This window comes from Pygocentrus nattereri, chromosome 21 (assembly GCF_015220715.1).
Source record: "Pygocentrus nattereri isolate fPygNat1 chromosome 21, fPygNat1.pri, whole genome shotgun sequence".
Lineage (NCBI taxonomy): Eukaryota > Metazoa > Chordata > Actinopteri > Characiformes > Serrasalmidae > Pygocentrus > Pygocentrus nattereri.
The window spans coordinates 29,495,459-29,725,903 of NC_051231.1; the positions used below are offsets into that span (position 1 = coordinate 29,495,459).

The window sequence follows — 230,445 nt, forward strand, 5'->3', positions numbered from 1 at the left end:
TTTACTGTTTTCTGTTTCAAGTGGACTGAGCATTAACAGGGTTGAATATAAGTGCTGATGGAAGATGGGTTCGTGTTCAGTCCCCGTCTTTCAGTTCTGGAAAACAGCAAATAGGGAACGAACACCTTGTAGCGAAACACAGGCCAGAACTTGTTGCTTTGAGTTAACAAATTGTTTTCTTTTACGGTGCCTTTGGATGGTCGGGAAGTTGGAAAATCACTGTCAGGGGAGTCATCAGCATGACAGTACTTTGATCCCAGAACAATTTTCACATAGACCATTCTACCGAATTGGTTCAAAGTCAGCGTTTAAAACCCTTTTTAGACTCACTTGTCTTGGAGTTTAGACCAAAAACTGATTTACGTGACCCAACACCTTAATTATGTTCATTTATTAAGACAAACAGTTGAAAATTCCACTTTGTCACTAACTAAACAACCATAATGCTACTGAAACTTTACCAAGTGTTTCTGTAGTTCTAGCAAAAAGACTCCAGAGACAAGCGTGAAGAACATTTTAAGCACAATAGGATTGAATAATTTGATAGATAACAACTTTTTGTTAAAGTCCTTGGTGCAGGCCCTGTTGATGGCCCAGGTCTTGGAACGTTTAGACTCACAGATCCTGCCATATAGGGACGGCAGGAGCAGAGCCTACCCTGCTCAGCAACTAAACAACCATGGCACTACTGAAACTTAAACACAGGCCAGAGCTTGTTGCTTCAAGTTAACAAATTGCTTTCTTTTATGGTGCTTTTGGATGGTCGAGAAGTTGGAAAATCACTGTCAGGGGAGTCATCAGCAACTTAATTTACAGGAAGTTGATCACTGAACAATTTTCATATAAACCATTCTACTGAATTGGTTCAAAGTCTAGTTATAAACCCATTTTAGACTTACTTGTCTGGGACTTTAGACCAAAACTTGATTTAAGTGACCCAGCACCTTAATTATGTTTATGAAGACAAATGATTGAACATTCCGCTTTGTCACTAACAGATGTCACTAGCAGATGTGTAAGCAGAGTCATTTTAAAGAGTGTAAGCTTGTGAGTGGTCAGAGTATTGAGTGATATAGAGTTGAATTCTCCTTGGCAGAAATTGCACTAAAGCTTTCATTGACTATTTTGGTAATGACAATTTTAGCTAAATTTAAAGAGAACTCGGAAACGACCAGACACAGCACAGCTTTGAACAGTTGAACACATAAAATCAAAGCCTTTTTTTATTAAAGCTCAAAACTGTGTTTCAGTAGTGACAATTCTTAATGTTCTTCACTGATTTTCAGACTTTGGGCCAGAACAATGGGTTCTAACTACTCATCATGTGGCCATGAGGGACAGGGATGCAGCCTCACTGTCACGATTGGCCCCTCCCAGTCCTGTCCATGTGCGTTTGTTTTGGTTTAGCCCCCTCATTTCGTGACTCAATCCGTGTTGGCTCTATGAGACTGGACCGTCTTGACTATGACCCTTGACTTTGACACTCACTTGCTGTTCTAAAACTCCTTCTGTATCGGGAGTGACTCGAAAACATGAGACAGCAATTTTTGCATAAGGATTTTTATGTAAATATGAAACTTGTTACAAATCTAAATCTTTCAACTTCACTTTAACAGCAATACTCTGTAAACTTAGTGGAATAAAGGGATATTGATATTTTTTTAATACCTCTCCTCAAACACTGAGGGAGACAAGATCTTAATTATATTTATTTTATTAAAACAAATGATTGAATATTCCATTTTGTCACTAAATATGCTGAAACTTTACCAAATGTTTCTATGGTGACTGTTTCAGTAGTGATGATTTTATCTAAATTAGAGCAGAATATAAAATCACTAGCTACTACATGAAAAGCTACCACAGCTTTGAACATCTGAACACATAAAAACATTTTCCATTAAAACTCAAAAAAACTTGCACACACATTTTTCAGTAGTGATAATTCCTCAAGTTCCACACTGATTTTCAGACTTTGGGACAAAACAGTGGGATCTAACTGTTCACCATGTGGCCGTTGACTATTTCAGTAATGAGAGTTTTAGCTAAAATTAACTTAAAAAACGCTAACCAGTGCCTAAAAGCGAAAAAAGCTACCACAGCTTTGAACAGTTGAACACATAAAATCATAACATTTTCCATTAAAACGCACACACACGTTTCATCAGTGACAATTCGTAATGTTCCTCACTGTTTTTTAAGCTTTGGGACAAGACAATGGGATCTAACTGCTCACCATGTGGCCATGAGGGACAGGGATGCAGCCTCACTTCCTGCCCTAAAATGCAGGTGTGTGGCTAAAATATGACTCCACCTACAAACTTTAGGAAATTAAGAAAACCGTTAGGAATGATATGGAGAGCGTGAGGTTCATGCTCAGCTATAACCCAATAACAAGTTTTAAATTAGTTCGTATTTTGTCTGTGCCACTAGTAAAGTCAAAGAAGCTGATTCAATTTTGTCAGAATTGCTCACAGAGCCCCCTGGTGGCTTAAGCCCCTGGGCGTGCATCCATAAAACTCCTGGGATGATCCACTTTTTCCCTGGCATAACACAAGGAGAAAGTAACACACAGAGAGAGAGAGAGAGAGAGAGAGAGAGAGAGAGAGAGAGAAAGAGAGAGAGAGAGAGAGAGAGAGAGAGAGGGAGAGAGAGAGAGAGAGAGAGAGAAAAGAGAGAGAGAGAGAGAGAGAGAGAGAGAGAGAGAAAGAGAGAGAGAGAGAGAGAGAGGGTAAGAGAGAGGTGGAGGGAGAGAGAGAGAGAGAGAGAGAGAGAGAGAGAGAGAGAAAAGAGAGAGAGAGAGAGAGATTACTGCCTATCGCTCTGAGTCAAGAGGGAGTTCGGTGTGTAATGAACTTTGGGCTACGGAGCACAGCATCAGTCTACTTCACCTCACTCTGAGCTCATCTGGGACAGCGAGAGAGAACGAGAGAGAGAGTGTGAAAGAGAGAAAGATGAATAATGGCTGAGTGCTGGAGTCTCTGTGGTGGTTATTAAGTCCAGTCCTGGATGGGATGGAGCCATTCTTGTAAGATCTGATGCTGGAGTGGGATTGGTGGGGGAATTGGATGAGGTTTGAGGGGTTATAGGTTTTTACAAAAAGGAAACACCATCAGACAGTCTTGACAACCTCCCATAAAAAGTATACCAGCCATCAAGTGTTTGGGGATCGACTGTATAGCCAAAAGTTTGTAGACACCTGCTCATCCAGCGTTTCCTGTAAAATCAAAGATATTATGAGGGATTCCGTCCCTCTTTGCTGCAGTAGCAGCCTCTACTCTTCTGGGAAGCCTTTACACTAGATGTTGGCACATTGCCGTGAGGATTGGATTCCATTCAGCCACAAGAATATTAGTGAGGTTAGGCACTGATGTTGGGTTATTAGCTCTGAATAACTCCCTCATCCCAAAGGCGCTAGATGGAGCTCCATAACTCCAGTGAACGCAACCCCACTGCTCGACAGCCCAATGCTGAGGAGACTTAATATCCCTCTATTTGGTGCTTGGCACTGGGCATGGTGACATTAGGTCCAAGTCATCCCATTCTATTGGTCACTGTTTTTCTACAGAGATTACACAAGCAACACAATGCCTGTTAAACAAAGAGAAATGCATTGCCGCAAAATGTTAATTATTTAAAGTTCTGTGTACTTTAATTATATTTTACAAGACATTATTTTTGCAAGGGTTTATATTTGGTGGTCGCAAAAAGTTTTCCCAGTAAAATAACAGTATTTACCAGTTAACGGAAACCCTGTCATTAATATAGTGGAAGGGGGCCAAAGATACACATAGCCTCAGACCACAGAATGCATTAATAGAACATTGACAAGACCCTCCTGATGGCTATACTCATCAAGACTACACACTGTAAACACAGAAACCTCATTTGGAAACTCTTAGGCAATGACAAACACAGTATGGAGTACCTTACTGTACACTGAGTCTGCATTCCTGTGTTTCTTATTGCCTATTTAGCCAATGATGTGCTATATTATGTCTTCTTGGCCATGGAGGTGTTCCATTCATGAGCATTTTTTTTCCATAGTGTAAAAATATAGCTGAAATGATTCTTCTGAATGATCTCTCCACACAATCCATGTGAAGTGTGTTTATCTTTGAAACAAGAGCTTTGAGAGGCTTAGCAATAGCACAAAGCCTTGAGGAGAATCAATTCTGCAGCAGATTCTCTATCTGGTTGACTGTTTATTTGTTTGTTTGATTTTTTTTTTTTCTCTGTCTACAACTATGCCTCACTAAAAGTGGCAGTCAACCCATTTACCCAAACACGTCTTTACGTGTGCACACAAGCACCATACACTCTGCTAGCTTTTACTACCACACTTATGGGGTTTCTAATATTATGTTAGTGCTAAACTAATGCTCGGCTCACCCAAGGTGTACATTAATACCATGTGTAAATGGGGCTTATATGGCTTGCTATTAGAACCTGAGAGGCATTTATTGACACATGCACAGATGAAATGTAGCACTTCTTTGAAATTATACTTGATCGCTCCTCTTCATTTATAAGATAAGCATCAAAAAGCCTCTTTCCAGAGGAGAGCACCGCTGATTGTGGTGCCCTTCACTAGTAGGACCAATGATGAAATGCAATGAAAGATAAAACTCTTTGCAGTCCTCCAGACACTCACAATGCACACAAACTCTCACGCATACATCAAACTGCTGATTGGAACAATTTGGAACTCGAAAGGCGTATTTATTTTTCGTGCCTCAGTGGAAGCGTTTTACAAATGCTAACAAGAAACAAGTGGTTTTCATTTGAGGAATGAGGAGCACATCTCTTGGTGGAATTTAATATCAGGACAGATAATGGAGTATCATTGTTTGGGCTCAGCGTAACTGTAAACAATAAAATTCATTTTAAAAATAGGTTTGAATATGGAAAAGCAACAAGAGATACGAATGAACTGTGCACTGGGCTGCATATTTAGAAAGGGTAGTAAACAGTTTTGTGCCACTTGTTGATGATAACAATCTCATTATCCTTTTCAGTTTTAATTAAAGCTTCGTCACAGCAGTATAAGTCAGACAATAACACCAAAAGGCTTTGTTCAGAAATCCTGTCTAGGATACTGCCTTGCAGCGCTGGCCATTTTCATTGTCGTTATTCTCCTAAACAGTGTGTAGTTTGATATACTGATGTCGTTCATAAAGTCTTGCTCAGCAGAGACTGATTCAGCTCACGCATTTTTAGGCATCCATTCATCAAAAACACATCCGAGGAGACATACTCCGACATACCCGTGTGTTAGACGATAGCAAAAGGTCTGGGGCAGGGCTTCAGTCAGTCACATCAATGAGTGCATTTACATGCTTCAATAATCTGATCATAACTGGATTTCTGCAGTTATCTGGTTATTCAGATGGTCATGTATATGTACACTCTGATTTCTTCGATCGGAGTTAGGTCTAGAAATCTGATTAAGAAATATGATAAATAGAGCCGGATTTTCGCTCAGTAATCAGATTTCTCAGGGCTTGTGATTCTTACTCTGATTTCTTTCTGATATCTCAGTCTGCGCATGTGTGAGACAGTCCGCGGTACTGGAAATAAGTGAGCAGCGCTGCTGAGAGATGCAGCTACACACTTTTGGAGTGAGGCTGAAACCAACTCCAAACTTGACAAAATGAAGAGTTTAAATGTTCTTCATCTTCTATTTTCTTCTAAAGTGGAGTCATGCAATTATGACATATGGGGGTGCTGCAGCCCCCTCAGGACCCCCATTTGCGGCAAGTGCTTTTTGTACCTGATTCATAAACTGAGAAGCTGTTGCCCATTCACGCTTTTCATGGCATATCTCACTATGTGCATCCCAGTGAAACGCTGTTTGAGAGCTGCAAGTGTGGACGAGGCAAAGTCCGAACATCAGCTGTAAAGATTGTCTAGTAACATACTGAGTGTCCTTAATGAATCTGACATGTAGTTTACAGCACTAATATGGAGGCTATTAGCTTCCAATACTGGTTAATTACATTAGCCTTGTAGCTCCGGTTTAAACCTAAAGAACCTCCACACTCCAAACATGTCTCAGCTACATTTGAAGAAAACAGCAGAATCAGATTTTTTTTCCAGCTGTATATAATAAAGTGGACACCTCTGTGCATGTGTGTGCATGTGTGTGTGTGTGTGTGTGTGTGTGTATGTGTGTGTGTGTTCTGCAGCCTCCATCGTGATCGGGAAGTGGTGGTGTGAGATGGAGCCATGTTTGGAAGGAGAAGAGTGTAAGACGCTGCCAGATAATTCAGGCTGGATGTGCTCCTCTGGAAACAAGATCAAGACCACCAGGGTGAGAGAAACAAACACATATGTCCACATACGTACACATACACACACCAGTGTAAGCATACACTGCATATTCATCTACATAAATACATACACATAAAACTGTACCTGGACGTTACAAGCAGTAAAGAAGGATGTTGTGTATTACAGAGCTGTAGTAGAGTAACACGGTGTCTGACAGAGGAGTGTTCAGCACAGACAAGCCTGTTCAGATACCTTTTCTAAATGAAGTGTGGCACCTGCTTTACATCAGATGTAAAATAAAAAGGGGAAAATGAGCTTAAGATCCAAAAATATTATTCGGTTATCATAAAAAAGCATGCAGCTTTGTAAATAAGGGAAGAAATTAAAGAAGAAAGAAAGAAAAGCACAGAAGGACAGAAGAAGAAAGAAAGAAAGAAAGAAAGAAAGAAAGAAAGAAAGAAAGAAAGAAAGAAAGAAAGAAAGAAAGAAAGAAAGAAAAGGAAAGGGAGGAAAGTGAGAAAAGAATGAAAAAAGAAAAGAACAAGAAAGAAAGTCAAAAAAGGTCCAAAAAAAGAAAGATACAAAGAAAGTCACAGAAAGAAAGAAAGAAAGAAAGAAAGAAAGAAAGAAAGAAAGAAAGAAAGAAAGAAAGAAAGAAAAGCACAGAAGGACAGAAAAAAGAAAGAAAGAAAAGTGGAAAAGAGAAAAGAAAGTAAGAATTAAAGATAGTAGCAAAGAAAGATAAAGAAAGAAAAAAGGAAGCAAGGAAAGAAAAGAAATGGAAGAAAGAGAAAAAAGAAAAGAAAAAAGTCACAAACAGTCAGAAAAAGAAAGAATGTAAAGAACGAAAGCAAGACAGACAGACAAAAGGAATGAAAGAGGGGTCAGTCATGGTAGTCCTCCTGCCCTGCTGTTTGCTGCTGTGCTAAACCTGCCACTCGCTCTGCTAAAGTAAGCTGACTCTCTGGAGGTTCTCAGCAGTTCCTCAGGTAAGATTCATCCTGTCTAACTTTCCCAGGGTACATTTCTCTTCCATGGCTAGAAGAAAACAGAGCCAACCTGATGTGAACATTTTGTTGATGATATAAAATAAATTTGAAGGGGCTAAAAACCAAAATCAAAGTTGACATTGCACGTATCGGTTTTACAGCAACTTTTTCAGAAAAGATCCCTGGCACAGAGGACTGAATGACTGGTTTAACCAAAGCTCATTTTCATAGCCAGGGCATATCTACACTTTCCAGAAGGCCTCAGGAAACTGGTCCCACTCATTGTAAATCAAAACCCGATGGGCTGATTTCATTGTCAGTTCCTAAATATGTTGGTGGTTAATCTAATGTCTTAGGCCATCTGTCTAGCTCCTGAAGTCCTCACCAATTGGAGAGATTGTATTTACCTAGATAATATCAGTGAAATCCCAATTTGACAATTTCCAAATTTCAAAATGCAGCCATTTGGTTGCCAACAAAATAAGAGCATGCAATACTCAAAGAGTTTAACAAACATGATGATTATTTTAAATCGAAATGAACTGAAAATGAATGCATTTTCAGTTTCCTTAAAAGCATTAGGCCTTTATTTAACCCTGGAGGCAAAGAAGGCCCTGAAGGTTCCCCTCTGAAGCAGGTAAATTATTAAAGCTCAGTTTTTTCAGCGTAGTTTGTTGGTTAATCTGACTTTATTCAACTAATCTGAATGCTGTTGTGTTGTATAGTGATTTATGAACCACCTACTGTTTTGGGGTCTGAAATGCCCACGTAGAGACAATTTTCTAGCTTTTTACTCCATTTGTATGATGGAATAGAATTTATTTTCCCAGATCAAATTTTGGCTAATAATTGGCAAATCACCCGTTTGATATTATTGGGGAATTTCTAATATTTGCAATCAAGTTGGCAGCCCCTTTAAAGAGACATATATCAGTGCTTTATTAGTTCTGTTGGTTTTACTGTGCGAACAATATGTTGGTTGGGCCCTATGGAACTACAGTCACTGCTGCAGTTGGGAACAAGAGGGAATAATCAACAAGAAGGAAAGAAGAGTCATGAAGCAGGACTTGGATGGCGAACTCCACTTCAGCAAGTTCCAAAGTAAACCTGCTTTTTCTGGTAGTGTCACTCTTTCAATTCAATACCAAGCCCTTCATGGCGTAATTCATGTCAGAGTGGGGAAAATGAATGAACCCTGCACTCCCGTGGCCCCCAGGACTGGAGATTGCTCCACACTTTCTTACCGTGTAAATAAGTAGCGAAGAACGAGCTCTGAATGAACATGAACACCTGCTGTGTTTTCTCTCGTGCCTCCTTTCACAGAACACACAGCCATATTCTCCTTTTTAGCTCGTGAGGACAGCTGCGGAGGCACCGGTGCACGTCTCTCTGCTCCAGGTTAGTGCTCGTCTCTGGATTTTTAGAACCACTACACAATGTGAGGCTGACTGCTTATTTAGGTCCACCTCTCATTAACCCCAATACTCTATAGAAAGAATAGTTACAGACCCACCCTGTGAGCTTGTGTGTGGTTTTGCGTGTGTCTGTGTTTGTTTTCATGCATTTTCAAGGAAAAAATTGGCAACAAAAGCAGAGGTAATGTACAATGACCAATAAAATGGGCCTAATTTAAGTCTTATAACAAAACGATTATTATTATAGTAATAATAATAATAATTATTATTATTGTGTAGTTACATATGTATTACACATATATAACACATTTTTATTATTGTTGTATATGGATGAATATGTAAGCTTCTATAGATATAATACGTGTTACACATTCTTCTTATATGTCAACACTGTTGGAACAAAACCAGGTCTTTCCAAAAAGGTTACTTTGGGGGGTAAAAAACATTCTTAACTTTCAATGGAAATGAATAGAGATGGAAAGTTTAATGGAGGTTAATGGGAACTATTTATTCCAAGTCGTTTTGGAGCACCATTAAATTAAAGGGCTTACAAACTAAACGGTGCTTTCAGATTGTGTCAAAAAAAAAAAAGACAAAAAATAGAGATACAAGGTACTTACATATAAATAATACATATTGCTGTGGCTGGAAAACTTGTATCTCCAAAATGACAAAGTTACAGGAGAAGGAAAAAATCTACTTTACTCTTAATGCAAGTCAATGGATCCCGAGTCATTTTGGGCAGTTTCTTTTGGTCTGTTCATCATGAGACTTACACACAATGTAAAGGACAAGAGCAATTTTCAAATGATGTAAAAAACTGAGAATCAACAAAAATTGAGATGCGAGCTTTTGTTCCGACGGCAGTGACATGTTTTTTTATAAAAATTATATATGAGTACTTACATATACATTATACATGTGGGACATAGATCCCCACTTCTTTTTTATGAAAATAAACCAGTGTGTACACGTAAAAACTTGTAAAACAAACATACTGTAGTATAATAGAGTATGTTAATTATTGAACAAAAGCCAGTGTGCTAAGAATCTAAGAGATGTGTTTGCTAACGTTGTTTGTCATGTGCAGCCTAGAGCACAAGCTGTAGGTCTGTGCATTACTATTATTGTAATTTAGGTCACTCACATACATATGCACTCAGGCTCTTTGTGATATATGAAGCGTGGAAAGCTAAAATTGGCATTTTATACATACATATATATATATATATATATATATAAAATGCCTTTCTTTTATAGGCACTTAAGATCACTCCAGCCATTCAGCAGGTAAATGTGCATACAAACTCCAATGTTGTGTAATTTTTTGGGGGGGTAAAAAATTGGGATAAGTACCCTCTGACAGGTTCCAGCTAATAAGGTGAAGATGGATATAGTATAATTAAGCTGGTACATCAATCATAAAAAAATGACATTGGTATGTAAATGGAAGTGACCCATTAAAACCACAGTAAGAATCATTGCTTTCTTTTACAGCCCAGATTCAGATTTGGTTTCTAGGTAACAGGCAACTGCATCAGAGGGGATTAGTTTTCCATGGGGAGCTGAGGTCATGCCAGTTTACCACAGGATGTCTGTAATGTTTAAAATCAATTTGTCCTGTATAGGAAATCTCGGTATAAATGCCGGAGATGGGAGTGGTTACTTGATTCATGCACTGCCTACTCCAGAAAAGAGTAGAAAATGTGCTGAAACATTTGTATTAACCATTGTTTTATTTACCCTCACCATTTACCCTGTTGGCTTAAGTCAATGCAGTGTGTCGTTAGCATCTCCCTTAGCTTGGGAATTCACAGCAAATGGTCAGCTTACCACATAGAAACCCATTTCCAAAAAGGTTGGGACACTGTGCAAAATATAAATAAAAACAAAGTGCAATGATGTGCAAAACATTTAAACCCATCTAAAAATGGCATTCATGATTTCTGAAAAGAATTTCGAAATTTTGATTCATCAGACCACAGGACGCTTTTCCACTTTGCCTCAGTCCATCTCAAATGAGCTGAGGCCCAGAGAAGGCAGCAGTGTTTCTGGAACCTATTAATATATTTTTATATAGTAAAACATTTTTAACTTGCGTTTGTGGATGGAGCGACAAACTGTGTTCACAGAAAGTGGTTTTCAGAAGTGTTTCTGAGTCCATGCACTGATTTCCACTATATAATCATGTCAGTTTTAAATGCAGTGCTGCCTGATGGCCCAGAGATCACAGCCAGTCAACTTTGGCTGTCAACTTTGTCCCTTGCGTACAGAGATTCCTCCAGATTCTCTGAATTTTTAATGATTATTATGTACCATAGATGATGAAGTCCCTAAGTCTTGGCTAATTTACAATGGGAAATGTCTTGAATTGTTGCACTTGGACTTAAGAAAGACTCAGCCTCTCTGGGATGTTGTTTTTGTACATGTTACTAACCTATTGCCAATTAGGTTGCCAATTAGCTTTGAGATGTTCCACCAAGTGTTTTTTTAGCCTAACACAACTTTACCAGTCTTTTGTTGCCCTCATCCCAATGTTTTTGAAATGTGTTGCTTTCATCAATTTCAAAACTGCCATATATTTTTCAAAAACCTGTTAAATTTCTCAGTTTCATCATTTGACATGTTCTCTTTGGTTTTGCACATCATTGCATTCCATTTTATTTACATTCTGCACTACATCCCGGTCTTTTTTGGAAACAGGATTCCAAAATCAACATTTTTTCTGTAACTTTTACTTGTTCAGAGTTGTATTCAACCTACAGCAGTTTAGCCCCACCCATTCACATTGAAATTATAAGGAGTGTTTAAGCCTGGACCATTTTTGAATAAGGTGTAATGCAGGGCAGCCAATCAGAACGGAGCTCCTTAATATGTATGCATTTGTCAGACACTATAGGGTGCTCCAGAGAGAGTCCAAAACGACTGGGATACTATGGGGCTGTGGCATGCGCCCACCCCCTGGGGCCTGAACACACAGCAGCGATGCACCTCAGCGAAGATGTTGGGGAGAGAGCCGCGAGGGTGGAGGAGGCAGAGCGCAAAGCCCGAAGAGCACCAGAGCCCGAGAGGGAACGAGAACTCGCCGCTCCGCCTCACCATTACTACCCCCAGCTGGTAACTTGGGGCCCCTGGCCGCGGAGCTCGGGACTCGCTCTTTCATCTGGTGCCTCTAGTGGTCGGCACCAGCGTCACCCCTCTCCTCCCGCTGTCACTCCCGTGACTCGTGTCTGTTGGGGGAGCTCTGGGTTTTGCACTCCACCTCCTCCACATACGTGGCTCTCTCCCCAGCGTCCTTGCCGAGGTGCGTCGCGGCTGTGTGTTCGGGCCCCCCCTTCCTGCCTGCTCTCTCGGCCATCATCATCTCGGGGCTCGGGGGGCAGAGCGCAAAGCCTGAGCTCCCCCGACGTGAAGGAGTGACGGCAGGAGGAGGAGGACGATGCTGGTGCCAGCTACAAGAGACACCGGAGGAAGGAGCGAGTCTTGAGCTCCAAAGCCCAGGCCCCACCCCCAATACGCAGCAAGGCTGCTACGTTCGACCCAGGTGGCCGAGCTGCCAGCTGGGGGTGATAACGAGGAGGCAGAGCGGCAAGCTCTTGTTCCTTCTCGGCTCTGGTGCTCACACTGCCCTTAATGAGAGCCAGCTGATTCTCATCTGAGCACCTTTAAAAAGAGCTGAGAGGGAACAGAGAGAGAGAGAGAGAGAGAGAGAGAGAGAGAGAGAGAGAATGGGACGAGCAGCAGCAAAAGAAGAGAAGGAAGAGCTGAAAAATTTAGCTTAAGCTACTGAAAATTGGCCAGCTTAATGCACTGTTTGGTTTGGTTTGGTTTGGTTTGTGTGTACTTATTTTGGAGAATAAAGAAAAATGGCTGCTTCATCCTTAAATCCTGCCTCCGGCGTCCTCCTCCCAGGTTTCGGCACCACTGTAGCACCGCATGTGCTACCCCAGGCTCATGGAGGACTCTGAAGTCAGGATATAAAGATGCAGCAGCCATTTTTCTTTATTCTCCAAAATAAACAAACACAACCAACCAACACTAAGGTGGCCACTTTTCAGTGGCTTCAGCTAACCAGCGAGACTTTTCAGTCCTTCTCTTCAGTGGGGCTTTTCAGCTCTGCCATCCTTAGCTGCTGCTCGTCCCTCTCTCGCTCTGCTACCGCTCAGCTCTTTTTAAAGGCACTCATGCTGCCGTGGTCGGCACCAGTGTTGCCCTCCTCCTCCCGCCGTCGCTCCTGTGACTCGCGTCCGTCAGGGGAGCTCTGGGCTTTCCGCTCCGCCCCCTCCACACACGCGGCTCTCTCCCCGTCGTCCTCGCCGAGGTGCGTCACTGCTGAGTGCTCGGGCCCCGCCTTTATGCCGGCTCTCTCGGCCATCATCGTTGGGGCCGGGGGGGCGGGCGCATGCCACAGGGGCTTTTGTTTGAAATGGTTATTTGTGAATGATTAATTCTTATTTATAGAGAAACTGTGCTCTTTTTCTCAAAACACAATGTAATTATGTTTTGAACTCTTCTAAACCCATTCTAGAATTTATAAGAGTGTCCCAGGTACATCTCAGTGAGCATGAACCACTTTATTTAGCCGAAGAGCTAACCAGTCAGCACTGAGTCATAGTCATGCTAGTGTCTAACTTCCCAAAACCGTAGAAAATCGTAAAGATACTGTAAATTTTCATTGATTCTTTTATGACATGCATTCTTTAACTTAAAGGAAGTTTCTGCACTAGAAACATGTTTAACTTGTCATTTTCTCTTGTGGTTTTGGGATTAACAGTAGAAATAAGAAGTGGTCAGGCTCTCCATAACGTGGCCCTGGTGTTAGCGCCATGGAAATTAATGTATGAGTTATCTTAAATGACATTCTACGACATCTGATTTAGCAAAAATGATGTTTCTATTAACAGAAATTAACTTAATTACATAAGTATTAACTCTTATGTATTAGTCCACTTTGCTCTATACTGTGTCTGCAAATATATGATTGATGTGTGTGTGTGTGTGTGTGTGTGTGTGTGTGTGTGTGTGTGTGTGTGTGTGTGCACTCAAAACCCTTGAGTGTGTGACCCCTGTACCTCTCCTGTGTGATGTCATAGCAGAGGTCATTTGGACTGGTCATCTGTCCCAGCAGATACTCTCTAAAGAAGGGCTTCCCACAATCCCGCATCACTAAAACTTGATTTGGAATCCTTTCCCTTTTCTCCTGCCCAAAACCACTGACCAGCCACCCCTGCCCATCACCATTAGCCTAAAATAACAGCGCACAACCCAAAATGCTAAATGCTAAATACTGACCACTCCACCCGCAGGTCCCATTTTGCTCTGATAAAGACAATATATGCTGTAATTGTCTTTTTTAGACGCATGCATGCATGTATGCGCGCACACACACAGATTAAAACCTCTTTTTTTGCCTTTTTTTATAAACTGGCATGTAAAGTTCGGATGCAGAGAGTGCCTGACGCGCTTGTTTTTTCTCTTTTTTTCTTTGTGTCTTTCAGAGAGGGAGCCCTCCTTGCCTGTTTCCCCAGACAAGGCAGGCCTTTTGTTTGAGGGGGGCACACAGTGAGAGAGAGACAGAGAGAGAGAGAGCAAGCGAGAGAGAGAGAGAGAGAGAGAAAGAGAGAGAGAGGCTGGCGACCCTCCAATCACTCCCTACTGCTTTTACCTTCTCTCCTGGCTCACTAGAGCAAAATCAATTACAAACCTTCTTTTCAAGCGACCTTTTTTCCATTTTTGCTGTTGTCTTTTTTTATCCCATGCTCCATTCTTGGGTTTGAATGCAGAGGAGCGGTCGGCTCTCTGCCTCTGATTGCCATTACGTCTACAGATGTTTTTAGACCCGTCCTGAAAATTGGGGGATTTTTTGAAATTTCTTTTTCCCCGCAACGTCAGATGTGGTTTGTGTACATCGGTTTTCTGCAATGGACATCATGCTCTCCAAGGATGTTGAAAAACCGCACTGTTCACATGGCAACAGACTGATCAATGATCAGATACCTACACAGGCCAAGATGCGGAATCTGCAGTCCAGTCTCAACCACGTCAAATGTCTCAAAGCATCCCAACTGTCCTATTCCAAGAAAGTCTTTTCAGAGCAAAAGTGACCTGCAAGTTGATGAGGCTACCATGAAGCTGCTTCACACACTGAAAGTGAAATCATATACAGTTTTGTGCCAATCAGAGACCAACCTTGCGTTTATTTAATTTCCAGTCAACGATTTAATTTTCAGTTTTCTGGATCAAGAAATAAAGCAGAAGACATATATTTCACAGAAAATTCCAATAAGCAATGTGTCCACTTTATTATTTATTATTACTTCCATTTGTTTTTCAGGAGACTTGCCTTCATTGTTTCCACATTTCAAAAGTTCAGTCTTAGAAGTTGGTTTCTTTTCTGCTTCTCACAATCCAAGTAAATTCATTCAGTGATGTTGAGGTCTGGACTACAGAACGTTCGCTTTACTGAAGAACCATCTTTTTTAAGATGATTGACTATTTATGAATTAATACTGTTTTAGAGCAATTCATCCTTAATTATTACATTAACATTACTTTATAAGATACATACAGACTAGTATGTGAATGTGGTTTACAAATGACTTATTTTTGCAGATACTAATCTAAAGTGATGTCACAGTTGTTTGTTCCTGGCTCCACACTCTCCTGTCTCCTCCCTTGTAGCCCTGCTTCATCACTAGCTGTGTATAGTTAATAAATAATCATTTTTACCTGATTTAATAATTATGAAGTAGACACTTATTATTTCCTTGTTAATTAATAGGTTACATGTCTTAAACACTATGAGAACTGTAAACATGTGAACTATTGTTGTCAGAAACAAACCCTTGTGCCTCCAAAATAGTAACTTTGTAAGAGTAGGCAAAAGGCATCTTAACTGGAACCTAAAGATTTTTTTTTGCAAGTTTAAAAAAAAAAGGAAAAAAATGTAACCATTTATAGTGATTTTCATTCTGAAAAAAATTTTCACAATATAAAAAATTTAACAGAATATAGAGAGTAGCTTGAGTTGTCAAATTATTCCAAAAAGTCAAAAACAACAAACATTTTTGAGCAACAATATTATGACGTCTTTTTTGCCATCCGCCTGTAAGTTTTGTTAATATGATTCCACTTCATGCCACTTGGCAGTGGTATCCTACTTCTGACACCAGTTTGGCAGCAGCATAGATGACGACTTGACAAAGGCAATTACAAGAAGTGTTCTTTATTTACACCAATAGAAAAGGTACATGAAAAACAGCAGAACAGTAGGAAAGGCATCCTCTAGTCATAGAACCTCTCTCTGTAGTAGACACAAACCCTCTCTAACCACAACAAGCAACAACAATAAAGGTGCTTTTCACTGGAGCGAGGTGGGTGTAACTCACAGCTCATGGTGTAACAAAAAACAATAACAGTAAATTTCCCTTTCACTGAAGGGATTTGGCTGACACTTATGGTGCAACTTTGCACACTGTGTCCGTAAAGCCCCTCTCTTAGAACTGTGGCAGCTGACACAGTATATCAGTTATAAAAAATTACTTCATAAGTAATTCATAATTAGTTATGAAGGAAGAGCTCATAGATGTTATTGTGACATGGTGTCCTGTTTATCTTATGTTTTAGTTATTTTCGTTCAGTTTTAGGAATGTTAGTTGTGCAAGTATAATATGTTGTATACAATCTCTTTGGAAACATCTGAAAAATGAGTAACATACTTATTTTGACTGGAAATTAAATAGATGAAGAATCATCTCTGGCTTTAGCACATTATACTAAAGGCAAACTGATATTTCATTCTCCAGAGAACATCTGTTTCCTCTCTACTTGTGTTTGTCTCGTCTTTTTTGTCGCCAGTCAATGTCATATTAAATCCTACCTGGCACTTCCACACTTTCTTTAGTCTCTCTGTACATTTCTTCACGTTTAAGGGTCAAACTCTTGATTTGGGCAGATGAGAAAGTGATTCTGCAATCTGGGAGAATTATTGCCGCCACCGCTGCCTGGCAGTCTGTCCTTGTGTCATTTCTTTCAGCCTGATACAGGGCGTGGGGGGATTGCGTTTTAATGTGATCGCTGAATTAGTATGCAAGAGGCACATATGGAACCATCGTCTTTAGGATGAGCTCTAAAGCGGCCATTGTCGCAGCTGGACAGCTCACAGTAGAGAACAGAAACGCTAGAGGACATCCGAACAGATACGCTGTAGAACACTGTTTAACCCAGTTCAATGACTCCACTCACAGTTCAGGGAAAATGAATGGCGACATTTGAATGAACTTTAATGGCATTTGAATTAAGTTCAAATGGCTTCTGTGTTAACTTGAATGGCATTTGATTTAACTTAAATTGAACTTGTGATGAAAGACCTTTGAGCTGACGTAACTGATATGTAAGGTAACAAATTACATTTGCCTTAACAAATGACATTTGCATCAAAACAAATTTGAGTTAAATGATATTTGCATTGCTTCAAAGACAATTGAGGTAACGTTAATTGCATTTGCATTAGCTAAACAGACATTTAAGTTAACTCGAATGGTATTTGTGTTAACAATGTGAATCACATTTGTGTTCATGGAAATTTCAGTGAAAGGAAATGACATTTCTCGTCCTATAATTGTGCAAACAACATTTGTGCAAACCTCTATCAAACACTTTGGTCTATGACATCAAATTTGTGTTAAATCACAAGTGAGTTCATCAAAATTTCCTTTTTTACTTAAAAGGCATTTCAGTGAACTAATATGCCAACATAAATGAAATTTGAGTTGATGTAAAATACATTTTTGTTAAAAGACATCAGACATTTGAGTTAATGCAAATTACATTTGTGTTATTATAAATTTGTTTTGCTTTATATGGCATTTATGTTACCTGAAGTGGCATTTGACCTCAGTGCAATTTGATAAATGTGAATTGTTTTTGGCTGAATTTCAATGACATTTATTAACTTAAATGACATTAATGTTCCATTATATTTGAGTTGACATGGCCAGCGCCCACCAGTGGACCCAAAGTATTACTACACCTAAGAATAGCTCAGCCAGTTGGCAGTGAAGTCCCTGCAGTTACTGAATAATAAGCCTTAGTATGTAATAAGACTGGGATTTTAAGGGGTTAAGTGAAGTGACATTAAACTTCTTTTTCAAAACATAACTCAAAAGTGAAGAAAAGCAAAAAAACATTGGGTAAACCTAATGAAGTAGGTTTATCGGTGGCTGATGTTAGTGAAATCATTTAAATAAATATAGCAAACTAGGTATATAGAGTGTAAGAGAAATAATGGACAGATTTTAACAAACACCTTAGAGACCCTCTGCCTGTAAACTCTGTATGCTAGACACCAGACCCCCTCAGTTACTCACACAGCTCATGAGACTTTATCCTTAAATGCAAGGACATTGAGTTTGCGGTTGAGGCAGCGTAGGACAAACTAAAGACATAAATCAGAATCTCTGCCAGTAAACATGTTTGTAAAATACTCGCCTCATTTGTCTGTCGCTGAAGTGATAAAAGCAAAAAAAGCATTTTGAAGTGCCAGAGACAGAGAGCGCTTACCTTCCTGCTTCTGACTAGCAAGACTTTGTCAAAACTCATCATCCAGCAAGCCAGGAAAAAGATCCTATTGGTTGTTTCATCTCAAACCAAGGAAGCGAGAATCTGCCATATCGATGGCAACCACTTGAGGAGAACGTGAAGGAAAAAGAGAAGGCTTTTTCAGTGGAAGTGCCCTTTAACACGGGCAGGCAGCAGAAAGCAGACACACTGGCATTCAGCCGTCCCTAAGAGTTTTCCACAAAGAGCGTTTCTGACACATCCGACAGCCGTTTAAGACTTTTTCCTTGGAAATAAAGTCGCGCAGTTGTCGGAGAAATCTCTTTATTTTATCTTCCTCGCCTCACTATACTGTAATGAAAACTGATAATGGTACATGATAGTAATGAGAGCAATACTTTCATATCCAAGGCTGCAAAGTGTATCAACAGAAACTGTAACTCTTACAGTGATTTATTTTTTTTTTTTTACAGTTATTCCAACCTGGGTCAACTTTTACTTTAACAGCTATTATTTAGAGTTACATTAAACTGCTTAAAATTTAACCTTTACAGTAAATATTTAGAGTTATATTAACCTGTTTCAACTTTAACCTTTACAGTACATATTTAGAGTTATTTTAACTGGTTTAAAGTTTTACCTTTACAGTAAATATTAAGTTATATTAACCTGTTTCAACTATAAACTTTAGCTATTTTAGGGATATATTAGCCTGTTTCAACTTAAATCCTTGCAATTATTATTTAGCATTGTTTTGATGGGTCAACTTTAAACCTTATAATTGTTAGTTATTCTAATCTGGATCAACTTTAGAGTTATTATTAAAACTATTTCTACCTGGGTCAACTTTAACCCCTAAAGTCAATTTGTAGAGTTATCTTATCCTTGGTCAGCTTTAGAGTTATTACTCAGAGTTGTTTTAACCTGGGTCAGCTTTAGAGTTATTACTCAGAGTTGTTTTAACCTGGGTCAGCTTTAGAGTTATTACTCAGAGTTCTTTTAACCTGGGTCAGCTTTAGAGTTATTACTCAGAGTTGTTTTAACCTGGGTCAGCTTTAGAGTTATTACTCAGAGTTGTTTTAACCTGGGTCAGCTTTAGAGTTATTACTCAGAGTTGTTTTAACCTGGGTCAGCTTTAGTCATTTTTCAGAGTTGTCTTAGCCAGGGTCAGCTTTAGTCATTTTTCAGAGTTGTCTTAGCCAGGGTCAGCTTTTTAACGTTATTACTCAGAGTTGTTTTAACCTGGCTCAGCTTTAGAGTCAGATATTTAGAGATATTTTTATCTGGGTCAATTTTAAACCTTAGTGCTATTATTTAGAGTAATTTAACATGCGCCAACTTTATTGCATTTGAGTTATTATTTAGTGATATTTGAACAGTCCATTTTAGAATTAATATTTAGAGTTGTTTTAACCTGGGTCAGTTTTAGCCCTTAGATTATTTATTTAGAATTATCTTTAAGGCTTAGAGATATTATTTAGACTTGTTTTAACCTGGGTCAACTTTTGAATTTTTGTTAAAGATCTTTTCATTTGGGGCAACTTTAACCATTAAAGTAATTATTTAAAGTTGTTTTAATCTGAAAATTGGACCTGAACAAAACAGACATTGTCATTTTTTGATTTACTTAATTTACCTACTAATAAAGTATGTGGGACTCATTAAATATTATAAACGTAAATATATGTTTAGTTGTGTAATGAATTGCATTTACAGTTTGTTTTGACAGGATTGAGACTGCACTTCCAACTTTTCTGTTGGGTTGTTTTCAATGTCAAATGTATGTCAAAAACGGTTGTTCTCCGAAAGTGTAGAATCTGTTTCAGTAGAATTTCTCCAGGTCTTTCAGTTAGCTGCATGTGAGACATGGATGATATTTAATATGAGAAGCAGTGTTTTGGGGTGTATGGGCCACGCAGAGCTATAGGGGGTAAATCCATTGGAACAGTGGAAGTGAAATAGCCGAGTAGGTGTGTGTATGTGGGTGAGATGCTGCAGTAGCTCATGCGGGCTGGGGAGGCTAAATTAGGTGCAGTGGAGGCTCACTGGCTCTGTGAGTGATGAGTGAAGCTCATGTGGAAGTCATCAGTGTGTATGACAGACAGGAGGAGCGAGGGATGATGGACAGGGCCACCTCGTCCCGCCTGGATGAGATGAGTGCAGATCGGGTGAAACTTTTACCCAACAGCTGTCAGTCTGCTGAGCTGGTGAACGAACTCATAGTGAACTGTCTCTCTCTCTCTCTCTCTCTGTCTCTCTCTCTCTCTCCCTCTTCCACTTTTCCTCTCTCTCTCTCTCTCCCCCTTACTCTTTCTCTCTATCTCACTCATTTCTCTCTCACTTTCTCTCTTTCTCTCTTTCCCTTTTCCTTTCTCTGTCTCTGTCACTTGTGCTCTCTTACTTTCTCTTTCTTTCTCTTTCTCTTTCTTCCTCTCTCAAATTGTCTGTCTCGCTCTCTCAATTTCTTTCTCCGTCTCTTTCTTTTTCCCTCTCTTACATTCTTCTTCTCTGTCTTACTCTCTCACACTGCTGCTTTCCCTCTCATTGTTTGTCTCTCTCAATCTTTCTCACTGTCTCACTTTCTTCTTCCCTCTTTCTCTCTTACTCTCTCTCAATTTCTCTTTCCCTTTTTCACATTCTTTTACTCTCTCACCCTCTTTCTCACTCTCTCTATTTCTCTATCCTCTCTTTGGTTTTCTCTTTTTTCTCTTATTTTCTTCTTTTTTTCTCTTTTCACTGTCTCTCATTCTCTTTCTTTTGCTGTTTCTCTGTTCTCTGTCCTATTTTCTTTTCTTCTTTCTCCTTTCTCTTTTTCTCTCTCACTCTCTCTGCCTTTTTTCGTTTTTATCTCCTTTCTGTCTTAGTCCTGTAGTTCTAATGCAAAACTAGTGCTAAACAGCTCCCTAATTCACTAGGTGTCTGATATTTTGCATTAATATTGCAAGTGATATTTTACACTAGAGCTGCAAGACTAATGAAGTTAACAAGTAACAGCCATCAGCATCGCATTGGCCCGTACAGCGTCGAGTAGTTTTGTAAGTATTAGCTACATTCGCCTCGTAGCTTCACAGCAGACGTACAGAAGCAAACTTCAGACACGTAACATGGGCTGTTGGTTGATTGACTACATTTGTGGTGGAAAGGAAGAAGGTTCAGTTTTTCTGTAAACTATCACTTTAAGATTTTTAAAAATCTCTTCCTTTCTTCTGTCTTTCACTCTCTTTTCCACTCACTTTCTGTTTAAAACTCTGTTTCTCACCTGCCTGTGTGTCTCTGCACACCTAGCAGAGGAAGTGTCAGCGTATACTGCATGCGCTCAGGGCTAAGCCACAGGCCACAGCCTTTAATTAGTTTCACTCCGCTCTGGGCTCCCAAAACCATGAGTTTCACACACACACACACACACACACAACCCAGCAGAGAGAATTGGTGTTGGCACATTGATGTCTCTGAAAGCACTGATGTAGCTTTTAATGCAAAGGTTCCACACACAGTACTGTGCAAAAGTCAGAGACCACCTTTTATTTACTTCATTTCCCATCAAAACGTCCGAGCATAAGCTGCTCATTTTACAGGATATGCTTCTGAGGAGGTTAGATATAAAATCAGCGCAATAGATATAAAATAAGCGCAAAGACATCAGACAAACAGCACGTAATGCTCCATTGTTGAAAAAGGAGAAAATCAAGCTCCACTCTGAAAAACAGGTGTTTCCATCCATCTATCCACTGAGAGAAGATGACTGAGCGAATGGGTCTGAAAGGATGTGTAGCTGTGAAGATCTTACTGATGCAAGGAAATTTTGCCAATCAAACAAAGAAGCTTCTGAGAATGATGGACTGACCAAGCCCCGAGTCCAGCCTTCAACATCACCGAATGCATTTGGATGGTGAGAAGCAGACATCGTTAAACCAACGTCTATGGCTGAACTTGTAATGTGAGTCTCCTGAAAAGAATGGACGCTCTAATAAAGGCGGAGCGGACACACTAAACAGTGATACATCTGATATTATATTTTGTTGCAGGTGCTGAAAAATGAATGGCTTGTGCTTAATGGCTGTTTCGACTTGACATAAAAGAAATGAAGGTTGGGCTCTGACTCTGACAGTACTGTGTGCTGTAATGTAACATTTTCAGCCTGCCGTGAGTGAATGAGTGAGCGCATGAGAGAGACAATGACCTATTTAGTTATTCAGTGTGTGATTTAGTTACAAGTATGATCCATAAAGGGCTTCACATCTCAATACAGTCAAATTAATAGTGATCATAGTGCAGCCCAGTTCACTCAGTTGCTTCTACTGAAGTAGATTACTGATGAGTAGAGCATGCTGAGTCCTTTCTAATGATAATACTTCTATTTCTGTTTAAGTACTTTTGCATGAAAAGTATTAGTTACAATTTATTCGTTCATCATTAGTAGTTAATAACCTTTTTGGGCTGATTTATTTGCTCTGTTAGTGACAGCGTTTGTAGGGCTTTGTGATTGGGTGCAGCTTTTGAGATTTTATTTTAGACCCCAAATTGAGAACCTATACTAATATTCAGAAAGAAGTTCAAATACATTTTTCCAAATTGCCTGTATATGAAAAGATACATACTTCATATCTTGAAGTTCACAAATACTTATACCAATAAATAATTTTAAAATGTATTATTTAACTGTTTCTTTTTTTCTCATATACCTTGAATAAAGCATCTAGAAAACACTTCACATGTCAAATATTTAATGTTTAAATGTAGCTGTTACATTTTGCTGCTGATGGAACAAACCTCATATCTCCAAAATGAGAACTTTGCAGGAGAAGGGAAAAACCTGCTTTACTTTTAATGTAACTCAATGGAACCAGACTGTATTTCTGAGTAATTCTGGGTCGTTTATTTTGCTCCATTCATCATTAACTTCACCCATAATGTAAAGGACAACAGGCATATGCCAAAAACTGAAAACTGGAGATATGAGGTTTTGTTTCAAAATGTAAAAAAAATTATTAATATGACTAGTGATTCTAATCTTTGAATGGCAGTGTGTGTGAGTGTGTGTGTGTGTGAACATGCAGAAGTGAGATGACATTACTCGACATGATGGCTGAGCAGCAGAATAATAATGATAATGAATGAAGCATATTGATATTAAACATTTCCATACGGGGGCTGGAGATGTGTTGGCGAAATGACACGACTGTCACAGCAAACGTGTCAAAAGAGGATTTTCACAGACTCGAGCTGATAATCAGAGCCCACAACACGAGTACTGTCACGCTGCACTGTGAAGAGCAGCAGCCGCTAATAGAGGCCTGAGAGAGACACAGTGAGGCTCTGAAACCAAACACAGTCACCAAATAGAGGTCCCTGAACCATAAGACAGAGAATAGAGATAGAGGAGAAGAGACGCAGATAGGAAGGGTGTCATGAGTGAGCCAGAGAGAGTTTTGAAAGAAGAAATGGAGTTAGAGAAGGACAGAAGTGAGAGAGAAGGTGGGGGCGGGGTGAGAGAAAGAAAGACGAGGAAGGAAGCAGAGAGAGAGGAAAAGAGGAGTGAGAGACAAACAGTGAGAGTCTTCTATTTCAGCTCCTGGACAGTGCGCTCAGAGGGCCAGGTCCTCTGTTCCAGCTCTTGGACAGAACACTTGAAGGGCTGGGTCCTCTATTTGAGCTCCTGGACAGAGCGCCTAGAGGGCTGGGTCCTCTATTTGCTCCTGGACAGAGTGCTTAGAGGGCTGGATCCTTTGTTTGAGCTCCTGCACAGAATGCTCAGAGGGCTGGGTCCTCTGCTTGAGCTCCTGGACAGAGCACTCAGAGGGCTGGGCCCTCTGCTTGAGCTCCTCATAAGAGCACTCAGAGGGCTGGATCCTTTGTTTGAGCTCCTGGACAGAATGCTCAGAGGGCTGGGTCCTCTCCTTGAGCTCCTGGACAGAGCGCTCAGAGGGCTGGGTCCTCTATTTGAGCTCCTCATAAGAGCACTCAGAGGGCTGGATCCTTTTTTTGAGTTCCTGGACAGAATGCTCAGAGGGCTGGGTCCTCTGCTTGAGCTCCTGGACAGAGCAATCAGAGGGCTGTGTTCCCTGTTTCAGCTCCTGGACAGAGCATTGAGTGGGCTGGGGTTTCTGTTGATCTATTCAAAATGTGTTTTTGGCTGTAGATACTCTAAAGCTCAACTTTCTAAATGTACTTTGTCTAATTTCATAGTGGGACATGCAAAGTTAGCAATCTGGATGTCCTTCATGTTGGTGTCTGAAGGGCAGGAGGTGGATGTTTTGAAAGTGTTCCAAGCCTTAATGGAATCATGCTTTAAAGTCTAATCTGTTTTTTTAATCAAAGTACTCATACTATTTCTGGTTTTGAGAAAAAGTGGAGTTCTGGTCAAAGTGTTGTATCTGTTAGTGATACAGGTGTAGGTGTGATTGTATTTCATTGGTGAATCAGTTTTTTTTTTTTCTACAGAGATCCTCAATATTATTAATATAACATTTACCTTAACCAATAATGCTTTAATAAAGGAGATTAAAGTCTCTCTCTCTCTCTCTCTCTCTCTCTCTCTCTCTCTCTCTCTCTCTCTCTCTCTCTCTCTCTCTCTCTCTCTCTCTCTTCCTGTCCCTCTCTCTCCCTCCCAACCTGCAGATTCATCCTCGGACCTAACCCACAGCTCGCACCAGACTGCGCACAATTGTCTCCTCTGTCACAGCAGACTAAACCATCCCATCAAAGCACGGTTTTGAGTGGATTACCTGCGACAGAAAAAGTGAAGGAGGATATCTGTCCTCCAAGAAACAGGACATAAAACAAGCTTTAGCTGATGATGTGCCAAGGATGTTATTCTTTTTTCTCTCTCTCTCTCTCTCTTCTTACTTTTTGCGGTAAAAGACAAGCTAATCTGTGTGCTTGATTGAGTCGGACCGCAGGTGACTCCTCTTCTCAAACGCCCGTGACCAATTTCACTACATGCCCCCCCCCAAGCCCCCCTTACCCCCAACACAAACATACACACACCCTCCAGGCAGTTACTCCGCGACAGCTTAGCGGGCCTACTTAGCGGGTGTAAAACAATATCTGAAAGACGTTAACCCCTGGTCCCCCTGGAGACGCAAAGTGGATGATCCTGCTAAGCTGAGGATGACTGAAGTGAGGATCATAGTGGATCAGTGACACGAAGGAGAAAATGAGGTGGAAATCGATTCCAGATTTCACGCCTGTCCCTTGTTCTCAACCTTATGTGGCAGTTCTGCGTCCATTAAGAAGATGCGACCATCTGGCTTGGACATGTTAGCCTTTACTTGCTAGCATCCAGCACAAACTGGTTAGCTGTCTTGCTAGCTTGGACTCAGCATCTCCTCAGAAAGAACCTAACCTCTCGGCCCATCTTCCACCTCCCACACGGAACCCTTTGAGGCAAGGTCAACGGTCCCGCACTCTCCGACTAAGGCCTGGTCTCTTTTTATCTGTTGGCATGCTCGATGTACTTTGTTGGAGCTTTATTCGTACCGAGAGCGACTCTGTACATACGTGTCTGTACATAATATATAAATATATATACATATATACATACATATAAAAACATATGACCTTATATGCCCTTACACATGATGTTCACATGGTTTGGGAGCTAATCTGTGACTGCTCTGATTATGGACCCCCCTTATGGAGTACAGTGCCCTCCCTCAAGTCAATGGAACACATCCATCCTCCAGGATGGTCACTGCTTGCGATGAAATTCAAACAAGCAGTCCATCTGATCTATCCTGAAAGTGTGTTATCCTGTGTAATGTAGAGATTTGCCTGGGTGAAAGACTCTGCTTTGACACATGGTTGCATCTGTGAATCAGCCATCTGCTGTTGTATTGGGCCCGTTCTGGGAAAAAGACACCCACTGTTCTTGGTTCTGTCCTCCATTCTCTGACATGTCTGACTCCGGAAGTAGTTCTAGACCTGCTAGTTTGTGTCAGTCACTTACAAAAGGACTGAGTTGGTATAAAAAGAAGTAGAAATGATGGACAAACTTGTCGCCTCGTCTCCAACAGATGCAAAATTACAGTAGCTCTGGTAGACACACATGCAACCTGGTCAGAATCTGATCAGAATTAAAGATGATGAGAGTTTCCTACATGTTGTGTTTCTCCTCATTTGCCTCTACATAATGTAAAATATAATAATTCAGTATCATTTATTGTGTTAATATGTTGCTGGCATGATTACGAATCCTATTGGGATGTCTCCAGGGATGTTTTTACTGGATCTTTTGAGTTTGAGTGCAGGAATATGATGTATGATTTGCACCACATTGTTATGTTGTTCTAATTTGGGGTCCAAAATAGTATTTATGTATGGATTATAGAAAGTCATATTGCCTATTTTAGGTCCAAAATTTTAGAATTGATTACATTGATCATTCTGCTGAATGCAGGACCAGTATTCATATATGAATTGATTACATTGTCCGTCTGGCCTGCTTCCAAAATTTGGTTACATTTCAACACAGAGGGGCACTATAATGCAATTGTTATTAAGCCTCATCGAGATAGTAACAGTAACTCTTTCAATAAGCAATAACTCGAGTGAATGAAGCATTTTCCAAGCACTTTTATTTGCATATCATAAACTTGTGCACAAATCAGAGCTAAGCACTGAGTCAGTGATGAATGAAGCACTGAGTCTGTGACTTGAATTTGCAAGTAGTTCTAATTAAAGACCCTCAATTCTAAAAAAAAAAATTCAGATTTCAATGTATTGTCTCAATAAATCATGCACAAAAGATTAGGGTGTCTAATATTCAAGAAAAGAGTTCTGTACAATGCTTAATTCAGCTTTGCTCAATAAAGTACTAATAACAAGCCTGTTTAATTAGCAGCTACCAGCTTGATAAGACTTAATTAGAGCATTAAAAAGGCATTATAATGTCCCCCTATACACAAAGTTGGCAAACCAAATGATAAAAAGAGCCGTTTTGTCCTTTCAACAAAAGTCTTGCCACCTTTAGAGCCGCAACATTTGATGTCCACTTTATTGAAGTAATGCTTAAGGCTGTAAATATGTCTTGTGCTAATCATACACTATAAGATGTTGAGGAGACTTTTGAAAGACTAACGTCTGATACCCTCTCACATCTAATGACAGTGTCACAGGTTTTAGTCACAGACTGTGATTTTGCAAACACAGGAAATCTTGCAGTGTCACTGTTAGCAAGACTGCAACTAGATTTTTGTGCTTATTCCCCATCATGCACCTGGTGGAAATTTACAAGCACACAAACACTTTTTCTTCCATTCTGTAGTGGTACACCTGGGAAGATACGTTGGCTGGGCGTGTAAAGGTCTGGGGCTCAGAGCAGTTCACTGTAGAGCTGGATACTCTGGCAGATCATCACCCAGAATCGTTTGAATTAACCTGTAAAATGTGCAGATACTTTCACATATCAACACAACATGCATGAGTCTAAAAGAAAGCAAAAAAAAAATTATAAAAAAACATCAATGATTCTTTACATTTACGGCATTTGGCAGACGCTCTTCTCCAGAGCGACTTACAGTTTGATCATTTTACACAAGTAGGCCAAGGTGGTGTTAGGAGTCTTGCCCAAGGACTCTTATTGGTATAGTGTAGGGTGCTGACCCAGGTGGGGGATTGAACCCCAGTCTACAGCATAGAAGGCAGAGGTGTTACCCACTACACTACACCAACCACAATAATTTCTTCAATAATGCCTTTCTTAAAGTCCTGAAATATTAAAGCAGTCCGTTTACGTTTTAAGTTAATGTGATTGTATTAAAGTGGAGCAAATTTGCCATTTTACAAAGATTTTAGGCATTCACATGAACATTCCCTCTCTCTCTCTCTCTCTCTCTCTCCCTCTCTCTCCCTCTCTCTCTCTCTCTCTCTCTCTCTCTCTTTCTACCTTGCTGCATACGTGCACTCACCCACAAGCATTCACACGCACCCCTGGCGCATCACTATTTGCCCAGATTTAAAACCTACGATAATACTAAACACGGTTGATTTTGTTGCAGCATCTAGACGAGAAAAAGACTGACTTAAGAGTGCCATCTTGACCGCCTCATACTAAATGATCGAGATGACGCGAGTGCGACGCAACCCTAACAAGACTCTCAAGATTTTATTTCAACATTGGATATGTGTCTGCTAAGGTGAAATTGCTTGAAAAGGCATTTGGTGTAAGGCCAGCATTAGTGTGGGTTAATGTCCTAGTAAAGGCTAAAAATATCAAATGAAAGAGAACACAGACTTCCTTTGCTCTGCTTTAAGCTTTAGCTCAGCTATAGCCGGTTTTCATGCATCTCCAGCAGGATACTGTTCCGCAAAAGTAGGACAGTTTCTTGTAAAATGTCTCTGAACATTTGACTTTCTACAAAACTGAAATCAGCTTCTCATTCAGCAGCTTCTTGTTCAAATTTTCCTGTTCCATCTAAATCTCAGCCTAAGGCGCAAGAATGTGACTGCTGCGCAGTGGAACAGGAGGATTGGAACAAGAAGCTGGTGAATGAGCACTTCAGCTTTGTGACATTTCAATGTTTAACATTTTCTCATTAAAGATTAAACGTGTCAGAAAACCAGCTGGAGTGATTATAAACAGAAATAAGTCTATTTGTCTCCAAATTATCGAGGTTTGTCTTAAATCGTTCTCTTTGCCTTTTTGTTCGCTACTAGCTATCTAAGATTGTTGTCTGCGTTGCCATGGTGACCAGTCTTGCAAATCTTCAAGTTTAAAGGGTGAATGATTAGTTCTACATCAACTCCAAGATCATTTATTGTTAAAACCATGTGGAACGATCAGCAGAGCTTTATTTTACTGCAAAGGAGGATTATTTTAATACTGAAGCGTTACTCAAAATTTCATTCATGGATTGATCACATCATCATGGTCATCTGGTCTATTATATGTCAGAGTTTTCATGATAGACTCATTACAATCTCCTATTCGTTTACAGATACATTGACCATCTGGTTTTCCCATTCTTCACTAGGGCTTTAATGTTGTTGAAATGTTCTTTACAAGCAGATTTCTGATCTCTTCACATGACAGTTCCATCACAATCAGCTATCAAGACTCTGAGTCCCGCAGCTTTGTTTTAAATCACAGTGCATCCACTGGACTAGTGCAGTATGTGGCCTTATCCTGATCATCTGCAGACACTGTTAAAAACAAAGGTTCCTAAATGGTTCCTTGGGTGAACAGTTCTAGGAGAATGTGGAGGTGTGTTAAACTTTTCAGAAGTCTGATTTACAACCATAGTTTAAAGAGACATCCATTGAAACTTTCTTTAGACCAGTTGTTCTCAGAAAAGAGCCTCATTTTTCTTTATGTGTTTGAGCAAAGATGTAGTCTGTCTGGCCCTGAGGACTAGTTGAGAACAACTGCTTTAGGCGAACAAAAGTGGTTCTTTTATGGCTCCAAAGAACCCTTTCTGGCAGCTTTATTCTTAAGAGTGATATCACAAGTGGATCCTTAATTGACATGGTTCCCTGTACAGAACGTTTTTTTTTTTTTTTTTTATCGCTCTTGCTCATTCAGCCTGCGTATTCAATTTGGAAATAATACTGGGCTGAAAAACGCCCTGCTAATTCTCCCAATAAAGCCCCCCACCCCCCCACCCTGTTATTGTTATCCAAGTCTGCATTCACTCATCCCACTTCAATGCACTTTTATTAATCATTCAATATTAGAGAAGGGAGAAAAAAACGCTCAGTTCTTTGTGTCAATAAACATTTCTGGCAGTGTAGTCACGGAGGGCCTTATGATTGACAGACGCATGCACCCTCCCAGCTGTTTGTGCAAGGCGGAATGCAAACGCAAATGCACATGTTGTTTTTGTTGTGACTTGTTTATTTTTCGCTTATTTATTTTTTATCTAATAGGATTCGGAGGAGCTCAGAGACGCCGTGCGCCTTCCGAGCCGAACGGAAACCACAGCCATTTAGACTGACAGAGTAGGGAGATTATCCTTAATATGCAATGGAAAAAAGGAGGATTTTGTCCCCTTTTGGTTCAGGTTTCGCAGGAAGATAGGCTGTGAGAGGTGCTTTGGGATAGCTGGTGGAGGAATAGTCCTCCATCTCCTTTTTCATAGCGGGTGAAGAATAGCGGCGGCAGCGTGCTGCGAAGGTAGGCCGCCGTTACTTTCAGAGAGACTACTGCTTCAGCGCTGATAACAGAATTCATTTACCTCACACCGAATCATTACCATCACACTGAGGAAACTTCAAACAAGTTCTCCAGAAATGTTGGAGAAGCACTGCAACTTTCTTTCCAGCTACTGGAATAAGTAAAATATATAAAATACAAAAATAAAATTTTTCATATTTTATATAAAAATATAAATATAAAATAGATTTTAATGTAATCGTGAAAATTGCCAATAATCAATGCTACAAAACCTCGTATCTCCATTTCTGTCGTTTTTCAGTTTTTGACATCCTTTGAAAATGCCTGTTGGCCTTTATATTGTGTGTGAATTTCATGATGAATGAACCAAAATAAATGGCCTAAAATGACTTGGAAAAAAGTCTGGTTCCATTGACTTACATTAAAAGTAAAGTAGTTTTTTCCCTTCTCCTGTAAAGTGCAGTAATCTGTATTTTCATTATGATATTATGAAATACATCTTAAAGTATAATGACTATAGGTATCTATTATCCATAACATTAAACCATAGAAGCAATTCATTTGCCTGTAATCAATAATAATAATCAACATTATAATGAAGATTTTTGTGCTACATTATGTTATGTAACTCACGGCGTAATGAGTACCCTTGTCTATTGTCCACAAAGCTCCTACAACAGAAGGGTCTTTGGGTACCATTACCAAAGATCAATTTGAAGGATTGATCATAAATAGAGTAATTAACATTTTGCCATAATGATTTGACTTAAAGCTTAATAAGCGATTCAGTCCATTATCTAAATGGCTTTTTTACATTCGTTCTATCTAAAATCAATAATTATCTACAGCTTCAAGCTTAATGAGTACTCTTGTCAACTGCCTACAAAACTAGAAATGTGTACATTCTTATCAATTATCAGTCACCAACATTGCCATCAGTATTTCTATGATTATAGTGATCATACTGTGTCGTTTCGATTGTGCAAAGTATTGGAACCTATGACACCAGAAAACTGGACCTGTGCATTTTCACAGCTACCAGTGCAATATTGAAGTTTCCAGTTTCATGGTTTTTAGGCTCTGCTTAAGATTGGAAGAGGGCCTAACTGGACTTCATGGTGTACTCCTCCATCTCTGGTAGCACTTGAAGCTAAGGAAATCAACAAATTCACAAATTCTTCCAGGTGACAATTCCTTACCAAGACTGTTATGTTGTTATATTCTGCACCTGACTCTGTGTAAGTGTAGATATTCCTGAGTGAGCCTGCAGACCACATTAATTCATCAGCACAGCAAGAGTTAAGCTAAGCTAACTAGTAGCAAGACAGCTAATTAGCCAAAGTAGATGCTGTAGACTTGTATGCAGTAAATGACCAAAAATCCCATTGTTAATCATGGTTATGCTGATTTCATTAGTCTGTAAAGCAGGTGGAAAAAGAACCAGAACTAGAGCCATTCTTCAGTTCCTTTGGTTCCTCTTTTAGTTCCTATTTTTGTAGGAACAATTTTGTCTATTATAATTTAGCAGTAATCAATATTCAATAGAGCAGAAGTCTTTCATTGGAATGCAATGAGGTCCCGTTAAAAGGAATTTTTCTCAAGCAAAGGTCCAGAACCTCATTATGTCTAACTTGCGTTATGATTCAGTGCCATATATTGTTTATTGAAGTAGCTTAGTAGGAATATCAACATAGTATATGGTCAACAACTGAATGTCAAATCAAATAAAGCACAGCTCATTTCAACAACACTTATTGCCAGTTTTCTGTTTTTAGAGCCGCCATGTGAAATAACCTCCCTCTGACTCACTTTCTTCTCTGACTGCTGTTTCTCGCCTCGTCCCTCCTCTGTGTGTATCACTCACTCAGTCCCAGTGCTCTTTGTAATGTACAAATCTGATTGGCTGAGTAGCATCATGTGTGATTTTAAAATGCATGTGATTGGTCTGTGAGTCTCCTGGGCTGCTAAACTGGTACCGTAAAGGCTAGAAAAGGTACGCCGATTAAAATAGGACCACCCCGTAAAATTTAAATAATTCTCCACAGTTTATCGGTTATAGGTCCAGGTCTGCATAGGGCAGTGCCTGGGTCTGGACTTGGACTGTGCTCTGCCTATTAGTGACCTCTGCAATAGAGTAAGCAATATTATGCTATATATGATATGAAGCTCACTCCTGAAAAGGTATATTGTCCATTATCAGTACCATCAAAACAGATTTTGTCCATTCTCAACACTTACCAGTAACCAATAATCAATATAGTATTAATTAATGGAATAATTTGATCACAACTTACAGTGGCAGAAAAAACTCTTGTCCATTACCTGCAAGAATCCAAACGTATAATTGGTTTTCTATCATTTACTGGTGATCAGTAGTCAGAAATCAATTTTACTATGACAGAGTATTATGTTATAAACTAAAAGTGACACAATAATCAGTTTGTTTTCATCATTTATCATAACACTGTGTGACTTTAATGGCATAGTCTGTTACCAAACTGTTACTGAAACTGAACACCATTGTACATGTATAAATGTATGACTCATATATAGAAAAGTCAATCTATAGACACCATTTATACAGTTAATGTGCTATTATTATGTCATTCGTATGCTATTACAATGTAATAGCAGTATATCATGCGTTTTCCATTTGGAAATGCAGCCAGCATGTATGAACATGCACCAAACTGTTCCTGGTGAACTGACACATCTTCAGCGCAATCTTTTATGACAAGTAAACCATCTCTTCATCAAAAACCTCTCACGGCGAAGTCACTGCAGACGACTCACACTTTACAGCAAAATTACTAACCGGCTCATGACTGTCAAAATGTATGATAATGATAATGCATACCCGCTCACGCTTGTTTCTTCCCCTGTGTATTCCACAAAGCAAACGAAACTCAGCAGCATGAGGCAGGCCTAGCAGTGAAATCCATCAAAGCGCCGTTGAGTGGTTTTATGGGTTACATGACAGCCCTTTCCCCCTAATGGGCTACATATTGAAAAGTGCTACTGCTGCATTCGCCCATGTGAAATTTTGAAGAGGTCGCAAATTTCATCTGCCTGCTGCATTGCGTTCAAAAAAAAAAAATATTTTTTATTTTATTTAAAGTGGCCATAATCATGAAATTTTCCTTTCTTTGAGTGGAAAAAGAGGTTGCTCTATGATGTATACAGTTTCATAGTGTATCAATCATTCCCAGCCTTTACAGTCCACATATAGCAAGTAATCAGCTTTGAATTTATCATGGTTGTGATGTCACAAATGCATCATTACAGTTATCTATAAGATCCAGACACCCAAAAAAACAACAACAAAAAAAAAAGTGGCTAAAGTTAATTTTTCTGTTGGCAGCAGGTTATCAGTTTATGGAAATGTCCCTCTCAATAATACATTAGAACAGGTCTCTTTATTAATGACCATTTCAAGTCTTGCCCCCTCCAGGCTGAGATTTGCTGTGTGCTTTAGGGGTTATTTGATGATTCACATTGAGCAGCCCCTTCTGAATTGAAGAGACAATACATTGACTGTGGTAAGCATTTTCTTTCTTAGTCTTTTGGCAAAATAATGCATTTAAAATGCTCGTATATTTGAAAAAATCCTTGTTTCTACACTCATTGTCCATTTTATCAGCTCCACTGACCATATAAGTGCACTGTGTAGTTCTACAGTTACAGACTGTAGTCCATCTGTTTCTCTGCTTTCTTTGTCAGCCCCCTTTACCCTGTTCTTCAGTGGTCAGAACCCCAACAGGACCACCACAGAGCAGGTATTATTTAGGTGGTGGATCATTCTCAGCACTGCAGTAACACTGATGTGGTGGTGGTGTGTTAGTGTGTGTTGTCCTGGTCTGAGTGGATCAGACACAGCAGTGCTGCTGGAGGTTGTAAACACCTCAGTGTCACTCCTGGACTGAGAATAGTCCACCAATCAAACCCATCCAGCCAACAGCGTCCTGTGGGCAGCAACCTGTGACCAATGATGAAGGACTAGAGGATGACCAACACAAACTGCGCAGCAGCAGATGAGCTGTCGTCTCTGACTTTAAATCTACAAGGTGGACTGACAAGGTGGGAGTGTCTAACAGAGTGGACAGTGGGTGGACAGTGTTTAAAAACTGCAAAAACTGCAAAACCTCCTGTGTTGAATTCAGCTGTACCAGCACAACACACACTAACACACCACCACCTCATCAGTGTTCCTGCAGTGCTGGGAATGACCCACCACCCAAATAATCTCTGCTATGTGAGGGTCTATAGTGGTCCTGACCACTAAAGAACAGGTTAAAAGGGGGCTAACAAAGGATGCAGAGAAACAGATGGACTACAGTCTGTAACTGTAGAACTACAAAGTGCAGCTATAAAGTAAGTGGAGCTGATCAAATGGTTAATTAGTGTAGATACAGGTGGTGGTTTTAATATTATGGCTGTAAGTGCTTCACACCATCAATCTTATTATGTGGGCCTCACATATTGATCAAAGTATTATTGCATTAAACTGTTTTCAACATGATTTTAGACATCACTGTTCTCAGGAGTTGCTCGTGTCTCTAAATTGAACTGTTATAGCATAAACGCCAGATATCAGTGCTCAGCTATGCTTCATTAAATGAAGCGAATCTGTCTCATTGTGTATCATGTCTATGAGATTTGATGCAATTAACCTGCGAGACTCCAAACAAGCAGCGAACAAGCTGCGTGGAGCTACATAACATGTAAACAACCAACACAAAAGAGTGCATACTCTGTGAATAAGTAAATATGAACAACATAGCTCGGGCCTTTCGTGAGTTGTTAGCTTGTTTTGATGAGTCAAACGGCCCGTAACAGCTCTGGAGGAAGAACTTCTGATCAAAAGACAAGCCTTTCCAGCGGGAAAGTGTGGTTTTAATTACGATGTCTTTTTCATGTTCCTTCATAAGGTGCTTTTCTTTGTTGCCTGATTATCTATTCCAAATAATTCTCAAGAAACCTCTGTCAGATGCTTGATGCTTCCCCTGAAACAGAACTTCAAGTTTTGGCAGTTGACATATTAAACCTTCTTTTTCTTTGAGAAGTTACCATAACTTTGCATTACTTTTCTATGCATAAAATGAAACAAAAGGCTTAATTAAAGGTTTAATTTTGAGCAAAACTGAATGCATTTAAACATTTTATAGCACCGTCTTAAAAATAAAGGTGCCAAAGAGAGCTTACTGGATTGACGCCATAGAAACTTCTTTTGTTTTCCTAAAGAATATTTCAATGCGCAGCTCTTTCAAAGGAGAGTCCAAGATAGCATAATTGTCCTCACTGTCTCTGGGTGGGATTGTCCTCCCCTGACACCCTGTGTGTGTGTGTGTGTGTGTGTGTGTGTGTGTGTGTGTGTGTGTGTGTGTGTGTGTGTGTGTGTGTGTGTGTGTGTGCGCGCTCACTGTTGTGTATGTGGTGTTTCACTTCATGGATGGGTTAAATGTGGAGGTGAAATTTCCCCATTGTGGGACTAATAAGTAACACTGATCTAAACAAAATTAGCAGTTAGCTTTCTGATTCAAACATATGTACAACATGTGTTTCAAACCCAAGGGTGCTTTTAGAATTTCACAATAACAACAGTGCTACAAGTCAACAAAAACAAAACACACACACACACACACACACAGCTCCCCAGCTGGAAGGGAGAAGAACTCTCTCAACTGCAAAGTCTTTTTAATGCGTGACCCTGTGGTAACCTGGACAAATTACATTATTTCATAGTACCTACAAATTGACTATTTTTTAAAGATAATTGCACATCTGCTGTTGCTGTGTAACGCAGCCTACGTAACACAACCCAACGATACTACAGCTTATTAAATGGTAGGAAAGTGGGTGTTCACTGCCGATGCAGTGTAGATATTCTCATAATGTGGGCAATTACTGTCTATAAACAGCTGTTTATACAAATATAAGTATGAAATTATGTAAGACAAAATGCTTTCACTAAACTATTAAGATATACTAAAAAGATATATAATTATATTGTTAAACGCTTAAGTTAATACATACAAGCTGCACCACTGTCATCTATCTATAACAGTGAATGCATCACCAGTGGTTACATTGTTGTTGCATGTATTGTTAATGTGTAAGTGCACAATTATTAGAAAATCTGGTAACACTTTCTATGAATGTCACGTTTGTAAGCATCTATAAACACATTTATGACATGTGGTTACTGCATTACACATCGCCATGTTTATTATACATTATGAATTGTTAATATTTATTTACACCCTGGGATGTCCAGTATTATATATCTCACCGTTGTTGCTGTTAGGGCTGCATCTTTGGGGCTTCAGTCCTGAATATTCAGATGCTCCAAACAGGCTGTCCAACCTAGAATTACTGCTACACTGTGCTTTTCTTTCCCAACATCTCACTTTAAATGTTACATCACAGCAAACCAAGTATAAAAACATTACTGATGGCAGCACTAGTTTAAACTCTGACATTTGAAGCCTGTAATGAGCTTTATTGTGGATGTTTTAGTGTTTCATTAAATCCTTCAGTAAATCCTTCAACTCAAAGCCTCTCTCTTAACACTGGAGGAGGCTTTAGTACAGTATGCTTTACTTAGAGTGGACAAATATGACTTATGAGCTCTTATAATTTGTTAGGAACAGTACATTGCATTATGTTAGCAATTCATAATGCATAATAAGCATGGCTATAACATGTAATGCATTTTTATAAATATTTATAGCCATGGTTATGATGCCTTATGAATGCATTATAACATGTTCTGAAACGTGTTTATAGATGTTTACAAATGTGACATTCATAGAAAGTGTTACCAAGAAACTTGATATAAACAAGCTCTGTTACACACGACTATAGTAGTAAAGAGTTTCTGCTAGTTCACAGGTTAGATTTGTTCTGCCACCACAATGAATGTATTTGTGGCCCAGTCAAACTTCTCTACCATGATAGAAGGTGTCCCGGTTTGCAAGAACAAAAATAAAATAAAAAAACTCCACCACCACAGTCAAAAAAGTGGTCAATCAACATGAAAAATGTTCTCGGCACAGTTCAACTCATCTACTGAAGAGTGTCGTGTCTTGGCCCAGTCAAACTCTGCTTCCACAGAGAAAGTTCCTGGCAGCCCAGTCAAACTCTGCTACCACAGTGAAAAGAGTTTCCAGCCCAGTCAAAATCTACTACCAAACTGAAAAGAGTTTATAGCCCAGTCAAACTCTGCTACCACAGAGGAAAGAGTTTGCAGCCCAGTCAAACTCTGCTACCACAGAGGAAAAAGTTTGCAGCCCAGTCAAACTCTGCTACCACAGTGAAAAGAGTTTCCAGCACAGTTAAACTCTGCTACCACAGAGAAATGGGTTTCCAGCACAGGTACACTCTAGTACCACAGTGAAAAGTGTCCCAGCTTCCAGCCCAGTCAAAATCTGCGAACTGTGGAGATTACATTAAACTCCCAATGAAGGGTAGCAGCCCACTTAGTCTCCACTGTTACAGTGAAGAGTCTTCTAGCTCAAGGTCCAGTCAGTGTTCGTCAACATGGTAAAAAGTGTCCCAATTTGCTGCTTTGTCAAACTCAAACTAGTCAAATATAAAATAAAATAAAAATGTCCCAGACCTCAACCAGCAATGGAAAACCTCCTGAGCCAGGAGGGAAGGTTCAAAATAAATCAGACCACAAACATACCACAAACAATGCAAAGCAAATAAGTGAAGGTATTATATCAGCATGTGTGCTTTGATTGGTTTGCTTTCAGTAGCAAGTTATGGTAGTTAGGTTGTGAGAACAGCTATGAAAATGAGCCCCATCCAGAGATTAGCTAGTAACATTCCTGTTTTTGTTATGCATTTGTTTAGTTAATCAAATATATCGACTATAACATCAACAAATCAAGTCCAATTTAGTTGTGCGATCATACCAGGTTTGAAATGTTCATTTAAGACAGAAGATAATTTGATTTCCTTCCTTGCTAACAGCTCAGGCAGTTAAACATAGGAACATTATACATGTGGTGCATATTTAGCCAAATCATTATGTAAATATGTAACTGGGACATGAGAGAGGAATGTGAAGGTCAAGCACCAGGGGAGGGACATCTCACCCTTCAAAGCCAGACACCTCAGGAGAATCCAAGTGCAGTAATAAAAAAAAGGGATCACATCTTAAAGGAACAAAGGACAGTCTGTCTCCCCAAAGCCTGAGTGCTTTGCAGCAGGTATTCTTAGCACGTGCTGCAGGAGCAAAGAGTCAAGCTCGTTCTTTCTCTTTTTTCCCTCTTCTTCTTTTTGCAGCGCTGTCGTTTGCAGTGTAGCCTCTATGCTGAATGCGAATCAGCAGTGAATCGTTGTCGGCAGAAATAGCTCCAAAAGAAAGGACATGGTCACACATCTACTCACAAATATGCTACATTCTTGGAAATAAAGGTGCCTTTGGAGGGTTCGTCTGAGCAGTGCAACAGAAGAACCACCTTCGGTTCCCTAAAGAACCTTTCAAAGAATGGATAGAGATGTGAGGAACATTTTTAATGTGTGAAAAAATATAATACACATTGCTGTTGTCTGGAAAAATTCTCCAAAATAGCAATTTTACTGGAGAAGGAAAAAAACTTACTTTACTTTTAATGTAAGTCAAAGAAACCAGACTTCTTTTCCAAGTCCTTTGGACCGTTTCTTTTATTCCATTCATCATGGAATTATCACACAATGTAAAGGGCAACAGGCATTTTCAAATGTTCTTAAAAACGGAAAAATTGAGATACAAGGTTTGTTTTCCGACAGCAGTGACATAATAACAAAATCAGCTGCATTCTAATTTGAATAGACCACTGTAGATGCTTGGTAGATGCACATGAGCTTACCTTCCAATTAAGCTCATAAGGATCTTCCAGTCTCCTTCCAGTTAATATATTTGTATCTAAATTTGCCTTAATTTTCTCTTAATTTTTCCAAACCTTAACCTTGGTCCTACTCCTAACCCAGACCTTTATCTGAAACCTAATCGTACCCCATCAGTTTTATAAAGACTTAAATTCCTTGAGCAATATCAGTGAATATCCACTTTTGGTTACCTAAAGGACCAAATGGACCAAATGGTTTCTTAAAAAATGCCTTTGCACATTTCCTCTCTCTGCACATCCGTCTCTTCTACATGTCTCCTCCCTAATGTCCTGCTAGCAGAGGAATAGTTTATATGTAGTTTTATATACTTTAAAAGATAAACACAGTTTTACTAAAAGTCTTTTTTTTGGGGGGATGGGGGGGGGGGTGTGGTGGTTTACCCAATTTTCTCACCAATTTAGTCGTCTCCAATTCCACCTGCTAGTTAGGACTTCCCCAATCACACGGTACTACCAACCTAGGAGGGTGAAGGCAGCACAGGCTCTCTCCGCGACTTGTGAAGATAGCTACCGCATCTTTTCTAACTGCCGCTCACGCAGCGTCGTTGGACAGCTGAACTCACTTGGAGGAAAGTGCCAACTGCTACATCAATTAAGTCAGCTAAAAGACGTCTGCACTCACTAGCCTCATATTGACTGATGGGGGTAGAAGGGAGGGGGTTAGGGGGGGCTCTCTTGTGCTCTCTTGGACTCCCGGCTACGGATGGAAGAAACAACATTTTAGTAAAAGTATAATATGCTAAAACAATGCATTCCATCTGGGTAATTTTGTGTCCTGATAAACATTAAAGGTCTGCAACCAGACTGGTCCAAAATACTGTCTAAATATTTTATTCATGTACAACATCAGGCTTAGGACAGATTTACATACTGTAACTACTAATTTGTAGTTTTAAAAAGATAAGTAACCTGGCTGCATTGTTTTTTTTTATTTTATTGTACTCCAAATACTGAGTTAATAGAATATAACACACATTGTCCTGTTAACTTAAATCACATGTTTAGTGTATTTGAAAATGTAAAACAGCCAGTTTGCTTACATTACATTACTTACAATGAGGTAAGATGATTATTGCTTTGGTGGTGTGTATTTGTCTTTTTTTAACCAAGATTTCTTCTCTTTTTCTCTTGGGTGCATGTAGTCTCTCTCTCTCTCTCTCTCTCTCTCTCTCTCTCTCTCTCTCTCTCTCTCCCTCTCTCCCTCCCTCCCTAAATGAAACCATGGATATTGAGAGTGATGTGCAAATGAGCTGCGGTAAAGTGAAGCGTGCAAAATGCTGTAAAAAAGTGATTCATCAGATCTAATAAAAAAAATTACTTCATGAGGTAACAAGCAACTGAGCGAGGTTTATGCAACCTAAAAATCTACATTTAGTGAAAGAGTTGTTCATTCAAAGTATTTATTTAGGTTGAATTTAGGTAGATAATTTATTGACACCACATTGTCATTTTTAATTAGATCTGACGAGCCACTTTTTACAGTGTGGCAACATTACAAAGTTCAGGGCTGGTTCAAAAATATTTGTGGCTACAGCCCTTGAAGCCCAGGCCAGGTCTTGCCTCTGGTGTGAAGAACCTTTTCAAATTTGAGAACCTCAAGTTTCTATTAAAGAAATATTATGTTATAATTGTACCTTAAAATAGCAGCTTCAAAATCATTTTTATGGTGCATTGACTTTTAATAGGGAGAGCTGGGGTAAAGTGTCACCTCAATCCCCCTACCTGCACACTCCAACAACCAGCCCCCCTGCTCCAATCTGTGCCTTACAACAGCCCAGGTGAGAAAGGAGCTTAGAAAGATCAAAGTGAAGAAAAGCTGTGGGTGCGGATGGCATCAGAGCCAGGCTCCTTAAGTCCTGCGCAGATCAGCTGTGTGGGATAGTTGAACACATGTTCAACATGAGCCTGAATCTTGGGAAGGTACCACTACTGTGAAAACATCTTATGAAAATCTTGTGTGGTACCGGTGCCAAAGACACACCAACCAAAGGACCTCAGCAGCTACAGGCCGGTGGCACTGGCATCACATCTGATGAAGACACTAGAGAGGCTTGTCCTTGTATATCCCTGCCCTCTGGTGAGCTCATGTATGGACCCACTCCAGTTTGCCTATCAACCTGGGATTGGAGTGGATGACACAGAGCTCTTTCTCACCTGGAGAAGCCTGGGAGCACTGTAAGAATCATGTTCTTTGATTTCTCCAGTGCTTTTAACACCATACAGCCTAGGCTACTGAGGGACAAGCTGGGGGTGGATCACCACCTATCAGACTGGATTCTGGACTATCTCACCAATTGACCACAGTCTGTGAGGGCACGGGACAGTGTGTCTGACATGGTGTTCAGCAGCACCAGGGCACCCCAGGGTACAGTCCTGACACCATTCCTCTTCACCTTGTGCATTGCAGACTTCATATACAGCTCACCAAACTGCCATCTACAGAAGTTCTCTGATGACTCTGCAATCATCTGACTCTTTACAGATGACAATGACAGAGAGTACAGAGAACTGACTCAGGACTTTGTGGATTGGTGTCTGAGGAACCATCTCCTGATCAACGCGGGAAAAACCAAAGAGATGGTGGTGGACTTCCACAGACGCAGTCACTTCCCTCCACCCGTGAATATCCAGGGAAGGGACATTGAGAGGCTGGACTCCTGGATTTTCAGCTTAACAATAGACTGGACTGGTCAGAAAACACAAGTGCACTTTATAGGAAAGGCCAGGGCAGACTCTACCTGCTCAAACGACTAAGGTTATTTGGAGTACAGGGGACACTCCTGAGGACCTTCTTTGACACCATTGTGGCTTTAGCCATCTTTTTTGGAGTGGTCTGCTGGGGCAGCAGCATCTCAACTGCAGACAAGAAGAGACTTGACAGACTCATTAAGAGGGCCAGCTCTGTTCTGGGTAGCCCCCATAGACCCAGTGCAGGCGGCGAGAGACAGGAAGATGTTAGCCAGACTAGCATCCATGCTGGAGAACAGCTCCCACCCCAAGCGCGAGACTCTGGCAGCACTGGGCAGCTCCTTCAGTGACCGGCTGCTTCACCCCAAGTGTGTGAAGGAGCGCTGTCACAGGTCCTTCCTTCCTGCTGCTGTTAGACTGTACAGCCGGCACAGTAGAACCCCCTCCACCCCCACTGGACCTCACACACCTACAGAACATAAACTGTGATTTACACCTATTCCTGTGTACAATATAATCAAAACTCCATGTGCAATATATATATATATATATATTTTTTTTTTTTAAATATCTCTATAGTGTAAATACTGAGCTTTCTATTTAGAATTGTTTATATTGTTAACTCCTCACCATCCCATGTATTTTGTATTTATTTATAAGTTAAATTTTTTGTCAAGCATAGAGTTTATATTTTTTATCTTATTTTTATGTTTAGTTCTAATATACATTTTCTATATAGTAACAAGTAAGGTAAAATATTGTTAATTCTCTTCTTGTTACTTCTTCACTTTTTCTTGAGTACGTTGCTGTCCCTTTGCTGCTGTAACACTGAGAATTTCCCCACTGTGGGACTAATAAAGGATTATCTAATCTTATGTTATCTTATCTTATCTTAATGATGTCTCTGTCATCGCCACACCAGGCCTGGGATGCCTGCTAATGCACTATGTAACTCACAGGAAATAGGTAATGCTTTACAGCACCAGGTATTCCTAGAATGGACATCAAAAGACAGAAGAAGACCAAAGAAGACATTGGCGGAGAAAGTGAGGAAGAGAAAAAGAGAGAGTGACTGGGCAAGAGACCGGACAAGACTAAATCTCAGGCTGGCTTTTACTCATTGGCAAGAACTAAAAGAGAAAAAAGGATGCAAGACAGTAGCCACGTTTACATGCAGCCTAATAATCCATTAATAATCAGATTAATATCGCAATCAGAATAGAACACATCTATGTAAACACCTCAATCCGAATAGTCTAGTCCTATTGGGGCCAATCAGGACACAATTTCTATCCAATTGAAAAAGGTGGGTAATCCTGTAAATAATCCATTAAATAGGATAATAATAGCCGTGTAAACGCCTGTATCTGATTACATTCCCTATCAGAAAGTTTAAGTATGTTCTGCATGCGCGTCGCGTCACAGTGAAAGTTTATACCGTTCAACACAGCGGAGCAGAAACTGGTCTGCAGAGGAGACGAAGTTTATGCTCTGAACTTTAAAAGATGCCGGTAGGATGGACGTCCAGCTTATGCATCTCAGAACACGACTTCTTCCTCTCTGCCTTCTTTGGACTTGTGACGCATGTTTTACTGAGTCTGACATCATTTTAAAGCAACACAAGCACTGCTCACTGCTGCTCATCTCACTCTGACTGGACCTCACGTGATTTGTTGTGTTTGCTGTCATGGTAACGTTTACTCTACATGGTATTTCATGCATGCATGTCATTATGCACCTGATTACTGATTTTCCATCAGATTGTTGAATATAGTGAGAATATGGACACCTCAGTCTAAATCTGTAATGTATTCAATCAGATTGACAAAAATCTTTGCATGTAAACACAGCCCGTCTTACCGCTGACGGGAAACCAATTACAATCCAACAGCAGAGTATAAATTCAATACCTGCCAGTGTTATTTACAAAAAAAATTTCTTCCATCCTACAATTTATTTGCATTTATGCATTTAGTTGTTAAAATGGGTCTTAACTAACTTTCTTTTATAATATAGGCTGTAAACTGACTAACTGAAAACCTGTTTACTAGCACTCTTTGCGATCATGTAAATTAGAATATAGAACGTTTACTAGTGACTTAAACTCTTGTGAGCCCTGATGCAATGGAACTACAGTATTCACATTTCAGTAATTAAATCATGTTGAATAATTTGCAAAACAAGGTCACAACAAACTGTATATTGTGTATTTTTTCCATTAATTAATAAATTCACATAATAGACATCCAACTGCAAACTAAAACAGGTCACAAAGAATTAAGAATCAAAAGTTAATGAATCGTTAGAAGGATTGAATTTGGGTCTCACTGCACATGGAACATGACCATCATAAACCCCTTAAAAGTGTTCCTTAAAATGAAATGAAGGGTTACTTTATAATGCTTGACTTGAGCATATTAAAAAAACTTTGGAACCTTTATAATGTGGAGGTTCTTTAAACATATTCTTCACACTCTCAAATCTCATTTACCAAAGTGGTTCTTTAGAGAATGCATAGAAAGTTTCTTTAGGGAAGTTGAAGTGGTTCCATTAACCTTACAAAATCCCAGCCTTATTGCGTAGTAAGACTTATTATGCAGTAATTACAGAGAGTTTAGCGCAAACTGGTTGACTTGCTGTTAGGTCACTAAACTGTGTAATAAGAATTTGGGCCATTTTTGTCACTTGTGTTAATAAAGTTAGGAAATTCTATTAATTAAATTTCACTTCTCTAACTGAAGAGCTTCTTGCAGCAAATTCTTATGCCTTATTGCGATGTTATGCTGCACTCCAATTATGGAAGACGTTTATGAAAAGGGAAATGTTCTCCCAAGTTTCCACAGTCCTGTGGGATTTCCAGAGTTTTTCTGCCTCATTCTTCTGTTGATCAAGGACATTTTTCAGAGAAGAGGAATGCAAAAAATCTTTTAATCAGGAATAAATGAAGGAATGTGCAGTTATATTTAGATTCCATCTAGCATGAAAACTATAAACTCTCTGCAAAAATGAGAGGTTACACTCTGAAACGTGCACAGAATCATTTTGAGCCAGTACGAGTCCAAATTCAACCCATTAGATTACAGTGTGCTCAACTTCACAGCATACAAACAACTCAGTTCCCATAACTTCAAGACTCAAGAATAAAGAGCACTTGTTTTAGCTTTGCAACTTTAAAATGACATGCTAACAAACGACTTTCTAATAATACACTGTCAGAAAAAAGGTACTGTGCTGGTACATCTTCCATTCATCAAGGTACAAACAGTGTAAATGTACCTTCAAAGGTACAACAGTGGCTTTAAGATCCAACTGTGTATCTTGACTAAGTTTTTCCCAAAGGAAAAGTAGAAATTTGTGCCTTTTCACTTAATGTTTTAGAACAATAAATAAAACAATAAATGAAAAGGATAAAAAAGATTGAGTGTGGAGTCAATCGAAATGTATAAAATATTCAGCTGTAATGGATTATGGTTCAGTTATCTTCCCTATCTAAAGGTACCATAAGGGTGCCACCCTACTGACAGTTTGAGAGTGTACAACTATTTTAGTTCCATATCAAAGATGGATAATGCAAATTAGTGCCTGCTTTCTAATGAGACATTACAAAGAAAGGCAAATGAACCTATCTAGATCACTGTGCCGGTACCAGCACAAAGTATTCACATCTGTTTTTTATACATCGTTTTTGCATCAAATCGTCCAGCATTATGGTGATGCAATACATTGTTAACAAGCTTGAAATCTCAGGATTGCAGCCGTAATAATAATCACATTTGCAACATAAACGCCAAGTGTGGGTCCTTACCTTCAACGCCTTGCCACTAATAAACTGCATTTTAGCCTCTACATTCATGAGACCATGAATGTAGCCCAAAGTATGTGGAAATTGCACTCTTTTTATTTTGTGTTCTCCGTTTCAGCCAAAAATGCAGCAACAATTAACAAGTTAAAGGTTGCATAAAGTTTATTAAAATGGTCAAATCTCACCTTTGCAGTGCAAAATCTACAGCTTGTGATCTCATCATATTTTGTCCAAAATGCATCTAAAACGTATCTGTTATTGTATATATGTTTGATTTGCATTACCACACCTTCAGTATATGTATGAATGTGCATAGCTATGGTTGTTTGTATTAGCCGGAGGTTTTTACTGTATGGAAGCATTATGATGGCAATAGCCCATTTATTGGGTTAAAGTAGCCCAAGACTGTAGTCAATATGAGCCAAAATATGGGCTGAATGGACATCCAAGCTTGCGAAGTTGACTGACCAATCCATCCTGATGGGTAAGATTAACACACTATGTGTTCTGTCCCAAAGTGACCAAGCCATGTGGTTGAAAATAGTACTTCCAGAACTTTTTAGAGTTTGCGTCCTACGATACAACAATTGGAATAAAAGATTATTTGGTGTTATAGTGCAACTTGAAGAAGATTCTGTTGTTGTTCCTATAAAGGTTGAGGCCTCAGAGAAACAGCAGATCAAGGTCTTCTTCACCAAAGTTATCGCTGAAAGAAGGCTTAACTCTTTTGGTCTGGATGGATCACAAGGAATCTTTAACCATCCTAGTTTTCCTCCCTAACCTTAAAAAACTGATAAAACTTGTGAGTTTACATTTAATATAATTTCAAAATTTTCCACTATAGACCCCTACACATTATCTACAGATGTATAACTCATTAACAAACTATCTGTTGAAACCCACTTGATTCTAAACAGTGGTGTGTTCAGGGTTAGGATTTAGACTAGGGCTAGGTCTAGGACCAGGGTAAGGGTTGGGTTTAAGTTTTGGATTGAGGTTAAGATTAGGGTTAGGATTAGAGCCAGGTTTAGAGTTAAAGAAAATGATATTCAACTTTAGTAGATATTCAGTTGAATGTAACTTGGAAGTAAATTAAATATCTATGAAGCATCAAAAGTCGACTTTCCAAATAAAGCGAACCTTTATTTGTTCCTTCGTGAACTCTTTTGTAAGGTTGTATCTTGGCGAATGCACTAATGCATAAGAACTGAACAGTGGATTAGTAAAGAAATATCTGAATGGTCATGTCAATAATCACAAGATGATGCAACAAGTTTTACGAATATGTGATATTTAATTGACATAAGTGCCTTCAAACTAAAACCACTGGGATTTATTCATTTAGATCTGTTATGAAACAACAACCTCAATGGAACTGATAAAGCATAGGCGCAGTTATTAATTCTGTATTTTCCTTCTTGAATATATAGTACAATTTCTATTAAGAAGTGCAAAGTTCATCAAAATGATTTAATTTATTTATTACAAATTTTGAAAACTATGCATAATTTTCTTTTCACTTCACAATCACTTTCTACTTTGTGTTGGCCTATCACATAAAATCCCAATAAAATTAACTTTAGTTTGTGGTTGTAACTTGAAAAAATGTGGAAATGTTCAAGGGGTAGGAATACTTTTTCAAGACACTGTATATAGGTAGCTCTCAAATAAGTGTTACCAGTTAGCATCAAACATTGAGAAACCTTGTTTTTTTACTTCATAGTGTACATTCAATCTAATCTGGTCATAAAAAATGGTCACAATTGGTGAATAATGTGTGCTGGCGGCCAGCAAGCATGATTGCTTTCATTAATTGTTAGTGACATCAGTACTTTTAGAAGTATTCCTTTAAGATTAATCTCTGTATACGGATAGTTGGAGATCTTCAACCTCCCTCTTTCTTAATCCCATTTATCATCTTCAGCCAGCTCCATCCTGATAGCTCCACTTTGCCCAAATAATTTGCGTAGCAGAGTTGAAAGTGCAAGAGTCAAAAGAAGGCCGTAATTAAAGAGGACGATTCCGACACCTAATAAGAGATCTAATTAAGAAAATGAATAAGGTGTCAATCCTTTTTCACTTTGCCGTCAGAAGGAAGATTAATCGCTCGCTGGGCTAATTTGATTTGTGACAAGAACAGGGATGACCTGGTAAGTCAGTGAAAGAGAAGAGCAAACCCAAGAGCATTGGACATTAATAAAACATGAAAAGAAAAGGTAGTGAGTGAGAAAAGCCTTTCTGTCTGACTGTGTGTGCTGGGGAGAAAAGGAGGGAGAGGGGAGGGGGATATCACCTTATCTGATCTGACTGATCAAGTACATAAAGTGCTGTGGAATGACTCATGAGAGTGGCTGCACTTCCCAGAAGCTACACAGGACTAAGATCAGCAAGAGATGATGGAGAGAGTATTATTCTCGTGCTCTTACTATAAGAGGATGATCATTCAGCTATGACGCTTCGGAGAAACTCAAATTTCAAATTAAAGGCTTCTGGCTTGGGGAAAATAACATAAAATGTGTCCTTTATGGAGGCCCTCAAGGGTACAATGGAAAAAAATGGACAAGCGTTCCTAAGTCAAACTCCTGCCAGTGTCTTGTATCAGCGTCTTCACATGAACAATTGCTTTGCAACCCATTTTCCACACGTTAAACAAGACATTCACTGCACTGTACCACCTATTCTCAATCTATGAATCCTGTCACACATAGCCCAATCATCCCCGTGAAATGCCATCTGCAGGAGGCTGAAGTTACTACCGCCTTAAACACTCAAGGTGTCCAGTATAGTTCATACCTGTAAACCCCAGGGTTACCCTCTTTAATTGTATACCTATAAAGTGCACCTATATGATATTTGCTTCTTATTATTTATATATTTTTGTATTCTAGAGCCACAATAAGAATTTTATTATCGCTTTCTAGAGCCATAATGTCAATTCGGAACCCATATATTCCAACAAAAACTTAGATAAATAGTATACAGTTAAACAGAAACACTGCCAGACTGCAGGGTCCGCTATATACAGCTATTCTGCAGCATATGGGAAGCATCAGGTTCATATGCTAACATGGTTAGTAAGAAATAACATCATCCCAAACTGTGTCTGCTCTTTCACTTCTTATTAGCAAGTGTATGAAAACATTTTAGTCAAAATCTTCCATCAAGGCAAGCCTCAATAATTAAGGTTATGATTGTAAAAGCTCATAGTTTCTAACTTCCTTCTCTCAGCTTGCCAATCTAATGCAATTAGAGTGAAAAAAATGCTTTTGGCCCAACTACTATCTACCACGCTCTGTCTTCTGAAAATATGCACAGCTGTGAATTGAAAAATGAAAATGATGTGAATATTTGAAATAGAAGCATCTAGTTAGGCTTCTCCATTTTAAATACCATCAACTCTGCTGGGAATACATTTGGCTTTGTAGGCCAGTTTCTTTAGTTATAATCCCTCACAGGAACACATCTGAAGGCCAACTCTGCCAAACTGCTATTAATTAAGCATTAGTGGTGGGCTGGCTAAGAAGGTTGCATCCTATTGCTGGCACCTAAACATCAATATCTTTGGCCAAGAGTCCAAAGGTATTTTTCAGTTTATGTTCTTGTGTTCTTTTGGACTTACCTGACATTATTTTTCACCGTCCAAGTTCAGGTCCAACATGCAAGAACACAAGTACCCAGACGTGTTCTTGATCCAACCTAAATATTTGGATGTATCAGTTTGTGCTTCACCAAAGAGAACAAATTGAAAGGTCCATAATTCATTACAACATCACTGGAATGGTGGTTCTTTAAAAGGAATTACACCACTTTTTCAGGATGATTTCTGCATAATTAAATTCTTAATAAGTAAACAAAGTTATTCCGAGTGGGTTGACATGAAATGCTCTGTTGTAAAGAAACTTACCAAATCCATGATGATGATAGGAACCAGTCTTTTGGAGAGTTTAATGCCTTTAATGCCTTTGATCTGAAGATACAAGCCCCAAAAACCTTTCGAATCCATTCCTTTATTCATATTAATATCGTTGGCTATTTACAGAGATATTATAATCCAATTCACATGGTCTTGATAACACAGCAGGAATCAGAGATCAGTTCAGAGATCTATGAGTCAGATAGAAATAAATGTCTGCATTCTAGCCTCTGTAAGTCTGTTTAAATAATTCATACAATAATTTGGATGTTTGGGGAAAATCTAGAAAGTGTTACTTTTGAAATGAGATTAAGATCATTACTGTAGCCCACCGTATGTGGGAACATCGCTCCTTTGATATTGAGTGTGCCATTTCAGGCAAACATGGGGTGCCAGAGAACAGGTAAAAAGGTATTTCACAGAAAGTTATTGCATGAAATGATAATGAATATGTTGCTTGCTGTCTAAGACATTGTTTTATGATAGTTCTAGGGTAAGTAAATCCAAGTTGCCTTCTTTGTTCTTTGTTACATTCACCTAAAATGGCTAAAGAAGATTTTTCTGAGGAGATTCAATATAAGACAATCCACTTGCAGAAAATGGGACTCCAAAATCATGATCCACACACTTAAAAATTATGATTGTTTAAGGGTTTTTAGTAAAGAAAATAGTTGAACCATGAACACCCAAATAACCCTTTGCATGAGTTTTCTTGCACTGTTTACGGGTTCTTCAGATTGATGGAGAATATGCTGTAGATGGTTCCATATAGAGCCTTTTGAAAAAGGTTCTTCAATTGTTACAAGTCTGACATCAAAACAACAAAAGAACCCTTTTTTCTTTACTAAAGAACCCTTGAAGAACCATCTTTTTTAGAGCGCACTCTTGTTTGTCTGAAACTAATGTGTTTCTCTCCTTCCACTGTGAGAAGACCACTATGGGTCTGAAAGGATATGTTGCTGTCAAGAAGTCCTTGAAAAGGAAACAGTCATCATTTGCACCTGAACACCAAACCTGAACATCTGGGCTGAAATTTGTAACTGGGGTAAGGGGAGAGGACCTGCTCCAGGTGGAGGAGTTTAAGTGTCTCGGGGTCTTGTTCACGAGTGATGGGAAGAGAGACTGTGAAATTGGCCGCAGGCTGGGACAGGCAGCAGCAGTCATGAGGTCACTGTATGGAACTGTAGTGGTGAAGAGGGAGCTGAGCCATAAGGCAAAGTCTACATCCTGACCCTCACCTGTGGTCATGAGCTGTGGGTAATGACCAAAAGAATGAGATCATAAATACAAGTGGTGGAAATAAGCTTTGGTTGGATGGATGGTGGGCTACACCATACTTGATAGGGAGAGGAACTCTGTCATTTGGGAGGAGCTCAATGTAGAGCCGCTACTCCTCAACATTCAGAGGAGCCAGTTGAGGTGGTTTGCACATCTGATCAGGATGCCCTTGGATACCTCTTGGTGGTGGTTTATCAGGCACGGCCTACTGGGTCGAGACCCCGGGGTCATCCAAAGACCCGCTGAAGGGATTATATCTCTGAGTTGGCCTGGGAGCAGCTCAGGGTCCCCCGGAATGAGCTGGAGGAAGTTCCAGTGGACAGGGTCATCTGGGATTCTCTGGTCTCCCAACTGCTACTGTGACCCTAGCTGGACTGTGTTTAATGATGATGATGATGATGATGGTTACTTCAATCATGAGGAGCAAAAAATGCAACCAGTTTTTAAGACTGAACTTTGGAGGTGTGGAAAAATTTCTTAGCAGACATTTTTTAACAGAAACAGTGTCTCCTGAAAAGAATAGAAGCTGTGATAAATGCCAAGGGTGGACACAATAAATACTAAAAAAATGATTTTACATGCATTATGGTTTGTGCGCTGTTCTTTCCTGATGCTGAAAAATGAATACCTTTTACTTAATGGCCATTTTTAATAGAAAGGTAATGAGTGAAAAGGTGTTCTCTGACTTTTGCACAGTACTGTATGATAGTTGATAGACAGTGGAAGTTGCTTTAACCAGCTTCACAGGTCTGGCTGTCTAGCTTGCTGTAAGCTTACCTTTAATGACTGCTTGAGCTTTTCACCACAAGATTCCTTCAGAAACATACAGGTTTCCCATTACTAACACTACTGGGAAGCATAGCAACCAGGTTACAAGGTGTTACAGACCAAATCCACCATAACCAGGACAAAAAAAGCAGAAAATCATAAACTGAGCCAGAATTGGTTATACAAACAGCTGGAGTGCAAAGGCATGGAATTACCGAATCACAGAGGAGTGTGTAAATCATTCCACCTCCCGTCTCTCCTTCTTCTTCTGTCTTTAGGGAGGATTGCAAAGGTCATCAAGTGGGGTCTCTGTTGGTAAGTATGAGTTATAGCAGTGTAAGCCGAGCTTGGATAAGGCTGCCCTTGTTTAAAGGCTCTTTGTTGTCTCTCTGACTGTGGAAAATGTGGTTTAGAATATCTGAGCCTTCACAACGTTTTGTACACAGAGGTGTTGAGTGTTCAGGGTGTGAAGGTAGTACTTCAAGCTGCGGTGTCAAAAATATTCTGCATTAGTGCTGCTTTCAAACAATGACAAGCTGCAATATTGGTTTTTCAGCTGCTGCACTCAGACACAGTTACAGTACATTCCACTTTGCATGCATGCGTAAAGGGGAATTCTGGCCTGAAACTAGACTTTAATATGTTCGTTTATTGTGTTGTGCAGTGTTCTGTAGCATAGCATTGCTTTTCCCTCACTGGCTTAACAGAATTCACAATTTTGGGTCATTGTCAGCACTGTTCTCTCACTACAATAGAACAAATCAGCTTTACGTTACAACAACAACAACAAAGACTTCCGGGTGGATACCACTGGCAGTGCTGTGGTGCTACAACAGGATTTTGTACCAATCCTTACACTTATTTGAGAGTTATTTAACCCTCTGAACCCTCCGGGGTCTAAGGGCATTTTCTCATTTTCTTGATTTTTGACTATTCTGTTAAATGAGCAGGGTCTTCTGTTCTTTTCTAAGTGCAGGGAAATTACAGTCTGTGTTGAGTTTTGCATTCACTACTTTTTTGGCAAAATTTGAAAATCTGAACAAAAAACCTGGATGGAAAAGATGGCAAAAAATGGCTAAACGTTTTACACTTGAGGCGGAAAAACTGGTTTATCGATAAAGGTGAAATGTGAAAAGTTGGAAACAGATTTTTTCAGCTAAGTGTTATAGCAGGATTGAAAAATCATGTGTTTGGCATACTGCCGTATCAGATCTGTGCCAGTGCCGTTTGCAGAGTGGGTGTCTGTGAAGTCAGACTTCAGCCTTCAGCCTTCAAGAAACGAGCCACTGCCTGCTCAGCATCCCTGAACTGGGATATAGAACTGCAGCCATGTGCAGCTGACAGAAGACTGCCAAAACTGCCCTACTGAGAGTGACATTTGACAATTGGTGACAAGTGGTCCTCAGTAAGGACTGCTAGAACAGTTTGTAGTGACACTTTACCTAAGACCCGGTTTAAGAGCCGACGACACTCCATTTAAATGGTTTTCTGCCATCACCCCTACATAAACAGGGGGGATCCTGGCACAAGTAGATGGAGCACACTCCTCTTACTCTGCAGGGCTGAAAACCTTGGCTAGAACTGGATGGTGGTGTTTTGGATTCCGTGGTTGTTGTGGCCACAAGGAAGGGCACAATCGGGTTGAGGGGGTTGAAGGGGTTGAGGGGGCTGAAGGGTGTCCTAGTTGCACGTTGATTCTATTTGGACAATAGCACTATTCTTTAAGCTCACTATTAGACCATAATCCAATTACAGAACATATAGACTATGCACCAGTTAAAGTGCCTGTTATCAGTAACCAGTGCAGTAAGTGCAGTAAGTTATGTTACGTACGAACACCACAGAAGTCAGACAGTTAAATCACATCCATAAAGTCCTCTCCAGCACATCCCAAAGATTTTTAATGGGGTTAGGGTCAGTGTGTCACTTCTCATTCACCAGCATCTGGTTTGAATTCTCCCATTCCACCTTAAATGGTGCAGCAGATACATTCTGAATTTGAACAAGAAGCTGGTGAATGAGTAGCTGAATTCAGCCTCATAAAAAGTCGAATGATGATAGACATTTAACAAGACACTGTTCTACCTTGGCAGAAAGGTTTCCTGCTGGAGATGTGAGAAAAGCAGCTATATCTGGGGTAAAGCTAAAAGCAGAGCAAAGTAAGTCTGCCTTTTCATTTATATTTTCATTTTATTTTGTTTATATCATTTCGCTATATTTTTAGCATACACTAGCACATTAGCTACATTAGCACACACTGAGACATATTTACAGCCAAATTGGTAAAATGGACATGGCTCCCAAGATGGTTTGATTTTTGTTGAAAGGACAAAATGACTCTTCTTAACACTTGGGTTGCCGACCCCTGGGCTAGGCAGTGTAGTGACCGTTTCAGAGATCGGAGGGTTTTTGGGACAGTGATGATGCCCCAGCATTCACCTTAACTTTTCTTTACCTTTTCTCAATTCAAGCTGAATTTGAAGAATGTCATAAAAATCTGAGGTTGTGAGATTGTCTTGAGCAAATGTTCTGAATAAGTGTGTGTGTGTGTGTGTGTGTGTGTGTGTGTGTGTGTGTGTGTGTGTGTGTGTGCGTGTGTGAGCAGGCTGACTCTGAATACACCACAAGTTGGAGTCATGCAGGGAAGTTGTCATGAGAGATACTGCTCTCTGCGGTGGGTTGACTCATGGGGGGGCGCATCCCAGAGGGCTGCGCTGCCAGCACTGTCACTGCTGTGGGGAATAGGGGACGTTTTACTGATTAATCTTTCATATGTGGTTGAGTAAACATACACCACACACATTGCAAATTTAAAGGGGCCATATTCTTCTTGTGCTTTTCTTTTTCTCCCCGAGGTCCACTTATCACACTTGAGTGGGTTTATGTATACAACTGCTCAGAAACAATCATAAAAGATTCTCATATTATCGTTTTCTAACCTGCCTATTAAACTGGCTGTTTATGTTTCTGTGCCATTCCACTGGCACATGTAAATGATCTCTGTTCTGATGGTCTCTCCTGCCTTAATAAGAAGCAGTCTGGACTGAAACACTCCTTTCAACTTCACCCTGAATGGGCAGGGCTAAACTGCTGTGGGCTAAATAGGCAAATCTAATGATGCCTATAAGACAGCCGAGAGCTCCTAAATGCTCCAGCTTTAGAAAACAAAAATTGATGCTCGGCATGTTTGAAGTTTATGTATAAAGTTCATAAATGGCATTTACCTTTGAATTAAACAGCTGTTCAGTTAGTAATTCATTTAGCTGTTCGGTTAGTACTTCATTTAGCTGTTCAGTTAGTACTTCGTTTAGCTGTTCAGTTAGTAATTCATTTAGCTGTTCAGTTAGTACTTCATTTAGCTGTTCGGTTAGTACTTCATTTAGCTGTTCAGTTAGTACTTCGTTTAGCTGTTCAGTTAGTAATTCATTTAGCTGTTCGGTTAGTACTTCATTTAGCTGTTCGGTTAGTACTTTGTTTAGCTGTTCGGTTAGTACTTTGTTTAGCTGTTCAGTTAGTACTTCGTTTAGCTCTTCGGTTAGTACTTCGTTTAGCTGATCGGTTAGTACTTTGTTTAGCTGATCGGTTAGTACTTTGTTTAGCTGATCGGTTAGTACGTCGTTTAGCTGTTCAGTTAGTACTTTATTTAGCTGTACGTTTAGTACTTTGTTTAGCTGTATGGTTAGTATGTCGTTTAGCTGTTCAGTTAGTACTTCGTTTAGCTGTTCAGTTAGTACTTCGTTTAGCTGTTCGGTTAGTACTTCATTTAGCTGTTCGGTTAGTACTTTGTTTAGCTGTTCGGTTAGTACTTCATTTAGCTGTTGGGTTAGTACTTCATTTAGCTGTTCAGTTAGTATTTCATTTAGCTGTTTGGTTAGTACTTTGTTTAGTTGTTCATTTAGTACTTTGTTTAGCTGTTTGGTTAGTACTTTGTTTAGTTGTTCATTTAGTACTTTGTTTAGCTGTTTGGTTAGTACTTTGTTTAGTTGTTCATTTAGTACTTTGTTTAGTTGTTCATTTAGTACTTTGTTTAGCTGTTCGGTTAGTACTTCATTCATACAATTTGATCAAAAATCTTACATATAATATTTTAACCTTACAATTACCTAAGAATTGATGATGATGATGATGATGATGATGATGATGATGAAGAACCTTCCCCCATATTTAGTGCTATCACACACAAATCACATAGGATTGACAAATAGGTAAAATATGTTATTTCTTCTTGTTCTATGGACGCTGCCGTATTGAAATTATGTCATGGATTAGCACCCCAGAGAAGTCAGAGCTCTTGAAAAACTGAGTAAAAGAAACTTTCTAAATGAGAACTATGAGTTGGGGAGAGCACAGTAGTGTGGTGGGTAGCGTTGTTGCCTCACAGCAAGGAGGGCCTGGGTTTGATTCCCCAGCTGGGTGACTGGGGTCCTCTCTGTGTGGAGTTTGAAACGCTGTGATTTGAGCTAAATAAGCCTGTTAAACTTTATATATTTACATATTTATCACTTGATATGCCTTTTTTAAAAATGGTTCTATATAGCATCAAAAAGGGTTCTGTTACTCTTACCAAGACAAGCTTGTAACAATAAAAGAACCCTTTTTGGCACTATCTAGAAAAAGATTATTTATAGAACCGCATACAATACATTCTTCATCAATGTAAAGAACCATTTCACCATGCAAAGAACCATTTAAGCATACAAGTGGTTCTATATAGAACATATGAATCTAAATAGAACCATTGCCTTTACTTAAGCACCCTAGGAGCACCACCATTTTTAAATGTGAAAATGAACAGATGCCAAACATGATAAATGATGTTGTAAGCTTTATTTAATTCAATTAATGACCATATTAACTTGATGTTTAATTGGCATTCTATAGCAGTGCTGTGCTATTTGGTGCTACGTGGAGTGCCCAGTGTGCTGTGGCCATTCGTTTTGCCGCAATATGGTCCCTTAAATGAATTTAAATGAATACAAATGAGTAAAGCAGTCCTTTATTATTAATATAAACCACACTGTTTTGATTCCAAATGGTTACACATAAAATACAGCATGTTAAATATCACTATGACCTTTAATCCTTTCTTGCTATGCTGTAATATAGCTCTGTTTGTCTGCTTTGTTCATCGTTCCAGCTGAGTTGACTCTGCTGCTGCAGTTTTAATGCGACGGATGGCTGATCGTATCCTCTCAGTAATAATCTATTAACTGATGAGTGTGTTCTTTGCGCTGCCTTGGTTACATTAAAGTGTATTAATTATTGCCAATGTAATTATCAGAGCGTTGTTCTCTGGCTAATTAATCTGTCACTAATAGATCTTAAAACCTTCTACCCAAAGCTAATTGATTCTTCTGACTCTCTCTAACCTCTTTAGTAGAGACCTTTCTTTAACGATTGGATTGTTTTTGCATAAACAATAGCCCCAGCCCCAGATGGAAGACCAAAGGGGTGAACTGATGGGATTCGGCTATGTTCCCCACTGGCCTGCTAATCCGCAGAGGTCGCCACTATCACTCACTCTCACAACTTGCTGGCGACACTGTAACTTGCAAGTTGAGAGAGACACTACATGGCCAAAAGTATGTGGACACCAAACCATCAAATCTGGATTAGTTTGTTGGACATTTCATTCGAAAAACCAAGGATATTAATATGGAGTTCACGTTACTTTTGCAGCTATGACAGCCTCTACTCTTCTGGGAAGGCATTCCACAAGATTTTGGAGTGTGAATTTGTGCAGAGCATTTTTGAGATCAGGTCACAGTCAACATTCCAGTGCTTCCCAAATGTGTTCTGTGGGGTTGAGGTCAGAGCTCTGTGCAAGTCACTGGAGTTCCTTCGTAACACAAACTCATCAAGCCATGTCTTTATGGACCTTCCCCAAACTGCTGCTACAAAGTTGGAAGCATTATTATTATTATTAATATTATTGTTGTTGTTGTTGTTGTTGTTGTTGTTGTTGTTTAAAATGTCTTCATATGCTGTAACATTAACATTGCCCTTCACTGGAACTAAGGGGCCTAAACCCTAAAAACAGCCCTAGACCATTATCCCCTCTCAACCAAACTTTACTGTTATCACTGTGCATTACAGTAGGTTGTGTTCTCCAGGCATCCACCAAACCCAGTTTTCCAGATAGTGAAGCATACTTTCCACTGCTCCAGAGTCCAGTGGCAGCAAGATTTACATCACTCCAGCTGGCACTTGGCATTGCATATAGGCTTGCATGCAGCTGCTCAGCCATAGAAATCCATTTTATGAAGTTTCCAATACACGGTTCTTGGACTGATGATGCTTCAAGAGGCAATTTTGAACACTGTAGTGACTAATGCAACAGAAGACAATATTTATGTGTTACATGGTTCAGCATTCGACGGAACTTGGTCTGCTGCTTCATGGCTGAGTTGTTGCTGCTTCTAGATGCTTCAATTTTACAGTAATTATACTTACAGTTGACCTGGGTAGATCTAGCAGGGCAGAAAATTCATAAAATTTCTTGTGGCAAAAATGGCAAGGTCAATGAGCTATTCAGTGTGATCCATTCTACTGCCATCATTTTTTGTGGAGATTGCATGGCTATGTTCTTGATTTTATGCACCTATCTACAGATATTGTTTGCAGATGCTGTTTTTTGGAGACATTTTCAGGGTTTTTTAAAGTTTTTCCATAAGCTTTAAAGCAAAGTGTGCTGGTATGATTTATGTGAAGTTTATGTTCTTGCTGATGTGTACACAGTCTTTTGTTTTGTAAGCTACAGCCTAATGTAAACACCTTGCAAGACATGATGCATTTGGAAAATCCCATAGTCTGTTCAGGAAAGTTGTTCTAGCAATGGGGCTGTTTTCACTACTTGTTTAAGCAGTGGCAAGATGCAAAAATCTGCCAGAGCCAGAAATGGTGTTATGAGTGGAAAGTTCAACACCACATCATACATCACACTAATGTTTAATGAAACTAGCACTTCTTGCACATCTATTCAAGGAAATGAAGGTGTAGAACATGTCCAGAAGGTTTCATTCTTCCTTCATTCATTAGCAACACCACAACCAGCAAGAAAAGTGACAACATATTTCTGCCCAAAATGGTTCTGAGAGTTACTTGTTGTTTTTTGCAAATCTCAATGGGCCTCATTCACCAATGGTCCTTACTATATGCCTTGATCAGGGCCGACGGAACCTTGGTGGGGAGCAAACATTTCACCCACCACTTTTGGTGATACCCACTACTTTTTGAGTTCAGGACATGCGCATAATCCCCCCAGCCCTTTCCCTGAACTGCATGAAGCACTGACCAGCACGAACAGTCAGAGTAAAACTGAGCAGCAGAGCCAATCAATATCCCCATTTTCAGCTGGGAGGAACTTTCAGACCTGAATTGAGTGGTGCGGACCTGTCAAACTTTTATTTAGTTCGGTTTTGACATGTGAACGCTCTACCCATATTCAGGTCCAAACCAAACAACTGAACTGCATGAATTCATATTTTTCCAAACACTCATTTCCTTCCAGCATCGCCAGCAGCTGTAAATAATGACAGACAAGCGATAAAATAATGATATCCATTTGATAAGCCAGAGACAGATGATAAGCATCTCTGTTTTCTGCTTTTCTGTTTTCAAGGTGGTGAATGTAAGAGTAACAGACCGCTTGCATCCCTGCAAAACGTCTGATCAATCAAAAAACATCCATGTGTGTAATTTACTCCACTTTAGCCCTTGCAATCCACCATCTGAACCAAATTAAACCCATATAATATCACAAAGAAAACTGTGGTGCCGTCTTTAGAAAATAAACTGGATATTTAATCAGCCTGATGTTCTTCAGAGATGTTAGCTAACAAGTATTGCTATCTGAGGCTGCAGCTACTGAAGCAGCATCAAAACTAACACAACGTTCATGATCAGGTTCAGCAGTGGGTGGAGGAGCCTAAATCAATAAAAGTATTGATACTTTTACTTATTGATACTTGTATTGACAAGTATTGATATAAACGCAAATGGAGCAGGTCGAAAATTTACTTAAGTGCTGAGTACTTCAGTAGAACTTCTTACTACATTGAGCATTTATCAGATAGATAGATAGATAGATAGATAGATAGATAGATAGATAGATAGATAGATAGATAGATAGATAGATAGATAGATAGATAGATAGATAGATAGATAGATAGATAGGTACTTTATTGATCCCGAAGGAAATTTAGCAGCATTGGAACTGAAGATTATGCAGCTCTGTTCTCTTCCTGGGGTTTTTTGGTCTAAACATACTGAAATTAGACACACAAAAATGGTATTTGTAACTCAACATGAATGGCTAAAATGTAACAGAGTATAAAGATTCCTTTCCTCACTTTAATAGAAGTAAAAATGGTACGATTTGAAAGTACTCAGAAGAGGACAAGTCCATTAATGTTTCAGTTAAGTCTATGTACTTGAGTAAATGTAACTAACTACTACCCACCTATTAATAGGTTCATAAAGACATCATTACCATGGCATGAAAGCCAATTTTAGCCAGGAGCCTAATTGCAATTTGTCACTCAGCCAGATGCAATATGTTTTTTCCCCAGCATTTTTGGAGGCGTGGTGCTACTGTTGTAAGCATTTTCTGTGGCAATGAGAGACAGTAGACTGATTGTACTGAAGTAGTTCTTTATACAAAGGCATGCTGCGACATTCGCAAAGGCCTAGTCTGTGCTTGAACAGTGCTCTGTCCATCTGCCGCAGTCATCCTGCCACAACCCGGTCTGCAAACGCCCAGTCTGCAGACCCCAGTCTGAAGAGATTTCTTATGACACACCATTATATACTTCGCAGCATTAGCTAGCACACCTGTTTCTGTGACACTCAGTGACAGAGGGTATTCTGGACCTGCAGTGTGGCACTATATGCATCAGTCAGATTGTCATGAACTTAAAATTACACAGACTACTTCAGTACATAACACTGAAAACTTGGTAATACAGAACAAAGAACAGAATAAAAAATAAACATAAAGTGAAAACAAACCTTCCCCTGGGATATTTCAAACTGACCACTTGCGAGAGATGTCACTATGATGGAGTGACCTGTTCTGACAGGGTTAATTCACTGAAACGTCTTTGTACAGCTGCCAGCAAATGACAACCTGAGTCCAAGTCTATGACACTATCTTTGGCAAATCCAAGCAGATGAAGAGCAGCAGATGTGATTTTACTGGGATTTCGGGCAGCTGGGATTTAGCATGTCTAGCTCATAAAGGAGCTTTGCTGTTGTTAACTGGCTTGTGGACCCTGGAGGTTGCCATGTTGTGGGGATTGCCAGATTGCAGGGCGTGTTGGTGACACATACATGTTGGGTTGATTGGAATGAGGGAACCCGCTGGGTGACATGCCATTTCCAGCACCGTGTGAAGTCCGCATGAGACGGGCCACTGGGGTGAGCAAATATAACCCTGTCAGATGGGCACTGAGGCATGTGTGCCGAATCCGTGACAGAAAACTTGTTCTCTTTGGTCTGTTGTGCTTACAAAACACTGCTTTTTGATTCTAAAACGAAGTGTTCGCTGGTCTGTGTGCTAAATGGCTTTGCATGCTAGCTGGCTTTCATGCTAACATGAATGCAGTTTTGTAGAAATGAGCATAAGACAGCTCATATGAAAAGTTAAGGTCAGGGCTTTTAAGGCTTTTTAAGGTGGGAGCTTTGCTTATGCCTTCATGTGAAATTCACCACAGTCAGATTGGGTTGAGCACACAGTGTGTTTCAACCTACTATTTTCACTTCTTTTTTCATTTAAAGTTACTTAGTGCTTTATAAAGTCAGCAACTCAGTCAGCATAAAGAACATATGCTCTCCCATTTTGTCACAGTTCCCATTCTTGAACTGTCTTTTTGGATTATGCCTCAGGTAAACTGTGACTTTTATCAGCTATATCTCACCTTTGTGTTACTAGGTCATCATCTCTTCCTTTTTTTCTCCTCATTCTTATGATGGTTCTTATGTAAGTCTATATTTTTTCCTAAGGCAGAGTCCAACTTCTCCTTTACCCTGGTCTGGTTGAAGAAACCAAAAAAAAATCAATGCTGCTCCTATGGACTGAGGCCTTGCTCGAGAGCTGTACATTTCTTTCAAGACTATCCCTCCTGACTTGAGCTGCTCATGCAGACATAGGCACCAGCGCCATGGATGCTTTGGAGCTTGGCGCCCTTGATATTTCAGACTTTGACAAAAAATATTCTAAAACCTGCATAAATGATTAAAAATAGAGGTGGATGTTATATGAGTCACTTTTGACTCCCTAAGGAACCTTTCAAGAAGATGTATGATGAACCTTTTTAAAGTTTAAGGAACCTCCTACATAGAGCAATAGCCATACATTCAAGCCCATAAGTTAATGGGAAACCAAGCTGCAGCTCAATTCACGAGCTTTAAAAAGGACATGTGGGTTTTTTCACTGATTGCAGTTTTAGTCTACATTTCTGAATAAGCTTCCACAATACCTTTAGTGGGAATGATGTGATGCAAGCAAAACAAGCCTGTTAAACTTAACATTTCTGTGGTTGTATATGGCAACAAAAAGGGCTCTGCTATTACTTGAAATGAAGGTTGACCCTTTTTGCCATTATATGAACCATTTTCAAATAGGTTCTACATTGAACTATATGTAATACATTCTCCATCAATCAGAAGAAATGTTTCACCGTGGAATGAACAATTTGAGCATTTGAAGAACCCATTGTTCCAAACAGAATCATTGCCTTTATTAAAGAACCCTAGAAGAGGCAATATTGAAGATATTTTCCCCACGAAATTGGCCCCATCCATTTCGTTCAACTATCCCTTTCTAATTAAAGTGGTTGAGCGAACATGCAAGGCCTTCTCTTCAGCTCCTGAAGTCCTAACTAATGGGAAAGAGACAGCATAGCTGTATCTACCTACACTCTCAGAAAAAATATGGTCACTGGGGAAGTATCCCTCTTGTCACTGGCATGGTACTCTCAAAAATACATCTTAGTACGTTTAGTCAGGGAACATAATTACACCATCCATTAAAATGATATTTTCTGAATTGTATTGACTCCACAAACCGTGTCTCATCTACAGGCTTTTTATGCTTTAAAACATTAGGTTATGAAAAGGTACAAATATGTACGTTTCACCAGGAAAAACGTATTTAAGGTCCACAATTGGACTTTAAAACCACTGTTGTAACTTTGAGGGCACTTTCACATTATTTGTACCTTGATGAATGAAAAACGTAGAACCTTTATTTCTAACAGTATAGATTCCACGGAAAGCAAAAGATTCTCATTTGTACAATTTTCCTTTGGCTGTTTTAAGATTTAAATCCATCTTTAAATCCATAAAAAAGGACTCTTTCTAGTTTTTGTAGTACAGAGGCTTGAAGCATTTAAACTTAACAGCCTTGATGATTCTCTTAAATAAAAATGAGGTAAATATCAGAGATGTATTTTTTCAGTTTATAAATATCATTCGGCCTTCTCTAAAGGCCTAAGAGGCCCTGGGGGTTCTTCACTGGCTTGAACACACAATAAAACAATACATACATGAGCTGTCCTAAAAATGTGGCCTTTACATGCATACAAAAAAAACACCATTTGACATTAAATTATGTACAAAATCAGCGCTGTGCACTACAGTTTCTCATTAGGTTGAATGGGATATTTGCCAATACTCTGTAAAGCTTGCCCAGCATCACACCAGTAGTTACAAAAGAACACATTGGTGGGCAGAACGGTCAAAGTAGAATGGTAGGCCTCTAGCATTTAATTTTAAACGAGGTCTGGGATACTGGGATGTTGTTATATTGTATGGACATCGCGTCATGCATATGTTGCCTGTTACAAGCACTCCTAATTAATTTCATTAGATGGTGCTGATGGCTGTAGGTCACAGTGTGGCGTCTTGTCCCCTGTGTGTAATCCACGTGCCTAGCAATAGCTGATGGGCGAGAAGAGGGTGACCCTGAGCAACTGCCCTTGCCTTGTAACTCCCAAAGACAGTCTGAGGTGGCAGTTAGCAGCGCCAGACGGAGTTGTACAGATGGAGCTGGAAAAGCACCTCCAAACAGCTGTTTCTTTACCATGTATTAGCCTTCTCCAGAGAGAGAGAGAGAGGTGCAGAGAGAGAGAGGTGGAGAGATGCGCAATGGAGAGTGAGAGAGTGGGAAAGAATGCCTACGAGAGTGGGACAGAAAGGGCTCACAGGAGAGAGAGCGTGTGAATTCAGTATCTGAGAGGACAGCAGTGCATGCTGGGAAAGGTGTGAGTCAGCGCTGGGTGTGCAGGAGCCCCAGGCTCCACGACACGCAAACTGCTCGCAAAAACTTCAGGGACAACGTGTCTTCTCTTGAAATTTTCGGACTAAAGTAACTTTTCAACCAAGCCGTCCATACTTCTCATCCTATCATGCTGTCCAAGTATTGTCTGAATGTTTATTTATTTATTTTGTATAGCTGAGACAAACTCCTGTGTCAAACTCCTGTGTCTTTTTTGTCCGGGGGGGTGGCAAAGTTACAAGCCCATAATCACTTGGAATTTGGTTCAAAGAGAGTCAAGAGTGTCTTTGCTGTCCTGCTTTTCTTGGTAATAAGCTCCCAGAAGTTTTTCAGTGAACCGTCAGTACCAGGCAAAAATCACCTCTACAGCAGCATTAAAGGTGGAACAGAAAGTTTGAATGAGAAACCAACTTCAGCCTCATCATTTTAGTTGCATTACCTGTGCTGAGGTTTGATACAGCTGACTAGCACTGCATACGTACATCTCTATAAAGGTGGCCGATCCAAAGCATTACGGTACCAGGCTCTCAGGTGATATAGGAGTTATGTTGCAAAGTCGAACAGATTGACTTGAACAGTTGACATGAATTGCATTTACCTTCCTTCTCAGGAAGAACATCATTAGTTCTGCATCCAACTTTATACGATTTGAGGGTCCCGACAGAACTAGAACCTGATGGCACAGGTTGCTTAACCCCTTAAATGGCCAGGGCACACTATTGGGCCCGATGTTGTATTGCACACTTCTATAACAAAACAATAGATCAGTCAGTTTGCACTGAAGATCCTGTAGTTACTGAATAATAAGCCTTAGTACATAATAGGCCTGGGATTTTAAGGCATTGATAGATTGAGACGGCAAACTTGCTGCTGTAGTTTCTAACCTTCTTATCTTCGACTAGCTACAACAACACAGTCCAACTTGCACAGCATTTTAGGCAATACTTTACTTTAACCCTGCATGATATGATATGATATGATATGATATGATATGATATGATATGATATGATATGAAGCCTTTATTGTCACATAGTCACCAGAGTAACCAACGAAATTTTGATTAACCCGTCCGAGCACATGCAATATGCACATGCGTCATGACATTAAACGTTACCACATATGTTATGACCACTGATGGTAATGGTAACATGACACTGGCAAATTACTAGACACAACGTTTCATTACAACTCATGATGATATTTGACATCTGCTATATGTTTCTGTCATGGTTATGTCAGTGTTATGTAGCAGGGTTCAAGTAAAGCATTTCCCATTCATTTTAGCTTCTAAATGACATAGAAATGTGCTGCACAAAGTAGTTTTGCTGCAGTTTTTGTTTGTCTCACATACCACAGTTATTTTCTGGTTACTTTCTCAAAGACACCTGCCCAATGTTTCTTAGGCAAGCAGCCAAGAGAAATGTCCTTGCATGTGAGTCAGTTGCCCATGTTTCTGTGTACTGGGAGATGGAGAGTGTTTGTGTTTCACTTCAGAAGGAAAATCTTTCCTTGAGACTGGCTTCCACTTGTTTACAATGCCACTTTGTCTACAGTAACACCCTCAGACGCTCCACTCCAGATGAGACAGTGAACTGGGTAAAGAGAAATACATTTGTCTTGTCATAGTCAATTTCTCCCAACCACAGGTTCACTATTGACATGTTTCAAGGACTGCATCCCTTTTGCTTCTTAACAGCGTTGTGAGAGGCAAAGGGTCTCCTGGGCTGAGATGACTGTAGCAATGAGAGTTTGGTAGAATGTTCTTCCAAGCAGACAAACATATTTCAATAGAGAATGAAAACGTAACACAAAATCTGTCAGTGGAATCAGTGAGCATCAACATGAACTCACAGCAGGCAGATTTCCCAGTCTTTAAAAAAATGTAAATGTTGACAGTTTATAATAAAGCATTTCGTTTGACATTGGTGAACATGTTGTGGTAAAACATTATTTTAATGAAAATATATTGGAGTTTTATTAATTAGACACTTCTAAATGGCCCAAAAATGGTCCATATTTTAAAGTTGATGCTTAGTTGTCACTAAGTAGAGCTTAAAGAAACACAAGTAATTTTGCACATCATATTTTTTTAAATCATTATATGGCATTTTAGTAACCAAACATTTGCAAATATATATGATATAACATATGTATAATATATAATATATCTAAATATTTTAGTTGAGCGTGTTAAATGAGCAGATGCTACGTCTTGCCAATGTCCTGAAAACAGAATGACAAACAGACAACAGATCCACTGCCTCTGAAAAGCATATAGCAATTATTAATCTTTCCCGATCTCAAATAAGGAGGTGACTATGAGGAAAAGGTTGAGATTCCTTCATCAGCTTTTCCACAGAGCTTCATCATCCACTGTAAAAAGACTCTTCTCTTTAAGCTAACAGAAGAGTGTCTAAAAAAAAAGGAGGTGTGAAAAGAGTGCAGTGCAGCTGCCGGCCCTGCTAGCCCAGGGCTTTTTCATGACCATGCTGAATTAGCGCCCAGATGCTAATTGATATGGAGCATGGCCACAGTCACTCGGCTGCATTTAGCATTAAGAGACTCCAGCAAGCAAACAGAGTCCAGCGATTAACAAGTCTAATTAGAGCTGCTTTCAAGGTATTCCAACACACGCAGACATCTGGGTACGCACAGTCGCACTTACTGAGGAGGTGAAGTTAGTTCCTTACTTGAAAACCACAGTAAAGTCTGTTTAAATCACACCTCCTGTGTTGAGACAGGTTCCAAAGCTCACTCAGTGGTTTTCAACAGCCTCCTGTTCACTTTGTGAGGGGGAGAGTTCTGAACTGTGAAGGGAAATCATTGTGACTCATGAAGTTCTTGCATTTGATAGGAAACTAACCTGAATTTTGGGATGCTGTGACATTGGTAAACCATCATTTGCAGGCTACCATCATAGGACTCCAATCATACATGTAATAGCACTAAATAACCTACTTATAAATCAATACTTAAGTATTAATAAATGGCTTATGCCAGTATTTGCAAGACAGCATAAGATGTTTTACAATACAGGCCCTTAAATGAAAGTGATGGACATTTGTTCTGTTTATAACACTGTTAATAGCACAAGTAATGGGATTATAAGAGCAGCGCATACACACTGTATGGTCAAAAGTATGTGGAAGCTAATCCTAATTATAGAGTTCAGGTGCTTCAGCCACACCCATTGATACAAAATCAGGCACATAGCAATCTCCATGGACAAACACTGGCAGTAGAATGTGTCATAGTGAAGAGCTCAGTGTCTTTAAACATGTTACTGTCATAGGATGCCACCTTTGCCACAAGTCAGTTTGTGAAAGTTCTGCCCTGCTACATCTGCCCTAGTCAACTGTAAGTGCTTTTATTGTGAAATAGAAGTCTAGGAGCAGCATCAGTTCAGCCACGAAATGGTAGACCATGGAAACACAGGGTGCTGAAGCACATGGAGTGTAAAAATTACCTGTCCACTGTTGCATCACTCACAACATATTTACGAACTCCTGCAACTTCAGCTCAAGAACTGTGAGTCAAGAGCTTCATGAAATAGGTTTCCTTGGAAAAGCTCCACACAAGCCTAAGATTATTATGCACAACACAAAGTGCCAGCTGGAGTGCCTTCACTATCAAGCAGTCTGATGGATGTATCTAGATTTGGCAAAAGCCAGGAGAATGTTACCTACCAGAATGCAAAATGCCAACAGTAAAGTTTGGTGGAGGAGGGATAACGGGCTTGGGCTGTTTTACAGAGTTTGGCCCTTTAGTTCCGAAGGGTGCTACAACAAACAAAGACATTTAAGACAATTATATGCTTCCAACAGTTTGAGAAAGACCCTTTCCTGTTCCAGCATGACTGTGGGTACATAAAGACATGGTTTGATGTGGAGGATCTCCCGTGCCCTGTACAGAACCCTGACCTCAACACTCCTGAACACTTTTGAGATAAACTGGAATTGTGAGCTGATGTCAGTGCTTGACCTCATAAAATCTCTTCCCACAAGAGTTGAGACTGTTATAGCCAGGAGGGCAACTCCATATTAATGCCCCTGCCTTTGGAATGAGATGTCCAACAAGCTGAAACAGAAGTGATGATCAGGTGTGAAATAATGATGAAAGCAAATCAAAGACCGGTTTAAAAGTATAGACTTTTTAAACAATGTTAGTTTACTGTGTGTTCATTTGAGTAAATGACACTTCTCTCTAAATAATCAATGAAAGTTTGTTTTTCCCAACTTGATAAACACAACAGATACATTTGGTTGGTCCAATTTGATAAATGAAAAAGTTGAAATCTCCAGATAAGCATTGCAGGCATACTGATTATGTCATAGAATATTCATGTTTACAAGGCTCCTTGTTATTGAACTAATAGCTAATCTCGCGGATTGTCCATGGAGTTGCTTTGGCAATAAATGCTTAGAGCTCTAAGAAGATTTGAGCATCCACTTTCTATGGACGGATTAAAATACGGAGGTGCCCCTAATAAGGGTGTGATTCGTTTATCATTATAATTGCTGTATTCTCTATTTGTCTTCTGGAGTCAGTGACCTGGAACAGCTCTCCATGAGCAAGTCTCAGTCGAGCTTCATGCATATGCAATTATTCCTGCCAAGGTGGAGAAAAACAGTGATCCCGCCTCAGTCCCTGCATGGTCGCTCATTGTATGCTAATGTAATAGGTGCGTGAGCATGTGGGTCCCATTGTTTTCTGTTTTCCCTCCATCCATCCACCCCATTTCAAGTGTCACCAACTTTTCATTAAAGGCATAGTTTAGCCAGAAATGCTAATACTGCTAGCCATGACTGCAGCCGCTTGGGAGCACTTAGCATGATGCCGATTACACAGTCCTATTTGTTTTCCGTCATTAGCATTGTTAATTTTTTTCAAGCAAGCAACCCCTTCAAGCATCATGTTGACAGCAAACAGAAAGACGACAAGGTCAACAACAACAAGAGCAATCCCTGAAGAAAGGGATGCACTTAATTAGATGACAGTCAAAACAACACAGCTCCTTTTTCACACCTAATTAAAATGTATTTTTGGAGAGGGGGTGCAAAACCCAAGCTAATCTCCTAAACTATCTTCTTGGATTCTTGCCGGTCATTTAAATCATTGATAGTAAATTGCATTTAAAGCTTTGACCTCACAAGTTGATTTCATTATGATTCTTAAAGGTGCAGTGAATGAAGTTTAGGGGGATCTATTATCAGAAATGGAACGTAGTACAATAAACAAAAACAATGTTCCCATCACTGTATAATTACCTCTAACTATGAAGTTTTGTGTTGGCTTAACATGATCCCTTCATATCTACACAGTGAGACCGTTGGAATCCACCGTACCAGCAAAAATAAATAAATACATAAATAAATGAATGAATTCATCCAGTAGAATTGGGTTCCAGCATATTATAGAGTCATAGAGATACAGAGTAGTCAACCTGATAGGATGGCAACCCGACAGGATGTACATGTTCTAGTGCCGTCAGTCTGTCTATCAACTTCATCATCATTGTTTCACTTCATATCCAAAGTACTTCAGTACAGAAGCAAGAAAATCTCTCACTGTCCAAATACCAACAGACTGCTGACAGAGAATGAGAGCCAGAAGGGGATTCATGTGATTAACCCAAGAGCTCAAGAAATCTGCTTGAGTCGAGTGACATATAGACACAAACATCTATGCTAATTAAAGCCATAATACGCCCCCAACCATCCATCATGTCTGCACAAATGACATAAACACAGAAATTAAGCTAAATAAGAAGCCAGTCAGGGTCAGATGTACGTAGGAGAGAAATCAAAGAGCAAAATGTGACTTGATGCAGCTGCAATTTTATCTCACATCTAACAAACTAAAACACTAAGTGCTCTGTAATTGTGAGGTGCAGAGTTGAAGGTGTGTAGAAATAGCAGAACCATCATTATTTTAAACCATTGCTTTCCCACAAATGTCAGAGTTAAAATTGAGTTTGTAAATGTTCCTTCATCATGACTTCAAGGCCTGTGTCTTTGTCTAGCCATTATGACTGCAACTGTTCAAGGAAGTTTTCCAACAACAGGGTTTTTGAGATACTACTGCTGATTCGTGCCTGGTGTGCAAAAGTAGCCCTGGTAGTTATCCAGATTTTAGTAGATGGAAAGGGAATATGTTTTCTTGTATTTTTGCTGGTCCTTGAAATCATTGATAGTGAATTACATTTAAAGCTTTGACCTCACAAGTTGATTTCATTATGAGTCTTAAAGGTGCAGTGAGTAACGTAGTACACAAAAACAACGTTCCCATCACTGTACAATCACCTCTAACTACTGGTCAGGAGCTGTTGTAGCTGGTAGTAGCTGTAGGAGCTGGTCCTGTTTCAACAGAGGCCTCCATGTTGTGCCGCCATGTTTCTACCATAGCCCAGAAGGGACAAAGGAAACGTGGCTCTAGAGAGCGAATTTCGTTTTTTTACATTGAAGCAACAGTTTGAATTTAGTGGCACTCTAGCACTGGTTGGAAGACAAAGAAGAAGAATCAGTCATTGCTCTTGGTGATGGGTGACTAATTTGGCTTGTGAGGAGTTTTGGGGCAGTCGTGGGCTGGAGGTTAGGGATCTGGCCCTGTGACTTGAAGGTTGCTGGTTCGATCCCCAGTGCTGACAGTCTATGACTGAGGTGTCCTTGAGCAAGACACCTAACCCCCAACTGCTCCCTGGGCACCGTGGATAGGGCTGCCCACCGCAAGTGTGCTCACTGCCCCCTAGTGTGTGTGTTCACTAGTGTGTATGTGGTGTTTCACTTCACGGATGGGTTAAATGCGGAGGTGGAATTTCCCCGGTTGTGGGATCAAAAAAGTATCACTTAACTTAACTTAAAGAACCCAAATTTTGACATATGGAGGATCAGACTTATTTAACACAAGAAAAAGCAAGAAATAAATTCTCATCATCAAAGAAACAAAAACATGGAGAAGCAAAATGAGAAAAGAACAGGTGATGGTGGAAAACCTGAGTGCCACTGTAGGCTCTACTACATGCTTGGAAAGGAAGGGGTGAAGGAGGTATTCAGTTGGTTGCAATCTGCAACCTCACCACTAGATGCTACTAAATTTCATACACTGCACCTTTAAGGAAAAAGTTCATCATGAAATCAACAACTTCATCACAATTTGATTTGATTCAATTGATCATTTGTAACATAATGATTGATAAGCTTCTCAAGTAATCACTACAGTCTCTAAACACTTTGAACCAAGGACAAAACTCTTTAGAACAAACCTGCAGTGAGAATGTCAGTGGCAGTAAATCAGTCATAATTAATAGACTCAGAAATATTGGAAAGGTGTCATTGAGGAATGTGAAATTCATACTGTCCTTGTCATCTGGAGTCTTCTGTTGTTTTTATTTTATTCCTGAAGCTGTAAAAGTCTATGATGTGATGTATCCAATGATAAATACCATTACAGATCAGTTTGCTTTTCTTTGCTTTTGAAAGTTAGCTTGAAAAATCAGTCAGATTAAACAGGACTGAACAGTGTTCATAAGTAAAAAAAATGCTTATGCAATCATACCTGGACCAGTGATTGTATGGCAAAGATGTAAAAGATGATGCCAGCATCTAACACCGCTCTCACTAGCTCCAGTGTTAGCTTTAGTGTTAACTCTACTGATGCCTTCTTTAAAGGTGCAGTTTCCATCACTGTTTCTTATTAGACATGAAGTTTGTCCCATAACTAAAAATGTTCCATTTCTTTGTGATTATTGTAAACATGATTTCCAGAATCCCTTTTTGCTTAAAATTAACCTACGTTCATTTTTTTTCAGTTCTTATTTTGTTTAGTCAGTTTATTTTGGATTTTTTTCCATTGATGTCAACATGTTGCCTAAGCTCAAAGCTTCACAGACATAGCAACAGTAACTAAGAGATGTTAGACAAAGTTTCGCACAATATTAAAAAAAAATACCCTGAATATCCAAATGTGATTATTTAAATTGAACAAAAAATCTAGACAATAAAAAACAGTAAAAAAACTGTAGATTTTACTTTTTTTGAGAATGCACACATAATTTATACATGAATACTTTGGCACAGAGTATAGGCAAAGCTTCAAGATGGCCTGCATTACTGTTTTGGGTATGCCACATACTTCTGGTTATAAATATAGATATACATTATTGAAGGAAATTGAATTTATGTAAACCTATTAGCATGTTAGTGTGATGCTAGTTGGCAGTCATGGGCCTCTATGATTGTTACTTGTCAACTACAATGTTATCTACATTAGACTCCAATGTAAAACTAAAGAAGCAAACTCTGGACCTAAACATATTTGCCAAGTCTGCAGAAAAGTGTAGTATCAATGAGTACATGTATGAAGGAAAATGGTAAACAAACCAAATATTGAGACATTTCTAGTAAATGCTCGTGGAGAAAGATGTACATTCATTTCAGAAATGTTATTCAACAATCAAGGGCACATAGTTCCTTTGATGCAAATTATTCAAGCACAATTTTAGTGCCTCCTTGTGGAGAATCTTTGACCTGCTTAGCTTGAGTGAGTGAGTGAGTGAGTGAGTGAGTGAGTGAGTGAGTGAGTGAGTGAGTGAGTGAGTGAGTGAGTGAGTGTGTGACAAGACAGCTTCATGAGACCGCTGGAATCCACCCTTCAAGGAAAAATAAATAAATACATGAAGATATAAATAAATACATAAATAAATGAATGAATAAATTAAAAAATCAATCCATCCATCCAGCCAGTAGAATTGGGTTCCAGCATATTATAGAGTCATAGAGATACAGAGTAGTCAACCTGATAGGATGGCAACCTGACAGGATGTACATGTTCTAGTGCCGTCAGTCTGTCTATCAACTTCATCATCATTGTTTCACTTCATATCCAAAGTACTTCAGTACAGAAGCAAGAAAATCTCTCACTGTCCAAATACCAACAGACTGCTGACAGAGAATGAGAGCCTGAAGGGGATTCATGTGATTAACCCAAGAGCTCAAGAAATCTGCTTGAGTCGAGTGACATATAGACACAAACATCTATGCTAATTAAAGCCGTCAATACGCCCCCAACCATCCATCATGTCTGCACAAATGACATAAACACAGAAATTAAGCTAAATAAGAAGCCAGTCAGGGTCAGATGTACGTAGGAGAGAAATCAAAGAGCAAAATGTGACTTGATGCAGCTGCAATTTTATCTCACATCTAACAAACTAAAACACTAAGTGCTCTGTAATTGTGAGGTGCAGAGTTGAAGGTGTGTAGAAATAGCAGAACCATCATTATTTTAAACCATTGCTTTCCCACAAATGTCAGAGTTAAAATTGTGTTTGTAAATGTTCCTTCATCATGACTTCAAGGCCTGTGTCTTTGTCTAGCCATTATGACTGCAACTGTTCAAGGAAGTTTTCCAACAACAGGGTTTTTGAGATACTACTGCTGATTCGTGCCTGGTGTGCAAAAGTAGCCCTGGTAGTTATCCAGATTTTAGTAGATGGAATGGAGTATGTGATCAGCCTCATTTCCAAAATCTCAAGTCATTTCTCCTCCCATAAGCTCCCAAATTCTTTCCTGATCCTCCTTGAAATTATACATATTAGGGGGGGAAAATGGAAACAAAATATATGGTGCTATCCGGTGTCGACCAGAGGAGGATGGGTTCCCCTTCTGAGTCTTGGTTCCTCTCAAGGTTTCTTCCTCTTTTAGGGAGTTTTTCCTTGCCACCGTCGCCGCTGGCTTGCTCATGGGGGCTCAGACCCGGATTTTCTTTCTTCTTTTCTCTTCTCTCTGTAATACTGATTGTTCTGTAAATCTGCTTTGTGAAAAGCACTATATAAATAAATTTTGCTTGCTTGCTTGCATCTGCATTAACAATATGTGTAGAATTCATCCCATTTGTGACAGAAACACATCTGGTACCTCTGGTATCAGGATCTCACTTCCTTTTCATACTTTCAAACATTTTCCCTCAGAGCACAACATGAAATGCAATAATTTACTAGCATGATGGCAAAGGTAAAGGTCAATGGTGTAACAAGCCACTCCTGGGCTTGTATTCAGAGCTTTTTGGCATGAGACCTCCTTGATCCAAGACACAAATCACAAGGCAATCTAGAGAGACCTGATGTAATATCGCAAAATCTTCATAGGACCAAGATTATAAAGATATAATGGAAGACAACATAAGAGTAACTGATGTCCTTATTATACACACTTTGAAAAAATAGTTCTTAAAGGTTTCTATCAATCAGTCATTCAACTGATCAACCATTTCATGCATAAATGGTGAATTGGTTCTTCAGATTGATGGAGAATATACTGTATATGGTTCTATATAGTACCAAAAAGGGTTCTTCTATTGTCACAAGCTTGACATCGTATCATTAGAAGACCCCTTTTTGGTGCTATATACAGAACCTTTTACAATGCATTCTCTGTCAATCTGAAGGTCCATTTCTCCATGCAAAGAAATGGTTTTGTGTAGAACTCCTGGTCCTTGTACTGTTCCAACTTCATGCTAGGCCACCTCCAGCTGCTAGGGGGAGATAAGGAACCACTAAGGAGTAATTAGGGCTGAGTGGTTATAGCTGTGGGCATCATATGCTGCTTTCTGCTGAGTCTTGAGTTCACGCTGCTATGTGCATGTCTCAGGCTAAGTTGATCATTTTTTATGTTATTTTAAAGAGATTGCCAATTTCATCCCATTAATATATCAAACACATTAGGCCTACTACAAGCTGCTAAGAAAACCACAATTGTAGCAAGGTGAAATACAATTTAATTAGACAAACCCCCCTAAAAAGGTCACAGAAACTATGATTTCAGAGGCTCATATGTGAATGAATTCTTTTTATGAAAAGCTCTGTTGGTGTTTTTTAAATATCTTCCCTTATAATGAGAACTGGAAAACTCTTTCACACTGCAAAATAAAAGCTTGACTAAAATAAAAGTGGTCAGCCCATTAGCAAGTGTAGAGTAAAGGCCTATGTAACGCAAATGCACAAATGGCCATTGTTGCTGTATTTGTGTATAATATTGGGTCTGTTGATGTTATCATTGTTATTTATTGCTGTCAAGTCAATTTTGACTCCTGCTGACCAAATGAATAGTGTTTCTCCAAATCTTTTGCTTTTGACTTCAGGCTTCTTAATGGCTGGTTTATGATTCCTTTGAATGCCTCCATCCATCTTGTTGTTGGCCATCTTCTTCCTCTTTTACCTTCAACTGTTCCAAGCATAATTGTCTTTTCCGAATAGTGAGCTCTTTCTAAAATATTCCCAAAAATACAAGCTTTGGTTTGGTTTGGTCTGGGCTTTGAGTGAAAGGTGAGGCTTGGGTTGGTCAAGGATCCAGTTCATTTCATTTCTTTGCCAGCACCACTGCCAGAGGCATTATTATTCAGATTCTGCATCCATAAAGAACCACAGAAAAGCCAATAGGCTGGACAATTCAAACTCATAGTAGCTTGAGTGTGAGTTCATTAGAAAGCAATACAGTATACGCAATGCGCCAGCAGCCAAATTGCTGACTATGCTTTCTTTTTCTTACGTGACTCATGTGACTTATAAACTGCTGGTTGCACCACACTATGCTGGTCAGCATCTCTTTTGTGGGCAGAAGTACAATTCAGTTAAGATTCTTTAGCAAACAATTCAATGCATTATGAAATCTCACAACTGCACAACTGTTCAATTCAAGCTTATCAAATTGGTATGAAACAGCCATTTGAATAACACATTACACAGTTTTATGGAATTGTTCTGCTGAATTTCATTATGGCCAAAATGATTGCAACCTCTATTAAACGTTAGTGAAATTGATTAAAAGTCTATATAAAATATTCCAAAATCTGATACATTATGATACATTCGATGTATTTTCATACCCCTATGAAACATACTGGATTAGAAACCTTCACATTCCTTAAGGGTCTTAAGGGTAGCAATATGCTATCACCCCCATATATGACGCTCACCCTCTATTCTGTGCATAAACAAATTTTAAATTATGCGTGCAGGGATCCTTTTCAGGTGTGTTGCCTTGAGACAACATTGTGTGACAGTTAAAAGAAATGATATGGAGCATAACATAGAAAAACAAGAATTTTTCATGTAAATGCTTTGAAAAAAATGTGTAGTAGTTTTTGAATGCTAAAATGTGAAAACAAAACCCAGACAGTTCTGCTATAACAGAGGCCTCCAAATGGCACAGTTCCCTCAGGTTTTGCAAGTAACGTTTTTTCTATGTGCACTGTGACTATGGGTTGGTGCTATTTCAGTAGTTCAGGCTTGGGATTTCAATGGTAAGCCTGTAGCTACATGCTATACATGAGGTTCACCCTTTATTGCGTGCAAAAACAACTTTTAAAAAATAATGTGTGCATGGGTCCTTTTCAGGTGCATTGCCTTGAGGCAACATTTTGTGACAGTTATGAGAAATGATGATATGGTGTAATATGAAAAACAGGATTTTTTTTTTGTCTAAATATTTGGAATTAAAATACACCATTTGTATCAGTCTTTGAATGCTAAAATGTGAAAACAAAACCCAGCCAATGTACAGTGGGGCAAAAAAGTATTTAGTCAGCTGTTTGTGCAAGATCTCCTACTTAGAAAGATGAGAGGTCTGTAATGTTCATCATAGGTACACTTCAACTATGAGAGACACAATGAGAAAAAAAATCCAGAAAATCACATTGGAGGATTTTTAAAGAATTTATTTGTAAATTATGGTGTAAAATAAGTATTTGGTCACCCACAAACGAGCAAGATTTCTAGCTCTCACAGACCTGTAACTTCTTCTTTAAGAAGCTCCTCTGTCCTCCACTCATTACCTGTATTAATGGCACCTGTTTGACCTTGTTATCTGTATAAAAGACACCTGTCCACAGCCTCAAACAGTCAGACTCCAAACTTAACCATGGCCAAGACCAAAGAGCTTTTTGAAGGACACCAGGAAGAAAATTGTAGACCTGCACCAGGCTGGGAAGAGTGACTCTACAATAGGCAAGCAGGTTGGTGTGAATAAATCAACTGTGGGAGCAATTGTAAGAAAATGAAAGACATACAAGACCATTGATAATCTCCCTCGATCTGAGGCCCCACATAAGATCTCATCCTGTGGGGTAAAAATGATCATGAGAACGGTGAGCAAAAATGCCAGAACTACACAGAGGGACCTGATGAATAACCTGCAGAGAGCTGGGACCAAAGTAACAAAGGCTACCCTCAGTAACACATGACGCCGAGAGGGACTACAATCCTGCAGTGCCAGGCGTGTCCCCCTGCTTAAGCCAGTACGTGTCCAGGCCCATCTGAAGTTTGCCAGAGAGCATATGAATGATCCAGAAGAGGATTGGGAGAATATCATGTGGTCAGATGAAACCAAAATTGAACTTTTTGGTAAAAACTCAACTCGTCATGTTTGGAGGAAGAAGAATGCTGAGTTGCATCCCGAGAACACCATACCTACTGTGAAGCATGGGGGTGGAAACATCATGCTTTAGGGCTGTTTTTCTGCAAAGGGGACAGGATGACTGATCCGTGTTAAGGGAAGAATGAACGGGGCCATGTATCGTGAGATTTTAAGCCAAAACCTCCTTCAATCAGTGAGAGCATTGAAGATGGAACGTGGCTGGGTCTTCCAGCATGACAATGATCCCAAACACATCGCTCGGGCAACAAAGGAGTGGCTCCGTAACAAGCATTTCAAGGTTCTGGAGTGGCCTAGACAGTCTCCAGACCTCAACCCCATAGAAAATTTGTGGAGGGAGTTGAAAGTCCATGTTGCCCAGCGACAGCCCCTAATCATCACTGCTCTAGAGGAGATCTGCAGGAGGAATGGGCCAAAATACGAGCTACAGTGTGGTGCAAACCTGGTGAAGACTTGTAGGAAACGTTTGACCTCTTTCATTGCCAACAAAGGTTGTTACAAAGTATGGAGTTGAACTTTTGTTATTGACCAAATAATTATTTTCAACCATAATTTACAAATACATTCTTTAAAAATCCTACAATGTGATGTCCTGGATTTTTTTTCTCATTGTCTCTCATAGTTGAAGTGTACCTATGATGAAAATTACAGACCTCTCTCATCTTTCTAAGTAGGAGAACGTGCACAATCAGTGGCTGACTAAATACTTTTTTGCCCCACTGTGTGTATATATATCTTCTTCTTCTTCTTTCGGCTGCTCCCTTTAGAGGTTGCCACAGCGGATGATCTGCCTCCATCTTGCCCTATACATTGCCTCCTCTGCTTTCACACCAACCATCTCCATGTCCACCTTCACTATATCCATAAACCTTCTCTGAGGTCTACCTCTTCTCCTTCTACCCAGCAGCTCCATCTCCAACATTCTTTGCCCAATATATCCACTATTTCTCCTCAACACATGTCCAAACCATCTCAACCTGGCCTCTCTGGCTTTATCTCCAAACTGCTCCACCTTCACTGTCCCTCTGATCTGCTCATTTCTAATCTTGTCCAGCCTTTTCACTCCCAACGAAAATCTCAGCATCTTCATCTCTGCCACCTCCAGCTCAGCCTCCTGTCTTTTAGACAGAGCCATAGTCTCCAAACCACACATCATAGCAGGACGCACTACTGTCTTGTAGACCTTCCCTTTCACTCTTGCTGCTATCCTTCTGTCACACATCAGCCCTGACACCCATCTCCACCCACTCCATCCTGCCTGCACCCTCTTCCTCACCTCTTTTTTGCACTGTCCATTGCTCTGGATGGTTGACCCAAGATATTTTAAGTCATCCACCTTTACGACCTCTACTCCTTGCATCTTCACCTTTCCACCTGCCTCCCTCTCATTCACACACATGTATTCCGTCTTGTCTCTACTGACCTTCATTCCTCTCCTCTCCAGTGCAAACCTCCACCTCTCCAGATTCTCTTCCACCTGCTCTCTACTCTCACCACAGAGTACAATGTCATCTGCAAACATCATGGTCCATGGAGCCTCCTGCCTGACCATTGCAAACAAGAAGAGGCTCAAAGCTGATCCCTGATGTAGCCCTACCTTCACCTTGAAACCATTTGTCACTCCAACTGCACACCTCACCACTGTCTCACTATCCTCATACATGTCCTGCACCACCCTGACATACTTTTCAGCTACACCTGAGTTCCTCATACAGTACCACCGTTCCTGTCTTGGCACCCTATCATGTGCCTTCTCTAGATCCACAAAGACACAATGCAGCTCCTTCTGACCTTCTCTGTATTTCTCTACCAACACTCTCAATGCAAAAATTGCATCTGTGGTACTCTTTCTGGGCATGAAACCAAACTGCTGCTCACTGATCTGGACGTCTCGCCTTAGCCTTGTTTCAACAACTCTTTCCCATACCTTCATGGTGTGGCTCATCAACTTTATACCTCTGTAGTTCCTGCAGCTCTGCACATCACCCTTGTTCTTAAAAATGGGGACCAGTACACTGCTTCTCCACTCATCAGGCATCCTCTCACTCTCCAGGATTTTGTTAAACAACCTGGTTAAAAAGTCCACTGCCTTCTCTCCTAAACATCTCCATACCTCCACAGGTATGTCATCTGGACCATCTGCCTTTCCATTCTTCATCCTTTTTAAAGCTGCCCTCACTTCCACCTTACTAATTCTCAGCACTTCCTGATCCACTATCTCTCCCCCCGTTGTCCTCCTCTCTCTCTCGTTTTCCTCATTCATTAGTTCTTCAAAGTACTCCTTCCATCTACTCAACACTCTCTGTTCACTCACTAGTACATTTCCCTCTCTATCCTTTATCAGCCTAACCTGCTGTATATCCTTTCCAGCTCTATCTCTCTGTTTAGCCAAACAATACAAGTATATATATATATATATATATATATATATATTTTTTTTTTTTTTTCTTTCTTCATGCACTGTGGCTATGGGCTGATGCTGTTTCAGCAGTTCATGCTTTTTTTTTTAATAGTAGGTGTGTAGGGCCTGCTGCAGTCTTGTTTACTGCTGTAGTCATGTTTACAGCGACGCTTTAGGGTAGAAAGGTTTCAAGAGACGCTATAAGGCCCACAATATCCCAGCTGTGCCATCATACACACTTACAATAAATCATCATCTTTATGACAACAGGAGGCATACTGTGGAAAAGATTCCTTTCTTTCCGTCTTTATTTCCCTTCCTGCCTACCTCCTTCTGTTCCTCCCTCTCACTCTCTCTCTCTGTCCATCTAGTTTTTGTTTCTGTTTTGTTGTCTCATGCTGTGAAGCTGAAGCAAGTTAGAGAAAAATTTGGAGAGAGAAGGAGCTCTATACAGATACACCTTTATTCTAAAGAATATAAACACACCATTCTCAGAGGAAACTTAAACCTTCATCCCAAATGTTGGAAAAGTGAATGCTTCTTGAAAGGAAACTCAGCATCTCTAACTGCAAAATGTAACAATTTGTCATTGCTGCCTACATATGATTTTCACCTTTTCACTCTTTTGCATGCAAAAACAAAAATTTACAAAATAATGTGCGCGGGTGGGGTATGTTGCCTTGAGGCAACATTGGGCAACAATGGAAAGAGATGCAGAGTGTAATATGAAAAAGTAATATGATTTTTTTTTCTGAATATTTGGAATGAAACTAATTGTGTAATTTGTTGTAAATGTATAAATACTAAATGCTTAATTTGAATTAACTCATCTAATTCTATATCACCATCATCATCATCATCATCCTCATCATCATCCTCATCATCATCGTTAACCGCTCAGTCCAGATAGGGTCGCGGTAGCAGTTGAGAGAGCAGAGAATCCCAGATGACCCTGTCCCCCTACAACTTCCTCCAGCTCATTCCTGGGGACCCCAAGTCACTCCAGGCCAACTTGGAGATATAGTCCCTTCAGTGGGTCCTAGGACGACCCCAGGGTCTTGTCCTGGTAGACGTGCCTGGTACACCCCCACCAGGAGGCATCCAGAAGGCATCCAGATCAGATGCCCGAACCACCTCAGCTCTCTCCTCTCAATCTGGAGGAGTAGCGGCTCTACTCTGAGCTCCTCCCAGATCAAATAGAGTGTAGCCTGCCACCCTGTGAAGAAAGCTCGTTTCCGCCGCTTGTATTCGCAATCTCGTTCTTTCGGTCATTACCCACAGCTCATGACCATAGGTGAGGGTCCAGATGTAGACTGACTGGTAAACAGCTTCTCCACTACAGTCTGGTTTACTGCAGCATTATTGCTGCCACCTGTCCTGGCCTGCGGCCGATCTCACGATCCCTCTTCCCATCATTCGTGAACAAGACCCCAAGATATTTAAACTCCTCCACCTGGGGCAAGTAATTTCTCCTTACCTGGAGTGGGCATGCCGTCCTTTTCCAGGCTAAGACCATGGACTCAGACTTGGAGGTGCTGACCCGCATACCAACTGCTTCACAGTCAGCTGCAAACCGTTCCAGTGAGCACTGTAGACATCCATGTGATTCAGCCAACATCATCTGCAAATAGCAGAGACGCCACCCTCCGGCCTCCACACATAATGCCCTCCTGACCCCAGCAATGCCCTGACACTCTGTCCATGAATATCACTAACAGGAGTGGAGACAGGGCACAACCCTGGCGGATTCCAACGCTAAGGTTGAGAGAGTCTGACTTAATGCTGAGTATACGAACACAGCTCTCACTCCGGGAGTACAGAGATTGATTGGCCCAGTAGTAGCCCCAGCACCCCATATCATGTTAATTAAAATAAATAATGCTACATTATCAGATAGTATTTTAAAAGAATGCTAAAACATGAAGATCAAGTCATTTTAAAGTAAAAAAGTACATTTCAAACCTACTTGACAGAATTGACTGGAATTGTACTGACATGTAACCACTAACAGTGCCTGAATGTGAAATACTAAACTGGTTAGATTTACTAATTTAAAAAAAGGATAATTCTAAATTAATTATCTAAATGAACAATTCTAAATGTAAAATGAATGATAATAGCAGAGTTCTCTCAAGTGGCTACATTAATGGCACACCACCTGCTACGGGCCACACCTGTTGCAATGTTGCTTCTTGGCAACAATATGATAGTTCAAAACAGAGACTTTACTAAGAGATATTGGATATCTAACATATAACATATAACAGTTATATTTTTAGATGGATAAAAATTATTAAAAATTATACTTATTCCAACTTATCCTGCTATCAACTGTTTAATATCCCACCATACTGTTGTCTTTACTATCCAGCAAGCTGTGAATATAAGTATAAACAATGTGACTTCATATCAATATACTGTATGCAACTGGCAGAAATGATAAAGTTTGTTGCATCTCAAAAGTGACGCATCTTGGCTGTTGAACCTCTGTAATGAATGGTTTTTGACTAGCATAGGACAGATATATTACTCAAAGCCCTTTTTACTGTTCTTTTTTCTTGCCATTTTTGGAAGCGTGATTTGTGTTTTTGGTAGCATCTTTGTTTGAATGAAAGACAAAAGTCTGGGTCTTCTTACAGACGACTTACACAGACAGTTGGACAGAATGGAAAGTTGTTGGCCTGGAAACAACAACTGTGTAAAAAGTCTAGTCTAAAATATTAAATTAAGCAATTCAATTTGACAGTACTTTATTAAATCTAAGTCACACTGGAAAAATGAAGGTATAATCTTTGTGGGATTCTGTCTCTTTGGGGCCCTCAGAATCATCCTAATAACATCCCCCTCCACCCCCAGCACCCCTGCATCAGAAAGATAGCATTTCATCATGTCTGCTCCAATGACTCGACTCTCACTAAAATCAGTGCTGTTAAGACCCCCAGAAGCCTTTAATTATTCACTTACTGCCTTCATACTCTCCACTTTGCCTGCTTTGAGGTTCTTTTAGTGTCCAACACACACTAGATGCTTACACAGTGACACCATGACATGCATATGCTTTAAGAGAGCATCTATGTATCCTATCCTAATTGGGTTGGAATGGAAGGCAAGTGTTGTAAATATATATTCAGCAGTTGGGATCTGTATTCAGTTACATTCTGAAAAGCCCATATTCAGAATAGTTACTTGATACAGTTTAAGGAGAATATTTTATAATACTTGCCCACTAAAGTGCTTTACAAACACTGGAGATCCTGCTAAAGCCGGGGTAGTAACTATAAAGGACTTTACAGGAGAAGGAAAAACATTTAACTTCTGATGAAAGTCATTTTGGGTGAATTCTATCAGTGCTTTTACCAAAAAAGTTTGATGCAATGTCAAGGCTAGCCGGTGTTTTTAAATGTCAGAAAAACTAAAAAAACACAGGTTTGTTTAGAATGCAAATATATACATCGTGCTGTGCAAAGGATAGAGACCACGCTTTTGTTTATGGAAATTCCAGTCAAAATGGCCATTAAGATTTTTAGCATCAGGAAAAGAAAAGTTTGAGCACCCCTGGTCAAATGACATGCTTTATGTTTTCTAAATGAAATCCTCAAATTTATAGTTTTTATAGTATATCTAGCAATTAAAGTAGAAATGTTACATTAAAATATGTAGAAAATTGTCATATTTACATTTTTTGCCCGTGGATTTTGTGTTTTAACTTAGAAAGCCAATAAACTTTTGCATGTTCAAGCTATTCAAACAACTGTGTCTTCAAATTTTGCATACGAATGTGTATATAGAACAGAAATTATACAAACCCTCCAACACTAAGAATAATTTCAAACCTATGTGTTTCATTTGTTCATTTGTTATACTGTGCTGCCAGTTTAACTCTTCCATACATCTTAAAGCCAAACAATTACAGCTGCATCCTGCCAACAAAAGCTGTTTGCAAATATTTTGCTGACTGATCCCCTTCAAAGAGACATTAATATCCACACAAACTACTTCCCGAACTCACCTCAGCTGCCGTCGCATTTTCATAATCAATTTGTATTTAAAAAGGCAAAACTTAGTTTAAAAATAATTAAAATATACAGAGAAATCTGGTCTCCTAACAACCACCCGCAAGACCTGGTAGACCACCAAAACTGTCCCTATCAGATAAACAGCAAAAATCAAGCTCTTCCTCTGTTTCTATCCATCCTTCCACTGTATCAAACACCATCACCACACGAAGGAGAGAATAGCACTGCTATTCCACTGCAAAGCTTACATGACTGCACTCCGCTATTGGTCACCTACCATTCGCTGATTTGAGGCATACATGTTGGTCCACCCATGCACAAGATTGTTGTTGAATTGATGTCAGATTGCTGGATGGAAGGAACACGTAAATAGTTCATTCAGGAAATTGCAGTACGAATGAATTCTTTCAGATTGACACAGATTTCTGCACATAAAGCAGCTGGTGATGACCAGATTCGACAAGGGACCCTACAGCCACAAACCAAGCTAAACACCAGCCCCAACACACAGCTTTCTCTTCTGACACCCACGATGGTGCTTGATGTACAAACACCTCCAAGCTGTTCGTTCGCTTGTCTCTTGCTGCTTTTCACTCAAAGCCTACTGATGAAACAAATGGCGCCCATGTCTGCTGCTTTTCAATCCGGTCAGACATGCTGGTCCTGCCATGAAAACATGCCTGCAGACCCTGAGCAATGCCAGCTGGGCAGAGTGGCCACCCCAGGGCTTGTATCTTATCAGCTTCTGTCACATTGGTGCCTTTGCTGGTGCACTGGAGGGGTGTATTGGGGGTTCTGAGTACACTGTGGTGGCTGGACACCCCAACAAAGGCCTGGGTCAATAGAGCCTGCAGCGGCTAATTGGGTTTGGTAGATAACTTGTTACTTCACCACTGAGAGGCAAACACAAGGAGTCAATGCTTCTTTTGGCCTCTTTGATATTCTACTCTTCCTTTCTGTCTCTGTCCAATAAAGTAATGTTTCATGAGAGACCTTTTGTTGTTGTCATGAGAAATGGTGACTTTCGAGGAGAAATTTAGAATTTTCTATCAGCTAACTTTAGTCCTCAAACTGAAAATGTAGACAAGGTAAATATTTCAATTTTGTCTTCTTTCGTTTGGTACCATTCTTGATGAAAAATGGACTTTGCAATACAGTAATAGAGCTTAGTACGGGGACTTGGTAGGGGACAAACTAACACAGCCCACAATTTAAAACTGTCTAAATTTATAACTGACTTTTTATGCTATTAAAGAAGGTCAAGCAGTGTGAGCTCATAGCCACATTATTACATTTCCTTGCCACAATCCCGCACCAAAATTCAGAGCAATTCATCAGAGTTTTAAAGAGATCTGTGCATGCAAATCATTTTTTTCACAAGATTTTCTCAGTTAGATTTTGCTGTCCCAGATTCCAACCTTATATTATTTTAAGTCTTCTTGCCGACAATGTAGCACCATTTTGAAGCAGGCTTAAGCCTGGCATTGCAACTCAGCCCCCTTTAGTAAACAAAGACAAAGAAGTAAAAAAATAAAGGTCAATTTTGTCTTTCTGTTCCATGTTTACACAGATTTTAAAATGAAAAAGAGATGAAAACAGAGATCTGAAAACCTTGAATGCAGTTGATCAGCCAAGGTATGTTTGGAGCTTGAAGTTAAGTCACACTTTGCTGTGGTTTGCGACTCACTGTGAAGTTCAAAAACTAAAATATTCTCTGTGTAGCTAAAAGAAGTGGCAGCCATTTGTGACAACTGGAATCACTTGCTTTTTTCTTTAGTACAGTTTGGTAACCAAAGGCTGGACTGAGGGCGTTCATAACAAACACGGAGCGCAGGGTAATGTAGAAGCTATGCAACTTCATTCTATTTTTATAAACTGTAACACAGCACCTTGTTTTCGTAGATTAATTTGTATTTGATATGCAGCTTCTAACTCTCTTACAGTCAACAAGTAATAGATGGCACTAATGCTACATACCTGTATAGTGATATTTTACAGCCCAACCTCCCAGAGTTAGGAGTCACAATAGTACTGGAAAGCAGGACACATTTTACAGATGTATGTAGTCGCAATTGTAGTTTAAGTGTATAATTTAGGCGAGTTCATGTCATTTTTCATTTCCAAATGAGTTTTCGCAGCTTATACGTCTGGCTTAGAGCAAATGTTTGAAGGTCATGGCATGTATTTGTGGAAATGGTTTTGGTGACCGTTGGCTTGTAGTGTTAGCAGCTCAAGACCTAAACTAAAGAAACAAAACTTTGAACACCAAACACATGCTTTAAAGCGGAATAACATTTTGGTTTTAAAAGGTAAGAAGAAAAAGATTAAAAGAAAAAAAAGTGGAATAAAATGACCAGAAAGACAATTGAATCCCAGGTATTCTGATGGTTTCAGCTTTCTCTGAAGCAAGCAAGTGAAAAAAAAAAAAACTAAATCTAGAGCCATACATTTTGTTGGTTCTCATTTGTGCCAGTTCTAAATTAAAGAAACAAATCTTGGACATGAAACACGTCTTGGCTGAGAGTTTGCATCTGGGAGAAGTAGAATGTTATGTAAACCAAACTATTCCTTTAACTTTCAAATAATTAATGGAAAAATGATTAATACTGAATAAGCTTAGGATCATTCCTATTGGTCTGTTCATCGTTAAACATTCACACAGTGTGAAAGCCAGCAGGTATTTTCAAATGGTATTATGATGTTTTCATACAATAGTGACATCATGTTCTTAGCCTACAGAATGGGCTGGCTTCCCAGACAAGGATCAAGCTTAAACTTGCACTGAAATGCTGAATCACCATTGGTAATGCTTTTTAATCCAGATTCAGGCTTAATCTGGGTCTAGGGAACCAGTCCTATAATATGGATCTGGTCAGTCTGAATATGCTAATGAGATTTGCTTTAGTCGCTGCAGTTCGTGCCTGCAAAAGTCAACGTGTTACTGTCCCCGATTACCGGTGGCCCACATGAATTTTCCTCAGTTTATACTCTCGACGTAAACATAGCCAGCATTCTGAAAGTTCTGGCCGTAGGCGAATACAAATTGGACCTGAAAAAAGATGAGAGGAAGTACGCGAGTAGCGCTGCCTGTGTTTATCTTTACTTTAGGTTGTGCTGCTTTGCATTGCAGAGGCGGATGCTGGGGAAGCGAGACGGCCACTAACTGGACCCTTGGGAGAGACGGGGGGATTTAAGCGCAGAAAAATTTTCTTGGTTTCTTATGAAACCTCTTCGCAATCTCACTCTCGCTCACTCTGTTTCTCTCTCTCTGTGATCCTATGGCTGAGCATATCTCCATTATGTCTGCTGTATATTGCCCTTCTGTCTTTTCTCTCAGACAGGGTAGCTCTGTGTTCCAGCCTAAGGAGCCAAAATCAGCCAAGTAGCTAACAAGTAATGAAACTTATGGAAGAGTAGTGGAAGCCATCATGAAGCCTGAACTTTAACTTTAAATGTTGCAGCACTCTACCTGAAAATATGAACATACATCATCTGAAAGATGAAGAATATTTAAATCCATCATTTCCATCAAGCATGTAGTTGGTTTCAGTGTCGTTCCGGAAGTGTTTTTCTGCCATCTTGCAATGCGGCTCACTTATTTCCAATACCGGCATCTGTTCTCACACATGCACAGCCTGAGAAATCAGAGTAAGAGTTCACATAGGCTGAGAAATCTGATTATTGACATACAATCCAGCTGTCTTTATTGGATTTCTTAATCGTTTTTCTAGACCTTACTTTATGCTGGTAACATGACCATTTGAATAATCAGATGACTGCAGAAATCCGATTATGATTGGAATATTGAGTGCATGTAAATGTACTCAGCATGCTGTCCTCTCCAGGCACGTTCAAAGAACAGTGGAAGATTTGATGACGGACAAACAAGCATGTAATTAAGGCTTGATCTGTAATCCATATAGATGTATGGGCTTTGGCTTTATTCCAAAGGTACCATGTTCACTAAGGTCACTTCCTCCACGCATGCTGGAATTTAAACAGGAAGGGGAATCATATTCCCGGTAGGACAGATTAATCAATTGTGGACCTACAATTCCTGCAAACAAAAGTCAATAGTGTGGCATCCACTACATGCTGTCGCGGGAGTGTGGGAGTCATGGCCACGCAAAGTGGCCATGCGAAGAGATAAGAAGAGGGACATATGTTCTGATGTTGTTGTTGTTGTGGACATTACTAATGCAGCAGTTAGAACAGAACAGAATCTACACACACAAGTAAGAACAGAGTCTACACACACTCAAGAGCACAAAGGTTTAAGTACACGTCATGAATCCGATGTAGACTTTTTCTTAGGACCTTTCTCAAGAACCAATTTAAGAAAAAAACTTGGTGAATAAGACCTCAACCCTGGCTTCTTGAGTAGCGCTGGGTGGTGGTTCTACCTTGCTGCTTGTTCAATAAGAGAGCATTTGCCTCTGGTTCTTATTCAGCTCGGCCAGGGGTCGGCAATATGAGGCTCCGGAGTCGCATGCATCTCTTTTACTGTCCTGTTGTGGCTCTACAGCAGAATTTGGGTAAAAATAAAAATAATCCTCTTTTACAGTAAAATAAAGCTCAGCTGATCATTGTAACACATGTTGTAACATTTTAATTATAAATGGTCTTCAACACTGAAGTTAATGCATAGTTACTGAAGTTACTGCTAATTTCCCAGCATTTAAACCTGAAGGTGGGCACCTAGACTGCTGGTCATCATAGCAATGCAGAAACTGTCAAACATTAAAAAGTCATGAAGATGTAGTCAGCTTCTCATTTGCCTACTTCTTGTTCAAATTTCCCCGTTTCACCATTAAAGGGTGCAGCAGTTACATTTTGGCACCTCATGCACCATTTAAGGTGCAGCAGGAAAATCTGAACAAGAAGCTGGAGAATGAGTAGCTGACTTCAGCCTATAATAATAATTGAATGTTGAAAGATGAAGAAACTATTCTACTGTTGCAGAAAAGTTTCCTGCCAGAGATATGAGAAAAGTGGCCATAGCTGAGCTAAAGCAGAGTAAAGTAAGCCAAAGTAGTTTGATCCACTTTAATATACTACACTTCTAAGCTGGACTGTGGTCTTGTAGCTAAGTGAAACTAAGAATCTGCCACCTTTCTAACATTAATTACCCTGATTTATTGTAAAATGTGATGTAATTAATAATGCACTATCAGTGTATGCATTGGGTGCTGGTGTAGCAATAGCTTGAATAGGATTTGTGCCATCGTTCAAACGAGCAACAGTTGCAACAAAAGAATGCATGTGCGGGCAGACCATGGGTCAGTTAACATCACACCAAGCAAAAAATCATTATATTAAAACCCTGTAAACTAGAATTATAAATAAAAAACATTTTAAAAGTTTAAAAAAACATTAACTTAAAAAAAAGATGAGAATATAAAAGAAAGAAAAACTTTTTTTCTCTCTCTAATGTTTTTCCCATCTTCTCAATACAAAAGTATTTCTGCTGTTTTGTTATACTTATTATATGGGGAGTACTTGGCTTTCTGTACATGCGTAAGTGTGTATGTATTACCAAGGGATCTCTAAGTCCCTGCTCTTATAATGGCACATACCCTGCTGTTATATTGCCCTTTAAATTCTCCCCTATAAGCATTGTTGAGGCCTGCTCGACACTGTTATAGTTTTTACACCTATGAGTCGCAGTGGCAGGCGATGGCCACTAGGGAGCAATGCACAAATTGTCTTCAAATATTGATTGTGTGGCACAGAGGCATGTAGGATAGACCAAAGCGTCAGGGTCATCCACCGAGCACAGATCACCCCAGAGACCACCGCTAACACACAGAGAGAAAGAGCCGTCCTCATTTTACTGTTGCTCAGAGGTCAGCGCCCCCTGCAGCCCTGGGGAATGCTGTTACATGATCAACCTTTTACTGGAGAGGGGACGGATCTATAGACATACACGCTCACACCCACTCACACTCACACAAACACACTCAAGTGTCTTGTTTTTGTATTCCTGTGTTGGTTAGCCATTCGCATGTGCTTCACTATCACTGTAACGTTAAAAGAACAGCTCAACCACAGGCAGTCTGTGGGAGGCCTGGTCACTTCCTATGGCCAGAACTCATATTTCATGTTACCATACTTTTCTTTTGCCAAGTCAATCAGGGCATCTACTTTTAATTCAAAGGGCATTTTAAAACAATCGATTAGAGTAAGATTTATTCCAGCTGTTTTAGATTTTCAGCAGGTCAGACGTTTACAAACTCCAAGTTGACTGTGTCTTTAAACAGATTGATAAGCTCCAGAAACTGATGTAATAGTTTTAAGAAACTTCTGATTAACCAATTGTCACATTTAGAAGAATCGATTAGAGCCACTTTGCCCTTGATGTCTTGGGAAAATCCAAACAACTCAGCTAAGAAATTGTTGACCTCCACAAGTCTGCAGGATCACAAGTCCAAACGCCTGAATGTACAATTAGCGTCTGTACAAACAATTGTGTGTAAATCTAAAAATCTTGGGACATCTGGCACATGGACACTACATCATGCAGTGGAGAACTGGTGAAGATGTTCAAGAAATCAGGAACCAAAATATCAACATAAGACCTACATTGGTCTTATGTCACAACAGAAAAGTCTAAGACTGGTGTAGAGACTCTAAGACAAAGAACTTTTAGAGGAGTGTTCTTTAGTCAGGTGAAGCTGAATTAGATTTTTTTGGCCATAATGATCAGTGGAGGACAAAAGGATGAAGTTTTAAATTCAAAGAACACCATCCCAACTGTGAAGCATGGTGGTGGTAGCATGATGTTGTGAGGGTGTCTTAGATTGCATCATGAGAAGATCATCTACAAAGTTTGAAGCAACATCTCAAGACACCAGCCAGCAAGTTAAAATTTGGTCGCAACTAGGATCCTAAGGGTTATTTAACAACCCTGCTCCCCATTCACACCAGGAATCTTGTAACTCTAACAAGTCACATGACACCAGGGAGGGACAACAACATAATTGGGCACAAGTTGGACATGTTCACTGTGAGGTGGACTCACCTGTGTTGCCAGCTATTTAGACATTAATGACTGTGTGTTGAGTTTGTGGTTTATTTAGTAGCGATGCTGTGAAGGTGTAGGAACAAACTCTTCGGTGACACTCGTCTCTTGCATATAAAGATGTTTATTAGCATTGAGAGGTCGAAGTCACAGACAAGCCTTCGCGAATCAGCTTGGAGAGAACTGCCAAATGTCTCTCCCATACATCCCAACTCCTGTTTTTTTATAACTGCTAAGATAGCGTCAGTTTCGATGTATGGCCCCTCTCAAGCCATATTTGGTATTTAACATACATTCTTTCCAGAATAACCTTGGTCCCCCAATCCCATATCTAGGCATTGTTTACATTCAGGGGGCCCCTTTCAAGCCAGATGCCTCTTTTCTCAGGTCCACTGATACCCTATGGTCCTACTACTACTTCAGTCAGAGGCCCACAGAATCAACTTCAGCCAGGATCTACACAGTATACTAACCAATATGATAGAAATTAATGTTACAACTATAGAATTAATAAGATCAAATTCACCACAAGTTCTTTTCAGAGGACAGTAAATCTGTACTGCTATACAAGCTGTACATTTGCTGTGTTTACATGTAAAGATTTTTGCCAATCCAATACAATTGGACTACAGATTCAGACTGAAGTGTTTATATGCTCACTTTATTCAACAATCTGATGGAGAATCTTCGTTTACATGCTCACTACAAGTAATCCGCTGCAGAATGATGCACATGTGGAGCAGCAATTAGAGTGAACGTTACCAAGACAGCGAACATCACGTGAGGTCCAGTAAGCGTGAGGTGAGTTTCCAGTTGGTGCTCTTGTGATTTTAATTGCTTTAAACTTATGTCAGACTCAGGAAAACGTCCTTCACATGCTCTAATAAAGGAAGATGTCATGCTCTGAGACACATAAGCTGGACGTCCGTCCCACCGCCATCTTTTAAAGCTCAGAGTATGAACCTCGTCTCCTCTGCAGACCGGTTTCTGCTCCGCCATATTGAACGTTATAAACTGTTCGCTATGACATGACGCGCATGTGCATGTGCTTACACCTTCCATTTGGAATGTAATCGGATTCAGGCTTTTTCACAGATATTATTCTTCTATTTAACTGATTATTTAGAGGTTTACCCACTTCGTTCAATCGGATAGAAATTGTATTCCGAATGGCATCAATCGGATTAGTCTATTCCAATTGAGGTGTTTACATGGAGGTATTCTATTCCGATTGAGCTGTTAGTCGGATTATTAACGGTTTATAAGGCTGCATGTAAATGTGGCTACTGACTACTTTCTGTTATATCCAAGTTTCATTTCTATAGTGTCGTCCCATGAAAAGATCAAATAAAATATTTGCAGAAATGTAAGGGGTGTACTCACTTTTGTGAGATACTGTGTATAGAGACTTTTGGGTCAAGCTGCCGTCCTAAGTATACCAGCAGCCCGTGGGGAGAAAGGGGCAGTATCCTGCAGTTTCTGGACCCCTGTAATGAGAGTCTGAGCTGCAGCTGTGCTCTCTCCAGCCCCCCATGGCCCCTGAGCTCAGAGTGATACACATTGCAGCTCAGAGAGATTCATCACTGCTCACACAGCTCAAAGCACTGAAGGGTCCAGCTCAGCCTGGGACAGAGCAGGTCAGAGCTGACACAGCAGGGTCATCCTACAGAGAGAAATATACTGCACAGCAGAGAGAGAGAGAGAGAGAGAGAGACCAGGGACAAATAGTCAAAGAAAGAGAAAGAAAGGGGGATTGATAAGAAAGAAAAAGAGCGGGGGCAAGTGAGGAGAGAGCATGATGCTTATAGAAATATATCAAGAGTAGAGAAGAGAGAGAAAAGAGAGAGAGACAGAGAGAGAGAGAGAGAAAGGAGAGAGAGAAAGAGTGAGAGAGAGAGATATACAGAGAAAAAGAGTGAGAGAGATAGAGAGAGAGAGAGAGAGAGAGAGAGAGAGAGAGAGGGGGACTGGGGACAAATAGATGAAGAAAGAGAAAGAGAGAGAAAGGGGGAGTGATAAAAGAGAAAAAGAGAGGGGGCAAGTGAGGGCAAAGAGAGTACACGACATTTATAAAAAGATATCAAGAGTAGAAAAGAGAGTGAGAGAGAGAGAGAGGGAGAGAGAGGGAGAGAGAGGGAGAGAGAGAGAGAGAGAGAGGGGGGGGGGGGGGGGGGGGATGAAGGATCTCTACTCCATCTTTTCAGTGAGCCAAACTCGGATCAATCAAAGTCAGCCACAGCACAGAGCAAGGTCAAAGCCAGCCTTAGTGAATGAAAGCTCTATTAGAGTCCAGCCCTGCTGAGGGAGAGTCATGGGACGGGCCGGCGGCCCGAGACCATTAATTAATTAACGCTGCCAAAAAAAATGCATCAATCATACCATTTGTTCTCTGGAACCTTTATTACCATGTAGTACTGAGTATAGGTGATGTTTCTTCATAAGTATCTTTAATTCTTAATTAGCAATTTTCTGAAAATGCGGCTTAAGGATGACTATGTGCTGTTGCAGAGCAGAAAAGCTGACCGTGCGTTTTGGACTAGACTGAATTTTAGCATTGGTCTGTAAATGAACATGTTGCAAAACCACGTGAGCCTTGTTTGGGAGGGATATGTAGTTGCATTGTTCTAGATACTTTTGTCCAAATAACCTCTAATATCTGCCCATAAATATATTCCATATTCTTTCATAGCAACTGTTGCTAGGTTAGACAAGCTTCATAGAATGTTGGGGAATATCCTATTCGAACTAGAGACGAATTGAAGTGACCCTTCTGTAAAGGAGTTGTCTGATACTTAGAGCACAGGCCTTTTGTTTGGGCTATTAATGTCAAAACTCAAAAAAAGCACTGCAACAATCTACACTGTAAAGCTAATTTCTGTTAGCAACCCAATAGGATTCCTAATAGTATGTAGTTAGCGCTAAGCTAATGCTGGTTTTTAAGCTTATAAAAGACATTTCCTGTTTTTTTCAGTGTGTAACAGACATTATTAGACATTTTATATTGTATGTGTGGTTTTCAGTAAATTTCCAACAACTGTTTAAGCTATGGATCATATACACAGTCAGTGATGCATCTATAACTTTCCGAGGCTTAGAGTTAGGTGTTCCTCAAACAACTGGTTCCACCCATTGTAAATCAAAGCATGATTGGTTCTACTGTTTCTTCCTAATTATGTTGGTGGTTAATCTAACATATAGTTTAGGTCCTGAAAGCCTAACTAATGGAAGAGCTCGCTTGGCGGTATCTCCCTAGATACCAAGGAGAACATTTTCAACATATTTCGCTGGCCATTTCAAGGTATTAACTCCAATCTCCAGTTTTCCAATAAAAAACTCGAGAAATTGAATACAAGTATTACTACTCAATTTGTAGAGGTCAAATACATTAAGTATGATGATTCTAATGAATAAAAATGAACTGAAATTAGAATAATATTAAAAATAGGTCTTAATTTTGAGAATTTAATCTTTGAAGGTTTAGAAAGTCCTGATGGATTTTGCCAAAGTTTTGTATACACAGTCACTGATGTATCTAGAATGTCCAGATGGCCTAGTGCAATGTTTTGTTTTTTTTTCCACAAAACCTTTTCCACCCATTGTACATCAAAGCATTATTGGTTCCCATGTTGCTTCTTAATTCATGTTGGTAGTTAATCTAACATGTAAGGCCTTCAGTTCAGCTCCTGAAGGCCTAACCAATGGAAGAGCTTACTTGGTTGTATCTATTTAGATACCATGGAGAAAAATTTTGATAATCATTCATTGGGCGTTTCAACGTTTTGACTCTTTTCTTTTTGTTACCCTTGCAGAGGTCAAATACGTCAAGTATGATGATTCTAATAAATACAAATGATTTTGCCAAAGTTTTGTATTCACATTCAGTGACATATCTAGAACTTCCCAAAGGCCTAGAGTAATGTTTTTTCTTACTAAGCAGGTTTCACCCATTGTAAATCAAAGCATGATTGCTTCTACTGTTGCTTTCTAATTATGGTCTTGGTTAATTTAACATGTAGGGCCTTTAGTTCAGCTCCTGAAGGCCTAACCAATGGGAAAGCATGTCATCTTCATGACTTCATTCATGGGCTGTTTTATAGTTTTAACTCTTTTTTTCCAAACAAAACCTTTAAAATGTAGTAAAAGTATTACTATACTGCTTGCCGAGATCAAATACATCAAGCATGATGATTCTATTGAATATAAATAAGCAAATTAAGACTTAGAAAAAGTAACAATCTCTTTTAAGTTCCTTGAAATCATTCTTGGAAAGTCTAGAAGGTCCCAAGTGTTGTGCTGGATTTTGCCACAGTTCTATAAAGCTTGTCCAACAGAAGCTACAAAAGTGTTTGTAGGCGGATCATGGAAAAGTCTATTTTGGGTCTTTTAAACAAGGGGAACATGTTACATTCATAGCATTCAGCAACAGAGCAACAGAGCATTACTCTGATTTCTTGTGACATCAGCAGCATGGCGATAGGAAGTATCTAGGCAAACAAAACAATGTTTCAGCAAGTGCAAATGTCTTACATTAATTTTTAATGCGTTGTTATTATCCTATTCATCCATCCTAATTAGAACTCCAAAACAATTGTGATTCGACCCATGAGAACAGCTGGAGAAGAGTGTGATTGACACATTTGACACATTCTCCTCAAATAGTCATGAATATAAAGTCTCTAGAGTGGAGAGGCGATTAAATACTGCATCTACTGCGCTGGAGTTAAACCCTGAACCCCCGCCCACTCCCACCCTGCCATCTCCCACCCTGCCATCTCCCACCCCATTGTCTCCCACCCCACCATCTCACATACATCATTAACTCTCTCTTTCACACACAGACATGCATGAACAATAGTGCTGTCAAAGTTAAAGCATAAACATGTTAAATTATTAATAGTGTTTTTTTTTTCTTTTTATGCCGTTTACACATTTTCCTAATTTGACCCTTGGAACTATCCATAGTAGTGCAGGCCGAAGCCCAGATGCAGCATGCTGTATGTAGCTATGAAGGCTCTTTCATCAAAATACAGCTTTTAAATTCATTTTAAAGCAACACCTTTGGTAGACTATGCTGGACAGTGCTAGTGGGAGAATACATCAATGAGCAGCAAACTGACAAAAGCAACAGTGAAGCTGAAAGCTCCAGCTCCCCTCGAGAGCCTTTACTTTAAAAAGAATCCACAAGCAGAAAGACTGTGAGCAAGAAGCCAGAACTATTGACTCTACACTGTGGCATCAAAAAGTATTTGGACATATGTATCATATGGAAAAATTTATGAAGTTAATTGCGTTAAGAAAAGAAAATGTCCATTCCAAGACTGTTGTTTTCTTTTTTGTATTTTCTCAAAAGGGGGGTTGTGATCATTTCTTTGCAGACTTCTGTAGGATCCAATTAATCAATGACCATGCACATTTTATACAGTGACAAAATGGTTATGTTATGGTTAAACAGTTCAAATATGTGTTCAAGTGTTCAAATATGTTTTCCAGCTGGTGGTCGCACTTGGATGTTATGCACTATTATGCATTTTTTCAGAGGCACAGCCAAGGGTCAGAGGTGGCCAGTGCTGCTGTAGAATGAAGCATGGCCACCCTTCTGGCCACCTCAGTCATGGAGAGTTATGGAAAGTGAAGCAGTCAGCCATCATTAATAAAGCATCAATTGCTGCCCTCAGGGTGGTTACCAATCAGTAATGAAAGTCTAATGACACTGCATTTAATGATTAGCATATCTGATTTGGTAGGCTGATTTGCAGGCAAGCGAATGCAAGTCCCTTCTGTGAGCTACATTATGAAGCGAGTAATTCAATGGTAAGATGAACTAACTGTTCATTATAAGCTAACTAAAAATTAGTTAGCCATATATTTATTGCTGACTCATTTCTTTGAACAAGCATGTGTTGTAGGCTACCTTAGACAGTGCTGTCTGGCTAGCCTTCCAATCATTAGATTCATATCACAGCATAAATTAATGACTTCTGTGGATGATCTATATGAAATGTTAACATTGTGCACTGAAAAGGTAATGGATTTAATTTGTTAGATTCAAAAATCATTTCCTCATGAATGGCTAAAATACATAACATCAATACAAGTTTTTTTTTCTGTTTACTTTCCACAATAATTGCATTGACATAATATTTTATCCATGTGGAAATGATGGACACATTATTTAGCTCTATAGGTATATACAGAGAAATATATGATATATGATATATGACATATATATTCACTGATTGGAACATGCGGCCGCTGTTGCTCTCACTGGTGATGAAAACCAGAAACAATCGCTTTATGGAAATCATGATTTTTCAAATGCAGCTTCATGTAAACTAGTTCAATGATGGAAATAATTGTTTTTGAATATTTTGAGGTAATAAATACATCCTGATAAATGCAGTAAATACATCTAATGATGTCCACTCATTTACCTATAAGAAAGTGTACTGCTTTTTAAAATCAGGGTCAAATTTGACCAAATAAAATTCAATGTGATTAAGAAAACTGAATAATGTGATTAATGTTGTTAATCATGATGAACTATACAGACTAATGCAAATCATAATGAATTGCTTTGTTTGACAGCCCTAATGTACATGCATCCATACATATCACTGCTGTCTGAACAAAACCTTGTATCTCCATTTTTGTTATTTTTCTGTCTTTGACGTGATTTGAAAATACCTGTTGCCCTTCATATTTTGTGTAAATTTCATGATGAATGGACCAACAAACCTGCCCAGAATGACTTGGAAAAAACGTCTGGTTCCATTGACTTATATTAGATGTAAAGAAAGTTTTTTCCTTCTCCTGTAAAGTTACCATTTTGGAGATACTGACAACAGTGATATGCAAACATGTTCACACCTACACATAAGTATACACACACCTTCCTATATGGGTCAATGACAAGTAAGAAATTTGAAATAATTTTAGAAATTTGTGATGTAACATTGATTAAAATGATAGTTATAAAAAAGGGTAGGATGTGCATTTTTTATCTGCAAGAGTCTGTTCAACTTGATATTTCTTTCATAGCTTTTCTAATGATGAGATTTATTATAATTTATTATCTACTGTAAACATGTATAAACTAGTCTTTGTACTGAATATGATTTTTGAATATTCGTGAAAGGGATAGTGACAATGCACCATGAAGGTCACTTTGGTTTCTGGTGCATGTCAAAATAAAAGTCCTTCGTCGTCAGTTTTGCATGACATTTGACGAGATTAATTTACGGACAGATGTTTTGCAATTACTTGAATATTTTATTGCTGCCCTGTTTTCCAAAATATTATGACTTTAAAGGTTTCATTTTAGTACCCAAATGAAAAATCATGCCAAGCTATTTTATTTTGAATTCTGTACAGCTGAATTACTTTTTTAAAGCTTACTAATCTGTATACATTGTACAGTACAGTTGCACCACCTGATATTTTAAGACTCTGAAAGGCATTCATTAATTTGATTTCATGGGCTGAAAATGGTATGCACATTGTAGAATAATGTGATATATGTTATATATGAATGACATTATTTTATAAGAAAATAACTACTGCGGACATAAAAATGCATGTCATATCATGTCGTTGACCCATACACGTATCCATTTGCACACACTTAGCATCCACAACCAATTTGCTACCATACATTCCAATAAGTTAACATAGTTCATGAGTTGAAGCTACAGAAGTCCAGACCGTTTGGCCCACATCTCGTGATCTACGTCCATTTGCACCACAGGACATGTGTGTATGAGAAAGGTGATGCAGGATTGGTCCATCACCAAGTCTTTCCACTGGTCAGTGCCATCAGCTACAGTGTACCGCACAGTACATGAGTCCATCCATCGCATGTTTAATTCTCCTCTTGGTCCATGTTTGAGCGTGCTCTGCTATAAGTGGGCCTCTTTTATCCCAGAATAGAAATTCCACCTTAAAGAAGAGCCTTGGGTCTCTCTGAAAGGGCCATCATCTTCTCGCTATCGTGTGACCTAAAAAAGAAAAAAGAGAAAATAATGAGAGCGCCGCGTGTTTTCATGTGAAATGTGCGACGCTGTTCTGGTGCCGAGGGTGAAGGAGATCTCCTTCACACCAATCAGCGTTCAGCGCGGATACCAGAGCAAATTCACCCAGACACTGGAGAGAGACTACCTACTGCATTTAAATCAGCAGAGAGAGAGACACAGAGGGAGTGAGAGAAAGAGAGAGAGAGAGTGTGTAAAGAAGGAGAAAGGAGTGAGAAAGGGAGGATGATAGAAAGGAGGGACAGAGGAGAGAGAAAGGGAGGACGAGAGAAAAGAAGGCAGCTGGAGAGAAAAGGGGAGGATGAAACAGAGGAAAACGAGAGGAAAAAGGATGAGAATAGAAAGGGAGAGAATAGAGAGAGAAAGGGAGGATGAGAGTAAAGAGGGAGAGAGGAGAGAGAACAATAGAAAAGAGTGGGAGTAGGGAGAAAAAGAGAGGATGAGAAGAAAAAAGGAGACAAAAAGGGAGAATGTTAGAAAAGAGGGAGAGAGAGAGAGAGAGAGAGAGAGAGAGAGAGAGAGAGAGAGTTGGAACAGTTTCTATAAGACCTCAGCGCACACACACACACACACACACACACACACACACACACACACACACACACACTTTTACACTTAAAGCTCAGTGGAGCAGCAGTGCATGAAACTCCTTCATCTGCAGCTCAGCACCTCCCACTGGCTCCTCAGCATGATGCCCCCCTTCCTCTCTCCCTAATTTAGGCAGGACTTTTTATTCAAGGTCCAAACTTACTCAACTTTTAAAAGTCTAGAGCCATTCAATATAATTATGTAATCACATTAGAACTATTAGTAACACTAAACACTACTAACACTATTAGTAACAATAAAGGCTGTGTTAAGATGTTAAGATGTTGATTTTTACTAAATGAACATGAACCAATTGCCTAAATTCACACCTTGTTAGTGTGTAATTGGCAGCATTAGATTTCTATAGGTTTGAGTTTGAGTCAGGTGACTTCTACAGTCTATTGCTTTAAATGTCATTATGCATCACTAATACTTCACTATGTGTTGCATATTCTACAGTTTTAGTTATCGCTAAATCATCAGAGATTAAAGCACTAAAGAAAATTTCATTAAGTCTCAGTTTGTATGACAATACAAAACAAGATTTTATCCAAGATTTGCAAAACAAGAGTTCAACATATTTGCATTTTGTTGTTAACTTAAAATGTTCCCATCTTGTACAGTACTGTGAAAAATATTTGTCCCTCAACTGATTGATTCAAAATGTTTCGGATCATCCAACTAATTTTAATATAAGGTAAAGACAATGCAAGTAAACACAAAATGCAGGTTATAAATGATCATTCTATTTATTGAAGATACAGATTTATTCAAAACCTATATCACCCTGGTGAAAAAGTAATTGCCCAAGGTCTTGAGATGGGATTCAAGTCAGGACATTGACTTGGCCACTCCCAAACCTTCATTTTGTTTCTTTTGAGCCATTGAGAGCTGGACTTGCTTATGTGCTTCAGATCATTGTCCTGCTGCATAATCCAAATGTGCTTCAGCTTTAGGTCATAAAATGACAGAGTAGAATTCATGGTTCTATCAATTATGACAAGTCGTCCAGGTCCTGCTGAGGTAACACAGCCCTGGACCATAATACTACCACCACCATGTTTGGTGGTGACCATGTTATGGGACCCATGCCTTCCTAAAAGTTCCACCTTTGATCAGTCCACAGAATATTATCCCTGACGTCTTGGGGGTCAAATAGATGTTTTTTGGCAAACCCAAGACAAGCCTTTGTGTTCTTTTTGTTCAGGACTAATTTGCACCTTGCAACTGGGTGCCATTTCACCCAATGTCTTTCTTATTGTGGAATCGTGTACACTGACCTTAACTGAGGCAACTGAGGCCTGCAGTTCTTTACATGCTCATCTAGGTTCTTTTGCGACCTTCTGGATGAATTGTTGATGCGTTCTTGTTCTTGTCTTGAAATTTTGGTAGGCCAGCCACTCCTTGTAATGTTCACCACTGTTTCAAGTTTTCTCCATTTGTGGATAATGGCTCTCAGTGTGGTTCTATGGATCTTACTGTGGTTCTCTGTATTTGTTTTGCATCTGTGTTTGAATCTCTCAAGAATGTGCTGCTTTTTGGGACCCTCTAGCTGCTTCACATTGGCAGACAGGTTCTACTTAAGTGATGCTCAGATTCAATAGGTCTAGCAGTAATCACGCCTAGGTGTGGCAAGTGAAATTAAACCCAATAGCTGGTTTACTAGTTGATTTAGTAGAACACATCACACGAGTATTAGTGACCACTGCTCATCACCACTGACCACTGCTAAAAGTTGTACATACTTCTTTAACCTAAGCATAGCTCAACCAGCTAAAAACGTCCCTGTAGTTACTGAATAATAAGCCTTAGTATGTAATAAGCCTGGAATGTTAAGCTGTTTAACTCTTATGAGCTCTAATGCAATTAAAAAACTAACTTTTTTGTTTGCCAAGCAATGGCAAAAACATAAATGATAGCTTTTCCTTTTGTAGAGCAAGACCAAATGTATCATCATATTCAAATTAAATGAATTCTTTCTACAGACAAATACAAATGTGATATGGACTGAAAGTTTATCACTTCCAACAGAATTTCTCTGCTTGTTTCAAGAAGCTCTCAGTAAGAAATAAATATATATTCAATTCCAACTTCCTCTTCATCCAATTGGTTCCTCGGGATGACTGGCAGACCAGCGCAGCCAATCATACACCTGACGTCTGGGGTCATAAATTCAAGTGGAAGCCCATAAGCTGCCATCCATCGCCTGTCTCTCTCGCTTACCGATTTAATTAGAACTCTTGATTCGAGAGGCTTGGCGGAACCTGTAGCCCATAATGCATCCTAATGAAGGCGACAGATGTTGCGCTGTTATTCCGTCTCTCCGAGCAATTACTCTTGCGGCATCGGCACACTCTCTGCAACTGTTTTCCTTTTTGATACGTCACCTGTGAGGAAGCAGCACCTGTGCCGCCCCACAGCACAAATTGCCTTTCTCGGATTTTGCCGGAATGATCGGGCCCTGGGCTCGCGGCAATCTGTCGACACGTGCAGGAACGCAATTAATACATGGAGCAGCTCTTTGTTTCTACATGTGTACAATTCTCTCTTTCTTTCTCCTGGCCTTTCACACTGCCTGAACCTTCTGCTACTATTGTCTCTACACTCTCGCTGCCGTGCCACGTAATCTGTCCCTTCGGGTGTGTTTACGTGGTGAGATTTTGCGTTGCACAACTGAAAACTCAATCAACACTTTACTGCAATTAACTAGCAATCAACTTTGTGCAACAAGTTTCTAAAAACATCCAGTCAGAACAGTGATAATGTGATGTTATCATGGTCTCTTGGATGTTGTATTTTAACTAAGATGATAACTAAGATTTCTTTTGTTAAAATTAAAAAACATACAGATACATTTTCTAAGCTGCTTATCCTCCTGGTTTATGGGGGTGCTGGAGCCTATCCTAGCATCCATTGGGTGCAAGGCAAGAAACACTTTGGACGGGTCACCAGCTGATCACAGATCAGACACATTCCCACCTAGGGCCAATTTAGCATTCAATTTGCTTGGCTGAATGCTTTTGGACTATGGGATGAAACCCATGCAGACACAGGGAGAACTGTGGGAGAAAACTCCACACAGAAAGGACCCTGTTTGCCTAACCGGGGAATCGAACCCAGGCCCTTCTTGCTGTGAGGCAACAGCAGTACACACCAGGCCCATAAACCAACCTGGAAAGAAGCAGCACAGGATTTTTACGAAGGATTTTGCAGGAGTTTTCCAATCCACATCATACTTTGTTATGTATTGACACCACATGTAGAGGCTCAAAACAAGGGCTTTATGAAGGTGATATAAAGCTGATAAAGATGTGATGTTCTTCACCCAATTTTGACTGAGTTCTCTTTGAATACTCTTTCAATGCGCTTGCAATCATCAGAATCATCTGTTCGGGGAACAGCCCATGTTACAAAATGTTCGGTTATACTTTATTTTGATGGTAGATGATCTACACACAGTTAAATTGTTAACAAACTTTTTCTCAGTTAACAATATCTGGGTAAAGGCTAGGTTTTGGAATAGGTTTAGGTTTTATGTTGAAGTTAAAGTTTAGGTTAGGCTTAGGATTAAGAGACTGAGCATCTAAAAAGCATCTACAATGGATCATTATGTTTACTATATGTTTGTGTAAATGTTTTTCAACTGTTTTATCTCTTGTTCAGTGTTAAATCTCTCTGAGTAATTGTGGATGTGACACGATCAGTTATTGCACCACAACTGAACAATCCCATTGGTCTCTGCTCAGTTAATTTACATAAAGTCCACCCAGAATCATCTAAAGCAGATTGAGGATATGCATCAGTGGTCTGATGTGTCTGTCCCATTATGACACATTGACATCTGTTGCATCACATCATCATTCATGTGTATACGCTGCACCATCAGTTCTCAGCACCATCAATTCAACTGCATCCTCCTGAAATGACCACACTTTTCATTTGTGGACGCAATATATTATGAAGATAGCTGTGGCTGCATATTGGACTATTTGGTCAGAGCAAGTATGTCATCCAGAGATCTTACTGTGCGTACTGGGCGCAGTCAGTACACAGGCTATAGACTGTTTGAACCTAGCCCAGGAACGCAGGGAACCCCTGAACAGGATTGAGGACTACTGAAATTTAAGATCAGGTGATGGATTCCTCTCATTTAACACACGATTTTCCATGGATTCTCAAATTGGCGCTTCTGTCAACGACTTCCTGCTCGGTGAAAGACATTAAACCTGCGTTTCTCAGTCTCATTCCTGGAGTCTCTAGACACCATAGACGTATTCTTCTCGCTCTAACACACCTGACTCAACTCACCACCTAATTAACAAGCACTTCAAGAGTTTATAAGTGATGCTCCAGAGAAGCGAGACACTAAAACGTGTAGTGCAGTGGGACTCCAAAACAAAGACTTGCAAAAACTGTCCTAAAGGAGAACTGATTTTTCAACATGTCTGTGTTATTCCATGATTGAGAGTAAACAAAATAATCCAGAGTGGTTTGGTGTGAAATGGGTGAGTGTAGAGACTCAGATTTCTTTACAGTGGTGGTGATAGGAACCAGGGGTCGCCATGTCTACAACACAAATACAGGCATTTTATTTATTGTCCAACACAACCAGTGAACTTACACATGTCCTCTGAGTTTTTATAAGTAATGGTCCTGATGGCAAAATATTCTGAATCTGAAATCTGAAAGATTTTTATGAATATTATTAATATTAATATAATTAATATTGCGTGTGGAATATTGTGACTTTCAACTCTCTGGATGTACCTGTGCATCATGAATGGATGTTTTACAAAATACATTTTACATTTACGGCTGACGCTCTTATCCAGAGCGACTTACAAGTTGATCATTTTTTTACACAAGTAGGCGAAGGTGGTGTTAGGAGTCTTGCCCAAGGACTCTTATTAGTATAGTGTAGGATGCTTACACAGATGGGGGATTGAACCCCAGTCTACAGCGTAGAAGGCAGAGGTGTTAACCACTACACTAACCAACCACTAGTTGAAAGATTTTAAGTCAAAATCTTCTCAAAACCACCATAAAACCATGCTTCAGGCATTAAGCTGCAAATATGTAACCACTGCATGTAACACTCTGGGTGTCTGGTTCCTATCACCACCACTGAGCAATTCTGACTTGATGTGTTTCTGTGGAACAGGGTATTTCACATCAAACCACTCTGAGTTTGTTTTGCATCTTAATGATTGAATTATGCAGATTGTTGTTTCAAAATTGGGGAATTATCTTTTTTTTTTATTTTAGTTCCCATTTGTAACATTTGTGTGGGTTTATGTACCATAAACAGTCATAACTCCTATTACATTAACATTTAACATTTTATCTCTTTGAATTAAGCAGGTTGTTTCTGTTACTCTGCCTTTAACATTCAATTATGTAAACAGCCTCTGCTCTGATTGGCTGCCCTGCATTGTGCATCATTCAAAAAGTAGTCCAGAGTGATACTCTGCTTGTATCTTCACTGTGAATGATTGAGGTTAACCTGCTGTGGGCTGAATAGGTGAGTATATCACTGCTATCAGAACAAAACCTTATATTTCCATTTTTGATGTTTTTCAGTTTTGGGCATAATTTGATCTGAAAATACCTGTTTTCCTTTACATTGTGTGAAAATTTCATGAAGGATGGACTAAAAGGCCCAAAAAGGCCCAAAATGACTTGGAAAAATGTCTGGTTCCATTGACTTACATTAAAAGTAAAGTAGATTTTTTCCTTCTCCTGTAAATTTACCATTTTGGAATAAGGTTTTGTTCCGCCAGCAGCGATATGTAAATACATATATGTATACACTGAGTTCAAACCAAGATGTTTGCTAAGCTTAGTGTCCTTATGTGGACTGTAAGGAGTGAGCAAGTAAAGTTTTGAAACTTTAACAGTGTTTGTATATCACACACTTTATTTAAAAATATCTTTATTTTCCATTATATGAGCCCTTTTGGGTAAATCAAGCCACTTCTCTATGCCTTATGCTGTCTATATTACAGGGGGATATGGCTGAGTCTGCTATTTCTGCATAATTAAATGCTTAAGATGTAAACAAATTTATTCATAGTGTTTGATGTGAAATGGTCCATTCTAGAGAAACTCACTGGGTTATTATTTTTGCACAGTAAGTTAAGACATCTGAAGACTTGTGATACTTTTCAGATAACCTTTTGCATTGTTAAAACACATTCACGGAGAAGTACAGTACTGAGCAAACATCAGAGACCGCTCTTCATTTATTACATTTCCAGTCCAAACAGTGATTACAAGATATTAGTGTTTTATGTGTGTGTTATTTTTCTAGGAGATTAGATACAATATAATGTACTTGCACAAGGAAGGAGAAAGTCAAAGGAACATAAGTGAAAAAACAGACGTTTCCAAAACTGGACTTAAAAATAATTAATGTCCTTAATTAAAAATGTCCTTGGCGGTTTCGTCAACATTATTACAGCATTATTAAGCTGTAATAAAGGTAAATATAGCGTGTGCTTTTTTTCTGCTGATAAAAAAATTAATGACTCATACTTAATGGCCATTTTGACTGGAAATTTGACTGGACATTGTGGTGGTCCCTGATTTTTGCACAGTACTGTACATTGCTTAGCATATAGCCTGCACAATCCTCAATGAACCACTATTCATATTCATATTGATTTATGTTTATATATTATCATTGCATATAAAACAACATATAATTAGAGAATATATGTAGGTTAACTGATGGTTCTGGACAATAAATGAAATGACTATACTTGTGAGCCCTGGTTCCTGTCACCAAAGCTTTTCTCCGATTAATAATTTCACATCAAGCCACTCCGAATGATTCCATTCCTACCATTTAGGTGAAGAGAACTCATGTGACCGCCACCCAAACATTCAGTTGGCTGGAGCGTCACTTAGCACCATGAAACCCTGCCTTGAAGTGCATTATGGAGAGATCAAAAAGAAGAAACAAAGAGTCACAGATGCTCCTGGGGGGGTTTTGGGTCTTCAGCAGAATCCCATCAGCACACATGGGAGAAGAGGGACAAGACGTGTGGTTTTGAAGGACAGTTTTGTGCCTGAAAATGCCTGTGGGAAAAATTGCATCCACAAAGAGTTCCTTTTCAAACAGTCCCTTGGTAAGACCATGTCTCTGCAGGCATTTGGACGGCCTGCTGCTCTTCAAAGGTTTCGAAAAGGTTAGCGAAGAGTTCTGTCTGACCCATTTGTGGTCTAAATGCAAAGCGGAAGCTGCCGCTCTATTCTGTCATAAGTTTCTGTGACCTGCATATAATGTAATGCAGTGTGTTCCTGGACTGGGCTATTTATGTTCAGAAAAAAAAGTCCCAAATGTTCTGTCCCAGCCTAGCTCTCTAACTCTGGTTCTGATGTTTATATTTACTGCCTTTTTCAAGGTCTTGAGGCAGGACAGGGGGTATATATGGCCACTTATTCTTTAGAATGTTTTATTCACCTGTGGAGGTTCTGGATCATCCAGCTCATTGAATATCCTCACTTTGACTAGTCTTGAATTTCAAGATTGCTCCAGTTGACTTGATTTACAACTACTTCACATGGTATCCAAATGACCCTAAGAAGTGACCCTACTATCTTCTACAAGGTTCCCGATACCTCCATCCCTTCTTCATGCCAAAGAGTTTGTTTTCATAGAGTTTGTTTTCATCCAATTTCACTTCTCGCCCCTACCACTCACCCCCTACCCCTCTGTTTTTACGTTCATGCCTAGGGGTAGAGTGTCCCGATTTTTGTTGAGATAGAGGGGTAGGATGAAGTTTTATGGCTACATCTGTTGTAAAATCTGTTGTAAGATTTTGGGAACTCACATTAGCGATTCTGTGAAGCTTTAATTCTGATCATATCTTCAGTATGAAAACATACAGTGCATCCGGAAAGTATTCACAGCGCTTCACTTTTTCCACATTTTGTTTTGTTACAGCCTTATTCCAAATTGAATTAAATTAATCTTTTTCCTCTAAATTCTACACAAAATACCCCATTGTGACCATGTGAAAAACGTTTTCTCGAGAGTTTTGAAAATTTATTAAAATTAAAAAACAAAGAAATCATATTTACATAAGTATTCACAGCCTTTGCTTAATACTTTGTAGAACCACCTTTGGCAGCAACTACAGCCTCAAGTCTTTTTGAATATGATGCCACAAGCTTGGCACACCTATCTTTAGGCAGTTTTGCCCATTCTTCTTTGCAGTACCTCTGAAGCTCCATCAGGTTGGATGGGAGACGTCTGTGCACAGCCATTTTCAGATCTCTCCAGAGATGTTCAATCGGATTCAAGTCTGGGCTCTGGCTGGGCCACTCCAGGACATTCACAGAGTGGTCCTGAAGCCACTGCTTTGAGATCTTGGCTGTGTGCTTCGGATCGTTGTCCTGCTGAAAAATGAACCGTCGCCCCAGTCTGAGGTCAAGAGCGCTCTGGAGCAGGTTTTTATCCAGGATGTCTCTGTACATTGCGGCATTCATCTTTCCCTCTATCCTGACTAGTCTGCCAGTTCCTGCTGCTGAGAAACATCCCCATAGCATGATGCTGCCACCACCATGCTTGACTGTAGGGATGGTATTGGCCTCGTGATGAGCAGTGCCTGGTTTCCTCCAAACATGACGCCTGGCATTCACACCAAAGAGTTCAATCTTTGTCTCATCAGACCAGAGAATTTTGTTTCTCATGGTCTGAGAGTCCTTCAGGTGCCTTTTTGCAAATTCCAGACGGGCTGCCTTGTGCCTTTTACTAAGGAGTGGCTTTCGCCTGGCCACTCTGCCATACAGGCCTGATTGGTGGATTGCTGCAGAGATGGTTGTCCTTCTGCAAGGTTCTCCTCTCTCCACGGAGGAACGCTGGAGCTCTGACAGAGTGATCATTGGGTTCTTGGTCACCTCCCTGACCAAGGCCCTTCTCCCCCGATCGCTCAATTTAGACGGCCGGCCAGCTCTAGGAAGAGTCCTGGTGGTTCCGAACTTCTTCCATTTACGAATGATGGAGGCCACTGTGCTCATTGGGACCTTCAACGCAGCAGTAATTTTTCTGTATCCTTCCCCAGATTTGTGCCTCGAGACAATTTTGTCTCGGAGGTCTACAGACAATTCCTTTGACTTCATGCTTGGTGTTTGCGCTCTGACATGCAGTCAACTGTGGGACCTTATATAGACAGGTGTGTGCCTTTCCAAATCATGTCCAATCAACCACAGGTGGACTCCATTTAAGCTGTAGAAACATCTCAAGGATGATCAGTGGAAACAGGATGCACCTGAGCTCAATTTTGAGCTTCATGGCAAAGGCTGTGAATACTTATGTAAATATGATTTCTTTGTTTTTTAATTTTAATACATTTTCAAAACTCTCGAGAAAACTTTTTTCACATGGTCACAATGGGGTATTTTGTGTAGAATTTTGAGGAAAAAGATTAATATAATTAAATTTGGAATAAGGCTGTAACAAAACAAAATGTGGAAAAAGTGAAGCGCTGTGAATACTTTCCGGATGCACTGTAGATATCTCAACTCATAATCAATAGCAAGGTATTGCTGGTAAAGTTTTAAAGATAAAAGATAAATCTGTTCTTTAACAGATTTGACACTGCAGGCTCTGTCCCCCCCGAGCCTGATTCCTCTGCTGCCAGTCCTCAGCAGACCATCCCACTCATCCCCCCTCCCCCTCCTGATAGCCTGCTCCCCTCCTGTGACAGCCCATCTCACACCTCCATCCCTGCCCCACCCACCACCTCTACAGTGAGTATCACTGCTGACCAGGTGAGAAGACAACTGAAGAGACTCCACGCAAACAAGGCTGCAGGCCCTGATGGGGTTCCACCCAGGGTGCTTAAAGCCTGTGCCGCCCAGCTTTGTGGAGTACTTCAACATGTCTTCAACTTGAGCCTGAGTCTCCAGAGGGTCCCCATGATGTGGAAGACATCCTGCATTGTTCCTGTTCCAAAGACGCCACGACCCAGTGATGCCAAGGACTACAGGCCAGTGGCACTGACGTCTCATGTCATGAAGACCATGGAGAGACTCGTCTTGGATTAGCTCCGACCCATATCCAGCCTTTTCTAGATCCCCTCCAGTTTGCCTATCAGCCCCGTCTGGGAGCTGAGGACGCCATCATCCACCTGGTCAACCGAGTTTACGCTCACCTGGATAAGCCAGCCAGCTCTGTGAGGGTCATGTTTTTTGACTTCTCCAGCGCATTTAACACCGTCTGGCCTGCTCTTCTGGGTGATAAGCTCACAGTGATGCAGGTAGATGCCCCCCTTGTGGCCTGGATTGTTGACTACCTGACTGGCAGACCACAGTACGTACACCTGCAGCACTGTGTGTTGGACAGAGTGGTCAGCAACACTGGAGTTCCACAAGGAACTGTCCTCTCTCCCTTCCTCTTCACCCTCTATACCACAGACTTCAGATACTGCACAGAGACTTGCCACCTTCAGAGGTTTTCTGATGACTCTGCAATAGTTTGATGTATCAGCAAGGGAGTGGAGGAAGAGTACAGGGCGACAGTGAAGGACTTTGTCGCATGGTGCAAGCGGAAACACCTGCAGCTCAATGTGACAAAGACAAATGAACTGGTGGTGGACCTGAGGAGGGACAAGGCATCGGTGACCCCTGTGTCCATCAGTGGGGTCAGTGTGGACACTGTGGATGATTACAAATATCTGGGTGTGTATATTGACAATAAACTGGACTGGGCTAAGAACACTGACGCCCTCTACAGGAAGGGCCAAAGTCGTCTCTATTTTCTGAGGTGCCTGAGGTCCTTCAAAATCTGCTGGACTATGCTCAGGATCTGTGGTGAGTCTGTGGTGGCGAGTGCTATCCTCTATGCTGTTGCATGCTGGGGAAGCAGACTGAGGGTGGCAGATGCCAACAGACTCAGCAAACTGATCCGCAAGGCCGGTGATGTTGTGGGTGTGGAGCTGGACTCGCTGACGGCCGTGTCGGAGAGGAGGACGCTGTCTAAGCTGAAGGCCATTATGAACAATGGCTCCCACCCACTCTACGACACAGTGATGAGACACAAGAGCTCATTCAGCTCAAGACTCACTCTACCAAAATGCACCACAGAGCACCACAGGAAGTCATTCTTACCTGTGGCCATCAAACTCTATAACTCCTCCCTCAGTGTGTGATTCACAAAACTCAATACCAAACTGTTCATATGTGCAATAATAACAATTGTGTGTGCAAAAACTCAGAGGGACACTAACTTCATTTAAATAATTGTAACTGCTTTATACCTGATGTTTCATATTACTATCACAATCACTGCCACCTTACTATATTCATAAGTACTTAAATCTTGTGTACATACTGTAAATTTCTCTATATTGGCTTAAATTATTAGTAAAGTGTTTATTTTTACATAAATGGCTGCAACTGTAACAACTGCAATTTCCCCCTGGGATCAATAAAGGAATCTGAATCTGAATCTGAATACAGATAAAGATAAAGGATTCACTGCTGTTGAAAGAAAACCTTGTATTTTTCAGTTTTTGACATAGTTTGAAAATGCCTGTTACCTTTTGTTTACATGGTTACATTGTTTGTAACTTCCAGGAACAATGGAAATGACCCAAAGTGACTTGGAAAAAAGTCTGGTTCCACTGACTTACATTAAAAGCAATGTAGCTTTTTCCTTTTCTTGTAAAGTTACCAACAGTGATATATATCAACAGATTACATACATACATTATATATATATATATATATAGTGTATGTTTATATGTATTGTGAATCAATTGTTCACATGCATTGTGTATCAACATTGCTCTAGAATGGTCTCCTTCATTCTCATTGGTTTATTAAGGTTTCTGTTCTTATTCTGGAACAGTATAAAGCCATTTGCCAGCATTAGATTGTTGATATTTATTGGAGAACATTGGGTCAGTGTTCTGTGGATTTAAGTGGTCTCTCCATCTTTGCAGTTAAAATATTTTGACCCCTTGGAGCTTTACATATATGTTCTTAATAATTATGCTATAGAATACTAAGAATACTCAGTCTGAAAAATAGCTAGCTTGCTCTGATTTGTTACCTTTTCCCAAATCCAAATTACTCCAAATCCTAAAAGCCCCCTTAAAGTGTCCTCACCTTGGTGGTTTTGACTTTGTTGCCAGTGCTGCAGGACCAGCCAGTGAGGTCTGGCAGAACCTTACATTCCTCACCATCCAGACACGGATGCATCTGACACCACCATTTCTGCAGGACAATGGACGCTGCGGGGTGAGAGAGAATCAGACGGAAAATCAGACAGACAGACAGAGAGCAAGATAGAGAGCATTTCTCAGCACTAAGAACTCAAAGAATGAACTTGCATTCCTCAAAAAGAAGTTACTGTGTAAGACTATGAGAACGGAAAATGTCCCTGAAGGAATTTGAGATGTGCTGTGTACTTGTGTGTCATGCGGCAATGATAAGCTGCAATTTAGTAGTGTAAAAGCTTAAAGGGCATTCTGGTCTGAAAATAGAGTTTAATATGCTATTTGTTGTGTTATGCAGAATTCACACAAGTGTAACTCTCATCCTCATCGGTTTGACAGAATTCACAATTTTACATTGTTTCCATGTTTTTGTTCAGCATGCATTGTGCAAATACATCAAGCACCTTCGGTGTCGACCAATCCTGACTGCAAATTATGATGAATAAAGTCCAAGCATGACATGCCAATATAAATCCTTATAAATGAGTTTGGGCCTTTTTGCAGAGAGAAGTGATGTCCAGCTAGAGTTTTCAGAATGTTTATAATTGATGTCTCAAAAGATTTCTAGATTATAGGAGATTAAACATTTGACTTGATCTTTTGGTATGGTGTTTTTTTTTATAAATATGTAGAATGATATTTGCTTCCTTGTGTTTTAGGCCTAACCTCATTTTACCCTTTGCCCCTACCACTTAGCCCTTACCCCTTCATTTTGCATGGGTAAGGGGTAAGGTGTCATGATTTTTATTGAGACAGAGGGGTAGGGCGACGTGTTAGGGCTACATGGCCATCCAAAAGAAGGTTTTTCAGAAGCACACTCCAAACAGTGTTATGAGAAAAAACTGTTAAGATGGCTGCATAAGCGAACAAAGAAACCCACAATTCTAATTATTTTCTCCATTAAAAATTAAAACAATCACTGTATTGTTTTAGTTTAATGTTGGTTTCTGGTCCTTTTCTTCACAAAAAGCATTAAAAAATCACTCGTATTAGTCTTGGTTGCTAGCTGACTAAATTTCCCATTCCACCTTAAATGGTGCATCAGTTCCGTTATGGTGCCTCAGGCACCAGCAATGGGAAAATTCAAACAAGAAGCTGGCGAATAGCTGACTTCAGTTTCCTATCACTGAATAATGTGGGGTGGGTGATAATAAATAACTGTCACATCCCCCTCTCTGAAGGCATCTGTCACTCTAAATTAGCTTATACCCAAAAACAGCAGCACTACTAGCCTGTTAATGAAGTAATGTTCTTCATTGTGCTTTTCACAGGGGAGGATTTCAACCACTAATTCTGTTCCAAGGGGCAAGGTGACACTTGAAAACCAGGGGTAGTGGTCAAAATAAGAAATGGGATTGGGCTTAAGGCTCAGAGTTTATAGTCTTCCTTCACTTTCCTATTCAAATCACATTTGTTTCCTCTGGCTTGATTTCTACATTTTATCACCTTTTTACTGCTCATGAGTGTACATGGACACATTTGTCATCTTTATGTTTGAAATATTTACATATTGCTCCACTTAGGTTTGGTGATTTTGCCAAATGTGAGTGACCATTTGTGTGAGGCACAACATTTGTCACCCATAATCTATTAATCTGTTACATTAAACAGTGCATTTTTTGTTGTTGTTGTTTGGTTTTTTTGTTGCTGTTGTTTTGTTGTGTGTTAAGTTAAAGTTTTGGTGAAAAAGTTTTGAAATTATTTTTAGCAATTTTTCCCCTATTCTTTTTTAACTGTTAAAGTTAAGTCATCCAAAAGTAAAGGACAGTAACTAAGTTACATTATTTTATTATAATAATTCTTTGGATTAAGTTACAATTACAACTTTAACAGGTCATTGGTGTCTTTCTTCTGCTTTCACCCCCAAAAAAAAAAAAATATTGGATTATTCTGGGTATTATTATTATTCTGGGGCAGTTGTGGGCTGGAGGTTAGGGAACGAGCCTCGTAACCTGAAGGTCGCCGGTTCAATCCCCAGAGCCGACTGCACGTGACTGAGGTGTCCTTGAGCAAGACACCTAACACCCAACTGCTCCCCGGGCACTGCGGATTGGGTTGCCCACCGCTCCAGGCAAGTGTGCTCACTGCCCCCTAGTGTGTGTGTATTCACTGGAGTGTATGTGGTGTTTCACTTCACGGATGGGTTAAATGCGGAGGTGAAATTTCCCCGTTGTGGGACTAATATGGGTCACTTCATTTTTGGTTTGATTGTTCTCGATGCCCTTGAATATTGGAGCGCGACTTGGGTAGTGAAAGGCCATCATGCAAGTCTATGAGAACACAAGAAATCACATGAAAGCACATCGAGAATCAAAAAAGAAACTGAGAAGGGAGTTTATGAAATGAATTTACTTCAAATAAAAAAAATCATTACTTCTTCTGACACTCAAGCTCTATATACACTAGACCTGCTCTTCCATTTCATAACAGACCAAACCTCCATGGTCTTGGAACATCACTCCAACCACTCCTGCCTCCTTCACACACACCAAAAGGGAAAAGCTACAGCAATAAGACTGCTCTCTTTATGAGAATCTGAACTAGTTTGCACAGTCCATAATAAGCTACCATCAGGATGAAAGCCAGCGAAAGACGAGACATACTTCTGCAAGGACACCTTTATGTGTGACTCGATGAAGCAAGACAGCGTTTGATAATTAAAACCCTACAGTCATTCTCTTGGAGAGCAAATAAAAGTCCGTCTGTCTGTCACTTTGGTAAAGGACAGTTCCTTCTGACATTTTAAAGCAAATAACCTCAGGTTTCACTTGAATACAAATAAGAGCTTTTTTGAGTGAAGAGGGATTTGGGTGAGAAACCTGGCGAAACAGCACTTGCTTCCACCATGTGTTTGTAATCACAGCTGAGGGAACAGACTGTTCATTCCCAAGCTGAGGAGAAGATCCAGGACTATGTTCTTGGGGAAAGATTGGAAATATTGATGAGTTGCTACACTGACAGATAGACATTGTGTTTTTTGGGGGGTTTTTTTGTTGTTTTTTTGGGGGGTTTTTTTCTGTTGGCACATCTCGCTGATTCTCTACAGAAACTACCAATGAATCTGAGACCATTTTGCCATATTTGGTGCACTGGTTAATCAATTTGGCAGGAAGAACTTCATCATGAATTGCTGTGCAAAAAGTCATTTATTTGATTTATTTCTAGTCAAAAAGTTATTCAAATACAAACCCAATTCCAAAAAAGTTGAAAGCAGTGATTTATCAACCTACTATAAATCTACCTGTATTTGCTCAAAAGCAGAACGAAACTTCATTATGTTTTGTAAATATTTGCTCATTTTGAAATAGATGCCTGAAACACATTTCAGAATAACTTGGGAAAGACTAGGAACTTTGGGAAATGTTCAAAAAACATCTTAAACAGGTGATGCCACTGTTCCTGGATATAAAAGTAGCATCCAAGAAAGGCTGATTCATTTATGAGCAAGGATGGGTCAGTGCTCACCACTTCGGCTCACAAAATTCGGACAAAATTTAGTTTCTCTGACGCAAGTCAAACACTCACAGACCACACTTTAGTTAAATGAGTTCATTAATAAAGGGAGGATCCAAACTCAAGCTCAGCCATGGGGGCAGTCATGCCTGGAGGTTAGGTAACCATGTGGAAATTCCAAAAAACAAGGTCCAAAATCTAGAAACCAGGCCAAACCAAAAAGTACAACACTGGAAGTGCAATGCAAAAGGCAAGGTCAATAAACAAACCAGGCAAGGTCATATATGATACACCAATCAGACAGAATAGAAGGCTCGGTAAGGCTCTGTAAACAAAGGCAATACTCTGCAACAAGACTAAACTAAAGCCCAGGCTTATATATTAAACTAACAAGCATATGAAACAAGAAACAGATGAGGATAATCAGTACTCAGGTGAGGAAGACCAGTGTAGAGTTATGTAAGGGAGATCAGAGGTCGCATGATCCGAAGTGGGGTTCTGGGTAATGGAGTCCGGAGGTTGGGAGGCAGAGACAGTGGGAACGGAAGGAAGCGTAACACAGGAATTTCAGAGATTTTTGATATTTCACCCTCTACAGTGCATAATATCATCAAAAGAATCAGGGATTTCTGAGAAATCTCTCTGCGTAAAAGAAATGGCCAAAAAGTACAAAGGCTGAAAGAATTATCCATATTGTTACCAGTGTAAAGTTCAAAATCCAGGGTTGACTGTGGTATGAGGGTATTCATAAGTAACTTGTTCCATTAATGATAAATACATGTTAGAGCAACATATGCTGCCTTTTAGATGCCGTTTCTTTCAGGGATGTTTATGCTTAGTTCAAAATGACAACACCAAGTCATCTTCTACACATGTTACAGCAGCAAGGCTGGGTAATTAAAGAGTGTAGGTGCTAGTCTGGCCTGTCAGCGGTCCATGACTGTCTCCCATTGTGTCTTATTAAGCTCAAAATATAACAACAAAGTTGTGCAGCTGAAGACTTGTACAACAGTAGAAGGCAAAAATTTTCCACTGTCAAGCATCAGTTTGTGTCATCAGTCTCCAGATGATTATTAGATGTTGTTAAAAAGAAAAGTCATGAAACACAGCTAAAAACAACTTTTTGATAATGTAATGCATGAAATTTGAAATGAGTGTTGGAATTGGGTTTGTACACAGAAGCCTCAATAACTAAATATAATGAATTCTTCATTAATTATTTTCTAGTATTTGTCTTTAGTACAACTTTCATTCTTTTCAGGAGACGCGCTTTCAGCTTTTCTGCAGGGATATTTTTCCATACCTCCTGAAGCTCAAGCTGAAGCTTGATTTTCTCCTCTCTCTCAAAGATGAAAGCTTTGAGTGCTGTTTATCTGATGGGGGCAATTATGGTGGTCTACCAGGCGTTGCAGGTGGTTGTTAGGAGGCCCATTTTCTCTTTAGCTATTAATCATTTCTTGAATTTCTGTTTTGGAAGCTCTTGGTTTTTCATTCAGTTTCATTTGACTCTCACTTTGCTTATGCAAGTATATTTTCTTAAATTTAGTCTTTTTTTTTTCAAATCTTATTTTGACATTTTTCATATCACTGATTCCTCTGGCAACAGCTTTTGGTGGGAAGATTTGATGGCAGCTGTAACGTGTTTTAAGATGGGAAGGATGGAAGAGTTAAAGAGGCAGTAGACTGCACAAAGTAAATAGTGGGCAAATGAAATGCTGTGAACTGTTAGTACAGTACATGAGCTGTGAGGCAATCATACCAATAAGATCATTACATTTTAGTAAATAAGCATTTTACATACAGTTTACAACACTTCTGGAGAAAGACTTGTGTTGTATCTGTTGCATTAGATAGAGAACTTAAAATGTTTCAAATATTATTGTTTGTTTGTAAGGATAGTTTTGAGAAGAACTGTGTATGAGTATTTAAAGCCTGTAAAATGCTGTCTGGACCAGCCTAAGAGTTAAAACTCTAAAGGCTCTGAATGTGTCACCTTGAGACAGGGCCTGCTGTGTTGTGTCTTACATTTCAGAGGACATAAAACTTGTTTAACTTTGCAAACAAACAACAGCTTTTTCTAATTCAAGACAACACAACAAAGGAAGCAATGTTTAGCAATGTCACCTTCTTTCTTCTATCTAAAACATTGGCCTACATTCAGCACCTCATTTCTCTCTTTCTTTCTCTCTCTCACTCACTCCCCCTGCCCATACAGGAGAAAAATATATGTACATATATATGCACATAATGAAAAATCCGTGCAATATATGTGACTTTTTGAAAATATTTAATTGCGCCATTTTTAAATATGTAAACATATGTCAGTAGATGCATGTATATGTGAATATTTAGTAATGTATGCACATATGTACATAAAAGAAACTATATTGCCAAAAGAATTCGCTCATCTACCTTCACATGCATATGAACTTGACTTAAGTGACTTAATCCATAGGGTTTAATATGCTGTCGGCCAACCCTTTGCAGCTATAACAGCTTCAACTCTTCTGGGAAGGCTTTCCACAAGGGTGAGGAGTGTGTTTATGGGAATTTTTGAGCATCTTCCAGAAGTGTATTTCTGAGGTCAGGCACTGATGTTGGACGAGAACAACCCCACACCATAATCCCCCCTCCACCAAACTTTACACTTGGCACAATGCAGTCAGACAAGTACCGTTCTCCTGCTCTAGAGTCCAGCGGTGGCGCTTTACACCACTGCATTCCACGCTTTGCATTGCACTTGGTGATGTAAGGCTTGGATGCAGCTGCTCGGCCATGGAAACCCATTCCATGAAGCTCTCTACACTGTTCTTGAGCTGATCTGAAGGCCACATGAAGTTTGGAGGTCTGTAGTGATTGACTCTGAAGAAAGTTGGTGACCTCTGCGCACTATGCCCCTCAGCATCTGCTGACCGCTCTGTTATTTTACGTGGCCGACCACTTCGTGGCTGAGTTGCTGGCGTTCCCAATCACTTCCACTTTGTTATAATCCCACTGACAGTTGACTGTGGAATATTTAGTAGTGAGGAAATTTCACGACTGGACTTGCTGCACAGGTGGCGTCCGATCACGGTACCACGCTGGAACTCACTGAGCTCCTGAGAGCGACCCATTCTTTCACTAATGTCTGTAGAAACAGTCTGCAGGCCTGGGGGCTCGGCTTTATACACCTGTGGCCATGGAAGTGATTGGAACACCTGAATTCAATGATTTGGATGGGTGACTGAATACTTTTGGCAATATAGTGTGTATGTCATAGTGTCAATTTTTTATATTTAATTTAATATTTACATGCCCAACACAAATGTAATTATATTACAAATGATATATTTGTAAGTATTTCTCTGTCTATCTATATATATTTTCCACTGTCTGAGCACTTTGCTGACTTTAAAGCATGCTAAAAACTTAAATCAGAATATTTCTAGATTTCTATTTTGCTTTTTATATAATTTTTTTTTTAGTATTCCTTCACCAACCCTGTCCCAACAGGTGAATCAATTAAGCCTCTCAGATGATTCAGGCTCTTAGCCGCCTCCTAAAGAGCTCTGCTGATTGGCCTTTTGTCACTCTCAATGGACAGAGCAATGAAATCCACTGCCGAGCAAGCTTTAAGAGGAATTATGTAGAAAGAATTCAAGCAAATCCTTTTAAATACAGCAAACACGACCCCAACATCACAGCGGGAGCAAAGAGAGAGCAAGAAAGAAAGAAAGAAAGAAAACTTTGTACAGGCCAAATACAACTATATATAAAGGAAGAAAAATACACAGACAGACGGGGTGGATTGAGAGAGAGAGAAAAATTGAAAAAGAGAGAGAGAAAGAGATTGAGAGAGTGAGAGAGAGTGAGAGAGAGAGAGAGAGAGAGAGAGAGAGATTTAGAGGGAGAGAGAGATTGAGAAGGAGAGAGAGATTGAGAGTGAGAGATTGAGAGAGAGAGAAATTGAAAGAGAGAGAGACAGCGAGACAGAGAGAGAGATTGAGAGAGAGAGACAGACAGACAGAGAGAGAGACAGAGAGAGAGAGAGAAATGAACAAGATAGAAAGAAAGAGTAAGGGGGAGAGAGAGAGGAAAAGTAGAAGAGGGAGGGAGAGAGAGAGAGAGAGAGAGAGAGAGGGAGACAGAGAGAGAAAGAGAGATTGAGCGAGAGAGAAAGAGAGATTGAGAGAGATTGAAAGGGAAAGAGAGAGAGTGAGAGAGAGATTGAAAGAGAGAGAGAGAAAGAGAGAGAGAGAGACAGATTGGAGAGAGAGATGGAGAGAGAGAGACTGAGAGAGAGAGAGATTGAGAGAGATTGAGAGAGAGAAAGAGAGAGAGAGACAGATTGGAGAGAGAGAGAGATGGAGAGAGAGACAGAGAGAGAGAGAGAGAAAGAGAGAGAGAGATTGAAAGAGAGAGAAAGAGAGAGAGATTGAGAGAGAGAGAGAGATTGAGAGAGAGACAGAGAGAGAGAGAGACAGAGAGAGAGAGAGGGAGACAGAGAGAGAGAGATTGAGAGAGAGATTGGAGAGAGAGAGAGATTGAGACAGAGAGAGAAAGAGAGATTGAGCGAGAGAGAAAGAGAGATTGAGAGAGATTGAAAGAGAAAGAGAGAGAGTGAGAGAGAGATTGAAAGAGAGAGAGAGAAAGAGAGAGAGAGAGACAGATTGGAGAGAGAGATGGAGAGAGAGAGACTGAGAGAGAGATTGAGAGAGATTGAGAGAGAGAGAGAAAGAGAGAGAGAGACAGATTGGAGAGAGAGAGAGATGGAGAGAGAGACAGAGAGAGAGAGAGAGAAAGAGAGAGAGAGATTGAAAGAGAGAGAGATTGAGAGAGATTGAGAGAGAGAGAGAGAGATTGAGAGAGAGACAGAGAGAGAGAGAGACAGAGAGAGAGACAGAGAGAGAGAGAGAGAAAGAGAGAGAGAGTTTGAAAGAGACAGAGAGAGAGAGAGACAGAGAGAGAGAGAGATTGTGTGACTTTTGAAAGAGTTATTTTACAGCATTCATAAATGCAACAAATAAGTGAGTAAAAAGTCATTTGTAACAGCGGTGCTGTGTGTGTGTGTGTGTGTGTGTGTGTGTGTGTGTGTGTGTGTGTGTGTGTGTGTGTGTGTGTGTGTGTGTGTGTTTGGTGTTACGATTCAGAATAACAGTCTGCGGCTCTAGAAATCAATAACTGTGTAATTATGTATGTTAATGTAAGACAGCAATTATAATGTATAACAAGTCTTTATTATGAAATAATCACATTAAATTATCCCTGTGTGAATGAATAAGAGCATTTTTACAAGAGTATATATGAGATAGAAGAGAAGAGAAGAGAAGAGAAGAGAAGAGAAGAGAAGAGAAGAGGAGTAAAGGAGCGAAGAGAAAAGAAAAGAAGAGAGAGGAAAAGACTAAAAGAGAGAATATTTTCAGGATAGCTCTGCACTTGGGTGAACTTTAGCTCTTCCAGTTTTCCTTGTTTATCTCTCTCTCTCTCTCTCGCTTTTGTCCACCTTGTTTGGATCTCCCTTGCGTACTGCCCTAACACCCCAACCCACCACCTCCCACCCAGCAGACTGAGTAGATGTTCCACTGAGTTACAGCGGAGGAGATAATATTGTGGAGCCTCAGTGTTAATGCTGTCTCCTCATGGTCACTGGGTCTCCAAAAGCCGAGCATCACGCTGGCGAGGATGCTAATCGTCAGCCCCTCGTTCCCCTGGTGATCCCTTATAATCCATGCATGGTCGTGGTGGCATTAGTACTGAAGAGATGTCTAAGATGGACTGAAATGGAAAAGCAGAATAGAACAAACGGTGCAGCGATATTTATTCTGCAGATACTCTTTATGCTGTGGCTGAAATGTGTCTGACATCATGTGGTGGTCTGAGAAATTGCAAGTATCTCTGCATGGAGCACTGTTTGGAGTCATTTTATGCTGTATGCAGTAATCAAATTTTAACTATATTAACATGTTTTGACATAGAAATCATTTTGTAGTTTTACATACAACTTTACATACACTAAGAACTCACAAATAAGGTTGATGTAAACATTACAAGCCTGACACTAAAAGGTATTTTCAGATCTTTCATTCAATGTGTTGTCCAGTGTTTCTTCTGGAATTACAGGTATTAATTGAGAGCTTGTCCCCCTTTGCTACAGTAACAGCCTCTACTCTTCTGGAAAGGCTTGCTGGAACATTGCTGTGAGGATTTGATTGCATTCAGCCACAAGAGCATTAGTGAAGTCAGCTACCGATGTTGGATGATCAGTTCTGGATCCCAAAGACACTGGATGGAGCTCCATCACTAGAATACAGTTCCACTGCTCCACAGCCCAGTGCTGGGGGGCTTTGTACTCCTCGAGTGTGCGGCTACTCCAGAGTGGCTTATTCTGCTGTTCAATGCTTTTCTGTTGAGATAATACAAGCTCTGTCTGTGTAATTGATCACCTGTGTCAGCAATGGTTTGAATATTGTATTTCCATTTTCTGCATCATTTGAACACAGTGGCTGTCCTTTACATCCTGTGAAAATTTCATGATGAATGGACGGTCCCACTTTATATTAAGTGTCCATAATAATTGTGCAATTATATATGAACATATGTAATTACAATGTAACTACTAATGATTTATTCACTGTTACAAATGGATTACAGAAGTACATCTTATGTAATGATACATGTGTCAACTTCAGATTTGCCTCGTGTAATTACACAAGTGTATCTCAAGAGCTGTAACGGTCTATTCTCTCTCATGTAATTACACAAGGGTAATAACATTAAGGTAATTACCTTGGAAATCAGACTGAAACAGCAGTTTTTTTTTCCCAACAGTAAAAGGAAGTGTGTAATAACGTACATTAACATGTTACTAACACTGTAAAGTCTGAAAGCTTTCCTAACATTTAGCTAGCATTTATGTTTCTAGTGCTGCAGCACTGAAAACAGTTTAAACTTCAGACCATTATGTAATGTGACAGTCCAGCAGACGCCCCCTTATCTTAAAAAGTAACTTTTATAACATTACTTCAATGTGTTGCATTTTCCCCAAAGCAACGTCTATATTACCACCCCATTGTTACACAGTAACTACACAGGAACACACTTGTTTTAAAAGTCGAACTGTCCACTTATTTTAAAAGTCGAACCGTCGACCTTCTGGTCGCAAGGCAAGGGAATCAGCCTTGTTCATTAATAAAGAAAGGATCCAAAATCAAGGTCAGCCATGGGGGCAGTCGTGCCTGGAGGTTAGGGAACCAATCCTGTGACCAGGTCACTGGGTCGATCCCCTAAGCCAACAGTACATGACTGAGATACCCTTGAGCAAGGCACCTAACCCCCAACTGCTCCCTGGGCATTGTGGATAGGGCTGCCCACCGCTCCGGGCAAGCTCACTAGTGTGTATGTGGCATTTCACTGCAAGGATGGGTTAAATGCGGAGGTGAAATTTCCTCATTGTGGGACTAATAAGGGTCACTTAACTTAGTGTAATCTTAGTACAACACTACAGGAAAGGTCCTGCATATACTTGTGTAATTACATGAGGTGAAACTGATGTTACACAGGCTGTACTTCTTTAATCCAGCTGTAATATTGTCTAAATAACCAGTAGTTACACTGTTGTTGCATATGTTATTCATGTGTAACTACAAAGTTATTAGAGACACTTAATATAAAGTAGGACCGAATGGACAAATAGCAATGCTCTAGAATTAATTAGGATAAAATGTATTCACACTGAATGACATTAAAAATAAAAAACATTTTTGGACAAACTTGCTTTGGATAGCAATGATATGTTAGTTTACAACATTAGGTAAACATTAGGGAAAACATTATGTAATTTAAATTAGATGAAAAATGTAGTTTTGGTCCCACTTTGTGGTGAGTCACTCTAATAACTGTGTAGTTACACAATTATTACACAATAATTAACAATATTATGCAACAACAGTGTAACTAATGGTAATATGTTGACTGTTCAAGATGGATTACAGTCATACTTAAAGTGCTGTCTTGATAGCATAATTTCTCTAATGTAATTATACATATATAATAGATTGAACTGCGGTTTGCATAAGAAGACTTTCCTGAAAATAGCAGGAGGTGTAATTACATTATTAAAATGCTTTTCCTGCATCTGCACTGAAAATGACAACTTTCCTGATTGTAGCACCTGCTTCTGTTTCAAAATTGTGTTGGAAGAACAGCAGATAATACAAATACAGTTACACCCACTGTATTACACATGTGTAATTACATAAGAGAAAACAAATTCCTACAGTTATTAAGATACACTTATAATCTTGTTCAGTAAAAAATGAAGCTAGTATACTTGTTTATTTACATAAGCTGTACTATTTCAATCTACCTCTTACAGTGAATACATCACTAGGACTTACAATGAGGTTGTATTTATTGTTAATGTGTAACTACATAGTTATTACAGCTTCTTACCAGCCATTTAACACTGGGGAAGTAGTAGAATCACTCTATGCATTTATTTGCAACAGAAATGTCTTTCTATTTATGAAAACAGTGACGAGAGAGTACAGAAAAAGAGGAAGCAAGAGGACAAGAAAGAAGAATGCAGAAAAAAGTGGATGAGAGAAAGAGAGGGAGATGATACATCAGACGAGGGCGTCATTGTTTGTGCTCTCATGCTCATCAAGCTGCTAATCATCACATTCAGCTGCGTATTCAGACAAGTGATGAGAAACGGTGACTGCTAATTATCAGTTAGTTGAGCGACACACATTTTCACAATCACCACATCTCACCTTTAATAGCAATTATTAGTAAATTTAACGTCTTATTTTATATATTAGGATGAACATAACAGATGATTTGTTTACTTGCCATGGTTTTAAAGTGTGCAGCCGAGAAAAGACAGAAGAGAATGAGATCACAAATTAGGTTTACACAATTGTCCTCTTACCCAAATGAAGTTGATCAGGCTAATCAGGCTATGAGGCTAATGTGCTTAACAAAGAATTATACAGTCAACAGATTAGCGAATTGCAGGACTAAACCAACGTATAAAAACAAAAATGGAAAGAAATTGAGGGAAAACAGGCACAGGTGTTGGGGAAATTCTATGTAGTTAAAGTAAAACATACTTTTGATCAACTTCATATTAAAGGAAATATATCACTGTTGTCTCCAAATTGAGAACTTTACAGTAGAAGGAAAAAACCTACTTCACTTTTAGTGCAAGTCAATGGAACCAGACTTTTTTCCTCATTTCTTTTGGTCCTTTCATTATGAAATTTACACACAATATATAGGACCATGGGCATTTTCAAATGATGTCAAAAACTGAAAAACGAAAAAATTGAGATATGAGGTTTTGTTCTGACAGCAGTGATATTATTTTGGAAATATGTATATTAATGAAAATTTTAAATGCTTACATGTATTCCTGACATTAAATATTATTATAAATTATACTTTACCTATGTTGATGTACCAAATAAAAACTTCATATAAATGTAGATTTCAATCGATATAATTAGATATAATTAGATATAAAATGTTAGTAGCCACCAAGAGTAATCTCTACACATCTGTGAGTCTTTCAACTGGGCTGAAAAACAACTAACAGCCAAAAGAATTTAAACCCATTTCCATCCCTCCATCCAGTGAGGCCTGCTGTCCACTCCTGACCCACAGCGGTTCAACTTCTGCTGATCTGTATCAGCTCTGCAATGCAACACTGCCTTTGACACACATTAATGCTGTGTAATAACCCTCCACCTCTCTCTCCAGGCCACAGAGCCTCGACGAAAACACCCAACCCCATTATAATAGACACAATGCAGCCCTAACCTGATCCCACTCGCCTCTATTTATTACAGGTTAGGCATTCGGGCTCACGGAGCTGACACATGACCTGCGGAGACAGGGGTGAGGTCAATAGGGTCATTCCAAGGCTTCCCTCGTGGCCTGGGAGCTACTTAAACGCACCATCATGCTTTTCATTAGCACAGGGAGAGGGAGATTATTCAGTTTCACTATAACGAGAGAGACAAAGACAGAGGCCTTCTGTTTCTTAATGGAACATGTAGATAAAGGCTGTGAGGCCTATTGTAATTTTACATGCTTCCCATCCATTTAGTATAATGGAACATTGAAAAGGCTTAAAGCTGAAGTTCCACTAAATGTTCATAATATTGCTATAATTAAATCATTACATTGTAAATAAAGTCGTTCAGAGTGGTTTAATGTGAAACACTCTATTCTAGAGAAACTTCCCAAGTCAGAATTATTCACAGTGGTGGTGATTAGGAACCAGACGTCTGAAGAGTTTAATGGCCCTAAAAGCGCCCTTATAGAAAGTTGTCACATGAAATGAACAGTATGAATATGTCTCTTTTGCCCTAAAAGACATTTTTAATGCATTCAAAGCAGAGGGGGAGTTACATACAGAGTGATGTAAGATAAAATAACAGCTCTGTAAATAAAAGAAAACCCTTTTTTCAGATTTACCACTATTTTTTACCATCAACATCACATATGAAATTCAGAAGACATGCATAGGTTCACTGGTGGTTTTGGATGATAAATAAAACAACTATATTTGTGTTGTAGGCATTACAACACCTTGTTCGTATCACCACCATTGTAAAGAATCATTAAAATCTCACATCAAACATTTCCAAATGGCTTTCTTTATATCTTAATGACAGTTTATGGAGAAATATACAAGAAAAAAAGTGAAATTCCCTTTTACTCATAATAAACCTTTAATAATAAACATTTTTAACATTTAATAAGCAGCACTGTTTAGCAATAGGAATAAAAAAACTTGCCCTTGTCAAGGAATCTAACATTTTCTGATAAATTATTAAGAGAACTGAGCATTGTTAGCCTTGGACAGTGCCAGTGCCAAAAGACGCTACTGTTATTTGATGAAAAAGTCATAAAATCTTCATATAATTCATGACAGTATTTAATGTGATAAGACATGCTGACAGACAGCACTGCAGTAACACTGATGTCATGGTGGTGTGTTGGTGTGTGTTGTGCTGGTCCGAGTGGATCAGACAGCATTGCTGCTGGAGTTTTTAAACCCCTCAGTGTCACTACTGGACTGAGAATAGTCCACCAACCAAAATATCCAGCCAACAGCGTCCTGTGGGCAGCGTCCTGTGACCATTGATGAAGGACTAGAGGATGACCAACACAAACTGTGCAGCAGCAGATGAGCTGTCGTCTCACTTTACATCTACAAGGTGGACTGACAAGGTGGGAGTGTCTAATAGAGTGGACAGTGAGTGGACACAGTGTTTAAAAACTCCAGCTGCACTGCTGTGTCTGATCCACTCACACTAGCACAAAACACACTAACACACCACCACCACGTCAGGGTTACTGCAGTGCTGAGAATGATCCCCCACCCTTTAGAATACCCTTTAATACAGTAGGCTTATTTTATGTGAATGAACATGCGTAATAATGTCTATAGGTAAATTCACACAAATGGCTAAAAGGCAAACATGTATCTATGCTAGATAGAGATGTGGAAAGACATATGAAAAAGTAGTTTTAACCCTTATAAGTTGTTATAACTGTCATTTAGCTGCACTATTTAAGTATAACTATGTAATTACATAATAACTACATAGTTACAAAACTATGTTACTGCACACATATTCTCTATTTAACGAGGTCTTCTAACATTTTTCCATTGTTTGATGTCCAAAAATATGGTAAACAAACAAGGAATGGGTTTTCTTTCCACAAAACAACACTGACAAAATAACAAAGCTTTTCATCAAATTCGCATTTTTGCACTCAAATCCCACAGATGCAAACCTGCTGAGGGTAACACTCAAGGGGTCTGGGGTTAAATCAGCATGGGACTAGTTCAGGACACTGACATGGGGGTCAACTACCAACAGACATATTGGGAAGGGCCTCAGAGTGGCCATCTATACCGCAAGAGACTCTAAACATAACTGGCTACCAGTGGGATCAAGTCTCAAAGCACAGAGTGAAGTAGAGGTCTAAGTACAGCATCCCCAGCATCCCTTCATCTATATGTCTTCCATTATTGGAATGGGACAAAGTGAAAACTGACCCTAGACCAGCAACTATTACTCTTATAGCACATTGTAGAAAGCATATGAAAAGCCCCCCTACACACCCCTCTCTATCTCTCTATCACTCTCTGGCTTATAATGGGTTTTTAATGGCCATAGAGGTCTATGGAGACCAACAAAGACTCTTAGGAGCCCTGAGTCTAAAAAAGACACTACAAAGCTAAAACAGCTGCCAAGAGTCCAGGAGAAATGGCATTGACCCTTAAATCCTTTGTCCTAGTTATCGCATTCACGTGTACTGTTACTTAGAGCTACTATAATATGTTCACCTTTCAATCTATCAGTGATTAGAATCAGTATATAAATACTTAATTTTCAGGCAAAACAGCCATTTAGTGCAAATTACTCATTTTGCAGGAGATATTTCTGAGGAGATTAGATGACATTTATTTGCAAAAGGAAGGAGAAAGGCAAAACTAGAGCTTCCAAAACTGAAATCCCCAAATTATTTAAAGCTAAAGAGAAAATGAGCCTCCTAACAACCACCTGCAAGACCTGGTAGACCACCATAATTGCCCCCATCAGATAAACAGCACTTAAATGTTTCATCTTTGAGAGGAGAAGGTCAAGCTTCTTCAGATCTGAAAACATCCACAGGTGTTTCTGTCCATCCTTCTACTGTGAGAAGACGACTCAGCGCTGTGGGTCGGAAAGGATGTGTAGCTGTTCAAGAAGAACCTCACTGAGAAAAGGAGACGGACACATCAAATCAAAGAAGCTCTCAGAACAATAGACTGACCACCCCAGAGTCCAGACCTCAACATCACTGAATGTGTTTGGATTCCTTGGATAAGGAGAAAGAGAAAGTGCAACCAACTCCTAAGACTGAACTGTGGAGGTTCTTTTTTGACTGGAAATTAAAGAAATATGTATAAAGATAATAAATCTATTCACATAAACATATATACTTATATGACACTGACCAGTGTTTGCTTATGATGAGCATTAGCACTCAGTCATTATTTAATTATCTGTAATTTTGCTTTAATTCAGTATCTATGTTAATGATTAAGATCTCTGAATTGTGTGAAGTTTGGAAAAGGTGTATTAGTCTGAACAGCGATGTGTGCTGTAAGTATTAGATCTGTAAATCCTCAGAGTGTAGAAGACAGTAGCAAATGTAATTTAAGCTAACATAGACCTACTTAGCATTGTGCAAACTGTATGCCTGAACCATCACTTTGTCTCAAACTGTGTTATGTAGTGATCTTACATAGATTTATGTGGCTTCTGACACTGTATGACATACTGTTATCTACATACTGCTGACAGAGTTCAGTCAGTTTTATTGATTTTTATAGAAAACAACATATCAGTGTCAGGAAGCACATAACCAAGTGTATTAAGGATTACTTAAAGGGGAATTTCAGAAATTCTTAAAATTTTCTGCATTATTAAATGGTTAGATGTACACAGAGTAGATTGATATGAAATGCTGCGATCTAGAAAAACCAAGTCAGAATTGATCACAGTGGTGGTGATAGGAACCAGATGTCTGAAGAGTCTCTACAAGCTACATTATAGACAGTTATTTCATAAATATGCTTCCTGGTGCCTGAGACATTAGTTTATGATCATTCTGACATAAGATTGTGGCTTAAAACATATAAAAAGAGTTACATGCAGGTTATTATAATACAAAATAGTTTCCAAAGAAAACATATTTTTTGACATTTGTCACTAGTTTACCATTGTTAACATCATATCAAAAAATGTGTGTAGCTTCACTGGTGATTTGAATAGCGTGTAAAATTATTATATTTGCGTTTTGACCCCTGGTTCCTACCACTGCCACTGTAAAGAAGTCTGTTAGTTTCTCTATATTTAACCATTTGGCATCAAACTACTTTGAATGACTTAGTTTACATCTCAATGAGTGAATTACACTGAAGTTTTGTGTTGTTGAACTAGCATTCATCTTTAACAACACGATGCAGACTGAAGTAAGTTTGATAATTTAGGTATGCACTTACGATGCACTTCCACAATTCTAATTGATGCAATATTAGCTGCTATAATGTTTTTGCTACATTGGTGTCAGAGTTACAGTGCAAAACTAAAGAATCAAACGTGGCTGATTGACAACATTTATGGTAAGAGGAAAATACTTCACCAAATTATTACTTTAAGCCAACACTGGAACTGGTCTAACAAACATCCTCTATTTGCGTCCCTCTTTCAGGCCAAACACAATCTACGGTATCTGTCTCCTCTAGTGGAGCGGAGGGGAGTGATGGAGTTGCTGTAACCCAGACAGGGTGAGTGCTGTTGGGAGGAGAGATTGTCAGGGACAGCCCTGGAGAGTTGGAGCTCCAGCAGTGCTGATAGGGGTGAGTGACCCTCACCCTTTTTTCTTTCTCTCCTGCAATCGCTGGAAAGAAAATCCCTCCCACTCGTTCATCAGACTGAGGAAGACGGGTCAATCCAACTGACCCCAGTGCTCTCTCTCTCTCCCTCCTTCTCTCTCTTTCCTGATTTCTCTATCTCTATCAGTAGAAAAGCAATAGAACAGAATGTACACATATGCCAACAGATGTGCACACACGTCTCTCCTGCATTTGCACATACACTGAGTGGACCGGGAAGAACTTTGCATGGTCTTTGAAGGGGTCACATTCTATATTTCCTTGTATTTTCCCAAGGTTCCCCATTGGTGATCAATAAAATCAATTGATATACATCAATCAATTAATGGATTAATTAACTAGTCCATAAATCTATCATCTGTCACCTTTATGTCTCTATACTGAAGCACACCTTCACCATTTGTTTGGGTTTAGGAACCAAAATCTGTTAATAAATGTGATATCACAATCATAATGAATTCAAAATGAGCTGGGTTTTTTTCACAGATATTGATATTGCCTCATGAAACTAATGTGTACATCATATAGTTATAAGAATATGGAACTGAATTGTGGGAGTTTTAAATGATTTACATGGCCACACTTATCCTAAGAATAGTTCAATATGTTCACATTGAAGTCCCTATAGTTACTGAATCATTTAGCCTTTATGTGTAATAAGCCTGGGATTTGAAGTTCTTAGCTCCAGCATATGTGATGCTTGAATACGACACTTACCTTCCACGCAGGATGGCTGGGCACGAGTTGTCCCGGCAACCTGTCCAGGGTAACAGGAGCACTTGACCGTCTGTGAGCGCTCCTCAATCTTATTCTTATTACAGCAACGATGAATCGCTACAACCTCACACGTACCCTGCTTCACCTGATACGACCCTGAGAGAAGAGAAGAGGAAAGAAAAGAAAATTCAATATTCAAGTCAATATTTGTTTAAAATAACACCAACATTTTAAAGTTACCAAAGTCTCCACTAATAACTATTTCTCTGCTTCCATTAGTGTCCAAATGCCATCATAGACTCTCCACTAAACTTGTGAGAAGGAGTTTGTTGGAAGTGACGTACACTAGCCATGTTTCAGTGATGTTTGTCCTGTGAGGCTTCTTGGAAAGCAGGCCCCATTAGGAACAGCATAAACAATCCAGAAATACAGCCACAGAGACCGAGTTTCCCGGCTTTCCTGAGTGAACATGCCTAAACAGTACTGCTTTAGCTCCTCTCCAAAGAAAAACTCCATCATTATCATCCAGAGAGAGAGGGAGAGAGACCAAGAGAGGGGGGGGGGCAGAGAGAGAGGGCTGCCAGGCTTATGTAAAGAAATGGGCAAAAAAAAAAAAGCAGTTAGGGTCTATGCTCAGTTTTCCACTCATAATAATCCACATGATGGCACTTAAGATGCCATCCATATTTGATGAGACTGGCAGTGTTTAACAAGCACCTCGAGGCCTGCCAGCACTCTCTCTCCTGCTCTCTCTCTCTATTTATGTCTTTCGCTCTCTCCCTCCATCTCCCTGGCACAGTATCATATAGGCCTACATAATGAATACGGCACTGTGCTGTCCTGTTCAGGCGGTGTAAATAAGCGCGCTCGAGTGAAGGATTTCTCACAGCAGCATTAACCCCACGCTGGACACCCGCCAAAATTAGTCTCTGAGAAATATGCGCCCATAGGAGAGCATGTCAAGTTTCAAACTGCATCTCATCTACCTGGAATAAAGTGTTATGACTGTTTATAGTGTGATTTTGCCTTTTACATTACATTACATTACATTTACATTTAGCAGACGCTTTTATCCAAAGCGACTTACAAATAATGTGGTACATAGAACAAACATAGTCAGGCCTTAAAGGAGGCCAAGGGGTAATAGCGGGGTAGAGAAGGGAAGGAGGGCAAGAAGGAGATGAGGAGCCTTAGTGCTGCAATAATAACAGATGTTATAGTGATAAATGCTTTAATGCATTTAATGCAAACTTCTTGTTTCTTACAGAGGGAACAAACAGTAACCAAATCAAATACGTCTGGAATGCAGATTAGATTAACCCTCATAAGAAACTGGATTTAATTGATTGACATGAACACAGAATTTCCACATGACAAAAACATATTACATATACACTTTTTCACCAAAAGTATTCAATCAACCATCAAAATCATTGAATTCAGGTGTTCCAATCACTTCCATGGTCACAGGTGTATAAACCCAAGCCCCTAGGCCTGCATACTGCTTCTACAGACATTGGTGAAAGAATGGGTCACTCTCAGGAGCTCAGTGAATTCCAGCGTGGTACCGTGATCGGACACCACCTGTGCAACAAGTCCAGTCGTGAAATTTCCTCACTACTAAATATTCCACAAATATTTTTTCTGAGACCTCCCCCTTACTGTGATTGGTCCTCAGACCTCACTCTGACTGTGATTGATCCTGATGACTATATAATTTGTTCTAAGACCTCCCCATGACTGTGATTGGTCTTAATCACTGTATCATTTGTTCTGAGACCTCCCCCTGACTGTGATTGGTCATAATGAATATCTGTTGTTCTGAGACCTCCTGCTGACTATGATCGGTCATAATGAATATCTGTTGTTCTGAGACCTCCCCCTGCCTGTGATTGGTCCTGGTGACTGTATCATTTGTTCTGAGAACCCCCCGACTGTGATTGGTCATAATGAATTTCTTTTGTTCTCAGCACTCCCCCTGATGGTGATTGGTCATAATGAATATCTGTTGTTCTGAGACCTCCTCCTACCTGTGATTGGTCCTAATCACTGCATTGCTTGTTTTTGATGTGATTCTATTCGTATTTGGTTCTAATCATTGCAACACTTGTTCTGGGACCTCCCCCTGAACGTGATTGGTCCTAATTACATCATTGGTTGTTCTGAGACCCACTGACTCTGAATGATCTTAATCACCAAATCGTTCATTCTGAGACCTCCCTCTACCTATGACTGGTCCTAATCACTGCATAATTCTTCTGAGACCCCCCCCCACATTTGTAATTGGTTCTAATCACTGGATCATTCATTCAGAGAACGCCCTCTGGCTGTTCGATCCTTTGCATGAAGCAGGCTAACAGTGCTGAGATGTACACCAAGTTCTTTCTAAATGTACTCATGACAGCTTGTTTGAAAGTTCGCTTTCACATAGTTCTTTCGTCACTTGAAGTATACGGAGTTTGAGAGAATGTGTTGTGCATAAGTCCTTGTTAGCAAGCAGGGGGCAGGTGGCTTGAGGTTCAGGTAGAACATGGGGGGTGGACACCCTGTCTCACACAGAACAAAGACTGCACCGCCTCCTACTGGCATAATGGGGTCATCAGGCTAAAGAGGGACACTAAGGACAGACACACATATCTCTGGTCACAATGTTCTCACATCTTTTCCAACCTACATAAAAACATCCCCACTGCTGCTTCTAATAAGTTCAGTCACTTTTGTTTGTATGTGTGAGCAGGAGCACAAACACAGCATGTAAAAAAAAACAAATATACAGTGAGTGCCAGGAATAAACAACAAGAATGAGCAAACAGACAAACTCAGCTCCTTCCTCCTTGGCTCTCCTCCTGTAAAATTTGCTGCAGCTTTCTTGAGGTAATCCAGCATGATTGGGAGATTAGATTACAAATGACCACCTTATTACAATAACAACCGACTCATAATTGTAGCGAGTTGGGCTCTGGTTTCAGAAACCAGCCAAATTGGAGAAATCGGAGCATATATTCAGCAAGTCTGAGTAGCCTCTCTATTGAAACATATTTACTAAGGTTACCCAACAGACCTCTAAAGTTGTGTTGTCATCCTGTGGCCAGCATTATGCCCGTATTAGGAAATCCAGGTCTAAGGTGATTTCTCTATGAGAAAAATGAATGCCGTTTTTGAATGTTGCTGCTATTTGCTGCTATGGTATAGTATCTTAAATTGAGTTTGATAACACATAATGGCTTAGAAAAATGTAATCAAAGTAAGTACGTTAGTTAGCTAGACACTACCATGGTTGAAAAAAAGGCCAAGGCAGTAAAACACCCTTTTAAACTTTTTTTACTTTGAGTGTACTGACTTGATTTTATTTGATTTGTGGTTGTAGTGATGACAAACAAAGCTGCTTTATTATTTTCACATTCCACACCACATACTAGCACACTAAATAGTATGCAGAAATATCACATACACTATTAGAAGTGCACACATTAGTGTAGTAAGTGAAGTACAGAAGTGTGTGGTTTGGGACGTGGTGTTAGATCAGCCAATGTGACACAATCAGCAGCTTCAATGGCTGATTAGCTTCGCTGTGCTGCACATTAACTGCTCAGTAATAGTTAAACATCATCAAGTGAAAGTTTGAGAAGTTTGTTGATTAGGGATTATTCATTGATGTAAATTTATGTATTTACTGAGGTCAGCCAATGTTGGATTCACCAACTTTCAGAATTCTTTCTATGTTTAAGACTCCTCAGTGAAAATGCAGCACCATTTAAGACAGAACAGAAAATTCAAATGAGAAACTGGTGAATGGGAAGCTGGCTTAAGCTTAATATATATGTATGAGTTTATTATTTAAGGGCTTTGGCAGCTTTGGTAGCCACTTTAATTAGTTTTTATAAAATACCCCACACTGGAATGTTCTGAACTCCAGAGATGTGCAGGCTATATGGATCCACCAATCTAGCTAATCTTCTCATAGCATTTTCTGGAGACACCTGTAAAGCATCTACACATCTTTAAATATTTTACTGGTCATTCTGGTCTATTTTGCTTGGTTTTTAGCTGCAGTAAAGGTAAAGAGACAAGCTCTACCAGAGCACAGTCAGAATCACAGCTTGCCTTTCAAAATAGCAACATGGTCTTCATAATGATGTAATCTCATATCATGAATTGAAGGGAAAATGTACGCAGGATGGATCATCTCAAGTTTGGAACATTTTTTGTTCATCACAGGGTGCAGCAGTGGCAATTTCCAAAAAACGTTCCTCTTGGAGAAAAACTGCTCATAGCCAGATCTCCTAGAGACACAACTGCAGAGGTCTTTGAATTCATTGCTCTCGAAATCCAGATATTATCATAAGCAAGACTGTTTTCACTGGATTTTATCCAGAATTGTAGCTGCATCAATCAAAAAGCTTGAACTTTGTCTCTAACTTCTGTAACAGTATGCAAAATCTACAGTTAAGACTAAGTGAGATTATTTAACATCTCCACCCAGTTTGAGGCTGATGATGATCGAGGCATGTGGTTCACCCAATGCTAATCTGTGGCTATAAGCTTCCATTACTTGTAAGCTACGCTAGCCTGGTAGCTCCAGTGCACAATGAAACAAGTAAGCATCAAGACACCAAACATGTCTCTTGACTGATCCAGTGCATTTGGGGTAAAGAAAGAACCCGAAAATGTGATTTTTCACACAAGTTTCATCGCTTTAAGTCCAGCTGGACACAAAAGCAACACTGGAAGAGTGAATTCAACTCTGGGGACTTTGCCGCGCAGGTGCTGCTGGAATGGGTGTGACTGCAGTGAAGATGAATCTATCGCTTTTCTCTTCACACTACTGCTGTTGAGAATGATGTCATACCTTCCTCACAATCTCTTCTCCCCAAGCGAGAGGTCACCTCTCGGACACGCACTCACAGTCACCAGTATTGCATACAAGAATAATTTGTTATCCTGCAGCTACACTTGGTGGACTAACACTGGACAAATAAGCTCCATGAAAACAGTCAATCCTTAGCTTTTCAATGGTAAAACCATGTTATTAACATGTAATAACCAGTTATTACATAGTAAGTGATAATAATAACATGATAGAGTAAATAAATTGTTACTGTCGTATTAAAATCATATCATTTGATCATTTTTCTGTCTTTTATGTTTTTACATCATTAAAAAAACACCTGTTGGCTTTTGTGTTGGACCAACAGAATATTCCAAAATGGTCCAAAATCACTTGGGATATAATGTTGAACATTTAAACCAAGAACACATGTGATGCCCTTTATGAAGACAATTGGGAAAAAATATGTGTACAGCCATCATAAAGTTACTAGTGCAGGCGTTTGTTAGACCTGCCTTTAGTCTTTAACAGCCGTGCATGGTTTGTATGCATGAAGGCTCCATTTATGTGTTTTACAAGTACAAACAAAACACACTTTTGCAACATTTTCCATTCATGAAAAAAATAAAAATTGGGGAAACTTTGTACTTTGAAGCCGTGCTAGACACTTCAGGTTTTAAAAAAAAAGTTTGCGCTGCTGATATTATGATTTATTACGATGCTCCGTGATTTGCCTCAGATTTGCAGTGTGTGAGCAGCCACAGTTGAACTGATTTAGCCTAACTAAGCTAAAAGAGCCACCTCAGCTCACTTAGATTTGCAATCGGTAAGTTATGCATTTAATATAGTATATTAAAGCATATATCTCGCTGCTGTCGGAACAAAAACTTGTATCTCCAAAATGGTAACTATACAGGAGAAGGAAAAATCCTAATTCACTTTGAATGTAAGTCAATGGAACCAGACGAGTTTCCAAGTCACCTTTTTCCATTTCTGCTTGTCCATTCATCATGAAATTTACACATAATGTAAAGGGCAATGGGCATTTTCAAACTGTGCCAAAAGCTGAAAAATGACAAAAATGGAGATACAAGGTGTTGTTCCGACAGCAGCGAGATATATATATATATATATATGTGTGTGTATATATAGTATATATATGTGTATATATAGTATTTTATATACTTGCCCGTCTCACAACACAATCTTACTGTAACATATCCGTCATCAGATTAAGAACACAGTGATTTGTCTAAACAGACGCATCGTCTCCTGATTGTCTCTTTAAAAAACATTTTTAAATAATTTATCTTTATCAGTTACACTGAAAATGGAATCAGAAATCATCAAGTGTAGCCACTTCAGTAAAACGTGCAAATAAATGGCTAATAAAAAATTTACCACAGGATCCACTGTAGCTTGTTTGAATGCAAATTAACATGCTAATTCCCCGTTAGCATTCTGCTGATGACACGGAGCCGATACTGAGTAATAATCCCACTCTGGGCAGACCAGAGGAGATAGTCAGGACTGCTTCGTGATGAACAGTAGGCATTTAAACTACTACGATTACTGATAACAATAAAACAATAACAGTAGTAATGGTTGTGGTTTGTGGTGATGGAGGAATTGCCACATTGACTAACTAACCTTGGTTCCATAGACTTACATTAAAGGTAAGGTAAGTTTTTTCCTTCTCCTGTAAAGTTACCATTTTGGAGATATGAGGTTTTCTTCCGACAGCAGCGATATGTTATGTAGTTAAAATTCACACTTTTTTCCACATTTTAATTAACATCAGATTAAAAACATTAGATTACATCATTTTCTGTTGTTCTACCAATTTTTTCCATTTCTTTTTTTCAACCAGCCCAACCTGAAGTGTTTTTTTTTTTTACTTTGAGATCCTCTGCTTCAGTATATTTCACACGTTTTCCTCCTAATTTGCTGCTAATGTATGCAATTTGTCACATTAATCACCTGTGAAAGGCTCTGAGCGGCGCAGGCCCCAGGGAAACAGCACTATTTCCCAAGGCTCCTGTCCTAGCAGCTCTGCTAGCCCCGTTAGCCATGCTAGGGGGTCTTAGCGGCACCTCACAGCGACACGACTGTAATAAATCTCCCATCATCTCCAGATCAGATGAGATTTCAGGCATGGCTAACTGCCCCCCCCCTCCGCGCACCCTCGCGTTGAGTGGAGCGCTGCTACCTCGATCTGACGGGGCAGTCGGGTGGCTGATGCGTCCTGACAGGGTGAAGGCAGACGAGCCTTAGCGTGAATTATCAGAAAAAGATGCGTCTTTTTCTGCGGCTGATGACTGGCTAGCGTGTGTACTCCAACGGGTCCAGCGCTTCGCCTCTCCATCCAGAAGGAACGCAAGCGCTAACTTTGGAGACTTAGCGTGAGCGTGTTTAACAAGTTGAGGAATCAGCCGTGTGGCTTTTGAGCACCTGCTGAGAAAGCTGGTTATAGCAGTGTGTAATAGAGGCCTTAGACAGAGCCGCTCCTGCTGGAAGAGTCTGAGCTCATTCCTGCGATCAGGTTTAGCACAACGCAGTTTCCAGGTATATGAACTGTATGAATGAGTCTGACTGAATGAGAGATCTCTGTATGCCTTTAATCTGTCCATCTTCTCTCTGTGAATCTTCTCCGTCTCTCTCGCTCTCGCTCTCTCTCGCTCGCTCACTCTCGCTCTCAGTCTCTCTTTTCCTTTTCCTTTTTCTTCCCTCTGTTTCTTTCTCCTCTTTTTCTCTCTCTCTTGCTCTCTCCCTTTGTCTCTCTCTCTTCCCTTTTTCTAGCCTGTACCTGCCACTCTCTCTCTCTCTCACACACTGGCTCTCTCTCTTTCTCACTCTCTCTCACTCGCTCACTCTCTCTCTCAGTCTCTCTCCCCCCCCCCCCCCCTTTCTCACGCTCACTCTCTTTTCTTTTTCTACTCTTTACCCATCTTTCTCTCTCAGCATCTCTTTTTCTCTCTCTTGCTCTCTCCCTTTTGTTTCTCTCTCTTTCCTTTTTCTACCCATTATCTGTCATTCTCACTCTCACTCTCTTTTCTTTGTCTTCTTGCTACCTGTCTCTCTTTCAGTGTCTCTCTCACTCCCTGTCTCTTTCTTTTTTCTATCTGTCTCTCTTTCTAATTCTGCACATTTCTGCTTATCCCTTTTGGAACTAATGTTTTCTCTCTCTTGTTCTCCCATTACTCACTCACACTCTTTCTCTCTCTCTCTCTCTCTCTCTCTCTCTCTCTCTCTCTCTCTCTCTTTCTCTCTCTGTCTCTCTCTCTCTTTCTGTCTCTCTCTCTCTCTCTCTCTCTCTCTATCTATCTATCCAGCTAGCTATATCTATATATATTAGGGGTGTAGGAAAAACTCAGTTCTTAGATGTATCACGATGCGGATGTGAACGATTCTGAATTGATTCAAAAATTGATTTTCTAAATATTTAATTTATAACAATGTTGACAGAGTGTGAAAGGCAGAACTTGGAAGCAGGTAAGTGCAGCACCTGGACAGTCTGTGGCTCGCGTAACAAAAACACAGCTAGATGAGCGAGAAATCCGACCGGCTCTGCATTAAAGCCAGGTTAGATCAGGAGTCGTAACCAAATGTTAAGAAGAGCCATTTTGTCCTTTCAACAAAAGTCAAACCACCTTGGGAGCTGCAATATTTAATGCCCAGTATGTCTCAGTGTGCGCTGATGTCCTAGTATAGACTAAAAAATATGAACAAAAACACGGACTCACTTCACTCTGCTTTAAGCTTTAGCTCAACTATAGCCGCTTCCTCCCCTTTCCATCTGGAACTTTTCCTCAGAAGTAGAGCAGCTTATTGTAAAATGTCTCTCAGCATTCGGCTGTTTTACGAGTCTGAAGTCGCTTCTTATTCGAATTTTTCCGTTCCACCTTAAATTCTTACTGAGGCACCGAATGTAGCTGCTGCACCATTTAAGGAGGAACAGGGAAATTCAAAAGAGAAGCGACTTCATCTTCACAACGTTTCAGTGTTTGAGAGTCTCTCATTGCAGATTTAACATTCCAGGAAACTGCACTGCTTATAAATGCGAACAAGTCCATTCGTCTCCAAACGTCTTAAATCTCTGTCTTTTCACAGATACTCACTCAGCAAGACTTCACTGCTATGTGACCTGCAGTCTGTACACCATTTCTCAGTCACTGAGAACCAGGGCTTTCTCACTTTGGAGCCAAGATTCAGCGTCCAGTCTCAAAAATACTTTACTAACACAGTGACTCCTGACTCTCTACAACGAGACCAAAACTGAAGTTATGAAATCACTGAATTAAATGAGCAGGACGACAGTAACGCACTGCGTGGACATCAATTACCACTGGATCTTATGTCACCCTAACAGCACATTTCCCACCCCTAATAAATATATATACTTTTGTTTTTACTTTTACTCTCTATTCACTTCTGATTCTCTGTTCTTTGCTCTCTGTCTTTGATTCTGTTTCTCTCATTGTTTCTCTGTCTTTGTTTCTGTTTCTACTCCTTTTACCTTTTATCTCTTTCTTTCACTCTCTCACTTGCTCATTCACTCACTCCCTTTGTCTCTTTTTCTCTTTCTCGTTTACTTTTTATCTGCCTCTTCCCCTCCTCTGTTTCTCTTTCTCTCCTTTTTCACCCTTTATCTCCCCCTCTCTTTCTGAGCTGTCATGTCCCACACACAGCATCAATCAATCTGACATTATCTCAGTTTAACAGCCTCCAATGTGGTTAAATCAGTGGATGTATGCTAATCTAACAGGTTGTTTGTACGGCTGAGTGGCCCAGCAGAGGCACCTCATTTATACGCAAATCTATCTCCAATAAAGCCTACTCGCTGTGACCACACAGTCCTCTCTGAGAGAGAGAGAGTGAGAGAGAGAGAGAGAGAGAGAGAGGGAGAGGGAGAGAGAGAGAGGGAGAGGGAGAGAGAGAGAGAGATTGATGTCCATGCAAAGCACCTGTCTTTGTGTTTTTCCAGGCTGATTCATTTATACATAAACTCTGATTCTCAACAAGTCAATCATAGGTGATGATCAGTTTGATGCTGTGAAATGATCAAGGCCAAGTCTTGTTGAAGAATGATCTAATCTAACCTGCACTAATCTACAACACAGCAATACACTGCAAACAGTGTGCATCAAATCAGCTCAGTCCCAGACAGAAAACACAAATAATGTGAACCCCTCCTAAAAACGTAGACATCTTAGAAGTGAAATGTGTTGAAAATATTAAGTTAGTAAAAGCTTATATAAAACGCATTTGTTGGTAAAATGATGGTGTGGTTTGAGGAATATGGTCCAACGTCAGATATGGCTAAAGCTAAAGCTAAGGAAAGGTTGACATCTTCAGGGGAAGGTCTGATGTTGTTTAATCATAGCTAGCTCAGGGGGTCGGCAGCGCAAATGTTAAGAACATCCCTTTTTGTCCTTTCAGGAAATTCAAACCACCTTGAGAGGCTCAATATTTAATGTTCATTTTACCATCTTGGCTGTAAATATGTAATGTTAGTGTAATGTGTCATGTATAATGTAATGTTAGGCTAAAAATGTGTAATCTAAATGAAAACACAAACTTACTTTGCTCTGCTTTAAGCTTTAGCTCATCTGTCGCTGCTTTTCTCACATCTCTGGCAGGAAATGTTTCCTCAAAAGTAGAACCGTTTCTTGTAAAATGTCTCTCAACGTTCAGTTGTTTATGAGGCTGAAGTCACTTCTCATTCGCCAGCTTCTTGTCCGAATTTCCCCATTCCACCTTAAATGGTGCGGCAGGCAAGCTGACTTCAGTTTGTGACTTTTTAGTGTTTCACCGTTTCTCGTTGCATATTAAACATATCGGGAAACCAGCTGGAGTGAACATAAATGCAAAAAAGTTCATTCATCTCAAACTTTTCAGTGTTTGTCTTAAATCTTTCTCTTTGCCTCATCATTAGCTACTAGCTAGGCGAGATTGTTGCTATGGTGACGAGCAGTCGTCGACCCAACCTTCAGATTTAAAGGGTGAATTAGCAGCTCTACATTAACCCCAGTGTTTAAGACCATTCATTGTTAAAACTGTGTTGAATGATCAGCTTTATTTTACTGCAAAGGAAGATTATTTTATTTTTACCTACAAATCTAATTCTGCTGTGGAGGCGCAGCAGGACAGTAAAAGAGCTGCAGCCACATGTTGCCGACCCCTGGGCTAGCTGATGTTTATATAAAGGTGAATAAACCTCACAAGCCTGGCCTGATGTTGTTCAAACATGAGGTAGTAGCCAATTTATGCATATATTAACCTGAGTGAAGTTTACAGCTTCAGCTACCAGCCAGACATTATAAATACATGCTTTATTATCAGATTTGACCAGCTGAAGGCTATAGAGCTAAAACTAAATAACGATCACATCTTCAGATTGCTGAAAACATGAGGAAATTTCACAAGGCTAGCTGATCACTGCATAAAACTAAATAAAATTCATATCTTCAGCTAACGGCCAAATGTTAAAAGAGGACACAGCACTGCCAGCTGATGGCTATAAACCTAAGTAAAGTTCATATCTTCAGCTGACAGCCAGATGTTGTTCAAAAAAAGTTCAATATGGCCAGTGATGGCTATATAAGTAAAGCTAAATACAGCTCACATCTTCAGCTAAAAGGTAAATGTTGTGAAAACCTGTGACAATATCAGGTGGCTAGCTGATGGCTATATAAAGCTAAATAAAGTTAGCAATTTTCCAGTAACAGCCAGATGTTAACTCACAGCTATATAAAACTAGATAAAGTTCATATCTTCAGAGACATCCAAATCTTGCTAAAATGTGATGATCAATCCAGCGAACAACTATGTGAAGCTAAATACAGCTCACATCTGCAGTCTGACAGCCAGATGTTGTTAAAACATGAGATAATATAATCAACTAACAGACAAACCATGAACTTGAGTTAAAGTAGAGGCACCCAAGGTAAAATATTCCTCCAGTAAAAGTAGAAGTTCCTCCCTTTAGACCTCAACTTGAGTAAAAGTACTAAAGTATTTACATTCAAATGTACTTAAGTATAAAGTAAAAGTACTAAAAGAGTAATTCTGGCTCTGATGTCCTGTTATCATTTTTATAACCAGACTGGCTTCATGAACTCATTTCAGGTGAAAGTCCTCCAGCGTCTCTCTTGGTAAACCAGTCTTTTAATAAAACGTCATTAATTAGTGACGCTGATGTCTATTAAAATGATCATAAGCACAAAACACTGAAGGTAAACAGTTTCCATCAGGGAGAACCGAGTGGCTCTGAAATCACTTTTTACACACAAGCAAAGTTTCAGTTTCAGATTTATTTACAACTTAGTTCCAAGTTTAAGTTGAATAAAAACTGGCTTTAAACTCAGGATCACAGATGAGCTCCTTTACTATGTTGATCTGTAGGCGTCTGTTCATAAACATAAACCAGCCCAAACTCATTTACTATAAAATGAAATGGTGTTTGTAGAAATTCAGAAAAAAGCCGCGTCAGTCTCGACTGCATATGTGGACATATTTCTATATTGAGCTCTATTTACACAAAGTTAGGTTAGTTCATCATTTATGTTGAACAGACTCTCCCAAAGTTTTACGCTGCTGTGCTGACGTTGAACCGCGTGCTGCACTGGGTCGTTATGACCAACAGGTCAAAACCAGCTCTAAACAAAGTGACCGCTGGGCCCTGATTGGTGCTCTGGCTTTGCGCTTCTTTCATGTTGACATGTTACGTTTTCATACACACAGAAACCAAAAGGAACGACAGATTTTGCATAATGTAGTTTAGTAAAAAGTAAGATATTTGACTTTGACATGTAGTGGAAAAAGTCAAAACAGTTGCCCAAAATGGAAAAACTTCAGTAAAGTACAGAAAAAAGTACACAAAAAACAAGTACAGTAACAAATTATATTTACTTCATTACTGTCCACCACTGGCATCAGAGATGGCTAGCTGAGCAGGATATAGTGAAATACAGTTCACAGGCAACAGCCAGATGTTTTTCAACTGAGATTTATTACTATTTAAAGTTGTTTAGGTACCTTGAAGTTAAATAAAGTTAATGTCAGGTAACAGCCAGATGTTGCTCAGACATGAGCCAATATCAGATGCCTAACTGACTAAAGTTCACATCTGGTAACAGTTGGCTGTTGTTCAAACATCAGAAATGGTCAGCCGATGGCTGATAGCTAATTACAGGTCAGATCTTCAGTTAACAGACACAAACATGAGTGTCGGCTATGCAACAGCTATGCAAAGCTGCTTACAGTAACAAAACGGTAGAAATATCAGCTATGGTCAGCCGATGACTGTATAGCTGTAGCTAAAGCCTTGCTGATGACTGGCGGCTGTTAATACATGAGACAACATAGTCGCTAATAGTTCTGTGAAGCTAAATAAATTTTACGTGCACAGCAAACAGCCTCAGCTTCTTTTCAAACATGAGACAATATTAGAAATGGCTAACTGAGAGATGTATAGCTAAAGCTCATCACAGTTCTCATCATCAGGTTTACAGCCAGATGTATTTCAGTAGCAGGTATAGCCAGTGGCTACATAAAGCTAAATAGAGTGCAAGTCTTTATCTAACAGCCAGATGCCTTTAAATGAGACTATATCTGACATGGCTAGCTCGGATAAGTTGAATGTACTTTAAAAAAAAAAATTTGAGGAAACTGGTTGGCATAAAAAAATTAAGTAATGTGTAATGAAAATTTGAGGTAGAATAACTATAATTTTTTTAGGCTAACATAAACACATGCTTGTGCAACTCTGAATTTGAAATTTAGCTATGTTTCATTAGCTAATTTAAATATTTCTCCTAATTCCTGGCAGAAGCTCTTATCCAGAGCGACTTACAATTTGATTATTTTACACAGGTAGGCCAAGGTGGTGTTAGGAGTCTTGCCCAAGGACTCTAATTGGCGTAGTGTAGGGTGCTTGCCCTGCTGGGGGGTTAAGTGATATTGACCTCTTTGCCAAACACTGAAGGGTTAAGCTTTACTGTGAACGTGATCACTGACCAACACAAACAGCCAGTCATCAGCAAGGAAAACATTAACCTTCACTCTTAACAACACAATGTCAGGCAGCTGAGCAAAGCATACATAAAAACATACGCCTGAGGAAAGGCAGTCTGGCTGGAATGAAAGCTCCCTGACGGTGAGTAAAACAAATGTAAAGAAATACTCACTGTGCATATATATGGAGCCAGGAGCCAATGGGAGACAAATACAAGTTTCATCGTGCTAACAAAACAACCATGTAACTGTATTTTACAGCTGACTTAGTTTCACTCAGTTTCACACATTTGTTCAGCAACTTAGAGAAAATTTTTTTAAAACCAACAGAGATGTCATTTTTTTTAATATGGGGTTTCAAAGTTGCCATAGCAACAGACTAAACGAAATAGCATTAAGTTAATTCAACTGAAAAAGGCTTTTTGAGTGTACAAAATAATCAAAAATGTTCCGTTAACTTAAAATTGTTGAGCAATATGTGGGATATACTGACTTTTATGCACAAAAGACTTAATTTATTAGAGTTAAAACAATCAAACAAATGGGATTTTAACATCTTAAGCTAACCGCCTGGTTTTGCTCTAATAAGAGGCATATCCCACCTGGCTAGCTGAGGCCTAGCTGGTTAAAAAAAAGATGTTTTAAAAAAAGTTCACATCTTCTACAGCTGGATGTTTTTAACACATAAGAAAATGTGAGGCATGTCCAGATGACGCCTATATGAAGCTTAATAAGGCTTACATTTCCAGGCAACAAGCTTTCCCAGATGGCTAGCTAATAAATAAAGCCAAACTTCACATTTTCAGACAACAGCCAAATATTGTTTACACAGGAGTCAATATAGCTAACTGATCGCTATGTGACGCTAAAGACACTCACAATATGTGGCTAGCTGGGGGCTTTACAGCTCAAGCTAAATATGTTTCATATCTATACGTAACCGTTATCTATACATCAGAGTTGGATGAGGTTAAAATAATGGATTAAAAGTCAGTACAGCCAGCTGACGGATAAGTGATGCTAAATAAAGCTCACATTTTCAGATATGGCTAAGAGATGAGAGCACTATTGCTAAAGCTAAATATAGTTCATGTCTTCAGGTGACACCCAGACGGCTTTCGAATGAGACAATATCTTATATGTCTAGCCGGCGTCTATATAAAGCTAAATAAAGTTCACACCTTCATCTAACAGCACACACTATTCAGTTATGAGACAATATCACGGCTTGCTGACAGTGATATAAAGCTAAATAAGTTTCACATTTTTAGCCAGATGTTGTTCAAATATGAGGAAATGTGAGGTATAGCCAGCTGACAGCTATATAAGGTTCACATCTTCAGCTGTTTGGTTTCCACTAGGTCACACCGAGTTCACGACAGGTAAGCAGTCAGCGTGTGAGTTAGCACAGGCCGACGCTAACGAGCACCAGAGCAGAAACACTCTAATGGACTGTAGCTGGACCCTCAAGTCATTTCTCATTTCATGTCCGGGGTGTTAGTGAAGGCAGACTCGTTTCCCTCGTGCTTTTGCCACATAGCATGCCAGCTTTTAATTGGATGTGTCAAACCCTCACGCAGGCTTGAGGTGCCATTTTGGGGATGTTAGACGTGGCGCGTCCGGCCTTTCTGTAACGGAGAAAGGGCTGATGAGCGGAACGGAGCCAAACAGCTCAGAAGGAAAGAGGAAAAAAAAAAAAAAAATGAGCCTTCAGTGAATATGGTTTGTTACTTTTGCGTAGGCTAACCAGAGGAGGCTGAGAGCAGGAGGCTGATGGGCCTCAGAGGGAGAGCTGTACAGGTATATTAGAGTGTATATGTTTGTGTGAGATCATTATATACTATGCTATTAGAGCACACAGTGTCCACGGCCTTATTACTAGCAAAATAAACCTGACCCAGCGAGCTGTCTGCCTCTGCAAACTTGGCAGGCCAGGCAATAAGGCCATTTTAATGTAAAGAGAAAAAGAAGGAAGGGAAAATAGCCTTTGTGTTGGCTCTCATGGATGACCATCACTCAGTCGCTCTCATCTGGTTTGGGTGGATATTCGGACCATCCATTCCTATTAGCGCTTCACAGCAGCAGGGCCCTAACAAGGCCGAGTTTCTCAGCATTTCTAAACCTTCAGAGCCACCGTGTGGCCACCAGTGGTACTGCAGCAAAACAGAGATGCAGCATCTCAGCATCAAATGACTGAGGTACGAGCATATGACAAGCACTTGAGACAGAAATATATGCAATTTGGACATTCAAGAGGAGCGTTTGCACTTTCGTCGCTCTCCGCCAATTACTCTGTTGCCACTTTTTTTATTTTTTCTGCAAATATGGAATTTTGCCGCAGTTTTTCTCCCAATTAGCAAGGACCCCCAGCACCAAAACGAGGCAGAAGATGGTTCAAAGTGATGAGTGTTGTGTCCGCATGTGACGGAAGGGGCAAAATCTGACCTTCACAGCAGCACCAACGCTGTAATTACTGCTGTGGCACTAAAAAAAATAAAAACAGAAAATGAAAAAATGTTAAATAAATAAATAAACGAACAAATAAACATTACCTCTGCTCTCTCTCTCTCTCCATCAGAGAGGAAAGAGAAACATCATCAGTCAGAAAAAAAAAGCAGAGCGTGATGATGCTGGTGGCATTTCTGGTGGCCAGAAAAAGGTCACCTTGCATTAGTATCAACAAAACAGAGGACAGGCATAATTAAAGAAACGGGCGTAATTAAGCAAGGGCCGCAGCTGTCTTTGGGGAAGGACTTTGCATATTATGAATGATGCAGGGACTAGGGCCGAGAGTGACCTTTCGCCATGCTAAAATATTTATGTACTGCTGGTCACCGCCTCGCCGAGAGCAGAGCGTTTCATGAATTATGCAAATCAGAATTAGTTAGCTCATGGGTGTCAATTAGCGGGGGAAGTGGACATTATTTCAGTTTTGCTCTTTTTTTTCTTTTTCTCTCACTTAAAAAGTGTGTGTGGGGGGGGGGGGCGGGTGTTAGGACACAGTGAGGTGCGAGGAGGTTTATTGCATGGCCATTTAACATCATACATATTAATACAGTCATTACGGAATTGTCCTTCCCTATCCACAGGAAACCTCCTCAGCGTGGGGACTGGAGCGGAGTGACTTTGCACTTCCTCTGCAGCCATGGACACACAGCACTGACCACACTCCTGTAAGGACTCAAGTGACCCGTCATAAAACTAACCAGTTTAATCCAGCATAAATTTTTCACTATCTGCTATGAAACACATTTTACTTCAATGGGCCCCTCTAGGTGCTTAGAAACAAACTCCTTTTATTCTACTGCCTTTTCTATAAACTGTAGGCTTATTATTTAGTTATTAAGCCAGTATGAATATTTTTAATTCCACAATAAAACACTTTATGGCAACACTTTATATTCAGGGTCTTCTCTAGATGCTAAGTAAATGCTCACTTTGTGTTTAATCCCTCAAAACTGTAGGCTTATTTTTCAGCTATTAATCCAGTATGACTTTATAGCAAACACTGAGATAATGCTTTATTTTGAGGGACACCTGTGGATGCTTAGTAGAAGCTCACTTTGCCTTTAACCCCTCAAACCATAGGCTCATTATTCAGTTAATAATCCTGTATGAATTCACAGTGTAGGCTTATTTTTCAGCTATTAATCCAGTATGACTTTTTCAGCATCTACCATGGAACGGTTTATGATAATGCTTTATTTTGATGGTGCCTGTAGATGCTTAGCTCACCTATTCTTCAACCTCTCAAACTCTAGGCTTATTATTCAGTTTGTAATCCAGTATGAACTTTTTTAACATTTACCTTCAAACACCTCTGATGGTCTCCTGTAGACACTTAGTTAAACCTCACCTATTCTTTAACATTTCAAACTGTAGGCTTATTATTCAAATATTAATCCAGCATTTTTTTTAAAGTTACTATGATAAAATATGATATGGCATTTTATTTTTATGGTCTCCTCTAGATTTTCAGTAAATTCTCACTTTGTATTTAACCCCTAAAACTATATAGAGATATTATTCAGTCATTAATCCAGTATGAATTTTTCAGTTTCTACACTGAAGCATTTTAACACTATATTTTTATGGTCCCATCTAGATATTTATCAAATAATTACCTTGTATATGACTCCTAAAACTGCAGGCTTATTATTCAGTTATTAATCCAGTATGAATTTTTCAGTATCTGCTATGAGCGCTGTATGGAAATGCTTCATTTAGATGCTTCCCTGTAGATACTAAGTACACGCTCACCTTGTCTTTGTAGAAATAAGCAGTAGCATTTAATTGTAAAGGATATTATAATCAAGCTTAAACAATAACTACAGTGAATTAAACATTTCCTACCCTTTTCATTTGAGTGCTAAATGTCATGATCCTTTTCACAACATTTTTGGTGTCCATTCTAATGTATGATCAGTCGGTCTGAGCCACTGTGTCTCCAGCTCCCGAGTAATTAATATGACCAGCTGCGGGTGACCCTGGGGTACCTGTACTTCCTCGAAGGGTTCGGGTTCCCCCAGACACCGATCGGCATGACAACATCACAACGGCAACTATGAAGATGACCCGCAAGAGCCACATGGACCTCCCCGAGGGTCCCATCCTGAGAGAGAGAGAGAGAGAGAGAGAGAGAGAGAGAGAGTGTGAGTTTACCCCACACTGCAAGTTTGCTGTGTGTATAATAATAATTCACAAATAAATATGTGTGGTTACCACATTTTTCATTAACAGAGATAAACCCTGGACAGATTCCAACATACAGAGTCACCAGTCAGAAGGAAAGTTCAAAACCGTTTATCTTTCACTTTCATTATTTAATAGCTTTTTTTTTTTCATTTCGAAATCCCAGCTAACACTATGGTGCTACTTATGAATGAATGACTATGGTGCTACTTATGAATGAATGACTATTATAACACTATGAATCCAGATCACCATATATGTTGACTATTTTACAATCCAGATTACAATTTCATCCATTATAATGTATAATTGACCTATCCGTGCTTCACCCACACATGCTTTCTTTTCATGGCAACTGCTGTTAGGTTGGATAAACTTTATAGATGCTGGCAAAAATGCCATTCAACATAATAGGATACAATACAATGCAATAGCACACCTTGTTTAGAGTCGCTACATCACTCTACAGAAAATGCACTGCTGAGCTGGAATGTGTTGTTGTAATTGGCAGTTGGCAGGTTTTAAACAATGCCAATGTTAGCTCCATAACAAAAAACGTTACCTGATCAAACCTAACAATGTGACCTTCTGCAGGCATACAAAATAATTATCATTTGAAGTTCTACATGTAGGTGCACTGTTAGAAATAAAGGTTCTGTGCAGGTACATTCGGATATTCATCAAGGTACAAACAATGTGAAGGTACATCAGTGGTTTTAAGGTCCAACTGGGGACGTTAAACACGTTTTTCCACTAGGCATTTGTACCTTTTCATAACCGAATGCTTTAAAACAGAACAATGAAATAAAAGGCCTGGAGACAAGAGTCATAGAAAATATCATTTCAGTGCATTATGCTACTGTTGTGTTCCCTGACTAAAGGTACTGCAATGTACCCTTGAGGGAACCACCCCAGTCAAGAGGGGCAGTGCGCTAGTGACAGTTTACTGCCTGGATTTCTGACAGTGTGTATTAGTAATTCTGTGCTGTAGTTTCTTATTAGATTAAATAGAATTTTGGCCAATGTTGATCAATTGACTCTAATATTCCAAAATCAGTGGAGATAAATTCTTCAGATTGTTGCATTTTCATTTCGCTCAGTGCAGGGATGTAATCTCACCCAGCGGTCACTCTCTGCCCAAAACTGTCCAATCACACCGTCTCCCACCTGCCGGACGAGTCAGACATTTCACACCCCTCCTCTGAAAAACTGAGAGAGAGAGAAAAACAGTAAGACATGAGAGAGAGAGAGAGAGAGAGAGAGAGAGAGAGAGAGAGAGGGAGAGAGGGAACAGTGAGGGAGAGATAGAAAGACAGAGACAAAGTGAAAGAAAGAAGGGAAAGAAACAGAGAAAAATAAACAAAGATAGAAATAGAAACAAAGATAGAGAGAATAAAGAGAAAAGTAAACAAAGACAGAGGGAGAAAAAATTTGAGAAAGAGAGAGAGAAAGACAAAAAAGACAGAAACAGAAAGACAGACGGAGAGATGGAAAGATGGAGAGAGAAAGAAGTGGAAAAAGAAAGACAGAAATAGAAAGACAGAGAGAAAAACCGAGAGAGAAAAGGAGAGAAACACAGAGAAACAGAGAGACAGGGAGTGAAAGGCAGAGAGAGAAAAAACAAAAAGAGAAAGTAACAGAGGAGAGAGAAAAAGAGGAGAGAGAAGAAAAACAAACAGAGAGAGAATTAGAGAGAGAAAACCAGAAAGAGAGAGACACACAAAGAGAGAGTGGTAAAAGAAGTTGAAAGGAGAAACAGTACAGCATAGACGAGAAGAGAGAGAGGGGGAAGAGGGAGAAGAAAAAGAGAAAAGAGGGTGAGTGAAAGAGGGACACCTTCAGAGAACACGGCCCCGGGGCCCCAGTTCACACAGTAAGAGCAGAGATGAAGCTGATTTATTGTTTACAGTGTCTCACCTCCCCGCCGGCTTACAGTGATCTCATGATCAAACTCATACACTACAGCGGAGAGAGACCACCAACAGAGACACACACACACACACCTAAAGCAGCGTCTCACTGAGGTCTGTCTCTCCCTCCACACACACACACACACACACACACACCTAAAGCAGCATCTCACTAAGGTCTGTCTCTCCCTACACACACACACACACACACACACACCTAATGCAGCGTCTCACTGAGGTCTGTCTCTCCCTCCACACACACACACACACACACACACACACGTACACACACACCTAAAGCAGCATCTCACTAAGGTCTCTCTCTCCCTCCACACACACACACACACACACACACACACACACACACCTAAAACAGCGTCTCACTGAGGGCTGTCTCTCCATCCACACACACACACACACATAAAGCAACGTCTCACTGAGGTCTGTGTCTCCCTCCACACACACAAACACCTAATGCAGCATCTCACTGAGGTCTGTCTCTCCCTCCACACACACACACACACGTAAAGTAGCATCTCACTGAGGTCTGTCTCTCCCTCCACACACACACACACACACACACACACACACACACACACACACACACACACACACACACACACATAGACACACACACACACACACACACACACACCTAAAGTAGCGTCTCACTGAGGTCTGTCTCTCCCTCCACACACACACACACACACACACACACACACCTAAAGCAGCATCTCACTAAGGTCTGTCTCTCCCTACACACACACACACACACACACACATAATGCAGCGTCTCACTGAGGTCTGTCTCTCCCTCCACACACACACACACACACACACACACACACACCTAAAGCAGCATCTCACTAAGGTCTCTCTCTCCCTCCACACACACACACACACACACACACACACACACTTAAAACAGCGTCTCACTGAGGGCTGTCTCTCCATCCACACACACACACACACATAAAGCAACGTCTCACTGAGTTCTGTGTCTCCCTCCACACACACAAACACCTAATGCAGCATCTCACTGAGGTCTGTCTCTCCCTCCACACACACACACACACCTAAAGTAGCATCTCACTGAGGTCTGTCTCTCCCTCCACACACACACACACACACACACACACACACACACACACACATAGACACACACACACACACACACACCTAAAGTAGCGTCTCACTGAGGTCTGTCTCTCCCTCCACACACACACACACACACACACACACACACACACACACACACACACCTAAAGTAGCGTATCACTGAGGTCTGTCCCTCCCTACACACACACACATACACACACACACCTAATGCAGCGTCTCACTGAGGTCTGTCTCTCCCTCCACATACACACACACACACACACACACACACACCTAAAGTAGCGTATCACTGAGGTCTGTCCCTCCCTACACACACACACATACACACACACACCTAATGCAGCGTCTCACTGAGGTCTGTCTCTCCCTCCACACACACACACACACACACACATACACACACACCTAAAGTAGCGTCTCACTGAGGTCTGTCTCTCCATCTGCATATAAACTCTTACTCTGATTTCTTTCGGATTTCTCAGTCTCCACATGTGCAAGAACAGATGCTGATACCATAAATAAGTGAGCAGTGTACATTTTTGATGAAATGAAGAATTTAAATATTATTCATCTTCTAGAGGATGTGTGTTCATATTTTTAGGTAATGTGGCGCAAGGTTTTTTTTAAAAAGTCAAGGCATGAAGTTTGAATGTTTTCTAGTATGTAGTATGCATGTGTAGTATGTAGTATGCATGTATGAAACCAAATATATCCTTCACCAAATGAAGGATTTAGATATCCTTCATGTTCTAAATAATGTATGTTAATGTTATCTGGTAAAGTGGTGCAAGGTTGTTTTTTTTTTTAAATCACAGCATAAAGAGTTTTACATTATGTTTATGTCATATATCTTATGTATATATCTTCTGTGAGTTTATTGGCTGGTTGCAAAGTAGAAATCTGATTACAATCTGATCATCTGGTCATGTAGATGTTATCTGATTACTCAAGTGCATGTAAACACAATCAGATGACTGACAAAATTTGATTTTTTGCAGTTATCGGATTATTAAGTGCATATAAATGCACTCAGTGTTTCAGAGGGAAGTACAGAGACCGTACTGTGCAGAAGTCAGAGACCACCTTTGATTTATTTAATTTCAAAACTGCCATTAAGTACAATTTCAAAGAAATCTGCAGAGAGACTTTACCACAAAGTTCAGTCTCAAGGCCTGTTTACACAGTGGCTGATTTTTATGAACAGATGTCTGTAATGTGTATGTAATATAAATGTAATTTTACATATTACATATATTAATCCTGTCTTCCACACTGAGAGCGAAACTGACAGACTACGACACTTAAAGTCTACTTCTTCTTCCTATTTTGTCTTCTATGGATCTGTCTGTCTGTCTGTCTGTCTGTCTGTTGTCTGTCTTTCTGTCTGTCTGTCAGCTTCTCTGATTATTGTTCTGGCAATAAAATCTTAACAGGGTAAGAATCTCTTTTTTATGATGCATTAGTATTATTATTATTATCATTATTATTTATTACCATTATTATTATTATTATCTTTCTAAGGATTACATGAATATATTTTGGATTATTAAAAAATAATGGCAACCGCTAGTCGCATAGCGAAAAGAATGGTGGCAAAGGCAAAGGCTCAGGCCTATGATGAGCTGTATGAGAGGCTGGACAGTAAAGAAGGAGTAAAGGACTTGTATTGTTTGGCTAAACAGAGAGATAGAGCTGGAAAGGATGTACAGCAGGTTAGGCTGATAAAGGATAGAGAGGGAAATGTACTAGTGAGTGAACAGAGAGTGTTGAGTAGATGGAAGGAGTACTTTGAAGAACTAATGAATGAGGAAAACAAGAGAGAGAGGAGGACAACGGGGGGAGAGATAGTGGATCAGGAAGTGCAGAGAATTAGTAAGGTGGAAGTGAGGGCAGCTTTAAAAAGGATGAAGAATGGAAAGGCACTAGGGTGATGTGCAGAGCTGCAGTAACTACAGAGGTATAAAGTTGATGAGCCACACCATGAAGGTATGGGAAAGAGTTGTTGAAGCAAGGCTAAGGCGAGAGGTTCAGATCAGTGAGCAGCAGTTTGGTTTCATGCCCAGGAGCTGCATTGTGTCTTTATGGATCTAGAGAAGGCACATGATAGGGTGCCAAGACAGGAACGGTGGTACTGTATGAGGAACTCAGGTGTAGCTGAAAAGTATGTTAGGGTGGTGCAGGACATGTATGAGGATAGTGAGACAGTGGTGAGGTGTGCAGTTGGAGTGACAAATGATGTTTGCAGATGACATTGTAATCTGTGGTGAGAGTAGAGAGCAGGTGGAAGAGAATCTGGAGAGGTGGAGGTTTGCACTGGAGAGGAGAGGAATGAAGGTCAGTAGAGACAAGACAGAATACATGTGTGTGAATGAGAGGGAGGCAGGTGGAAAGGTGAAGATACAAGGAGTAGAGGTCGTAAAGGTGGATGACTTCAAATATCTTGGGTCAACCATCCAGAGCAATGGACAGTGTAGAAAAGAGGTGAGGAAGAGGGTGCAGGCAGGATGGAGTGGGTGGAGACGGGTGTCAGGGCTGATGTGTGACAGAAGGATAGCAGCAAGAGTGAAAGGGAAGGTTTACAAGACAGTAGTGTGTCCTGCTATGATGTACGGTTTGGAGACTGTGGCTTTGTCTAAAAGACAGGAGGCTGAGCTGGAGGTGGCGGAGATGAAGATGCTGAGATTTTCGTTGGGAGTGACAAGGATGGACAAGATTAGAGATGAGCAGATCAGAGGGACAGTGAAGGTGGAGCACTTTGGAGATAAAGCCAGAGAGGCCAGGTTGAGATGGTATGGACATTTGGAGCTCCCGGGTAGAAGGAGAAGAGGTAGACCTCAGAGAAGGTTTATGGATGTAGTGAAGGCGGACATGGAGATGGTTGGTGTGAAAGTAGAGGAGGCAGTGGATAAGGCAAGATGGAGGCAGATGATCCGCTGTGGCGACCCCTAAAGGGAGCAGCCGAAAGAAGAAGAAGAAGAAAAAATAATGGTAACCAAACTTTTCATTCAAATTTCATTTAAAACAAGAAATATTAATTAAAATATTCTTCATCTTCTAGAGGATGTATGTTCATATTTTCAGTTATTAAGTCTACGTCACATCTGCTTCTGTGAATTTATCGGCTGGTTGTAAAGCAGAAATCTGATTACTACCTGACTCCTGTAGACCTGGATTTCCCTATCAACTGATTACTCATGTGTTTTTTGTAGTAGTGTGTATTAGGAGTATGTAGTATGCATTTGTAGAATGTTGTATGTATATGTATTTCGAAGTATGCATGTGTAGTATGTAGTATGCATTGTTTTCTATTATGTAGTAGGCATGTGTAGTGTGTAGTATGCATTTGTATGATGTAGTATGCATGTTTTTTTTTGGATTTCTCAGTCTGCACATGTGAAAAAACAAACTGCAGTACCGGAAATAAGTGAGCAGTGTTGCAGAGAGATGCAGCAAAACACTTTTGAAGCGACGCTGAAATGAAATACATGCTTGACGAAATGAAGGATTTGAATATTTTTAATCTTCTAGATGATGTATGTTCATATTCTCAGATAAAGTGTAGCAATGAAAAAAAAAGTTTTGTTATGAAGTTTGAGCTTTACATTAAGTTTATATTCTGTGAGTTTATTGGCTGGTTGTAAAGCAGAAATCTAATTACTATCTGACTTCTGTAGACCTGGAGTTTCCCTTTTATCTGATTGCTCAAGTGCATGCATGCACTATTGTTTTGAAGTAGAAGTGTGCATTTGTAGAACATTGTACGCATATATATTTCAATGTATGTGTAGTATGTAGTGGGCATTGTTTTCGAATATGTAGTATGCATGTGTAGTGCGTAGATTGAATGTGTAGTATGTAGTATGCATGCATAGTATGCATGTGTGGTGCATAGTATGCATTTATAGTGTGTAGTATGCATGTGTAGTATGTAGTATGCATTGTTTTCTAGTATGTACATGCATGGTTTGTATGTGGAGTATGTAGTATGCATGTGTAGTGCATAGTATGCATGCATAGTTTGCATGTGTAGTATGTAGTATGCATGTATAGTATGCATGTGTAGTGCATAGTATGCATGTGAAGTATGTAGTAGGCATTGTTTTAGACTATGTAGTATGCATGTGTAGTATGTAGTATGCATGTGTAGTATGTAGTATGAATATATAGTATGTAGTATGCATGCGCAGTATGTATGTGTAGTGCATAGTATGCATTTGAAGTATGTATGTGTAGTGCATAGTATGCATTTGAAGCATGTATGTGTAGTATATAGTATGCATTTGTAGTATGTATGTGTAGTGCATAGTATGCATTTGAAGTATGTATGTGTAGTGCATAGTATGCATTTGAAGTATGTAGTATGTATGTGTAGTATATAGTATGCATTTTAAGTATGTATGTGTAGTGCATAGTATGCATTTGAAGTATGTAGTATGAATGTGTAGTATGTAGTATGCATGTGCAGTATGCATGTGTAGTGCATAGTATGCATTTGAAGTATGTAGTATGTATGTGTAGTATATAGTATGCATTTGTAGTATGCATGTGTAGTGCATAGTATGCATTTGAAGTATGTAGTATGCATGTGTAGTGTGTAGTATGCATGCGTAGTATATAGTATGCATTTGTAGTACATAGTATGCATTGTTTTCTAGTATGTAGTATGCATATGTAGTATGTAGTATGCATTTATAGTATATAGTATGCATGTGTAGCATGTAGTATGCATGTGTAGTGCATAGTATTCATCTTCTAGATGTATGTTCATATTTTCAGGGAAAAGTGCTGCAATATTTAAAAAAAAGTCACAGCATGAAGAGTTTTACATTATGTTTATGTCGCGTCTTCTGTGAGTTTATTGGCTGGTTGCAAAGCAGAAATCTGATTAAAATCTGATCATCTGGTCATGTAGACCTGGAGTTCCCCATTATCTGATTACTCAAGTGCATGTTAACACTATCAGATCGCTGACAAAATCTGATTTTCTGCAGTTATCGGATTATTAATTGCATATAAATGCACTCAGTGTTTCAGAGGGAAGTACAGAGACTGTGCCTTTGATTTATTTAATTTCAAAACTGCCATTAAGTACAAATTCAAAGAAATCTGCAGGGAGACTTTACCACAAAGTTCAGTCTCAAGGCCTGTTTACACAGTGGCTGATTTTACGAACAGACATCTGTAATATGTATGTAATGTAAATGTAATTATGCATATATTAATGCAAAACTGACAGACACTTAAAATCTACTTCTTCTGTATGTCTATCTATCTGTCTGTGTTCTGAAAATTTACTTGTTAATTCACAACAGCTTCATATTAAATCTGAAGAAAGAGGAAAGTAACCCCATGCTAATCCTAAAGTAATCCAATTATGTCATGTTTAGTGTAACTGGTTAAACTCTGGTTCATTTAATTGGTACCTATTTACATTGTCAGTTTAATCCACTTTGCAGCATACAGGCTAAAAAACAGCCCAAAATCAGGCGGTATATTTAAATCTACCTGATAAACTACAGACAATCTCCATCTATGGAGCCCCAGCAGGCGAGTTGCTCTCTTTTGCCCCCTTGTGGCCGCATAATGTCATTACTATCTACACTTTTAACCAGTTACAGCTTAAATTAGTAACAGGACAAGTTTGCGTGACAATGAGAATACAGAGAGGGAAAAACAGAGAGGGAGGGAGTGAACAAGGAAGAGAGAAAGAGGGAGAGAGCGAGAAATAGAGAAATATTAAGACAGAAAAAGAGAAATGAGAGTGAGAGAGAAAGAATAGAAGAAAACAGATAAAGAAGAGTTGTTGAGATGTACAGAGAGAGAAAAATAGAGACAGAAAAAGACAAAAAGAGAAAGAAACAGTCTTAGATCAAAATATCATTTACAAGCAAAACAGTGCTGAAGAGGCAGCAGCAGTAATTCAACCGACTGAACTGAAAAGTTCTTACAGTATAGAATCTAAGAAAAGTAATAAAGTCTAGCTCCCCTTTAAACATATGTCGCATAGGGGTATGAGGCCTATATGGAAGGAAAATGTGCATACATTTCTTTATCTCCAAAATATATGATGAAGATATGTACAATGTGATGGTTTCCAAATGTATTTACAAATATATTCTTCATCCTAAATAAATGAACAATATGGGAATATGTGTGAAAGCTTCACACTGAAATTCCAATAATATTTACTGTCAACATATGAATATCCACTATATGGCCAAAAGTTTGTGGACACCCGACTTTCATGCCTATAAAAGCTTGCTGAACATCCCATTTTAAAACCATGGCCACTAATATGGAGCTGCCCAGCTTTTGGCTACAACAGGCTCCACTCTTCTGGGAAGGCTTTCCACAATGTGAATTGGAGTGTGTCTAGGAAATGTTGCCCATTCAGTCAAAAGAGCATTTGCGAGGTCAGACACTGATGTTGGATGAGAGGGCCTGGATCACAATTGACGTTCCAATTCATCCCAAAGGTGTTCAGTGGGGTTCAGTCAGGAAACAGGAAAAGGGCCTTCCCTAAACTGTTGCCACAACGTTGGAGACATATAATTGTCTGAAATGTCTTTGTATGCTGTAGCATTAACATTGTCCTTCACTGAGGCCAAACCCTCAAAGCTAAACCCAGATCATTATCCCTCCTCCACCAAACTTCACTGTTGGCACTGTGCATTCCAGTAGGTAGCGTTCTCCTGGTATTCACCAAGCCCAGATTTGTCTATCACAATGCTAGACAGTAGAGTGTGAGACATCACTCCAGACAATGTTTCCACTACTCAAGAGTCTAGGGGCAGTGTGCTTTACACTACTCCAGACGACACTTGGCAATGCACAAAGTGATCTTAGGTTTATATACACCAGCTCAGCCATGGAAACACATTTCATGAAGCTCCTGATGCACAGTCCTCATGCTCATGTTGATTCCTGAAGCAGTTTAGAACTCTGTAGTGAGTGATGTAACAGAGGATGAATAATTTTTACACGCTATGCACTTCATAGCTGAGATGTAAACAAAGTCATTCAGAGAAGTTTGACATGAAATGGAATTACAATTAACATTGTAGTAAAACTTACTGACCCACTTCGTGACTGAGCTGTTGCTGCTCCAGGGTGCTTCCATTCCACAATAATAGCACTTACAGTTGTCTGGGGCAGTTCTAGCAGGGCAGACATTTCACAAAACTGACTTGTGGCAAAGGTGGTATCTTATGACAGTAACACGCTTGAAGTCACTGAGTAACCCTTCGACTGCTGTTCATTTTAAATACACTGTAGAATACATATGATTTTCTGGGTTCACATGATTAAAATAATGTTGTTGAATTACTAATAGTATGTAAGTAATAAATACATTCTGATGAAGCCAATGAAGCTTTCACATAGATATAATAAACTGCACTGCTTTTTTAATGATGTGTGTGTGTGTGTGTGTGTGTGTGTGTGTGTGTGTGTGTGTGTGTGTGTGTGTGTGTGTGTGTGTGTGAGATTAGGAATGCAGCATACAGTGCAGCAGCACATTCCCCATTCTCTTTACACACGCAGGTGCACAGTGTGCATTTTTATCACCTCTGTGTTCTGACACACTCATTAAAGCACACATACACACACACAAACACATACACTGCACAGACATGTATTTGTCTATAAATGTTAACACGTTCTCACAGTGTAACACCCTAGCTGACATCCTTTATCTCTCTCTCTCTCTCTCTCTCTCTCTCTCTCTCTCTCTCTCTGCCTTTCACACCCACACACACACACACACACACACACACACACACTGCTGTGGCAGGCAATGACGTCAACTCATCATCCTCTTTCATTTTCCTGCTATTATCTTCCCTCAACACGTCTGATCCAAATCTATTACACTGAGAGAGAGAGAGAGAGAGAGAGAGAGAGAGAGAGAGAGATAAAGAGTGATTGAGACAGGAAGAGAGAGGAATTAAGAGAAAGAGGGATAAAGAGAGAGAGGAAGAGAGAGGAAATGAGTGATAAGAGAGGAAAGGAGAGAAAGAGAGAAAGAGATAATTGAAGACAGAGAAAGAAGATTAGAAAAAAAAGGACGAAAGAAGAGAGAAGAAAAGAGAAAAAGAGACAAAGTGAGAAATAGTGGATGAGAGAGAAGAGAAAGAGGATAGATAGATAGATAGATAGATAGATAGATAGATAGATAGATAGATAGATAGATAGATAGATAGATAGATAGATAGATAGATAGATAGATAGATAGAGCAAAGACAGAAACAGAAAGAGAGAGAGACTCCCAGGTGTGTGTCTATCTCTCTCGCTCACTCACTCACTGTCGGTGTTATTTATGTGGTGTATTAGTAGAAGTGCTCTTGAGGAACTGGGGCACGGCGGAGTTCATCATGAGGAGTGGAGGCGTCTGGAGATTGTTTTGATTTGCACCTGGCTTGACCTTAATCACACACACACACACACACACACACCATCAAACACACCTCATTGACATGCACTTTGAAAAACGACTCCTACTCCAATAGGAAATCCATTTCACATACAGCTCTGTGCAAAAGTCAGAAACCATCCTTCACTTATTTCATCTCCAGTCCTTTAAGTACTGGTTATTTATTGCTCAGCATCAGGAAAAAACACAAAACATATATTTAACAGAAAATTAGACAGATGCCTCCTGAACTAAATATAAGACCACATTTCTCAATATCTAGGTCAGCGGTCGGCTCTTTTACTGCCCTGTTTCAGATCCACAGCAGAATTAGATTTTAGGTAGAAATAAAATAATCCTCCTCTGCAGTAAAATAAAGCTCTGATGATCTTTCAGCACAGTTTTAACAAAAAATGGTCTTAAACACTAGAGTTAATGTAGAACTGCTAATCACCATAGCAACTCAGACTGCTGGTCACCATAGCAATGCAGACAACAATATCATCTAGCTAATAGCTAAGGAAAAGGCAAAGAGAAAGATTAAGACAACATGGATCATTTAGAGACAAATGGACACATTTGCATTTATAATCACTTCAGCTGGTCTCCTGATACATTTAATCTGCAAAAAGAAACTGTTAAACACTGAAAAGTCGCGAAGATGAACTCAGTTTCTTGCTCAAATTCTACTTTTGAGGCAAAGTTTCCTGCGAGAGATGCGAGAAAAGCGGCTATAGCTGAGCTAAAGCAGGGCTCTTCTTAATATTTTGGTTGCCGACCCCTAATCTGCTGCGTCCACTCTGTCTTCATTACACCATCCATCTCCCATAGTGCTGAGTCATCTTCTTACAGAGGAAGGATGGAACTCACAGTGGAAGGATGGAACATCCTCCCTGTGGATGTTTTCAGATCTGAAGCAGTTTGATTTTCTCCTCTCTATATAAGATAAGAGCTTTATGTGCTGTTTATCTGTTGGGAGCAGTTTTGGCGTCTACCAGGTCTTCCAGGTGGTTGTTAGGAGTCACACATTCTCTACAACCTTTTATTATTTTTGCCTTTAATTTTCCTTAGACGTTCTTCTTATGCAAGTGGATTATTTTATATATCTTCTAAAAAAAAACCTTGCACTTAATCATCCTTTTGAGTGGAAAGTACTTAAATGAAGGGTGGACATTTGCACAGGTCTGTATACATACACACACAAACATTACTGCAGACAATAAGGAAAAATAGAAAAACAAAACCTTTCTAATACAAGACAATAGTGTTCTTAAAGAAGCCTTTATCTAGCATTTAATATTTCATTCATCATGTTACGTAATATTCTGTGGTTCAGCATTGCATCCCTCAGCCTCATCAGTTTGATAGAATTTATGATTTGGTATCCGTTTTGTGTTTTCCTCCATCAGGGTTCTCTAAATATAACACTCAACATGCATTATGGAAAATATACAATCACTGGGATCCCCCACATGACAATAAAGAAATAGGTAGATGTAGAAGTTACAAATGCAGATGTGCTATTTGGTTTCTAGCAGTAAGGTTAATTATGTGGCTTCCTTTTGCACTGACCAGCTAGGTTTCATGAGTCTGCCCTATATTGGTTTTTCAAGAGTACCCTTTAAAGCTGCACTATGTAAGATTTGGAGATTTCAAGACCCCTCTGGTGGAAAAATGTTATTGCATGCAACGCATGGAATAATATTTTGTAACGTGGGTTCACAGATAGTTAGTTCACAGATAGTGGGTTCACAGAAAGACAACTCAATGAAACATGCTGGTGTTTTAATGATACAAAATGAAAAAAACATTAAGAAATAAAAATACAAATAATAAAGAATAACAAACAACAAAGCCACTGCAGATGTTGCTCGCTGCACAGGCCAATATATCCTCATAAATGTACATATTCTGCTCTTAGTCTGGTCTATTTACTTTATTTCTTAATGGTCATTACCTGCCATTAAGAGTCAGTGGTCCAGTTTAAAATAAATGGATAAAAATGCATAAAACAGTGAATAAAGAGAGGCCTTCCAGGGAAAAATACATATATATGGGTCAAATTCTGTGTGATTTTATCAGTAGTTTAGAAAAGAATGCTGTCAAGTCACTGACAAAACCTGCTCTTCATTGTGTTTTTCTTACTTAGATTAAAAAGTAACAATAAGGAAAAAGTGAGATATTCCACTTTTTTCTCCAGTTTTGTGGTGGTCCTACCCTCTCACAAGGTCTCCCTGTCATATGGTGATACTAAGCTGGGAGAGCAAAGGCTAAATCATGCTTCCTTGAAGACACATGAATCACCACAGTTAATGCAGCATCATTGGACAGTTCAACATGCTTAGCGGTGAATGCTAACACTGTTACGTCAGCCAACAGATGCCCATTTTGGCAAGAATAATGCTGAGTGATGGTGGCACTCACCCAAAAAGACTGAGGCCAATTGTGCTCTCTTGGACTCCATGGATAGCTGTGGCATCACCATGGCAACTGTGGTAATGCTTAGACAGTTGCACAACTTGGGAGCAAACTTTCGTTCACCCAGTACCCAGACTCTTCTAATTAGTGAATTCAGCTACTTTAAAGTGCACCCATTGGTGGTCCAGGAATAAATCTCCATAGAAAAGCATTGATCAATAGAGTGGGATGCTCTGGAACAGCAGCACATGAGCCTAAGGTCACCATGCCCAACGCTAAGCATCAGCTACAGGGGTATAAAGACCCCAGCATTGGGCTGTGGAGCAGTAAAAATGGAGTGATGGAGCTTTGGGATGAGTTGAAGTGATCCAGAACTGATCATCCACCGTTAGTACTTGACTTCGCTAAAGATCCTGCAGCTGAATGCAATCAAATCCTCACTGCAATGTTCCAACATCTACTGTTAAGCCTTCCCAGAAGAGTAGAAGCTGTTACTGCAGCAAAGGTGTTCAAATCCCCCAATTAATACCCTTCATTTCAGAAGAAAACTGCACGTCCGAGTGTCTACAAACTTTTGGACACACTATGTAAGAGTAAATGGGATTCTATTACTTCTAAAATATTCCTTTGTATTGACAGTATGAAATATGTCTATCCAGCTGACTGTTTGAGTTTAGCTGTAAATACATGCTAATGCAGACCTCATCTTCATATCAGCTTCCTCACTGCTGCTGCATCCAGGTGTGTGGACATGCACCTGAACAGCAACGTGCCAAAAAGCCATTAACCTCCTGCAGCCCCTTCGACTCACATCTCTGGAGCGCCTGAATGTGCTCACCCACCACGTCAGCAGCACCAGCCTGGATCTTCATTACACTATTCCACGCAGCAAAGCTCAAGCGGAGCAGAAAAAACATTCTATCTTCATCAAAATAGCTCCAAAAACAAGCATCCCCACCAGTAAAAGGATGCCTTGAAGCGCTGGATAAGCAACTAACCAAATTTCCAATGTTTTCCCCCTTACCCTAAATGTAGTCTATCAGCCAAGATGTATTAAATGGCTGAAGTTTGCTTTTTTGTTTTGTTTTGCACTGAAGTTACAAGGTTAATGCAGCTAACTGCACGCCTGAATCACCACTCACTGTCCTTGTGGAGTTGTTAAGTAAACTCAAACAGACTTGCTTGTGCTGTTTCTGTTTTACTGTCCTGTTGTTATAAAATAATCCTCCTTTGCAGTAAAACAAAGCTCTGCTGATCATTCAAACACAGTTTTAACAATAAATGGTGTTAAACGCTGGAGTTAATGCATAGCTGCTATTTCACTCTTTGACCCTGAAGATTGGCGTGCAGACTGCTCGTCACCATAGCAACACAGACAACAGTCTCACTTAGCTAGTAGCTAATGAAAAAGCAAAGGGAGAGATTTTAGCTGAACATCAATAATTTGGAGACAAAAGGATTTCAGCACTCCAGCTGGTTTCCTGATACGTTAAATCTGCCATGGGAACAATAAAACAATAAAACGTTGCGAGGCTGAAGTCGCTTCTCATTCTCCAGCTTCTTGTTCAAATGTTCCCGTTCCACCTTAAATGGTGCAGCAGTTGCTTCTCATTGTCCAGCTTCTTGTTCAAATGTTCCCATTCCACCTTAAATGGTGCAGCAGTTACATTCTGGCACCTCAGGCACCATTTAAGGTGGAATGGAAAAATTTGAACAAGAAGCTGGAGAACGAGTAGCTGATTTCAGCCTCATAAAAAGTTAACCGTTGAGAGACATTTGACAAGAAACTGTTCTAGTTTCGCAAAAACAAAAAGGTTTCCTGCCAGAGATGTGGGAAAAGTGGCTATAGCTGAGTTTAAACCAAAGCAAAGTAAGTCTGAGTTTTTGTTCATATTAAATATTTTTTTAATCTATACTAGGACATCAGCACATTCACAGCCAAGATGGTAAAATGGACATAAAATGTTTTGACACCCAAAGCGGTTTGATTTTTCTTGAAAGGACAAAATGGCTCTTCCTAACATTTGGATTGCTGACCCCTGCCCTAGACAATGGAACATTGCTGTGAGGATTTGATTGCATTCAGCTGCAAGAGCTTTAGTAAGGTCAGGTACTGATGTTGGATGATCAGTCCCGGATCTCCAACTCATCCCAAACATCTTGGCTGGAGCTCTATCACTCCACTGCTCCACAGCTCAGTGTGTGCTCTCCAATGCTTAGCACTGGGCATGGTGGCCTTATGCTCATGAACGGCTGCACCAAAGTGTCGGCAGTGCTTTTCTAGGGAGAATATAGAAGCTGTGTGTGTACAGTTAAACACCTGTGTCAACAATAGATGCACCTTAAAGTAACAATTCACTAATGACAAGGGGTGTGTGAATACTTTCAGAGAGTGTAACAGTGTACATTACAGTACATAATCTGTCTCAGAGTACATAACACCTGGGCACCTGGTTTGAGGTGAGTGTGTCTTCGTTTATTTATGCATTTTGGTACGTTTCCATTACTTGTTGGCTACATTAGACACTCAGACACTAAATATGTCATTATTTTACTGATTTATCACTTTAAAGGCAGCAGACAGAAGCACTATACTAAAATACGACAGGAGGGACAGACTTAAGGGGGTTTATCTGCCTTCCAGTGCATTACTTTCACTGCATCTGCAAGCAATCTAAATGTGTGTGCATCTGTGGGAAATCTCTCTCTCTCTCTCTCTCTCTCTCTCTCTCTCTCCTTCCTACCCTTTCTCTTTTTTCTTTCTCCCCTACTCTCTTTTAGTTCTGTCTTTTTTCCATTCTCACTTTTTTTTCTCTCACTTTTCTTTTTTCTTAGCTTTTTTCTTTTCATTTACTCTAACCCCCTCACTCACTCTCTCTCTCTTATTTTTTCTTTGCCCTATTCTCCTCTTTCTCTCCTTTTCTCGCCCTCCCTCTATCTCTCACTCTCTTTCTGTCTTACACTCTCTTTCTCCCATTCTCTATCTCTACTCTTTCTCCTCTCTCTCTCTTACATTCTCTCACTTTATCTCTCCTTCTCTTCCCTCACATACTCTCACATTCTCACAATTTCCTTCTCTCCTTCTGTTCCCCTCTCTCTCTCTTTCTTCCTCTCTCACTCTCTCTCCTTCCTATCTTTTCTCTTTTTTATCTCATTCTCCCCCTCTCCTTTTCTTCTCTTTACTTCTCACTTACTTTTCTTTTCCTCTCCCTCACCATTCTCTCTCTCTCTCTCTCTTGCTCTCTCTTTTTTTTCTTATCTCCCTTTTCCCCACCCTCTTGTTTACTCTCTCACCCTCTCTCTGATTCATTTCTTCTCCTTTCCCCACCTCTCCTCTCTCTCTCTCTCCTTGTCTCACCCTCTGTCTCTCTCCTTTCTCTCTTTCCCATCTCTCAGCCTCTCTCACCCTTACTCTCTCTTTCTCTCTGTCTCACTTTCTTTGCTTCTCTTTCTTTCCCCCACTTTCACTTACTTTCTCTCTCCCATACTCTTTCTTCTTCTCGCTCTCTTTCCCTCTCTCTCTCTCTCTCTCTCTTTCTTTCTTTCTTTCTTTCTTTCTCTCTCTCACTTTCTGTTTCTCTCCTCCTCTTCCCCACTTTCACTTACTTTCTCTCTCCTTTCCTTCTTTCTCTCTCTCTTTCTCTTTCATTCTCCATCTCTCTCTCTCTCTCTCTCCCTGTTTTTGATATTATTCATGATAAGTCAGTCATTTGATCCTCCACTGGAGGTAAATCTGATTCCAGTATGTATATTTGTGAGTCTGTGGCTGATTATTTGTGTCGGCTCTGTGAATGATTGAGCATTTCAGTCACATTATATTTTTCCAAAGTTTAGATTTTATGACAAGTTTTGTGTTTAACTTTTCCGAGAAAAAAATACATTCATATCTCGCTATCCTAAGAATACTCGGTAACTCTGTTATTTGACAGCTCTGATTTCCTTTGATTCCTTTATTTTCCTCACACAGCTGACAGTCACTTTGTGTATTCTGAGTGTTTCTCAGCTTTGGGAGCTAAAAGATCAGCTCTAAACACTTTGAAGATTTCTGATAATAGAGTAGGAACTGTATAAAAAAGGCACTTGTTTTTCTTCTCTTGTCTTCCTCAGCAGAGAATGCTGTTGTTTTGGAGATTACAAGGCTTTGTGTGGACACAAAACATTTACAAACTGATCTCTCCCTTTAGAAGCTGCAGTTCTATCTAATAACCAAAGCATGTTGTAATTTTATTAGGGCTGTCAAAGCTAAAAAGCTAGCACAATGAGTTATTAACAGCACTTGATTTTTAATGGCATTAACCTACTTTCCTAGTTTGACCCTTTAAACCATTCTCTGTAGTGCAGGCTGAAGCCCAACTGCAGCACACTCCAGTGAGCAACAGACTAACAAAAGCAACAGGAAAGTGGAGCCCTAGTTCCTCTCAAGAGCCTCCACCATAGCAAGAATCCACAAGCTGCTGGAACAATTGACTGTATATATAATATGTTCGCTCAATTGGTTGGAACATGCAGCCACTGTTGCTCTCACTGGACTGTGTTCACTCTGTATTCACACATTATTTTCTTGTTCAGGTTCAGGTGAACCCCGAATTCACACAATAAAAATAATAACTGAATTATTGAAAGTAATGAATGCATTCTTATGAAGCTTATTTTCTCCATTTATATATCTGAAACTAAATGCACTGCTTTTTAAATGCAAAAAAACATCTTTAGGGTAAACAAATAAAAAACTAACATGCACAATTTAATAAGCACACAGTGTCATTTATGTGAAGCATCAATCCTATAAATCACCAAAAATGACTGGACTGTTAATAGCACCCCTTGTGGAGAATCGTCAGTATGCTAAACATGAGTGAGTATGTGAATATGTGACTAACAATAATGATATTAATAATAAGAAAAACATAACTGATAGAGCATCTTTCACAAGTAGCAGCTCAAAATGTTTCACAGTGAAATTATAAGTTAAAATAACTAAGGTAAAATAAAAAATAAAGTGAAAATATGTACAAAATGAGCATACAAGCCAACTCCATGCAGTGCATCACATCCGAAAGTAAATTCACTTGGCTCCCTTAAAATTGACATTTTATTGAACTGACACAATTATTTGGGCGGCAAGTTCTCTGGTTTCCTCCCACAGTCCAAAGACATGCAGTCTGGCTGTTTGGACATGCTAAATTACCCCTATGTGTGAGTGACCTGTCCAGGTTGTATCCAGCCTTCTACCCTATGACAGCGGAAATATGCTCCAGCACAATCTGGAAGGAGAAGTGGCTTAGAAGAGGTGTGTGTGTGTGTGTGTGTGTGTGTGTGTGTGTGTGTGTGTGTGTGTGTGTGTGTGTGTGTGTCTCACAATTATGACACTTTCTGCTGATTTACTATTAACCTTACAAAACCTTACATCTCCAAAATGATCACTTTACAGGAGAAGGAAAAATGTCTTTGTCTTTGAACGGAAGTTAATAGAAGAACAAAAATTTTTCCAAATAATTTTGAATCATTTCTATAGATCTGTTTATCATGAAATAATGGGCAACTGGAGTTTTCAAAAACTGTAAAATAAAAAATACATAAAGAAATGAATAAAAATGACAAAAATGCAGATACAATGTTTCGTTCAAACAGCAATGATGTGAGAATTTTAAAGTTCCTACTTATTTAAGGCTTTACAGCAGCAGTAATGCTGCTAATGCAGTTCTTTTGAGTCTTGGAAAGACAGACATCTCAACATGCGATAAGTTGTTTTGACAAGCTTTGCTCATTAATTTCATTTCCTTAAAAAATGGACTACCAGGTATGTGGGGCACCTTGTCTCATGGGTTAAGTCGCCCTCAGCGTTTGAGCTAACTCCAGCAGTGCTGAGGGTCACTCGTTGTCCTCTATATGAGATCTTTACTCTTTGGCAGATCACGTGACAAGATGTTGGCTAGTTGAGGTAACACTAAAACTGAAAAATCCCTTTTCATTGTTTTACTCTATTTAACTCCATCTATCACTGTTAGCTTGGCTAGAGAATCATCTGAATCACCTCTATGACTATATATTTTTGGCCATGCACATTGGACCATGAGCAAGTGTTAAGGTTCTCATGCTTTATAGCAGGACAGTAACTTAATATATAATAGGTTAGAACGTATATTGTCTCATATTGTAGCACTTTGATTGAAAGGTAACATTTGTTTTTCTTGCTGATTAAGCAAAACTCAGCAATAGCAATGCACACGACTACACGTGTATGTGAGCTAATGAACATTTATCCTTCCTCTGAATATATTTTAGTCACAAATGTGATCAAAACTGTTGCATTGTACAGCAATACGTTTTAAAGTTGATTGCTTTTTCATATTTTTCATAACAAATCTTGACTTTTAAGGGTTAATACTCCGTGTGCTAAAAGTGAGCACTGCTTCTAAGCTCCTATTGAAGACAGCACACTGTCCAAAGTCCAAATCAGTTCCAATGTGATGAAACATCCCGCAGAAAACTACCCGTGACATATTTTCACACACACAATTGCCCTACAGGTGATGCACTGAACGCCACCGAAATGTCACGATACACTGCGGAGGGCGGCATTGTCCGAGACCATTACCTGACCATGCACGCACACACACTCTGCTTTTAGTATTGACTTTGGTAGGAAAGGATGGAAGCTAACATTACGCAGGAATTGATCGTTGCTGCACTTAAGTCCCATTCTGGGCCCCACTGCTGGGACCACCATCTATGCCCTTAAGATCCAATGACTCCAGATGTGCTTTTTTGTTATTTTGCTCTTTTTCCACCCAGACGGAGGAAGGAAATGAAGTTGTAATAAGAGTCCTGCAATCTGTGTGTGTGTGTGTCTGCATGGCCTCACATATGGACAACGCCATCCTCAATTCAGGTTTCTACTGTTTATAGCTATGCACTTTTGTGTTTTTTCGTAGATTATAGCATGCAACACAATCAGAAACCAAACAATCAACTCTGTTTGAGATTATTTAAATTGTGTACATTTGATTAATACAAATTGCTCAAAAAGAAGCAATACATACATACAGATATACAGATATAGTCATGAAATTTACAAACAAGTTAGGTATCTGCCATACATGTAAAACATAGTGAGAGTGAGACTGAGTTGAGACCAAGTCCAAATGAGAGTGAGACTGAGTTGATACTGAGTTTGAATGAGACTGAGACCAAGTCCAGACTGAGTCTGAACAAGAGTGAGACTGAGCTTTGCTAATCCAAGTGAATTCGAATGAGTCCAAGCGACCAGATCAAGTCCGGATGAGAGCAGAGCAAGTTGAGACCATGTCTGAGAACAGAGTCTAAATGAGAGTGAACCCAAATCGAGACTGGGTCAGAGTAAAAATGGGATGAATGAAATGTAAGACTAAGTCAAAACTGAAGTCGGAATAGCATTGAGACCAAATCCGATTGAGAATGAGACTGAGTTGAGACCAATTCAAATTAGAATGAGACAGAGTCAGAATGAAAGGGAGAGTGAGTCAAAACTGAGTCTCAATAAGAGGGACACTGAGTCAAGGTCAAGTCTGAAGGTGACCAAGAACAAGTCGAGACCAAGTCTGAATGAGAGAGAGTATGAGATGAGATAGAGTTTGAGTGAGAGCGAGACAAAGACTGAGTCTAATTGAGAGTGAAACCAAAGTGAGACAGTTTTGAGACTGAATGAGACTGGTATTGAATCAAAGTCATGTCTGGAATTCGGAATGTGACCGAGTTGAGTCAGAGTACCAATGAGAGCGAGGCTGAGCCTAAATGAGAGCAAAACCAGATAAGATCAAGTCTGACCAAGCTGAGACCACATAAGTAAAAGAGAGTGAGAGCAAGACTGAGTCTAAATGAGAGTGAAAACCAATAGAGATTCAGAATCGAGAGTCAGAATGACAGAAAGACAGAGTCAAAACTCAGTCTGAGTAACAGTGTGACCAAGTCAAGGCTGAGGATGAATGAGAGTGAGACTGAGATCAAATGGGAATGAAACCGAGGCAAGACTGAGTCCAGTTGAGAGCATGGCAGAGTTCCAGACCACACAAGACCACATCTGAATGAGAGCGAGACTGAGATTAGACAGAGCTCGAGTAAGAGCAAAACTGAGGTTGAGCCTAAATGAGAGTGAAACCTGAATGAGAATTAGACTGCGCTGAGTCCAAATGAAAGCCAAACTAAGTCAAGATCAAGTCCAAATGACAGCGAGACCAAGTCAAGATTAAGAACCAAAAACATTGAGTCTTCTTTGCAAATGTAATTAAAACCATTATTTTGTCCATATTCCAAATTTCTTGGTCTTTTTAAAAAAATTGATGGGTAATTTACAAGTGAGCTACTATAAGTGTCCCCACAGATTTACTAAGGACAACAGCATTAACACTTAGAATAGTAGTTTTTAATAACTGTATTCTCTATTACTTTTTTCACCTCACTATTCTGACTTGGCGTACAAAGTGATGCCCCCTGGTGGTTTGTTTTGCCACTGACAGCATCATGTCATTCCCTCCATCTCCTCTTGATCAAATCACACATATCACTTTCCACACTAGAGCATACAAACACACTCAGACGCTACTTGTTCGGTTTCCATTTGATCCTGTTCATTACGCTTCCCCATGCTTTTAGTTGTGTGTGTGGTCTGCTTTGATGCAGACATGCTAGTACTAACAGGCTAATAAACTTTCTCCTTAGCAGCTGCATCAGCACTATTACAAGGCCATTTTTCCAGAGACTAAATATATACATACAGACAAATATACATGGATCTGGCTTTATAGCCTCATCCACTACCACTGTCGGCAGCAGTTAGCGCTAACATTACTCAGCCTTCGGGTTCAAAACTTTACAGACTACAGACTGCCTCAAACCCATGACCAACATATACCTACTTATGCCCCCATCACCCTCATCACTACAATGATTTACAATAAAAAGAGGGACAATAATGTCTAATGACAGAGCCAGTAAAATGTATATTCCTGATTGTACTTAGTCCCATGAAACATGCTCAGCGGCATGAACGGATATTAGCAATTATCCACAGCAATTTAGATTCATCAAAATGACTAAAAATGAATATTATATGCCTAATAGCTTCTGTTTTAGACCACATGGTTGCATAGCTGATGTGGTGTATCATAGTCAACACTAGCATAAGATTAATGTGCATTAGCAACACTGAAAACATTGCTAGCTTTGATTTCCAGCTGTTGATATCACCAGGAGGAACAGAGCCATGGCCATTGACTTATATCTTGCCCACAACACAGGATTCTAAAATTTTAAGTCAGAATGAAATTTTTTGGTCATCCACCAGCTCTGCTGGTGTCATATTTAGGCCTTAAGCAGCACTGCATCATGATAACTGAGATTATGTTCTATAGCTGAACTGACATCTACCTTAAATTGCCTTGTGAGCATAGCTACCTATCTGCTGAAGTTGCTGATCAAGTGTCCAGGAATTTTACAGATGACAGTGAGGCATAGTTTTCTAGTTTTTAATTTAATAAGTGGTATTAAACTCAGTGTGGTGTAACATAACATTGCAAATCCCAGAGAGATGAAATTGCTGGTTACGACTATTATATCAGTCGTTGGGGGCAGTCGTGGGCTGGAGGTTAGGGAACTGGGCCTGTGACCAGAAGGTTGCTGGTTCGATCCCCATGCCGACAGTCCATGACTGAGGTGTCTTTGAGCAAGACACCTAACCCCCAATTGCTCCCTGGGCACTGTGGATAGGGCTGCCCACTGCTCCAGGCAAGTGTGCTCACTGCCCCCTAGTGTGTGTGTATTCACTAGTGTGTATGTGGTGTTTCACTTCACGGATGGGTTAAATGCGGAGGTGGAATTTCCCCGTTTGTGGGATTAAAAAAAGTATCACTTAACTTTCATGTGTCAACATTTCATGTGCCGACACCTAAATGCTGAACACTGTTTTGACATCAACATGGCTATGACTGGACTGCGAATAGATGAGTAGGGTTATGATTATATACAAGGAAAAATGTATACTGTTGCTATCTTGTAGCTCGCCAAATAATCACAGAGGTGGGATTTACCCAGGCCCAGAGCGCAGGTTATGGGTCATAAATGTTTAGTGGGCAACAGTTTACATAAGGGCTCTGCAAAACCACAATGGCATTACACTACATACATGAAAAAAACACAGGCTCACATAAACCCAGTAGCATTCTAAGCTAAAGTATACTGTCACTGTTATAAGCCATAACACAAGAACAAGGTTGATTTTTTTTTTCATCACTATACAGTAAAGTTTCCCAAAATGAATCAAGACAACTGGTTAGATTTTGCCATAATTGCTCCCCTGGCGCCCCCTAGTGGTGCAAGCTTTTAGAAATGCACCCATAAAACCTATGACATGATCTTTGCATTTACCACTTTTGTCCTTCCTGCATGTTATGCATAAATACTCAGTGTTTGACTTGGGATACTAAGAGCCTGAGGATGCTAAGCTAAACCTAGGGCACGAAGAATTACTGAGGATGCATTACAGCATCTAAAGCTAACACTGTCTGTTATGCATGCTGCACACAGGCACTCAGTATGTGAGGAATTACTGAAAACATACTGTAGCACGGCTAACGCTAATGCTGTTTGAGTAATCTGAGGGGAGAGGACAGCGTATATTGCACCTGGCGAATGTGTCATTCGTGTATGCTACGTGATCACAGCTAGCTGTTGTGTTTTCTCTGCTGCAGCTGGCGGAGCTCTTATGGTGCTGATGATGGGACATTAGAGCACCGCTACGGCCTCAGCCTGCCTGTTTAGCCAGCTAATAATCTCTTACTTGCCATTCCATTTAAAATATGGCTCTTTCTTTATGCTTCTGTTTGATTTAGGTAATATTTTATTGTGATGGTCCACCGTAGATGCTTGCTATAAGCACATTTTGTCTATAATCCTTTCTCCCGAACCAAAACACACTGTGAAACTACTATTTTGGATACCCAAATAAATAAATAGGACTTTTATTGCTACAAATCAATAACATGTATCTCCACAACAATGTAACTCTGTTGTAATTCTGAATGTATGCACAAAATTTATCACAGTACATCCAACAATAATGGCAGCTTCTTTTATATAGTGATACAGATACTGGCACTGACCCCAGGGGGGCTTGAGCCCCTACCTACTTGCTATGAGCAGTTTTTGTCAACATGTAAAAGTAAAACTTGTCTCTGGTGTTGATTTCTTGCTGAATTAAAGATAGAACTGCTGTATTCCTTACAGTTTTGTTCATCAGCCAACTTGCACACATGCTGGCTTGGTTGTACACAGTCTGTAGCTCAGTGGCTAGGCTAGCTGTCAGAATTGGTTGACACCACAGGGATTCCCAATGGCTGTATGATGTATCTGTGTAATTCATGCTGGGTATTGTAGTGAGAAATGTTAATGAACATGAAAGCAATACAACATAAAAAATCTGATCTCATGAAGCAGAAGGACATAACGCTGCATAACATGACAAATAATATAATAAACATATTAGTTTTAAGTCAGAAAGCCGTTTTTGATAGATATACATAGCAATGACCCAGCATAGTGGATAAGAGTTAAGCCTTACATGCAGAACAGTGGGGGTTCGAATCCCAGTTTATGCAGGAAAGCTGCTATTTTTGGTTGCCTTGGGAAAACATTCAATTTAAGTTCACGCCCCTCCTTTTACCTCTATTGCCTGCACTTTCCCGTGGTCTCTCACTTGCACTCTCTCTCCATGATTCTGCTCCCTCTGTGTTTCTTTGGCACTCTCTTTGTCTGTATCACTCGCCACCTCTCTCTCTCTCTCACGATCATCTCACCCTCTCTCTCTCTCTCTCTCTCTCTCTCTCTCTGTCTATATGTTTTCTGTCTCAGTGTGACAGCTGTTGTTTCCTGGATCAGAGGGCTGTAAGTTTAGAGCCGTGGCGGAGGTGTATTTAAGGACGTGTCATGTACTGTAGTAATTATGCATGCTGTAATGAGAGACAGCTCAGTGAGTTCACAGCCATGCCATCCAGACACATTCTCTTCCAACTGCTGATCCCGGATCAGCCTGATTTCATTCACCGATGGCAGAGAGTATCTGTGTTTGGGTGTGTCGAGGAGAAAGCATTGAATTGCACCCACTACTGGACAGAACTGATTTTTTTATAATGGAATATTATCTGAAAATAATAAATGACTTTTCTACTCAAGGCTCGATTTTGAATGTGGAGCTCCTTTACAGAAGGTTATTACATAAAATGGTTGTGAATACAGTGCCTTACGCTTGGAAAACTGTTTTACGATAGTTTTGACATAAGATTTTGGCCTAAAACTTAGATTTTAAACGCATGTATGATGGACAAGTACACCGCAGGTTGTTTTAAGGCAAAATAGTATTCAAACAAAGCATTATTTCTTCAGATTCACCACTGTTTTAATATCAACATTATATAAACATATAAAAACTCAAAAGACACGTGGGTTCACAGGTCATTTTGGACAGTAAACAAAATTGAAATATTTGTGACCCCTGGGTCCAACACTGTACAGAACACAGGAAGGTATGTTTTTCCATACGACATTAAAACAGTCTGAAAACACTGAATTCATGGAATTCCTATTTAAAAAGCATTAAAACTCAGACTCTGCCACTTCCCCACCCACTGCTCCTGTTATCTGAGGTCAGTGTGTTGCTGATGTAATCAAACCAATCTGTACAGAAAGCCATGGTCTAGCGCTCACTGTACGAGAAACAAAGCGTATTAATCACATTTCAAGTTCAAATTATGATTAATTGAAAATAAACAAACTTCACACTGAGACGCCTTTGATTTTCTATGAGCGCCACCACAGGGGATCAGTCTGGGTTATGAAGTCTCTCTCCCCCCTTTCTCTCCCTACTTCTATCTCTCTCTCTGTCTCTCTCTCACTTTCTCCTCATATAGACTTCAGTCTTGGGATTTCTTTCTCTCCTCACGCTCTCACCCCATCTAGGGCCAAACATCACTATTATTTCCCACTCCCTATATCGCTAACAACCAGCCTGCCGCTCACCACTCCGTAATTATATTAATGACTGAACATGCTGGGCGTACAAATCAAGGGGGCTGAAGGTGAGAGAGAGAGAGAGAGAGAGAGAGAGAGAGAGAGAGAGAGAGAGAGAGAGAGAGAGAGATGATGCGGAGAGATAGAGAGTGACAGACGTACAGAGAGTGTATATATACATACACACACAGACACATACACACACTCCTTATATGCATACATGTATAAAGCAGAAGGGCCATAGAGAGAGCCATAGTGAGAGAGAGAGAGAGAGAGAGAGAGAGAGAGAGAGAGAGTGATCAATTGTTCATTTTACAAAGTCACTGAGACATGCAGGCACTGCCAATAAATGAATTAGTTTGTGTCTGTGACTTCATACTGCCGTTCTCTATAGAATACAGGCCTCTCACCTCTTATGCTTATTTCCTCTCTCTCTCTCTCTCTCTCTCTCTCTCTCACACACACACACACACACACACACACGCACAGTAACTGAGACCGGCACACACACACTGTCACCATGACACTGACATGCTAACACACATGCACACATCACTTGATCCCCAAGTCAAAACAACCTGGAATCAGTACAGACATATAATATAAAAAAATAAAAACATTTTAAAATGGAATTAAATGCATTTGAAACAAACTGAAGAGAAAAAACTTGGATCAAATGGAATCAAAACAAACTGTAATCAAAAACTGAAATCACAAAAAGAAGCTAGTATCAAATGGGACCAGAACAAACCAAAAAGCTGGACTTTAAAGAAGAATGGCATTGATTTTTTGCATATTTTGCATATTTAAATGGGATCATATAGAATCAAAACAAACTGGAATGGAATCAAACGCAACTAAACTGAATCAAAACAAACTAGAATCACATGGAATCAAAAGTTTGAATCAAATGAACATAAAAACAAACTCGAATCAAATGGAATCAGAACAAACTGGCCCCAAAACAAAAGGGGGAATTGCATTGCTTTTGTTACTTTGCTGCATATTTAAATTATTCAGATGTAAACAAAGTCATTTCGAGTGGTTTGATGTGAAACAGCAGTGGTGATGGGAAGCAGAAAGTTATTATATGAAATGGTTGTGAATTTGCTGCCTGATGCCTGAGACAGTTTTCCTATAGTTTCGAGGATGGTTTGGCTTTAAAAGATTTTAAAGTCTATTCATATTGGAGAGGTACATGCAGGGTGTTGTGAGGCAAAATGGTACTAATACATTGTACTAAGTATAAAACATGTGTAGGTTCACTGGTGGTGCTGGATAGTTGGCTGTATTTTTATTGTAGACGTCGCAACCCTTTGTTTCTATTGCTGCCACTTTAAGCCCCAGGCGTATTATGTACTAAGGCTTATTATTCTCTAGGTACAGGGACTTATTGCAAACTAGCTGAGCTATTCTTAGACTATAGAAGTGTAAATAATGTAATAAATGGAATAAATAAAACTTATTTGGTTTGATTTTGTTTCCTCACACAATGAATTTAATATATTTTTAAGAATGACACAAAGGGAAAAAATCACCCTCAAACTAAAGTCAGTATGTAAAAGTTGTATCAAAAGGAATCAAAACAAACTGAATAGAACAAATTGGCATGACTCAGAATAAACAAATGAGAATCGAATAGAATTTGAACAAACTGTAATCAAATGGAATCAAAATAAACAGAACTTAAATAGAATCAGATCAAACCGGAATCAAATGGAAACAATAGAAACTACAATGAAACTGAATCAGAACAAACTGGAGTCAAGTAAAATCAGAACAAACCAGAATTAAATAGAATCAACACAAACTGAAATCAAATAAAATTCTACTGGAATCAAGTGGACAAGATGATCCAGGATCAAATAGATTTAGAATCAGAACAAATAGATGGGAATCAGGGGCATTTGAAACTAAATAGATTCAGAACAAACTGGAATCAAATGGATTCAGAACAAACTGGAATGAAATACAGTCAAAATAAACTGGAATCAAAAGGGGATCTAAACCATCCAGGATCAAACAGATTTAGCACAAACTGTAATTAAATGGGATCTAAACAATACGGAATCAAATGAAATCAAAACAAACTGAAATGAAATGGAATCAAAACAAACTAGAATCAAACTGAATCAGAACATACTTCAATGAGACTGAATCAGAACAGGAGTCAAATGGAATCAAATGACATTAGAACAAAGTAAAATCACAGGGTTTGCTTCAAGCGGCAAGAAAGCCTTAAAGTCAAAGCTTGTATACTGTTATCTGAGATGGGACGGCATTTTTATATCTGAAACATCCTCTTTTCTCCACAAAGCGAAGTGCGGGTGATACTAGACACCCTGTTTGATCATCAGATGGCCAGAAATCAATGCTGCTGTCCGTATGCTGTGGTTTTTACCTTAAAGTCTATACCCTACAGCCACAGTTGCTCCAATCTATAAAAATCTCCTGCACAGTTTAGGCTCAACACTAATGTAGTCTACACCCAAAGCATCGTAATGGTTTACACCTTATGCCTGCATTTTGGAATATTATAGTTGACAAGTTTCCCAAACTGGACCTCATTATTGCGATGCATGGGAATTTGTTTACATCAACAGCTAATGTCAAACAGGTGACAATTATAGTCAGCATCATTCCCTGTTTGAGAGGCAGTCATTCTGGACATTCGTTTTATTACATCTTTGAGGCCTTACAGGTTAGATTAACCACCAACATAACTGGGAAGTGAAAGTCGACTCAATCACATTTTCATTTACAATGGGCCCATTTCCTGAGACAAGCAACACTCTAGGCCTTCTGCAAGATTTAGATACAACACTAACTTCAAATCGAGAAGTAGTCTACCAGGTTTCAGTCAGTTGCTGGAAATGGAAAACAGTGGCAACTCTGTCACAGAACTTCACTTACAAAACTGCAAAGTAAAATGAATGTTAATGTCTGTTAAAGGTTCAAATAAAACATATGGAATGTCTTTAACAAGCTTTAAAAGTCCATGTCCACAGAAGAACAGCTAAACAGCCAGAAGGGAACTCAATACCATTCACCAAACGTGCCTGATCTTCAGATCAAATCAGACTGAGCCATAAAACTGATGCAATAAACAACAGAAAAGCTGCTCAGTGGTGATGAGAGTTTGGGAATTTAGTGTAAGGAGCTGGAGAACGAACTGCCGGCCGTGCAGCAAGTGGGTGGAGCTCGTTGTTCTGACGTAGCAACAAGCTGTTTGATAAGGAACTATAATTTGGGGGAAGGAACTGAACATTAAAACACATTAAAAGTCGCATTCATGGCACAGTTTATTAATTTCTTACTTTACTTATTTAACTGTTGTATAAAACACTCGATTCTATTGCTTAATTAGCAAAAATGCACGTCATGCTTGTTGGACACTTTAAAATATTGTCACTGCGATTTAGTCAAGCAGGCTGCAGTGCAGCACTGCCTTCACAAGCTTCCACTGCATGCTCAGGCTTTGGTCATGTGATACACCCCCTCCTCTGATCGAAGCTTGTAAGCAATCACAACGGCCACAGCACGGCAGAAGGAGGAGCAGATCAAGAACTTTTTTCTCCTTCTAAAAGGTGAAAACCTATGTCCTCCTCCGCATGGAGAAGGGAAAATGTTGAGTATGTATGTTTGCAGTCATTTACTTTGTGTGTATGAAGTAAAAGGAACAAAAGAAGATTGAACATAACCTTACTTTAACATAAAAGCCTGGTTTTGTTTATCAAGCAGTTCAGCAGAATTCTAATGGGGTAACATATGAAATCAGTGAAGCCCATTTCACACAGATGCAGATGTTTTGTATGTTTATTCCTTACATTCATTTTATGAAGATGACGTAAAGAGATCAACAATAAAAAAACTGACTTACTGCCATGAATGTTGCTAGCTTGACCACCAGGTTATGTATAGCTATATGAAGAGGGAAAGATACACGTGTGCTCACAACAGTAATCGATATGAGGGATTCTATCACCTTGTCTTTGACTTAAAACTACATTTGCTGATTTGTTTATTAGCCTAGATTGTATATTATAGCATAAACACTGCATTTCGTTACTTGTTCTGTCTGGAAACTGCCAGCACTCCGTGTAGCACAAAAACAGACCTAAGGTGTATTTTACCACAATGGCACCAAGTGCTGGGCTTAATGGGCTTAATTGAGACGGGCTTTAAGATGAAATATTTACTAATTGATTTAATATAAAACTCAAGCACACAATGTAAAAAAGTTACCTGAATGTCTGTTACAAAGTAAGTTTGTCCAAAGTCTGAGTCACTTAGGACTGAACCTAGTGTGGGGAAAAAAACTCCATCCCCATGAACTTGATGCTAAAAAATAATGGAAAATCCCAAATTCACACTCACAGAAATTAGCATTCTCATTGTGGTTTTTTTAATAAACAAAGTCTACTAATACAGTAAAAGTTTACACATTAAACACTGTTATATAATGATTGGTGTGGTATATACATCATAGTTAGATAATACAGTGCAGTACATGCAGTATTCATAGTTACTAGTATTTATTATTATAGTATTATATAGTATAGTATATAGTATATATTATATAGTATAGTATAGTATACTAGTACTGTTCCATGCTGTATTTTTATATTGAAGCAGCTTCTTTAAAGGGTGCTTGATGGCAGGTTCTCCAGTCCCAACTCCTAGTAGTATGATGATGATATTAAGTGAGCAGAATTATGTGGAGAGTTTTTTTTATATTTAATTTTACATTGCATATGTATACTGCTATTAAAAATTTGTATCTTTATGACATCAGCAACATGTTTGAGGCCCTTTAAGATTTAAGCTACAAACTACACCCTGTGCTATCAGCTCTGCCCAAACACCAGCCCAGGAGGAGATCTTCTGTCCACTCTGCTAGGCCGAATCCGCTTTGACAGCGACATGGGTTTTATACACCCTGCACTACCAGAAACATATTACACATTGATTTTCTTGCTTTGTGGTCTTGGGCTCACAACTCGGATTACATTTCATTTCATCTGGGGCCAAAATGTTTTTGGCCACTCTTGCCTTATGCACTGCCTCACCCTACACCCGACGCCCTATAATTAATGGACTACACCTTATACATAATGCACAGACACACTCTTCACCCTACAGCCCTATGCCCTACGCTCTTAGCTATGCCTTCAAGTGGCTCCAAACCGCACTCACTGGGCTCCACATTTTTGTGCAATGTCTGACATCTAAGCTCCGAAGCCATGCCCTATTTACTCTATAGTACACTAATTTGGGATTACGCCATTTTGTAGTGGTGTCTGAAAACATAGTGCAGAATACCCAGTACACACAAACAATCCCACAGTGCACTGTAATAAATAGTGTACAACCAATGAACCTCTTGCAGCTAGCGGATACCCATAACGCAATGCGCTGTTTGTAAGTAATAAGCAAACCTGCATTATTCTAGTGTCCAAAATCGTACTACCATCACAAATTCTGTTCTCTAGGAAAATGTTGAATGTAGTGAGTGGGGGACCATTTCGAGCACAGCACTGGTTTATCCGCTTATTGAGCTTTCATAGCAACTGTTGCCAGGTTGGACAAGCTTTGCAGAATGTAAATAATAATTCATCCATCCATCCATCCATTATCTAAGCCGCTTCTCCGTCAGGGTCGCGGGGGGATGCTGGAGCATCTATCCCAGCAGTCTTCGGGCGGAAGGCAGGATACACCCTGGACAGGTCGCCAGTCCATCGCAGGGCAGACAGACACACACAGACAGTCACTCACACCCAGGGGCAATTTAGCATCTCCAACTGGCCTGACTGCATGTCTTTGGACTGTGGGAGGAAACCGGAGAACCCGGAGGAAACCCACGCAGACACGGGGAGAACATGCAAACTCCACACAGAGAGGACCCTGGCCGCCCGGCCGGGGAATCAAACCCAGGCCCTCGCTGTGAGGCGAATGCGCTACCCACCACACCACCGTGGCGCCCTAATCCATTTCAACCTAATAAGAAATTGCAAATATCTGTGTTTCGAGTAGCTATATAATGCTGAGTTGTGTTGCACTACCAGGCTGCACTGTGGTGTTGTAGCTCATTGGAAAAATAACAACAAATTTGCAACCATGCTAGCATTAGCTCAGTTACACCACAAAAAACTACACCCAATCGAACGTAAGACTGTGACCTTTCACACACAAAATAAATCGTTTTTTGCCAGTGTTCTGTAAAGCGTATCCAACCTAGCAACAACAACTACAAAGAACGCATCTGTGTGCGGAGCATGAATAGGTCAGTAATCAAGCATTTCATCAACTGGTTATAGTGGTTCCAAAACAGAAATAAAAATATAACAAAAAGTCCATTTATTGTTGTCATTATGATCTACTTTGTAAATGACGTAATTACACATTTAATCCCATAGTTACACAATTAATTACATTTATGTTTAACTCGACTTTTCATCAAATTCAATCAAAATAAAATATCTCCTCTTCTACAAATACAAATGTCACAAATATTTGTGACTTCTGTGGTTTAAATTGGTTTATAAGATCAGATAAGCAGTATCATGTGCAGGGGTAACAAAACACTGGGTGACAATGTTATAAGTCTTAATGTGTTCACTCTGTGCTACATTTCACACCCTTCACCTTCTGCACTTCTGCACTTTGCACCATACACTAACACACCTGACTCAGGTACAGAATGTCTTGATTAACAGATGATTAATTAATTCAGTGACAAGTTCAAGCTTGCATGTTAGAACAGGGAAAGCATTAAACTGCAGTGTGTGGTCCTGTAGTACTGGAACCAGAGAATCTGATCTACACTCTACACCCTACGCCCTATGTTCTACACTCTACACCCTACACCCTATGTTCTACACTCTAACACCCTACGCCCTATGTTCTACACTCTACACCCTACGCCCTATGTTCTACACTCTACACCCTACACTCTATGTTCTACACTCTACACCCTACGCCCTATGTTCTACACTCTACACCCTACGCCCTATGTTCTACACTCTAACACCCTACGCTCTATGTTCTACACTCTACACCCTACGCCCTATGTTCTACACTCTACACCCTACACTCTATGTTCTACACTCTACACCCTACGCCCTATGTTCTACACTCTACACCCTACGCCCTATGTTCTACACTCTACACCCTACGCCCTATGTTCTACACTCTACACCCTACGCTCTATGTTCTACACTCTACACCCTACGCCCTATGTTCTACACTCTACACCCTACGCCCTATGTTCTACACTCTACACCCTACGCCCTATGTTCTACACTCTACACCCTACGCCCTATGTTCTACACTCTACACCCTACGCCCTATGTTCTACACTTTACACCCTACGCCCTATGTTCTACACTCTACACCCTACGCTCTATGTTCTACACTCTACACCCTACGCCCTATGTTCTACACTCTACACCCTACGCCCTATGTTCTACACTTTACACCCTACGCCCTATGTTCTACACTCTACACCCTACACTCTATGTTCTACACTCTACACCCTACGCCCTATGTTCTACACTCTACACCCTACGCCCTATGTTCTACACTCTAACACCCTACGCCCTATGTTCTACACTCTACACCCTACGCCCTATGTTCTACACTCTACACCCTACACTCTATGTTCTACACTCTACACCCTACGCCCTATGTTCTACACTCTACACCCTACGCCCTATGTTCTACACTCTACACCCTACACTCTATGTTCTACACTCTACACCCTACGCCCTATGTTCTACACTCTACACCCTACGCCCTATGTTCTACACTCTACACCCTACGCCCTATGTTCTACACTCTACACCCTACGCCCTATGTTCTACACTTTACACCCTACGCCCTATGTTCTACACTCTACACCCTACACTCTATGTTCTACACTCTACACCCTATGCCCTATGTTCTACACTCTACACCCTACGCCCTATGTTCTACACTTTACACCCTACGCCCTATGTTCTACACTCTACACCCTACACTCTATGTTCTACACTCTACACCCTACGCCCTATGTTCTACACTCTACACCCTACGCCCTATGTTCTACACTCTACACCCTACGCCCTATGTTCTACACTCTACACCCTACGCCCTATGTTCTACACTCTACACCCTACACTCTATGTTCTACACTCTACACACTACACTCTATGTTCTACACTCTACACCCTACACTCTATGGTCTACACTTTACACCCTACACCCTATGGCCTACACTTTACACCTTACACCGTACACTTTACATCCTACACCCTATGGCCTAAACATTACACCTTACACTGTACACTTTACATCCTACACCCTATGGCCTACACTTTATACCTTACATCCTATACTTTATACCCTACACCCTATGGCTTACACTTTACACCTTACACCCTACACTTTACACTCTACACCCTATGGCCTAAACATTACACCTTACACCCTACACTTTACACCCTACACCCTATGGCCTACACTTTACATCCTACACCCTAAGGCCTACACGTATGTCCTACACCCTAGCGCTATGATCCACACTCTATACCTTTCATTATCTACTTTACACCCCATATTTTGTACCCAACACCCTAATCTAATGCCCTTTTTAGGTTACAAGTGAACATAGAAACATAAGCTTTGTTAAACTGCATAAGTTAAAGCTACCATAACTACAATATGTAGATTTAAATTTAGCAATATTTTTATAAAACTGGTTTCTGGCTAATTCTAAAGCATCAGCCTCTAAAGAAAATGTCAAAAAGCTTTGGATGACCTCATTTTTATTTACTCTTCCATATTGACTAAATAATATTGGAAAATAGTAGTTTTCTAAAAAATTTAATCTAGTACAAAATTTATAAATGCGCCTTTCTAAGTCGATTCTTTGGGCATGATAACATTCATCACAAGAATCAAAATGCTTTTATGCACTACTGTCCTATATCCAACACATTACATTATATGCCCTACAGGCTGTACCCCACATCATGTCCTGCATTCTACACTTTGTGCCCTTTACCCTAAACTATTTACCCTACACCCTATGCCCTTTACCCTAAACTCTACAACCTACACCTTTTACCCTGCAGTCTTTATACTCTTTTTCCTACAATCTTTACTCTACATTATTTACTCTACACCCTACACCCTACACATTATGTCCTACACCTTACAACCTACATACTTTACCCTGCAGTCTTTACTCTACCCCTATGCCCTACACCCTACAACTTACACCCTTTACACTACAGTCTTTATAATTCTTTTCCCTACAGTCTTTACACTCTTTACCCTACACCCTATGTCCTATATCCAACACCCTTTACCCTAGACTCTTTACCCTACAACCTTTTACCCTACACCCTTTTACCCTACACCCTCTAACCTACACACTTTACATTCTTTAGCCCACATCCTATGCCATACACCCTACAACCTACACTATTTACCCCACACCCTTTACCCTACAGTCTTTACTTTTTCCCTACAACCTACACCTTACATCAATGCCATAAAACCTCAGTACCTTATACCCTCAACATATAACCAGTGCCCTTTACTATACATCCTACAATGTACACACTTCACCACTCAGATGAACACAGTGTGTGTGAGTCACTGCATGGTGAGAGTGTGTGTGTGTGTGTGTGTGTGTGTGTGTGTGTGTGTGTGTGTGTGTGTGTGTGTGTGTGTGTGTGTGTGTATGTGTGTGTGTGTGTGTGTGTGTGTGTTTGGAACAACAAGAACTATAGATCTACTCTCACTAATTTGTACATTTGCCAGCTAACAGCAGAGAGACAAGAACTACTTTTGTCTTTCTCGCACTGTCTCTTACACACACACACGCACGCACACACGCGCGAGTACACACGCACTTGCACACGCGCCCACGCACATGCACACGCACACACACAGTTTTATTGCGATTGCTTTCATTTTAAAATAAATGAGTACTTAATTTGCACCTGAATAAAATATATTTCACCCACACAGTTATTTGCTAAAAGTAAGGAAACTTAAAGTAGAGGAGGCTTGACCAGTTTGCATTGCAGTCCCTGTAGTCACTGAATAATAAGCCTTAGTATGTAATAAGCCTGGGATTTTAAGGGGTTAAAGAACACTAACTATCTGTGTCTGACTAGTCCTGTTTAAGAATGTGAACAAGATATTGTATAGTATATTTTAAATGTGGATCTAATGGTTATTTTTTGTCTGTTCCAACTTATCAACTTATTTCATCAGGAAAAAATAAATCATACTTATCATATACAGTGAAGATGTATTTGTGATAAAGAGCATAACAGGGCATCATGTAAAGAGCATGACTTTAAGTCAGTTCAATGTATGTTTTTGTTTTTTCTCACAGAAATATATCTGCAATGATGTGTAGTCCAGAACTAAGTTTAATCCTTGCCTAACCCAATCCTGAACTGTAAAGGATTACTGTAATTTCTACAATGCATTGCATTCAACCCTAACTAGCTATCTAAAAGCCTGCTTCCTTACCTAGCCCAATCGTTTTAAACACAAAAGAATTGGAATTCAACTGAGACTGTGGACTTTTTCATTTCATTGTATGTATTTATTTATTTATTTATTTATTTATTTATTTATTTATTTTATACATCCTACAGCCTACACCCTTTAACCTACACTCTTTACCCTATACCCTCCAACCTACGCTCTTTGCCTGACACATTACTCTACACCCTATGCCCTACAACCTACACCCTTTACCTTACACCATTGAATTGTGATCATATGTATCACTGCTGTCAGAACAAAACCTTGTATCTCCATTGTTGTGGTTTTTCAGTTTTTGACATAATCTGAAAACACTTGTTGCCCTTTACATTGTGTGTAAATTTCACGATGAATGCACCACAAGAAAAAGCTCAAAATGACTTGGAAAAAATTCTGGTTCCATTGACTTACATTAAGAGTAAAGTAGGTTTTTCCTTCTCTTGTAAACCTGTCATTTTGAATATATATATATATATATATATATATATATATATATATATATATATATATATATATATATAGAATACAATGATTTACAAATCCTTTTCAATCTATATACAATTGAATACACTACAAAGACAAGATATTTAATGTTCAAACAGATAAACTTTATAGTTTTTTGCAAATATTCAATCATTTTGAATTTGATTCCTGCAACACGTTTCAAAGAAGTTGGGACAGGGGCAACAAAATACTGGGAAAGTTGAGGAATGCTAAAAAAACACCTGTTTGGAACATTCCACAGGTGAACAGGTTAATTAGAAACAGGTGAGTGTCATGATTGGGTATAAAGGGAGCATCACTGAAAGGCTCAGTCATACACAAGCAAGGATGGGGTGAGTTTCACCACTTTATGAACAACATTGTTGAGAACAACATTTCTCAACATGCAATTGCAAGGAATTTAGGGATTTTATCATCTACAGTCCATAATATCATCAAAAGATTCAGAGAATCTGGAGAAATCTCTGCAAGTAAGCAGCAAGGCAGAAAACCAACATTGAATGCCCGTGACCTTTGATCCCTCAGGCGGCACTGCATTAAAAACCGACATCATTCTGTAACGAATATTCCCACATGGGCTCAGGAACACTTCAGAAAACCACTGTCAGTGAACACAGTTCGTCGCTCCATCTACAAGTGCAAGTTAAAACTCAAAGCAAAAGCCACATATCAACACCACCCAGAAATGCCGACCGCTTCTCTGGGCCCAAGCTCATCTGAGATGGACTGACGCAGAGTGGAAAAGTGTCCTGTGGTCTGACGAGTCCACATTTCAAATTGGTTTTGGAAATCATGGACGTCGTGTCCTCCGGGCCAAAGAGGAAAAGGACTGTCTGGATTGTTTTCAGCGCAAAGTTCAAAAGCCGGCATCTCTGATGGTGTGGGGGTGTGTTAGTGCCCATGGCATGGATAACTTGTACATCTGTGAAGGCCCCATTAATGCTGAAAGGTACATACAGGTTTTGGAGCAACATCTGCTGCTATCCAAGCAGCGCCTTTTTCAGGAACGTCCTGCTTATTTCAGCAAGACAATGCCAAGCCACATTCTGCACGTGTTACGACAGCGTGGCATCGTAGTAAAAGAGTGCAGGTACTAGACCGGCCTGCCTGCAGTCCAGACCTTTGTATTCTGTTTTTATCTATGTTTTACACAACGTCCCAACTTCATTGGAATTGGGGTTGTATATATATAAAATGGTAACTATACAGGAGAAGGAAAAAGTATATGTTACTTTTAATGTAAGTCAGTGGAATCAGACTTTTCTCCAAGTCATTTTGAGAAGTTTCTTTTGGTCTATTCATTGTGAAATTTACACACAATGTAAAGGGCAACAAGTATTTTCAAATTATGTCAAAAACTGAAAAATATAAAATATGTGTGTGTATACATATATATATATATATATATATATATATATATACATACATATATAGACACATTTATGCACACACACACACACACACACACACACACACATATATATCTATATATATACACACACACACACACATTCATTCATTGCAGTCTTAACAGGCCTATCAAATGGCTAAGTATCAGATTTGTTACCTCAGAAAAGAGCTTTATTAATAAAAAATATTGTTAGCAATCCATTTCCAATCTCTGCGACTAGAAGACTGCATTTTGCTTCCATTTGTTCAGGCCACAGAAGCACTTATATCAGCCCACACAATAAATAAATAAATGAGCTTCTTTTTTGCCATAGACATGTAACCTGAATACAAACGTCTTTGCTCTACTTTTCTCCAAAGCAACACAATCCAATAAGTGGGCTCGCTCCGTCAGACTGTTCCGTGCGGGTTAACGCTAATACACTTGTTTTCAGCATCGGCTCGCTGGTGGGCTCTTTCCATCTGTCTGCTTTTTAATGCCATTCAGACACTCCTCTCAGTCAGATCAGCCAGGAAGCGATGTGTTGGGAGAGTTTCCGAAGCCGACACTCGGCCTGTCAATCAGGAACGTCTCACTGAATGAGGGAATGAGTAAATGGAGGGAAAAAGGCCTGTGTGGAATAAAGCCATTCTGACTGCTGCTCAGACAAAGGAGGGATTGGACTCTATTAAACAGCACAAGGAGAAGAAAGAAAGAATGAGGAGAGAGAGGCAGGGAAAGAGAGAAAGAGAGAGAGAGAGCAAGAGAGAGAGAGAGAGAGAGAGAAAGTGAATGCAACAGAGAGAGAAGACCAGGAAAAATAGGAAGAAAACACAGAAGGGAGGGACAGAAAAGACAGAAATCTGAAATATAGTTTTGGCTTAGGAGTGAGAAGACAGAGAGAGAGAGAGAAAGAGAGAGAGAGAGAGAGAGAGAGAGAGAGAGAGAGAGAGAGAGAGAGAGAGAGCGAGAGCGAGAGAAAGAAATAAACTGGAAGAAAAGAGGGGAAGTGAGAAAGGGCATTCAAGGAGAAAAAATGACACCATGAGAGAGAGAGAGAGAGAGAGATTAAAAGCAGAGATGATGAGGCTGACAGTATTCTGCCCTCTGCTGTGATCCACAATCTCTCCCTCGCTCTCTAAAGGAGAACACATCCACCTCAATGACCTACAGCAACCTCTTACCCTCTCCTCCTCTCTCTTGCTCCATCTGCACCCCCTCCCTTCACGTCCTTTCATCATCCCCTCTCATCCTCACTCACACACTCAGAGAAGAGAAGAGAAGAGAAGAGAAGAGAAGAGAAGAGAAGAGAAGAGAAGAGAAGAGGAGAGAAGAGAACAGTAAGTGAAAAAAACAGAAAAGAAGGCAAGAGATGAAATAAAGAGAACTGAAAGGAAGAGATGAGAAGAAAGGAGAAAAAACATGAAAGAAGAGAAGAGAAGAGAAAATGAAAGAAGAAGAGGAATGAGATGAAAATATAGAAGAGAAGAAAACAAGAGAGGAGAAGAGAAGTGCAACAACATAAAAACAGAAAAGAAACAAAAGGAGAAAAGAGAGAGACAAACAGAGAAACAGATACAGAGATAGAGAGAGAGAGAGAGAGAGAGAGAGAGAGAGAGAGAGAGAGAGAGACAGGCAGAGGATACAGAGAAAGAGAGAGACAGAGAGAGAGACAGAGATACAGAGACAGAGAGAGAGACAGACAGACAGAGATACAGAGAGAGAGACAGACAGAGAGACAGAAAGAGAGAGATAGACAGAGACAGACAGAGAGACAGAGAGAGAGAGAGAGAGATAGAGAGACAGAGAGAGAGAGAGAGACAGACAGAGACAGAGAGAGACAGACAGAGAGAGACAGAAAGAGAGAGAGACAGACAGACAGAGACAGAGAGACAGAGAGACAGAGAGACAGAGAGAGAGAGAGAGAGAGAGAGAGACAGAGAGACCTGAGGGGAGAGACACCTTCCATTGCTTTGTTAATTGTTTGTTAATTGCAATTCACATAAATTAAACCACCTAAATCTGAAATATTCTGCTTTACTTCTATTTGTTTATTTTGTCATTCACTATGATTATCGTTATTACCATAAAGCATTAATTTCACTACTTTGGTGACGTTAGTCGTGGCATGCCCTGTCAATAAAGCTCTGGGAAGCTCAAGCTGAATCTTAGGGGTGGGGGTGTAATAGGAGAGAGGGAAGGAGAGGGAAAGGTCAGTAATGTTGGGTTGCAGTTTGTCTTTTAATGTGATGGTCAGTGAGAAATAAATCCTCAAATCTCCAGTCTCACCATACGGGGGTCTATAAGGGTGTCATGGCAAAGAAAGGGGGGATTCTGTCTCCCCTCACTGCTGAGTGAAGAGGAGAGGGGTGGGGTTTGATTAATGTGGGCGGAGCCAAATAACAATTACAATATGATATGGGCAGGATCTGGTTACTGCACCACGAACACACAGCAGGGCATTTAGAGGGGGAGAGAGAGAGAGAGAGAGAGAGAGAGAGAGAGAGAGAGAGAGAGCAAGAGAGAGAGAGAGAGAGATAGAGATGGGCAGACAGATGGAGAGAGGGTACAAATTGAGAGAAATGGAGACAGAAGGGAAGAGAGAAAGAGAGGGAAGGAGAAAGGGACAGAGAGAGAGAACAACACAGAGAAAAGGGGGGTGAGAAAAGATGAACATGAGGGAACAAGAAGGAGAATGGAGAGAAAAGGGGAGGAAAAGAGAGAGACAGAGAGGGATAATAGGAAACAACTTAATAGAATGAGAAAGGCAGAAAGAGAGAGAGAGAGAGAGAGAGAGAGAAAGACAGAGAGAGAGATCAACACGAGGGAAATTAGTTAAGGGGGATGAATCTCTCTCTCTCTCTCTCTCTCCTCTCTCTCTCTCTCTCTCTCTCTGTCTCTCTCTCTTTCTCTCTCTCTCTCTCTCTCTCTCTCTCTGTCTCTCTCTCTGTCTCTCTCTCTCTTTCTCTCTCTCTCTCTCTCTCTCTCTCTCTCTCCTCCGCGCGGACCGATTACAGAAACGCGCCGGATCAGCGGATTGAGCTCCGCGCGCGCTGCAGTCGCTTTATAGCGGCTCTCACGGTCAGTCAGTCAATCAGTCGCGTCCCTTCACTCTGCCCGGCCAGAGCGCGCGCGCCTTCCTAAGTCTAACCGAGCCTCGTCTGTCTTTACCCGGAGCTCCGCGCGCCCGCTGCTTCTCAAAGTTTCCCGCCACTGCGCCCGAGACACACGCGCCAGCAGCCAGCGCGCGGAGTAAACAAGAAAACGATACAATTATAAAGAGTCTTACCCGTGTTTACTGCACCATCCGCCCACTGTCCACTCTGTCCACTCCGAGCTGCTGTCCAGACTGAGGCTGTGTGTCACTCTGCACACCTCCTCCTCTCTCTCTTCATCCCTTGCTCCGTCTCTCAGCGTCCGTCTCGCGCGGCACGGAGGCGGCGGCGCGAGCACTTCAGGCGCTGCCGCTTTCACTCAATTTACGATCAGAGCAGTACTCAGTCTTCACTCAGTCTAAGTCCTCACACAGTCCAGAGTCCACACACAGTCCACACACAGTCCTCATTCAGTTCTCATACAGTCCACACAGTCCTCAGTCCTCACACAGTCCACACACAGTCCACACACAGTCCTCATTCGGTCCACACACAGTCCTCAGTCCTCACACAATCCACACACAGTCCACACACAGTCCACAGTCCACACACAGTCCTCAGTCCTCACACAATCCACACACAGTCCACACACAGTCCACAGTCCACACACAGTCCTCAGTCCTCACACAATCCACACACAGTCCACACACAGTCCACAGTCCACACACAGTCATCGGTCCTCACACAGTCCACACACAGTCCTCATTCGGTCCACAGTCCACACACACACTCATCAGTCCACACACAGTCCACACAGTCATCAGTCCTCATTCAGTCCTCAGCGCTGCGCAGTAAAATCCACCAAAAAACCCGCCAAACACCCTTGGAAGGACCCGCGCGCTCCTCAACACTCCTTAACGGTCGCTCACTCTGGCCGCGCGCCCCCCCTCCCGCGGTTCCCGCCGTCCGGTGTGAGTGATGCGGGTCTGATTCGGTCTCCGCTCCGCCCTCGCGCTCCTCCCAGAGCCGCCGGGATCGATTTTGACAACGGAATCGCAAGTTCGCGCTCGCTCATTCCGCGCACGTGCTGCGCGGCCCCCAGCACACCACCTCACCAACACACACACACACACACACACCTCCGCGCACTTCAATGTTTTTTTTTTTTGGAACTACCCTCGCGAGCCGAGGTCAGTTCTCGCGCACCAAAGTGTGTTTAGTCGGTTTTAACGTCTAAATCGTTTTAACGTTTTAACCATTAAACCGTTAAACTGAATGACGTTTTCCTTTTGACTCGTTCAGCTGTTTAACCGTTTTTAACGTTTAATAGCACCTAATTTTTACAGCTTGACCTTTTTATTTACTGCTTTAACGTCTTTTGATGTTTGATGTTTAAACAACGTTTTAAATGACCATTTTTTTCTCTCTCTCTCTATTTTATCCGTGAACGTCTCTATATTGAAGCTGAATTTAGTCTCATCTCTCTCAGGCTTTCACTCCACACTGCTACATTTCATGCTACATTTCTATCACGTCAGAAAAGATGACAGCTTATCGATAACCAATCACCTCCCCGATGACTTCTGAACGGCGCTCCATCACTCATATCGACTCCGGATCGCTAAAACAGCTCAAGTTTGGCAGCTTTGTCCAATCACACGCTTTTAATCCCGGCCGTTCAGACTGAAACCGAGTGAGGGGGATTTTGTCAAGTTCATCTTTCATTCTTCTCATTCTTCTCGATAAAGCATGATTTACTGCGCAGAGCAGAACTGAGATGGTCTCATGTGACGGGATTAATGAGATTAGCGCGTTTTCTGAATGACTGTTTGAAAATAAAGTGCAATGCTGCAGATTAAGGCCTTCAGCACTTCATCCCACTTCTTCAGTCCTGCACAAACGTCCAGCCCATTTGAACTCCCCTTTCAAAGTACTGCTTTTGCATTCAATATTCCAAACGCTATTTATTTTCACCACTGAACACTGACTCGTCTTCTGTCCAGACATTTAGGCACGCCTTATAAAATATTAACAAACAACCTTGTGATGCTCCCCAAGACGTTCACTACTTATCTCTGAGACAAAAAAAAAAAAGAAAATGCTGGCCAACTGCACATTTCATCCGGAATGTATCAGGTCATATCGCATTCATGCGGTGCAATGCACAAAAAGAAGCCCATTTAGAGCCAAGAGATGGACAGACAAGAAGACAAGCAGTGACCATAGATCTATTTGCTTGAAAAGATCAAACACATGCAATTGTTTTTACACAGTGTAAGGCCAATTATCATTTCAGCACCATGGACAGCCATTCATTACAGCTCCATCCGAAGTTAAGGGCGTTTTTAACACCCTGGACTGTTGTTTATTGGAGCTCCAGCCGTAGTTAATGGCATTTCAGCACCGTGGACAGCACCCCGGGCGCCTACAACGGTTTTCAACCGACGCTGGTGGCGTTTCAGCACCATGGACAGCGACACCGACGTTTACTCTGGCCCCCGCCGTAGTTAGTGGCATTTCAGCACCATGGACAGCACCCATGCCATTTACCATCGCTTCTATTGTGATCGGTGGCGTTTCAGCACCTCGGACAGCGACCATTCATTCTGCTGGAATAACCAGTCAATGATTCACATCAACAAAATAGTAGATGTTTAGACTTAAGGTCAGGAGTCTGGTTGTCTTAAAAATGTTGTGTCTATTAAAATATTAACTCTAACACAGGGCTAGATTATGCTGGATCAGTACTACACTGGGAGGAATTAAGTGAAGAAGTTGTAGCATAAAAAAAAAAAAAAACAATAATCTTTTTTTACAATAATCCAACTGTAAGTGAACATAAAACAATTTAAACTTCCTATGCAAAGGACGATAAGTTAAAACAACACAAATGCTAAATTTTTTTCATGGTGTAAAACAAACAAACACAGTCTTCTCAACAATAATTCTGAGAAATGTTTTTTGTTGTTGTTTGTATCACCCTTACCTTTCATTTTGCACTGTTTACTTTGTGGACACAAAGACCTGTAACGTAATAACACAGGCAACTGGGGTTTAATCCAAACTGCAGCAAAACTGCTAGAAGTGTTACAATTTTGTGCCAAAGAGGCATAAAAGACCTGAAATTGCTGGATAATTGGAGGAAAAAGGCAGGAAGCTTTGTTTGGCCTGGTGAAGATCCCACTTCCCTGTTTTTTGCTGAAGAGCATTATGGAAATGTCTAGTCATAACCTGAGCAAGACTTTTACCAACTCAATCAATATTTCCACATTTATACGGAGACGGAACGTTTTCTTTTGAGAGAACACCACAGGACAAGGACTGTATGATGATTTATTTCTGTTTGGTGTCCAGCAATGTTTTCTTTTCTTAGATTAAGGGCATCGATAGACACAGGATATCAGACATTATATATAAAGAGGAATGGAGAACAAGGGAAGGGGGGGGGGTGAGGAAGAAAACCCTAAATGAGCTAAAAATGGGGGAAATAGTAGGGCCAACTGTATTTATCCAAATATAGAATGTGGTGAGAACAGTAAATGAGTGGATGAGTGAGAGAGTGAGTGTATGAGTGAGCAAGTGAATGAATGGATGGATGAATAAGTGAGCAAATTAATGAGTGACAGAATGAATTGATAAACAGTAAGTGAAAGAGTGAGTGAATGAGTGAGAAAATGAATGAGCGAAGAAGTGAACAAATGAACAAGTGAGTCTGAGAGTAAGTGACTGAATAATGAATGAGTGAATGAATGTTTAAAAACTGAGCACATAAATAAGAAAGCAAATAAAAGCATGAAGTGATGAAGTACTGAGAGTGAGTGAATGAGTGTATGAATCATTATATAGTAAGTGAATGAGAAATGAGTGAGAAAATGAATGAGAGACTGAGTGAGTGAGTGAGTGAGTGAGTGAATGAATGGTTAGAAACAGTAAATAAGTGAGCAAATAAAATAATGAATTATTGAGAAAATGAATGAATGAATGGATGGACCAATGAGTGAATAAAGAGTATGTGGATGAGTGGCTAAGTGAGAAAATGTCACTAGAGTGAATGAATAGTTTGTATGTGACTGAATAAATGAATGAATGAATGAATGAATAAATAATGAGTGAATTAATTATTAAAAAGTGAGTAAATGAGTAAGTGAATAAAAGAATGAATGAATGAATGAATGAATGAATGAATGAATGAATGAATGGTTAAATATGTGGATGAGTGGCTAAGTGTGAAAATAAAAGTGAATGAATGAACAATTGAGTTGCTATGTGACTGACTGACTGAATGAATGAATGAATGAATGAATGAATGAATGAATGAATACAGAAGTTGTAAATAAGTAATGAGAGTGACAATGACTGAGAGCACATGAACAGAGTCAGTGAATGAGTGAGTTAGAGAGAGCAAATGAATGAGTGAATGGGTAAATGAGTGCGTGAGGTTTCTGACTGATGTTATAAAGAAATACAGAAAGAAGAAATTGCAAACTGATGTTGCTGCAGCTTTTATAGCTTTTACAGCACCAGGGTTTTGTTTTCACCAGTAAAATGTAGGTAACAATAACTGGAACTGCAGCGCTGTGAACAGCACGTGAGACTTCACGCAGCAAACAGCACTGGTGCGTTACAAAGCTGTGAAAATAACGCTGGATGTGACGCATGACGGACAGTCAGACTGCATGCTTCTGCTGTTGCTGCTGTGGATGATGAACCAACACTTCAACACTCAGAATGTGCTACTTACATATTTTTGCATATGTATGATGAACATATGCGCTGAAAACATGCAGGGTGTGTTTATATACTGCGGCTGTCCCAGAAACCCAAAACATGTATCTGTCAAATAGTGATTTAAAGAAAGAAGCAAAAATGTTTCATTTTAGTCATTTTGGAGTATTTCTGTTGCTCCATTCATCATGAAATTTATACATCTACGTATACATATGATGTACAAAAATAGAGTAAAAAAGGAAGATAGGTTTGTTTTTTGCTTTCTTTTTTTTTGGGACAGTGGAAATATATCAAATATACTGGTCATTGTCATCTGACTCTTTCACTCCTATCAAATTCCCTCGTTCAAACATCTTGCTAAATTTGACAAACTTCAGCTTTTCTACAACATTATTTATTAAAAAACATTCCAAAACACCAAAACACATCTCCCGTCAGGTTTAATAAAGGGGCCACTCTTGTTAATCATTAAGAACTGTGGTGTTTAGGGAGTCGATACATAATAAGGGATGATAAGTTTAATAAAGATGATTTCCCATCTCCTTTTGCCTATGGATGGTCAGATTTCTACTGCTGGGCTTCATTAAAGTTATAGAAAAGACACCAAAACCCCCATCAGTTCAAATTCTTTCACAAAGCACAGTTTTCCCACACGGTCCATATTTCATACAGACCTATTTCACGTTGCACTGATTTATTATGACTATTGCCAAGTCCTTGGAGCAAAACAAACATTCTTTCAGCCTCAGCTGAATCTGCTCGGAGGACGCAGGGCCGAACCGAATGAGAAATTAGCACGGCTGAGGAGGGCAGCGTTGACTGAGAGGCCGAAGTTCTGCCTAACCATATGCGGTATTGTACTGCCATCTAGTGGACAAGGAGTGTCAGTGACAGAAAGGCATGGGAGAGTTTTGAGGTCACACAGATTAATGACGGTGGCAAAAGCCCTTAGGCATGGAGTTTAACCTCATATATAGCATTGCATGTAATGTGATACTGAATAAGCCTGAGAGGAGAACAAATTTAATTCACAAGTTTATGAGATCATGAATCTGAACAGGATTAAAGGGGAATTTCACAGATTTTTCTGAACTGCTGTGTAATTCAGACACTGAGATCTGTTCAAAGTCATTCCGGGTGGTTTGATTTGAAATGGTTTATTGTAAAGAAATGGACTGACTCGGATTTCTTTACAGTGGTGGTGATAGGAACCAGGGGTCATCATGTCTACAACACAAATATAGCCATTTTATTTACTATCCAAAACCACCAGTGAACCTACACGTTTTAATTATGTTGATCACGGCAAAATAGCAGGAAATAAAGTTTTACTGGAGACTAATTTTTGTTGCATGCGCAACCCTGACATGAATAGATTTTTAAAAAATGTTTTATTTAACAAAAAACTAGGTCTCGGTCATCAGGCGGTGCATTCATCACCGTTTAATGTAATACATTCCTATGATGGAGCTTTTAGAGGCATTAAACTCTTCAGACGTCTGGTTCCTATCACCACCACTGTGAACAGTTCTAACTCCAAGTTTCTCTAGAACAGAGCGTTTCACACCAAACCGCTCTGACTTATGCAGAAATACTGGAAAATCTTGGAATTCTGCTTGAAATTAATTCATAAATCTGACCTAAACTGTCACTTAACTTGTGTTGGTGATGAAACTGTGATGTTAAAATGACAAGCACTAATGATTTGTTTATTCGTTTAAATTAACAGTTGGCTCAAATATGAGTAAAAAAAGACAGATTTCCTTTTTCAAAATAACTTCATTTCAAGTTCCAAAACACAAAAACAAATCTGCAAAAACACTGACAAGAACATACAAATTACATTCCTCAATTCCTGTACAAAGCAAACACTGATCAAACCCGTTAAAACTGCAGATGTAGTGCATCAGAACCAGAGCAGCACCTGTTTAGTGTTTAGTTATATTTAGCATGCACGGTAGAGTCCGTTTGCAGAAAAGTTAAGACCGTTTACAGCTTTTTTTCTGGTGTGTGAGAAAATGGAGTGACTTGATTCCAAAGTACTAGTTGTACTAAACCAATAAATACGAACCTAAAACAGAAACAAACACAAAAGAGATGCAGGACTGTGCTAAAGCCAAAGACCAGCAGTCATTTATTTCATTTCCAGATGCACAGGGGACTTTTTGGGATATATTTCCAAGGAGATTAGATACCAGATAATCCACTTGAATCAGGATGGAGAAAGTCAAATGAAAATGAGTGAAAAAAACCGGAGTTAACTACGGAGCCCCGGAGGGGACGGAGGGAAAAAAAAACACCGCTTAGCGCTGTTTCTGCTCCCGAGACAAGCTGCGGTGTTAGAGATCAGCACACAATCACAGGAAGAAATGATCGGCGTCGACTTTTCAACAAACTCAATTTAAACATACACAGAAACATTCCTGTGGGATGAGGTCAAGCAGTGAGAAGTTTAATAGCGCTATGGATTAGATGTAGATATATTAATGTGAGGCTGTTGAAACGCTGATCATTTCTTCCTGTAATTGTGTGATGGTCCTTAACACCGCCATTTGCCCGGGAGCAGAAACACAGCGTTTGCTGTGAAGATGTGCTGCAGTTTCCTCATAAACCCCCAAAATCAAACTCAGACCCGATGAGCGTCTCTGTTCATCTCACCAATCTAACTCATGAAAACGCGTCAGACAGTCTCAGGGAGCTCTGATCAAAACACAAACAACGTGCGTTCAGTTAAAAATAAAATATGATCATGGTTAAAATAAAATGAGGGAACAAATTAGAAAATCATGATCACAAAAAAAATAAAAACGCACAAAGTAAAGAAAACGTGCGCACATTTAAAAGAAAACAAGGGAACAATTTAAGAAATCGTGGCCACAAATAAAAGCAAACGTGTGTATGAACTGCAAAAATGACCTCCGTCCCCTCCGGGGCTCCGTAGTTAACAAAGCTGGTGAAAAATTAGACACTATGAAAATGGGGCTCCTAACAACGACCTGGAAGACCTGTTAGACACTAAAACTCCCACCATCAGATAAACAGCACTTAAAGCTTTCATCTCTGAGAGGAGAAAATCAAACTGCTTCAGATCTGAAAACATCCACAGGTGTTTCTGTCCATCCTCCCACTGTGAGAAGACCACTCAGTGCTGTGGGTCTGAAAGGATGTGTAGCTGTCAAATAGATCTTATTGAGAGAAGGAGACAGACACATCAAACAAAGAAGCTGAACAGTGGACTGACCACCCCAGAGTCCTCAACATCCCTGAATGGGTTTGGACGGTGAGAAGCAGAAAATGCAACCAACATCCAGGACTGAACTTTGGAGGTTTGGAAAAACATCCCCGGAGATTTCTTGGAAGAAATGACAGTGAGTCTCTTGTAAAGAATGGAAGCTGGAATAAAGTTTAAACTTAGTCGTTGGTGAAACTTCTATGTCATTTTCTAATAAACAGGTTTTCTATGTCTCTCTGGACACTGTAAAGTCACTAAACTTGAACATAATGCTCGTTTTGAATAGAAATTAAATGACGGGTGGTCTCTGACTTTTGCACAGCATGTTGTCAGAATGTAATCTATGCTTATTACATTGCAGTATGTCTCATCAGTCATGATTAGACAGTATACATACATAAAGTGTATGCCCATACAATAACACTTCTGAAGTTTCAATAAATACATCTATGATTTATCCTTTCACCCCTAAAATGCATTCACGCCTGCATATGTCCAAAGCTGTGCAGACAAACTAATTAGTGAATCCAGCTACTTTAAGGTCACCCTGCTGACACAGGTGTTCAACTGCACACACAGCTTTTATAATCTTCATTAAAAAGCACTGACCAACACAATAGGACACTCTCTAGCAGACATACATGTGCCTAAGGTCACCAAGGCCAATGCATCAGCTAGAGGGGTGTAAAGCCCCCCAGCACTGGGCTGTGGAGCAGTGGAACTATGTTCTCTGGAATGATGGAGCTCAAATACCTCTGGGATGAGTTGGAGTGATTCAGAACTGAACATCCAACACCAGCACCTGACCTCACTAATGCTATAGTGACTGAATGCAATCAAATCCTTAGAGCAATGTTCCAGCATCTGTAAAGTCTTCTAGTAGAAGCTGTTACTGCAGCAAAGACAGACAAACTACCTATTAATACCCTTGATTTCAGAAGAAACATGGAAACCTTTGGACATGTAGTGTTAATGGCAGTTCATCTCACTAGTGTTATAAAACAAACAAAAATTTGCATTAATCTTTCATCTTAAACATATTTACATTCTTATGTGCTATTAAAACAAAGGAGTGTTGCCCTCACCACATCTTTCCACAACCAAGAAATGTCCGAGCAGTCAGCTAGCATTCATTAAACTTGCTTCAAGCAATAAAAAATACAGTATATTGTGTTGGGAACCACATTTTTCCTTTTACGCATGGCATTTTTTTTTGGGAACACTGCTTCTGGCTTTACTTCTCTTTATTGCTCTCTAAGTAACAACAGCATCACTCTGCTGTTAGCTAGCTATCGCTTCAATAAGTATAGGCAGAAACAGTACTGGTACTTTTACCTATCAAGTGTGGTGCTGCTGGCAAAAACAAGCAAAACTTCAAAATAAACTGCTTTTTGTTTGTTGGCCATTTTTTCTGTGTAAATACAGGGTGGTCATTGCTCATAACATAGCCTGTTGACCTGCTTTGAGTTGACCTCTTTTTAAGAGTGCAGGGTGCAAAAACCAGCATGCAACCAAACTGAAAAAGAGAGAAAAAAGCACCTCAGTGGGAAAATGAGTGTAAAAGATACACTTCAATGACAGAAGATTCAGATTAGTAGATCGTTGTCAGTGCAGTGTTGTAAATTGCAGTTTTTCGTTTATTCTTCGTTACTGCAATATCACCCTTTTCAATGCTGATATCAGGGAAGATTGCCATATGGAAATAATCAAGCAGAGTAGACAGGCACCGAAATGTCAGTGACTGAAGGTTTTTATCTGAAAATGGTCCAAAAATGGTCAGATTAAATAGGCCCAAGTGTGTCAAAACCAAAAAGTTACAAAAACGTATTCACTCCATAGCGTTCAAACAGTTCGAGAAGCAGAAGATCAAGAGTGAAAATCTCAGCTGTGTGGAACTGCTTTTCGGTGTCTATGGCATTAGACAAGCTATTTAAAGTATACGCTCAGGTAAAGTATCAAGCGGAGACACACCACCCAAGAACACATCTGATTACACTTGGAAACACGACGTCAAGCTTGATACGCAGAATACAGCAAAACATCAGAGGCAGAAAATCTGTGCTAGTACGCCAATGTCATTTGTAGCCACAGAAAAAGGCAGTGCAAAAAATGTGAAGTATAACAAACAGTGATGGAATTCATTGTTTTGGATGAACCTTGAACGTTCTCTACTGGACTCTCTTGTCAGGGGCGCGGTAGCTTATTTTTGATCAATTCTGTAAGCTTTTGTTAGTTATTTTGTTTGTTTTTTCAGTTTTGTTTTTCTATACCACAGTTTTTTTTTTATTTTATGCAGCCCAAGTGCTCAGTAAAGTTACTGAGGCTTTGGGGAAGATGGACTAGGATGGTAAATGACTGGGCTTATTATTAATTATAAATTCTAGGGGTTGTGTATTTGTAAATCACCTTAATCTGTGCGCTGCTACGCCCCAACATGCAAACATCAGCAAATTAACATTAATATACAAACACAAGGAACATATTCAGGCATGCCTTAGTTTGCTGCAAAGAATAATGCATCATATCGAGACACCATTGTATTATATCGAATCTAGTACTGAATTTGTGTATCATTACACCCTTAATACTTTTAATGCACTCAAGGTCTAGAGCTCTGTAGTACCAATTCTTCTGACACCTAACCATTCAAGCTAAAATATCAAAACTGGTCTCAGATCAGCTTATACAAAGCAAACTGTAGCAACATCCCTTAATGAACTAGATAAAGTCAAGCCCGCAGTCCCATGGCACGCAACCCAAAACTGCACGCCGTCACAGCAGGAGTGACTCACTAGAACCATCCAATGACCCGCTGTGGCATCGCTTCCGCTTTAAAACTGCTCAAGTTCACATCATACAATAAAAGGCTAGTCAGTACCTCATCACAAAGGCAAAAGGACAGCGCGTTATCCCTCATTATCTCCATGGAGACTTTACTGCTAATGCTAAAATGTTCTAAGATCTAAAAATAGGCAGGCTGACACTAAATAAACCCGCATGTGAAGGTCAGTGCTGTAAGTTATAGGAATGCAAAAATGAATTGATGCATCATGACACATCGGTCTCAAGGTGCTGATTCAACTGCACTGATTTTGGAATATCTAAATTCATCATACGCTAGTCTAAAATAAAAATGTGTGCTTCTTTGCCTAAATAAAAGTCTATTTTTTAAATGTGAAATGTTTTTGTCTATTTTCCATGATGCAAAAAGTCTGTTCAGTCATATTTGCATATTCAGAGTAGTTTTAAAAACAGCTATACAAAATAATCAGAGGCTAAGATTTCATAATCAACTGTTGTAATCAAAAGAATAAGAATTTAAGTGAGGTCCGATTTTCAGCCCTAATAAGCTATACTGATTTTGAACTATGCTTTTAACTAGGGCTATGTTCACACAGCAGGTAAACGTGGCCTAAATCTGATTTTCTCACCATGTCAGATTTTTTATTTGACTGTTCACATCATCTTTTAAATGTGATCTGTATGCAACATCATCAGCTGCTTCTAAACTGACCTGCAAATGTAGAAGATTAACGCTTCACGTTGCTTCACACGGCTCAGCCAGAGGTAAACAATCACAACTGCCAACCAACGTCAGTTGCTCCCAGAGGATGAGCTTCATCTTCGCCAGCATCACAGGAGCCATCATCAAGCTTCATTGACTGACCGCCGGGCTCTTCACCCAGAATGTGTTCAAGCTCACTGTAAAAGGGCACGGTCACTTCTTTGGTTCGTGTTCTTGGATTCTTTAACTTCACTTTCAGACTTTTAACTGTTCTTTGATGCTGCAGCCTTGCTCTCCTACGGCTGTGTTCAGCCATTTCTTTCTAAATCTCTTTGAACACAGAGGCCTAAATGTTTCTGAGTCTCAGCAGCGCGAAATTATGACGAATGTGGAGCTGGATTGACGTAAAAGGTGCATGAATTCCGATCTGGCTGCTGACAGCTACGAATCGGATGTCAGTACCACGGTAACACTTTATTTGGACGGTCTACTGTAGATACTTTGTAAAAGTTTAGTATATCTTTAAGTAACATTCAACTAAATAGCCATTAAATTCTTGTGAACTTCAATTTCAGTGTGAAAGAGTTCATTAAATGTATCTCTAACCCTAAACCTAACCCTATGCTTAAGCTCAAGGCAAAACCTACACCTACTCCTAAGCCTAACCATAACCATACTGTTGTTGATAATCAACTGAACATCACCATGAAGTTTGTTCATCATTTATGTATCTGTTGAGCATCTACAGGGGACCATCAAAATAAAGTGTGACCAGTACCAAATATGAAAGAGTCTCAAATCAGAACTGAAAATATCAGATTTGGGCCACTTTTACCTGCTGTGTGAACAAAGGCATAGGATCTAGAAATATGATACAAGACAAAGTCTCTCACACTACAAGATGTTGCAATATAATGACAAAAATGCTGAATATATTGCCTAGTTTGTTAGTGTTAAGTACATTTAAACACATTCAGTTTTTTCCTGAGTGCTGATTCTGGATCAACACCCCATGTCCATAAAATATATACTGTACATTATAATCTGAAGGGTGAAAAATGATCCTGGACCAGTATTCTATATTATGGCCTATACTGTAGTGTTTCAGGTGCATTTTGTAGTTGCGTGCATCCATGTAAGCATTTGTGTATATGTACAGAATTGTGCAAAAGTCTAAGGACATCATTTGAAACCATTTATCTTGGCAATGAGTCTTTTTGTGCCAGAAAAACACCATATATCATTAAAATAGATGCAAACAAGCATAAATATAGTATAATATAGTATAAACTATAGCATTTTCAGAAAAGTAGTTGATCTCTCATGAGCTGGTTTAAAGGACAAACGTTTGGTTCCAGGTCTCTATTCGATGCCCCCCAGCCATCAAATAAATGTATTACATTCCTTCACCAGTATACTGCTGTTATTTAAGAAGAGGTTAAACGAAAACACTGACTTACGTGAAATTACTACTTTTTGTAATCATGTCATTTGTATTTATTCTAACATTTGTGTTTTTCTGAACAAATAAACACTTGCTGCCAAGATAAATAGCTTTTAAAGCCAAATTTTCTCAGATGTACTATACTGTATTTTGCTGCTGTCATATCAAAAACGTCATTTTTCAGTTCACACCAGCTCCAACATTTCATGATGAATGAAGCAACGGAAATGCTCCAAAAAGAGCTAGAATAGAACCTTGTTACACCAATGTACAGTACTGTGTGAAAGTTTTAGGCATCTAAGCAAATTTTTAAACAATTGACCTCAGCAGTGAGTTTATCACAATATACATTAGAATAAAGTCACATTCATAATTCAAATAAACAGAAAAACAATAAAAAGTAACAAGAATTTCTTGGGTCTATATTTTTTCTTGACCCCTTCACAGCCGCCACAGAGACTCGTTAATATCATCAATTACATCATGAGCTCAATTTACTGAGCACTGATTGGTCAAACCAGGAGCTGCTTTTTAACTACATATAATACTGGGCTTCCTCCATTGACAATGGAGACAAAGACATTGACATTTGACAAATGGTTAAAAAACATGCTAATATCCATAAATCATATATTATATATCATATATATATCATATGTCATTATTAATATTCTAGAAATTTTGTTTATTCAAATATTAACACTTTTCTCAGCAAATAAACACAAACTACACAAATAAATATATATTGAAAACGTATCTTGGGTGCCTAAGACTTTCAGCCAGTACTGTATATTAAAGCTTAGAATAGTTTTCATCCTCCTGAACAGTCTGTTTTGTTATGACAGCAATTAAATACACATTTTTTATTAAGTGCTGATCCTGGACCAGGGTTCCCATGTCCTTAAACTTATAAACATTATTATCTGAGGGGTAAAACCAATCCTGGATCAGCACTTTCCATCATGACATTTAGGAGTGTTTCAGCTGTGCTTTAGCTGTGTGTCTGGGTTTAAATGTACATGTGTATCTATGATGCTACAGCTCATCTCTGCTTTGTTGTGAACGCCACTCCGGGTGGTGCATCACATGATCAGCAGCCAGCATCACCAAGCGCATGAACTCCTCCGGGTCAAAAGCATAATTAGTGAATTTGGGGTGCTCTCCAAGTGTGGGGTGATGACCCTGCAAGAAACACAACACAAAACCTCAAACTCAAAAATGAAAAAAGTTTCTTTAAAGTGCACTTTAATAATAAAACTTCATATTCAGGGTGAATTTATATGGTGGATTATGATTTCTTTACAGCCACAATGGCGATGGCGTTTTTGCACTATGCACATTTTGGGGATTTGGAGACCTCTCTGGTGAAACGTGTAACTGCATGCAAAAATTCCCCAAGTGGACAAGTTTCTTGATTGCAAGTGCATTGAAGAAGCATTCAAAGAGAACTCAATTACAACTTAAAGCATGTGTTTTCTTAGGATGTGAGTGAATTGTCTATTGTCTAACTATTGCCACAATATATGTTAATCAGAATAACACTGATTTTGCACTAGACCTAAACATCATTTTGGGTGACATTCCTACTTTTAAATCATTATATCAGGCTTTACAGGATGAATTACAGCAGAGCATGCACACTATATTTTAGCATGTAGCACATTTTCTATCAGCCAAAATTGCCATAATAAATAACACAATTTGCTCTTTAATGGGCAAAATTGTCATATACATTCTTAAATCAAGCATAATGTGGTTGGTGCAAAAGTTATAGCATATTTTATTATATACATATTATTATTATGCTTATTTCTCCTCCCAATATGTTAATCTCAGCAAATAAATAGAAACTGTGCACTACAAACTGCAGAAATATGTCATTATTAAGTGCGATTTCTGTAGAGGATATATTAACTTATTTTCATTTAGAAAATCAACACAGCACAATTTGACTGGGTGTTCAAACTTTTGCACTCTGTCTGGAACTAAACTGGTTTTACATATTAGTGAAAACAATGATGCCAAACTTTGGTAGCGTACTTAGTAACTAGTAGCACATGGTTGTGCTGTCTCGAGGTGAAAGTATGTGTGAGTGACTGTATGTGTGGATTCAGATGTGCAGGTTCTCTGTACCTTATCCTCAGGAAACACTTTGTCCTGTCTCTGCCATGTCAGGTAGTGAATGCCTCTCAGCCTCGCCAGATCGCGATAGCAGCTTTCATCCTGACAGTTATAGCTGAGGAACACAGCAAGAGCCACGTTAACACCCACCAAACAGACAAGCACAGTGTAATTAACCCTCACTCCATCACCAATAACAGAGCCATAAAAACACATCAGGATACGTCAGTTTGAAGATGCCGATTCTCCTGCTTTCTCTGCTGCCTTTCAGTTACTATGACCCAAAGCTACCACCTCAGTATCTGAGGGCAACTGTCACTATTAGCACTTTTAAAGAGAATCTCACAAAAATGATTCTTTAATACTGCATTCACACTGAATCGGTGCCATCAGAGATGTTTATTTCATTGTCTTCAATTTTTACTTGTTACTTCTTACTGTTTTTACTTTTCTTTGTATTCTGTCATTTTTATCCTTCTACATCTGTATCTTCCCTCAATTTACCTGCTTAAACTTCCCGTAACGTGCTTAAAATTGCATTTTTAAAAGTCCTACAATAATACATCTACATCTATCATTTATTTTTATCATTTTATCATATATATTTATATATTATCATAATAATTAATATTATTATTACATATTATGTAATATTTTATATAAGATTATAAACATTACATTTAAAAAATAATTGACTAACAAATTGAATCAAATAAATAAATATAATTTTTGCTTTATTATTACTAACATTACCAATGCCACTTTGTACCTATTTAATAACAAGAACAATAATAATAATAATAATAATATTCCTTAAAGATTACATAATTCACTTGCATAAGGAAGGTGAAACTTTTTCTACGACAATAAACATTACAGAGTAAATGGGACTCCTAACAACCACCTGCAAGACCTTGTAGACACCAAAAACCTCAGATAAACAGCAGTTAAAACTTTCATCTTTGGGAGAGAAAAAAAAGAATGAAGCTGTAATAAATGCAAAGAGTGGACGCACTAAATATTTACAAATGAACTTAAAAAAACACTTTCAGCTTGAAATGTCCTTTTCTCTTATTACTTGGACTTTCGCCTCCCTTATGCAAGATTATCTTGTATCTCCTCATAAACATCTCCTGAAAAAGGAGTGACAATTAATAGCCACTTTGAGCAGAAACGAAAGAGTGAAAGGGTGAAAAGGTGGTCTCTAACTTTCACACACTACTGTACACTGTCTGCATTACGTACAGTTCGAATATGACAGCCCAGTCGGGGAGGAAGAGCAGGTGAGTGAGCCCGGCTCCATGCATCCCGATGAAGATGTCCGAGTTATGGGTCACTCTGATCTGCTCCAAAAACGGCATATCTCTGCAATGCACGTGCACACGCACACATACACACACACACACACACACACACAGCTGTCAGTCAGCGGTGGGCTCAGTGTCAGCCGTGGGCTCGGCTCCATTTCAGCAGTGAAAACATTCTGATGAAAAAGCATGAAGACTCTGTCACTCACTTGTACTTGTAATCCACCAGCTTGACCTCAAATAAAGTCACGGTCTTCAGAGCGTTTATCAGCTGCGCACACACACACACACACACACACACACACACACACAGCAGGGTTCAGCAGGTGATTAATGAGCGCTCACGCTTTTATGGACAGAAGCCAAACTAAATCAGGGCCTTTACCAGACTGGAGACCCCCACACAAATAAGAGTTTAAACTCACAGATGAAGAATGAGAGTGATACATCGATCCCAGAAGGGGGGGGTGTTCGGGGGGTGAGAGAGAGGGGAGGGGGGGGGGGTCGAGACAGAGAAGGGGGGAGAGAGAGTGAGAGGGAAAGCAAGAGCGCGAGAAAGAGAGAGAGAGAGAGAGAGAGAGAGAGAGAGGGGGGGGGGGGGCAAGTTTAAAGAGAAGATAAGTAAGAGAAAGCAAGTGAAAATCAAAAAGTGGGAAAACAGACAAAGGGAGAGAGAGAAAAGGGGAGCAAACAAAGTGAGAGAGAGAGAGAGAGCAAGCTGAGAAGAGAAAGAGATGAGATGGAGCAAAAGAGCAAGAGAAAGAGAAAAGGAGAGTGAAAGTAAGAGGAAAGGGGGACAGAGAGATAGAGAGACAGAGAGAAAGCAAGAGAAAAATACTGGGAGGAAAGGTGAGAGAAAGAGAGGGAGACAGGGAAAGAGAAAGAGGAAAAACGCAGAGTGAGAAAAAAGGAGAAAGAGAAAGCGCACAAGTAGAGAAAGAGAGAGAGGATTCATAACAGAGAAAAGGGAGATGGAGTAACAGAAAGAGAAAGGAAGAAAAGTAAAAAGGGACGAAGAGAGGGAAAGAGAGACAGAGAGAGAGAAAGAGAGAGAGAGATAGAGATAGCGAGAGAGAGACAAGGAGAGAGGATTCATAACAGAGAAAAGGGAGATGGAGTAACAGAAAGAGAAAGGAAGAAAAGTAAAAAGGGACGAAGAGAGACAGAGACAGAGAGAGACAGAGAGAGAGAGAGAGAGAGATAGATAGATAGATAGATAGATAGATAGATAGATAGATAGATAGATAGATAGATAGATAGATAGATAGATAGATAGATAGAGACAGAGATAGACAGAGAGATGGTGAAAGCATGTGTGTTCTGACCTCCTGCTGGTTTAATATCCTGCGGTAGTCTGTACTCCGGGCAAGCAGAGTCACCCTGACCCGTCCATCCTGCGACAACAGGACCGTCACACAGACCACAGTTTAATACCACACTGTTCACTTCACTAAACTCGTTTCTACTATCTGTCATTTTGTTTTACAATTTACTTAAACATAATTACACACAAACAAAGCTGCATGCAAAACAACTCCAGCCAAGTTGCGCGTGTTGATTCTCGGAGTGAAAATAGGTAGAAAACAGATTGAGGAGATTTCCTGAGTGAAAATGGGAAGAACATGAACGTAAATATAACATTTTATGCAAAGCATTTTTGTTTCATTTGCCGAGTTTAACATACTGTGAAAATAAAACATAAAATATGCTGTAACTTGTCCACATCTCATGTTTTATCTTTCTTTCCAACATGCAACATCAGGAAAATAAGCAGTAACTGTGCGTTAAGTGCGCTCTGAAGTGTGTTCTCTGTGGAGGACGTGTTAACTTGGTTTCGCTCAACCAAACCCCAAAGGGTGCTCAAACTTTTGCAGGACTGTAATTAATGACAAATGACATTTACATCCATACAGATTCAAATCTTTTATCTGTTCTGATGTCAAAAAATGACGAAAGCACAGCAAAAATATAAAGGACGGTGGTATAAGACTGAAAACAAAACAACTTCTCAAAAGATGCTAAAATATCATCTCTTCTACTTACAAACACAAATGTTGTGTGGATTGACTGCTTAGATGCAAACTGCCTGTAGTGTTTCTCTTCTCAACATTGGCCTGATATCACGTCTCTGTTCACATCTCAGCCCAGGAGAGTGAACATAGACGCAGCACTTTATGCCCTATTAGCTTATCCAACGTCGCCACCTAGTGGCCAGTTGCAACTGCTGTGTTATTACAAAACTGTTAAATAAAAACTTCATGATGAAAAAAAAAAAAAGTCTTACACAGTCAGGCTGCTGACTGTCTGTGGCTATGTGTATAAATGTTTGGAATCATTGTTGTGAATAATATAAAGGCAGTTTTGTTTGCAGGTACTGTAAAACAATTCTATTATTATTAGACCTCTATATAAGCTACACTAACTAGCAGGAATGGAAGTCCAGAATGACTATATGACTCTAAAGTGCCTCAGAAATCTATAGAATGAAGTTGTAATGAAATGAGCATCCAGGATTTGAAAAGTGATGCTCAAACCAGATAACTTATCAAGAAATTACCATGAATACATAATGGCAGTATGTTATTTATCCTTTAATAACAAAAGTATATGTATAACAAAAGAATGACACCAAATTACACACTTGAGTCCCCAGACGATTAAAGTAATAAGTAAATACTGAGTAAGATTATTTGAAAATATTAATAACAAGTAATTGAAAACTTTTGAACACTAGTTTGTGTGTGTATGTGTGTGTGTGTGTGCTGCGAGGTGAGACAGTGTGAGTGATGAGAGATGCAGCTGGTCGAGCAGGAAGAGCTAAGCGTGCACACACACTCCTACAAACCTCACAATAAATGTGTTCAGCAGCTGTTGTGGAAACCGAAGCAGTGGAAGCCTGAAGAACTACACGCAGTTACTGCAACTAGAGATTTCCACTTTTTTCAATATCAAAGCTGATAATGAAATATTGAGTATCGGCCAATTCAGACACAGATCAGACATCTCTTCATTAAAAGTCACCAAGCTTTAAAGTCCTAGGGAGCACAGTAAACCACTAAGCTCTTCAACTCCTTGAGACCACCGGTGGCTCCAAAACGCACGTCGTCATATTCTTCATTACTTTCATATTTCATAAGCTACATTTAAAAGCCGGGGCGTCGTATGAGGCTGTAACTCTTCTTTCTAGTCAACTAGACGGTGATGTCATTTTAAACCTGTCACAAACTGCTACACACGAGGGGCAGGAGTCAAGTGCAAGTTTAATTCCTGATGCAAGGTCGGTAATAACAAGCAGAATGGCAGGCGGCAGATGTGACAAAACCCTTATAATAAAAGAAGCTGAACTCAGTGTTTCTACTGAAAGTCGATGCGTTTTTCCCCAAATCTGGGCTATAAACTATAAACAGACGGCGTCTCTTCAGTGATCTGCTCTGTAAAAATGATTTTTATAAAATAACACAAAGACTGAGATTTTTGGCCTTCAGCAGCAAATTATAAACATAGAGCATAAAACACATTCTCTGTTCATTTGAGGGGAACCTTTACAAAAAATAAATAAAATAAAAACGTACGTTTATTTCATGCAGTTACTGAATAATTTGCCTTACGATTTGGTCACAAATTCAGATGGACAAACCAAAATATACCCCGATGAATAAGAGGCTAAACAATGTTTGTGGGCTTTTATGTGACGGTAAATAAGTGAAGGAATTTTGAGAATACTGAGAACGAGTTCAGGCTTAGCTTTAGGAGTAGTAGGAGTAGGATTACTCAATGGAAGTCCTCACACATACAGCCACATGCAAAAGTTTGGGTTACCTGGTGTTTCGTTGTTTTTCTAAGTGAAGTTAATACATTATCTACAAAGAACACATTTTAATTTATAATTACTGTTTATTTGCTGAATTTAATATACTGAGGAGAAAAAATACGGCCTGTGCAAAACTTATGGCACATTTTATACACACCAATCAGGCATAATATTTGATCAGCTCCACTTACTGTATAGCTGAACTTTGTAGTTCTACAGTTACAGACTGTAGTCCATCTGTTTCTCTGATACTTTGTTACCCCCTTTTGCCCTGTTCTTCAGTGGTCAGGACCCCATGGACCTTCACAGAGCAGGTACTATCTGGGTGGTGGATCATTCTCAGCACTGCAGCAACACTGACATGGTGGTGGTGTGTTAGTGTGTGTTGTGCTGGCCTGAGTGGATCAGACACAGCACTGCTGCTGTGTATTATGGAGGTCATGATATTTTGCCTGTATATTATAATTTTTTTTTTTTACAATATGCAAACTTAGAAAAGAAACAGAAATTTTGCAGTAAGATTTGCAGAATAAATGACATATTTAGGTTTGTTCTATGAGGACGTGTTTACTTATTTTCACTTTCTCAGATGCTTGAGGTTTTTACACAGAGCTGTTTCTGGCCCACAAAAATAACCTTTACAAGTCTGGGGTTTTTGTGTCATTTTGTGTTACATTCAATTTATATTTTTTATATATTTACAGTGGGTTGCAAAAGTATTCATACCCCTTGAACTTTTCCATATTTTGTCACATTACAACCACAAACATAAATATATTTCACTGGAATTTGATGTGAAAGACCAACACAAAGTGGTATACAATTGTGAAGTGGAAAGAAAATTATACATGAATCAAAACATTTTTTACAAATAAAAAACTAATAAGTGCGACGTGCAAAAGTATTCAGCCCCCCTGAGTCAATACTTTGTGGAGCCACCTTTTGCTGCAATTACAGCTGCAAGTCTTTTAGGGTATGTCTCCACCAGCTTTGCACATCTAGTGACTGAAATTCTTGCCCATTCCTCCTTGCAAAACAGCTCAAGCTCAGTCAGATTGGATGGAGAGCGTTTGTGAACAGCAGTTTTGAGATCTTGCCACAAATTCTCAATTGGGTTTAGGTCTGGACTCTGACTGGGCCATTCTAACACATGAATATTCTTTTTTTTAAACCACTCCATTGTAGCTCTGGCTTTATGTTTAGGGTCGTTGTCCTGCTGGAAGGTGAACCTCCGCCCCAGTCTCAAATCTTTTGCTGACTCCAACAGGTTTTCTTCCAAGATTGCCCTGTATTTGGCTCCATCCATCTTCCCATCAACTTTGACCAACTTCCCGGTCCCTGCTGAAGAGAAGCACCCCAGAGCATGATGCTGCCACCACCATATTTGACAGTGGGGATGGTGTTTTCAGAGTGATGTGCAGTGTTATTTCTCCGCCACGCATAGCGTTTTGCATTGTGGCCAAAAAGTTCTATTTTGGTCTCGTCTGACCAAAGCACCTTCTTCCACATGTTTGCTGTGTCCTCAACATGGCTTCTGGCAAACTGCAAACGGGACTTCTTATGGTTTTCTTTTAAAAATGGCTTTCTCCTTGCCACTCTTCCATAAAGACCACATTTGTGTAGTGCACGACTAATTGTTGTCCTGTGGACAGTTTCCCCCACCTGAGCTGTGGCTCTCTGCATTTCATCCAGAGTCACCATGGGCCTCTTGGCTGCCTCTCTGATCAGTGATCTCCTTGTTCGGCCTGTAAGTTTAGGTGGACGGCCTTGTCTTGGCAGGTTTACTGTGGTGCCATACTCTTTCCATTTCCGGATGATGGATTGAACAGTGCTCCGTGAGATGTTCAAAGCTTGGGAAATCTTTTTATAACCTAAGCCTGCTTTAAACTTCTCCAAAACCATATTCCTAACCTGTCTGGTGTGTTCTTTGGACTTCATGATGCTGTTTGCTCCCCAATATTCTCTTAACCAACATCTGACGCCGTCACGGAGCAGCTGTATTTGTACTGAGATTAGATTACACACAGGTGGACCCTTTTGAGTCATTAGCAGTCATCAGGCAACTTCTGAATGCAATTGGTTGCACTCAGGGAAAAGGGGGCTGAATACTTTTGCACGTCGCACTTATTAGTTTTTTATTTGTAAAAAATGTTTTGATTCATGTATAATTTTCTTTCCACTTCACAATTGTATACCACTTTGTGTTGGTCTTTCACATTAAATTCCAGTGAAATATATTTATGTTTGTGGTTGTAATGTGACAAAATATGGAAAAGTTCAAGGGGTATGAATACTTTTGCAACCCACTGTAAGTGGTACATTTTATATTACATTTTATTTGTTTCCAATATGTTAAACTCAGCAAAGAAACAGAAATTGTGTGTTTACATTTGCAAAAAAACACATCATATTTAACTTTGTTCTTTAAAAAGGAAGGGTGTTCAAACTTTTGCACAGAACTGTATGTAGAACGGTAGAACATAGAACTGTAGTGTGTGTGTGTGTGTGTTACCTTGAGTCTCGCCTGTGTGATGTTGAGTCGATGAAGGACATGCTGAGAGAACGCTCTGAACATCCCCTCACTGTGGCAGTTTGAAATCTGTCAATCACACACACACACACACACACACACACACACACACACACATACGTGTCAGTGTAATCGCCCTCCCACACGCACACTTCAAACACCAAGTCATTTGCAGATGTGAGTCAGACTCTGACAGTCATGAATATAAAGATGCTCTCAGTGACAGAGACAGATGTGTCAGGACACTTCACACACATACATACACGCCACGGCAGTCCCTGCCATCACACACACACAGGACACAAACACGTGTGTATTTCACACTTCAAGGCCCCAGATAACGATACATCAACACAACACATAGCAGAAAAGCCTGTGTATATAGCGAGCACAGGCAGGAGAGGGCAAAAGATGAGCGGATTTGAAAGCACTTACAGGATTTTAATACATATAAAACAGCAGAACCGCAGCACAGGAGCGGCGAGATCTGCAATTCAGAAGTTCGAGGTGCGATTGTGATATCAAACCAGAGAAGAGATGAGATTTTTTTTCCTTTTTTTTGACCTCTTTTCAACGGCAGCCCTCCGAAACGTTTCTTTTTGTATTTAACGGTCTGCTCACCAGTGGGGTGTTGTAGAAGAGGCCGTATCTCATCCTTGGCAGCAGAGAGAAAAAGGCGTCCCTGAAACACACCTGCAGAAAAGATATGAAACAACACACTTCTATTACAATGACTGCAACTTCTGTGATTAACACACATCATAATTTAGAATTGTGACTTAGTGCTATCAATGTCAGCTATAAAACACACAGTTAGCTATCTCATTAGAAATAGTAGTAACAGACAGATAGATGAATCAACAGAAAGGCAGCATATCGCTGCTGTCAGTTTTTGGCATGATTTGAAAATACCTGTTATCCTTGGACCATGGACCAAAAGAAATGGGCCAAAAATTACACACAAAAATTCTGGTTCCATTGACTTACATTAAAAATAAAGTAGGTTTTTTCCTTCTCCTGTAAAGTTACCATTTTGGACATTGTGATATATATCAGTGATATATATATATCAATGTATGTAATGTATGAATATATAAATGTATATATTGTGCATAAGTCAGTGACCACCATTTCAAGTACTTAATTTCCAGTTAAAATGGCCATTAAGCACAAGAAAAAATATCAGGAAAAATATTTGGCAGAAAACAGCACAGAAGTCCTCCAACTCTAACATCAAATCTATCCGTATTTAATTTGTTCATATTTCACTACTGTCACTTTAACTCCTCCACCGTTATAATGTTAAAACCAACCAGTTACAGCTGCGGCCTACCAATAAAAGCTGTTCCCAAAAATCTCACTGACTGATCCCCTTCAAGGAGACAATAACATTAACGCAAACAACTACCCAAACTCACCTCAGCTGCCTTTTAAATCTCTTCCTTGTGTGCACCTAAAATGTCTAAAGATGATGTTTCTGAGTTTAGCTATAGATAAACCACTTGCACAAGGAAGTCAAAGGACAGAAACTGGAGATCGAAAAACTATTAAGATACAGAGAAAATGGAACTCCTAACATCTGCGGAAGACCTAGCAGACCATCAAAACTGTCGCAGTACTTCCACTGTCCATCCCAACTCAGCACTATGGGTGTGAAAGGATGTGCAGCTGAGAAGAAGCCCTCACTGAGAAAAGGAAACAGACAAAAGAGCAACATTTGCTATTGAACGTCAAAACTGGATGGCTGAGATGCAGAGTCCAGTTTTATGGACTGTAACTGGGATTTCTTGGATGGTAAGAAGCAGAAAATGCAACCAGCTTCTAAGACTGAACTTCGGAGGTGTGGAAAAATCCCGTCAGATTTCTAAAACTGAAAGTGAGTCTCCTGAAAAGAACAAAAGCTGTAATAAAGGTAAAGAGGGAACAATAAATACTCAATGAAAAAATAATGATATTATATTTAGTTGTTGAAGCTTCCGTCTAATTTTCTGTAAAATGTGTTTCCTGCCTAATAGATTCAACAGCTGTTTTGACTGGAATTTAAATGAAGGGTGGTCTCTGACTTTTGTACATACTTAAAAAAGACTTCTTCAAGGATTCATTAGTAAAGACAATGGTTCTGTGTAGAACCATAAACACTGCAGGTTCTTTGCACCATTAAAGAGTTCTTTAGACTGATGGAGAATGTACAGAATGTACTGTAAAGTTCTATATAGAACCTTTTTTTCAATAAATGGTTCTATATGGCACCAAAAAGGGTTTTTCTATTGTACCCAGCTTGGCATTTTAACAATAGACGGACCCTTTTTGGTGCTATTTGCTTCAAGGGCTTCTAAATAACCGTCTGTTTTAATAGTGTACAGCACCGTCAATAGATATTTTATCGATTTTCTGAGGGAAAATAAGTTAACACATCCTCTGAGAACACACTTCCGTACATTTTAATGGCCAATTACTATTTATTTGATGAATTTAACATCATAGGTAAATAAATAAATAAATAAAAATGTGCAAATTCCTACACCACATTTTATATGTTATGCTTTATTATTTCCAATATGTTAAAGTAAATAAATGCAATACATTAGCAGAGAAATGTCCCAAAATGACAAAAATATTACAATGTTCCTTGTAAAGAGAACGTATACCTATTTAAACTGACCAGGGGTGTTCAAACCTTTGCATACGACCGTAGATGAACAGTAGAAAAAGCTCACTCTTTTTGAGTCGTAGGTTTTAAGGTGTATGATGTCGTAATCTGAAAAGGCTCTCCAGGTTTCACTGAACAGGTCTCCGTAGCCATACAAACTCTAAAACACAGCCAAGAGCATGGGTTAGGCAATTTCCCCAAACGTTTACCCAAAAGGCATAAGAACAGGCTGCAGCAATGGAAGCAGTGTGAGTGGAGCTTCCACAGTACACGTTTAATTGTACTGTTTTCCACCACAGCACAAAACCCAAGTCATTTAACTTCCAGAAAGCACATTAAAGTTAATGTGGCCATCACAACAGACTATTTAGACTGGGCTTAACCTGAGTACTGGAAAACAGTGTGGCTAATCCTTGGATTTTTTACGTTTTACAGCAGCACATGTGTTCTGAAAGTTTTATTAGGAACAGAGGTTCAGACAGGCTGTTTCGTCTGAAGGAAAAAAAAGGCTCCCTCACACATTCATTCCTCCCTCTCTTCCTCCGCCAGGAAACACAGAACAAGGACAAACGACCTAGATAAGCTTTCTCCATAAATCACTGTGGTTTTGGCACCTCAATCTTTTCAGCAGGCCTGGACAAGGCTGAGCTCCGTCCGCTCTGCTGGAGACGAGGTGTTCAGACTCAGCATGAAGGGCAGTGCCAAACACTCTGGCTTTCTTTGATTTTTATCCAACTAAGAACCACTAGAAGCCTGATGAATGACGGGAGCCGTGTTCTAACACAGTCATCCCAGAGCCAGTGTTCAGCCAACAGCTTCATTATAGCATGGCCTGGCAGCTTCAGACAGACTTATCTCACCACTCTGTGAGCGACGCCTGGGCTGCACAAACAGCTCCGATAAAGGGCAACTGAGTGTGCATGCATGAGTGTAGAAGGGCCTGACATTAAAGTTTGACTTAGCGGCATCAGCAAAATTCTCGCTACTAGAGCATGAATATGTCTTTGTAGTATGTAGTATGCATTGCTATATAGAAAACAGTATGCACTGTTGTGCAGTGTGATGTATGCATCTGTAGAATGCATTATTGTGTAGTACGTAATGTGCACTGCTATAGTATGTAGTATGCATTTTTGTGTAGTGCGATGCATGAATCTGTAGTATGCGTTATTATGTAGTATGGAGTATGCATTGACATATATTATGTTGTATGTATTTGTGTGTAGTGTGATGTATGTATCTGTAGTATACATTATTATGTAGTATAAAGTGTGCATTATTATATAGTATGTATTGCTACATGCATTGCTATATAGTATGTAGTATGCATTTGTGTGTAGTGTGATGTATGCATCCGTAGTATGCATTATCGGGCAGTATGTAGTGTGCATTGTTACATAATATATAATATGTATTGGAGTGTAGTGTGATCTATGCATCTGTAATATGTATTACTATGAGGTATGTAGTGTGCACTGCTATATAGTATGTAGTATGTATTTGTGTGTGGTATGTAGTATGCATTGGTGTGTAATGTGATGTATGGCTCTGTAGTATGCATAATTTAGTATGTACTGTACTGTTATAAAGCATTTAGTATGTATTGTTGTGTAGTGCAGTGCATGCATCTGTAGTTTGCATTATTATGTAGTATGTAGTATGCTTTATGATGTAACATAAAATGTGCATTGTTATATAGTATATGGCATGCATTTATGTGTAGTGCAATGTATACATCTGTAAAATGCATTGTTTAGCATGTTGTGTGCTTTGGTTTGTAGTGTGATGTATGTGTCTGTAATATGCATTACTATGGGGTATGTAGTGTTCATTGCTATATAATATGTAGTATGCATTGGTGTGTAGTGTGACATATGCATCTCTAATATGCATTATTATGTAGTATGTAGTGTGCATTGCTACACAGTATATAGTATGCAGTGGTGTATAGTGTGATGTATGCATCTATAGTATGCATTATTATGTAGTATGGAGTGTGCATTGCTACATAGAATGTAGTATGCATTGGTATGTCATGCGATGTATGTGTCTGTAGTATGCATTACTATGGGGTATGTAGTGTGCATTGCTATAAAGTATGTAGTATGCATTGCCATATAGTATGTAGTATGCATTGGTATGTAGTGCGATATATGCATTTGTAGTATGCATTACTATGTAGTATGTAGTATGCATTGCTATATAGTATGTAGTGTGCATTGTTGTGTGGTGCAATGTATGCATCTTTAGTATGTATTATGTATTATGTAGTATGTAGCATTTAGTATGCATTGCTTTATACTATATAGTACGCCTTGTGGTGCAGTGTGAAGTATGCATCTGTAGCATGCATTATATAGTATGTAGTGTGGATTGCTATATAGTATGCATTGGTATGTAGTATGATGAATGCATCTGTAGTACGCATTTTAATGTAGTATATAGTATGTATTGGTGTGTAGAGTGATGTATGCATCTGTAGTATGCATTATTATGTAGTATGTATGCACTGCTATGTAGTATATAGTATGCATTGCTGTGTAGTGTGATGTATGCATCTCTAGTATGCATTATTATGTAGAATGTAGTATGCATTATTGGATAGTATGTAGTGTGCATTTGTGTAGTATGCAGTATGTCATATGCATTACTATGAAGTATGGACTACACATGTGCAGTAGGTATATGCACATTTGCTTAATATCCCTTTATAAAGTCTGTAGTATGCATTGTGTAGCATGTATTATGCATTGTAGTGTAGTATATACTATGCAATTTTAGCATCCAGTATAAATTTTGTGTGTTTTGCAGTATGTAGTATGCATCTCATATGTATTATGCACAGTCATGTAACGTGCAGTATGCATTTCTAGTATGCAGTATGTAGTATAATAGTACAGCACATCGATGTGCAGTATGCATTGAAGTGTAGTATGTTGTGTGCATTTGTAGTATATATTTATGATATGCATTGTAGCTTGTAGGATTCATTGCTGTGGGGTATGTAGTATGCATGTATATAGTGTGCTTAGGTTTTGAACTTTTACATTAATAATATAAGGTTGAAATCAATTATTAGTTTTTTTAATCCTTCTTAAACTTGTTTTCTGTATCAGTGACAAAGAAATGACCCGTCTAGTGTGTTTAGTTTGATATCATTCCTAGTACAAGTTTGTCTCTCTCTTTCTGTGTGCGTGAGCATGTGTGTATGTAACATACCGTGTCCCACATGACGATGTTGATGTCTCTACTGAAGGAGTTGTTGAGGTGCTGGGAGATGTACAGATTGACAAAGTCACAGAAATGATGGTACATATTCACTCCTACAAAGCAAGGTCAGAATCAAATTTGAATTCGCCTCCAGACACAGACATGCACTTAAATATTCAGTCACACTCCAGTGTAGCTTATCTACAAAAGCTTAAACAGCACAGCCGATGACTGTCAACAGCACTGTGAGCGGGGTTAGGTTTGGGGTTGAACCTTTGACCGAATTCACAATTTAGTATCTTTTTGTCCACTACTTTTCTTTCATAATGCCAAGCATGCATTGTTATGCATTAGCCTGCTAAAATAAATGTTCAAAACAGTCCTCTAAGGTATCCTGCCCAAAGGACATGTAGTTCATCCAAACCTTCAAGATACTTCACCAAAAGGGGGTTTTCCAAATCTTTAAACCCAGAAAATCTCCCTCTGAGCAAGGAGTTTAGGAGGCAGACGTAGCAACAGTTCCGATTAGAAATCCGATTAAGAGAGCTGGATTGTATCTCTGTATTCAGATTTCTCAGTGCATGTGAACTATTACTCTGATTTCTTTCGGATTTCTCAGTTTGCACATGTGCAGAACAGACTGCTGTACTGGAAATAAGCGAGCAGCGTCGTCAGACCAGCTGCCCGCCCCAGCTACCGCCACCTACCTTGGACTAGCTGCTCACCCTACACTGATGTTTTCATAGACTCCTAGCTATTACTACTACTAATACTACTGCTATTAATATTGGAAGTATAATCACTTGTAGGTAGTTTGAACAGAGGGGGATGGATCCCCCTGGTGAGCCTTGGTTCCTCCCAAGGTTTCTTCCTCAGATCTGAGGGAGTTTCTCCTTGCCACTGTCGCCCCTGGCTTGCCCACCAGGGGGGTTTTACATTCTTGTTAAAAGTTTGTCTTTTCTGGAATTCTGTAAAGCTGATTTGCATGATTTGCATAAAAATGATTTGCAGAAACTTTGAAACTGGAGCAATTTACCTGCTTGACTGATTGTAAGATAACTGTTAAAGAACTGTAGCATTAACTTTGTTCTTGTCTTTAATTTGAAATTGTTTCTGATATTGTTTTTTGGCAATGGTGTGGAATTTCTTGTTGATTGTCCCCTTGTTGCTGTGTGCAGCCTTCTGGGCTAAGGCTGATTTTCAAAAAGAGATTTTTAATCTCCATTTAAATACTCAGGTTAAATAAAGGTAAATAAAATAAAACAGAAAATAGTTTAATTCGAAAAACTTCCTTGAATTCTTAAGACAAAGGTAGAGAGAGATTCTTTAAAGGCAACGTGAGCATCTATAAAGTACCCACAGTGGCCCATCAACATAAAATGCTCAATATAGTAAAAGATAATATCATAACAAGTCAGCAGGGCCATCACTGTGTTTGATGAGCTATTAAACATGTCAAACCTGCATCCAGCTTCATGAAGACAGTGGGTCTCTCGACGATGATGTCACAGTGACCGTCGTCTATGGGGTGGAAGTCGAGCTCCGTGTACGTCTGCAGCTCTGCAAACCTGCAGAAGACAGACCAGCATTGATACTGTTGACTGTATGTGGGTGAACCCTTACAAGACAGTGTTCGCCAGTGAAAGCAAAAGCATGGTGTCATTATATATTAATTATTCTCACCTGTAGCTCTTTCAAACTATTCACTCAGTGTGCAGATTCTAAAGCTCCAATCCAGACAACATTTACACAGTAACAATAAGAAAAGGCTAAATTTGATGAAAAGTTACTGTTGTGCATGTAGTTTTATGCTTTTGGGTGTTGCTTTCCATTTTTTTGTCACAAGTGATTAGCTCTACCCACTCATAGCTCAAAACTACGAGTACAGTAACAATCTTGGTGGATCGCCTTGGACACTGTGCTACACACCAGGACTGCAGGGGGCTCTTGTGCTGTCCTTGTGCTTCCAGCGCTCGGCTGTTCAGTCTGCAGTGGCCCCCTATCTCCCCCTGCTGCAGGAAATCCTCCTTATACCTATAAAGAGAGAGGGAGAGATACAGAATTCCAAATTTCCTACAGATAACCTGAATTGAAAGGTGATGCGGACGGGGACACAATTATTACCGTCAGACTGTAAAACTACACACACTGCAGATTCATACTGGATTAAAATCTCTCCACAATTATTACCGTTAGACTGTAAAACTACACACACTGCAGATTCATACTGGATTAAAATCTCTCCACAATTATTACAGTCAGACTGTAAAACTACACACACTGCAGATTCATACTGGATTAAAATCTCTCCACAATTATTACCGTCAGACTGTAAAACTACACACGGTGCAGATTCATACTGGATTAAAATCACTCCACAATTATTACAGTCAGACTGTAAAACTACACACTGCAGATTCATACTGGATTAAAATCACTCCACAATTATTACCGTCAGACTGTAAAACTACACACACTACAGATTCATACTGGATTAAAATCACTCCACAATTATTACCATCAGACTGTAAAACTACACACACTGCAGATTCATACTGGATTAAAATCACTCCACAATTATTACCATCAGACTGTAAAACTACACACTGCAGATTCATACTGGATTAAAATCACTCCACAATTATTACCGTCAGACTGTAAAACTACACACACTGCAGATTCATACTGGATTAAAATCTCTCCACAATTATTACCGTCAGACTGTAAAACTACACACACTGTAGATTCATACTGTAGTACTGTAGTTTCCTGCCTTCCTTGTCAGGCTTCACTGACCTCTCATGACCTCTGCGGGGTTTCCGTAGGTCCAGGTAAAGGTTGGTGGCTCTACAAAAACGCAAGTGGCTCGTACACTTCAGAGAAGACTCCCCCTTAAAAAGACACAGTTACTTTCCACTCAGTCTAGCCGTTTCATATCATGGGGCTGTGTCATAAATAAGGATGGGCAACATGGCAAATATATCGTCATACTGGACAATATTTTTTTCTTAGGTGCACAAATAACTTCTAATAAACAAAACACGCTAGTAAAACAACAGTGCTACATATTTGAAAGCACATAAAAATAAAAAAGTGCAATGACTTTTAATTGGACATTTCCAAAAAAGTTCAATTTTAACGGAAAAGAGAAAGAGAAAGAGAAGAGAAGAGGTGGAGAAGAGAAGAGGTGGAGAGAAGAGAAGAGAAGAGAAGAGAAGAGAAGAGAAGAGAAGAGAAGAAGTAGAGAGAAGGGAAGAGAAGACAAGAGAAGAGGTTGAGAGAAGGGAAGAGGTTGAGAGAAGAGAAGAGAAGAGAAGAGAAGAGAAGAGAAGAGAAGAGAAGAGAAGAGAAGAGAAGAGAAGAGAAGAGAAGAGCTTACAGGAGTCAAAGGCTTGCAGAGAGTCTTCATCTCACTTAATCTCTCTCTCACGTAGCCAAAGTCAGCCTGCTTCCAGAAGAGCTCCTGAGCCGCCTGCACTGAGTTGGCCCTACAAAACACAAACACCCGCAGACGAAGGGGCACGAGTGCTTTAACACTGGACAGACACATGAAAGACTAAGATCTTTTGTCCCACTAAACTAAACTCTTCAAAAACTTTCAACCCATTTGGGCTTAATTCAGTAATAGCAAGACACTTTTCAAATTGCTGTTAATGCAGTGATACTGGACAGCTCAGCACACTTGGAGGAGAACACTAACTACCAATTCTGTTTAGCGGACAGACACCTGCTTTAGCCAACACCACTGTGTGCGGAGAGAGAGGATGATCTTAGCCGCCCAGAGAGAGCGAGCAAAATTATGTTCTTGGAATCCTGGCCATGGCTGTGGCATCACCAGAGACCCAACAACACTTAGCTGGTCGCACCACAAGTTTGGTGGTAATTCAGAACCATCAGCCAACTGTGTTTGCACACTGAGGAATTAGACCTCTGCACTTAACCCATCCGTGCAGTGAAACACCCACATACATACACACTAGTGAACACACACACTAGGGGGCAGTGAGCACACTTGCCCGGAGTGGTGGGCAGCCCTATCCACAGCACCCGGGGAGCAAGGTTAGGTGCCTCAGTCAGCCGAGGGGATCGAACCGGCGACCTTCCGGTCACAGAGCTAGTTCCCTAACCTCCAGCCCACAACTGCCCCATGTCATGGACTGTCAGCTGAGGGGATCGAACTGGCAACCTTCCGGTCATAGGGCTAGTTCCCTAACCTCCAGCCCACGACTGGCCCACTATTATTTATTTATGATACACTATTATTAATACTATTATTATTTACTATACACTATTATTTACCCAATCTAATCTAATACAGTGTCTGAAATCACATAAGCAGGGTAAGAAGGTAAGAAGGGAAGTTTCTAAACTTGACCTTCTCCAATTGTCTCTTTAACAGAAGCCTTACCATCCTGAGTCCACGCTGGTGCAGACAGGGAAGCTGAACCTGTGCACTGGGGAGCAGTTTTGTTCATAACCCCAACACGACTCCTTCACCCATAGAGCATCCTACCACACACAACACAGCAAAGATGAGGGAGAAACATCAGGAATGGAAAAAAAGACAAAATAATGACAGACATAAATGTCTCCTTGCCACCAACGGCGGTGCAGTAGTCTCTAGGGGGAGATATTTTGGTTTAAAGACTAGGAAAGCCCCCTTCTGGTGATGTATTTTGAAGGTGAGAGGAACTTTTTAAAAACTGCTTCATTTTGCAGCCAAATAACTGGCAACTGACTTCAGAGGAAGGAAACGATTATCCAAACAACAAGAAACAAGAAATGACTCGGCAGATGGAGGCCAAAGTGTTATTCAATGCACAACCTGGTTTAGCATTCGCCTCGTCATATGTTCCACATCCAGGTGTACCGTTTTCCACAGGCCTTCTTCAATTGGTTTGTGTGTTTGATAAAGAATTAAGCTATTTTTGACGACTGAGGTGAGAGGCATACTAACACTAGCTTGGTTGTAGTTATTAGATCAGTGGCTAGACTATCAGTCAGGACTGGTTGACGCCACAAAGAATCCTAATGGTCATATAATGTAGCAGCATGATGGACGCTGAGTCCTGTAGCGAGTAAGAACACTGATGAACAAAAGGACGAAAATGATATAAAACTGTCAATTGTGATCATATTTTCATCAAAATTTCTACAAACGTCAAGGATAAGAAACAAAATACAGGGTCATTCAGAGAGGTTTGAAATGAAATGGTTTACTGTAAAGAAACGTGGATTTAGTTACAGTGTTGGTGGTAGGAACCAGGGGGTGTGATGTCTACAACACAAATCTCTAAAGTGCTTTTCATATAACTATAATGTAGGGCTGGGTATCGTGTATAGCGTCAGTACTTGTATAAAACTGACCGAAGTCCTGTTTAACTCAATTTAGTGCAACACATTATGCCAAATTCTGGATAAAAATCACTGCTTTCACAGTTTTTGACAGTATCTTTTGAAATGCAGCACTACTGGTTATTTTTGTCTACGTTCCAACTGACCAGATGCCTGAAACTTTAAAAACCATCACACATTATGAAGTGAAAATTTCTTGAAGCATCATGATTTGAGATTCTGCCATATCGTCCATCTCTACTATACAGCCTTTATTATCACATGGCTATTATCAAATATCATAGGGTCTCTCCCTGATGAAGTCTCTCGTGTTGAAACACATCTAGAGACTTCTGTTTGGAGCCATATGATAAAAAAAGGCTTTATAGTTCTATAAAGGTTTTAACTTTTTCCTCATGTTTTGTTTTTTGCGTAACGTGTAACAGAGGTAAATAAAAAAAACTGGGTTTTTTTGGGTTTTGTTTTGCCTTAAGAACAACCTGAATGTACCTCTCAGAACTCAAGCAAATCTCAAATTGATCATCAATCAATAGCAACTTATTCATGTCCATTTCATACAACACTTTCTGTGAGGGAGCTTTTAGCGGCATTAAAGTCTTCAGACGTCTGGTTCCTATGACCACCACAGTCATTAATTCACATCAAACCACTCTAAATGCAGAAATTTGAAAAATGAGTGCGATTCCCCTTCATGTATAACTTTTCTGTACTTATTCCACCTTGGAAAAACACAAGCATATCACGACAAGAGAGTAACAAATACTAAATGCCTCTGGTTTACTGGCGCTCTGCTGTGGGACAAATAAATAGGAATTCAAAAGAATTTAGTCTTAAGTAACATTGTTTAAATGACTGTTTATGTAACACCGATGTTTTGCAAAACAAAGTGAGGACGAAAGTTGCTGGTCAAGACAGAACTTCAAGGTGACTTTCAGTGAAACTCGACTCCACCTGGTCCTCGTGAGGGCCTGGAAAACCCGGTCAGAAAGTGTCTCACTCAGCGAAAGCTCCAGCAGAAACAAACACACTTACTCTGAACGGACAGAGCGGGTCCTCCCGGCAGACTTTAGCCACACGGCGGTTGTTGTGGAGAAAGTAGGGAAGGTGCAGAGGGTGCAGGGACAGAGCGCTGTAGTTGAGAAGTGGCTGTGAACGATGAGCAGAGACCGCGGAGCAAATCCACACCATACAGACCGTCAACCGCACGGCCAACAGCGGCATAGTCCACAAACAGGCCTGTGAGAGAGAGACAGCAGTCTACAGAGAGAGAGAGAGAGAGAGAGAGAGAGAGAGAGATTGGGGAAAAGAACAAAAGAAAGATGAATGAGAGAGAGATAAGAGGTAAAGAAAAATATGATAAAAGAGAGAAAGGCAAAGAGAAAAAGAGAGAAAAACAGTTAGGGAGAAAGAAGTAAAGGCAGAAAAAATATAGCAAGAGAGAAAGAGAGGAAGTGAGAGAGAGAGAGAAAGAGAGAGAGAGGAGCAAGAAAAGAGAAGAAGGAAAAACAGAATGAGTGAGATAGAGAGAAAGAAAGAGTACAAAAGGAAGAAAAAGAAACAGAGAGGTAAGAGGTAAAGAAAAGAGAAAAACGAGACAAAGAGACAAAGAGAAAGAAAGAGAGAAATGGAGTTACCGAGAAAGAAGGAAAGAGAGAGAGAGAGAGAGAGAGAGAGAGACAGACAGAGAAATAGTGAAAGCATGTGAAAACAAAATGAGAGGTACAGAGAGTAAAGGTAAGAGTACAGAGAAAGAGAGAAACAAAGATAGTGAGAGAGAAATAAATTTAGAAAGACACAGAGGACGGTAGAAGGGGGAAAGATTGAAAGAGAAAGAAATAAAGAGAAAGAGAAAAAGACAAAGAACGATTAAAAGAGAAGGAAAGAGAGAAAGAGAGAAAAGCAGAGAGGGAGAGACAAAAAGAGAGAGATGAGTGGTAGAGAGAGACAGAGAGGAAGAGGTAAAGAAGAAGAAAAAGAGAGAGAAGGGAAGAAAGAAAGGAGAGAGCGATGAAGAGACACAGAGGAAGAGAGTGAAAGAAACAGTGAGAGAACTGGAGTTTGTAGCCAGCTGCACTGCATTCACACACCTGCCTAAAGCCCCGGAGCTCCGTATAGCACTGCAGAGTTAAATAACGACGGATATATCTGTATATTCAACTTCGTGAAAGAGCAGGAGACAAAGAAAAGACCAGAAGATCAAATATGAACAGGCTGGAAACAGAGAAAGATACAAAAACAGGTGAGAGAGAGAGAGAGAGAAGATCAGGTCAGAGAGAGAGAGAGAGAGAGAGAGAGAGAGAGGATCAGGTCAGAGAGAGAGAGAGAATATGAATGAGAACATGAGAGTGTGAGCAGGTTTGAGACACAGAGAAACAATATAGCAACAGTTGAGGGACAAACAGAGGGAACATGAAGAGGTTAGACAGACAGAGAGAATGATAGAATATGAAAAGGTCAGAGCAAGTGAAGACCGGTCCAGCTACAGTCCAAGTCTTGAGAGACTGGCCAGCGGCCACACCGTGGGAACTGCATCTGAACGGATCTGAACGACTGAGCTTCCAGCACAGGAAATATTAGTGACCTTTTTCCTACCATTGTTTAAGCATTCGGGGCTGGAATATGGGAAATTAGCATCAAAACAAGCTCAAGACCTCTAAACCAGTGAGAGCTGGTGAGAAAATATATATGCATGTATTTCATATCAGGGACAAAACTATCACTGGATTTAGTTTTATACTGAAATGGACTTGTGTGACGTATTGAGTATGAATTGTTAAGGCAATATCATTTTTTGCAACGCCGAAACAACATGAAAATGAGCCCTTCAACGAATCAATAATGCTGCATTGTGCCCTGAGAGCATCACCACCAAACAAAGATGTTCCAAAATGAGTTTCTGTGGACTTTTTGATGAAACAAAAAAATCTAAGGAACTAAATAAGCTAAAAATAATACAGATCTATAAATCATATAAATCAAAGAGAATAAGTGAAAACACAACGTTTCAAACCTGGAGTTCAAAAAACAATTAGAAAATGAGTGCACTTAATAATCCGATAACTGCAGAAAATCTGATTTTGTCAGTAGTCCAATCAACGTGTTTATATGCACTTAATAATCCGATAACTGCAGAAAATCTGATTTTGTCAGTAGTCCAATCAACGTGTTTATATGCACTTAATAATCCGATAACTGCAGCAAATCTGATTTTGTCAGTAGTCCAATCAACGTGTTTATATGCACTTAATAATCATCTGATAACTGTAGAAAATCTGATTTTGTCAGTAGTCCAATCAACGTGTTTATATGCACTTAATAATCTGATAACTGTAGAAAATCAGATTTTGTCAGTAGTCCAATCAACGTGTTTATATGCACTTAATAATCTGATAACTGTAGAAAATCTGATTTTGTCAGTAGTCCAATCAACGTGTTTATATGCACTTAATAATCTGATAACTGTAGAAAATCTGATTTTGTCAGTAGTCCAATCAACGTGTTTATATGCACTTAATAATCCGATAACTGCAGCAAATCTGATTTTGTCATTAGTCCACTCAACGTGTTTATATGCACTTAATAATGAACGAACATAACCTAGAAGATGAAGAAAAATGAAATTCTTCATTTCGTTAAGCATGTATTTGGTTTCATTGTCGCTCTGACAGTGTTTCTCTGTGCCTCTCGGCGATGCTGCTCGCTTAATTCTAGTACTGCCATCTGTTTTTTTTCCCCACAAATCTGAAAGAAATCAGAGTAAGAGTCTCATGCACTGAGAAATCTGATTACTGAGCCAAAATCCAGCGTCTTTATCAGATTTCTTAACCTTACTCTGATCTAAGAACTCCGTGTGCGCTGTTTACATGGCCATTTGAATAATGAGATAACCGCAGAAACCTGATTATGATCGGATTATTGAGTGCATGTAAACACACTATGAGATTACTCAGACTGTACAACCAACTTCTAAGACTGGACTTTGGAGGTGTGGAAAAGTGAAAAATTGAAAGTCCTGAAAAACTGAAAAGAATGAAAGCTGTAATAAAAGTAAAGAGTGAATATTAAATATTGGGAAAAATCTATTTAGATGGCTTCTGCTTTTTGTTTCCACACACTAAAAAATGAATAACTTTTTAGTGTTTTAAAGTCACTAAAAGGTGCTCTCTGACTTTTGCAGTGCTTTGTGTGAAGTTGCAGGGGTCACCAGCTCTGCTCCAGCAGATCTACCAGGAGTTTAGGAGTTTCATTTCAGCCTGTATATAATACACCCGGACCAGCTGATCAAGAGCAGATTAGGGTCTGTAGGTAGAAAGACCTCCAGGGTCTGTGACCAATACTTTCTGCAGTTTCTCTGCGCCTGGAAAATAGCGAGGGCTGACCAGTGACCTCACGGAGACTAAATAAGAGGCTAAAAACGTCCTCTGCTCTTAGCCTTTGAGGAGACGCTCAGCAGAACCAAAGGAACTCAACAGAGTCTGGCAAAGTTTGGCAAGAAGCAGAGAACTATTAGATCACCGAGTTCTATTTTGGTCTGTCTGGCACGCCAGACGGTAGAATGAGCTCATTACCACAGGAGAACAACAGGGTACAAAAAGAACACGCACACCTCAAAAACATGGTTCTTCAAGGGTTCTTTGTAAAGGGAGGTGTTCTATACAGAAGCAGGCTTAAATGCTTCTCTGGATGGTGAAATCGTTCTTTAGATTGATGAAGAATGTGTTGTATATGGTTCGATATATCACTGCAAAGGGTTCTTCTATTGTTACAAGCTCAACATTGCAACAATAAAAGAACCCTTTTTGGTGCTATATTAGAACCATGTCCAAAAAGGTTCTATATAGAATCATATACAACATCATATACATCACTCTAAAGAACCATTTGACTATGCAAAAAAAAAACATTTACACATGCAAATTGTTCTAAATTGAAGCACTGCCTCTCCTAAAGAACCCTTGAAGAACCATCTTTTAATTAAGAGACCCTTTATTAGTCCCTCAACAGGGAAATTTCACCTCCACATTTAACCCATCCATGAAGTGAAACGCCACATACGCACTAGTGAGCATGCTTGCCTGAAGTGGTGGGCAGACCAATCCACAGCGCCCAGGGAGCAGTTGGGGGTTAGGCGTCTTGCCCAAGGGCACCTCAGTCATGGACTGTCGGAGCTGTGGATCAAACCGGCAACCTTCCGGTCACAGGGCCAGTTCCCAAACCTCCAGCCCACGACTGCCCCTGTGTTATGCATATATTTACGTGTGCTGCATAGGTACAAGTCATTTTGAACTTGTAAA

The 230,445-nt window shown here is 39.7% G+C and overlaps 3 protein-coding genes across 8 annotated transcripts in view; 1 reads left to right on the forward strand and 2 right to left on the reverse strand.

The window, feature by feature from the left end:
- tafa1 (TAFA chemokine like family member 1) overlaps positions 1-26,334 on the forward strand; it is a 316,569-nt gene extending 290,235 nt beyond the window's left edge. Inside the window, exons 4-6 of one of the 6 annotated variants that reach the window (XM_017711461.2) lie at positions 6,189-6,313; positions 8,586-8,660; positions 24,854-26,334. In XM_017711461.2, coding sequence (XP_017566950.1) covers positions 6,189-6,313; positions 8,586-8,612 — 152 coding nt within the window. In that variant the 3' untranslated portion in view covers positions 8,613-8,660; positions 24,854-26,334. Of the gene's footprint in view, positions 1-6,188; positions 6,314-8,585; positions 8,661-14,175; positions 14,967-24,853 lie in introns of those variants that run through there. The other 5 variants (XM_017711454.2, XM_037532281.1, XM_037532282.1 and 2 more) reach the window with 5 other exon arrangements.
- Positions 26,335-97,576: 71,242 nt separating this feature from the next.
- Positions 97,577-191,780, reverse strand: tafa4b (TAFA chemokine like family member 4b). Its single transcript, XM_017710535.2, has 6 exons — positions 191,453-191,780; positions 149,946-150,035; positions 148,631-148,746; positions 130,292-130,447; positions 111,569-111,693; positions 97,577-98,830 (listed from the first exon to the last, which is right to left on the reverse strand). Exons 3-6 carry the CDS (start codon positions 148,743-148,745, stop codon positions 98,819-98,821), a joined length of 408 nt encoding a protein of 135 aa, XP_017566024.1. The 5' UTR covers position 148,746; positions 149,946-150,035; positions 191,453-191,780; the 3' UTR covers positions 97,577-98,818.
- A 13,113-nt stretch (positions 191,781-204,893) lies between these two features.
- Positions 204,894-227,657, reverse strand: eogt (EGF domain-specific O-linked N-acetylglucosamine (GlcNAc) transferase). Its single transcript, XM_017710522.2, has 16 exons — positions 227,239-227,657; positions 226,184-226,408; positions 224,205-224,305; positions 223,176-223,284; positions 222,593-222,687; positions 221,726-221,830; positions 221,258-221,364; positions 219,806-219,909; positions 216,654-216,746; positions 214,558-214,629; positions 213,919-214,005; positions 208,921-208,989; positions 207,805-207,866; positions 207,534-207,653; positions 206,301-206,403; positions 204,894-205,349 (listed from the first exon to the last, which is right to left on the reverse strand). Exons 2-16 carry the CDS (start codon positions 226,370-226,372, stop codon positions 205,203-205,205), a joined length of 1,563 nt encoding a protein of 520 aa, XP_017566011.2. The 5' UTR covers positions 226,373-226,408; positions 227,239-227,657; the 3' UTR covers positions 204,894-205,202.
- Between the last annotated feature and the right edge of the window lie 2,788 nt (positions 227,658-230,445).

Coding starts and splice junctions, on each gene's coding strand:
- eogt (XM_017710522.2), bottom strand. CDS start 226,372: ATGCCGCTGTTGGCCGTGCGGTTGACGGTCTGTATGGTGTGGATTTGC. Junction 221,831..222,592: donor CCCCGCAGAGGTCATGAGAG/GTCAGTGAAGCC, acceptor CTCTCTTTATAG/GTATAAGGAGGATTTCCTGC. Junction 214,630..216,653: donor AAACCTACGACTCAAAAAGA/GTGAGCTTTTTC, acceptor TCTTTTCTGCAG/GTGTGTTTCAGGGACGCCTT.
- tafa4b (XM_017710535.2), bottom strand. CDS start 148,745: ATGGGACCCTCGGGGAGGTCCATGTGGCTCTTGCGGGTCATCTTCATA. Junction 130,448..148,630: donor AACCCTTCGAGGAAGTACAG/GTACCCCAGGGT, acceptor CTCTTCTCTCAG/GGTCGTATCAGGTGAAGCAG. Junction 111,694..130,291: donor CCAGCCATCCTGCGTGGAAG/GTAAGTGTCGTA, acceptor CTCACCCCGCAG/CGTCCATTGTCCTGCAGAAA.